Genomic DNA, 209,744 nt, shown 5'->3' on the forward strand with positions numbered 1-209,744 from the left:
GTTCGGACCACCCTATGTCACTGCAGGAAAAAAGCTCTAAATCGGTCAATTTAAGAGATACAAAAAAACTTTTTTTGGCAAAGTTGCTTGAAATTGAATGGTCTATAACTTTGCTGAAGCATGTATAATATAATTTCTACAAATAAGAAAGTTAGTTATACAATTTCTATGAAAATGTGGTCCACCCTAATTTTCAATAACACCAAACAAAGGGCTCAACTAATACAAACAACTTTGTAGAAGATCGTTTTTGTCTAATGTTTCATTCTAAAGCTCAAAATGCATCTTTCCACGTAAAACTGATTATATTTATTTATAGAATTCTAACTTTCCTATAAAATTTCTAGCTGAAAACGTTCAACAGTTCTTTTGACAACTCTTCTGTGAAAATACTCAAAGATTTCTGGAGTAATTTGTTCATTGTTTCCAAAGATTCTCCCGAAAAATTTACCAGAGATTTATCTAAGTATTTTCCAGTGAATTTTAAATCACACTGACGATTCTGTAGGGAATTATTAAAGAAATTTTCCATAAAATTCACTATGATTTCGCAATTTATTCTTAAACTTCTTAAAAAAAAATCTCCAGAACTTTCGTTGGGAATTCTATCAGGTTCAATAAATAAGCCCAATGGTAATCTCAGGATTCTTCCATAAATATTATTTAAAAATGTATACACTCTTCAATTTTTGGTTCAAAAACTACTCCAGGAAATTATCAATATTTTTAGCGATTGCTTTACAAATTCGAATCACTCCATACCAGATTTCCAGGGAATGTAAAAAAATTAAAAGAATTTTGTTGGTAAATTTGTTGAAGTTTCATGAACATATTGATGTAGAAAGAACCATACCTTTAGAAATTTCAAACAAACTTTTTCAAAGTGTCTATTATCGATTATTTTGTAGTACTGTAGAAGCCCAACGCGAAAATATTGCCGGTTTTTTTAAGAACATGGAGGTGTCTGGGTTCAATTCCCGGTCGGTCCAGGATCCTTTCGTAAAGGAAATTTCCTTGACTTCCCTGGGCATAGAATATAATCGTACCTGCCACACGATATACGAATGCGAAAATGGCAACTTTGGCAAAGAAAGCTCTCAGTTAATAACTGTGGAAGTGCTCATAAAGAACACTACGCTGAGAAGCAGGCTTTGTCCCAGAGAGGACGTTAATGCCAAGAAGAAGAAGAAGACCAAAGATGTATTAAGATTATATATGTAGTGTAAGATGTTAATGATTTTAAATCTCAGGAGAAACTTTTGCATTACTTTGGAAAATTGTTGAAGAATTCCTGACGGACTTTCAAAAAGCAGGAACCATACTATTAGAATTCGGTGATTTTTCAAAACTGCTATAATTTAGCTTATTTTTAAATTCTTTAAAATTATGCTTTTTGAAGTATGGAAAGCTTTTTGTACAAGGTTTCTCAAAGTGTCATGCGAAAGAAGGAGAAACAACGAAATGTTTAAGCTGGGAGAACAAAAGGTAACAATGAAAAATAATTTATAATCTTTTCTCTAGAGGTAAATAACTTAACCTCTGTAATGAATTTACAAATATAACAATTTACTCAAGAAGTTCCATCAGAATCTTTTTGAGAATTTATCCTTGAAATCTATCCTTCCTTGACCGCTGGTTTTCTAGAATCCTGCCAGAAAGCCTCTAGAAATTCTGCCCTCGTATCGCACAAAAATTCAAACCAAGAATATGGATTCTGACAGTAATTGGTAATATTATTTCTAGAGATGTGTTTTATGGAAGATCAATACAAATTTCTTTATGAATTTCTTAATAAATCGTTTCCCTCTTCCCAGTTATTTTGGTACACGTTTTTCTACAGATTCCTTTACCGCTTTGCTAATTTCGGAAGCAAAAGTTTTCCTGGGGATTTTCAACAGATTCCCTCTGAAGATTCGAAAGCAAGAGACATTTCAAAAACATTTTTCTTTAAATTTTTGAATAAACCTGAAAAAAAGCAAAAAAAGTAGACATAGTTGGAATGGATGTCCACCAGGAGGAATTGAAGCTTTGAAAGTATGAACATGTCCCACAATATTATTTGTCTAAGTTCCAAGAGATTTGCACTATGAAATAATAAGTTTTTTTTTAATTGAGTTGAGCAATAAATTTATTCTTGCGAAAATACTTCAAACATTGAATCAAAATGAATTTATCCTCTTTAATGAATGTTCGAATCCTCTGAGCAGAATCTCAAATAGAGAAACTTTAAAGTAGATGGAGTACCGTGTACCTTTTAATTCCGCTCCTAAATGCTTATCTTTGACAGAAACGCGTATTTCGACTACCACTTGCAGTCTTCTTGAATTTATCGTTGGAATAAAACACTATGGTCGATTTTGTTACATTTTTTTCGCACCAGGTCAAATTACTGCCACTTATCTGAAGAAAACTTGGCCATGTCGAAATTCCTTGAAGGTTAAACCTCATTTTTCGACAAAAATTCCCGCTATGTATTGTCTAAAAAATTCCTTTAATAGTTTTGTCTATTTTTTCGGACATTTTACGAGTTGAAGTTAATGTTCTTGTATTTGTTATATTAGTAATATAGATTCTTCAGTGAATTCTCATAGAGGAAATCATCATCACCAAACACATGAGAAAACACAATGCAGTGAATATGCTGCTCAATGCTCAAACAGCATTATTTGGATTATTCAGAAAAAAATAATTTCAGAAATCAAATTTCCAGAATATTGACGCTTTTTTGTACCACGGTATTTTAGCGACGGAGATGTCGAAAAAAAATGCGCTAATCGCATACAATAAAAAGCTACTTCCAACAGTAACTAATCGATCGACATCCGGACGATAAAGCTTTCGGTTGTCGCGCGATTCACCGAAGTCAGAACCGCCACGCTGATGTTGTGTAAGACAAGCGAGGTTTTCTCTAAAATAACGTACCGTAATTTCGGGGGATATTGATCATTTTTCACGGTTTTTCTAGTCTGTTTTCTATAATGTTAACAATGCCAAACAACTAAATGCAAGAAAACAAGCACGAAGGTGAGCCTCATCGACTCATGTAGCGAAATTTTCTAACAAATGTCATTTTAGTGTTAACAAATATCTCTAAAATAAAAAATCAGGGGATCTCATTTCGGGGTGAAATTGATCACTTGTCAATGGCATTATTGTTAGTTTTCAAAACCACTCTACATGATAAATTTAAGCTCTCTGAATCCGAATATGCTTGTCAAATTCTTAACAATGCAATATTTATATAAATAACGAACAGTTAAATTTCAACAATTACGCGGAAAACGCCTAAATGTATGCAATTTCCAAAGGAATTCAATGACATCTAACAGAAATTCAATTAATTCAACCATATGAGCTAATTGGTACGAGTTTTGGTAATGAAATCTGGGTTAGGGATGTATCTCAAGCATCCTCCCAAACTTTCAGGTTTATACCATGTTCAAATCCTTGCTTAGAAATAGAAGTTTATAGGTGTTTGTCAATACTGCACCGTGCATGATTTTGAAATTTTACATTATTTTTATAATAATAAACATTCTTTAACGCAAAAAAAACTTCACAACACACAATTCGACAATAGTTACGACAAACAACATTCATTTATTGCAGCTTACATTGATATTTGTGCTCCATTACGAATAAATAAAATCGTGTGATACGATGATCAATTTCACCCTTCTGATCAATTACACCCGATTTTAGGTAACTACTTACAGAAGAGATTTTTGTCAATAACAAGAGCCATGTACATTGATTCAAAAGATTTTGGTTCGTCTTATGTTGTTATTTTTTTAATTTCAATTTTTATTATTATCAAAAATTCTGGGGGGAGCCTGGATGATCCTGGAGGGGGCCAGGCCCCCCTGCCCCCCCTGTTCCTACGCCAATACAAACAAGCCAACGAAAACTCCCCACCAATCAGCGACGAGCAGCAATCGGTGACATGTATAAAAGAGCGGTCGCTGCCGTGCACTGGCCATTTCAAGTCCCGAACGCGCACGAGTTCACATCAAAGCAGCAGCAGCAGTAAAACTTAACCTTGTAAAAAGAAAAGAAAAAAGGCCCTCTGTTAAAACAAATTTTCAATTTCTATTCATTTCTCTTGTCGCTCGCTTGCGATTCTATCCATCTTGTCATTTCATTACTATTGTATTGCATTAGTATAGGTATTGCATTCACCGAAAAAAGCCAATAAATTTTCATAATAAAAAAGGAAAAAAGATAAAATAAACAGTGTTTTTTAGTGTAGCCGTCGGAGTTTTTCATTCCAGCCACCATTCCCTCTGAGGCCAGGAGCAGCGTCAAACCCCAGCTCTTTTTAGAGCTCCAAAGAGTTGTTAATTTTTTTACAATCGACGCTTGCCTCTTGCGCTCAATTCACCACAAGTACAGTCCACCGCCGCCAACCGTTCGCCTCAGCGCGAACACGGGGTAATAGGGTAGAATCGTCCGATTTAGCCCCATTTTTTGGGCATGGCGTACCATTGGTACCTCGCGTACCTTCAGGAATAAAATAGACCCCTTTGTGTGGTCGTTAGCCTACTGCCCAGCAACTCCTATGCATGCCTCCTCTTGGTACTGGCCATGGTACGAGCAGCCTTAAGGAAGATCGAGTAACCAATCCCTGTGGGAACTTTGGTCGTATGCTGTCAGGGAAAGGGGGCTTATAAATTATAAACTATTATAAATATGACTTCACAAAACTGTCTTCAAAAAAACTTGTATATCCTCAAACTTTTTGAGTTAAATTGAAGTCTAAATTATTGAAATCGTTCAAAAGTTCTCTATATTCAAACCGTTAATACTTTTGAACTTATGACTGGAAAAATTGCTCTAAAATATATGTTAAAATTAAAAACCTCAGAAATTGACGATTTCTTTAGTATAGAAAATCAAAAAAAAAAGTTTTAAATGGATTGTCCAATACTGTAGGTATAATATATCGTTTCAAAGCAGTAGCTTCTCAGTTGCGGGTTTGTATACATTTCTACCCACTATGCCGTTCATCGTTGGTAGGTTTGACAACCGGACCGAAATCCATGAGGAGGAGCCACTTCTCGCCAGCAACATGTGGATGACCCAGTTGTGTTTCATCACTTTTTATGACAACTTTGAGCGAAATGTCACAAATCCACCCACGAACCTCCGGATTTGGGCAGCTAAACTCGTTGCTCAACGACTCCGGCGTCGTCCGGAGAGACGGAATGAAAAAGCGAATTTATGCCTTTTTCTAGGGCTAGGGTTGGCCCAACTGGATAGTGGTGGCCGGATGCCAGGACCTATTGCTGATCTTTCATACGAAAACAATTCTGCAAGTGTTTGTTGTTCTCATTCGTCATAAATCAATTTTTACGACTCGCTGAATGTGTGTTACGAGCGAAATCTAATAAATTGTTGCGAAAAAATCAATTCATTGCTGTCGGCAGGGCGACCGAAGAGATGATGGTCAATTTATGCGCTTACTCTGTTCAATAAGTTTTTCATGTGGAAGGGATTGAAGTGTACTCGAAACAATTGTGATAAGAGATTTTACTTATGCATGGAGCTTGGTGATAAATTTTGTTAATTTGTAACTTTATCAGTAAAAGATGGAACTCAAGATTTGAAAAGGAAGGTACCGTAAAATGGGGTAACATTGATCGGAATATCTCTTCTTGTAAGAAGTTAAAATCAACATTTACCGATTGAATATTTTCAATGCATGAATGGTATTACCCTTTTTCATATTCAAGAGTTAATAAAAATAAGGTTTTTGTAAAAAATGAGTTTTTTGCATGCGTAAATTTTCAACTTCTCGAAACAATGAATTTCATGATTATGGATGATATGAATTCTGCAAATGATATAAGCAAGAAAAACATGGATTTTATTACAAATGACATCACTTATAAGGTACAGTGGGGGAAGTGTATCAGTGGGGTAAGTGGATCATTCGTCAATATTCAGCATAAATACTTGGTTATGTTGAATGTTCTCGCACCATTGCTTCGTTTTAGGTTATATTCTTACGTCCACACTGATTCTATTGCAAAACTGGTACTAAACGTACACTAAGACAAGCAAACTTGTTTGCTGCTAAAATTAATTCATTTGAAAATTGTTCTCCATCAATCAAAAATTCACTGTATCTCTGTCTAAAGTCGAATACTATTAGTTTTTTCGACACGTGGTGACCTTTCTAGTTCTAATTGAATGAATCACAATGAAAAATATATGATTTTTATAAATAAATACAGATATATTGTACATGGTACACTTACCCCTACTTTTTAATGGGGTGGGGTAAGTGGATCATGTATTATTATTATTTATTGGCAGACTGCTTACGATAATTTTAATAAGTTTTAGTATCCGCAAATGTTGTTTTCCCTTAACTTTATTCATTCCCAGCTTAAATTTGTAAAATTTACCAAAGAAAATTTGTGTTATTCCACCTAAAAGTTTATTTTAACCTCCCTGGTATAAAAAGTAATAATTTTAAAATTTACACGAAACTTTTCGAGGTTAATCTAAGCTAAGTTGTAGAAGAGCAAAATATAATAATTTTCCACATGAAAACATATAATCGTACCTTATTTGAGCATATAAATTGTTCTAGAGAGATGATACAAATATATTCATAAAAAGAATAAAAGGATTTCAGTTTGTTATGCAATAGTAAATGTAGTTAATATTTTTCAACTACGAGTGTTTCTATGAAACATCGTTTGGAATAATCCTACAATACTTTCTATTCTATATAATATGTATATGCATATATTTTGGTTAAATAAAGATACTTTATAATTTCAAAGTATTAAAATGTAACATTACTAGCACTAATAACAAGAACGAGAGTAATAGCATTCGTACTATACATAATTAAACCACATTTGTTTTGAGAACAGATGTTTGTTATTGGTGATCCACTTACCCCACCATGGTGGGGCCTACTAGACCTCTGATAAGCAATGCCTTCCGCATACCTATGACACGGTATGATTTTTTTTTTGTGAAACAAACAACAGTTGCTCAAAAGCAACTCATGATCTGCCTTAAGATTAGTAGGCTGTCCCGCCCCTTGGGCAAATCCTCCAAACGTGTCGTGAATACCACAAGACTAACACACAAGACTAATGAGAGCAACGATGGAAGGTCTGCATAATTGTGTGAAGGTTTCAAGTGAACATTTTAGTTCGTTTGAATCCCGTCGAGGACTACGACAAGGTAGACTTCCGCGCCTGTTGCTCAATTTCGCGCTAGGAGCTATTATGCGGAAATCTGGCCTTAACGGCCGGAGTACGGTTCTCACGAGATCCAGTAAATTTGTTTGCTTCGCTGATGATATGGTCATCGCTGGCCGAACAATTGAAAAGGTGGCAGATCTCTATACCCGCTCGAACGCGAGGCTGCAAAAGTTGGATTGGTGGTGAATGCATCCAGGACAAAGTACATGCTAGTAGGTGAAGCAGAGCGCGACAGAGCTCGCCAGGTAGCAGTGTTACAATAGACGGGGATACGTTCGTGGTGGTTGACGAGTGATAATAACGTTAGCTTTGAAATACGGAGGCGCATCATCAGTGGAATTTGGGCCTACGAGGAGGACCTGGAGGCACTTGGAGTCTTCGTACGTCGGGTGCTTAAAACATGGTGATGTGCAGGAAAACGGTATGTGCCGGCGAAAAATGAACCACAAGCTCGCCCAACTCTACGGCGGACTCAGTATCCAAAAGTTAACCATAGCTGGAAGGATACGCTGGGCAGGGCACGTTGCAAGAATGCTGGACAACAACCTTGTAAAGATGCGCAACGAGCTAGGTAGATTGAATAAGTGCACCGGGACCTGGAGAGCGTGGGTCGTAGTCGAAGATGGAGAGAGGCGGCCATGAACCGAGTAAATTGGCGAAATATTGTTTGTGTGGTTTTATCAAGTTAATTGATGCAGAGCCAGATAACGTCCACTATTTAGAGGAGTAGGATGACTGTTAGTCGAAACATCCATAAGACAAAAGGTAACAAGTGACATTTTTCTTTCAAAATAATTTACCACGCCTTATATTAATTTTTCGAGTGTCGATTCACATCAAGCGATTCCTTAAGTATGACAAACTTACAGTGTTAACTTAAGCTATGACTAAAATGGTTTTTATCTTCGGCGACATTCTATTTGTATCCTGTACAAAAATCTATTTCACAGTTATAACACATCGACATGCACATATTGAACTTATGGGAAACTATCAATTATTAAAAGGTATCGTTCTAAAATGATATGAATACAGAATCAGATACTGTAACTTAATAGATATTTGATCAGCTCTGGACAAACTATGCCTACGTTTCTAAATCAAGCACTGGTTTCAAATTCGACGTAACTTCGCAACGAAACACTTAACTTGTTTTTTGCTTTATTAAAATTACCAGGTGCTGATTGACAAGCTTCCGCATTTCTTTTAAAATCTCTATCATAGGTGACAAAAAGAGGGAAAACAACGTGCTTTTGTAAAAGGAATGCTCTGGTATTTTTTTTACTATTCCAACATTTAACATTTTCTGATGGCTTTTCCTTCTTTTATCGGTTCATTTAACTGATTTTATTGAAGTTTTTCAATCGGAACACTGAACATCATTGCTTGGTTTCTTCTATTTTTTCTCTGGGCAATAGTTGAATATCTTTAATAAGTGGCGGTGTTTGGTTTATTTTACTTATGAAAGTGTGCGTGGGTTCTTACGTTTACTGTGTTTGTGTGAGTGTGTGTGTGCTTCTAAAGTCCATTATCAAGCGTGGGTTTCTTGGATATTTCGAGGGGCTATTTTGTGAGTGCATACGGAGATTGTTTTGCAGCCTAAGGGGGTATCATTTTGTTCTTTTGTGTTTGGATAATGACTAGAAAAGAACTTGTTTTCGGATTTATTGTTTGATTTATTATTTTGAATGTATTTCAGTATTTGCTTTTCAGAAGCAAAGCGACTCCGTCTATTAGTTGATTTCTTCTTGTTTAATCTTTACAAATTTGTTCTGTAGAAATTTTGCTCTATTAGTTATCAGTTTCAATGGCATGTTGAACCATATTCAAATTTACCTCAACATTAGATTATTTCTCTGATTTGCATGTTTTCTACTAGTTGGTTTTTGGTACTATCACTTCTCTATTTGTAGTGGATGTTATGTTTAGCTAGTTAATCAATGCGGATGTATTAGAGATATTTATTGTTCAACGTAAAGCAGGTTGCTAATGTCCTATTGTTATTTCTCTGTCAATTACAATTACCTATTAACGCGCTTGAACTGAAAAGTTTGCTTTGATGTTGCCATGAGACAAGCTACTGTTTGTTACTCGAATTGTTTCATACCGTTAACTCGATTTCAGTTGCACTGTTATTTGAGTACAGTGAACGTTCGATAATTGCATCGCTATCCAGTGTTGACAGATTCACACTCAATGAGCTCATCTGCGAGAGAAAACTCATCTGCTTCGAAAATCTCATGCTTGAGTTTTTCGTGCAATATCGTTCAATCACACTCAAGCCGTCAAATATAAATCAGACATATAGCCTGTAAAAAACTCATAAAAACCGAATGTTGTTGTTTTCTTTCGAAAGGATTACTGTTGGATAATTCCAACAGACTAACAAGAACTCATTGTTTTATGTGAGTTAACTGTGGAAATATGAGACAATGAGTTCAAACAGATGAGCCAACTCATCCTTGATTTTTTTTAATGGTGAGTTGCGTTATTGACTCACGTATGAAAATTTTAATCGCGAGTTATAAAAATTCGAGTTTCTCACAACACTGTTGATAGGAATTCTGTAGAAATTGCATTTGACAAAAATTAACAAGTTGTTTTTTAAATAAATATCTTGCACTTTTCGAACGTAGACTCTACTGTTTACCCATAAACAATACAAACTGTAGACAGCTTGGTATTCATTGGTACGAAAGCTCTTGGGTTAAATTATCACGCTGGTTTTACACTCGTGGACAATAGAGTAACAAATCGTTTTATCCTTCAATTATAAATGAATGAAATATGTCCAGGTAGAGTTGTCCGGAGGAAGGCAACAAAAAAAAAACAAAAAGATCCAGCTAGTTTTCATCGATAACAACACGTTACACGCGGCACGAGGCGCCCCAGACAGCAGCGCAGGAGCTGCCGATGGTGACTCAATTTATGAGCCATTTATCGGCGATCCATTCAAGATAATGGAAATTTATTGAACTTCTTTGCATACCTAGAGGTAGCTGGTAAGAGCGCCAAGCAATCTCGATTGAATTCGCGACGATAAAAGTAGGGGTGCATGGAGTGATATGCACTGTCGGGTCAAAACGCAACTTGTCAGTTTCTCTGGTATAAACAACTTTCGAGTGAAAACTACTAGGCAGATTAAGAAAACGTTGTTAGTTCTTCCCACCCTGAACACTGCGTTGGTCTGAATTCCGGTACATCTTACTCAACTGGTGCATTTCACCCCATGTTCCCCTAGGTTCTTTTGAAGTGGCCGGTGTTGTTTTCCGATACAGTCATTATGGTCATTTAGGCGACATTAAGTGATCGTTTTGCAAGCTTGATTTAATTGTCACGATGGCGGGGAATATTTTGCATACCGTTCGTAGTAAATGGCTGTAGGCATCAATGGTTGGACGTTGACAAACTTTGTTGAAGATAATAAAATGTTCAATTTTATGAATTCACGTCATGAGCCATTTATCTTGGTTCAACAGAAAGGGAAAAGATTTTTCGCTCTAGACGTCATATGTCAAATTGAATTATCGACAATCCTTTTCTACGTCGAGGGTACATGGAAAATTAAAACACAGGGAAATTGTGTAAGCAGAAATATACAATTAAATAGTTTTTTTATTAATTGAATGAAAATGTCTGCTCCGTTTTGCCTTATGTGCTCGATTGTTTGATTGATGAATTTCCTCGCATAGCACGCTATATTCTGAGCTCATCAGTACATTTTGTTTCGTTCCGTATAAACGTACAAAGGAAGTCAAATCAATCCGTAGCAGCTGTCAAATCAACTTTGTTATCATAAACTAAGTCGTATAAGTTTACAGATTAATTCGTAAAAAAAAATCTGTATACTCTCATTGTATGTCAATTTTCATCATATAAATTATGCACATATATCGCCTCCACTTTTGCACGCATAAGGCCTTTTGACGACATGTTATTCGGAATCTTTGCACATATAAACATCGCATAACGCATAACGCATAACGGTGATTTCCATATATGTACATTCTGGTTGTCTGGGTTGGAATTAGTTTACCATTCTGTACAAAAATCCAGAGCTCAAAGTTTCAATTGTAATAACGGCGTAAGCCACATGCTTTCGATCATCCGGCAAGGAAACAATTGTTTCTAGAAATCGAGTATACCTCTGCATCTCCACAGTTATCATAGATCTGCGAACCAACTTTGGTAGGTAATTTGCACACCAAACAAGTTTGATTCTAATTTCGTTGCTCGCCCGCCACGAAAGAAAGCAACAAAACCGAAGGATCCAACACTATTACCGCACATCGCGATAATGTTTCGGCACCACACTATGCAAAACTATAGACACAAAATCCTGAAATTTCCATCTTAGATAATTACTTTGAGGAACTCCTATAAATGCCCTTTGCTAGAATGTTTGAACATGGTTTTGAAGCAATTATTTATGTTAAATAAATGATTATTATTTAAGAAATATTGAGATAGATTTCTACGATTTTATGGAGGAATTTATGGCTAAAGTTCTGGTACAATTCTTAGATAAATTTCTTTGAGGCAAAATTGAAGACTTGATGGAAAAATACGTGGTCAACCCAGGAACTATCCCTAAAGCGATTATTGCAGAAATTGCTCGAACAATCTCATGAAAACTATCTAGACAAGTTTGAACAAAAACTCCGAAAAAGATTTTGGAAGAAAGTGTTGAGTGCAGTTTGCTTTGACACTATTTGAAACAATTTTGTATATTTGTGACAGTTAACCTTCACGAAAGCTTTCAGAATTTCCATTGATGTCTTGGGAAATTCCTTCAACAGCTGTTTCCAAAACTTGTTCAAGAAATCAATGAAGAATTTTCTTGAAAATACCACAGAAAAACAAAAAAGGATTTATGTTTTTTTTTCAATTTTTTTGGGAAGTTTTTCAGGTTTTCTCTTAAGATTTCCTTAAGATTTCTTCCACAATTTTTTTTGCATAATGTACTTTTAAATAAATTCGCAAGAAACCTTTCAATAATGGCTCTTGATAGTTTTCCAGAATGTTCTACAGAAATTATGCAGAACCACTCTTAACCATGGTTCACTTTGGCATGGTGGGGTTCTCTCTGCCAAATTGTCTGAAACTTTGCAGTAGCAAGCGCTTCAGCACGACGAATATTTTGGTCAAATATGAGCTCTGTAGCTTTCAAAAAAAAAAAATTGCACTGCCAAATCAAAAGTGTCAAGAATAGGATCCAGCTCGCTACCTATTCATGAATTTATTCAAATAATTCCATAAACAATGTCTTGAAATTTTAAAGTGTGATTCCGGCACTACTTTTGAAGATTCCTTAAGCTTTTTTTCGGAATGCTTTTTCCCTGAAAAGGAAATCATATGGGAATCAAGCCAACAGTTATTTCAGTGTTGTGTTAAAAACTGTCTCTTAAACAATTTTTTTTTTCTCAGAATTCAAAAAAGTTTTTTTAGGGAGTCGTTTAAAAATTTATCATGACTATTTTTCTTTATTACTATAAGTTATCATCCGGCAATTGTCTCAAAATCTCTTAATGAATTCTTCCTGATTTTTCCAGGAAATTCCGGCTTTTTTCGAGGAATGCACCCATGAATGTTTCTCCGAAAATATCAATAGAGTTTCTGAAATGAATTCCTAGATACTTGTTCTCCGACAGTTGTTCTTCAGGTATTTAATAATCCATCCAAGACTTAATGCAATTTATGCGAAACACTGTATCATCTTCAGCCGTTCCTTAATAAGCTCATTCATAAAAACCGTCTGTTCATTTTTCTGTTGTTTTAAAGTGATAGTTATTGAAAAAATGTAATTGGCTGCCTGATAGCTTATTTGAAATATTTATTTTGATTTGAATTCATTTGCTTGTCAATCAATGTCTTATCATTTTGAAAAGTGGCCATGCCATACAAAAAAAAAATGTTTTAGGTCTTTTTCATTCTTGCTGAACGGTATGGTCTCTAACTTCTAGAGAGCAGTGGCCGGCCATTAGTCAGCTTACCTCACTAACCTTGACCAAACCGCGAGTTCCCCAAAACTAAGATAGAACGTTAAGAAGCAAATGTTATTTTGTAAGAAAAAAATCAAATGAATTCAGCTCCGTTATGCCTAGTGGCGCTTGAGCCTGAGAAAAAATAGTCAGCTTCCAATAAAATGTATCAAAAAGTCCATTTACAATTCGTCTAACACTTGACATTGATGTCTAGCAAAAGCTAAAAGCCGTCGGGCATTATTTTACTTCACTTAAGAAAAGTTGACAGCTATGAATTTACATGAAATTCCATTTTCTTTAGAAAAATTATTCCACAAGAATCAATTTGTTTCAAGAAAATAAAAATATGTTATGCCTAAATATTTAAAATAATATGTATAAGAACGAAAATCTGACTTTGAACATCAACCAATCATTATGGTACTAAGACAGATAACCTGTAAACATTCCATACAAAAGTGCTTAGCTTAGCATAGACTGACTGTCCATCTCAATGGTTGCTACTCCGTAATTGATCGGAACTGGCAAGAATTGCACTTCGATCCAAATGAGTAAGTGATTGGACTTTCCGCTTCTTCAAAGTACACAGTTTAGCAGAACTCATAATATTGTTCAATGACGGCGCCGGCCAAGTCCTTACAGGCAGTTGTGATGGGGAAGAAATGTTAGTGTGTTACGATTGTTGCTACTAGAGATCGAGAATACTCCTGCATCTCTACAATCATCACGGGAAGGGTGGTAATAAGTGAGGGAGGGAAAAAATCTGGGATTCACCTTTGGTCGTTGATGCGATTCATAGGTAAGGAGGAAAATAAAACGACTTTTACAAAAACCCAGTTTTCAATTTTTGACTGGCTACGAAAATTTATTGGTAAAAGATTGAAAAAGTATGTTGACATTCATAATGTCGAACTATTTATAGGTTATTTTTAATAATCACAACAAAATAAATGTATGTGGATATAAAGGATATAGAAAACAGTAATAAGGATAAATGCCGACACCTTTAGTGACGAACCATCCAAAATTTGTTTGAAAATACCATAAACGTGGCGTTGCTACGATAAAAGTGTGTTATCGTAAGCATGAAACGAGCTCACCAATTGGTAATCCCACCTCATCTGAACACGAATATATTTTCGCACTCGTCCTACTCGCACCGGACACGATTGTTCTAACAATATGCAACAGAAACAAAAGACCACTGACGTGAGAACTTGGGTCTTCAAATCTCACTGCCCAGCAAACGAATCGCAAACCAAAAAATAAAATTAAATCGCTCCGTACGCGCAAAAACGAACAAAGCGCAAACTGGGAGAAAAAAATAAAAGATCACTACAGACGTGCGAAAACGAACTCTAGAGATTGGGGCTTCGTACTGCACTCTTTAAAGCCTGGGAGGGAGACTCTCTATTAGAGAATGTCAGAAGATTAGATTTGTAGAGTTTTTATTTCCCGCCCATTTGAGCCTAGCCAATGATGCAGCCCGTCATTGATTTCATACAATTCCAAACTGATTCCATAAGATAGATTCAATCTGAATTTCTTCCGGAAACAACTCTTGAATTTCTCCAGGAATATAAGTTTTCTTTTAAGGAAAATTACGAAAAATACCGAACGAAAATGTTCCAAGATTTGTTTTTCGTTTTCCTTCCGGATAATTTGCATTCTTAAAGGATTCTTTCGGAAACTCCTCAATGTATTTAATTAAATTCATGTCTTCAAAAACACAATGCATAAATTCGATAGTTTTGAGTGTTTTTCAGAAATTCCTCCTAGGATTTTTCCAGTTTTTTTTTATATTCCTTGCAGAATCTTATGGAACATAAGAAGAAATATAATGAGAATTATCCTTTGAGTTCTTCAGATGACTTTTCTTAAGATATAAATACTCTACAAGAAAAATTATGATAAAACCTGATGGAAGCATTAGATGAGTTCTGAAAAAATCCTTGCAATAATTCCTTGTTTAAATGAAAGAATTCTCGTAACAATATTTAAAGGCATCCTGAGGAAAACTCATAAGGCTTTTACCTAGGCAAACCACAGGTTGGACAAACCAAGATGTAATTCATGTATGAGACCAAATAATATTAATTGAGGTACTTCTTTACAATTTCTTTAATTTTTTTTTCAACAAAAACTTTTCATTTCCCTAAAAAAATATCGGGGAACGTTTTGGGAAGTTCTCAAAAGAGCACCAGCGAGAATTTTTAAATTTTAATTCTAGAAATATATCTTTGAAGAACTCCTGGGGCAATTTCTAGAAGAACTCCTGTCTAAGACAATGCTTTGAGATTATTGAATCCCTGATGGAATCCTTGAAAAATTCCTGGAGTAGTTCCTGAAATAATCCTTTGATAATCTTCGCACTTGCTTGTGCAATTTCTCAAAATGATCATAAAAAATGTAGATTGGTAGAAATTTTGTAATAATTTCTGAATGAAAATCAGTGAAATTTCTATTACAATCTGTGGAGGATATCACGAAAAGGAGTATCCAGAGGTATCACAGAACAAATCTAATGATTAGTTGCCTTTTATCAGGATGAGAAAATGTCATGGATGGATTTTTGGAGGGATCTTTGGATGAGTTTATGAATCCCGAGAGAGTTAGAGGAATAAGAAAATATATATAGAGTAAAAACTAAACGATTTTCACAAAATTTCAAAGAAAAAATTCCTGACATGGCTCTTCAAACCATGTAATTCCGGGTGAAACTTCAGACCGAGAGTGACATGGTAAAAAACTTCCTGAAAATATACAGATTAACTCCAAATATCCTCCTTTTTTACAGGCACTCTAGTTTTGGTGAGTACAAGAATGCGAGGCTCGTTCAATGCATGCTAGATTTTTCTCGGCCACATGGTGTGAAACTTTGCAATAAGAAGCATTTTAATACGGCGCATATTGTAGTCAAATATGAGCTCAGTAGCTTTCAAAACACCCCACTGCCGAAGTATATCAAAAGTGCCAAGAATAGGATCCGCCACCCTATAGAGTCTGCAGCTGAAAGTTATTACAGAATCATTTCCTTGCAGAAATGTATGCCAATATTTTTAAGATGTATTCCAAAACATCTTTAAAATATCGGCATCGTCCTTTCCAGTGTTGACCAGACTCATTTCCCCGAAATTCGAATTTTGAAGCCATGAACTGTTATAACTGTGCGTTGTATTCCTGAGATGGAGGGGGAGGTGGCTGGGCTTGAGTGTTGCGCATGGGATCCGACAGTTTCGATCTCGGTGGGCCGCAGTTCAAGTTTCGGTGAAATGATTCGCACTCACTCACTCACTCATTTCATTTCACCGAAACTTGAATTGTGGCTCTCTGGAATCAAAATTGATCGATTTTGTGTGCAGTACTCAAGCTTAACCATCTGCTTTTCCATCTTAGGAGGATAGAGCATGGTTGTAGTAGTTCGTGGCTTCGTAGTTCGGAAAATGTTATTTTCGGGGAAATGAGTCTGAGCAACACTGGTCCTTTCGACGTTTTGGCATTCGACGTTTTGTCATCCAACTGTCTTCCACATTGCTTTTCTCTAAAAAAAACAAAATTTTAGATAAAAGGACATGTTTTGGCTTAAGCAGCTTACTTTTTCAGTAAATAACGGAATTTCAGTTCAAATAAAGTTCATTGAAGTTGCTTAAATAGAATAATGAAACAAAATAAGGGAAGTTTCTCTGAAGTTTCTAGTTGTTGAAAAGTACATGAGTTACTTTTTCAAGAATTAAGTTCTCGTTATGTTCTCTTGTTGCTGTAATAAAATTGGTTGCTAGAGTCAATTTCCAATTGATTATTAACTTTACATTTTGACATGGAACAAAGTGAATATAAATCAAAACTTGTGATGGGCATTGTGAACAAAGAGAGTTAGGCTAATTATTGAACACGCCATAAGTAATACACGGACTGTTCAACAATAGGTGAGTCTTTTAGCCGTTCAAATTAGGCGAATCGCCTTAATGTGAAACGTACTTATGAGTAGAGCTTACATATTGAAAATTTATTATTCAAATCATTATGAGACTTCTTATAGAGCAGGCAATCTGTATGAATTATAGTTTTGTACGCTTCATAAATTGATGGAATAGGATAGAAATGGACAGTAGAAACAAGTTCGTAAAAGATTTTTTTTTTTTTTTTTTTTTTTTTTTTTTTTTTTTTTTTTTTTTTTTTTTTTTTTTTTTTTTTTTTTTTTTTTTTTTTTTTTGTATGGTATTCAGTTGGAGATGCCTGACAGCTTAACTTGTCAAGGCTGAACCCTCGGTCTGGCTTTTGCCAAGTTTCCCCTCTACCAGGACCAATACTCAGACGGACTAGGCAATGGCGCCCACATGAACACTGTTTTTTTATTAGTATTGTGACGTGGTAGTTTTTGAAAAGTACCCATATTCCCTTGCTTCTGAGAAAAGGAAGCATTATGAAAATCAGCAGCTCAATTAGAATTTGTTTGAAATAGTAGTGTAGAATTTGTTTGAAATAGTAGTGCATTACTAATACTGTCTAGTCGAAATGGTTTTGAATAATTTGTCATACAAGTGCTATTCTGATTACTATTGTCTTTTACGTAAGATTAGAGTCTTAAATGTCAAGTCTTAACAAAATTAGGCTGTTTAGTAGTAGTTCTAGTTAATTTCATTTTTTGTTGTTAAAAGTATTTATTGGTCATTACGTTCATATATCCTTAAAGAAAAAAGTCGCTTTCCTTGTCTGTTCAACAATTTTTCGAAACTAGCAAGTGTACCCTAATGATCGATCTCAGCGTCTTACTTTCCATAGTCATTTTTATAGTGAATATTGAAGAGTAAAGTTACCTTAGGCTTCTATTACAGTCTCCTACAAGATTCACTTTTCGGTGGCAAATGCAATGCTTCACAACGCCTACTTTCTACTTGTAAATTTTGCGAAAATGAAGCTGGAATTAGATTATTTATACCGCTGTTACAAAAGAGGTATTTCTTATTATGGCAATGTAAAAACCATATTAAAATAAGATTGTCGCCACTTATTTCTACTCAGTGAATCTACTAGTCATTTTCCTAAGAGTTCCTAAGCATTCCCTACGTCGTATATGATAACGATGTATCTAGCTAGCTAATAGTAAGAGTGGCTACGGATCATTCTGGTTAGCAAAAGGCAAACTGAACGTCACCAATAGTATTAATGTCCACTTCGAATAGATTAATTATTTGAAATGGGAATCAATTCTATCAATGACGCAGAATGTCCGTTGGATCACATCCGAGATATTATTGCGTCTATGCCATATGAATTATGACGCGGCTTTAAGCAAAAAATGCCAAAATGTGATACCACCACTACAGGTTACGCCTTTGGTTTCCATCATATGGGCTAATGGATTATGCCCTCCCATCGCGGCAAGGTCGCATAACCAAGGGGAGGGAAGTTCGTAAAAGATTTTATTATAACAAAATGTGTGAGTGATTTCTTTTGGATGTTTTTGAAGGTATTTCAGTAAGAGTTTTTGTATAAAACGAAACTATGACATTTGGTCGAATGACATTTAGTTGAATGACGTATGGTCGAAAATACATTTGGCCGAACAGACATTTTGTCGAATGGACATTTGATCCAAAAAGTTTAGTTGCAGCAGAAAACATATGATATTTGGTCGAACCGACATTTCGTGGAAAGAATAGTGCTCGAATCTAAATAGTAGAAACAAAGTTTTACGTTTAACCTGTCTACCATCGAGAGTAGCATTTTGTCGCTAATACAAGAGTGATTGAATAATTGAAAAAGTATCATCCATTTACCAACATCTATATGCGATTTGCACAATTTTTATATTCAATTTGATGGACGCTCTTCCAAGATATTAATCAACCTCTTGCGTTTTTGATGTCTCATGCTATTTTTCCGTTCAGGCATGTTCTGAGATTCAAGATAAGCTGATCTTAAATGGAATTTGAAGCCAACTTTTGTCACCTTAGTCAACTGAATCTATGATATTTGCTTGAGGAATGTTATTAAGCTGGAGTCACAATAAGTCAATTGACCATAAGTAAAGGGACCTACACCTAACATTCACTTCGCCTTTTCCTTGAAGTAAATTTTTCTTGCCGTTTTAATTCAAATTTCCGCATTCAAATAAATTATCCACGTCCGTAAACTGCAAGACCCGGAATTCAAAGAAAGATTCCACTCTCTCCGAATGCTTCCATCAGATGAAGATTAGCAGTTCATTGCGAAGAACGATGACATTTCAAAAGAATAATAAATAATAAATTCACATCGTTGAGTAACAAAATAAATTGTTGAACAGTTTATCAAAGAATGATGATATTTTCAAAGAATAATAAATTCACTAGAGCTAAATATTTCACTCAATGTACAAAAATAAAAGAACTTCCAAAAAGTTCATTTGAATAATCAGCGAAACTATAGATTTTGGCATAACTTCAAATCACAATTGAAGGGTGAATGAAATTTAAAAATAAGACTACATAAAATTGCCCTCTTTTACTCAACAATAATGAATGATTCAGGTTATTCAAAAAAATATTTATCTTACCAACTTTGCAAAACTTAGAAATCAATGTTTATGATCTTTCAATAAACCGTTTGAAAATAAGCTTTCAACTAAATTTCCGTTGAACTAAACGTTACTCGACTATTATAAATGTTCCAAAGCAATTCTACCAAATGTCCATTCGGCCAAATGTACTTTGGGCCAAATGAGTTTCGCTATTGTATCACAAATCAAAAAGAATACGTATTTTAGATCTTTTTGAATAAAAAATCCAAACCACAGAAATTACCCCTTCATCAAGGATTCATTCGTAATCATTCGATTGACAAGAAAACTCCTTCGAATCCACCAACCGAGCTCCTCACCACTCCGAGCTCATCCCACGGCAACACCACGACCTGCCCGGCGAACGAGTTCAAACGTAACGCGCAACAACCCGGTACGTTTCGCACTAATAATTCAAAAGTTCGCTCGCTTCGCATCCAACAGCCTGCAGTGAGTAGTAGCTGGGTAGCCATGGTGGCAGCTGTAGCAGCACCGCACCTGGTGCCTACTCAAGTGAATAACTTCAGTTATGTATGTACCTAGTTAGTCCACATATAAATGCAATCCTGTTCGAGTTTTTTTGTTGCTTCTGTTGGGTGCTGTAAATTCTCACAATAAAATGTGCTTAACTGCCGGTGGAGCGGTACGCGAAAAAGATGGGTGTTGCGTGTGCTTTTACTTTCGAGCTCATCATATGCATCTGATTCCCTAGTTACCTGTATAGTTTCCTCACAACAGTTGAACGATTAAAATCTTGAAGAAATAGAAAATAAATACACTATAAAACAGAAACAGCAACAGATAGTAGAAGAACACATCGCTCCGGCTGAGCCAGAGTTCACCGTTTCCAGTTAGCTACTCAATTCCGAACGTATTGGTTTCTTCTACGGCTAGCAGGAGCTTCTCGTACAGGATGTCCGGAGTTGGATAGGGTGGTAGATCTAAGCGGTTGAAACAGGTGTGCGCTCTTGGCAGAGCATTCGGTTTGCCCCACTTCTCTATGCAGAACCGCCGTGGCCCGGTTGAACCCCGAAGAGCTGCGAAGCCTTCGTATGGGATGCTAGACGTTCCCGTCACAAACTGTAGTAACCGTAACCGCTGCTCGTTGGAGAACTTTTCAATCACGTGCCAGAACCACACGATTACCTGATGCCCATCGTGATAACCGCTGCGATACTCCGTATTGATTCGCCAATCATTGAGATCTATTTCTGCCGTTCCGGCAATCACTAGTTCCAACTCCCGAGCATCGAATACTGACACTAGACGTGGATCGACGACTTCATAGAAGCCACGCACCAAAGATTCAGTCTGCTCTTGGACTCCACGCTCCAGTCGCCACTTCACCATGCGCTCCAAGTACTCACGTTTGTTCTTCTCCGTAACGGGGATGTTCTTCCCACCCGGCTTAAGCTCCCGTTCCACAACCCTACCCAGCAGTTCTTCCGTGACACAGAACGTTAGCCCCAATGCCGTACCGGACCCGATGTCGTTGTCCCGTATCCACTGCAACGATTGATGAAATTCGTTATCCAAAGATTCCAGATCGCTCAGCGCTACCGGAAGCCGCAACAGAGCTTTGTAGAACGGCCGGGTAAAGAAGGCGTCCAGAAGGTACTGATGAACGAGGGCCAACCCAAGGACCCGACCACTGAATCGGAACCTGTGTAACAACGATGAGTGTTAATTTGATGAAAATAATTGCAAGATTATTCATCCCACTCACCAATCATGACTGTTGTCCACGAAGGCCGACAGGGGTGAAACCTGCACCGTGTAGGTATCGTTGGCTGAGTACTCGAAGAGACCATAGTACGGGTTGAACAGCTCCCGTGATAGCAGGAAGAAGAATTCACGCGATGGACCGCCGTAGTCCAGGCCCTCTTCGGTGTCCCACAGGACTGCCAGTCGTCCTCGTTGCAGGTCCTTTTTGTTGGCGGACATGATACGGCGGAAGGCATCTTCCAGCAGGTGGGACCGGCGGATGTGTAATCTGGAATGGAAAGAATGAAGGAGATATTAAAGTGAGTTAGACCTGTTTGAAATTGGACGGCGGAGTTGAAATGCTGATACACCACATTATAGTTTAGGTTTGTGGCATCAAAAAAATACAACTTTCGTTACATTAATACAAAACGGACACAAATATAGCGACAATCAAACCGGGAAGATATCAATATCTTAATTGGCAATTGTCATTGCAATTTTCAGTCTGGTGGAGCATTTCACTAATGTTAATCGGTGGACCAAGATGTCCGGGCATATGAATTTAAAAAAAGGTGATCCAAATGGTGGACAGGATGACCCAAGCACTTTGATTTGTTCTCCGTGCCCTATCTGCGTATAACAACCCTATAAACTGCGTACAGCAACCCTATTAACTCAAAAAGGCGAATTAGCGGACTAGTAGTAACTTAGGAATATCCGAACTATGTAAATTTAACGCAAAACGATCACTGTACACAACGTTTGCGCCCTTTTTGCATGGAACGTTAAACTCTGATGGACATCGACACTCTTTTTTCTTTCAAAGTAAGTCCGAAACACGTCTACCCGTAACCATATACCGTGCACCCCCACTAATTTGAACGGTACCTCATGCAAACCATCGGGGTTCATTTTTAATTTAAACATCTAGTCACCCTAGAATCGTGTTTTTGGTAACCTCCTTCACTGTTTTGTTTTGATTTTGCGTTCCGTTCCATTTCACTCTACGGCGTTCCATGAGCTAAATGACGTTTGAACTATTTTTAGTCTGAACGATGTGCAAATCTCTTCCGTCGTCTATCACCTATAGCAAACGAGTTCGTGGGAAGTTATCAAGCAGGTTTCATCGACGGCCGCTCGACAACGGACCAGATCTTTTCCGCAAATCCTCCAGAAATGCCGCGAATACCAGGTCCCTACGCACCATTTGTTCATCGATTTCGAGGCGGCATACGATAGTATCGACCGCGTAGAGCTCTGGAAAATCATGGACGAGAACAGCTTTCCCGGGAAGCTCACATGATTGATCAGAGCAACGATGGACGGTGTGCAAAACTGCGTGAAGATCTCGGGCGAACACTCCAGTTCGTTCGAGTCTCAGCGGGGACTACGACAGGGCGATGGACTTTCGTGCCTGTTGTTCAATATTGCGCTTGAATGTGTCATGCGGAGAGCTGGACTTAACAGTCGAGGGACGATTTTCACGAGATCCGGACAATTTGTTTGCTTCGCGGACGACATGGGTATTATTGGGAGAAAATTTGAAACGGTGGCAGATTTGTTCAGCCACCTAAAACGCGAAGCAACAAGAGTCGTACTAATGGTGAATGCGTCGAAAACAAAGTACATGCTGGTTGGCGGAACTGAGCGCGACAGGGCTCGCCTAGGAAGCAGTGTTACGATAGACGGGGATACCTTCGAGGTGGTGGACGAGTTCGTCTATCTCGGATCCTTGTTGACGGCTGACAACATTGTTAGTCGGGAAATACGAAGGCGCATCATTAACGGAAGTCGTGCCTACTATGGGCTCCAGAAGAAACTGCGGTCAAGAAAGATTCACCCCCGCACGAAATGCACGATGTACAAGACTCTTATAAGACCGGTAGTCCTCTATGGGCATGAGGCGTGGATTATGCTCGAGGAGGACTTGCAAGCACTTGGGGTTTTCGAACGCCGAGTGCTAAGGACGATCTTCGGCGGCGTGCAGGAGAACGGCGTGTGGCGGCGAAGGATGAACCACGAGCTCGCTCAACTCTACGGCGAACCCAGTATCGTGAAGGTAGCTAAAGCTGGAAGGATACGCTGGGCAGGGCATGTTGCAAGAATGCCGGATAACAACCCTGTGAAGATGGTGTTTGCTACGAATCCGGTCGGAACAAGAAGGCGTAGGGCGCAGCGAGCTAGGTGGATTGATCAGGTGCACCAGGACCTGAAAAGCGTGGGTCACAGTCGAGGATGGAGAGAATCGGCCATGAACCGAGTGAATTGGCGAAATATTTTTGGCGAGGTTTTATCAAGATAATTGATGTAAATCCAAATAAGTAAGTATATGTGCAAATTAGCGGGGTACAAATTAAAAAGTGTTCAGATCAAATGTGGTCAAACCAACGGGGGTACCCGGTTAAAACCTATCATCACAGTTGGCCGCGGTAACCACTTCTCCGTTCGCCAACACTACGCTTGGACCGTTTTCCTCCTTAAGCTATTTGAATAAGTTTATATCTTTCATCATGTGCATCATGTATGTCACTCGCTCTTCTGTCATTGTACCAGTACTTTTGATGATCCACTCCAGCCATGAAGCACAAACTAGCACCACCATTTTCGTCCTTCGCTTTATTTGTATTTTGCTTCACACACTCACGTTCTAGCTCCTGCTTCGCTAGCGAGTACGAACGATAGTCGCGACACAAATGGCCGGTCTTGTCGCAAAAGAAGCATCTTCTTGCCGACGCACTTTTCAAAGCTTCAAGGCCCAAACGCAATGATAGCGGAACGGCAACGGAAAGAGGAACCGGTTCGCAAGCATGAACTATAGCATGCTTATCGACTCAGACTTGGTTCACTTTCCTTCGTTAACAGCTCAGTCAGGATGGTGCGATTCATGCTGGCGAACCGGTTCCACTTTCCGTTGCCGTTCCGCTGTCATTGCGTTTGGGCCTTTAGTCTCACACATTTCGCCGAACGCTCTCTCCGACGTTCGAACTCATCGATCTGCTTCAACTTCACTAGCTCCATCGTGATATCCGCATCCGCACGACTCTCCAACGCGGTCACCAAACCACCGTACGAATCAGGCAAACTACGCAGGATCATCGCAATCCTCAGTGATTCCTCTAGCTGTTGGCCTGCATTCGTCAAACGGTCGAACAAATAGCCTAACACCACTGTAGTGTCCGGAGGGAGGAGCCGGCACATGCAAAGTTAATTGCTCGATCAGCCGAATTGCAACAGGAGCAATTCCAGCGCAACTTCATCGCTTGAAACACTTTACAAGACTGACGTGTCATTCGTCTCTATCCGTTTGCTTAGTTTTTCCTTGTTACATGCCCTTCTGCTTAGTTTATATCTTCTCTAGTACCTCTCTCTATCCCTACAACCACCAGTTGATTTTCAAGGTCACCTTTCTCGGCGATATTCAACGACCAGTTTTTTTTTTAAAAAGACCGTGTTCTTTTCTTGATAATCACGCAATTGGTCCCAAAACGCTTTCGCACTGTTTGCTTCCTTCACCAACGCAAAATTGGTTATCGTCTATACACAGTCCGATAGTGCCACGAGCTTTCCGATCGTCTTTCGTCCACTGATTGGTCAACTGTCCTTGCATTACCGACCACATACTACTGCTCCTCTCTGGTCAGGAGCATCTTCATCCGGAACTTCCATATTTGCCAATTCTGAGCGTTCAATCTGGAGAACTCAAACTTGTTCCCATCTGCCATTTTGTCCTCGCAAAAAACACCACGGCCTAGATACAACACACGCACACCCACGGCGTGATCACTTTCACTCTCTCGCAAACTTTTTTTCTTACGCAATCTAGAACATTCCCTTTGGCACTGCGGGGCCAATAACCTATTGGGCAGAGGTGGTCACACCACGACGCAGAACGCGACACCGAAACGGAGAGCGGAACCAAGTTTTCGGAAGGAAAGAAAACAGCTGCAACTTTGGGACTGTCCATTAATTACGTAAGGGTTTATGGGGGGAGGGGGGGGTTTGAGATTTCTTACGCGTCATACAATTTATTCTTAATTTTCATACAAAAAATCTTACCATGGGGGGAGGGGGGTCGAAAAACCTCGAAAATTGTCTTACGTAATTAATGGACCGCCCCTTTACTACTGTACGCAACGAGAAACTTTAATACACGTCTGAACGGGTCGAAAAGAGCTGTTTCTGGCGAATCGATTTTCGCAGTTATACCATATACCATTTCGCAGACCAAGCATGCTGATCGAGCCATGTGGATGGTTGCTGTGCGTGGCAAACTACGTTCCATGGAATAGAACAAGGTCTGGCGTTTGTCAAGCAGTCCGCAAGGAGTGAGGCCCCTGAAATCGAAATGGGTGTTTCGGTTAAAAGATGATGCGGTTGGCAACGTGGTCAAATAAAAGGCGCGACTGGTGGTGAAAGGATTCCTGCAGAGCGCTCTGTACATTGTGAGATCTTTTTTGGCGCATCTCATTTTTATTGAGATGTATCTCACTGCGGTCTAATTTACTCCGTCACATGTGCTGTTTAAAAGTCAGCGCAATTATTGAAGTGATTAAAAAAGTTTTCAATAAGGATCGAAATTGTAACTCTTGGATCGCGAGTCTTCGACCATATCATATAGACCATCTAGACACCTGCATTATAAAGCGAAAATAGTTGTAGATGCCCTTCGTTACTAAGCAGTTGTATCACAACTTGGCGAGCCGTTGCGCCGAGCAGCGTATGAGCGCAGCACACTAGGATTCCGGTGAGCTGAGAGACGGTTTGATGGGATGTGCTCCTGAGAAATATGTAACTCTAATTACGAGGAGACATTCGCTCCTGTAGCAAGACTAGCCCCTATCAGAACGGTTCTCGGTGCGGGTGTCTAACAAGGATTCCACTCAAATCAAATGGACGTCAAGACGGCGTTCTTGCACGGCGACCTGAAGGAAGAATTATATATAGTGGTTTCTGATGGCATAACCACCCAATACAGTGTGTCGTTTGCTCGAGTCACTATCGAGAAACTATCGAAAACTTGAAGAAATCTTTGAGTTCAACTTTCAATATGACAGAGAAATCAGTCGTTTTCTGAGTATGAAGCTAGAGTATGATCGTGAAAACTGATACCACCGTTAAGGACGTTACGTGCAACGTGGGAGTGGAGCAGACTTCCAAACTGGAGCTACCGTGTACGCCTGTTTCTCAAAGTAATAGGCGTTGCGAATGTGTTGACCAGAGCGGCACCGACAGCATAAGCAGAAAAGGCGAAGTTTGAAGAAACGTACCGGATCTCCAAGGCAAGTCAAACGATCATCAGGAAGCAGTTGGCCCGTTTGCGGATGTAGAAAGGAGCCTATATGCGGACGCATTTATTGCAATTCGACGGACTTGTGAGGAAGTTGAAGACAACTGGAACAACCTTGGTTGAAAGTGATCTGGTGTCGCATCTCCTTTTGACGTTTCCAGACTCTTTCGATCCGCTTGTTACGGTCCTGGATAGTTTTGATGAGGAAGACTCAAATCTGGATCTTGTCAAGCAGCGAGTGTTGGCTGAAGAAAGGAAGCGATCAGATCGGCAAGGTGATTCAGTTGAAGACAAGTCGGCAGCGTTCACGAGCGATTCGAAGAAGAAGTTCCAGAAATTCCTCGGCCGTTATCAACAGTAACCAACAACCTCCCATTGGCAGTGCCTCAAACGTGTGGTACGGTATTTGAGAGGAACAAAAAGCACTAGAAGCTTGTACGCAACGAATCAGCGGACCCGTTGGTTGAATAAGCTGATGCAGATTGGGCGTCGGATGCTGAGGCAACGGTGGTCAAAAACCGCAAGTCCGAGCAAGGGGCACTTATCTCGGTAAGTAAGTGCACCATAGAGTTCAAGCGATCCACGACAAATATGTCTTAAAAAGGCATTTACAGTCATGGGGCGCTAACAGTTCTGATGAATTTTGGGTAAGCGTGGCGCTATTCATACTTATGTGTAGAGTTTCAATTTTTCCAAAAGCGCCCAGAACGAACAGAACCCAAAACTGGTTGAAAAGCACTCATAGGGTTATGTGTGGTTTCTGGAAACCGCTCCCGGATGAACAGTACGTTCAAACTAATGGTCATGCGTGTGTCGAGTGCGTATCGTACGATATCATCGGAAGCAGTCTATGTGATAGCAGAATTGATCCCTATAAGCCTTCAATGCGAAAAGGACAGCGAGGGCTGCAAGAATCCAGAGAAATGCAAAAGCTGAAACCATGAGGAAATGGCAACAATAGTGAGATAGCGCTGAGAACGGTAGATGGACCCACCGACTAGTTCCGTGCCTGCCGATGTGGGTAAACAGAAAACATGGAGAAGCGAATTTCCACTTGACGCAGGTTTTGTTTGGTCATGGTTATTTTAAGAAATACCTAAATAGATTTGGACACGCAAGGTCGCCGTTATACGCCGGGTGCGGCGATTGCGGGGAACCAATAAGTATGTGGTGTTTGAATGTCTGCGCTTCGAACATGAGCGAACCGAGATGAGATCCGTCGTTGGCGATTACGTTAATGTGGACAATATTGTGCAAAAAATGTGTGCTGACAAGGAAAAATGGGACACGGTAAACAAGACTATCGTCCAGCTCTATCTTTGTTACAACGAAGATGGCGAGAGGAGCGGTAACACTTAACGCAGCGGACAGCACATGGCTCTGAGTCGTTGAGGCACCGATGAAGCGGAAGTTACCGGAATCGTCGGGCCGACCTCGGCACTCGTCAAGTCAATCTGTTGAAGAGAGCATATAAAGGAGAATAATGGGCGCGACCGGAGTAGGCTAGATCCTCCGCCGGGGACTAGACCAAGTAAAGCGGGTGTAGTGTAGTATCGGTTATAAGTCGTTGAGGCGCCTGCAAAGGGGATTTCATCCTCCTTCCGTAATTGCAGGACCAACCCTGGCACTTGAACGATGAACATCGAGTCGGAGTAAGGTAGGTCTGCCGCCGGAGACTAGCTGAGTCGTCGGGTTGCCTGAGAAGCAGAAGTTTCCCTCCACCGGAATCGCAGGACAGACCTCGGGATCTGCCCAGATAGCATCGGTTCGGGAGATCTTCCACCGTCGGGGAAATCTTCGTCGGAGTAGGATAGAACAAAAGTCGAGGATTATTCCGAGTAGTCAGTAGCGAGTTACCGCCTTAAGTCGTCGGGACTCCGAATCGGAGGTCATCCTACAACCGAAATCCCTGGGTCGACCTCGGCACTTCACCGGTCAGCAGCAATGAAGCAGGAACAACGCGTTACGTAAACGGTTTCGGGAGATATTCCTAAGTCGGGGAACTCTCCGCTGGAGTAGGCAAGCTCCACCGTCGGGGACTAGGCCGAGTAGCACCGATCGTGACAAACCACCAGTTTTGGGTAGTCGGGGCGCTAGTGAACCGGAAGCTATCCTCCAACCGGAATCACTGGACCGACCTCGGCATCCAACTGGTCAAACTTGGAAAGCTCGAGAATCGGTGGATTAGCAGCATGCGCAGTAGTATCAGTAGAAGTTGCACAGGCCTATGACGAGATGCTAGCCCAAACGCAGAACGCGTCGCCGCAGAGAAACGAAGCGTAGCAAGAAACGACAGTAGAAACATGGCGCCAGCGTAACGTCAGCCCCAAATGCAGTATGAAAGGAGAAAGAGAAGCGCAGGAGCACAAGATGCACGTGAGTCACATGCAGTAAACGTAACAAGAAGAAGGGCTGATTAGCACAATTGCCTCCCCCACTAATTAATGCCAAGAGGCAGTTCCGGAGGAATGGCTGATGAGCGAAGGTGGATTTAGTCGGTAGAGGAAGATTCCGAGTCCGACACACACATGCAGAACACCACAACAAATGGATTCTCAAATCAACATTATTGTTTAATTATCGCCAAAGCAAAGGCCCAACATCTCAAAAAATTCTGCCGAAAGAGAATTTGCTTGCTGTAGTTCCTTTCAAGGACTGCTGGAGTATAATAAAAGCAGCCATAAACATCGCAGTTAGAACATTCTTAGGTACGCTGAACGGAGTTGATGAAATGATTGGTTCAGGTCAGTGAATCAATTGTCGCCCAACACTCAGCAATAAAGACATTGTTATCTCCTATTATTGTTGCAACAATTTTATTCCACAACATTAGTTTGTCACCACTTGAACAGAATACGACAACGATCGATCAACACGTACGCAGCGATTTTCTGGGCTCCGCACTTTTTGAGAATTTTCTTCGTGTTGGTAAACATTGACTCATTATCGAACGGCCATGAAACAAACTTGGTTTCGTGTTTAAAATAATTGATTAATCGCGAATTGAAATGGTTGCAACAATGTTGAGCCCTGTGATTGTCATGACAATTTTGCTTTTGATTGTATCTCTATCCTCAAAAGTTGGGACAAACGGTTGTGAGCGATCTTGCTCTGTTGCCTGTTTTTCGTCTGTTTTGATGACAATTTGATTCACTGGTTCGGGTAGAAATGCTGCAGCAAGATACTTAGCAGGACGTGGAACGTTAAAGACAGAAGCCTAATCCTCAAACTTGTTTGTTGCAAGCGCCCTCTGAAGAAAGGGAAGTGCCAGATGAAACTGTTGTATCGCATTCAAGAAACGTGAAAGTTGTATTAATAACTAATCGCACAAAAATGAAGATAGAAGCATTTTGTCAGACGGGCGTGAAGTGATCGGAAGGAGGAAGCAGCACTGCGAAGAATATCAGAACGCCGTTGACTGCACCAGCATGGAAGTTCAGGCCAGCAAGAAAAACTACTAGATTGGAATGTTGAACAGTAGCAACCAACCAGCTCCGCCAACTCTTCTGGAGGTTGCTTCAAGTAGCATTTTCGATCGTTTATCCTCCTCTGATTCTAGAGGCGTAGCAGGATGCGTTATACCGGTGTTGTCCAGCGTGATGTAGTTGCAAACCAGTTTGGTTGAGTTCTTGCTCCTGATTGGTCCATCCTCCAAAATGAAGCCCACATACAGCCGTCGACGCTGTTGCATTTGCGCATCCGATGCGGCTCTTGGCGGCAATTGCATCTTGTTTTCAGCTGCACGGTGAGCTTCAAATTGTCAAGACCAATCAAGAGCTTAGGAGACACCTTCTCGTAACTGCGTACTGGTAGACCTCGTAAAAAAGGGATATCAATCACACATTTCTTCATAATTCACCGTCTGCGACGGCAGTAGCATCTTATCGACCACACGAGCGTTAGTTAGCTGGTAGAATCTCAGGATCTTTTTCCAAAAATCTCCGGACTGATTCGTCGTGAGTGAGGTTCTCTACGCTTAATGTTTCCAGTCCTCTGCAAGTTCAAGGATTCGTTCGGACCAGGGATCCCTAGTTGATCTGCCACCCTTTCTTCTAACAGTGTAATTTTAGACCCTTCGTCGACAAACGCGTAGATGCTCACCTCGCATTTCTTCCCATACAAAGTCACGGGAATAATCGGGAACAAAGGTCCTTTACCTGCTACCGACACGTTCAAATGGCTTGTTGACACCGCTACATGTGTACCAGCTGACGAATGCAACAATGAATGATGTTTCAGCCGGCAGTAGTTGATACCACACTTCGCCGTCTTGCAATGCATTCAATCCATCGACCTAAATTGTGTTCTTACGCATTACAAACGGCTCAAGATTTCTTCGGAGTTTGAGTACCGAAAATGCTGATATTGGAGGATCCGATATTCGGTGTTACGCTTGTTTCTGTAAGCGTCTGTAAGAAAAACCGATCCTTTGGTTTTTGTTTTAGCTTCTGCATCTTTTCGCTGCCAGAAAAAAATATCTGTCACGTCATAGGCAAGATTCACTAGGTTTGACATGAACTGTCCAAACATATCTAGATCCACACTGAACTACATGCTCTTGTAAGCCGACCAAATGAGCTTATAGTCAACTGGAAGTTTTGCTACAAAAACGTGTAAAAGCGACGGGTTAGCCAGGTCAGCTTGCTGCTCCGCGTTCTTGAGATGCTGCACCAAATTATCCACCATCAATTCGAATTCGATCACCTCTTCTAGGTCGTTGAGCTTGAGGGTAGGCAAGCGACGCACTCGCTCTGGCATCGAACGGATCAGAGTCTCCGGTCGACCATTCCGCATATCCAAAGTACGGATCTCGTGGGGAACATTAGCTGGACATAACAGCCTACTGCGAACTGTCTTCAAGAGCAAGCCTTCACAAACAGCGTTGTAGCCAAATAAGATTTTCATCGTCGGAGAAACCACAAGTAGAAGTTGACCGACGGAGGTTGCTGATCTAAATCGGCCGTTCCTCCGCATTGCCTGAGAAAGTTGGTAAATCCTTCCCCATTACTTGTCTCGCTGCTAACTGTCGATTTGTCGGTCCATCCATGTAATGTTCATCATTGCTACGCTCTTGATTGCTCGAGTTATTGTTATTGAAACCGATTCCTGTTCTCGCACCTGCATTGATTTGAGCCTCAGCCGCTTGCTTAGGTAACTTGTTGTACACACTTCGCCATCCTGAATTCGTTTCTACCGGTAATGCTGGGCAGTTTCGTAATCACCGAAACCACTCACTAGCATTTCATCAGTATTCCACTTCCATAGGTTCCGCTGTCTGCTGCGACGACTTTTGAAGCCAGTCCTCAACCTTGTCCTGCGAATTGGTATTTGTACCGATAAAACTTCCACTACTACTACCGTTTTCGGATGCCTGTCGAATCAGTTTTGTCTTCTCTTCCTCCAAACGCCTCCTGATTGCCATCTGCTTCATCTTAAACTCCCACTCTTCGGACATGTTCTGTTTCAAAGCTGCTATAGTTTCGGCAATCCGTCTTACCACGATCGCTAACTCTTGCTTCCGTAGTTCCTCTTCGAGCTTTCGTTCAAGGTCCCTGAGTTCCTTCTCCGCAGCCAGCTCTTCTGCACGGATCTTCTGTTCTTCTTCCACCACCTTAAACTCCTGCTCCAATCGCATTCGGGCACTCGATGTGACGCTTTGCTCGCCGATGCCCGCTGATGATTTCGCTCAGGTCTTTTCGGAACAATCAAATTTTCCGACGGTATCACCGTGATTTTGAGCTTTACACCCTTCGATCCCGTACAAGATCTGCACTTCCATTCTCGATTATTTACACAGGCATTGACATTGTTTCAAGAATAATGATGCCAGAGTTGACATGAATCGCACGCCATCATGTCGTCATGCTCGTCGGGCTTGGAACAAAAGGCACAATTGCGTTGGACCTGAGAGTAGTTATTCTCCGCCATTGTTTGAGAAATTCCACAATGAAAAATTCTAAAGAAATTGTTGAAACTGTTTTCTTGGCAGCCCGTTTGACATAAGGCCGTTTGGCGTAAAGTCGTTTGGCATAATGAGTGAAATATCTGCATTTTTTGAATCTATTACCGAGATCAACACCAACGAATCCACAGCAAAAATGTTTGCTAGGTACTCAACAAGCGGGGTGTTCGTTCAGAAATTTTCCAAGCTATGGATGTCAAAAAATGTTTCAACATTAGGGAGCATAACTAAATAAAACTCGTAATAATTTTCTTTACATCCCAGAGCATAGAGTATCTTTGAGCTTATTGTGATATACAAATTTGAAAATAATTAATTGGCATAGTTCGCAGTTAATAATAAAGAGAACGATCGTAGAGCATTTCGTAGCGGATCAAGCCCTGTCCCAGTTGGGTCGTCACACTTGATGAAAATTACTTGAAAAAAGAAGGGAAAATTTATTAGTGAAATATAGCTCTAATCCAAAGTTAGATTATTGCAGCATAATGCAAAATAAGCCTATATACGAAAGCAAATTATTTTCCATCTAAAATGTTTGAGACTTCAACGCTAAAATAATCCTTCTCACAGTATAACTCGAATGAACAACACATTTTTAAACAAAAATATTTGTGGCAAACTTCTTGAACGATTCAATATTAAGTTTATTTTGAAAGTGTAAATCAAAAACACCGTCTATTACTGAGAGAAGAAAAAAATTGTGTGCGTTTGAAATGCAAATTTAAAATGCGGGAACACCAAACGCGGTAAGATTTTTCACAAGGAAGGCGAAGTCAAAGATGGCTTTTCTTTGCTAGGTTGGCGGTGATATGGATTGCGATTGCTAGGTGTCCTTTAGTTAGTTTGTGTTACCGCATTTAGAACGCATATGAACAAGATTTGCACGTCAAACGCAAACATCAATATTTTTTTGCAATTTCTCATCGTAATAGGCTGTTTTTCATCACGCCAATCTGTCATGAAAGGCCTACTAACCTGCACTGAAGTATGCAGTGCGGAATAGTCATTACGTAACTGAAATCAGTGCTGTAATGATTCATTACGCAACGGTTTCTCATTACGCAACTGTTTTGAGTTGCGTAATAAATAATTACAGAACAATTTTTCAGAAATTGTAAAATGATGGTGTATGCATTCCGATATAATTCATGATACCTTCAAGTGGTATTGGCAATAACTTTCCTAATATGCTTTAGATAATTAAAGAGCATATGAATGTTGAATAAAGTGTCATTTTTGTGACAACTGACTCCATAATAAGCCTGAGGGATACTATAGAAAAGTTAAAATGAATAATATCTAAAGAAAATCTTGGTTTCGAACTCATCATGCCAAACGGATATTATGCCAAACGACTTTATGCCAAACGGCTTTATGCCAAACCACTTTATACCAAATGACCTACCGCCCTTCCACAGTTATTAACTGAGAGCTTTCTTTGACAAAGCTGCCATTCGAATATTGTGTGGCAGGTACGATGATATGCCCAAAGAAGTATAGGAAATTTCGATTACGAAAAAATCGTAGACCGACCGGGAATCGAACCCAGACACTTTAAGTGTAGCTTTGCTTTGTAGCCGCGGACTCTTACCGCTCTCTCCACGATTAATGCGTTATATATTTATGTTACGTTAGGTTAAGTAAATTGAAAACGTGTTTTATTTTCTCTCATAAGCAGGTGAAATCAACTCACCTGTAAGAAATCTTAACTGCTACGGCAAATGAAATGTAATATGTTGTTAACGAAATGTTAATAAGATCTTAAATTTGTTTTACCAAATTAGGATGATAGTGTTGTATAATAACACAGAACACCTAGATATAAGAAATGAATGTAATGTTTGGGATGAAATTAAAAAAAATACTCTAACCTCTCGGCTAAGGAAGACTCCCAGAAACGTCATCTGTAATCTGTATAAGTCGTCAGATTTCTGAGATCCTCGACAGGTGTGATTTGAACCCGCTCCCATTAGCAGGCTTTGCTGAATATCAATTCAAGTCCCTGTATCTATTTCAAATAGAATTCGCATATAAGATTGTTGATCATCATACCTACAAGTTCACATGAACCCATATTGCACCCATCGGATATCCATAAACAACCCCATCAGATGTGCACCGAACTGTGATGGCTTCCAGTTTATCATGAAACCAACACCACCGCTACCGCAAATGAGTAATTAATTTATGATTCGCGGTCAAGCTTCAGCCGCTTGAAGGGAAAACCGCAAAGCTGCTGTGGTCCAAACTAAGTCAGCCAAATACGATTTTTATCACATGCTTCTGACCGTTGCAGCTTGTAATGCCACAAACACCTTCCGGCCCATTAAGTCGATTGCGCTGCTCCGATTCCGAGACGAAAACAAGCTGATTTGAGGGTTTCGGGCTTTGAAATGCTCTTCGCCACACATGGATTATTTTGTTGCCGATTTTTGGAGGACAATCATATGGCTGTGACGACCGTGGCAATCAGTTTTCCGGATTGACAAACTTTTGTATGTTAGTCACTATCACCCGTCACATCGCGTATTGGTCCGTACAAGTTCCTCGTTTGAACAAGATAAGATTTCAGACTCGGATAGTTCCGTCAGGGAGGTCGTGGGTGTAGTCTGGCATCGCGCATATCGGATGGAACGATTAGATAATGACCGGAGTAAGCGAGCTTTGAATCACTGTCAATGCCGAGCAAGGGCACATCGATGAGTCAAGGATTCGTGCACTTGTAGACTATGACTGATCGATGCGCAAGAATTTGAACATTTTTTAGTGGAGGTACTTACTTCAGTTTGTGAGGCCCCTGGCCGAATCCTTTGGATTCCAACTTCCGATAGAACGTGCGCAGCTTGGCTTCGAAGTCTCGCCGGAACGGGGGTGGGGCACGTTGTGGTACACGAGAGCTATTGAGATTCGGTGAACCTTGCGGACTGCGAGCCTCCACGGGGATGTAGCTCATAATCTCGTTCTCGAATAGGCTGGAAGTAGAAACAAGAGTAATATGGTTGAGAATGGATTTGTCAACGGTTGATTTGTTTGGTGGTTTTAACCAGGATTAACCTAATGGCACATATATTGTGGCTTAAATCGATAGCACGCCAAATTTAATCAGTCACAGAAGCAGAAGACGGTCAAATTCGAAGAATGGGATTTCGAATTAATCCCTCCCGGCTTTGTTGCGACCATTGAAGGCGTTAGCTTTGGTGGTCAGTCGTGGACTTTGAAAGCAAAGATAAACTTAATCGTATTTAGCGTATATCCATTTGCATGCAATTTGTTGAGAACTGTGAGTGGGGAGGAATTTTCAACATTGGATATTCAACTCCCCCACATGCTCCATCAAGTCGATCATTACGATAAACAAAAAAGTTAGGATCTTTTAAAGTTTGGATCCAGGTTTTAAATATGTTTCAGTAATAACTGCTTTATGCACGTTATTAGCTGTAAGTAAAATTAAACAGCTCGTCCTCTTTACCATTCAAAGAATGAGCATTCCTATTTAAAATATTAAAATATATTTACATCCACTGAAAAAACGTAATCCGACAACAATTTTATTAGTCAATTTTACACCAACTTGGACTGCTTCAGCCATGGTCGTGGTTTTGAACATTGCATCAATCATTAGATTCAATTGTTCAGTTAAAAATTCAAAATCGGAGGGAGACATTTTACTAAAAGTAGGTGCATTTTCTGATGTTTTTTTGTTGAGATTATCCGTTAATGAAAAGACGGAATAAGATGTGCCTGCAGAGGCAGGTGTTTTCCATATGATTCAAAACATGTTAAAATAGCTATCCGTAAGAAGACAATTTGAAGGGGAGGAACTGAAACTACAATATTGGAATATAAGTTTCCTTGGGTAAATCCTTTCAAAATTCAAAAATTCGAACGGCTACCCGAAGGAAGAAAATCAGCTTGTTGATGCTAATTAACCTTATGGATATGATTCTTGAGCTAGCGATCGTTAATTGAAATATGAGAAATGTTGAAGATTCTTCCTGGGGAATTCCGGTAATAAAAAACGATACCGTTCATCATCTGCCTGGTACGAGCCTCGACGACTTGTTTGCGAGATGGGCAATCCTAAAAGTCGCATTCAAACTTTTTGGTTTCTTCCATTACAAGACCCGTCATAAATACGGACTCACTAAAATAAGTATTGCAACACTCAGCTGAATATTGAATCACCCCAAAAAGTTTAGCATCACCTCAAAACAGGTAAATTTACATTGCTATATCTCGAGATCCTTACGTCTTCCAAAGAAGCGATCTTCAGCAAAGTTGTTCAGGGGATGAAGGACATCCGGAAGGCAAACAGTTTGGTTCGCGATTTTGCCGCTAGGTAGCGCTAGTGAGCATGTAAAATTGAGAAATTCAAACTAGTTCTAGTTTGTGATCCACAAGATATAGAAAGTTCGAGTCTTCTGCAAAGTTGTTCAGAAGGCCAAGGACATCCGGAAGACAAATAGTTTAGTTCGAGATTTTGCCGCTAGGTGGTGCTAGTGAGCATGTAAAATTAAGTGTTTCAAACTCGTTCTATCTTTTAATCCACAAGAGAAAGAAAGTTCGAGTCTTCCAGTTCAATCCAGATTAGATCGAAATTTTGAGTCTTCAGCAAAGTTGTTAAGAAATTCAAGGGCATGAATTGAATCTTCCCTGGAACACTTAAATATTAATTGAATTGAACATGAGTCACTTGGATATGGAGCTAATCAAATCTGAAACACTTAAATATAAAGTGAATGAGACCTGAATGCCTTAAATTTACTTCAAACATCAATCACTTGGATATTGAACTAAACAAACTTGAAACACGTATATAATGTGATTCAAGCATGAATCACTTGAAAATGAAGTGAATCAGCCCTAACCTGCATAAACATGGAGTCATAACTGAAAAAGTGAAAAATGCACCTACATTCTAGATGAATCAAACCTGAACAACTTGAATATCAAGTAATAGGGCGATATTCAAAACTGAAAAGGCAATAGATGGCTCTTTTTCAATGGTAGTAAAAACGAAATCCTGAAGCAAAGAAAGCACCACGGAAGATGAACTAAACACAAAAAGTTATGTTTTCACTTTACACTTGATTTCTAATCACTACTTTTTTGATTCAGTTTCCTAATTGCAAGTAATTTACGATTTTCATTATTTTTCATACGTTTTGACAGTTCTCCGACTACCATTCTTCCATGCGCTTGTGTTGAAAGTTTGAGAAATTTGAGAATCCAGCGTAGCGCGATCAGTGGGTGACATACAAACAACAGTGTCGTCGCTCAGCGGCCGGTAAGAGAAACTGAATGTTCGAAAGGTTGTTGTCTGCAATTTTTGCCGCTGGCGCCAACTGTTAGTGGTTATGAACGAAATAAACAGTCGTTACCCTATTCGTACTTGAAAAAGGTGAACATGAAGTGATTCGGACCTGTAGCACTTGAATATAAAGCGATTCAAACCTTAATCACTTGAATATGTAGCGAATACGACATGAATCACTTGGATATGGAGCGAATCAAAAAAAAAATATTATTTTGAATCAAGTTTTCTTCTTCTTCTTCTTTCTGGCGTTCCGTCCCAACTGGAACAAAGCCTGCTTCTCAGATTAGTGTTCTTATGAGCACTTCCACAGTTATTAACTGAAAGCTTTCTTTGCCGATTGACCATTTTTGCATGTGTATATCGTGTGGCAGGTACGATGATACTCTATGCCCTGGGAAGTCGAGAAAATTTCCTTTACGAAAAGATCCTCGACCAGTGGGATTCGAACCCACGACCCTCAGCATGGTCATGCTGAATAGCTGCGTGTTTACCGGTACGGCTATCTGGACCCCCATCTATATCATCAGAACGTATTAGTTTTGACAAAAAATCAAAATTTTGAAAATCGACCGAAAATTGTTCTTAGAAAAACTTTTATAAAAAATTTCTCCATCATGAAGCTTTGTCCCAAACATCTGTTTACTATCAAGATTCTATTGTGAAAAATAAAAAATATTAAAAATGGGGTTTTTGTGTAATTTAAAATTTAAGTTTTTTTTCATTTTTTATGAAAATAAATAAAATATTTTTTCAGTTTACATTTTTCTAATAGTCTAACGGTTCACTACAACTTCTTCATAGAACATTTTTCTCTAAAATAAACAGTTTCGGAGTTAGAATTTTTCAAACAATTTGCAAGCAAAAATGTTTAAGGCCATTTTCAAAAGTTACACATGAGTCAAAATAATATTTTTTCTATGGAAAACACTTATTCTAGCATACCAAAAACATGTGCAAAAAATAATCCAAATCGAAGATGGTCGAGATCTGTGACTGACCGATTTGACATGGAATTCGTCTTAAGTGAATCTGATGTAAAACACTTGCGGGTATGGAGCGAACAAAACTTGAATCTTTTGAAAATAAAATGAATCTATCCTGAGTTAATTGAATATAGAGTGAATCAAACTCGAAAGAGATGAATTTAAAGAGAATCAGACATCAATCACTTGGATTTGAAGTAAATCAAACATGAACCACTTGTATGTGTAGAGATTCTGACTTAAATAATATGAATATGATGAATATGAGTCCTGACTGAATCACTCGCATGGAGAGAGTCATATCAGAACCACTAGGATATGAATCAGATCTGATACACTTGAATATAGAATTGATCAGACCTGATTCACTTCAATTTAATATGATTCCGTCCCTAATCACTTCAACTTCAAAATGCCAAAGGCTTCTGAACAGCATTTTGGAGATTCTATTTTATCAAATTCAAAAGGTTTAGGTACAGTCATCCCTCCAGAACTGGAATAAAGGTTGGTTTTCATGACTAATTTGGACCGTAGTAAAATCAAGAGATAGAGCTAGAATAAAGTACTCATTTAAACATGATCAACAGCGCCATGATGGCAAAATTATAATTCAAACTGCAAAACGCAACACCATTTGAAGAGATTGTTGTGTACGAGTTGAATACGGTTACATATGGAAGAGAAGCCATCTTGTCCTCCGTACATTGAATCAACTGGCCTTGGATGAAGGATATCGATTTCCGCTAGAAGTAGCGTAGCTTGGGGGGTGCACTGGATGCGATCCGCACCGGTCCCCGGATTCTTAGGGGCCCTACAATCATGGTGAAAATTTTTCATAGCATTAGAAATTGACATTGAAATTGAAATGAAATGTATCGGGGCAACGAAAATTGAGTTTGTAGGGCCCCTGAATTGGTAACGAGTAGGGGCCCCTGTATCATCTAGTACATCGATAAAGCTGGCGTTTATTTCAACGCTTCTTCTTCTTCTGGGCATTACGTCCCCACTGAGACAGAGCCTGCTTCTCAACTTAGTGTTCTTATGAACACTTCTACAGTTGTTAACTGAGAGCTTTCATTGCCAACGTTGCCATTATCGCATTCGTGTATCGTGATCAGGGTTGGGAAAAAATCTGAAATTCACTCTACAGTAGCCAAGCAAAGTCAATCACAGTCAGCGAAGCCAGTGAAACTCACGCCCATCGCTGCTGTAGGCAAAAAGCCTTGAAAATAGCAAAACACCCGTTGCACCCGAATACACCTGTTCGGCCGTTTTTAGCACTCGAAAATCGGTGATACGATCACTTAAAAACGCACTTTATTTAATTGAAATTAAACCCGTTTACTCGAAGTGGACTGTATATTCTAAAGCCGATACCGGCGGCGAATGGTAAGCAGCTGAGCTTTCTTCTATGTCTGCCATATCAGGGATGCTGCAAGAGCCTATCTCTTTGTTTAAAATAGTTTCTTTTCGCACACGGTCACTCATTGAGAGTTTATCTACCGCATATTCCGTTCTAAAGTAGAGGCCTAAAATATAGCTAATTTGTCTTGAAAAGTACCAAAGCATATTTTGATAACGCGAACAAAGGTCACTAAAGTCTCTTTTTTACGCAAAACATCTAATCTATCCCGGTCAACCAGTCAGTGATTTTCGATAGCGATCGATATAGATTCGTTTTGAACCGTTAGCGATCGCCATCGTTGGTCAAAGATCTATAAAGAATTATGAAGACTGGTTGGTCGGGATCTATAGTATCTTTTTCCTTTCCACGCATTGCAATTAATCCTGATTACAACGCGACTGCTCCATAGCTTCATCTCCAGGAATGCTTCTAGAGATTCATTCAGAGCTTTTTCAGGTATACGAATACGTACAAAGATTTCTCCTGGGATTCCCACAAGCATTCTTATAAAGAATCCTCTAGCAATAGATTTATCTTGAAATTTCTTTAATGATTTCTTAAGATATGCTAAGAAGAATTCCTTCTAAATCTGCTCCAAAAAATGCTTCAGCAGTCTGACGATGGAATTACATTGAAAATTCTCTCAGAAATTTTTGTAACGATTTCTCCATCTATTGCACTGAGATAACTTAAAAATATTCTTACAGATTTTTATCCAGGAAAATAAAAAAAGCTTATTCTACAATTGGTGTAGTTCGTGTAAAAAACAATTTTTAGAAATCATACGAGAATGACTCGAAAATCTCTCTTGGAAATTTTTCAGTAATATTTCCAGCCGATATATAAATATTTCCAGGGAATATTTCACAAAATCTTTTTGAGGGTCTCATTGGGAAATTTTCTGAGAAAATCATAGGAAACACATTTCTGGGGATATCATTGGAAAAAAAATCCGGTTTGGGTTTACAAGGTACCTCGAATGAAAATTCTGGATCAAATCCTTGAAAGTCTGTGAAAGAAGAATCGTCCAATGTACTCCTGAAGAAATATTCGAATTTTTAGTTGAAGCAAACTTTCAGTAAATATCTGAATTTTAGTCTGATGAAATTTCTAAAAAAAATCATCAAATCCCACAGAACATTTAAGAAAGACGCTTCGAGAGTTGCCTGGTTGGATTACTTGGAAAGTTCCTATCGGTATGTGATTCCTATTCAGTCTCACATTGGTTCCATTTATCAGGCATGACGTCTCAAAAGTTCCTTTTCTTGGACACTTAGCCGCTATCAGCCTTGTAGTGGTTGTATTGGTAGATTACTTTTCATTAATTGACATTTTGATTACTAAATAAAAATTGAAAATGACTTCAACAATATGTGAACACAAGGTCCATTATTTTCAATCAAAAATATTAATATTGATTGAAAGTATAGGGTAAAATCACCGGTTTTGGCCAGCCTAAGAGAAACTGTCAATAAAAATTATATGGGAAGTCCTATTTATACTACAAATATGTCAAACGCAAGGTTTCAATCCATATTATGTAGGTAAAATAACGGAACTGAGCTAAAATCATTTTTTCGCTTTGAAAATCCCGTTGATCAAAATAGGCCACAAGAATCAGTTTCGGCCAGAGTTTAAGCTTCGGTTCCTGAATTGCCAATCACATTGATTTTTTATGAGAGTGGGCAAATTAGGAGTACTCTGGCCATATCAGGTGTATGGGAGTGAAAAAATATAAGGAAAATTAATTGTTTTTCTTATGTTTTGATCAAATCGGACGAGTAAATAAATGTCGCTCTATCATATGTATGTGATCTACTGAACACAAAAGGTTTTATGCTTGGCTATGGATTGGCTATGTAAAATGGTGTATGAACCACTATGGCTACAACTGGCGCATGGCCCCGTAATCCCTAGCTACGCCACTGTCCGCCAATCAAAAGCATGGGTCCAAGCAAGGACTGAAAAGGGTTCAATAGTCGAAAAATAATACTGAAAAGTACTGTTTTTATAGTTCTGAGCAGTACTGCTCATTCCTTTAGTTTGTTTCAAAAACTTCCAAGAGCAGAGAGAATTGGTGTACGCACAGCACGAAGGTACGATGTCCACAACTAAAATCATTGATTTTATTATTACCACCATTTCGACTTTAAAGTCCAAATATCACCCAACTAATTTGATAACCCAAATTTAACTCTTCCGGAAAGCCGAATGACTTCCGGTGAAGCACAACTTCCAGTTACCAATTTCCGCTTCCACGTATTCTCTAATTACACAATCCATGTTCGGCATGCCACCGCGAGCAAATCTGGAGAAGCAACCAAACAACCAATTTAAACTTTCTTCAACGATTGAGCTCAAGACTCGACTCCAGTTTCGCAACCACCCTCTGCCATTACTACTGCTACTACTACTAGGGAAGGGTACAGAGTGTCGCCAGTTCGCTTCTGCCTTGACGCCTTGTCATCCGACCGAACGGGAGGACAGAAATTTAATTAAAACTCTAATTTTTAATATCAATAAGTAGTAGGTACCGGTGTGCAGTGCTCACCATGGAATTGTGCATTAAACGGAACTTCCCAAGAAATCTACTCTCATAACAACTGTAAGAAATGAATATCTCTGGGTGTGTGGGTTGCACTTCAATGAGCGTGAATTAGCAAAAAACTGAAACAGTGCAAACAGTTGATCAGAAGAGCTTCATTTTGTTTTGCAGGTGACACTTTTTCTTCTGCTCCTTGGACAGAAGCCAAAACGGCAGCTGCACTTTTGAAAATGCTTTGGCTCATTGAAAGCAGTAGTAGCTTTAGTTGTGGCACCCGGTTCCGTAAACATTGGTTTAATGAGCTCTGAAGAGGGGGTAGCTAGCGCGAATAATCGGTTGAACGGTGTCGTAAAACAGCTGGATTGGTCAAGCGTGAGAAAGAGGATGGTTTCTTCGGAAGATTCTACTGAGGGGACGAGCTGAACAATTATCATATTATAGTAGAGTCGATTTATGAAGAACAGACGTTCCCAAGCTTATCTAAATAAATACAAATAATCAAATAATTTAATAGTTTTTGGAAGAAAACGGATTATATTGGCATTTTATTTTAATGAATAATATCTTATATTTTCAAAACAAGTGCTGGAAATATCGAATGCAATTGAAAATTGCATAACGACTGGCTTTTCGAGAAGCAAAGACCACATTCAAACGGGAGATCGAACTTAGTGGAGTAATGCGTATCGAGTCCTTATGGCAAAGATCAAGGACTCTTCGACGCCAGCTGAGATGTGCCCAGACAAACTGAAGTTGATCGTAGAGGGTCTCTTCCAGAAGCACGATCCAACCCCTCTTAGTAGCGGGAAAAGGGAGAGCGCACTACTCGATTTTATCTGGTCACATATGCTCCGTTTGGTTGTCGTTGACCGACTCGAGGTGGTTCTTCTACTTCAACAAAATCATCTCCGTACTCCGATTCGTCGCTGGATTCTTCAGCATTCTCACGTTGGCTTTCGACTTTCAACTGCGTTCTTTCGACAAACGAACGAGTCTATTGTTCCAAAAAATTTAAAAATCTTGCCCGGTCGTCTTCCGCAAAATCGTCGTTATGTTCATCTTCATCTTCAATACTGGCCAACGGAAAACGAGAAAGAAAATCTGCCGGGAGATTGTCCGCACCTTTCACATGCTGGATCTCATAGTCGAAGCATGCCAAAAACGCAGCCCAACATTGAAGTCGTCTCGCCGCTGTTCCCTTTGTACTGAACAATCCAATCAACGGCTTGTGATTCCAGCGTTCGACGCATCACAGTACAGCTTGATCGGAAGATCTCGGGTGTAGTGAGCCAGCACATTGTCTCCGGCAATGAGATTCTTAGCTTCTTTGAACCTCCTTAGCGTGCGTTGGTGGTTTTAAGTTCAATAGGGCCTTCACCTTATGTGGATCCTAATGCACCCTTCCTTATTGATGTAATGGCCAAGAAAATCCACTTTTCTACATTTGTCAACAATCCTGCGTCTTCTAAATGTGCAAAACGTGATCCAGGTTCTATATTCTTGCAACACTCTCTCCATTGTAGCTTGAAGCACGGAACAAGCGGCCTTCGTTCCAAACGGCAAACGGTTCATATGGAACACGCCTTGATGTGTGCTGCACGACAAAAGCTTCGTGGTTTCCTCGTCGACCTCGAGCTGATAATAAGCATTCTTGAGGCCCCAGCTTGGAAAAGTGCTTACCTGCTTGCAAAGTTGCAAAAATCTTATCAATGATAGGTAACGGATGATGGTCGTCCTTCAGAAACAGATAGATAGATGCCGTGGATGCTTAGGTAATGATGCTGGTGCACTCCAAATAATCCAGCTCGGCTTCCACCTTTTCCTTCAAAGCTAATGGGATCTTCCTGAGTTTTCAAAATCTTGGCACCGCTTCGTCTTTCAGCGGTAGATGGACCTTCATATTTTTCAAACAGCCAAGCTCTTCCGTGAAAACAGCTTCATGCTTGCTCAAAATCGTCTCCAGCTTCTTGGTGCGGTTTTCAGCAATAGTCAATGCGCAAAACTCAATCTTCAGACCCAAGCTTGACATGGTCTGACGTCCCAGCAATGGGTGCCAGCAAGTGCCTAAAAATGAAGAAATGGTATACCGAATGTGGCATCGAAAACTGCCATCCTGTCATATCCGGAGATGCTCAAGAGGATGTTGCAGAAGTGTCTTGATGATGGTACCATTCCAGGAATATGAAAGATCCATAAGCTGGTATTGCTGCCAAAGCCAGGAGATCAAGCCTTGTTTAGGCCAATTTGCCTGCTGGATATGCTCAGAAAACACCTGGAAAGAATCATCCTTAACAAGCTGATGATGTGTACGGAGCGGAGATTGAGCGCGGGTTGTCGAAAAAATCAGTTCGCATTCCGCAAAGGCGAGTGTGCTGAGAAGACATTGAAGCAGAAACGAAGATGAGATCGATACTGCGCTGTTATTACAATAGATGTGAAAAAAAACGCCAACTGTGAGGCCATCGCCGCAGCACTGCACAGAATTCAGGTTCACGACTATCTGTGCAAGATTCTGAAGAGCTACTTCTAAAGCAGAACCTTGGTGTACGAAACAATGGAAGGGCAGAAGTCAACGTAAGTGACAGCGGGCGTCCCTCAAGGTTCCATTCTCGGTTCAACCCTTTTGGAACGGGATGTTTGATGGAGCCTTGACACTGCGGCTGCCTAGGAAGGTAAAGATTATTGGTTTTACGGATGACGTGTCACTAACGGTGATGGGCGAGACGCTGGAAAAAGTGGAGACATCGGTGATGGAAACAAGTATTGCAATCGAAAGCTTGATGAGCAGAGACACACTGCAGGTAGCTCACCACAAACCAAAGGTTCTGCAAGTCGGCAACTGCAAGGCGGTCCAGCAGATGGAGGTCAACGTCGGACGGTATGTGATTGCACCGAAGCGTGTATTGAAGCACCTATCGACTGAATATTAACAGCCACGTAGATTAAGCATGCGAAAAGTCCGAGAAGGCAATAAATGAAATAGTGAGAATCATGCCAAACTTAGGCGGTTCAAGAAGCAGTACGAGGCGACGGATAACTAATGTCTCCTCATAGATACTGCGGAATCGCGAAAGCTGAGCAGAGCGTTTTGGCTAATCACAGTGCGAGTCACGAGTGCGTATAGAACGATATCTGCAGATGCGTTATAGCCGGTATGATCCCCATTTCCAACACTTTGGCTGAGGATATCGAGTGCTACCAACGAAGGGACATCATAAATGTACGGAGGAAGGTCAGAGTCCGATCTACAGCGAGGCAACATGAGTAGGGCTGCGCGGAGAAAGGAAAATGGACCCACCGGCTTATCCCAAATCTGTTGACGTGGATAAATAGGAAGCATGGAGAGGTGAACATCTACCTGGATGTTTCAAAAAGTATCTCCATAGATTCGGACACGCAGAGTCGTCACGAAGCCCAGATTACTCAAACATCGAGGAGACACCGCAACATGTAGTTTTTGATTGCCCAAGATTCGCAGAAGTGTGTGTCTTCAGTTCTGTACATCTTGAGATTCTCATAAACTAGAAAATGCGGCCCTGCCCATCTTTCCAGCTTTGGCCACCTTCTGGATACTGGGTTCGCCATAGATTTGGGCGAGCTCGTGGTTCATTCTTCGCCGTGACACACCGTTTTCCAGCACACCGCCAAAGATCGTCCTAAGCACCCGACGTTCGAAGACTCCAAGTGACGAAGACAAATTGACTGGATCTCGTAAAAATCGTACCCCGGCTGTTGAGCCCGGCTCTCCGCATAACACCTTCTAGCGCAATACTGAATAACGGGCACGAAAGTCCATCCCTTGTCCATTACCTTGACGTAGTCCCCGGTGGGATCCAAACGAACTGGAGTGTTCGCCTGAAACCTTCACACAATTTTTAACACGTCGCTCTTATCTGTCTCGTGAGCTTCACGGGAAAGCTGTTCTCGTTCATGGTTTTCCATATCTCTACGTGGTCGATACTATTGTATGCCGCCTTGAAAGCGATGAATAGGTGATGCGTTGGGACCTGGTATTCTCGACATTTTTGGAGAATTTGCCGTACAGTAAAGATCTGGTCCGTTGTCGATCGGCTGTCAACGAAGCTGGCTTGATAACTTCCCACGAACTCGTTTACTACAGGTGACAGACGGGATAATACTTTGTAGGCCGCATTTAGAATGGTGATCGCTCGAATATTCTCACAATCTAACTTGTCGCCTTTCTTGTAGATGGGGCATATCTTCCCTTCCTTCCACTCCTCCGGTAGCTGTTCTGTTTCACAGATTGTTGATAGTCACGAAACAAACTGTGCAAACAAATGGCCAGCCTCTCCGGGCAGCCATGAAGATGGATGAGTTCAGCTCCGATACCATCCTTACCCGCAGCTTTATTGTTCTTGAGCTGGTGAATGGCATCCTTAACCTTCCTTAAAGTGGGGGCTGGTTGGTTTCCATCCTCCGCTGTACCGACGTAGGCATTTCCTCCGTTGTCTCGTCCTTCATTGCCTGTGCTCTCAGCACCATTCAGATGTTTGTCTAAGTGCTGCTCCACCTTTCGATCACCTTCGAAGCCGTTGCGGGATGCGTTGAGCTTCTGATAGAACTTGCGTGTTTCTTGAGACCGGCAGAGCTGTTCCATCTCCTCACACTCCGTTTTTTCTCCCGCTGTCGTTTCCACCTATAACGCTCCACATTCTGCCGGGTCCCTTGCTGCAGCATGACCGCCCGCGCTGCATTCTTCTCCTCCACAATCTGCCTACATTCCTCGTCGAATCAATCGTTCCGTCGACTACGTCCCACGTATTTGACTTTGCTCTCAGCTGCATTGTTGATGGCTGCCTTCACTGTTCTCCAGCAGTCCTCAAGAGGGGCCTCCTCCAGCTCACCCTCTTCCGGTAACGTACGTTGTTAACGACGGAGAGTTTTGGGCGCAGTTTAACCATCACCAGATAGTGGTCATAGTCGATGTTAGTGCCACGATAGGTCCTGACGTCGATAATGTCGGAGAAGTGCCGTCCATCAATCAGAACGTGGTCGATTTGTGATTCTGTCTACTGTGATGATCTCCAGGTGTATTGGTATGGAAGGATGTGCTGGGAATAGGATGCTACGAATGGCCATATTCTTGGAGGAGGCGAAATCAATTAATTGGTTGGTAACCCATAATTTGTCCATCTTAACCACGCGTAATGAGTTAATTAATTTAATAACCATGCGGATTGGATTACCGATCAGCTCAATAGAAGTGTCAATTTACGTTAGTAATGTTTTAGAAACAAAGCGGAAAAGTACGTGGGATAACAACATCAATATCGAAATTGTTATCGTTTCGCAAAATGATCTATTGTCATAAACAGAAGCCAACCGTGTGCTCGTGTGTGCGTGAGATACTCAAACTCAGTTCCTCAAAGGCACATATCGCTCAGGGCAATTGATAGCGATAGGCTCTGAGCCGAGCCCAGAGGTAAGCGCGTAAGCGACATATGTCGCATGCGCAAAAACTTATATGACTTATTAACGTTGATTTCATAGTAAGATTCATATGACTATTACATTGAGCAATCCCACAGCAATCTAGGCAATCAAATGGAAATTGAACGCCAGAATAAAAAACAAAATTTTAATATCACATTCGCTTCGTCTAGAAAGCGTGTTTGTCTAGTGCTTAATTTAACATTTTGCGTGAACTGTCAAACCAGCATCTTCTCCAGCACCAAATTTTTGGCCTCACTCCAGTTGTTCGTGGATGACAGCCGTTTCAGTCTTGTCGGCTCATCATGTATCAAAATATAAATATGAAAAGGACATTCACCGACGATATTCATTTGATGTATATGGGGTCTACAACAATTGCAAGAAATAATCTTACTTCATAACCTGCTTTCCAGATGTTGCATATCCTCAGCACGCAATATCTGCCCTTGCACGGATAAAAATCTGATCACCACACCATGATTTACAAATCATGAAATTCATAAATTGGTTAGGTCATAATATCAGGATCACAAATCATGGTTCCTGGAGTCATAATCATGATTCCTCATAAGCGTAACATCCAGTGTGAGAACACTAAGCGGCGCACTTTGCTTCAAGTCATTCGTATCGATCACTCTTAATTCAAGATGACGAAGCGGTTAAGTGGTAGAGTACGTGGTTTACAATCGGAAGGTTCTTGGCTCGAATCTCAATGTAAGCTATTTTGACTTTTTTTTTATTTTTTCGATCATAAACGAATGCGCGACTCAGCATTTTTGGCATTTGAATCATGATTTCGAGCAATCAGCTACAAAAACCTAACGCGTGAGTTGCGTTATGGCAATCTGACTCATGATATCATGAGTCCAAATCATGGTGTATTTTCATAAGACGAAAACACGCTGGAATCATGATATCATGAGTCATAATCTTGTTTTTGGATTCTGATTTCTACCCGTGTGGGTTAATTCAAGGACCTCAACCATTGGATTGAGAACCATCATAACCAATAACAATTATGCGCTTGGCTATCCAACCAACCATCCAGATGCTTGTTGTGCTATTCTATGCGCGGATCGTGCTGGATAAACATGTGTGTCGTTCAACGATCGCTTACACTAGCTTATAGGAAGCACTAATATGAAGGCAGCAGGTGTGAAAAGCTAATAAATTCATGCATCTCAACTAAAGCTTCTTCGGAATTCATGGCAATAAGAGGGGTCGGAACTATCTTGCATCAGGGGAAACAAGTCGATACAATTGGCATATATCAATTACCTTGAAAATTTAACACATATAATTACCTTTTAACCGTCAGCTCTGGAGACTCAATCATTCTGGCAGTGGCACTTAGCACAGAGAACGTGTTAACTCCTAGCCAACTTCATCGTGAGAAAAATACGGGTTCCGTCCAGCTGCCGCCAACAATGCATGCTATTCTATTCTAATCCAAATCCAAACGATAAATTGCGGCGAATTTCATCCACTTCTAATCGCTACTCTAAACCGGTAGCTGTCAAATCGATTACACTCCGTCGTTCACTGGATGATTGTTCGAAAATTAACACTCTGTCAAAACAATCAGTAGGTAAGTCCACTGAGTAAGCTTCGAACTGCGCTTCACCGGAGGCACTCGACGAAACACACGGGCAAATGACTCGGTCAAGACTCTTGCACTTGTGGCACCCCGGCGAACGAATATTGATTTACTGGCAATGAGTGGGTTCAACTGCGAAAGAGAGAGCGTCGCGGTGCTCTTCAAACCGTTATTATTAGATAAAAAATCTCATTTGATTTGAACAAATATGAAGGTTTTTCGACACAATATTTTCACATCTGACTTACCTGAGCTACCTCAGGCTCAGGGATGTCAAAAATCTTTGTTTGCGGATGACACAGGTCTCTCCACCACAGGACGAAGCCTGCCTGTCATCTGTAGTAGAACAGCAAAAAAAAAGTTTGGATATATTTTCTTCATTGTTGCAAAATTGCGAGATTTCTCCAAATGCATCCAAAACTCAACTAATTAGGTTCCTACCTAAACAAGAAGCTCTTCATTTGAAACCTGCAAGTATACATATTTTCACCGATAATTATGGTATAGCGAGCACCGTGAGTTTCGCTCTGCGCAAAAATATCGCCGCAGAAAAATAAAAACAACACAACATTATGAAAGTGTGCAATTACAAGCCTTAACATGGGGATCTATTTTTGCGCCACCTCCATTTGCTTTATCGAACAATTACCGCCCCCCGCTAGCAAAACCGGGTCGTGATTGTGTGATATCGCTCGGTGGCGATGGATTCCAAAGATTAGAATTACAATAATTTTATCGTGTGATTGGAGGTAGGGGTGCCTGCGGATGGTATGATAAGACTACTGAAGCTCTGTTTTTGGCGGACCATCAGTGTGTCACGCACGCTTTCAATGGTGCACGAGGTTACTGCGTTTAACTTTGCTGGTCCGCTGGAGGTGGAATATCGGATTATCTTGCTCAAACCGTTGAATGTACGGATGGAAGATTTTTATGGATCAAGTTGGTAGGATTGAGGGCTTGACTTCGAGACTTAAGTTATCTATTAAATTGACAATAGTGCATTAAGTCGCTTCACTGAGATTTCAAAACGATGAATCATGTCTACCGTTGCCACGATTAATGCGTTATATGTTTAGGTTAAGTTAGTAATTCAAAGCGTTAATTTATCATGGATCGCATCACCAACCATAGGTGACTCCCTGATACTTACCTTTTCCCACTAAGCCAATATCCTTTCCATGACAACTTTGAAGATGCAGAAGACGCTTCGGTTTTAATAACAATGGTTGTCGGGCTAACATTCTTTCCCTTACCTGATGACCGTAAGGACGTGGCCGGTGCCGTTATTGACTTTTAAAATTCGATTTCCACAATTTGTGCAATTTGAGAATGTGCAAATTGTAAATGCCAAGCCCCTTTTATTAAGTCTCTGTGCAACTTCGATTGCTCTGGTCGATAATGCGATGATCAAGAGGAGAATTTGCTAACCGATAAAACGGCGGTGGCTGCCAGGTAAAAGGAGCACTATTAGCAGTTGATCAACGGTAAAAAGGGAAATATAGCAAAGAAACAGAGTGCACATTGATAACGACGGTCGATCTGTGAACCTACCGACCAGAGGTGAAAAAATCTGTTAGTGAGCTGACGAACTGAACTGAAAGTATGAGAGGATGAAGAAATGCCTAAGTTGGATGGCCTCTTACGTGAAATCTGCGAGAGAGACTGGAGAGCACCAATAACAGAAGTATTACCTTGCTGCTAGATAAATTCCAGGAGTATAACTTGCAGACTCATCATCTGTTTACGGATTTCAAGGCAATGTACGATTCAGTGAAAAGAAATGAGCTGTCTAATAATTTCCAAACATTCTTTTACGACGAAACTAATTAGGCTGATACGTGTAACGCTGGATGATTCACAAACAAGTGATCGGATTGTAGATGAGGCGTCAACCTCATTTGAGACGTTAGACGGATTGATGGAAAGAGACGCACTTTCGAATTTAATGTTCAAAATTGCACTAGAGGGTGGTATTAGTAGATCTAGTGTGCAGAGAAACAGCACTATCGTTACAAGGTCACATAAGTCCAAATTAGGGCGGTAGTGTTGTCTGACACAGAATACCTAAATATAAGAAAGGTGTGAAATGTTTAAAGGGGCCTTCCTTAGCCGAGTGGTTAGAGTCCGCGGCTACAAAGCAAAGCCATGCTGAAGGTGTCTGGGTTCGATTCCCGGTTGGTCCAGGGCCTTTTCGTAATGGGAATTTCCTTGACTTCCCTGGGCATAGAGTATAATCGTACCTGCCACACGATATACGAATGCAAAAATGGAAGCTTTGGCAAAGAAAGCTCTCAGTTAATAACTGTGGAAGTGCTCATAAGAACACTAAGCTGAGAAGCAGGCTCTGTCCTAGTGAGGACGTTAATGCCTAGAAGAAGAATAAGTAGTGTAAAGTTTAAAATAATACTATTAATAAAATAAAAAAGGTCGCATATGCTTCTTGACTTTGCGGACGATATCGACATTATAAGAATCGATCGCAGGTCAGTTGAGAAGGCCTTCGTACCTCTGAAGAGAGAGGCAAAGAATAGAACTGAATATTAATTCTAACAAAGTACATGATTGCAGGTAGATATAGAGATAAGCAGAGTGGTGTTGGTGCTGAGGTTGTGCTCGATGCGGATTTGTTTGGAAGTGTTGAAGAGTTTGTTAACTTGGAACGCTTAGGACATGTGACAATGACATTTCCCGCGAAGCAAAAAAACGTTTTGCGGCTGATGATATGCCCTAAATCTTCATAAATTAAACTTTTAAAAATTTCTATTACAAAATAGGTGGCACACTTGCCCCAATAAGTACACTGAGAAAATTTACACGTTAAGGTCGTTTGTTTTACTTACATATTTGCGCAATAAGAAAAACCACATGACTTGAGTGTGGTAGCCATATAGATTTCGTCACTGACTTCACGGTAGAATAACATGTGCATCAACATTAGGTAGTCATGTGAAGCCAACATGAATGCCTAAAAGTTAAATCATGATGAATCCGACTTGTCTTCTAAACCATACATTATAATCAATGCTTTCTTAAAGAAATGTTGAATCCTCTTATATCGGTCAACAAGAAAAATTGAATTCTTAAATTTCCCTCTAATACTTTCAGCTTCAAAATTTGCTTCTTCTCTTTGTAAGCATGATAATGACTGTCGTTCGATACGAGGTCCAACCGCTATTCAGATCGCTATGGGTTGAAGACAAACAATTTAGGAGTTTTGAATATGGAAACCGATAGCATAGCTATGATGAAATGGTTCTATCCCGTTAGGCGGAATGCCGTTAGGCCGAATGCCGTTAGGCCGAATGTCATTAGGCCGAAGGCCATTAGGCGGGATGCCGTTAGGCCGAAATGGGTCGTTAGGCCGAAAGAGTCGTTAGGCCGAAAATGGCCGATAGTTCTTATGAACCTAGAAGCCCACAATAACCACTTCGAAATACAACTAGAAAGAACAGCCTTCGATTAAAAGAAGCAAAAAACACTGATAAATGTGTTAACCATTTGAAATAGTAGAAAATGATCAAATATTATTTCGGCCTAACGGCATTCGGCCTAGCGGCACTCGGCTTAATGGCCTTCAGCCTAACGACATTCGGCCTAACGACCTGCACCCGCAAAACACACTGAATCTGTGTGGGGTGATAATCTATGCGTCCATAGGTTGACGCAAACAAATCTGAACGGGAAATCTTCTGGAACTTTTGTAGAAAAGATATGGAATACCTGTTGTCGGTCGATGAATCAATCCATAAAGCAAAACAAAGAAATTTAATGTGTAACACACACGAAGTTTGCAAGAAAATCACAGCAAAACGATATGTACGTTCATTAATCGATCCATAATTTTAAATCACAGATCAAGCGTGTGGATTTTTAGCAGTATATAAACTTCGACACAACGAACCGTTGGTAGTTAACACAATTGTGGGGAGATCCCTCAGTACTGGACACCCAAGCCACTGAATTCGTAATTCAAAAACTATTCAATTAAAACAGGCACCAAATATAAATATTATCGTTTTTGTAGCGCACAAAAAAAAAATTGAAAATATAAATATGAATTTTGATATTCCATTTTGATGATGTATTCGAGTACCATATTACCGGACTCCATAAGAAGCTGCGGTCGAAAAAGATTCACACCCACACCAAATGTACCATGTATAAAACGCTCAAAAGGCCGATAGTCCTCTTCGGGCATGAAACGTGGACGATGCTCGAAGAGGACTTGCAAGCACTTGGAGTGTTCGAGCGTCGGTTGCTTAGGACAATATTTGGCAGTGTGCAGGCGGTGTGTGGCGGCGAAGGATGAACCACGAGCTCGCCTAACTCTACGGCGAACCCAGTATCCAGAAGATGGCCAAAGCTGGAAGGATACGATGGGCAGGGCATGTTGCAAGAAATGAATGAAGGATCAGGAATCCCTCCAAAGATCGTTAATTTTTGAAGATTGTTCCAAATTTTTCCTGAAATTTATTCGTTCGAACTCTTCTATTTTAGGAACCTCTTTCGATATTGATCATTGGGCATCTGATTCCGGAGATATTCAGAAATTTGTTGGGGGACCGACATTCTGCCATAATTTACGTAAACATCTCATTCTACAGAATTCTTCTCATGGTTGGTTAGTCGCTGAGCTGAGAAGCAGGCTCTGTCCCAGTAAGGACGTAATACCAAGAAGAAGAAGAAGAAGAAGAAGAAGAAGAAGAAGAAGAAGAAGAAGAAGCGAATTTAGAGACCATTTTGATTAAAATACAGCCCTTAGAGACCTTACACCTAAAAGAGACATTTTTAGAGACTTGCATTAAGGACATTATAAAGTAAAGCCATGTAAAACAACTGCATAGGTATTACTAGAATGTGCAATTTACACACAATGATAATAATTGTGCGACGAAAATCATGTTACAACACATCCGTCCCAGCTAACACAGCAGTGCTGCGGATATTGCATATTGCACATTCATAGTAATTGAAAAGGTATTAACCCCTCTACCAGCAGCTTGATTTTTTTTTAACTACAAAGAAATATTCAAACAGCGATAAATATTTTGTTTTGGATATTTTTGCACCATTTCTTCACAAGCCATAAAAAAACTCTTCTATTTTAGGAACCTGTGTCGATATTGAGCATTGGGCATCTGATTCCGGAGATATTCATAAATTTCTTGGGGGACCGACATTCTGCCATAATTTACGTAAACATCTCATTCTACAGATTTCTTCTCATGGTTGGTTGGTCGCTGTTCGAAACAATACTTCAATGAGAGTCTGTTGTGAAAAATTGAAGCAAATTTGTGCAACAGTTTTTGAGTAATGAACATTTTTGTTTTTGGTATCAATCTGGCCGTATGAAGATCTTGAAAACTTCAAAAAACATCATTTTGTAATTTTCTTATTTCTTGGAGGCAACTCTACCGATTTATATGATTTTTTTTCAGAGAAGCTACTCATAGCCTGACATTGTCTAGCCCATTTTTTAGTTTTTTGATTAATTGACTAAAAACAAAATGGCGGTCAAAGGAATTTTATATGGAAAATGTCGGTGCCCCAAGGAATATCTGAATATCTTCAAAACCATACGACCAATGATCAATATTGATACAGATTCTAAAAATAAAAGAGTTTTTTGAAAGCTTGCGAAAAAATTATGCAAAAATGTCGAAAAACAAAAAAGTTATCGCTGTTAGAATATTGTTTTTTTGTAGTACAAAAATGAAGCTGCTGGTATAGGGGTTAAAACATGCGTTTTTAATGATGAACAAAAATTTCAGACGAGTGGAAACAAATATTCCTGGTTAACTTTATTACGTAAAACACTACGACTCGAAAAAAGTGTGGTTCGTATGAATTATGCACACTAAATTTTATGGCAACACTGCAACGAAAGTCACCAATATTACTACTCAATACGATTGCGTTTAGTCACCGTCGTGGTTGTTTACATTTCGCAAAAATGGAATCTGACCTAGGTTTTCCCTGCAGTTAAACGCGATTTCCGATGCTTTCCCGTGATTTTGCTCATGACGATGAATAATATGGTGATCAATTATCAAAGTGAAAACATTTTTATTGTATTTTGTGTGTGAAAGTGCTCAAAAACGAAGTTCAATGTTGCCAAAATGTGTATTATAAGAATAGAAGAAGAAGCTGGAAGAAATGGCAATTAAGGTGCGTGAAAAAATTGCGGTTGTTGAGGTGATTTTAGCGAATTATTAAGTTTTGGCTAGAGGGTCTTGGTTCCGGGACTCAAAAAAATCTCGGGATTCGGGATTTTAATTTTAAAAAACCCGGGATTTCCCGGGATCCCGGGACAAAAATCAAATGCTTCCAAAACGACTATAGAACGACCAGAGCGCGTATTGAAGCTTTGTTTAGTCTTATAGAGCAGTTTCACACTACCCGAACCTGTTTTCGAAGGTTAAGTTGAATCAACAGCCATTTCGTTGTAAGTCCGATATTTTTGACGTTAACTACGTCTTACGGCAATATACTGGGTGTCAATTGAAAATCTAAAATGTTGCGACTGTCACGAAATTATGTAAGATTTTGAATGGTAATAACTCAGCCATTTATCGGTAGATTTTCAATATTTTCCCACCAATCGGTCGGAAATTTATACAACATTTTATTCAAATGGAGAAAACTTTTGACTGTTGATGATAGACTGTCGAAAATTGGGAAAATGTCGACCCTTTTCTTACGCAACCAAACTCGTTCATATTGTCTTCCACGATTCTTTTGGGTTGGGAAGCGCAGTATAAAAGCAGACCATTTTCAGATTATTCGCTCATTCTTCTTTTGATGTTAATTACATCTTACGGCAATATACTAGGTGTCAATTAAAAATCTAAAATATTGGGACCGTCACGATATTATGTTAGAGTTTGAACTAAAGGAAGGCTGCAACTATGAAAATCGACTAAAATTCAAATGCAAAAAATCACTTGGCGTAGTTAACGTCATGCGGTCGTGTCTTGTACACCACCCCTTCTGATTTTTTCAGCGTGATGACTGTTGGCGTAGGATATTCGGCTTCTTTTAAGCAATAACACCGATGATATAAGCGCTAAAAGCTAAGTTCATTTAATTAGTTCTTGATTACATTTTTAGGATAATTACGCAGTAAACTTACATATTTGATCCGCTATTCCACTTGTGGCCAACAAAAAATATAGTTTCAGTTATTCTGCTGAGTTTTGCCTTTAAATTCAGTCTCTTAATTGTTTGTCATTTAGTAGATGTATAAAACATACTTTTAGGATACAACCAGGCTCGTAAACTTTCAGAATTATATTGTCTTTACAGGTGCTCAAAAATCTACATAAGATTCGGAATTAAATTCAAAATATTCATATTTTTAATAGTACTACTAACAATAAAGAATATTCAATATTATTTGCCAAAAACTGCTTTTAAATTAAAGTCATCGTTGAAATAACTTCTCGCTAGCTACAACTGATTCATAGAGGTGTTGATATTTACCGTATTAATTTTACCGTATTAAATTTTAGACTTGTTGATTGTTCCGTTGTCTACAAGATTATTTTTATTTAGAATCATTTTTACTTACAAGAAGTCTTACAATCATTGAATTGCTTATGTTCTAAAAGTGTTCTAAAAGAGGCGGTACTTGGAGTTAACTTTTGGTATGTAAATATAAGCCAATCAGAATTTAGCACTATGCATTATAAGCGAAAAGAAATATAACCATTGGCCTCTTGCATCGTGAGAACGATGCACTTGGCGTAGGCAAGGAGATCGAATTACGCTATTGCATATATCGATTGTCTGGAATGATCGTTGGCGTCAGAGTGTAGTGACAATGACATGGGTCATTGCCTGAGTTGTAATTTGGAAAAGGTTGGCAATAATTTGGTTTGAATGTTAGCATGATATGAATGCTTGGGAATTGTGAAGTAAGGTTTTTATGATCGTGGGAAGGTTCAGCATTTCAGTTGATGTGAAATTTAGTTTTACTGTTTTATGCTTTTCACACTCTTAAGGATTTGTGAGAGCTAGGAAACGTTCTGTAATTTGATATTCTTTATGAACATCGGAACATGAACATGTTCTAATGCTTGAGATGAATTATTTATGTTTTTTGAATATTAACTTTGTAATGCAAGTCTATCATGCTACACCTCCACCCTTCGGGAGAGTAATGTATCGAAGAAAAATTACTCGTGTATAGCTATGCTCCAAATACCGTTTACATAAAAAATATACTTATTTGATCCTATCGAATTTCAAGCTTCTTAGTGTTATTCTAAGAAATTTTACCTACCCCATTTGATTGTCATTTTTTTTTGTGTTTTATTCTCTTTTTTATGGGTGTTAGGCTCGGTGGATCTCTTTTGTATTAAAATTTATTGTTAGTTATCGATACAATGATTAAATCAAAACTTTGTGTTTTTTTTTTTTTTTTTATTTTTATGCTTTAATAAGTCGATTTTTGTGAACTGTAATATTCTCATTATTTTGTGTCAAATAGTGATTAATTTTACAATTTGGGTCATTGATTTCGACTATTTTATAAGGTCCTGAATAAAATGAATCAAGTTTTTTTCTGTTTTCTACGGTTAAATATACTAAATCTCCAATATTTAGATTTATTGGGTTGATATTTTGATTTGCTTGATTTGTTCGTATTAATTTTTGATCAATTAATTTTCTTCTAGCGATTTCATTTGATTTCTGAATTTTAAATTTAAGTTCATGATAATAGTCCTCGTAATTATAAAGTGGTTCTATGCCTTTTTCGTATATTTCGTTGGGTAGTTGAGCTTTTCTGCCAAAAACTAATTCAAATGGTGTAAATTGATGATCTGAATGTGGAGTGGTGTTATAGGAAAAACTGTAAAATTTTAACCAATCATCCCAATCTGTATGGTGTTTATTTGTAAAGGATCTCAGATATTCATTCAAACATCTGTGATTTCTCTCTAATGAACCAATAGTTTGGGGATGATAAGCCGTTGAAAAGTTTTGTTTAATTTCCAAAATTTTGCAAATTTGTTCTAAGGTTTGATTTTTAAATTCGGTTCCTTGATCTGACCTCAATTCAAGGAAATTTCCGTACACTAATATGAAATGATCGACTAATGCCTTGGCAATGACATTAGCTTCTTTGCTTGCCGTTGGTATTAAAACAACATACTTCGTTAAATCACATTGGATTGTAACTATGTATCTATTTTTGTTATTACTTAATGGAAGTGGTCCAACTGTATCAATTGAAATCACTTCAAATGGTGTGGAAGGTGTTGTGGTAACTATCATATTTTCTTTAGTATGTTTAGTAATTTTATTTTTTTTACATAATTCACAGGATTTTACGAACTGTGATATGCAACCTTTCATATCCTTCCATTTATATTTTTCTCTTATCTTGAGATAAAGTCTATGTTGTCCAATATGACCTCCTAATGGGGTCTCATGGTTAATTCTAATTATTTCATGTATTTCATTTTTATCCGTTATGAATTTTGGCGGATTGTAAATTATTATTTGCACGTGTCTAACTTTTTCATTTGTTATTTTTTTGAAAATATTTATAGGCCATAACTTGAAAAGTTCATTATCCGAAGATAAAGCAATCTTTTTAATTTTCATCGTAAGTAATAATTTTTCTAATTTCAGAAGAGCAAACTCAAGTGTTTGACTTCCGTTTCTTATAAACTGTTGTTGCACTGATGCAACATGTTTTTTACTGTTCTTTGAAAAAATTATCATTTCAAGAACATTGTTATCATAACTAATTCTTAACTTATGCAATTTGTTGGTAATGCTTGGATTTTCAGTTACGTAAGTAGAGAGGTGATCAGGCTCTTTACTAACAGTAACCTTTGGTGTTTCTGCGGGTGTTGTAGTTTGATTTTGTTCTCGGGTCATTGCTCTTGTATTAACCTTCAAAATATTTATTTTTTTCAATTCTTCAGACGTTGTGACAATACGTGACAGTGCGTCTGCGATTACATTAGCTTTGCCTTGTATGTATTCTACGACAAAGTCAAATTCTTCTAAGTCTAAACGCATATTTGTGAGTTTCGAGTTTGGATTTTTCATTCCAAACAGGAATACTAACGGTCTATGGTCTGTTCTTACAACGAACTTTTTTCCATACAAATAAGGTTTAAAGTAGTTAATAGCCCAGTGTATCGCTGTTAACTCTTTCAAAATTACTGGTTTATTTTTTTCTCCTTTCGTAAAGGTTTTACTTGCGAAAGCTATCGGTAGCTCGCTATTTTCAAATTGTTGAGACAGTACTGCTCCACAAGCAATGTCTGAAGCATCTGTCGTCAAAATAAATTGTTTATTAAAATCAGGATATTGAAGAATCATTGGTGACATTAAATAATTGCGTAATGATTCGAATGAATATTGACATTCATCCGTCCACATAAATTTTGAATTTTTCTTAAGTAAATTATTCAAAGGACTAGCAATTTTTGCAAAGTTTGGAACAAATTTCCTGTAGTAATTGCAGAAAGCTACAAATCGTCTAACATCATCCGCATTGGATGGAACTGGATAATTTTTAATTGTATCAAATTTAGAAGGATCAGGTAATATTCCTTTATCAGTTATTTTGTGACCTAGATAAGTCACTTCTGATTGAAAAAATTTACATTTACTTAGATTGAGTTTTAAATTATAGTGTCTCAATCTGTCAAAAACTTGTGTAAGATTCATTAGATGGTGGTTTACTGAACAACCAATCACAATGATGTCATCAATATAAATAAAAGCTAATTCGGGTGTCAATCCAGCCATGGCGATTGTCATCATACGCTGGAAACTATTTGGACTTATATTTAATCCAAATGGTAAACGCGTAAAATGATAATGTCCAGACTGTGTTGAAAACGCTGTGAATTTTCTTGAGTTCTCATCTAGTGGGATTTGATGAAAACCAGACATCAAGTCCAACGTGGAAAAATATTTAGCTCTTCCCAATTGATCCAAAATAGTATCAATCCTGGGGAGAGGAAATTTATCAGCAAGGATTTTTTTGTTAAGCTGTCGAAAATCGACAACTAAACGCCATTTCTTGTCATTAGTATCCGATTTTTTCGGTACCAACAAAATTGGAGAATTGTATGGGGATACTGAGTGTTCGATAATGTTTTCACCCAGCATCTTATCCACTTGTCTCTGGATTTCATTGGTTTGGGCATGTAAGTTTTTGTAATTCGGAATATATATCGGACAGTTGTCCTGCAGAGGAATTTCCTGAGTATAAAAATTGTTAAAGGTTAAAACATCATCAGGTAAACTAAAAATGTCGTGATATTCTGCAATGAGGTTCTGTAAACCCTTTACTGCATCTAAGGGTATTCCAATAGTTTTAATTTGATTCAGAATGTCTTGCTGACGATTCTTCTTATTTTTAATACTACTATTAATTTTCATTATATGGTAATTATAGAGTGGTTCCATTATAGGTTGGAATCGTGAATACAATATATGTACAGGATTTTCTGTAGTGTTGATAAATTTAACATAAGGGTTATTAGATGATATGATAGTATTTCCACAGAAAACGCCTGGCAATATTTCCTGTGAATGCACAACCATATCGTATGTATATGGAATATTTATAATTCGCCTAATGACTTCACTTCTTTTCGGTAAGATAAAGCCATTGTTTAAGTTGTCTTGAATTGGTATAGTTATTTCTTCATTATTTACATTAAACTTAAGTAACCAAGACTCATAATCAATTATGCATCTATGGGAACTTAAGAAATCGCGGCCTAAAATGCCGTCTGTCATAATAGGGAATTCATCATTTACAAGGTGGAATTTATGCTTGATGCACAGTCCTCCTTCAAAATATAGGTCAGTTACTGCTGACGCGATGGTTTCAACCGTGTCATCAGTGATACCTGTTAACTTGATCTTCTCCGTTATATTTATTAGATAGCTGGGGTGTATTTTGCTACGTTTGAAAATAGATATGTCTGCTCCACAATCTATTATGAATGTGTTTGTAGTGTTTGTCATCTGAACATTGACCGATATGAAATTGGACGCGTTCAGATTCATCGTGAGTACGGGAACAGACCTGTTGTTCCTAAAAAATGATTTGGAACTTGTTGAGGTTGTTGGAGTTGCCTTTGCGGTGGCATCATGTTACTTGGCACCATACTCACCGGTTGAGGCAATGCACCGTTTGGCGCAAATTGACTGGAAAGCATTGAACCATCTACCTCATTCATATGATATAATCGTCTATTACCGGAATGGTTCCAGTTTTGTTGTCTTGGATGTTGATGATTGGTATTTTGGTAATTGTATCTTAAAAATCTGTTTGATGATTGTTGAGGAAAATTTGGTGTGGTTTGACGCGTATTATTACGTGTGAAACCTCTAAAATTACCTCTAGAGTTGTTGCCATTGTTGCGATTTTGATAATTTGATTGATAACTTGGCTTATTTTGAGGAAATTTCTTTCTCATCTGTAACATTGACACAGATGGTTCGTTGTTAAAATTCTCGTTTTCCACAACGATATTCAATGCCTCAGAAAGCGAATCAAATTTTCCAACTTTCAAAAGCATTTTTGTTTCCTGCTTCTGTGATGCGATAATCAAGGATTGAATGGCAGCCTTGTTTGCTAATTTTTTTGCTACTTCATTAGGTACTTCTTCTCTAATGTAAGCTTGTTTCAATTTATCTGCTAGTATGTCTACTTCCTTGGTAAACCCAGAAGTTTCTTGGCCTTTTTTTGGTTTAATATTTTTCAAGTTAGCGAGAGCTAATTCTGAACTGCTTTTGTCAGTGCAGTCAGCAGAAATTTTATCCACAATTTCTTGGTAATTAGCCGGAACGCCAGTAAACAAATCTCTGGCCTTACCAGTCAACCTAGTCAAAATGAGCTGAATGGCAGGGGCTTGCTGATCTGCTGGCACTATAGTTTGCACCAATCTGATAGCATCAATAAATGATTTTACACCTCCTGGATTTCCATCGTAAGAGGGAATCAGTGATGCTAATTCAGATGCTGTTTTTATGTTCAATGCCATTTTAACTTTTTTTGAAATCTTGATCAGTCTAATATTGAATATTATTGCGTAACTAAGTGATTTTAATGATATTGGTTTTGAATATTTCTTAAGTTTTGTTTCTAGTATATAAATTATTTCATCATAATCAAGACGTGCTGCTTTTATAAAGAAATCAACATGTCTATTATCTAAAACATCTTCATATTTCAAAAGAGTTTGTACGACTTTATTGTATATGGTTTTAGTTAAAAGAATTTTATCCTTTAGAGTACTTTTAAGGTATCTTCTAAAAGGAGATTTTTTTAAGTTTGTTTTAATATTATGTAGTTTTCCAATTAAATTTTGTATTTCTAATTCAATTCCACTCATTGAAAACTTTTAAAGTTGATCATAAGGTTAATTGCATAATAAAAAAAAATAAAATTTTTCTTTTATGGTTTTTCGCTCAGGGGCAACCATGTGATTGGATCGTCTCCTGGCAAATTTTCAATTCTTGCTATCAATTCTTCCCACGTACGGGGGGTTGTGTTTCTTTCAAAAGGTGCAAATGGTTCTGGACCATTACCCTTTTCAACTTCATTTAAAAATTTGAGAAAATCTTCCCATTCAATGTCATTCATTTTAAAATTTTAATTATAATTCATATAGTTAAGAAAAATATCAATACCAAATGAAATTTACTAATAAAGGCATAAACTTTCATTTATGTTCACCATATAAATCATAACATATTATTTCTTAATGGGGAATATTCATTCTTCTGTTATTTTCCAATATAATTATAAAAGTAGATTTACAATGCACAATTCACATATGAAAATTATTAATTAATGTTAGTAATCAATTACGGATTTGATACGCTCACCAATAGTTGTCTTCCTACGGGTAATTCTGCTCATCGCCATGTTCCTGGCTCTGGCACGATCGTTGCACCTCGGTCACTGCTGCTGCTTGTTGATGTTGTTCTAACTGTACGTTCTCATCTTCGTAGGGGCAGCTCCATGTTGCCGGTTTGCCCTTTGTTGGGGCGGCTCCAAGTTGCCGGTTCGCCCGTGGATAATTAATTTTCGTTTTCAATTCACTGCACCGCGGGATTTTCTTGTGTCACGCGATTCTGATTTTCCGCACAATTTGAAGATTATTTTGTTCACTTTACTGGATCTCGTTACAATTGTTCAGTTTATTTTTATCGAATGATTTAAAATGTTTATTTTTATTCACTGCACTTGATGTCTTACTCAAACTTTTTCCAGTACAGCAATACTCTTAGCTGCTTTGAGTGCATTTTTTCGAGTGTTCTTCTTTATCATGTTGTAAACCATTATCACTGTTTGGATACCAACCATCACCAAAATTAGCCACAACTTTAATGCATTTTCCTCATGGAACTGTTGATGGTTTTCTAGGAGATTAGTTATTTGAACATTTGCGTCGCCTTCGTTGGACGACTTTGATGCGCCTTTTCCCATAATTGAATCTCACTTATCACTTGAATCTCACTAGCACTGTTTGAAAAACTTCCGATTTTTGTTTTGTTTTTTCACTTGTTTGCTTCATGCAAAATCAATCACTAGATCATCTAGTTGGTGATCAATAATAATCCACTTCGGACTCCGAAAGATTCGAAAGTCACCGGTCGCCATTTACCGTATTAATTTTACCGTATTAAATTTTAGACTTGTTGATTGTTCCGTTGTCTACAAGATTATTTTTATTTAGAATCATTTTTACTTACAAGAAGTCTTACAATCATTGAATTGCTTATGTTCTAAAAGTGTTCTAAAAGAGGCGGTACTTGGAGTTAACTTTTGGTATGTAAATATAAGCCAATCAGAATTTAGCACTATGCATTATAAGCGAAAAGAAATATAACCATTGGCCTCTTGCATCGTGAGAACGATGCACTTGGCGTAGGCAAGGAGATCGAATTACGCTATTGCATATATCGATTGTCTGGAATGATCGTTGGCGTCAGAGTGTAGTGACAATGACATGGGTCATTGCCTGAGTTGTAATTTGGAAAAGGTTGGCAATAATTTGGTTTGAATGTTAGCATGATATGAATGCTTGGGAATTGTGAAGTAAGGTTTTTATGATCGTGGGAAGGTTCAGCATTTCAGTTGATGTGAAATTTAGTTTTACTGTTTTATGCTTTTCACACTCTTAAGGATTTGTGAGAGCTAGGAAACGTTCTGTAATTTGATATTCTTTATGAACATCGGAACATGAACATGTTCTAATGCTTGAGATGAATTATTTATGTTTTTTGAATATTAACTTTGTAATGCAAGTCTATCATGCTACAGATATCTGTTTTCGTTCTTTGATACGTCTACCTAGATTCGTGAGTAATGATAGATGTCAAAAGCTAGCGCACTACGTTCGTGTTAGACCGAGGAGTATCCAAAAGGACGTTGTTATCCACCGTAACAATGACCCTTTTGGCCTCACGGTTTACTCTGATAATTGCAACATTTGATGTAAAACTGAACGTTAATCACCTGCGTAATCAGGCCAACTAGAAGATGACTTTCATCAACCCTGACCCAAAAAGTTCAAAAGCTGACTAATCTCGCAACGGATAGGACCCTCTTTACGTTGTGATATAACGGATGAAAAGTAATAAAACACGATCGATTATCAAGCCGTCCTGCCATGGCGGAGGCATAAGAACTTCTGAATATCTTTATTTGATAATACACAATCTTTGGCTACATACATATCTGAATGTGAACTGGGTAGGGTAAAATCACATATAATAGACGTTTTGCACAAACACAGACTTACACTCCCGTGCATAAGATTGGGTTCACCCCCTAAAAAAACATACAAAAGTGTTCAGTCCATATCTCTGAGATTACACGTCCAATTAAAACTCTCTAAGACGCATTTGATTTGAATTATTCGTACTTCGTATGTAGTTTTACATACACATTTTTTTAATTTTTTACTTAAAGTTGTTACATCTGTCAAAAAACGCACTGAAAAAACATAGCTAATTTCCTCAGCATTGGATCGACCAACGTTTTAAAACAATCGTAAAGAATCGTAATCTTATATTCTCTGAAGAGCGCTCACGAAATTTTTGCGGAAAAATCTGAAAACTATTAAAAATTAATGAAACAGCCATTCAAGTCATCGTGCAAAAGTTTAGATTCACACCTCAAATTTTCCAGGAGATAAGTCAGTATTTAGTGGTATAATAGCATATACCATTAACTTCGATTGTTCTGGTCAATCACGGAGTAGTAACTACTAATTATACGGTCATCTATGCTCATGTTCATGCTCCAATGACAATGATATCATGATGTTTGACGAATAGAGCTCTTGATTAACAGTTAATTGAAGGCTAAATTCTCGACCTATATGAAAGTAATGCTCAGCTCTTTGTTCCCAAAAAATATTGCAACCATTTTGGAATAATGCATCCATTCTCTACTTCCACCCGCAACTCGATGATGCTTAGACCGCACCGGTCTCTTATCACCAATGAACCAGGCCCAGCTCCTGCGGCGCAAATTCATCCAAAACTGTCGCAGCTAATGAGTTATTGTCACCCAACGGTTCGACACTACGGTTGACGAAAATCAACATTCCCCAAATTTACACGTACTGCCGAGATGTCATTAAACGCCGTCAACGCGTACAGAAGCCATGCACCATTTTTGCGGCTGAATTGTTTTATCGCTACACGACTTACGGGCTCCCGGTGCAATAAACGAGTCTAATTTGGGTAGGTCAAATTGAGAGTGAATTGTTTTACGGTAAGACAACAAATTGTGATTTGATGATATTCTGGGATTGCTGGAAAATTTAACATCGTTCAACTGCGGATATCATTTGTCAGAATAAAAAGATTCTTGCCTATTGCACGGAATGTTGTTTTATTGTCGGTGAAATGCAGTAGCACATTTCACGCATTGTGATAAGTTTTCTGAGCACCTTCTGAACGAACTGTATGCAAATAAATTAAGTTGCTATAAAATCAGTTTTGTTAGCGAAGATATCAAGGCGTAACGTGAAAGCTTAGCAACACAGCTATGTTAACTTGACGATCGTGGGAATCAGATTTGATAGGCTGATGTACATCGGCTTGTAAAACACAATCAATCTTTGCATTTGATGCGGTTGTGCATTTGATTATTAAGGTATTTAATTTGAAAAATGTAGAAGAAAATGTTTTTATTGAAATGGTTCATTTTTATATGAAAATTGGGAACTATAAAACTGTAAAGCAAGTTAAGAAAATTAATTGGTATAAATTTTGGGGTCATTGGGCTACCATTTATGTCGCTTGAATCAGTTGAACTAAGTTTTTTATATTGAATATTTGTTATATGCTTATTTTTAACCCAGAAATCCAGTTTCTAATAAATATGACCTGTTTTCAAAACTAAACTAAACTCAAATTCGTATATAAACCCAAAACCGACTATCCATCCACCGGGCATACTTACATTGAGAACACAATTGAAATCGTCTTGGTAATGACTCCCATTTCGGATCCTCTCGATACTGGCGGTGCACTCCAAAGAAAAGGTCAGCATTCGATTTGATTGATTCATTATTTTTGTTGTTCAGCTCACGATTGCACTAAGCGCATACCACACTCGTCAAGCACAATTTCTTCCACTCGCAATCCTTCATGAACCGAACCCTCAATCCCTCAACAGTTGCGTGGGTTGGTTTTCAGTTGTCAGTTCTCAATTAGGACACCCTTGACGGTGACCGTATCTTTCACTTGATTAACAGCAGCAGTGTTGCAAAAACGCCAACAAGACACCCCGGGTCTCTGGAGAGCAAAGAGCTAATACAATTATAATAAGTCCAAACGGCACTGCCACTGCTCTGTTGCGGTGGCGCTGAACTAATTTATGCTAATTTTTGGCACAAATTGTGCACACTTTGTAGAGGTCTTGGTAAAGGGGGAAGAGGCACACTTTCGTCGTTTCGTCTTTGTTAGGGCACACCCCCCGCACAGAGCACACTATTGAGCTGATTATGGTGCAGTAAGTAACAATGAGCGGCGTTTTTCCGGAGGCAGCACACAATGGGATCATTTCAGAAGCAAAACGATCAAAATTTCTAAGAAAATACCTTTTAGCGCATCGGTGTCTTCAGAGAACATGGTCAGAGGTTTTAACATTGTTGTACTCAATTATTTAAGGTTAGGCCGCAAGGTAAACCAGAGTAAAACAAATATTTCTAAAAAAGAGGGTAAGTGTCTTTAGTATTACTGACTTTTAAACCTTGTGGTGGATTAAAACAAGCACTACTTGTTTTAAAAATAGTTCTCGTTTTAATCCATCACAAGGCCGAAAAGTCAATAATAATACAGTAGGTACATCAAGTGACAGTCAACCACATTTGAAAGTTAGTGTATTCAGCAAAGTTGTAAAATAATCAATTTCGTGTATCTTTGCTATTTTGTTTTTCAAGGAGAAATTGTACCAATTTAGCGACATGACCTCAAAATATGTTATTTTAACATTTTTTATATAGTACTTATTCGACCTGAATACATAATAACTGTACAACTAAATTGTGTAGCGTTTGAGCAGCTTTTTTGAAAATTTGTTAACTATTTTCACTGTGGAAAACTTTCACAGTGGAACAAAATTCAAATTTTTGTATGTCCCAATTATCAAATTATGAGTCCCTGTCCCAAGTCAACTTGGGATTGCTTAATTTGGAATGTTCCAGCGCATCTCAATTGTGAACTATAGGTCACCACAGTTCTATAACACAACGTAACATAAATAACATTTTTGCGTGTCTCAAGGATCAAATTATGTGTCTCTAGTAGATTTTGGGCTGCTGGATCTGATGCCGTTCTCAAAAATGTTCCAACACATTACAATTTTTAGCTATAGGCCGCCAAATTTGTATAAAATACTGGTTTCATTGATGTTTACATGAAATTTAAAGTACGATTTATCAAACTTTTTTGTGATCCAATTCACCAAGCATGCGAAATAGGACTTGAACTTTCAGTTTATATATAATTTAGTGGAAATTGCACGATTAAAATTAGATAAAATCATTATTTTCAATGTGCGGTCTCAATACAAAACTCTTAGTTTCTCTTATATGGCTGAAAACAATACTTTTCTGAATCACCAAAAAAATAACTTTTGAGCATCAAAAGTATTATGAACTTTGATTTCTGTGGCAAATTGAACAAATAAATTACCATATAAGTTGACAAAGTTGCAAGCATATTTTCTGAAATAGTCATATTTTTTCAACGGTCAATATCTCAAAAACTAGACGTGATATGATATTTTTGAAAATGGCAATGGATTCAGCAACCCTTAATTAAGTAAATAGTGGTGTTTTGATGATTGAGTCAAAAACGTGCTCCGCGGTGTAATCTATTGGTTTAATGAATATTTCCATGTAATTAAAACTATGATTTATCGCACATTATGGTGATCTTAATCATGATACATGCAGAGTAGGACATGAACTTTCATATAAAAGACAGTTTGTACGATTGTACGATTAAATTTTGATTGAAACGATTTATTCAACGTACCTGCAGTTTCCATACAATTTTTTTCGTTTCTTTGTATTTCAAAACACGATACTTTTCTACATCATCAAAAAGTATCTATTGAGTATCGAAAGTATAACGAATTTTGTTGCAGGTATTCTTTAACAAATTGAGTTTAAATACTGTAATAAATTGAACAAATAAAACGCTAAACAAGCTGCTAAACTTGCATGCAAGTTGAAACAAATCGAAAAACAATGTTCAAAACAATTTTCAACAGACAATAGCTCAAAAACTAAACGTGTTATGATATTCTTGAAAAGGGCTATGGATTCAGTAAACCCTAAAGTGTGCAAAAAGCGATAGGGGAAGGGGTGGTAAAATGAAGGAAGGAAGGAAATCATCTTGTTTCTGATAGAAAAACGAGGAATTTATATAGTTCTATCGCACAAAATCAAAAAATAGGGAAGTAATCTATAGCAGCGACATAGATTCAGACTAAAATAGCTGAATTTGCATATATTTTCATCACTATCAAAAAGCGATGCAAATGTTCATTTTACCTGCACTATGTGGGTAAAATGAACAGCGGTTGGTGGTAAAATGAACACCGCGAAAAACGTGAGCGAAACAAATATTTCTGAAAATTTTCATTGCCCCACCGAAAATACATCCATTAATGATTGTAACCCATTGAAAAAGAATTCTAAATTTGTATCAGATTTGACATCATATCATAACGATATTCACCTCACTGAAAAACCTCAAGTCTTCCGAGCTTAAAGTTACGTAAGTTCTAATTTTCAAACGTGGTTTTCTAACATCTTAGTTTTCGTTGGTATTTCCACTTCAATTGACCTCCGTATCAACTCGAACACTCAGATTTATGCTCTAAATCGTCAGAGCTTGATAAAAATTCATCAAAATTTGTTTTTTCTCGGTAAAAGGAATGGTGTTCATTTTACCACCCCTGTTCATTTTACCACCACTTCACCTATTTTGAAAATTGAGCCTAAAATTGTTCCGCACCCGAGTTCTGATAATAAAAATGTGATATTAGCTTGAAGAGTAACATAAGAGATAAAATATCTGAAAAATGTTGATCCTACAACTTCGGAACCATAGCAAAATTTAGTGTTAGCAGTTCTAATGAATAGCTCGCTGCTATTGGTCAGGTCCAACCAGAATGAGTCGGAGAATTAATAATCGTGCTCTATATTCTTTGATTTGGATTAAATTTTACAAATGTTTCCATTATGGTAGAATTAGCTCTATTTATATGTGAATTATTCATTTCCCTATAAAATCTTGATAGGGAGATAATGTCTGTGACAAAGTACTTTAATAGAGAATTTTTCATTTATTTTTTCTCAAAACAATTTTGGTGGGTTTCTAATATTTTGTTTTATTTTTGTCAACATAAACGCGTTTTCATTATACAAAAAGAATCTTCAATTTATTACAAATCATAATGATTATCATGACCACTTCTCTGAAAGTACCCGTTGTTAAATGATTTCAAGTTAATTGTAAAATAAATATTTATGTAATAAAATATCGTAAAATCGGGTGTAATTGATCAGAAGGGTGAAATTGATCATCGTATCACACGATTTTATTTATTCGTAATGGAGCACAAATATCAATGTAAGCTGCAGTAAATGAACGTTGTTTGTCGTAAATATTGTCAAATTGTGTGTTGTGAAGCTTTTTGCGTTAAAAAATGTTTATTACTATGAAAATAATGTAAAATTTCAATATCATGCGCGGTGCAGATTTCATCACCAAAACTCGTACCAATTAGCTCATATGGCTGAAATAATTTATATTTTGTTAGATATCATTGAATTCCTTAGGAAATTGCATGCATTTAGGCGTTTTCCGCGTAATTCTTGAAATTTAACTATTCGTTATTCATATTAATATTGCATTGTTCAGAATTTGACAAGCATATTCGGATTCAGGGAGCTCAAATTTATCATGTAGAGTTGTTTTGAAAACTAACAATAATGGCATTGACAAGTGATCAATTTCACCCCGAAATAAAATGTTAACTTCTGCGTTCATGAGTCTCATTGTGCAGAATAAAATGGCGTAGTGGTAACGCGCCCCAACTAGAGATCGGGGAGTCTCACGATTATGATGGTCTGGGGGTGTTTTTTTATGGAGTGGAGTAGGAAGCGTCGTGAAAACCGACGGAATAATGACGGCAGATTCCTACATCAACATCTTGCGGGAAAATCTGGAGGTTTCGCTGATCCAGACGGGCCTTGAAGAGAAATTCATATTTCTCTAGAACAACGACCCGAAGCATACTGCCAAGAAGACCAAGTCTTTCTTCCGGTCTTGTCGGATTAAACCACTGGAATGGCCTCCACAAAGCTCAGACCTCAACCCCATCGAGAATTTGTGGGCGATTCTCGATGCCAGGGTTGACAAAACTGGTTTTACCAACAAAAATAATAATTTTGAAGCCTTGGAGCGCGCCTGGGAAGAACTAGAACCACAACACCTACAAAACCTGGTGAAAAGCATGCCGAAGCACCTCCAGCAAGTCCAAAAGGCCAAAGGAGGACACATTAACTATTAAATTGCTTTTTATTTTTCTTAAATCATCTTTTCTGGGGCCAAGAAGGAAGTGGGCACTTTATTTTGTCACTATTTATTTTTCAATACAAACTGATTTTCTTTTTCTTTGAGTGAAATTATTTTTTTTATCAAAATTTCGTAAGTGCAACTTTAAAAGAATATCAATAATAAAATATCAAAAAAGATTTAAGTGTGTTAACTTTAATTTGAAATGAAAGATCCTCGACCAGCGGGATTCGAACCCACGAGCCTCGGCATGGTCTTGCTGAATAGCTGCGCGTTTACCGCTACGGCTATCTGGCCCCACAAGTATAATAAAATCCAAAACACTAGAAGGAAATTCCAGTGTTGCATCCATTGTCCATCGCAAAGTGCAAATAACCTTTCTTAGCAAAACTACTTGTAACGATCATAATCCGATCGCTCATAGTGAATCTCAAACCATTACCTTTCCACTCACCTAAAACCTCGACATCTATGAAGGCGTCGGTGTTTGGCCGGCCTGTTGTTAAGTGGATGCCATACCATCATTATCCTTTCCTATTCCCGTAACGGCCTTCTCCGTTCTCCGTGCAATAGAAGCTTTTATGTCTTTCATCTATGAACTCCGTTTGGATGGCAATTCATTCCCAAGTAGCCTCCCATAACCAGTTGGAATAAGATTGAAAAGCAAAAACATAACGCACGGTGCCCCGACAGACCGTTATTATGCAAAAAAATTGTCCATCAAATCTGAGCACAGGGCTCGATTCCTAGCTTCATTCTGCACCTCTGGACCAATTTTTAAAAAAATCCCTAGGAGGAATCTCGAGAAATCTCGATTTGAAGTTTTTGACTAAAATAGCACTGAAAAAAACCTACAAAAACACTAAAAAAGTTGGCCAAACTGTTCTCAACTAGTATAACAATGTTACCGTTGCTATAATTAGAAATATTTACGACTTATCCTGCATTCGCACTAAATGACCAGCTCACTGAAGTTTGCCTATTTTATTCGCTCAATAGTTTTCGCTCCTATTCTTAAATAAATGTGCTTAGAGAGCCAATAATAAGCGTTTTATACAGGGCAAATTGACAATGATGTTTCATTTAGGTAAGCTTGTATTAATCGTTGCTCTCTTTGCATTATTATTAAAAAACTGCTTAAGTTTTCGAAGCACTTTTTAGTGTTGCACGATAAAGGATCGCGAGGTGTTTTGGCGAAGTTGTTAACGAAATAATGGATCTTTGAAGTCAGATAAGCCTTTATCAAGCAGTGTTGAAATGTCGTCTCCATTTGCAAGTTGCGGGTCCCTAAGCTGGTTACGTAATCAATAAAAGGAGATATTTGCAGCTAGAACACGTGTTTTTACTACAAGGGAAACATTATTATCATACGTCACACGTATATTGCTCTTCAACAACTTTAATTACATCTCCATCAAGAACTGCCTCAGCATCAACACATCTGAACCTGTTTTTTTTTTCTCTATATGCGACCTTATACGTTTGGGTAGAATAAATGGCATCACAAGCTTATCTTAGTTGTTTATCTTCAAAATGGTAAAACCCTGCTTTACTGCACTGTGATCGATTCCAATAAAGTCATCGTCTGCAAAATCAAGGAGTATAAGCAGGGCAGACAATCGTCAGATTCGTCACCGACGAAATAAAAAAATAACTTCATCCAGTATAATAACTCTGGCAGGGCGTCGTCTCGTCATCGACGAAAGAATGCATGACTAACTTCAACCCAAAATCGTCAACGAGCAAATATTTCTTCATTCCGCTTGCTACCCTTACATACATAAAGAAAGCGTTTACTGTATATTCGGTTCATATTTTCAATCGGTTTGGTGCTCCCGAAAGAAGATTCGCCCATAATGAAGGAATCGTATTTGATCGTCATCATGACGCCGAGCCTATGTGACTGGATCTCTGCGGCAAATCGTCAACCGACGATGGTTGAGTGACGATGAAAACGCTTCTTTTAGTTTCGTCGCCGACTGTTTCCATTTGACGGCGACGATTGTCTACCCTGAGTGTAAGCGACAAAACGCAAAATTGAACAGAAAAATTCGGAAACACATCTCTTTTCATTCCATGTAATTTTACAAAAAAAGGCTCCTCGTCTACAATCCTTACACTTGATTAAGTTTGTCTGCTTAATCAGCATTTAGTCTCATTTTTAAGTCTTTGACATTACCTGAAACAGCTAGATTTTTGTTACTGAGCCGAACCACTAGAAATCAATAAACAGATTGACGATGAATCCCGAAAAAAAAAATAAAACGAAGTAAATGATTGAAGGTATATAGAGTGGAAGTCCTAGTGAAGTTGATACTTAAGTAGTGCTTAATGGGGCTTTGTTTAAAATTGTTAATCTTCGAACACTTGTGACATATGACAATCATGTTTCCCATGCAGTTATAATCCTGTTGAGGCTGAGAATGTTGAACAGGATATTTTTTACGTAAAGTGCTGAGGGCGATACTCGGTGGAAAACTAGACGTAAATATCAAGAGTAGTGCCAGATGAACAAAGAAGAAAATTTGATTAAGTAAAATAAATACGGCAGACTTTGGTGGGCTGGTCACATAGTGTGAAAGTCGAAAAATAAGCTGTTAATTAAAAATATTCAGCATTGAATGTTTTACGTTTATTGAACGTAACATCAATAGTATATTGAAATTTGTTTCTTTGATTTTATTCTATTAAACTAAGCTTTCTGGTTTACGCCATGTAAAAGCATACTTAAGCAACTCTGGTGAGTTAATTCGGTTGTAAATATTTCTGTTATATAACAGCTCCTAGTATGCAATCTACGAAATACTCCGTTTACTACACAAACCATACCGAAAGCATATGCAAAATTTACTACAAATCAAAGCTGGTCGAGTTCTGTGACTAATCGATTTGACATGGAATTCGTCTGATATGCCAATATTATTTCATTGTTTCCAATATTATTCATTATTTAAATCATTCCCAAATCTTTTATCTCTTATATACATCAAGTAAGTATCACTTTTAGCTATCCATACCAAACATTGTTATTACTAAGCTTCTTTCGCTTGCTCGTTCAGTGTTTCATTTGGGCACTTTTCTGTACTCTAATATTGATTATTTTGTTGTTTAATTATGGTATTCTTTTTCATATAAGTACATGTAGCTACATTATGTTAGAATTACAAGAACTGATTTAAGTATAGGCCTTCCGATCCACATGCGTAGCCGAGGAATTTTCGAATGCTTATGAACTGAGTTAATACCCACACGAACTCGTTTAATTATGTTCTGCCAAGGTTTATGTAAAACGACTGGTTAAGGTTATCCATCTACTTAATCAGATCTTAAACCATCATAAGTTATCTCCGTAGGTTTATTAACACCATGTACAGTGCATAATGGTCCGAATCGATAATTTAGCAGCGAAAAAAGTTTTCTCTGTTCTCGTCGATTTTAGATAATTGATGTCTTCAACGAAGTTATTCGTAATTGAGTCTTCTAAGGAAATAGTTGAATAGGGTGGCCCTTATTTAAGTTGAAATTTTCGAATTGAGCTAGAAATTTTAAAAAGAAACTCTTGCCCCATTCGAACTTTTGCCCCACTTTACTCTATGTAAAAACTGTTACCAAGCTGCTACTCTTTTTTATTTCTTGAAAACGAAGTTAAAGTACATTGGAATCTCAAGGAAAAAAGCTAAAAATATTCTTCAACTTTGCTAAAGACACTAACCCTTCAAGGATTTTTTAAGAAACCATTAACTTTTGCTTGCCACAAGGTTTACTAACCTCAAAATTATTTAGTTCAAATAGGAACACTAATCTTTAGAACACTTGAAGACACCGAAGTTCCAAAACGTCATATGAGACCCTTCAATGGTTTTGATCGCCTTTTTTCCTAAACGTTCCCATTGTGCCACACAGAGAAAGCTATGTGTCGCATCGGAGACAACAGGGAAAGGCTGCTGGCAGGCTGGCTGGCTGGCTGACAGGGCTAACAGGGCTGCCGGTGGCTTTGTATTTCGGTGTGCTCGATGCCCCACACCGTGTTTATGATAATGATGTTTGTCAAAAATTTACGGCTCACAGCTGGATGGTTGCAAAATTTGGCAAACCACGATAATGTCCTCTATCTATGGGTACAGTTGTAGTTTCGGTAAGGTCGCAGAAGGAGAAATTTAATTTTATTCAGTCGTGTCGAAGGTCACCTACCAAAGGTTCCTAGTTACCGGATGTGGTTCGTATTTGTGAATGGTAGTTAGATGTTGAGAGTGGCAAATTTCAAACGTAGTAAATTCAGGAATGTATAGATAATAGGTAGAATAGATTAAAATAGCGTTTTGTGTGGTTTGTTATTTCCAATATAATGGTAAATCGTGATTAAATAATGTACTCAGTGGTTTTCTGTTGATAAGGAGATAAAGACATTTAACATATTTTTTACATTTGGCTTGAAAGCCCTCAATGTGATTTTTGGAAGTTGAATTCTTATCTAACATGAGCTTATCAGGCATTCTAAAGATCAAAATATTTGTATTATTTGCTGTAATAATGTAACTTATTAATTTGATGATACTTCTGTATCGGAAAAAAATCAGAATTGATGAAGTCCTCAACGTATCTTTAAAACGCCAAAATATCATCTAGTCTGGACTGTCTAAACACCGATAACCAGATAACTTTGAAATATTCTAACAATGTTTATTGGAAAATAAAGTTTTCTTTATTTTAGGAAGCAACCCAAGCAACCAAAAGTTCGGACAACAGGGCATGTTTTGGCTTAATCAGCTCACTTTTTAAGTAATTAACCGAACTTTACAGTTCGCATAAAGTTCGTTTAAGTTGCCTTCAAACCTTCAAGTAAGAGAGAAGTTCAATTCAAGCTTGTTCTGAACTTTCTAGTTGATGACAAGTTTATGAGTTACTCTTTCGAGAATCAAGTTCCGTTATTATTCGCAGTGTACTCTTAATCAGCGAAAAAGTTTCACTGAAACTAAATTTATACTAGAAGTGATCTTTGGAGTTCACCGCTTAAGTACTATTCGAACTTTTGGTTGCTTGGGAAGCCTTCATGCCAAACGCAGCCAAATATTTTTTTCAAATCTAGAACAGCAAGACCAGTAGAATAGCGTTTAGATTTGTTGGAACGAATCAAATTTATTACACGTTAAGATGATGAGTGGTCGAATGTCCATGTTGAAATCTGAACTGTTCATTGGCAAAAAATGAATTTTCATTGATGTAGACCATCATTTTGTTCAAAATGACCTTTTCAAAATGTTTACTGATGGAAGAAAGCAAACTGATTGGTCGATCGCTGGAAGCATCTGCAGGATTTTTGTCAAGTTTCAAAATTGGCACAACCTTGGCGTTTTCTAGTTATCAGGAATATATGCCATATATCCTATACAAACGCCAAAGCCAGTAATGCAAACTATCAAAAACATGCTGGTAAGATTTCTATCGACTGACATCACACGCATCATAAAACTCTAGTCACCTGATTTGAACTTGCTCTGCTGTGCACTCCGGAGTCCGGAGTATCGAAAACCGTGACAGTTTAATTCGATTCTGTTTTCGTCTGTCGTACCGTCGAAAGTGAAGCCACTCTGCTTGAAAATTGTCCCACTTGGATGGCAGCGTCGAAAACTGACAAAATTTCTATGTTGCCGACAGACGACGAAGTCCATGTAACAGCTCCCCTCATACAAAAAGCGAGGAAGCAACCGGAACGGCGTCGAGGGACGGCGCTGAACGATTCTGACCTAGTTTCCATGCATCGCTAAATTGCTACTACCACTTCGCTACATCTGCTGCTCCTCTTCACGTTCTGAACTCTGTTCTTGTCTAGCCTGGAACCGAAGTCGGTCTCTGTAGGTGCAGTTATGCTCCGAAGCATACATATGTTGCTCCCTTTGAAATTTTGGGAGCCCTCTTCACTCTTTAGTAGTCCGTTACTGCAGAGTGTAGTGGCAGAATCTAGACCTAGGGAGAAGTATACTTATTGGCTACATGACATTCCAGTTCCAGAGACTAGGTCCCGAATTAATGAGTGTTGATTGGACCAAATGCCAGGGTTCTCTGTGAACGTGGTGTCATTTATCACAAAACGCAGTATTTGTAGAAATTGGTCTCCACGAGGGCGATGCGTGGCATTGAAGTTGTTTTTTATTAGATTGGACTAATTAATGATTAAATTTTCTAACTCAAGCCAGCTCACATGAAATAAAAAAATTATTATGAATTAGATTTGGAATGGATTTGGATATTGAGATGAAAAAATTCTTGGAAAGTTCAAAATCGCTTTGAAAACTTTGCCAGAATGTATTTTTATGACAGTGCTGACAAATCTGTTCCAACACATGGCCTCTTGCAACAATAGTAACATATGAAACAAGTACAAATAAATGTATAAAGAGGATTTATGTGATAACACATTTTCATGACAGCTATTAAAATTCATAACGAATATGCAAATGCCACACATCCATCATACTCATAACTCCTGCGAAAAGTGTAGGTACCGGAAATTATGCATGAAAGCGTTTCGATACGAGCATAAATGTGGGCTGGGCAGTTGAATGCAACGGGAAAGCCTTACCCTCATTGTGCAGAACAAAATTGCCACAGTTTGCACACTTTTTAAATTACAATTTCCGTAAGGATTTCGGAATTCATGTTTCGGTGTGCCACTTTACACTAAATGGTACTGAGTGCCCTGCTGACTATACAGCCCACCGGTCGAGTCCATACAATTTAGAACTGCATATGCACCCCCAGATACTCAAGGAAACTTGTTCCTAACTTTTCCCGGATCCCGTTAATTGCTGTTTCGGACCAACCGCCGTCCGATAGATAGCGGGAAATAGTGTGGCATACATAAATTGCATTTAATTAAAGCGTAAAGTGTGCCTTTATTTTCCATTTTCGCGGCACAATTCAAATGGGGCAATGGCGTTATGGACCAGTAGTAAAAGATAGCCATGTCGCGACACAGTGGTTTGAAAGGCAAAATTTCATGCCAACGTAACGCTCTTGCTTTTGAAATTCCAATTTCATTCCTGTATAGATAAGAAAGACGTAGTTCTACGTCAAAACACGATCATCACCCTCTTTCGAAATACTACTACCGTTTTGTCTCAAATTCCGAACAGACTCATATTCCGAGCACTCGGTTTTTGTATGGCGATTTGGTTGAAATGTTTCGTTGAAATACGTCACCAAATAACAGGAAAATGGTAGTCAATTGCATTTCAATTTTAACGTCTCCAATATAATTTATTCCGCGGGCGTAGTGATGATTCTCTAGTTTGAGATCAAAAGAACCAGCTCAGATAATTTTTTGTTTGCGAAATTATTCATTTGAATACGATTTATTCATGCTGTTCGGAATTTGAATCAATGTGTTTGGAATATGAGACAGAATGAACACAGAACACAGAATGAATCAAAATGTTATTCCATACTTTTACGTAAAACAATAGTAAAACTAACTAAATCAACATTATTATCGGTACAATCAACAGCTAACAGTTAGACTTTGCGAAGAAATTAAAATTTACATAAATATCAGCCAATTTATGCCAATCAGATGCATTCGAAGTCACTGTTGGTCTTAAGTGTTCGGAATATGAGTCAAAACGGTATGTTGGGAAAAATTTCTCCATACATTAAGAGGTATCAACACATCACTGATTTATGGAGTATAATTTTTTTAAATTATTTTTGTTGAAATTAGTTTTGAAAGTACTTTGATGATTCCTCGACATGTTGTACTGAACAATCCTCAATGACTCCTTTATGAAATCTATTATTAATCAACATTTCTCCAGGTATTACTTTTTAAATCATCCAAAATACCTACCAAAAATCATCCAAATTTATTGGGCGACCATAACTAGTTCACCAGGATATTTCTTTAAAAATTTATCCTGGTAATTTATATGAAAGTATGCCATGGATTTCACCGACATTTTTTGTTAAAGGTAACCAGAGATTCCTCTAAGATTTAGTTGAAAAAACGAGAAAATACTTCCAAAATTTTTTTTCATGTTTTTTGAGAAATTCCAGTTGGATATTTTTAGAATCAAATTAAGCAACAAATCCAGGGAATTTCTTCCAGTGCCACCCGGATATTTACTAATAATTTCTGAAAGAATTGCGTTGCGGAATTTTTCTAGAGATCAATGGGCGACCTCTGTCGATTTTTCTTTGCAAAAGTAAGATTTCCCATAGTTAATCCCATACAAACTTTGAACGGCTGGCGCTGAAATATGGTTTCTCCGATCGAGCTGAAATTTTGCACAGTTGTTATGAGACCTAAAAGCAATCAAAAAAAGGGACTGGAGCGAGAATCTAAATTTTGTCCCACACTATTATCCATCTGGAGTTCTAAAATGGACATCAGTTTATTAGACTTTTTTTTTAAAAACTACCACAAAATTTGTGAAAAGTTCTAACCGGGGTTTTCAAGGATTGTACAGAAATTCCTGCAAGATTTATTCTAGGAATTTATTCTAACACGGCCGCGCAAAAATGTTTCCATGAATTTTTGATTTTCGCCAAAACTTTATTTTTGCATGAAACGTCCAGAAATAATGTTACTTTTTGCCCACAAGTGTTTCTACCCTATATATGGAGAGAGAAATCGTGTTCAGAATAAAAGGACCTGAGAAATCATCGGCATAGGGAGAGATATCGAGATGTAGAATATAGATTATGTGGAGAATCGACTATATCTACATTTTAACTGAACGTTTCAATAAATGAACTATTGAAAACATTCAAATAAATCGGTGGCGAATCGAAATCTTTTGTTTGTTTGAATTCTTCATACTTAGATTATGAAGCAAACAGTAAACGATAAAATAAAATTTGTTGCTGAAATTAATGAACAAGAGTTTTGGGGAAAATGAAAATTAAGCGTTAGCTAGAATAAGGACGTGTCACATGACCGATTTCTCTTCGTCGATTTTTTTTTATTATAAAGGTGACAAGCCGCAAGTTTGTCAACATTTTTTCACCTCATGACGCCATATTGCATCGATGCCTAGCATCCTGAAGGGAAAATAGCTAATAAACCCGTATCTTGGCACTTTTATTAACAGAAGAGAGGATTGATGAAGAGAAATCGATCATGCGATTTACGCCCTTATTCTAGCAAACGCTTGATTTTAATTTTCTCCTAATTCTTAGGTCAGGGGAGAGCATTTCCAAATGGCTCTTCGTTGCCTCTTTGCAGATTTTTGCTCCAAAGAGCGAAGAGAAAAGCGAGATTAGGCTCTTGCGTTGACGGAGCAATCAACCCCAGTTCAGCCCAAAAGCAATGTATTTATGAAGCTTCTCAGTAAGCAAGAGCTGTCAAATGGAAGATGTGCATGAGAAGGCTAGCATGCTACTGAAGGCAAAGGGGTTGGAATTTTACACGCACGATGCCTCCGATAGTAAGCCGTTGAAGGTGCTCATTCGTGGGCTGCCGTAATACATACACTCCAGAGGCAATCATCGAAGAGATGGAGGTGGCCGGACTGAAGCCGAAGAACGTGTTCCCCATCCGACGAGTGCAAGGAGGAAGGCATCGGGGCAACCTTTATCTGGCCCACCTGGAGAAGGGTTTCATCACCAAGGCGGGCCTGCTGAAGGTGAGAGCGCTCTTGAACACCATGGGAGCGGTACTGCCCGAAAAAGAAGGACGTGACGCAGTGTGACAACTGCCTCGCGTTCGGTCACAGTACGAGAAACTGTCACATGAAGCCCCGCTGTGGCAAATGTACCGATACGTACGCAACGACGACATGCCAGCCGAAGATGGTATCGAACCGAAGCGCACCAACTGCAGTTCCAACCATGAGGCCAACAGCCGTAATTGCCCCAAACGAGCGGAATTCCTGGCGCCAGCAAGCATCCACCGCTGACTGAGGAGCACTTTCCTACTCACCGCTACCAGGTGCCCAATCTGCCACCGGCAGGCACCCCACCTGTCGGCCCCCTTCGCTCAGCGTTGCTTTGTGGACGCCACCACTGCCCCACCGGTGCAGAAAGCACCCTCTTCTGGATGGGGGTATCCTGGACCTAGAGCCCCCGGCACTCCTCTTTCCGACGGCGGCTCCCTGTACACACCGGAGCACATGTTGGGGTACACCAAGATCTTGTTCCAACGGCTGCTCGCCTGCCGTTCCAAGTCGGAACAAATCAAAGTCAGAACAAATTCGGTGATATTGGCTTACTGTCGAAATATGACCCGTGAGGCCATCGCCATGATCGCAAACTGAAACGCTTGCTCCCTCCGGAAAAGCATCGATATTGATGATGGAGTCGCACCTCAAGCCTGAGTTGATCGTCTCCATTCCCAACCATCGACTTGTGCGGCTAGATCGGACTGGCTCTGAAGAAGGGGGAGCCGCCATCGCTTTGCGCCACAACATCAACTGTCGCCTGCTGCCGAGCCTGCAGCTCAAAATCATCGAGGCCGTAGGAGTAGAAGCAAATGCTACTAATGGCTCGATCACCATCATCGTTGCATACAACCCAACGCAAGCAGACCACAACGATGGGTCGGCAACGGCCCTACGGCTGGACATCACCAAGCTTACTCAGCGGCGCGGGCGGTACATCATCGCTGATGACCTCAACGCGAAGCACGAAGCCTGGGAGAACCCCGGAACCGAAACGGAGTCATCCTGCAGCAAGACTTGGAGGAAGGTGACTTCAACATTTTTGGACCGGATGCTCCCACCTGGTTGAGCAGATCCGGGGACGATGCCATCATCGACCTGTTCATCACCAACGTGGTTAACATCTCCCAGCCGGTCGTCTACCAGGATCTCAGCTCGGACCAGGTGGTGGCCAAAGTTAGGTCCTCGGTCAACCGGCATCTCAAGATTTGGCACAACTATCATCGTGTCAACTGGGATCAATCCCGGCAGTGTGTCGACACCCACGTTGACTACGAAGCGCGACCCGAGACATCTGATGACATCGATCGACAGCTGCAGGCCATCGAAGAGGCTATTTCCCAGGCCAGAGAACGGCACGTGCCGACAATCTGATAGGCTTACTAAAGATTTGACTTCGTAATACCACCCGCAGACAGTACCAGCGAACTGGGCTGTCTGCCCTTAAATCCGATGTCAATCAGATGAATAAATTTATCAGGGCCAGAATGTTGGACCTCAGAAACCAAAATTTCTTCAAAAAGATCCGTGCTCTCCCAGACTGTGCTCAACTGTTCTGGAAGTTACCAAAAATTTTAAAAACAAAGCCCAGACCCATTCCAAACGGCTCATCGGTGGAATGGTCCAACAAGACAATTACCTAGGTTTAAATTTCGACAACAAGTTGACAAAACGGTTACGAGATGCAGCACGTTGCTGTATCCCCTTATCAACCGTAGGTCGACACTGTCTCCATAGCAAAACCTTGCTGTCTACAAACATATCTCGCGTAACTTTTCAAAACGTCCTAAGTAACAAATGTAAACAAATCGAGATTATCATTGTAAATCATTTGCGTTGCACCACTAAGCAGCACACTAGAACACTCGTTCTGATATATTAACAATAAATTAATCTATTAAAAGCTTAACAAAATGACCAATGTTCAAAACTGCATCGCTTTTAATCAATTGTTACATTGGACCTTTGATCAGAGAACCAACCACATGTCCTATGTAACATTTATGAATAAACACGATTCTAATGTTACATTGGACATTCCTGAATAAAGCTTTGGAATGGAGTTTAAAAGGTAGAATGATTTGTAGAAGCGTGTCTGAGACACTACTTAGATGTATAGAATGCCACAATAACTGCTTCTCAATCATTTCAGTCGATATTTTCAGAGTCGAACTGCCTCGCAAAATTGAAAACGCTCAAGTGACAAAAACAGAATGAGTTACACAAAACTGTATTTTGGTCTTCTTGCCAAACCATGTTTTTACCGTTTCGCTGGATTGGATCAGCTGCAGCTTCTCTTTTCATATAATTAGCGCATTGCGTGCATATAGGGGAATGATATTGAGCACAAGATTGAGCATCATGATGTCATTGTATCTATCTGATTCAGATGCATGATCGATCAAGCATATGAATATGCTTCCCGGCAGCAACACGAGCAACGTACATGCGCGACTTGCTCACACATATTTTCAGAGCGATCAATCCCCGACGGGAGGAGAAGCTGTATGTATTTGTTAGGCGTGGGCTCCTTTCTCAAGTTCCTACAACAAGATGGACGGCGTCGTCATCGTCATCATTCCCCACCGCAATTTCTTGTTTCAACCGACGGCTGGTGCTGATTGCAACACAGCCGTCACCACCACCACGTCATGCAGTGGGAAACTCACACATGATCATGTGGGCGAAACCGTCATAAAAACGGGGGGAAAATTGAGGGAGAATCAGTGAGAGAGCAAAATGTCCTACATACAGCTCAACGTTTCCCCTCCTTCTGTTGTTACATAGGACACATAGACGGAGGGAAGAAGTGATGTCGTGGGATTGAATGAATCAAAACAAAGCACAGCTGGTGTCTCCGATTAGCACACCGCAACAAAATGTCGATATTTTCAGAGTCGCTCTGCCTCGCAATATTGAATACGTTCAAATAAATAACAAAAAGAGAACGAGGTACACAAAACTGTATTTTGGCACGGCAGCAACACGAGCAACGTACATGCGCGACTTGCGCACATATATTTGCAGAGCAATCATTCACCGAAGAGCGGAGAAGCTATCATTGTATTTGTTAGGCGTGGGCTCCTTTCTCAAGTTCCTACAACAAGATGGACGGCGCCGTCATCATCATCATTTCCCACCGCTATTTCTTGTTTGCGCCGACGGCTGGTGCAGAATACAACACAGTCGTCACCACCCGTCGTGCAGTGGGTAACTCACACACGAACAAGTGTGGGCGAAACCAGCATTGAAACGGGGGGAAGATTGTGAGAGAAACAGCGAGAAAGCAAAAAGTCCCATGTACAGCTCAACGTTTCCCCTCCTTCTGTTGTTACATAGGACACATAGACGGAGGCGAAAAAGTGACGGCGTGGCATTGAATGAATCAAATTGTTGTTGTTTGTGAGGGACTTTAACCCGAAGGTCATTCGTCCCTTCTTCAAATGAATCAAAACAAAGCACAGCTGGTGCCTACGATTATTACACTGCAACAAAATGAACAGTTCAACTTGAATGTTGAAGCAGTTCAACGCACGTGGATACAAAATGAAATAAAACATGCTTGCTGTGTGCTCAAATCAAAATGTCCGATGTTACTATAACTGAAACAAAATGACCGAAGTGCATGTCCAATGTAACAATTGTTGAAACAGAACGACCTATGTGATTTATCCTATGTACATATTTTTGGTCAAAACGTCCTATCTGATGTTTTTTTAGATTTCAGTGTAATTTCCAAATAAATTGACAAAATTTCATTTCTTACGTTGAACTCTATTACACTGCTTCCCTCTACAAGCAACACAGTGGGGAAAAATTGTTTCATTTTGATACAGTTTCAAAATATATTTTCACAACCTTCAAGCTCGATTTACTCGAAATGTGTGAATTGTTAGATAGGCCGTTTTGAAAAGTTACGCGAGATATCATTCGTCCCGTGATCGAGTACGGCATGCCGGTCTGGGAGAGCTGCGCTAAAATCCATCATCTAAAGCTCCAGAGGGTTCAGAACAAGTTTCTGAGAATGGCTCTGAACGCCCCTTGGCGGATGCGAAATTCTGAGGTCCTTCGTCTGGCAAGACTCTTGAGGATCGCTTTAGTGAGTCTATCGAGAGGTTCATGGCATATTCGTTGGGTAGGATTTTGAAATTCATAAATTTTGAAATACCAGTGCTCTGGAGAGCCAACATGAAAATTAGGTTTAAAATCAATATGTAATAACAAATGAAAATCATTGCGCAGAGAAAAAAACAGATGAAGTACCCCAGGGTTAAACCCTTTGACATATAAACACATTGTATTGATTATTTTTCCTCTAATTAAAATTATTTTTCAAATGAAAAATGGTACCTCTAGTTTGTTCAGACATTTTTCACAATAGAATCAATAATCTTACTCAATATTTTGACTCCAAAAACAATTATAACACAATATTTAATGGAAATAGGGACGTTCCGATATTGCAAAGTATCGATATTTAATTCGATACGATTATCGAATCAAAGTATCGATACCACCGATATATTGAATCAAAATATCGATATATCGGAATATCATATGATATATCTAAATAAAGCAAAATTCCTAAATCGCTTAGAGACCTGCCGTTTAGTTTTCTAAGATTCGAAAAAAATCTTTGAATACTCAAGATTATTGGTAATTTGACCGATATGGACATAAACATTTTCTGTTAAGATACAATATAGTACAATTCGAATGGTAACTACTTTTTAAAATACCGTAATTTCGGGTAAAATTGATCATTTTTGACGCTTTTTCTGATTTGTTTTCTATTCTGTTGTCTATGCCCAACAACTTTATTCTGGAAAACGAGTACGATGGTGAGTCTTATTGGCTCATGTAGGGTCGGTGTTCCCTTAGTGGACAGTCCCCTATAGTCGCACTAGTGACTTTTCATGGCCGTTTTGCTATAAATCTTTTCAAAACATTTTTTTGGCATGAAGGTCAGGACCTATTTATCTAAGCACCATTGATTTACATCTTGATTTTGCTCAAAAAATGATCGAAAAAAATATTTTTGCTTAAAATTTGAGCTCCCTTGCGCCTATAGTAAACATATTGTTCCTATAGTAGCACTACTGAGAGAAACTATTTTCTAATATACGAAATGATTGATGAATTAATAACTTTTTTTTACATCAAACGAAAGCTTAAGATCCACACTTTGTAGGAAAAATATAAAAGTTTTGTAAAAATACGGTTTTGATAAGTATTTTGCCGACGCCGTGATGCTAGTGCTACTATAGGAACAGAAATTAGAAATAGTGCTACTATATGCACATGTATTCCTATAGTGGCACACGCGATAATAAATATAAACATTTGAGTTTTCGTAGGTTTTATATTTTTCTCACAAAACCAAGATAAAAAGCTATCAGATGATGTAAAAATAATGACGCTAGCATTATTTTTCGATTTTATACGAATTTTTGTTCTTAGCTATGCGACAAATTCGGTGATAGAAAATTTCGGTGGGGTCGATGTACCAATATCGACCCTACCGAAATTTTCTAACAAATGTGATTTTAATGTTAAAAATTATCTCTAAAATAAAAAATCGGGGTAATCCCATTTTGGGGTGGAATTGATCACTTATCAATACAATAATTGTTAGTTTCGAAAACTACTCAACTTACTTAATGGAAATGAACCAGCCACGGGCTGAAAATCTCCCTAATAAAGCAAATAATAATAATAACTTACTCAATTTGAGCTCACTGAATCAAATTACGCTTTTTAAATTTTTAACAAATGAATATTTATGGAAATCTATATAAATAAAAATGGAATGGTGTTTGCATGTCACGAAATGGCTCACGAACGGGGCAACGGATTTGGATAATTCTTCCCCCATTTTGTTCGTCAAGGGTTCCGACGTGTTTGAGTGTATAAAAGTTTCAGGATGTTCACCGGGAATGTAGGAGGAACGGGACTGAACGGAACTGTCATTTTGTATGGGACGATTCATAGCGGTTTTCAACAGCCTACTTGTAGGCAAGACGAAGTTTGCCGGCACCACTAGTATTAAATAATTAAGCTTCAACATACACCAGAAAACAATGTAGGCAATTTCCAGAGGAATTTTCAAACATCTAACAGAAATACAATTATTTCAACAAAATGAGCAATTTGGTACAAGTTTTGGGGATATATATTTAGCAACTTTGAGAATTGTACCATGTTCAAATACTTTTTTAGAACTAGAAGTTTATGGAAGTCTTCGAATACCCGCCCGAACATGATTTTCCATAGAAATAAATATAAGTTAACAGAAAAAACTTCACAACACACAATTCGACAATAGTTAAGACAAACAACGTTCATTCACTACAAGTTCGATTAATTTTGGTGCTCTATTTGTAAGAATAAAATTGTGTGACATGACGATCAATTTCACCCTACCGATAAATTTCATCCGAATTTACGGTACCGTAAAACGGGGTAACTTTGATAATGCGGGTAACTTTGATAATTCGTAACCCACCGCATACTAAATGAAATATCATAATTTCTGTTAATCAGTTAAGCAAAACGAATGCAAAACTAAAGAATATTAGTATGACACTTCATGTAAGAGCGGTTTTCATTTGAATAAAGAACATTTTAGGCTTTTTATACGAATTTAAAAAACTTACACAATTTTAGCATTTTCAAAACGCTTACAAACAATCTGTTCTACGATCACTATTTGATGTAGTTTTGAATAGTTGGCCACTTATCTTTGATAGCCTAGTTATCATAGAACTTGAATACGGTCTCAAATCTCTTAGCGAAAAGCATATTCACAAACTGGGACCATTTTTGTAATCTAAGTCAGAAATTTCCATATAACGTTAAACGCCTAGAGGTATGCAATGCCCTACAAATGTTCGTTATTCATTCAATTTTGTTCGAATCATACTCCATTATCAAAGTTACCCCAAAACAGAAAACCAACTTTCGATTATATGAAAAATTATATATCCATTCAAAATGAATCTTTTGCCAATTTATCGACTGTAATCGATAGCTAGGATGCCAGTACTTGTTTTAAAAATATAAATTGTAAATCTTTGAAACAGCATGCAAAAATATTCAAGTTTTCTTCGAAAAAACTATCAAAGTTACCCCGTTTTACGGTACATAAAATGAATTATGAATGGAGAAAACCCTACAATTGTTTTCTTTATATTAATGTACGATATATCGGAAGAAAATTTCGATACCACCGATATATTGAATAGGAAATATCGATACCATAATATCGAATATCGAAAGCAAAATATCGATACTCCGATATATCGGAAGTATCGGAACGTCCCTAAATGGAAATGCACAAGAGTAGAAGCAATGTGATTAAAAGTACCATCGTATTGTTACAGTAAAAAAGCTACTGTTTTAAATCATTTACAAGCAAAATGTCTGTTGCTGTCTGTTATTAAATCTACGATTATGTATTGTATGGAGGTTTAAGAAGCAGTGAGAATTGATCAAAATAGGTTACATATCTAGATCTTTTTCACCCAAGATGATTTGCCGAATACATAGCTGGAAAGATTTTAGTCAAGAAGAGTGTGTGAACTTTACCATTACGAATAGTCGAACAAGAAGTTAGACGGCTGAACAAAAAAAAAAGATTTTTTATAATGATTTCCCTATAAACTGCTTCTTTATTTTTGTACCGATAAATTCCAACGAGAGAAGAGCCTGCTTTGCAACAACATAGAATAGCAATATTTTGACTTTCTGATACCGGGAAAGCTGATGTTTGTGCTGTTAACATTTCAAACCACTGTGAACGAGTTCGTTTGTGTCATAAAGACCTGCCTTGTTGAGGAGGTTTGCAGTTGAGTGAGGCATCAGAAATATGCTCGCGTTCATGTTCTGCACATTGGCAACCAGTGCATTTTATAGCTCATGATGACGATTGGCGCTCGTTCAAATCGCGATTTGACGCCCAAGACGCCCAGTGCTCCTCGATGTTGCAATTTTCATCGGCAGCAGCAGCAAAGGTGGTAAAATTTAAACCGGCACGTAAACGACGCGACGATGATGAACGCATTGCTAGTAACTAGCTGCCTACGAGAGGAGGGACCGAAAAAAACTTATTCGAATCCCATATTCCTATAGCGTTCAACAGAGTTTACCATAAATTTATTGTTGAATGCTCGGCAAGGTTGCAACATGTATAGTTTTACTACAAAAATAAAGTTGTTCTTATGGTTTTTCTTCTTCCTGGTCTTACGTCCCAACTGGGACAGAACTTGCATCTCAACTATAGTGTTCTTATGAGCACTTTCACAACTATTAACTGATAGCTTTCTTGTTGACGAGCTGTGCGTTTACTGCTACGGCTATCTGGGCCTTAAATAAAATGTATTGTATTTTAATTTTTTATTTTATCAGGGGGGGGTTCTCCTAATGTGCTTTTTTCACGCTCTCTCAGAGCTGATCGGAGCCCACGCATATTGTGGCAGGTGTGGCGGCACCGAGAGTGCATGAATAAAAACTCAAATCAAACGTTCCGCTTGATTGTGATTGCTCCATATCAGGTGCAGTAAAATGGCAAACAATGAGTAATATATAAAAATAAATAGATTCCATTTTTCGCAAACAGAGATGATACCGAGGGGGCGCCCGTTATCGAAACTCTGTGAAGTACCTTTCTATGTTTGTTACATTGCCTTACATTGACTTACATTGAGGGGATTACAGTGTGATGATTAACATAAGCAATCTGTGCAGCAATAGTAGTTTACGGAACAAGTTGCAGAATGATGATTTTTACAGCACGAGTCGTAAAATTATCCTACGAGGCTTGCCGAGTAGGATAATTACGACGAGTGCTGTAAAAATCGAGTTCTGCAACGAGTTACGTACAACATTTTTTGCAATTTCGTAAAAGACCACTTGAGGGTATCAGAAATTATGTCGGAATGCATTCACCATTATTTCACAATTTCTGAAAAATTGTTGTGTTATGATTCATTACGCAACCCAAAACAGTTACGTAATGAGAAAGCGTTGCGTAATGAATCATTACAGCACTGGTTTCAGTTAGGTAATGACTATTCCCGCACTGCTACTTCAGTGCAGGAAAGTAGGCCGTTTCATGACAAATTGGCGTGATGAAAAACAGCCTATTACGATGAGAAATTGCAAAAAAGTGCATTTCGCCATTGCTAACGCTTACGCCACTTTGTTGTCACGCGGATAAGAATCTATACCACATCGAATGCGTCTTGGCTGCCCGCCAATGTACATTGGGACAGATCGCAAAACTAGGAGGAATAACATTATTTTAATTGAAGATGATTTTTAGAGCATGCTTTTTGCATATATCAGCCTTATAAAAATATTAATTTTCTTTTATGTCACCCCCCCCCCCCACTTCAAAAATTCGAAAATTTTGAAGGGAGAAAAAAAAAGATCATTTACTTTTTTGACATCAGTTAGTTTTTCTAAATTTTTAGAGTAAAAACCAGGTAAAATAAAGATCCAGATGACGATAGGAAAAAGTTTAACAACTATAAAGTATATAGTTGAATAACAATAAAAATTCGAAAAAATAACTTTTTTTCATTTTTATTTTTTTTGTTCTTTATTTATTTTTATCACTTCCCTCGTACCTTCCAAGTGGTCTCGGACATAAAAGATAATTAATATTTGTATCAGCCTAATTAGAACTAAATTAAGACATCAAGGGACACTAGGGTGGTCCCACAAAACATGGAACTTAAGTTTCTATTGTGATAATAAACCTTCGAGCTGTTTCGTGTAATACATATAAATAAATGGAAACCAAATTTAGTACTATACCGTTTAATTCCACTAGAATTTATATCCTTTAAATCACTTAAATTTACTATGAAAATTTCTCAATTTTCCGACCTGGCCCAATGTGCACCGCAATGCCCGTTGGAGATATGCTGATGGGAAGATTATCACCCAGCTCGAGAGTGAATGCACCGCTCTCACTTGAGAATTGTTTTTATTAGGTTTTCTCTATGCCGCCAGGGGGAATAGAATGCTGTGATGAGTTCATTGATTTGAATTTCTTATGAGCATTGCTAAATGATAATCATTCCACACACAAGACAAATCTGTTAGAATGCGATTGAGATCTTGAGTCTGTGGCGAAATGTTCAGCGGAGAAGCTGAGAAATGTTTTTCATGGCATCATCGGAGCAACATAAGCTTGTTGTAGGAAAAGGGTGTCCGATACATATGATCATATAGTTTTGTTTTTAGCTCTTTCTTTTTGGCAAAACATCCTAGTTGAGGCTAAGCCTGTATCTCAGTTTTGATTTCTTGTCAGCATTTAAACAGTTAATAACAGTTAGTGGTCTATGACGAATCTATCGAGGAAGTTGAGTTGACAGGAGCGCACTCTATCTCCGCAAGGTCGAGAAAAGTGCGCTTATCTCGATAGGTAATTACACCATTGAGTCCGGGGATCCTTACGAGGTTAGCAGCAGAAATGGGATAACTCCACTAAAGGTAGATAAATCCATCGGCTACAAATAAAAGTGTCAGATTGGTATAAAAGAAACCATGGGAAAGTGAACTTCCACCTGACACAGTTTCTGTCATGGCATGGTTGCTATTGAGGCAGTACTTGCATAGGTTCAGGCACGCAGAATCTCCTGGATCCTCTACCGGTGGGAATCGAGCCCACGACCTACAACTCGGTCTTGTTGAATACATTGGCCATTACGGCTTTTTGGGCTCCCGAGTTTAGCTCTGTTCGAGATGACCAATCGAGACTGGTTAATGCAACTCGATCTGCTAGACACCATTAAGTGGCATTAAGTGAGGTTCAATAGAAAACGAAGATTACCCCGAAATAGTATCGTAGGCTTTTTGTAGGATACCGACGTCATTCGTCCTGGGGCTGGGGGCTTGGACTTCATCGATCGCATTTCATATTTCGTGAAGAGCTTCCTCATCTATCATTGAAGAATGCATTATTGGTGTGAAGCGTAGTATCGGAAACCTTATTAGTTATTATCAGGGTTAGATTAACAATTGTGGGGGCCCGAGGGCCATTGTCTGGGGGGGGGTGGTCGGCATTTCCTAGGAAAACATTTAGGTACTTTAGAATAGACTAGATATTTTTTAAATATTCTTTATTATTTATTATTTATATTATATTTACATATTATTATTTATATTATATATTCAATATTAGAAGTAAAACTATTTTATAATGTACAAAAAATGCTTTGAACCTCTTATGACCGCAAACCATTTTATATTTAAATAAATATAATTAATGTTTTCTTTAATATTTTGTAAGCCTTTGCGCAGAATAACTTCAATGTTTTCAAGGCTTATTCATCAATAATAAAATCCAAAAGATAATTTCCTTCTTGTTGGTACCTTAATTCAAGCTATACTTATTTTATTCATGTTTCAATATTCATGTTGTGGAACATACAGATTAAATTATCAGTTTTGAGCTGGAGAAACGGTGTAGGGCTGGTAGGAGATCTCTTTCTAGAGACATATTCTCTGTTTCAACGCAAGTCTTCAAAAAGTCTCCGTTTTTAATGGAAGGTCTCTATTTGAACCAAAATGGGCTCTAATGTCTAAAGTTTTTCTCATTCGGATTGCAGTGAATCATGAAGCAAAATTCTACAGGCTCCAGAGAAAAATTCAAAGATTTCAACGCGGCTATTCTAAAATTTCGTCCCAGGAAAAAATTCAAAAGTCTTGTATAGAGATTTCATCTGAAATACTTTCAAGAACTCCTACTGAGATCTCTCCAGAAATTCTTCTATAAATTCCTCTACCAATTCTCTCAGAAATTCCTCCAACGATTTTTCAAAACATACTTAGAGAATATCCTCCAGGAAATCCTTGAGCACTCCAACTATACTACCTCCAATAATTTTCTCAGGAATCTTTTGAAAAATACCTTAATTCTCACGAAATTCCTAGAGAAAATCATAAAAAATACATACAATAATACGAGCAGTAAACTGTTGTTATGTCATGAGGAAGAAAAGATAAACATCCGGGCAGAATCTTTGATGAAGAATCAAACTCTCATCTTCTGATTTCTGTTGAGTTTCGTTTTGTTTTTCTGTTTCCTGTTTGGTACATTTTCGGTTCGTTTTGTTTACAGGGTGTCCGCAAATTATCCGAACAGCAATGTATTGGAAATATGATCTCGCATTTAAAACAATGAAAAATCAATGTTTATGTACCTTTGATAATACATCTATATGTTAACACAAAATACAAATTCAAATAATTCCGAAATGATTGCTTGTTACTGAGATAGGCAAATTTAAATTTTCGGGAACGTTTTTCCTGAGAGCCGCTAGTCATACTGAAGATGTGTTATCCCTAAAATCTAAAAGAGATGAATCCAAATGTCCTAATATTATTTGAAGTAACCTGCAGTATAGTGGCTTCAAGTTAGACTGGAAATAGAAAATAATACGGTTAAAATCCAGAGAGTTCTATGGTAATTTCTCTTCCATCCTTAAGCTTGAAAAACAGTTCCTTTTAACACACCTCAATATATTTGGCTTAGTTTTGCAAATATTTGAAATCGTAAATGTATCAAACTTACTTCTTAAGCTTATAATAAGCCAATGTTTAAAACCATACAAGAATATTGAATTTATTATGCTTGATTGTATAGAGCCGTGTCTTCAAAGTTTGTACGGATAATTTGCGGACACCCTGTAATGCTTGGTTTCTTTTTTCAGGCTAGAGGTCTCTGAATTTCCTGTTTTCAAGGCACTTATGGACCGATGCACGAGTTCACTATTTGACGTTTGAGCGGTGCCGTGTTATTTACGTGACCATGGCAACGAGTGAATTCGGCACCGCTCAAACGTCAAATTAGTGAACTCGTGCATCGGTCCATAGCCAATTTTTCATTTTTTTTTATAATCAAGTATCACTCGATGTGACTGCATTCAACCCTAGTGTCAAACTTCGTTGGGGAAGCTTTCGTTACAGTTGGAAAAGTCACGTTTAAATCGTTAGTAATTTAAGCAAAAGGATGTCACTTTAATTGATTATCGAAATTATTTTTGATTCGTTCCAGATCTTCTTATTTCTTGTGAAGTCAAAAAAATTCCATTCTAAATTTTATAATATGTTGTACCAAAAATTTTATTTGCATTTATTTGCACAAATTTCACCAATTTTTCCGGATTTATGGTATCACATCGAATCTTTCAAATCGTGTGGAGCAAATTCAAAACGTATGTTCTATTGCATTGATTCTAATTAATTCTAATTATTCATAAAAGCCAAACTTTAAATATGTTTGTCGAGATTTGTTTTTCTTCTTCTTCTTGATATTACGTCCTCACTGGGACAGAGCCTGCTTCTGAGCTTAGTGTTCTTATGAGCACTTCCACAGTTATTACCTGAGAGCTTTCTTTGCCAAACTCAAGGAAATTTCCATTGCGAAAAGATCCTGGACCGTCCTGGAATCGAACCCAGACACCTTCAGCATGGCTTTGCTTTGTAGCCGCGAGCTCTAACAACTCGGCTAAGGAAAGCCCTTGTCGAGATTTGTGTATCTCCTAAAATGTAAGGGCTCGGAGGTCATGGCCCCCTGGTCCCCCCATATATGCGGCCCTGTTGATCATGATGGAAGGCAACTTCTTATATTTGCAAACGGAATCAAACAATTTGTTATACAGAAGATATCTAATAGTAAGTGGTGAAGTGTGGTGAAGTATTGGTGAAGTGGACCTCCATCAGCTTCACCATATCAAACTCTAACTGTGTTCGATACCACTTGTGTTAATTGTAGCATAGGGTAATTGGGCCTCCAGTTAGCAAACATCAAAAATCAAACCCATTTCAAAAAACAGGAAAAGCCCTTGACCTAAACCCCTTAAACTTATTTTGTTCCTATTTTTTTCGAATGTTTTCAATGTAAAAATAACTACCTTGCCAGTATCGCCGCGGGTAGTCGTAATTCCAATTTTGCCTCCTTATCAAAGAATAAAATCAGAATATAATTCTTGTAAATTGTCTGCCTATTGTGATTTTGGTTTATTATATGAACAATTACAAGAAATGGTTGATGCAATGTTCAAAAACGCAACTATGATTGAAGAAAGCAAGCTGAAGTGAATTTTGTCCATGAAATTGCAATTTCAATTTCAAAAGTTTTCTTTAATGTGAGGAAGTATTGAACTGCAGGATTGGAGATATAAGAAATAGTCAGGCTTAGGAAAATAAGAAACAAACATACTGTCAGTCATTGGTCTAATCTTGGCTCGCAAGGACGCCTCTGAAGTTACTACAATGGCGTAATTGGAGAACCAATGCGATTTCATCCCAAAATATCGAGCAACTGATTAGTCTCTTGAAAAAAAAAACTGAAGCCTGTTCAAATGATTAAAAGTAGTCTCCGACGGACATGGGCGGAGATGAAAATTTATGCTTTCTGATAAGAATAGCCAGAAATCATTGAGAGAAAGGTCAAAGGCAGAGAACCCAAACCAAGATGCTGACGGAAATGGGCAGTAATCTTTGAACTGGTCTCTGACAAGACAGTTTGTGTTGGGCGATGGAAGAAGAAATATCCCAGATTAATTTTAAATGCCAAACTTGGGGTATCATGGCAATCTGATCATGAATGTTTTGAGGAGTCTCCATGGAACTTATTGGCGCTTGCATGATGTTCAATAAATCTAAATAGCTGTAACAAAACACTGCGATAAAGTTACCATGTCCAACTTGAAATTTCAGCAACTATTGAAGAAGTTACAAAACAAGATTCATTGAATGTCAATAAAGTTCAAGTATCTTTTAATATTCTCCAGTCAGAAAATAATATATTGATGAAGAATAACGTAACAAGTGGGAAAGTTCTTTTCTGACTCTCACGAAAAATATATACCACTCTAATGCTAAGAGTAATTTTTCAATATGCTAAACTGATTGCATACGGTTCTAGCAGCAAAAAACAATCAGGCTTATTCTATGAACTCGCTTCCATTAGATTAATATTAATCGTCCCATATCAGTGTTAACCGTTAGAAGGGAGATCGAAGTGGACTAGACCCCACGAAAATTTTCGAGCATCGCTGATCATAATGAGGTAAATAAGCGGTTGAAGAGGGCCCCTGTCCCAATTTTAGTACCAAACGCCTAAGTTTAGGCCAGAAACATATGTCGACTACATTTTTAAATGATTTTCGTTGGTTTAAGCCCAAAAACCATGTTTTACGGTTTTTGAGTATCTGTCACACTCCTTGGTATAAACTCAAATGTTGAGTTTATTTTGTTTTCCGTGTCCCTTCTGAAATGTCAAATAGGAACAAACCCTAGTGTTAAAACTACAAAGCCCTGTGCCATTTTTGTCGATAAAGTGAACGTCAAATATGATTAAAGTGTCCATGTACATATTAAGAACCATTTTTTTAAATTAAAATTTAAATAAGTTGTAGTCGTCATTTGAGCTGTAAAAATGATTGTACGACATTTCCCAGAATGACGTTCCCCAGAACGACATTCCCCAGAACGCCATTCCCCAGAATGCGACATTCCCCAGAAATCCATTCCCCAGAATGGGACATTCCCCAGAAAACCATTCCCCAGAAAAAATAATAACAAGAGATGTTTGGGGTGTTAAAATCCAGTTAAATGATTAATAGTAAACAGTGAACGCATTTAACTGCAAAATTCGTGGAAAATCAAATTATAGTTTTCATTGGTAAAACATTTTCGTATTTTTTTTAACGACATTTTTTTTTAATCTGTCGTTTTTTGACTGGAGAATCTTTCCCAGACAACCAGAAGTCGCAAAACAGTTTACGAACAAAGTCGTTTATTTACACAAATTAAATCACATCCGGACTACATGGTGGATAATAGCGTTTGATCGATGAGTTTCCTCGCATAAAATGCTATTTCCTGAGTTCATTTGTACATTTCGTTTCGTCCCGTATATTTGTACAAAGTAGGTCGGATCAATCCGTAGCAGCTGTCAAATCAATTTTGTTTGTTTGTATATTAAGTCGCATACGAGTACAGACTAGTTCGCGTGAAAATGTACACACTCGCATTGCATGTTAATTTTCAACATATAAAATATGCACGTATATCGCCTCCACTTTTGTACGTATAAGGCCTTTTCGCAAAATCTTATATGTGAAACTTTGCGCATATAAGCATCGCATAACGCAAAAGGTGATTTCGTTATACGTACATTCTGGTTTTTTTTTTTTTTTACTTATCTCGTTTATTTGGCAGGCTCGGGCGCCGTATGGCATAACAGAGCCGAAATCTTTTCTTTTTGTTTACATTATATACATTTTGAAATTTGTATTTATTTTAAAAACTATGTTAGTTTGGGAAAGTTTTAAGGTTAGGGAATACATTTGTACATCAGGAAAGGAAAGGATTTTTCGGGATATCTTAAGCTACTTAGACTACTATGCTGATGAAGCTTGAAGGGACAGGATGTCCAGATCTGTAACGAGTCTAAACAAAAACGGTTTATGGGAGACACGACGAGAAGAGGACAATTTGAAGGGGAAAAAGAAAGACAGGGAACGAACGACAATCAAACTCGGACATTGATACGCTTCAAAAACAGATAGATAAAATTCATATATTCTAAATCAAGGCCCGCCAACACTTCCCTGACAGACTTCTGCTGTTTTCCTCGGATCCGGAGAGTTTCAGTCAGTTCAGATCTGATGCCACGATGTTCACTGCATCCCCACACAACATGCTCGATATCCTGGTAAGCCACGCCGCAAACACAGAGATTGCTTTCTGAGAGCCCAATACGGTGGGTATGCGCGCTTAACGAATAGTGATTGGACATAAGCCGACACATGACACGAATGAAATCACGGCTCATGCCCAACCCCTTAAACCATGGTTTTTTCGACACCTGTGGAAATATGGAATGCAGCCATCTACCCATTTCTCCGTCTCTCCATTTCTGTTGCCAGCTGATCAAGGTCTCCCGACGGGCCAATGCAAAAAATTCATCGAAGGCGATTTGACGCTCGTAAACATCGCCTTCTTTAGCGCCTACCTTAGCCAGAGAGTCCGCTTTCTCATTGCCCGGAATGGAGCAATGGGAAGGGACCCAAGCTAGGGTAATAGTGTAAGAGCGATTTGACAAAGCACTCAATGCTTGGCGTATTTTATTCGGGAAGTACGCTGAGTGCTTCACCGGCTTCATTGACCGCAGAGCCTCCAGAGAGCTTAGACTGTCGGAAAAAATGAAGAAGTGCTCGGGTGGGAGAGAACTGATATACTCTAAGGCGTAATGTATAGCTGCTAGCTCAGCAACATATACAGAACATGGCTTTTGAAGCATGAAGGAGGCGCTATGAAAAACGTTGTAAACACCGAAACCAGTGATATCATCCATTTTTGACCCATCAGTGAAGAACTGCCGGTTCTCGCTGACATGCCCGAATTTACTTGCAAACATGGGAGGGATAAACTTTGAACGAAAGTGATCTGGTATACCATGGATATCTTGCTTCATGGACAAATCAAATACTACAGAGGAACAGTCGAAGTCTAGGAAGTTATCACGATTGGTGTTAACCGAAGATGGGCTAACCTCCAGCGTCATGTACCAGTAGTACACACTCATGAAACGAGTTTGCGGGTTATGTTCAAGCAGCTTTTCGTAGTTGTCAATAACCAATGGATTGAGAACCTCACAACGGATGAGGAACCTGAGTGTTAACTCCGCGAAACGATCTGTCAGAGGCTGTACTCCTGCAAGTACCTCTAAACTCATTGTGTGAGTCGAGTTCATGCAACCTAGCGCGATGCGAAGACAACGGTACTGAATCCGCTGTATCTTCAGCATATGTGTTTTCGCCGCGGATTGAAAACAAAAGCTACCGTACTCCAAGACCGACAAGATGGTTGTTTGGTACAGCTTGATCAGATCTTCCGGATGGGCTCCCCACCATGTTCCGGTTATAGTTCGCATGAAGTTGATTCGTTTTTGGCATTTCTGTGTCAGATACGCAATGTGTTTTCCCCAGGTGCATTTGACGTCGAACCAGACCCCAAGATATTTAGAAGATAAGCTATGAGTGATTGTTTTACCCATGAGTGTAAGCGGAAACTTGGCAGGTTTGTGTTTCTTTGAAAAGACAACCATCTCAGTTTTCTCCGCAGAGAATTCGATACCCAGCTTTAAGGCCCAAGTAGACAAATTGTCCAGAGTATCTTGTAAGGGTCCTTGTAGTTCGGCTGCTGTTGGTCCTGTGACAGAAACAACACAGTCGTCTGCAAGCTGTCTTAACGAGCAATTTTCCATGAGACAGTCATCAATGTCTCTCACATAAAAATTATAAAGAAGGGGACTCAGACATGAGCCCTGTGGTAGACCCATGTAGCTAATTCGTGAAACTGACAAGTTGCCATGAGTAAAACTCATATGCTTCTCGGACAACAAATTGTACAAAAAATTGTTCAAAATTGATGAAAGGCCACTTGCGTGGAGTTTGTCTGAAAGAACATCAACACAAACTGAGTCAAAAGCACCCTTAATATCCAAAAACACTGAACCCATCTGTTCCTTTTGGGCAAAGGCAAGTTGAATTTCTGAAGAAAGCAGCGCAAGACAGTCGTTCGTTCCTTTGGCTCTGCGAAAACCAAACTGCGTATCTGACAGCATGCCATTCGATTCAACCCATTGATCCAGTCGAAAGAGAATCATCTTCTCTAACAACTTGCGAATACACGACAACATCGCAATTGGCCGGTACGAATTATAGTTCGACGCGGGTTTCCCGGGTTTTTGGATGGCTATTACTCTCACCTGCCTCCAGTCATCCGGAACAATGTTACACTCCAGAAAGTGATTAAACAAGTTCAATAGGCGCCTCTTTGCGACGTCAGGTAGGCTCTTAAGCAAATTGAACTTGATTCGATCCATTCCTGGAGCGGAATTGTTACATGAAAGGAGAGCAAGTGAAAATTCAATCATCGAAAAAGGTCTATCCATGGCGTCCCTATCCACCGGAATATCTCGTCGCACGCGATCAACAGGAACGGAATCCGGACAAACTTTCTTAGCGAAATCGATAATCCACCGAGGAGAGCTCTCTCGATCTTCATTAACCGACGATATATTACGCATTCTTCTTCCGACGGTCCAAAGCGTTCTTAACGAGGTCTCACGCGATAATCCTTCCACAAAATGACGCCAATAACCGCTTTTCTTCGCTTTAACCAAGCTTTTAAACTTGCGTTCAAGGGAAGAATAGCGCTCATAGTTGTCAATTGAACCACGTTTCCGAAAGTCTTTAAATGCGGCGGATTTCTCGCGATAGAGTGCCTTACACTCTTCATCCCACCACGGATTGGGAGGCTTCTTGCGAACCGACGGACCAGGCACAGGACGGCGTTGGGCTTGAAGAGCGCTGTTGAGAATCAACTCGGATAAAAAGCGATACTCTTCCAACGGAGGAAGTACTTCTACCGCTTGCTCTCCATCAATGATCGTTTCCGCGTACTTTCCCCAGTCAATGTGTTTCGTGAGGTCGTAGGCGAGATCGATGGATGGAGACTGTTGTGTTCCATTGGAAATTGAAACTACGATCGGCAAGTGATCGCTACCATGGGGATCCTGGATTACCCTCCATGAACAATCCAGCGATAACGAGCTTGAACATATTGAGAGGTCTAAACGGCTATCCCTAGGACTTCCATCTTGAGCTGGAGGTGCCACTCGTGTAACTTCCCCAGTGTTGAGAATTGTCATATTGAAGTCGTCGCAGAGGTCATAAATCAACGTTGATCGGTGGTCGTCATACAGTTCTCCCCAGCCTGTTCCGTGGGAGTTGAAATCCCCAATGAACAACCGTGGTTCAGGCATAACTGAGCAGATGTGAGAGAGATCTCTGCGAGATATCGCCGATCTCGGAGGAAGATATATGGAGGCGACACTGAGGCTTTTGCCTCGGATAGTCACCTGACATGCAACGACTTCAATGCCTGACATCGGCGGCAGATCGACTCTGTAGAACGAGTGATGCTTTTTGATCCCCAAAAGTACTCCTCCATATGAGTCGGATCGATCCAGGCGAATAATATTAAAATCATGGAAAGGAAGGGTCACATCAGGTGTTAGCCATGTTTCTGATAACGCAAAAACATCGCACTGTAAATTACTAACTAAAAATTTAAAACTATCTAATTTAGGCATAATACTACGACAGTTCCAGTGCAGAACAGAAATCATATCTTCGACCTCTGTGGATAATTTATCCATCAAAAGATATGATCGTTGCAAGGAGGGGCATTCTAGAAGCCAGTTGCTTCAAAAGAGGAGTCACACATGGAAGCAATCCTTTGACAATGTTCTTCACTGGGTCAGAAGCATTGAAGAAATTAAGGATGATATCCACAATGCCAGAAAGCGTAAACATTGGAACGCCCTGAGGTTGCCCTAGGGGCTCCGAATGCGAACTTTCTTTTGGCTGAGCAGTCTGAAATTTTGGGTTATTTGGGATTTTAGATCTTCCCGGTAGTGGCGGAAAGTCTCTTTCCTCTTGGAGTTTGAATCCAGGAGGTGAAAGCTTTGAGACTTTCGCGACAGGCTTAGTATTTTTCATGGCTGGTGGGTCATCACTGCTAGGCAGATTCCGAGGCTTTTTGGTGGGTCTCTGGAGTCTCACACGCTTCCTCGATGAACCCTTGAAAACGAAGGAAATTCCTTCACCAACCTCAGAGTCGGAGCCCTGATCATCAAGAGACAGAGAAGAGTAGATATTTTGTGATTCAGCAGACGGAGCAGCCTTTTTCAACATCTCGGCAAAACTACGCCGAGAGCGCTGCTCTAATGATCGTCGCTGATGTTGCTGCCGGCGTACGTACGTCGGGCAGTTTTCGAGGGCATGTGGTGGACTTTCGTTGCAATAAACGCATTTTGGCGGTATACTACATGCACCATCCACATGTCTCTCCCCGCAAGAAGCACAGCGAGGTTTATTGCAGCAATACTGGGCAGTATGGCCCAGCTGCTTGCAATTTGTGCAATTCATTACCTTCGGTACGTACAGCCGCACAGGTAAACGAAGTTTGCCGATTACAAGAAAATTCGGCAAAGCAGATCCGGAAAAGGTCACACAGAAGGATTCAGAATGTGAATAGATCTTCTTTTCTCCCACCAGGGATACGGAATGCAATTGCTTGCAATCCAGTATGGGGACAGATGGGAGAGAAGGGTTTTTGAAGCGACCACAACCCTGCATCAATTCTTCGCAGGTCATACTGCCTTCGGTGACCACTCCCGCAATCTCAACCCGATGGCTTGGTAGATAAGTTTGGTACTCACGAGTAAAGAGCTCACAGGCCACAATCTCATTGGCCTGTTTACGGTCACTGACGGTGACGCGCAGCTTACCAGAACCCACTGTGTCAATTGCGACAACGGAAGAGAATCGCTTAGTCAGATCCTTACTGATCTGAATAGTATTCAACCGTTTGCCTTTGGATCGAAAGAAAACAACAAAAGGCCCACCAGAGTCGGGCGGGTAGGCCTTGAGGCGGGGGGACGTAGGAGATGATAGAATATTGGTGTCCATTTGAGACACATCAGATTGAGGGGACACACATGGATTGGGCATAGAGGTGTTTGTGTTTTGTTGGTTCAACACATTCGAAGACTCAGTGAGGGGATACGACGTTCCCCCGCCATCATCATCTACACCCATTGCGGTAGCTTAACACCGCAAAGGGCGCACGAATAACTCAAACTAACACTATTCACAGAAATGGAAATTGAATCAAACTGAAAAAAAAAACACACACACACATACAAAGGGGAAAGGGAAGAGGGAAAACTTTCACACGCAGTAAAAACTAATCAAAAAAGACGTGAAGAGGAGAAGAACAACGAGAGGTACTTATCTTTTACTCTATCCACGCTGGCGTCGTCGATGCTGTAACCGATGGGCGTCTACGCTTGGGGAGAGGTAGCAAATGGCGGACGACCGTTCGCTGGCGCGTCTCCGCTGTCGCACACTACAGAGGATGATCACTGCGTTGCACTCAGGTAGCACACGGGACGAGGTACGGGCTGCCATCGACGGTACACGTGATCCGAAAAGAACAGGCCGCTCGCTGGTACTTGTGGATGTGTGGTCTCTCGCTCTCTCTGCTCTTACGCTATACACACACTATAGCCGATGATCACACTGCACTGCACACAGGTAGCACACGGGACGGGGTGCGGGCTGCTTTCGATGATGCACGTGATCGGAAAAATCCACGCGTTGGCGAAAACGTTCAACAGTTTTGCGCAAAACTCAATTTAACGGCAACACAATGGCTTCGCCGAAAGTGTTCCGCTTCCAAGCCGAACTAAGGCTCTTCACTCCAATAAACACACTTGGCACTAAGCCTCGAACAACCAAATATTCGGGAAAAAACGGGTGTGAACCCGGACACACGAGAACTATCGACTGTCTCGCACGGTAGCTCAACAAGGAATGTACATTCTGGTTGTCTGGGTTAAATCAAAAATTCTAGAAATTCATCAAATACAGCGCCACCTTTGGTCACAAATGTAATTCGAACCTTTTGAACAATTTTTATATATTTTTGACGATTTTCTCCTTACAATCTTCAAGCACGTTTAGTCCCTCCTTAGAGTTGATGAACTTTGTTCAAATGTTTGCAGTATTTTATTGTGATCTGATTAATATGGGCCACCCTAGTGCACAAAGGCTACGATCTTTTGTAGCTTTAGTTTTTCTATGAAAGGAAGTTACCAAAGACAAGAGAAATTTTCTAGTGTAATTGTATTCCATTAATCTACATAATTACGAAGACAATACACCTAGGAAGAACAGCATATGTTCAAAAGAAGGGAGAATATTCTATGAAACCAGAAAGCATATTCCATCAATTTATTTTGTAGACAAACTACACCTTGAAAATACAATTAGAAAGAACAACCAATTAAAAAAGAAGGAAGAATAACTATACAATAGCTTGAGTCAAGTTTGATCATGAACATAGTATGACATATGTAAGAGCAGCTTATCTTAAACGGTTGTGCTACTTTTCCTCGAATGTCGGATCCCCAATTGTCGTTTCCCCGAACGCCAGTTCCCAGGATGCCAGTGCCTCGAACAACCCGTTTCCCCGAATAGCCTAGTTCCCGAAAAGTTTTTATGCTCTTATAATTGTCATAACTTTTAGTGTTTCAAAGTGATGAACGAACCGGTCATCTGATATGCACCCTTCTTCACTGCATTAGCGGTTCTTTCGAGTTTCACCATCATCGGAATTTTTGGCAAGATGTATTCAGTCGAGGATGACGTTATAATCCATGTTGTCTTCTTCTTTTAATTGCTTATCATTCATTCTAGTTCAGCACCCAGTCCTTCAAGACTATTCTTGCACCTGTTTGAACTGCATCATTTTTCGGGGAAACGAGTCATTCGGGGAAATGTCTTTTGGGGAAACGAGTTATTCGGAGAGGTGGCATTCCGAGAAATGATATTCAGGGAAATAACAGTAGTACAATCATGTAGTGGATACGACTAACTGACACTGAAGAAGACTGCAAGTGGTAGTCGAAATACGCGTATCTGTCAAAGATAAGCATTTAGGAGCGGAATTAAAAGGTACACGGTACTCCATCTACTTTAAAGTTTCTCTATTTGAGATTCTGCTCAGAGGATTCGAACATTCATTAAAGAGTACAATCATGTTAAGTAGATGTAAAATTGTTAAACAGCATTTTTCCCTTAAGATTTTGGTTAGGTCTGCCGATGTACCACGCAATCATTTATTTTGGATTTTCAAAGCACCTCCTGCCCCCTTCGTGATCTTTTGTCCGTACAAACGTTTTGAAATTTATAAGGGCCGTGCCTTTGGCCAAACGATGCCCCCCCTCCCCCTAGGTGACCAAGACCTGCCTCGCCGTTTGAAAGGTTTTTTTGAACTCAATTCCGATTTTATTCGCTTGAGATCCATAATAATGATTTTGACAAAATAATATTTTGGCTGATTTGACGACTGTGTCTGGAATTTGAATCAATTCAGTAGGTACATTTTAACGACAAAAAAAAACTGAATAACCTATTTCTTTCCACTATTTAAAAACGTATAAAAACGATTCTGGGGAATGTCCCATTCTGGGGAATGGTTTTCTGGGGAATGTCCTATTCTGGGGAAAGGATTTCTGGGAAATGTCCCATTCTGGGGAATGGGTTTCTGGGGAACGTCATTCTGGGGAATGTCGTTCTGGGGTTTGACTTTCTGGGAAATGTCCTACAACCGTAAAAATAGCTAAAGTAGTTGCAAGAACATGCTCTTTCGTATTATTGAATAAAAACAAGAATTCCTCAAACATTTTAGGACCAAATTACTTGAATTAAGGCTGGAGAAGCTGAGAACGGTCTCAGAACAGGATGCCTGATGGAACTTTTTCAGATGTTTAGATTATGATGGATAAATATAGTATATTTAGTTTGCATTTAGTGCGCATCGTACCTTCGTGCTGTGCGCACACGAATTCTCTCTGCTTTTGGAAATTTTTCTTTAAAAACTACCTAAGCAATAAAACAGTATTTTTCAGTACTATTTGTTCTACTATTCACAGAAAAAAATATTTAATTTTCAATGTAATGTAAACTGAAGTCTACTGTAAAAATAAATCAAATTGGTGTGTTGTAACAGCATCATGTGAATTTAAATGAATATACATATGATTTTCAACTAAAATTGGTTGAGTATTACATGATCGTGTTAATTTAAAGTGACTTTGATTGAAAAATAATGGATTGGTCGTTGAAATTTAGGTTTATTTTGATGCTCCAAATATGTGCATTAAAATAAACTTAAATTTACAACATATTTTTAGCTGTGTTGATCCCTTAACGATCCTTGTTTGGATCCGTGCCTTCGATTTTTCATTAGACCCTATAGCTAGCGGTGGTAATCCTTCTTGGACAACGTCTTTAGAAAAAAAAAACCTCTCAGGAGGTCTAGTCTTCTTTCGTCTATTCACTAAACATGGTACCAACTACAAACAAAAGGCAAGGTGAATATCTGAATTCACAACTTCCTTCCAAAAAAGTGGGGATTGAAATGATAATTGCATCGAAATGAGCTATCAATTCGATGCACTAGACCAATTTTCCGAACACCAAATCGAAGCAGTCTGTAGCCTAGGCAAAAGAGGTGCACTTTGTGAAAAAGGACCACGTGATTATTGAGCTGAAATCGAATTCAGGTTAACTTCTGCGTTCATGACTCTCATGGCGTAGGGGTAACGCACCCTAACTAGAGATCAGGGAGTCGTGAGTTCGATTCTCATGACATGTAACTTTTTCGCAAAACTTCACATCAATTTGTCCATTTAATCCAATTGCAAACTATATGTAATGTTTAGCTTTCGGTAGTGCATATAGCAGTTACTCAGTAAATTTTAAAAACCTGGATCCAAACTTAAAAAAGATCCTAACCTTTTTGTTTATCGTAATGATCGACTTGATGGGGCATGTGGGGGTGTTGTAATCATCATCAACATCAACTGTTTTCGTCATTTGAAACTAAAGTTTTTGAAACTTTAGGTGTTTCAGTTGAAACACAGCTTGGTAAATATACTTTCATAGCTGTCTACTTGCCTTTTCAATGCTCTGGACAGCAAGTTAATTTTCTCCAAACTGACTTGCGAAATTTGACTCGCAAAAAGTCAATTCTTTTGTCATTGGTGACTTAAATGCCAAACATCGGTCATGGAATAATTCTCAAAGTAATTGTAACGGCAGATCTTTTTGATGGTAGCTCTTAAGGATATTTCTCAATTCAATACCCTGATAGCCCTACATATTTTGCCTCTTCTAGAAACCCATCTACGATTGATTAGGTTTTAACCGACTCTAGTCATCTTTGTAGCCAACCGGTTACGCATGCTGATTTTGATTCTGATCATGTCCCTGTTACATTTCAAATATCCCAGAAAGCGATTCTCAATCCTATCAGCTCCATTTTCATACATACATACAACGATAGTTATCTTTACTAACAAAACTTGATATTGAAACTTTACCAATAGAATAGTTCAAGCAAGGAGCAATGCATTACCTATATGTGAAGTAAAATTTTAATCCGTGATTGTAGACGATGATCTTAAACTGTAGATCCGTCTTAAAAACGTGAGGAGAAGGAGCAATTTCAACACACTCGCGATCCTGCTATAAAAATTATCTGGCAGGATCTGCAGAAAGAAATTATAAAACGATTTTCTCAAGTAAGAAGCAAAAACAAACAAAGATTTTTTTTTAATAAAATTTCTTAAACAAGGCTCTAAGCCCTTCGGAAAATTATCTAAAATTTTGAAGAGAAAACCTCAGGAGCCATTGAAAGAGGAAACCAAAATATAACTAACTAATTGCGAAAAAGCTCAAAAACTTGCTATGCAGTTTGGAAGCGCGTGCAATTTAAATTTAGGACTTACTAGTCCAATAGGAAATCAAGTTACTCAGGACTTCGAAAATATTCTCAATCAAGAGAACGTTTTTGAAAATTCCTGGGAGATTGATTTGGAAGAAGTGAGAATTATTATTGAAAAAATACAAAAATATGGGAGCTCCTGTCGATGATGGAATTATCTTCATCCTTATCAAGAAACTTCCAGAAAGTTGCTTATCATTTTTAGTTGAAATATTTAATAAATGTTTTCAGTTGGCATATTTTCCTGACAAATGGAAAAATGCCAAGGTTGTACCAATTTTAAAACCTGACAAAAGTCATGCAGAAGCTTCCAGCTATTGTTCCATCAGCTTGTTTTCCTCCAACAGTAAACTTTTTGGAAAGGTAGTTTTGAACAGAATGATGTTCCACATCAACGGAAATTCAATTTTTGCCCATGAACAGTTCGGATTCCGCCATGGACTCACTAACTTTCACGTGTAACAAATTTGATTCGTTCCAACAAATCTGAAGGCTGTTCTACTGGTGTTGCTTTTCTAGACATAGAAAAAGCATTCAACAGTGTTTGGCATGAAAACTTGATTTTAAAATTAAAAAAAAACCTGCGTCTCATCTGTAGTAGATTGCAAAAAAAAGATACGAAGTGGATGTATCATACTTGCAAAAATGGAAGATTTCTCCCAATGCTTTCAAAACTCAACTAATAATATTCTCACATAAATCAACCTCATATACCTGATTATAATTGAAGTACAAAAGCTTTTTTGAGTATAATCGTCATTTAGAAACCAAAGAGTTATTGGTTCACATTCGTCAGTCTTCACTATGTATCTATAAATTATGAGTCAGTTGGTGTGATGTTGTTCTGCTGATTGCAAAATAATTTGCCATTGTTAACATACTACTTAGTCATGTAGCAACTTTCTGAAGGGGTAAATGACCGAAAAAAATGTCATTTCTAGCAGTTGTTAGAAAATACATGTTGTTCACGTGAACTGAATAATGCGTGCATTCTATATCATAAAGGTCTAGTAAATCGAGTAGGTATTCTAACTCTATCGGTGTCTTTTCCTGTATAGTTTATCGTGGTTGTTTGTTTTTCAAGATCACATTCATCTTAATGAGCACTGTAGAAATTAATGAACAAAGGTTTCGTTGTAACAGTTCGAAATTCTTCATTTATCCATCAAGCCAACAGTCAGCAGCCAGCAGTCTCTTACGTTTTGTTGCAGGAAATAACATCGCTATCAATGCCCTGTTTCGATTCCAGGTGTTTCAGATGTACACATTCATACCATTTATTCTCGCCTCGCGATAGTTTCACTTTTCTTCGATGTATCCTATCACGACATTCTTCTTGTACTTCACACTTTTCAAGACCGATTGATAAGACTCGTTTGTTTTTTATTCAATCACTTCAACCCCTTTTCTAGCGAGGGTTCAAATTCTTCCCCATTATGTTATCACTAACTCCTTCGGTTTGCTCCCATTCATAAACGATTGCTTTCTTCTGGATATCGGTGTTTTTTTTTTCAAACGTTTCACTGTTTTCCCTAACAAAGACTGCTCGCACTGAACACTTCTTTGTCGGATCACGAGCACGCCCAAACTAAAGCGATCATCGAAGCCGACCGGCCACGATCAGGAATCGGTCCCGAGCAGCGATCATCGAGTATGATCCTCGTCGTTCGAGGATCATATTTTCACTGATGGTAGTCCCACGGAATCGCTCGCTAATCGACTCTCAGCGACGATTAACCACAACAACGACGACGACCACGACGAAAACGGTTAATAGTGTAGTTAACGCTTACGCCTCAACAGAGAACAAAACACCCACGACCATACTCAAGCCTGCGTGTCGACGCCCAAGCCCGATCACTAACTAAAACCTCGATTAACCGTGGCAGCTGATGTGCAACGTGCCAACGGCTACGAGCAGCATGCTCTAGCTTTTGATAGGCGACAACGACGACGCCCCTCATCGACGCGACGTCGTCGGGCGCCAGTTAAGCCTAGTAGTGAAGTAACGTAACGTTGAGAATGCTGTCAGTTCGTAATGCTTCGGTGCGACGAGGATTCTCCCTTAAGCCGGCACCATCGTTGTTTGGCTCTTGCGAACTCTCTCTCTCTCTCTCGACCCAAGCAACCAATGAGGCAACCGTTACGTTCTCGCTGCTCTGGACTGGACGTGACGGTTCGTTGTTCATGGGGCGATCAAAACAGAGAGCCAGTCAACGATGCGATCACGTGCGGGGAGAGTTAAATTTAATGAATGGTATTGCAAAAGGTTTGTCAATTTTATGATTTGATCAAATTGATAGATTTAATATTTTTTTCCACATAGGTTTATTTTATTGATTGAATTCATTAGATTCATCAAAAAATCATAATAATCATATTTGTCAGATTAATCCAGATTATAAAATTTACCAAATTAAATAAATGCATCAAATTTCCCTTGATCAATTCAACTATTGATCCAATGATTCTGTGTTTTGAATTGTTGAACAATTCCGCCCCTTTGTCTCTCGATGGATAAAATTTCTTAATTTGTAGTCTTTACAACATAATTCCAATTTCCAAATCATAGTTTTTCATAGATTTTTGGTTTTAAAACTCTTAAATGGCAGTGTCTTTTAAACTTCAAAGCTTTCAAATTTCAAAAAAAATCACCTCTAGATTTGAAAGTTTTTAAATTTAAAAACTCTCAATTTCAAAGTTTGAAGTTTCAATATTTTCAAATTTCATTGTTTTCTAATTTCAAACTTTGTGAATCTTCAAATTTCTTAGTTTTTATACACTCAATGGAGCATATGTTAGCGTAGTAGTAAAACGTACGGCTACAAAGCAAAACAATGCTGAATGTCTGGGTTCGTTCACCGGTCAATTTAGGATTTTTTCTTAATGAAAATTTTCTAGACTTCGTTCCTACCACACGATATATCAATGTGAATATGGCAGCTTTGACAAAAGTAAGCTTTCAATATTTAAAGTTTTTATATACCGTCATGTCACCAGTTGCCGTGCGATTATCATTCACCGTGTAGATGTCTACATAACTTTCGTGCAATTCATACAAATGTTTATTTTATTATGAAATAAGGTAAACAGATCAAATAAAACTTTTCTAACACTTTAAGTAGTAAACTTTTGGGATTTAAGCCATAAAATAATAAAAAAATGGCATAATATCAACAACTTTTTTCGCCATAGAAGCTTTTTTATCAGATAACAGGATTTTTGTCAGGGAGGGGCAAGCGGTAAAATCGATCATTATACAAAACCTATTCCCCCTTTTGGCATGAAGTATTTAACTATTAAGGACATTCATCCTCCTTCTTTAGTCACAATGAAGTTTCTTGATTGAATACATCTAAGGATTTTAAGAAAATCATCTATGAATGTCTTTGAGAAAAACTGTAAAAAACATTATAATATTATTTTTTTAGAAACACTTTCTTCATAATTTTATACATATTTTTAGCACTAACACTAACAATTACTCCTAGATTCAAGATTTTTCTAAGACCACCAATATCCCTTCAAAAATTCATAAAAGAACTTTTATGCAGTTTTCTCAGGAACTCTACTTAGCATTCCTATGAGCGTTAGTTGATACTAAAGATAATAAAAATAATAATCCTTTGAATTGTGTAGATTAGTTATTGGTAGGTGGCTTAGAGATATACATTGATAAATTGTAATTTTAAAAATAAAACTTGAAGGAAGCATTGGATGGAGTCCTGGAAAAATATCTGAACTAATGCAAAATGTTTACTGCATAGTTTTTTCAAATGAAATCATTAAAAAAATCCATGTAGGAGTTTCTTTAGGAATTTCTTCTGAAAAAATTTCTTTGGAAAGCCCTTTAAGAATTTATCCAGGTGTTTTATAGGAGATCATTTGCTGAAAATTATTACATCTTGAGAATGTTGCTTCTGATTCGGCAGATTTATTTTTGGTAGTATTATTAGATATATTGATAGATAACATACAAAAAAAAACAGAACACAGCATTGGAAGCATTTCTAATAAACATATACTTGGAAAAAGTCCTGTTTGAATATTTGTAGAATGGACAATTTTTAGTACAATATCTGTACCTCAAGATGGAAGAAAATGAAACTCCAAGTTTCGAACATTCGTATGTGAATTCTTGAGGAACTTTTTAGGAAATCTTCAAAATAACTCCAGAGATAACTTCAAGATATTTTTCTTGGAAAAGTCTCTGATGGAATCTCAAAGAAATTTTTGAAAATATTCTTGCAGGAATCGTTAAAATATTATTTTTATGTGATAACCTTGTCTTTCTGTTGAAAACGTTCTGGAAAATTTCACATACGAAGTGACACTGAAGTTCACTTCCGTTTTTCCGGCTATGCCTAGGACATTTCCTTAACTTCTCATTCACACGTTGGAACTGAATAATACAATAGTGAAAGAGGTATGTAAATCCGTTGACCCGAGCTCAAGCCATTTCGTGACATACAAACACCATTTCATTTTAATTTATATAGATAGACACAGATATATGTATATTTGGAGTAGTTCTTAGAAAAATCCAAGAAGAAATACTTTGGAAATTCCTAAGTTAAATACTTTTATCTGGAGAACTCTGCCAACTTCATTTAAGAAGCTTAGTTAATATTCCTCGTGAAATTCATAAGATAATATATTCAAATTCTCGAAGCAAATTACTGGCAAAACCATTAGAGGAATATCTTTGGGAATCCCTGTTGAGGCCCTGGCATTGCTTGTAAATGTTCTTTGTGAAATTCAAGAGTTGGTGTTAATTCTGTATTCATTCTTGAAGAAAAATGGTATTTCTGAAAGAATTTTCAAAATAAATCTTGAAGGAGTTCATTGAGGATTCCCTTAACACACTTTTTGATAAGTCATAAATTTCATTTCATCAAGGATTTACAGAGAGAATTTTAGGAGAATAATTTTTTGAAGGACTTCATGGAGTCATTGAAAGAAAAATTACTATAGAGATATCTGGATCAATATAAGTGGATATCTCGAGGGATAACAATATTAAGGGGAAGGCACATGGAACATACCTGGTCATTCCTGGGTTATTTCGGTGGTCACAATGAGCCAGAGTGGTCATTCATCTATAATTGAACTAGAAGAGTCACAGAGATTTAAAATCATGAAGATTGAGCCGTCGCATGCCTACTTTTGGTGCTGAAACTTAAAGTTCCCATATTACGGGTTTCGCCGTGGCCGTTCCGGTGCTCTAGAAGGACCAGAACAACCATCCATTCATCCTTTCGGCAAAATACATCCAAACATAAAAAAAAATCGTAAGGAAATGGACAATCGAATTGGCCAGATTGGCCACCTACCGGGACTCCAGGTTTTCAGAGTAAGGGTCTCTAAAGGTTTTCAAAATAAGGGTCTCTAAAGGATTTTTTTTCCGGTGGCCACAGTTATCTAACCCGGGAGGGTTTCTGACACTAGATATGTGTACCTTTCATTTAAGCCCAACAGAACTATATTCGGTGAACACACTGATTTTTGCGAGCTGTTTGAATTATCGGGTTGAATACAACCCTAAGTCACAATTTATAACTTTTTGTTAGGGACTAAGGAAGGTTAAAGTTTAAAACCCATTAAACTGAGTGCACCAACAAATTTAAAACGAATTGCCTGACACTTAAAAAGTTGTTAATTTGACTTATGAACGAAGTTTTTGAATTTTATTCCACAAGATTACTTAGGAACAAAAATTCAGCCGTCTTTTATTTTTTTTATTAACGTTATTTACGTAAAAAATAATACTTTTGGTTAAACTCAGCCTGGCGACAAGGATTCGAAGGGTCAGCCCAAGTGGAACTAATACAGTTCTATAAATTTCATTGAAATAAAGTGATTTTAAAAATATCACAGTTTTTAAATTTATAAATTGTATACCTTGAATCAAATTTATAAGCCCAATGAATCCGGTACAAATTTATTTTTGAAAAATATTAAAAATCATCTGATTTATTAAAAAGTTTTCTGTAAACCTTGTTTTATTATATTTTGATATATCCTTTTTTAAAGTTTAAGCCAATAAAATTTGTTTTGACTTTTGGTCCCCTTCAAAACTTTCGAACCAAATTTGGCGTTCTGATTGAAATATGATCAAAACGCCAAATTTGGCTCGAAAATTTTGAAGGGGGGGGGGAGACAGAAAGTCAAAACAAACGTTATCGTTATCTAAACTTGAAAAAAAAAGTTATGAAAAAAATATGTACAGATAACTTTTTGCAAATCAGTATTCTTTAACTCGACAAGTTCTATAGCTCGATGGCTTTTTCAATCTTTCATAACTTCCATACGTCGTGCTCTCCATAAGCTGAAATAGTCAACCCACTTTTACTCGAAAATCTGTGTCTCAAAATAGAGTTAGAGCACCATAGTAAAAGTAGGATACAGGTTTTCATGGCTACCTCGATGGTCCCTTGAACCGCATTTGCAATTCGATGCCTCCCTAACTTGTTGCTCCCATCAATATCGAGTTATGCTAAGTTGACTGTATCTCAAAAAAAAACCGACGTCTCCTTGAGTCCATGTCACGTGTAATGAAGTTTTCTCTCCATAACTCAACGTCTAATTTGAAATCCTTTTTATTTTGCGAAAGTTGAGCTTCCTTTTGGGCAGCCAAGTAAAACTGGTGAATTGCAATACATATTGAATATCATGAAATTTGAAAATTAAGATTCATGATTAAAAACTCAGGATTTTTGGAGTACTTATTCATTCTCTCATACTTGCAAAAAAAAAACTATCCGGTGCATTAAACGACAAAAATAATGATACGAATTAAAAGCGAATATTTCTCGATTACTTTTTCAAATCGACGTAAATAACTTTCATACAGTTTTGAGATTGTAAATTAAAAAGAATCGCAAGCATTCCTCTAAAACTATTTTTAAATGAATCCCTTTTTCAACATTTTTTCACCGTGTACATCGCTTAAATTTTGCATGCAATCAGCTCGCGTTAAAAGGTTAAAGGTAGTTCCTATCATTTCATACAAAAATTGTATGATAAAATGATAAACCGTTTCAATCAGTTACTTACGACGTTTTTGTACCAGTGTAAAATCGACTCAAGTAGTGTTTTGTTTTGATTCGTGGTTAAGTCACTTTGTCTCCCATACAACGGAGCGGCGAAAGTACCGGTTAGGTTGTGAATGTGGAGAATCTTACTTTCGTCGTTTTGAAAAACCGGAAAGTGAAAAATCGAGTTGGTTTAGAGCGGAACGTGTAGAATTTCGTCTGGGATACCAGAGTTGGTCGCTATCAGCGCTTAAAATTTGCTGATTTGTACAGGCCGACTGCGATACAATTCGGATCAATCCACATCATATAAATATCATGCTGTCTTCTTCATCACAAGTGCATTGATGGCGATAGACTATGGATATCACTGATTGGTTAAGTTTAGCCTTGAATTAAGCAGTTAAAATGGCAATTTATCAGTAACATATTTTTGACAGTGTTGCAGATGGGTTGAAACTATTTGTTGGTCACTAAAAAACAGTAATAGCATGGATAATTACCACGTGATCACTTATTCCGCAGTGATTATGATCTAGAGTGCGATGTCGCATCACTGCTGTTGGTTGTCAAATCAAAGTGATATTGATAACTCGCAAGTGATAGTGATAGTTTTAGACCATCAGCCATCAGCTGATATGATTGATATTAAGCAACTCTTTGCGATACACGTAGGATTGATAAACTAAGTTTGTTTACTTTTCTGACTTGAGTATGTTTGAATAAGTCTTCGAGATTTGTTCATTTGAGCGGAAAGCCTCACCCTTACACATTTGTATCAAAGTGCAGTTCGTACTAGTAGAGTTACATATTTCTCAGGAGCACATAAATGTACTGACGAGCCTCCAACCAAACAGTCTCTCAGCTCATCGGAATCCTAGTGTGCTGCGCTAGACGGAGGCTCACGAAAATTCTAAAAGCGCGCGCTAGGTGATGTGCTCTCGGGGAGACTCGTCTCATGTGCTGCTCGGCCCTACGGCTCGCCATCGGTATCCAAGTTGTGAAACAACTGCTTAGTAACGAAAAGCCTCTATAACTATTTTCGCTTTATTATGCAGGTGTTTACATGGCCTACATGATATGGTCGAAGATTCGCGATCCAAGAGTAACAATTTCGATCCTCGTTGAAAACTTTTGTAGTCACTTCAATTATTGCGCTGAATTTTAAACAGCACATGTGACGGAGCGCATGAGACCGCAGTGAGACGCATCTCAAGAAAAATGAGGCGCACCAAAAAAGGTCTCACAATGTACAGCGCTCCCGTGCGCTTGCAGGCAATGAGGCTCCTGCACCTAAGGCTACAGCACGTGCACAGTAACTCTACTTACTAGTTCCGATCAATCACGGAGTAGCATCCATTGATGTGTACAATCAGTCTATAGGCCTTTTCAAGAGACGTTTCAAATCAGCTGATCTGGCCAGCTCTTTGACAGTTTTCTATGAAAATGACAGGCTTGTTTAAGCACCGGTCTTCCAACGATGTAAACAAATGCATAGACGGAATATGCTATGTAATTCTAACGTAAATCTAGAAAAAAAAAACGTGACAGTTCCATGTTAAAAATGATTGATATTATCTCATCAACAGAAGCAAAGCAGTGTTGCCAGATTATCAGATTCAAAATCATAATATATCATGGAAAACATAACTACTACTGGACAATTTCCTATTTTTTAATGGAAACGTTTAAAAAAAATATTCAAACTAGCCTTCAAACTGTTTTTTCAACACTCATTTCTAAAAGGCCAAATTTTCAGTTAACGGAAATATGTGGTAAGATCGAAAGGGCGTTCAAAATGATTAGAACCTATTTTTTGGATAACTCAAAATGTCGCTCTACCCTCTCCTGAAAAGATTACACTTGCTTATTGTAGCCTAAATTATTATAATCATATTTTTCAAATGACAATTTACAGCACAGTGTATTCGTGTCAGAGTTGTAGCATAAAAGGGATGACGTTAACCCCTCTACCGGCAGCTTCATTTTTTACCGCTAAAAAAAAAATATTCAAATTACGATAACTTTTTTGTTTCTCGATATTTTTGCCCCATTCTTCCACTAGTTCTCAAAAAACTCTTCTAGTATTCGAATAAGTGTCGATATTGATAATTGGTCATCTGAATCCGGAGATATTCCAAAATTCCTTGGGGACCGACGCGTAGCCATAACCCACGTGAATATTTCAGGCTACAGATTTTTTATCGTATTCGGATATTCACTCCTTGAAATGATACATTAATGTAAGTATGTTGTGAAAAAATGAAGCAATTTGGTGCAGCCGTCTTGCAATAATGAGTATTTATGTTTCTGGTACCACTCTGGAAAAATTAAGATCTTGAAAATTTTAAAAAACATATCGTAATTTTCAGATTTCTCCAAGAATACTGAACTAATTTGTATTATTTATTTTTCAGAGTAGCTCCCTATTACCTGGTATTGTATAGTACACATTTTATTTTTTGATAAATTGACCAAAACAAAATGGCCACCAAAGACATTTTATATGGAAAATGTCGGTCCCCCAAGGAACATCGGAATATCTTTAAAACCAGATCAGCAATGATTAATATCGATATGAACTAGAAGAGTTTTTTGAGATCTTGTGAAAAAGTGGTGCAAAAATATTAAGAAACAAAAAAGTTATCGCGATTTGAATATTTTTTTGGCGGTAAAAAATGAAGCTGCCGGCAGAGGGGTTAATAAGTTCGTAAGAAGTGTTATAAAACATTAAATTTATATAATGTAATGATTCGTACAACTTACATATGTGCCAGTCCATGAATTACGATGCTTACCTGCAAAAACATAGAAAACGAAAGTCTTATATAAGCTTAGGGAAAATAACAAAAAGATATAGTTCAATTATATTTTGGTCTATTATTCGTTATATTGTTTGTCTTATATTTCGGACATATTGATTCAAATTCCGGACAGCTCAGGAAAGTCATGATGGATAATTGAAGGTAACGTTTCCGGCACTTACCGTATCTAATCAGCAACGTCAAATACACGGTGGCGCTATTTACTCTTTTCACAGTGGCCGTTTTGATTAATTCAATGATCCATTACACTGGAGACATGTATTCATATAACGAAATCGTTTGCTTAAACTATTAAATCATTCGTTGCTTTCTGCAACGAAACTTTCATAGTATGTGTGTATCTAGCTTTGTTATAGAGTTCAACCTCCATGTTAAAGACAAAAAAATCGTTCAATTAATGAATTTATACGTTAATTTATGCTACCATGAAGAGAAGATCCTCCTCTATCTCCCAGGGCTGATAGTTTCTATACTTATCCATTCATTTGCTTAAAAACAGCGAGCTATGCACTCGGTCATCAATGGCTTTTAGGGAAGATCAAAAGTTATGTGAGTCTTGTTTTATTGTATGACGCATTTTGTAATCCAAACCCGTTCATTTCGTATTGCGTTCCAATGTTTGGAACATAATGTACGAATCCTTCGTTGGAACATAACGATTTTTTCAGTTTTAGTCATTAGAGTAACTTGAGCTCAAAGTTTAAATAGCTTGACACATTTGAGTAGTTTAAGTATGGCCTTTAGATATGTTGAATTTCTAGGAGCGACCAACTCCCCCTCCCCTCAGGAACGCGTTTGTACGGAAATTTTAAAATTTGTTCTCCACTTCGAGCGTTACGTTATTTGTGGAAGGCGCCTTAGTGAATCAATTGCTTTAGTACATGCATTTTACAAAAGGCTACAGTCAAATGCGAGATTTCATATGAAATAAGCCTATGAAATCAATTCGATGTAGAAAACGACGAATGATTCCGTGGACCAAATGATCAGTTAAGAAATACATAACACCTGGTTTAGAAATACCTATCCACGAAGCTGTGACAACAACGGCGCGGGATGTGATTGGCACTGGTCAACGACGAAAAAGAAACGACTGATTCGATGAAAAGTGCCAGAGAGTGACAGACGTGAAGAATGACGCCAAAAGCCGTATGGTAGCCGTATGGGAAGGACGAGATCCCGGTCAAGCTTCTTAAGTCAGAAGTGAGCAGCTTTATCAGTCGATCCACCGAGTACTTCTGAAGGTATGGGAGGACGATGGCCTCATACGCCCAATCTACAAGCAAGGGCACAGACGGGAGTGTGCCAATTACAGAGGGATTACCCTGTTAAATTCGGCGTATAAAGTTCTATCGTGCATTCTGTTTAACAGACTGAGATCGCTCGAGGAGTCCTTCGTTAGCGAATACAAAACTGGTTCTCGTGAAGGCCGCTCGACAACGGACCAGATGTTTACATTGCGAATGATCCTAGATAAATTCCGTGAGTATAACTTGCAGACTCACCATCTGTTTATTGATTTAAGGCTAACTAGCCCGTCATTCGTTTTGGCAGTCATGTTTATTTTGCAGCTTGCAATTTCAAAGTGATAAATCTCAGTCATCATAGGTAATAGAAAGAAGAGTTCCACAACTTGCGCTTTGCTTTTGCAGAAAATATGCTGATATTTTTTCATGACGGCCTACTTCGCCTTAAAGGCAGCATATGACTCAGTGAAAAGAAACGAGCTATGGCAGATAATGTCTGAACATGGCTTTCCGGTAAAACTTATTAGGCTACGCTGGGTGTTTCGAAATCAAGTATTCGGATCGTAGACGAGGTGTCAACCTCGTTCATGACATTAAATGGATTGAAGGTAGGAAGCGCACTTTTGAATTTACTGTTCAGCATTGTACTAGAGTGTACTATTAGGAGATCTGGCGTGCAGAGAAACGGCACTATTATCGCACGGTCGCAAATGCTCCTTGCCTTTGCGGGCGATATCGACCTTATTGAAATCGATCGCAGGTCAGTGGAGGAGGCCCTCGTGCCTCTGAAGAGGGAGACAGAGAGGATAAGCCTGATCATCAATTCTATCAAAACGAAATACAGGGTTGCAGCTAGAGATAAAGGCAGAATTGGTGGTGATGGTGCTGAGGTAGTGTTTGATGGGGACGTGTTTGAAGTTGTTGAAGAATTTGTATTCCATGTGACATGGTACTATGAAGTTTCCCGCGAAGTGAGAACACGTGTTGCGGCTGCGAATAGGGCCTTTCACGGAATACGTAACCAACTTAGGTCCCACAACTTGCAAACGGAAACAAAATTCGCCCTTTATAAAACATTGATCCTTTCGGTAGCTATGGGCACGCAGCGTGGACGTTGAAAAGGGCAGACCGGAAAGCCTTCGGTGTTTTTTAAGCGTAAAGTTCTGCGGACAATACTCGGTGAGCAACTCGAAAATGGTGTGTGGCGCAGACGCAGTCGAGTTATATTAAGTGTATAGAGATGCGAACATTATCAAGCGTGCGAAATACGGCAGACATCAGTGGGCTGGTCAATTAGTGTGGTTGTCGGAAGAAAGAATTGCTAAAATAATATTCAGCAGGGAACTAGGTAGAGGTCGGCGACTTCGTGGAAAATCACGAATACGAGGGCTGTAATCAGTAATGAATGTTTCAAATTTATTAAATTTGTTTTCAAATGTAAATTTATAAAATAACATAATTAAAATGCTCGTGAGATACTAAGCAGTCTGCTTGGTGAACGAAAAAGCCAACACTCAACGGCGCCACCGCTCCAAGAGAGATAGAGAGATTATTAACACATTACATGCCTTGTCAGCCACTCTCGTTATAAAGCAGATTACGCATCGTAACGCTCCTTTAGTGGCAAAGCATGGCGACGCGTAGTGGCGTCGTGTTGTGGTATGATATCACCATTCCACAAACCAGCAGCAAGCAATGATGCATGCTTCCTCTCTCTCCGCACTATGGAATACGTTTGCTATGGGCACAAGCGCAAGATACCCATTTCCGTACACACAACAAAACAAAAGTGAGAGGGCACGGCTTAGCAAATTGAGTTCATAGGCACAAACAAACAAAAAAATCAATCAGACCCGGGAATCAGGGTTGCCACATTTGAATCTGTTTGTTTTACTTGTATTAGGTCTCTGTATTTATGTGTCCTGATATAAAATATCTTAATTCTGAAATGGCATCTCAAGGACTTGAGATTTGCATAGAATTACAAACAAGATAATACCAATCATTTGTAACAACAATTCAGGATTGCAAAAGCCCAGTTTAAATTTCAAAGTTTCCGAATATATACAACTATGGAGATTTGATCTGAATAATTTTAGGGCAGATTTTGATACACTTTGATGTTCTTGCAGTAAGTTTGTATTTTTTTCGTTTCGCACTTTTTACTGGACAATGTTTCGTAAAGTCCAAGCTGAAAGTGGTTTGTGGCTGCTCAGTCAAGGATGGAGGATCAATTGGTGAGCTCGTTTCATGCTAATTTCCAATCTTTCAATCATGTATGGCTAGGTACATTTTTTTTAGTACAACTACGGCAATGTTACGCAAATAGGATTATTCAACAAACGATGAATAATTCATCATAGTGAGTGTCGGCATAAACTCTTATTCATATTTTATTTCCAAGAAAATTAGTCACAAAATTTCAGATGAAATATTTATAATTAAGATAAATTTGTATTAATGGCAACCCTGCCAGGAATGGGTTTGGGATGTGGAGTTGAAGTGTTTACGATGATGTCAAGTCTGTTTTCAACGCAATGAATGCACTGCAGATGTGCGATCGTTAATGATTGGTTAGTGAAATGGTTGTGACGTCGCTAACGTGTGTGAATCATTCTTATGCATCGCAGTTGTGAACTTGTTTCGTTTTTTATGTGAAGAGTATATAATTTAAAGTTATGAACACATAGTGCACGCGCCAAAGTGATCGTTAATTTGATATCTGTTAATCACAGTATGACGCTATGTTCAGCAGGTGCTGAGATCAGCCCTAAACGATGCCGTCATATTGGTGAGTAATTGACTGTAAGTCATTCGCGTCTCTTAAATCCTCGCTTTAATTGGAAGAAGGGGTCATCAGTTTTGGTGATAGCAGATATCTTTTGAGAAGAGAAAAATATCAAATTTATCAAATCAATTAAGAACATATACTTTTAAAGATTCTTTAAAACTCGCATTTGAGAGCACAAAGTTTTTGAATTATTAGTTTAAAACATTAAAATTTTCAAATTTAGTGCGAGAATTTTATTATGTGTGGTTTATGGTATGGAAACAAACTTCTCCGTTCAATTGATTCACTGTACATTTCTGATAGTTTATCTCTACATCTCGTACATTCTTGGCATTCTTGGAGGGCCTTCCTTAGCTGAGTGGATTAAGTCCGTGGCTACAAAGCAAAGCCTTGCTGAAAGTGTCCGGGGTTCGATTCCCGGTCGGCCCAGGATCTTTTCGTAATGGAAATTTTCTTGACTTCTCTGGGCATAAAGTATAATCGTACCTGCCACACGAAATACGAATGCGAAAATGGCAACTTAGGCAAAGAAAGCTCTCAGTTAATAACTGTGGGAGTGCTCATAAGAACACTAAGCCGAGAAGCAGGCTCTGTCCCAGTGAGGACGTTAATGCCAAGAAGAAGAAGATTGGTATTAACATAACATATTAACTCCAGCATGCTTGGGCACCATTCATATTTTTAACAGCTGACAAAGCAAGAATCATGTACACTCTTCACAGCTCATCATAGCGGAAGAGTTACGAGTGGGCAATTCTAATTAAAATAAATTTAATTACCGTTTCGTGCCAAACGTCGCCTCATGCCGGGCGGCTGGTTTCCGAGTACATACACGTTCCCAGCAAAAAAGAAATGAAAAGAAACCATGAATGGAATCCTTTCTCGTCGTCAAATAGCATATATCGGAGAAAGGAATCAAAGAGCGCTGCAAGCACGCTCCGGCAGCGCAGAGAGCAAACAGAAAAAGGACTTGACCGCTAATAAAATACGAGATTTACGAGGTTTTTGTACGACGTACTGACGACAGAAAAGTGCGGGCACAGACAAAGAAACGTAACACATCCAATTTTCGTTTGCTACTCAGCAACATTCGAGGAATAGGCATTCGAAGAGAAGAATCAGTATCGTGTTGACCATATACTCCAAAGCAGGCTAGACATATACGTAATCTTCTGATAGATTCTAGGTCGTCTAATATATTTTAGCGAAAAGATTGGATGATCGGGTATTAATCGAGGTGAACTGCTGAAATTTTACAGGTTTCTCATAATAAACTTTTTGATTAATGTCAGGTAGCATTTCATCAAGGTTTTCAGAGAAAATTGATTTTTGAAGGACTGCAGAGGACCGAGGACCGACTGAAAGACCGAGAGATTTAACAGTATCAATTTCCAAAAGAATATCTTGTAATATAAAAAAAAAAAACAAAACGATGAATTGTTTTAACACAAAAGAAGCGTAATTATAGATCCGGTCAAGTTTTAGAAGGAATATATGTATAAATATCATAAAAATGTAGAGAAGAACACTCGAAGGTGGGATCTTCGACTTGATTGTGCTACTTTTCACCGAATGTCGTTTCCCCGAATGTCGGTTCCCCGAACGCCAGTTCCCCGAATGCCCCGTTTCCCTGAAAAGTTTAGCAGTTCAAATAGGTGCTATAATAGTGTTTAGTGGCAGGATGGTGAATTAGAAAGAACGATAAGCAATCCAAAGAAGGAGGTATTTAGTCATTCTCGACTATACACATGATGCCAAAAATGCTGAGGATAGTAAAACTCGTAAGAACCATCAATCAAATAAAGAAGGGTGCATATCAGATGACCAGTACGTTCACTCCCTGAAATGTATAAAGTTATGACAAATATGAGTGCCAAAAACTTTTCGGGGTAGTGGGCTATTCGGGGAACTGGCGTTCGGGGAAACGACATTCGGGGAACCAACATTCGGTAAAAAGTAGCACAACCCTTCGACGTATACTTTGAGGACTCCCTACAATCTTCATAGTATGTTGTATGCCACATAATTCGAACAAAACGTGTAAATTTCTGTGACACATAATATACATAATTGGGACGTGGCATATCATGAATACTTACATAATATGTCATGTAAACTCCAATCATATGTCATCTTATCTAGCAAGATCATGTGAGACTACATGACATATAACACATTTTTACATGATTTCAGGTTTACATTGCACATCTGTAGTTTACATGACGTATAATCTTCATTATTTTTAACAGTGTAGAATTACTGAAACAATTCATGATGTGATTCCTTGTGAAATAATATGAAACTTGTCAAGATTTCATAAATAAATTCTTTTTGAAATATTTGTAGAAATTTTAAAAACATTTTCGGATGTAGTGCAAGATAAAAGAGAATCCCAGAACGTATTCCTGGCGAATACAAAGAGTTTTCTTTTATCCGAATCCTTATCAAAACCTTCGAGGAATTCCTGGATCAATTAATTTCAAGATGACTCAACAGATGCTTGATTAAAGCCTTTTGAGTGTCATATCAGATTTGTGGTAGATTCTTCGAAAAATCTATTGCGGGTGATGTTTTGTAAGACCTTCAGCCGAAGTCTGATATTCAATCGAACTTCTAGAGTTATGGGAAGTATGCACTTCAACAGAAAAGTACACGCCTATTCCGATGCGTGGGAAATTTGGAGTTCACTGTAGAAAATTATTGACAATTTCCGCAGAATTGGAAACAAGTGTACAAATTAATCTAATTCAAAGATCATCGAGCACGATTTTAAAAATTTTTCGATCTATTCTGGATGGAATTCGTCTATTAGCTTATAGCTGAATTTCTCCAATGCTGCGTCTCTTTCTCAGTGGTTTATGAATGACTTTTTCTCACTGTCGCCTGACAGAGTCACAGTGTTTTCCACTTTTCTTTAGGATGCAGGCCTGTGACAATGCCCAGCCTATACCATGCCCACACAGTTACGGATCACTTTGGCGTTCAACATCGGATAACTCGCTCAAAACATAAAAGTTGACGTAAAACATATTTTTCCCATGTTATACTATTTGTCTTCTACCACTTGTAGTGTTAAGCACAACGTTCAACCGCTAAATAGCGGTGTATTTGACAAATGTTTAGTAGGTACCACACAGCTATCATTATATGTTCGTTTTCTGTAAGAAGTGCCGCCAGCATTCATAAGCTCCCACAGCTGTGCACAGGTGGTAAAATTCAAATGTTATAGCATTAAACATACTCATTCGTTTCGATTGAGTATGAATTCATCTGGGGAAAACATTTTTCTCGATTCTTGATTCTAAATATCGAATATTAGCACTTCTAACTAGTGATCCATAATATGTATCAGGAAATGATTGTTTACCACGGTTATGGATGACTTCCAAAGAATCTAGATTTCTGCCATTTTAAGCATTGGATTCAACATTTTTAGACAATAGCACTAAGGATAAAACTAATAAAACATCAAGGTTTGTAAATCTCATTTTTTAGCCGACAAAAATGGGTGAAAAGCTTGGTGTGTAGCGAAAACAGTTCATGTCTCAGTTATTACAATGCAGCATCACAAAAAAAAGGCATTTTACCCTTGTTTCCAGCTCGAACCCTGCTATTTTTTGCAGTAATATATGACGCATTGTTAACTTTCGTCAAAACATGCAATACATATGCATTGAGTTGAAAATCTCTTGATTTTGCGCACTGATCCGTAATATGTCACAATTTGATCCATAATATGAACGTTGATCCATAATATGGTTTTCAGAAACCGATACAATTTTTAATTTTTATGCAACCCTATGTGAATATTATACTCAAAATAGTTTACTAACCAAAGTTCCAATTTGAAACGATTCGATTCGTGCTTTTAAATTACCATTTTACGTTTTCCATGTTGCTTTATTGAATTTTATAGGTTGGACTCCACACTATTTGATCCATAACTGTGGGGTCATGGTACCCACAGATCCATTCACATGCGAGCATCAAATTCTCTCGGTGATAGCTATAAGAACCTAAGAACCAACAAGAAGGCACGTATCAGCAAACCACAACATTGTAAACAAACAACCGTTCGCTTGTTTGGCTTTCGATTACGATTTGACTCGGATTTCTGTCATCCATAAAGCTAATTGAATTACACATTTAGTAAAGTTTAAGTTATCGCTCCGGGTCACATGAATTACGAAGCACTTGCAAGACACAGTGATAAGCTTCGTTGCAAAAAGAGCTGCCCATAAACTGTATAATTTGACTCCTTTGGCCACTGCCAAACCCATCTTAAATCCACGGAGCGTAACGTCCTTCAAGCGAAGCACGGGGTTCAAACGTTCAATGGCTCGCAACTCTGCGACGTTGTTGTGGGACGTTCATTTCAAACATGTTTGCCATTCTGCGCTTCCTTTCGAATAATTTTAAAATCAAATCTGTCATAAAAATAAACGCCTCATATAGCCAACACCAGAAGCACCATACTATCCTGTTTACCAAAACATCCGCACGGAGCGGTGTGGCAAAGTGGTCGTGGTCTTTTTTTATTTCGACCGATGATGCTTGAAGCAACGAGGAGCAACTTCAGCATTGCATTGCAAATACGCTGGTGAGCGGAAGACAATCTCCAAATGTTCCGATTGGTTGCGCACGATCGGTAGACCATTGAGTGCCTTTCTGATCCAGGACGAGATGGTAATTTATTCGCGAATCAGGTTCTTGTTTGAAGTGGTCGAATGAACATGTAATATCGGAATCAAATGATTTTTAGCAGCTCTAATATCTAATAGCACTTATGTTTTATCCTTGCAATGTAATTTTATGTGTTCCTTGAAGTTTTAACTGCACCTATACATCTATAGGTCTAGATCTACAGATTAATATTCGATATATCTTGGTTAACGGTAGAGGCCAAATTAGCAAAAGTGATAAGTGCACAACTATTCTGCTAGACCAAGGTGATAGTCGCGGGTTCGAATCCTGCCAGTCGAGGATTTTTTCGGGTTGGAAATTCTCAAGACTTCCCAGTACAGAGTTTCTACATAATTGTCTCTCCACTAGCATATGATTAACAACTAATATCTGGTTACACGACTGCGGAATTACGCTGTATGGATACTGCTGAATCTTGGCTAATGAATGAGTCGAGTATGACCAATCCTCAGTCGAGTCGGAATTCGCTAATCTCGAGGATTAGGACTATTTAACCACTCGTAGTGAATCATACGACGATCAAGGAAAAATAAAGATCTCATCAAAATACTTATTTGTTAAGCAGGACAGCAGCAAGCTGCATTATCCGCAGAGGAGGAATCATCAGTCAATAGCGATATGGAAACTGTTGACCTAGATGACGATGTTGAGCCCAGTGACGTCACTCAATGGATCGCATGGTTAGAAAGGAAGGGGAAAACATAAAATGCATTGTTTTCACTGAATTAGTCTTCGACCCGAATGATCGGAAACGATTATAGGGTCGTTAATAAATCAAACAAACAAATAAACCACTTGTCTGTTAGTTTATGCCTAGCCAAATATTTATAATATACGTCTGCATAATATCCCGTTCTCGTCATCGCTGTAGCTCCCAAACCTCAAAGGTCACTTAGTCACCTACCCATTCTTTTTGGCCCCTAGATCCCCACCCCACACGAATCAGTTGTTGTAAAAGGTAATCCTCTACCAGTAACGCACAAACGGACAATGCATTGAACTACGAGTAGGAGTGCTTCAAGCACATTGGGACCAACGCCACTACCACCCCAATTATGTATACTGACAGCGCACAACTAAGGAGAAGTAACGGTACTGGATAATATGCGTTGAGGCTGACAGCGGCGACATTCTACTCCCTTAGTAGGGTCGGGTCCGAAACGGCGAGTAGGCTAATAGCGCACGCTGCCCCGTCCCGTAAAACCGTTGCGGGCCTTGGAGAGCGTTCCAGGTTATTCCAACTAGGCGGGAGATGGCTCAGATGACATTACCTGACTTGCGCCGAACCCGGCTCTGAACATAGTACCCCATGAAGGACTATGTCAACCCTAGCATGGCCTCCTTGCTTGCATAGATAACCAAGGGATCATAAAGGCGACTATTCCAGCGGAGATGGATAGCGGCTCTTAGGGAGGCCCATAAGAGATGATCCATCAAAGAAAACAATTAGCGGAATGTGAAAAAGTGGGTTCTGGACCCATCAGTAGCCGGCTGAGGTTCCCGCCAAGAAAAGAGGCGATCAACACCAATTTAAGTGAGAACAGTGTGTGGGCAAAAGCAAACACTGTGACGACCGCAAGCACTGGCCGAGTCAGACCGAAGTGTTTTCCTTCACAGGCATCGCGAATATATCAGATGATATTATTAGATACGGGATGCGAAAGAGAGGGCCTACCGAGGATGAACACGTGGCGATAAGACGTATGGTTGCTAAGGGAAAAGTGACCTACATGGCCGTCCTCCAGAGCGGAAAAGCTGTCACGAGAAAAGTTCCGCGAACAAAAGGACATGGCAACAGTAGAGAGGCCAACACCACGTCTGAGGCCAAGAAATCCAATAAAAATGAGCCACGGGATAGCTCGAACAAGGCAGTACTTCTACAGGAACCAAGGACGCAAAGCAACAGCAACCCATGGATACGAGTTGGAAAGAAGAAGGTTAGGAGAAACTCGGAAACGGCGACCAAGGAGAGCCCTAAACCGAGGACAATGAAACGTAGGAACTTAGTCGAGGCCCTCGTTATTAAAACGGAAGCCAAATACGCCGAGATTTTGAAGGTGATGCGAAGTACGGAGAAGTTGGGCGCAGATGTGGACCAGAATTGGTGAAATGATCCTAGCCTTAAAGAAAGACGCGAAGCAAAAAGGGGGCAGCTTATAAGCAACTAGCACAAGAAATACTTGGTGACAAGATTGATGTGAGATCCCTAACTGCAGAAACTACTCTCCAGTTTGAAAAATCTGGATGAGGTCACCGATGCAGCGGAGGTCTCGGCTGCCCTAAAAGAGCATTGTGACATTGACATAGCCAGTAAGGCCATCCACCCTAGAAAGGGCCTACAGGGTACCCAGATGGCGGCGATAAGGCTGCCGGTTTCAGAGACCAACAAAGCGAAGAACTTGGGCATACTCAAGGTAGGCTGGTCGGTTTGCTGGCTAAGCATACAACAGCATCTTGAAGTTTGCTTCAAGTGTTTCGGAAAGGGCCACAAGTCGTGTAGAACATGCGTCACTGAAGACCATAGGGCTAGCAATTGTAAGCAAAACGCTAAAAGCCTAATATACGTCGACAGAGCAGACAACAGACACTTAACAGGTAGACACATGTGTCTGGGCATAAGCGGAGTATCAAAGCAGCTAAAACGAAAGAAATACAGTTGAATTTATTCCACTGTGATGCAGCCCAGCAGCTGCTTTTGCTGTCGGTCTCGGAAACGAAGATCAACGTGGTCTTACTATCGGACCCGTACCTCATACCAGCTAACAACGGAAACTGGGTGGCAGATGGGTCTCAACAGCTAGCAGCTATAGAGACGGCAAGACGATACCAAATCCAAGAAGTAGTCTCTATCTCAAACGATGGTTTTGCCATAGCAAAAATCAGCGGCGTGTTCTATTGCAGTTGTTACGCGCCCCCAAGCTAATCGGCAGCCAGGTAGGCGAAATTAATGCATGAGCAGTGAAGTGGGGTAGCCGCTGCACCAACCAAAGAGGCCAGCTATTGTTGGAATCCCTGGCCGCATTGAATGTAGGGCTGGCAAATGTGGGTACAGTGAACCTTCCGCAGAAATGGTGCAGAATCGATTATCGATGTGACGTTCTGTAGTCCTAACCTTTTAGGTACCATGAGCTGGCGCGTTGATGACGGTTATACTAATAGCGATCATCAATCGATTCGCTATAGTATAATACCAGGCGGGCGAATGGCAGTGCGATGTAACTCGATCCAAGTCCGTGGTTGGAAAACAGCACGCTTCGACGACGAAGTATTCACTGATGCAGTGAGGTGCGAACGGAGCACTCTGGACCTAAACGACGAAGAGCTAGTTGCTGCGATATCACGAGCGTATGATGCTTCTATGTCGAGAAAAGCCCAGAGAGGACAGGCCGCCGATGTACTGGTAGTGCGAATCAATTACAAATCTTCGCTTACAGAGTGGTAATGGCTAAGAACAGAGGTACCATGACGCTCCAAGAGAAGTCGTCCGAGTTGCTGCGATCGATAATCGATTCACTCTTCCCGCATCATCACACAAGCCCGTGGCCCCTAGCGCCGTATACAGCAGATAAAGGAGAAGAAGTGGCAAGGGTGACGGATGAAGTGCTAGCAGAAGTCTTAAAGTCATTCGCGTCAAATAAGACATCGGGACCCAATGGTATCCCGAATGTTGCCATAGAAGTGGCAGTCAATGTGAATCCGGACATGTTCAGAACCACGATACAACGCTGCATAGAACAAGGAATCCTCCCAGATGTATGAAAGTGATAAAAATTTATGCTACTACCAAGGCGAGGAAACCACCAGGTGACCCGTTTACGTATAGACTCATCTGTCTACTAGATACGACGGCCAACTTGTTGGACAGGTTGATCCTCAACAGAGGCTAATACCGGGCACAGAAGGTGCGGACGGTCTGTCTAACAACCAGTTTGGATTCAATAGAGGTTAATCTACTCTGGACGCTATCCAGTCGGTCGTTCAGACAGCCAGGTGGCAATCGATCATAAAAGGAGCGGCATCCGTTACTGCGCGGTTCCCGCTCTGGGTGCGAAGCATGCGTTCAACTGCGCAAGCTAGGAAGCAATAGCCCACGCAGTTCACCGCCTCCAGATACCGGTGCAGTTATGTAAGCTTCTTCTTCTTCTTCTTCTTTCTGGCATTACGTCCCCACTGGGACAGAGCCTGCTTCTCAGCTTAGTGTTCTTATGAGCACTTCCACAGTTATTAACTGAGAGCTTGCTGAGCCAATGACCATTTTTGCATGCGTATATCGTGTGGCAGGTACGAAGATTCTCTATGCCCAGGGAAGTCGAGAAAATGTCCAATCCGAAAAGATCCTCGACCGGTGGGATTCGAACCCACGACCCTCAGCTTGGTCTTGCTGAATAGCTGCGCGTTTACCGCTACGGCTATCTGGGCCCCAGTTATATAAGCATCTAGAAAGCTATTTTGATGGTAGGATTCTACTGTATGACCCAGAGGAGGGTCAGAAAAACGTTCGAATTACCGCGGGAGTACCACAAGGTTCAATCCTGGGCCCGATGTTATGAAATGCGATGTTCGATTACGTGCTGAGGCTGCAGCTTCCGAGGAATTTTAAGATTCTTGGCTTCGCCGACGACATCGCCCTAGTGGTCTATGACGAATCGATGGAGGAAGTAAAGTTGACAGCAGAGAGTGCGCTCCTTAGTTGAGGAATGGATGAGGTCTAGAAAACTGGGACTGAACCATCACATGACCGAGGTGGTGGTGGTCAACAACTGCAAGTCCGAGAAAAGGGCGCTTATCTCGGTAGGTGATTGCACATTAGAGTCTAAGCGATCCCTCAGTAATCTTGGGTAGTGATCGATCACAAGCTCAGCATCACTAGCAGCGTTGAATATGCCTGTAAAAGGGCATCTACGGCTATAGCGGCGCTTTCGAGGATGATGTCTAAACTCGCACGGCGCCAATCACAGTCCTATCACGGCAACTTCTACAAGTCCTTCAAACTCTGGAGTAGACGGTTCCGTATGAGAATAGCTTGACATCAAAAATTGCCCTATAATCACTATTAATTGAGCTATGCATATACAAGATGCCAGCCGCCTTCAATGCAATCGGTTCAACATTTTTGCGTAGGCTGGGAAAATTACTCCAACCGTTCGCTGATGCTTTTAGATCTTACTACGTACGTTTCTGCTGAATTTGTTTCTATCAGCCGCCACCGCCGACCGGTAGCCGGTGCGTGTCCCAGTCTAATTAATTATTCCGTACAGGTCGACTACAGGTGGCAACCGCACCCGGTCTTCTCTCACATCTGACAAAATTATCTCACCTCGGTCACCCTCCCTCACACGGTCACATAGAAATGCATCTACGACGATGGTTCGAACATCTAGACTGGTCGTGGTTGGGTATGTGATATGGACTTTTTTTTTCTTTTTGGAACCTTCAGGTGTCACAGTATTCTAGTCCGGATAATACTTCTCTCGAGACTTCCTTAGCCGAGTGGTTAGAGTCCGCGGCCACAAAGCAAAGCCATGCTGAAGGTGTCTGGGTTCGATTACCGGTCGATACAAGATCTTTTAGTAATGGAAATTTCCTTGACTTCCCTGCGCATAGAGTAAAATCGTACCTGCCACACGATATACGAATGCGAAAATGGCAAGTTTGGTAAAGAAAGCTCTCAGTTAATAGCTGTGGAAGTGCTCATTAAACACTAAGCTAAGAAGCAGGCTCTGTCCCAGTGAGGACGTAAATTCCAAGTAGAAGAAGAAGAAAATTATACTTCTCTCATGAATCACTCAAAATATCGCATACCCTTAGTTAGAGGCAGCTCACTAGCTATGGCGTGCGAACAATCCACAAATCGATCGATAGGTTCGCTGGTTGAGAGTGATGATCATCATAAAGCGAACGTTTAATCATTGCACTCACGTCGACAACCTCTGAATCACGCTATTTGCATCTCATTTTACCAGGCGAAGAGGTTCGCTCTATAACTGCGATACTCCGATTAATTGATACTTTTGAATATTAAAATACATAGTTTAATTGCGGAGGGCATGTCATTAGTGTCTAGTGATTGCATTGATCAATTTCTAAGAGGTAGTGCCCAAGAAGAACATGCTTCAAACTTAATTGGAAACTCTGAGCTCATATAGAGGATTACAGTCCCTCAAATACCCTAATCAAAATACCCCGGTTATTATTCAGAGCAACAATAATCCTAATTGACATTTGTGATGTATTCATCTTTTTTCTGACGTTCCATCCCAAACAAAACAAAGCCTGGCTCTCAGTGTTCTTATAAGCACTTCTACAGTTATCAAGTCAAGAAAATGTCTATTACGGAAAGATCTTCGACAGGCGGGATTCGAGCCCACAACGCTCAGCAGCTGAATAGCTGCTCGTTAATCGCTACGGCTATCTGGCCGCATTTATGATATGAAGAAATGATAATCATTCTTCGTTCGAACACTTGTAGCCTGAAAAGCATATTGACTAATGTGGCATATTGAACAAGTCACCTTCGATCGTTTCGAAAGAGCCCACTAACACGTTGAGTCATTGATTAGTAGGAGTCCAAACGTCAAAGATGCCATCGACGACGCACTTGACACCCGTGTGAAATCTCCCGGTTTGTGAGTAAACTTTTCGTATCGCATCGTAAACAACAAATCATCATAAACCAAAAGAACGTAACACCAGATAAGGAGGAGTTTCTCCTCCATCCATTGTGGACTTGTTCCTTCCGTTCCAGATTTGCCATCGTCGTCGAAACGTCTTTGTCATCAGCATAGTTGCTTGTCGCGCTACTGTTCTGGTCTTCATTCCTTTCCAAGTATTTCGCATCTACTGTTTTGATTCTATCCATACCGGTCACATCACTGATGGGCAGTAGCGTTACAAGGCCGATGTAAGAGGAGGCCGGAAGTAATTTGAAAGGTGCAGGTATGATTTGCATCAAAATATGCTCCACTTTTGAATCTTCTTATGCGAACTTTAATTTTCAATTTTCCCGGGATTTGATTTCCCGGAAATTCCCAGGTTTTCAAAGCAAATTTGATGCTCTTTTAAAAAAAATCTTCGTATTTTATGTATATTATATTTTACGTCATAAATTTGTATGGAACCTCTCTTTTTACTATGCAATTTGTTTGTTATAACTACTATATTTATGAAATTGTTGTCACGAAAGATTTGTATTGCACACAATCATTCTATAAAAATATTTTGATGAAAAGATATACAAAATAAGATCAATAGATGAAAAGTTGCGAATAATGTTGCGGTTTCGTTATAACTTATTACGCAACGCAAGTTCATTATGTTATTTATTAGAGTTGCGTTGTGACTCATTACACAACGGTTTTCAGAAATTGCCTAACAATGAACATAATGGATTGATATTATGTATCAAGTTTGACAAATTACAGAAAAGCCGGAACCTAATAGATCAGAGCATTTAGGAGATGAACCAGCCTTTGGCTGAAAATCTCGATAATAATAATAATAAAAGATCAGTCATCTGAAATGCTTGATTTGTTCGGAAAACAGCGAGCTGCATTATGTGATTACTACTGTCTTTGGATATAAAGTATTATAAATTCTAGATATAGGGGGGTCCGGTCCGTAGCCTTGAGGTTACGCTTTCGCAAAAATAAGCGAAAGGTCATGGGTTCAATTCCCAGCCCCTCCACAAAAAAAAACAGCCACCAGAAGACGCCGCACGGAGGACCGTGCTTTGGGGAGCACATCCATCCTCCGTCAATATCAGATGGTGACTGAGACAAACTGACCCACTTCGCAGTTAGCTAGCCTCAAACGACTCAGAAACACGGCAAAACGAACCACCACAAGAGCAATGGACTATGGCTTATGGAAATCGATTGGACTAACAGCAGAGCACTTTCCTACCTGCTCGGTGTGAGAGCAAAAGAGTGAAAGAGAGTGAAAGTAGATGTAAATATATATTAGTTAAAAATAGATCTATATCGGTAAAGAAGATACAGATGAACTGATTCCGGCACAGTAGTGGCCACGAGCACAGAGTGCCTTTAAAATTAACATAAGAATAAACAAATTCTAGATATTGTAAACTGTTAGAAATATTTTTGTTTGAATTTTATGGGCTCAAAACATTTAATTACAAAACACTTGTAGATAAGTACATATGATTGAGATCGTAATGCAAACGAAAACTTTAAAAAAAATACTAACTAGGTTTTGGATTCTTTTGATATATTTTGTGAAAAAAGTCTGTTGTTGAAAATAAGTGAGGTGTTAAAAGTGGTTGGGTGACAAAACGTCGAAAGACAAAACGTCGAATGGAAAAAAGACGTCGGAGGGATAAAACATGGAAAAGACAAAAAGCGAATATCTGTCAAAACATGAATCTATTCAATATTAATCTAAGAAATATGAAGAAAATCGATTCGATTTTCTGAATAGCTTTACTTTGCCGCACCGTAGGCCATGAGCTATGAAAGAATATCACGATACCAACATTTAATTGAACGTGTAATTTATTTGTAATTTAATTAGAAAAGAATCGGATGATATAGATCTTAAAAGTATGTCTTCAAATTTAGCAATAGCATTAAGCAATTCGCACAAATTCGTAGGTGGTACAGTCATAGACCATTGTATGAGGGTTGCCTCCTTCCCGTCCGTTACCAAAGCCAGAGATAAGGGACTAATCCCTGACTCTTAGACAAGATTGACGCATCCTCCAACAGTGAAGAGCTGTCCTGGCCACGTCCTTGCGAATGCTGGGGGAAGGGAAAAAGTTTTTAATTGAACACCTACTTAAGAAAGATGCAGAAAATCCTACGACCTCTCATAAGTGTTACGGGATTTAGTGAAGTGTTAATAGGAATGGTAAGGCCATGGGATACGTTCGGTAGACGTTTGACAAGTATGTGGATAATATTGGCTGAAGACCGGAACAGACTCACCGAACTTCTCCTCGAAACACCTCTCTCAATGAGCAGCACATTGAGATGCACGCGTACCTATGGCAGGTAAAAAGTACCAGTAGGGTCGGTGTTCCCTTAGTGGACGGTCCCCTATAGTCGCACTAGTGGCGTTTTACAGCCGTTTCACTGGTAATCGTAGCAAAATAATTTTTGACATGAAGATCAGTAGATATTTATCTAAGTACCATTGACACACAGCTCGATTTTGTTCAAAAAATGATCGAAATAAATAGTATTGCTCAAAATTGTAGCTCCCTTGCACCTATAGTTAACCTATTGTTCCTATAGTAGCACTACTGAGAGAAAATATTTTGTTATTAAACAAAATAGTTGATAAATTAGGAACTTTTTTACATCAATCGAACGCTTTAGATCTACACTTCAAAGGAAAACTATAAAAGTTTTGTTAAAATGCGGTTTTGATTTGTGTTTTGCCTATTCCGTGAGGCTAGTGCTACTATAGGAACAGAAATTAGGAATAGTGCTACTATAGGCACATGTGTTCCTATAGTGGCACAGGCGATAATAAATACAAAAACATGAGTTTTCTTATGTTTCATAATTTTTCCACAAAGCCAAGATAAAAAGCTTTCAGATGATCTTAAAATAATTCCGCAGGCTTTATTTTTCGATTTTATACGAATATTTGTTCTTAGCTATGCGGCTATTGGTACATTGACCCTAGCTATTAGCCGCTGCATAGCATTGATTTGTCTTCATGTTGACAAGCGAACGTCACGTGGAAAACGAATGTAATCCAACACTCACACAGACAACTCAAACTCTGGTAGCACTGGCGATTTCACGGTTTTGACATTACGAGGCAAACGAATTGCGAAAAACATGCGAAGTTTACTCGCAAAAATAGCTGGTAGCGCGAAACCGAGACAACACGCGGTAGAAAATTAAAAACCAGTGTCCAAACTATGTCTTCAAATTTAGGCTATAAAATGAAACATTACAAACAGGAGGAGGTTCGGCAACACTGTCTCGCGCCGATTGCAGTTGCTTTGTTCGTAGTGATAAAAAAGCGATTTACGAGAAAATCACATGAAAATTAAGGTCCTTAATATGCTAAACGCTTAAAATTCTGCCTATCGGAAAGAAAATTAAAAGTGGATTTAGTAAACGCCATGGCTTGGCCGAATGAAAATGAAGAGCATAATTATGGAGCAAATGCAAAGCTGAAATTTGAGAAATGTGCCTTGATATTGAAGAAAATATAAAGTTTGGTGTGTTTAGTGTTGGGGAAGGCAAGAGTGTGGGTTTGTGTGAATTGCTTGTGCAAAACTTGATTCAGAATAATAATATTCACTTCAAGTATCTGCATAGAAACGAACAAGTGCACCAGTGCACCAGAAGGAAACAAAACTGGTGAGATCTTTCCAATGACCCTGCATGAAATGAGGTTCCAAGATTGAAACATCCTGTTTTTTTATTGTTGTTTTTATCATATTCATCATTTTGCTTATTCAATCATCAATCAAGTGAATAACTTTTAATGTACGCAACGCCTTTTTTATTTTTGCTGTTTTGTTTGCCTTTTTCAGTACATTTAATATCAGCGGTACTCTGGCAACGATGAATCGAGATTTTTTTCTTCGTCAAGTTTTGTCAAATAGACCAATGCACGGGTTCACTGCCCATAACTGCATATTTGTAACATTCGACAAAAGTAGGCATTGAGTAAATGGAATACCAAGTTTGCATTTCATTGCAGTATGGGAGGAAAGTAATATTTCAAAAAAATCACTAGGAATTCAAAAGTGCTAATTTGAAGCTGAAATTGTGTACAACTCATATCGCATGTTAGGTGAATAGTCAGAAAATAATTCTGATAGAAATTTCGTTGCTACTGCATTATGAGGCTCATGTATAATCTCAATGTGACAATGTGACTGTTATGCGGTTACAATTTTCAATGTGACAAATCAACTTGGTATTTTTTTTCAAATTTTCTAGAACAATCTCACAGATTTCAGTAAGTTGATCGAAAGTATTTGTCATTTGTTGACTCTCCCCGGTATTTACTCGAAATTGTCAAAAATGTCGAATGTGACTGTTATGCAGTTATGGGCAGTTCACTATTTGACGTTTTAACGGTGCCGTGTTATTTATGTGACCATAGGCTAGGGAAAGTGGTTCACCTAGAGTGAATTTATGTCAGAGAAAAAGTAGATTTTGTATGAGAATTGACAAAAAAATGAATGACAAGTTCATCCACTTCTCCTGGCCTATGGAAACCAGTGAACTCGGCACCGCTCAAATGTCAAATTAGTGAACTCGTGCATCGGTGGCGCAGATCATTGTTGCGTGCCACTAGTTCTCTCTTTCATTCTCCCTCTGTTCTTTCAGCGTGAATAGTGACGTCGTTCATTTCTTTTCCGCTCCCTTTCACAGCAGATGAAGGAGATGAAAGCATACTAATTCTAATATATTTTTCCTGCTCAAATCCGTTCACAAAATATTTCTTAGGCTATGAACCGTTTCACCAATCCGTTTAACTTTTAGTTAAAATTTGACATTTCGATAGTTATTTTCCCCTTAAATGGTTAAATTGCACTTCGCGGTCGACCCATTTGAGATTTGACCGTTTGACCATTTGAGCAGGGTTATTTTTAACCGGAGGGGAAATAACTATCGAGCTGTCAAATTTTAACTAAAAGTTAAACGAATCGGTGAAACGGTTCACACCCTTAATAAGTAGAAGTAAGACTAGAGACTCCATGTACACACTTGGATTAAATTACTGGGGTCGGTAAAATTTTACTGGGTTTTGGAATTACCGAAAAAGTGAGTAAAATGAAAACAGTCGCCACGCGTAATTGAAAAGCAAATTTTACCATGTTTTATTTTTTATCGATATAAGATATAAAAGAAGCTCTCTGCAAAATTCCAGTGAAAAATCTCTGTTTTTCGATTTCTGACATTTATTTTTAGTTTACTGACTTTTCGGTAGTTCAAAAACCCAGTTATTTATTTATTTATTTATTTATTTTACTCATCCATAAACTTAAGACCATGTCTTTTATGTTTCAGTTTGTCTAAGGTAACATGAAGTGCGCCATAAACAAAAATCAAACTATTAGAAACAGATCAAATGCAATTTTTAATTGACTTGCTGTAAAACTGATTTCTTGAAATGCGATGAGGAAACAATTGACTGAAATTCAGCCGGCAAAGAATTCCAATTGTATATACTTCTAACAAGAAGGGAACTTGCATTATATGAAGTTATAGATCGCGGCATTGAAAATTTAATACCTCTAGGGCTTCTTAATCGAATAAGTTTACGATGCAAGTATGCAGGACATTTTTTGGTTACAATTGTGTGCAGTAAAAACACGGATCTAACTAAGGGAAAATTGTTGAATGAACAACCAATCAACGATTTGTGTAGGTGAGTAACAGGAGCATATCTGTTTAAGTTATATACAAATCTTACTGCGCAGTTGAGAGCTACCTTTAGTTTATGCAGGATGTTTGCAGATAGTTGGGTGGTGACAAAATCACAAAATAAGAAATGTGGATACATCAAGCTCTTGAACAATTTTAGTTTTGTATCAGTCTTAAGAAAATCTGTATTATATCGTAATGTGCGTAAAACCGAATAAATCTTTCCACATTGTTTCAAAATGAAACTGTCCCATTCAAAGTTACTTTGAATAGTTACGCCCAAACTAACAACTTTGTCAGCGTAACTGATTGGTATACCGTTTAAACTTAAGCTCGGTTTGTCATGACTACGGCTCTGGCGTGTTATGTAACACGCTTGTGTTTTTCGAGCATTTAACATCAACGAATTTTCTGAAGCCCATGATGATATTCTTGATAAATTATCATTGATCATATATGCAGCAGCATCACTAGTCATTCCAGACACATTAACATATATTTGGACGTCGTCTGCAAATAAGTGAATTTGGCATCCGTTAAGCCTCAACGGTAGATCATTAATATAAATGGAAAATAATAAAGGACCTAAGACGGATCCTTGAGGAACTCCTGATAAAATTGGGAGGTAATTAGAAAAACAATCATTAACAAAAACTGTCTGATTCCTATCTGTAAGATATGTATGAATAAGTCTAACGGCATCATATGAAAATCCAAAATTCTGTTCAAGCTTATTGCAAAGTTTAACATGAGAAATGGTGTCGAAGGCTTTGGAGAAGTCAAGCAACAAGAGAACTACTGATCCTCCTTTATCTAAAACAAGACCGATATCATCGCATACTTTTAACATTGCCGTTTTGATGCTATGTCCTTTGCGGTAACCTGATTGGTATTGCGATAAAAGATTGTTACCAGATAGATAACAAGTAATTTGATTTTTTAACAACCGTTCAAAAGCCTTTGAAATTGCACTTAAAATGCTGTTAGGTCTAAGGTTCTCCAGTGAGTTTTCCGTGGATTTTTTCTTAATTGGTACTATTTTAGAATACTTCCAAATTTTAGGATATATACCACTTTTGATAATACTATTGAAAATATGTTTTAATGGCTTCATAATTAGCGGAAGTATCATTTTTATAAATTTTATGGGTATATCGTCAAGACCTACAGCATTCGACTTCACTTCATAAATTGCGTTTATAATATGATAGTCTTGAATTTCGTTGAATCGGAAAAATGTCTCACTCGAGTTAATATTTTGGGTATAAAACGATCGTGTAGGTGAACTAAAACTCTGGGAAAAATGTTTGTTAATATCATCAGGGCTGCAGTTCATTAGAAAACCGTCGTTTTTCCTTGTAATGTTCAAAGATTTTAGGTTCTTCCACATATTTTTAACACTGCCAGAGCCAGCAATTTTAGAATTCCAGTAACGCTGTTTAGCATTCAGAATTGATGAAGTAGCGTAATTTCGTAGCCTTTTAAAATGTTCAAAATCGCTGTCATGTCTTGTTGTTTTCCATTGCCGAAAAGCTAAGTCACGATCAACTATTGCTCTAGATACCTCAGCATTGAACCAGGGATTGCATTTACGGTTTATCACATTTGTTTTCACGGGTATAGTGGTATCAAACATTGTTTTCACGTGCTCATTGAAAAAATGCAATAAAATCTCTGGATTATTTGATTGATAAAATTCATCCCAGCTTATTTGATTAAATATAGATATAGCAGTGGAAGGATTGAACCTGCTGTAGTCCCTGTAACTCACTGGATCGGCACTGGATAGCAGAACATCCACATCTAAAGATGCGAACAGTAAATCATGGTTCGACATGCATGGTACATCAACTTGGTTAAATCGTAGAACTGATTCTCGTTTATTAGTTATCATAAGATCAATTTGAGAAGAGCCTGTCCTATGAAAGTGTGTTGGTATAGTTCCAAGAGATGAAAATGAAAAATTTTCCATGAATGAAACAAATTTTTTACTTTTGTCACATCGAGGATTGAGTATGTTCGTATTGAAATCACCCATTAACAACACATGTTCGAATTGGAATTCAAAATTAGAAAATTTTTGGGCTAGCAGTTGCGAACAATCAAACTCAGGAGGATTGTAAAAGAAACCTAAAAGAAGTTTTTGATTGTTAACTACTAGTTCGAGAAAAACATATTCGGTTTCACCAGAAACATACTTTGATTTATCGAGAATCTTGAAATTAAACTGTTTTTTAACATATACAATTATGCCGCCACCCAGGCGTCCTACGCGATCATTTCTGATAACTGAATAATTTTCAATTTTGATGACATCATCGGATATTCTCTCATTTAGCCAAGATTCAGAAATGCATATAACATCCACATTAGAAACATTGGCTATTTTACGCAGTTCTTCAAGTTTTGACATTTTCCTTGCACAAATACTTTGGCTGTTCATACAACAAACCGATAATTTGTTAGGTACAAAGGCAGACTTCATAACAATACCTTGTGTATTCCAATTATTAGAAGTATTGACAATCAAATTATTAGCCATAATAGTTAACGAAAAGCAATTACAAGTCAAGAAAACAGTTTAAAAGCTATACAAAATAAACACTTTAAAATTAAATTTTAATTAAACTCAATAACGTTTTATCCTATCGACGCATCAACAATAATTAACATGATTTTACAATTACAAAAAATTTTCTCTATCAGACGACACGGTAATTTCATCAGCACACCAATCGAGCAGCAACAGCAACAGCAACAACCCAAACACCCTCGTAGCAGCAGCCCCAAAACTTTTAGGAGAGGAGTCATGGAAATATAATGGATTGGAGTGGAAGGACTGAGAAAAATAATGAAGGAAAGGTTCATTGATGGTGATGTGGACCAAAGCGTTGCAGATCCTACAGGGATTTGACGACAATGTTATCTCCGCTATTCTGCTCTCTGACATAAATCAAGCCGCCACGGGAAAATACGTACGCCAATTTTCCTTGCTTCTTCAACTCGATCGCCTTGGTTTTAATTTTCCTGGCCAAAATAGTCAAATTCTCATTGATATATATCCGTTTGTTGGTTTGAAACCCGATCTGCGATAAATTCAAAGAACGCATCGCAAGATATTTGGAGAAGAAGTCGTTTCGTTGGCTCGTGAAGGCAAACTGTACTAGAATGAGACAGTTGCTCCCGGAATTCATCGGTGATCTTGTTAAGCGGCGAATATCAACCAGCGGGATCATATTCTCAGTATATCCCATGGCCGAGCACCAACAACGAAAATAGTGCTTCAGATCCTCTCCAATGGTGTAAGGGACCCCACTGACTATGAGGTCATCAGTCAAGAGAGTCCTGGCAATGGATTCAGCATTAGTCTCCTGTTCGGTCTCCACTTTGCTCAATCTGTTGTTGACATCAGATAATTCTGCTTTAATCTCCTCCAATCCCTTCGAAAGTTGGTTGTTAAGCTCATTTTCAAGTTTGTCCATACGAGCCTGCAATATTTTGTTTTGATTGGTGATCATACGGGCCAACTCGTTGTTTGTGACATCAGACGTCGGTGAACTGGAAGGTTCATCAGGTTTCACTCGCTTGGTATTGTTAGCAGACTGTGACATCGTATTGGTTTTGCTTCTTGTCCACAGTTGACTCATAGATGAACCCTTGCTGTCAAACGCTATATCGTTGTGTCGCCGAGGCAGAATTGACTTCGATGATATTTTTCACAACAGTGGATAATTTTTAGAGATAACAGCCTCCCTGATGCATGATAATATGCTTAGTCGATATACACAGGGTGTTGGCCGATAGAAAGCAGAAATCCGACGTTAATTACAGTTGATGATGCGTACTGATTCTACTGCCACTTCATTTTACCACTGTTGACTATCACTGAACCGAACAGTTTGAGAATCTTTAACCGAACAGTTTGAGTGTGTACGGTTGAGTGTTGGTTTTGTGAATATGTTGATGTATTTTGAGAAGACGTGTGCATGAAGTGTTGAATATGATCGGTGCTCTCTGGCTGGACATAGGCGGTCAGAAGCTGTCCAACATTATCTCGGCCCCAATTCGTACTATGAGTACCCATCATACTTGTTTCAAATCAAATGGAAAAAAACCCTACCACCACAGGTAACTCCTACTCCGCCTCTTCGTCTACTAATTCTAACGGAAAATCATCAAATGTACCCACTTCAAGTGATATGTCTGCATCTGATTTTAATTTTCTAACTGAACAATTGAATCTAATGATTGGTGCAATGTTCAAAGCTACCACTATGACTGAAGCAATCCAAGTTGGTCTAAAATTTACTAATCAAATTGTTATTGGATTACGTTTTTCTGATGGATCCAAATAATAATTTAAATATTTTAAATTGGAATGCTCGTTCTCTGAATGGTAAAGAGGACGAGCTGTTTAATATTCTTACAGCTTATAACGAGCATATAGCAGTTATTACCGAAACGTATTTGAAATCTGGATCTAAACTGAAAAGAGATCATAACTCGTTTGTTTATCGTAATGATCGACTTGATGGGGCATGTGGGGGAGTTGCAATCATCATTCATAGGCGTATAAAACATCAACTGTTTTGGTCATTTGAAACTGAAGTTTTTGAAACTTTAGGTGTTTCTGTTGAAACACAGCTTGGTAAATATACTTTCATAGCTGCCTATTTGCCTTTTCAATGCTCTGGACAGCAAGTTAATTTGCTCCAAACTGACTCGCAATAAGTCAAAATTTTTTGTCATTGGTGACTTTAATGCCAAACATCGGTCATGGAATAATTCTCAAAGTAATTCCAACGGCAGAATTTTATTTGATGAGTGCTCTTCAGGATATTTCTCAATTCAATACCCCAATAGCCCTACATGTTTTTCCTCTTCTAGAAAAACTTCTACGATTGATTTGGTTCTAATCGACTTTAGTCATCTTTGTAGCCAATTAGTTACTTATGCTGATTTTGATTCTGATCATGTGCCTGTTACATTTCAAATATCCCAAGAAGCGATTCTCAATCCTATCAGCTCCACTTTCAATTATTTACGAGCCGACTGGAATATATATGAAACATATATTGACTCTAACCTTGATGTTAACATTTATTTACAAACAAAACTTGATATTACCAATGCTCTTGAAACTTTAACAAATTCCATTGTCCAGGAGCATTGCAATTACAAAATTTGAATTCGTGATTATAGACGATGATCTTAAACTCTTGATCCGCTTTAAAAACGTGAGGAGAAGGCAATTTCAACGCACTCGCGATCCTGCTATGAAAATTATATGGCAGGATATGCAGAAAGAAATCAAGAAACGTTTTGCACAATTAATAAACAAAAATTTTGAAAATAAGATTTCTCAATTGGACCCTGGCTCTAAGCCCTTTTGGAAATTATCTAAAAATTTTAAAAACCCTCAGAAACCAATACCGGCATTGAAAAAGGAAAACAAATTATTACTAACTAATTGCGAAAAAGCTGAAAAATTTGCTATGCAGTTTGAAAGCGCGCACAATTTTAATTTAGGACTTACTAGTCCAATTGAAAATCAAGTTACTCAGGACTTCGAAAATATTCTCAAACAAGAGAACGTTTTCGAAAATGCCTGGGAGACTGATTTGGAAGAAGTGAGAACTATTATTAAAAAATTCAAAAATATGAAAGCTGCTGGTGATGATGGAATTTTCTACATCCTCATCAAGAAACTTCCAGAAAGTAGTTTATCATTTTAAGTTGATATATTTAACAAATGTTTTCAATTAGCATATTTTCCTGACAAATGGAAAAATGCTAAGGTTGTTCCAATTTTAAAACCAGACAAAAATCCTGCAGAAGCTTCTAGCTATCGTCCAATCAGTTTGCTTTCCTTGAAAAAATGCCAAAATTATCTTACGTAATCAATGGGCGACCCAAATAGACATGTTGTCACGATGAGAGGGGTTCCAATAAATTGGTCAGATGAAGTTAAATATCTAGGCCTTATGCTAGATAAGAATTTAACTTTCAAAAATCATATTGAGGGCATTCAAGCCAAATGTAATAAATATGTAAAATGTCTCTATCCCCTTATTTATAGAAAATCAAAACTTTGTCTTAAGAACAAGCTTTTGATATTCAAACATATTTTCAAGCCAGCCATGTTGTATGCTGTACCAATATGAACTAGCTGTTGTAAAGCTCTGCAGAGAATTCAAATAATATAATTAATGATTTCAGGCAAAATTCGTTGCAATTTTCTATTGCCACGATTAATGCGTTGCTTATATGTTTAGGTTAAGATATGTAAAGTAAATTAAAAGCGTTTTCTTTTTTTTTTATAAGCAGGTGGAATCAACTCACCTGTAAAAAATCTGAACTGCTACGGCAAATGAAATGTAATATGTGTTTAACAAAATATCAATCAAAGCTTACCAAATTAGGATGACAGTGTTGTCTAACACAGAACACCTAGATAAGAGAAATGAATGTAATGTTTGGAATGATACTAATGAAGCATTAAAACAAAAACAAAACATGCATCATGTTCACGGATCTAAACTACAACATAGAGGAGACACTGCGAGACCCTAAGACACACACCTCCCTAATGACACCCATGACACGTGATTACCAACGAGGAGCATGATGACGATCGGCGACGCGATAAATGGCCCGACCTGAGCTGCAGCAAACGGAAAGGACGGACTGTTGTAATCCGATATCACGTCACCCTCATCTCACGGCTCGCGCATCATCAGGAGATTCAAGACGCAAACGCCGCACATCAATCGGTAGCTATATCCAGTTGCAGCCCAGTACCAGGCTAAGTAGCATTGGGAAAATTGCAAATTAACATTTTAATTGTTTTCATTCGAGTCTGTTTGCTGTTATTATTATGGATCGTTAGGCTGCTATCCGGAGGACCGGAAAACAGAGATACAGAATGTGAGAGTTAGTAAGAATGTTGCATACTTTCGTTGGAACGGCTTGGCCGATGCCATCAAGAAACGATGGAAGGTTAACGATAAAGTTCTGGTTTCTGTGGGATGCTATCCGTATCGTTTGCGGGGCGAAGTTGATAATTAGATTTGGTACATCGTATTTCCGGTGCAGATTATGCTTCTCCGTAATGAGGTGATAATGGACTTGTGCGCAAAATACGAAGGGAAGTAGCAAAAAAGAAAGCAGAGGATGTTTGCCATTCCATCTGTCTATTTCTGTTTTGCTGATAGTTCAAGGTTAAGTCTGCATAGCACATTGACAGTCTGATTTCACATATAGATCAAAGGCATCTGCCAATGATAGAAACCTGTATTCATGTTTGAAATTTTTTTTAAAAATGAAGAGCTGATGGTAAACTATGATAGACAAAAGTATGGTAATCACCTTCTGACGTTTAGTCCATATTTTTTTTTAATTTATACACACTTAAATTATTTTACCGGAATCCGCGAATCTCATCGTAATCTCAACAGCTGAAAAGTTCGTTGAAATAAATTAACGAAGTACGGTAAATTTTTACAGTTTTCGGTAAAATTTCACCGGAATCCATTCAATTTCGACGAAATTACGGTGGTTTATTTTACCGAACTGTTCAGCTGTTGAGATTACGGTGAAATTCACGGATTCCGGTAAAATAATTTAAGTGTGTACGAATAGCAAATTTTTGTAATACCCTATCTTTCATCTAGAACAGACTATGAAGTACATAAACGGCGCATCTTCATTGAAGTTGAACATGAAAAAGAGGTCTTGCAGAGGGTGGTCAAGCCAAGCGTGCCAAGCCTTATAAAATTGTCGAAGACTCTTACAAAAAACGTGACAAATGGGTGGGGGGGGTTTCAAAACATTTGGAATATAGCGTGACATAATTTGTGTATCGTCCCTAGAAACAATCGCCGAAATTACCGAAATATCTGACCACATGCTAAAGGGCACCTATACCGTGTTCGGACATTAACCGATTGTCATCAATCTGTAGCAGGGTCAAAAATGTTTTCCTCAATAATTAAAATACAACAAAATACAGCATTTTATACGTTGCATAATAAGATTTTGTTAATTTTTCTACTTGCCAACTTTTTTCAAGGCCCCTTGAACCGGTCTTTGACCTATATCTATTGTATCTAAAGTGGTGTGATACTTTTAATTTGTTCCCCATTCACTAAGCTATCGCATAGAAAACGCGAATTGATGTTTATCATGACCCGATCAGGTGGAAAAGGCTGAATAACATCATAATTTGTTGTTCTAAAGTGAATTGCTGACAATCATAACTAGTCATAGTTTTTTTTTTTGGAGATGAGAGATAAAAGAATAAAAAATAATATCAAAATTTACAGTCGACTCTCCACATCTCGATGTTCTACATCTCGATATCTCTCCCTATGTCGATGATGTCTTCAGTCCCTTCCAAAAAGAGTTCAATTATTGGATTCCGTCAAAAACTGTAGCCCGGGCATTAGAAGTTTGAACTACAGAGTGTGTTAGGCGTACACTTCTTACGATCACAATACAATCTGGTATAGTGCTAGATGCAAACGACATGCGCTTCTACATGTGACTCCATCAAGCGCCTCGGTAAATCTAGAGCGACTCAAACAACCAGATGTCACCAATGCATTCGGCCAGCATCTTGAGGCTGAGTTGCCGGATGCGGGTGAACTCGATGGGGCCCCTCTTGAGGACCGCTGGAAGACTGCCAAAACAGCCATTAACGACGCTGCCGAAAGCATTGTTGGAAGATGGAAACCAACCAGCTCTCACAATGGGGGAAGTAAAGGATGCCACTCGACAGCTCAAGAACGACAAGGTCACTGGCAAAGATAGTATTGTTGCCGAACTCATCAAGATGGGCCCGGATAGGTTGACCGCTTGTCTGCATCGGTTGATAGTCAGAATCTAGGAGACGGAACATCTACCGTAAGAGTAAAAAAACAGTTTTATGCCACTTCGACAAAAAAGGCGAAAAACTGGAGTGCGAAAATTATCGTGCACTCACCATCCTAAACGACGCCTACAAAGTGCTATCCCAGATTATCTTCCGTTGCCTACCATCTATAACAAACCAGTTCGTAGAAAGTTATCAAGCAGGTTTCATCAACGGCTGCTCGACAATGTTCCAGATCTTTTCCGTGCGGCAAATCCTGTAGTAATGCCGTAAGTATCAGGTCCCTAAGTACAACCTGTTCATCGATTTTAATGCGGCATACAACAGTATTGACCGAGTAGAGCTATGCAAGATCATATGCCTGCGATCGAGAAAGAATCACCCCACTAAATGCACGATGTAAAAAACGCTCATGAGACCGGTAATCCTCTATGGGCATGGAACGTAGACTATGCTCGAGGAGGAACTGCGAACAACTTGCAGTTTTCTAACGCCGAGTGTTTAGGATCATCGGCGATGTGCAGCAGAACTGTGGGTGGGAGCTTAAGTTTTTTTCCTGCCCCAAGCGAAACACATTCATACATCCGTATGAAATACGACCTCTGGCACTCTGAACAAGTGATCTGGTACCGCTTTCAAAGTGCCTTAGCCCTCAGGAGTGCCAACCGGCACATTAGGATGGATGTGTTCAAATAGGTCAAGGAAGCCATTATGTATTTGAACATCGATTTTGGGCTGACAGTCGTGTCATTCTACTCCCCGAGTAAGGAAGGGTGACACCAACTTGAAATGACGAGTAGGCTCATAGTGTTACTGCCTCCGTCCCGTTGAAATTATGGCAGGCCTCTGGATACGTTCGGAACCCGTCCATCTTAAGTGATGAGTACTTGACTCGGACCATTCCCGACCTGCGCCAATCCGGCTCTGAACACGATCCTCATAAGGGATTGTGTCAACCCTAGCATGGCCTCCCTGCTTGCTGTGATAACCATGGGATCTTAAAAGGCAACTACGTAGGTAGCGGTCTGGAGGGGGGCCACGAAGAATGGAGAGTATAAACAACATCGGAGAAGGCAGGGAAATTCCTTTTCCTAGGAGCGGGTTGGTAAGATCACCAACGTTTCAAACCCAAAAAGCGCATCAGCAGCACGAGCGCGAGTAAACTAAGAGCATCGCGAAAAGTGGAAAAGAACGCTGTAACGGGGGAAGCCGATGTGTCGAACAGAAATGTGAATAGCGTGCAAACCACGCTCTTCTTTCTCTTCTTCAGGTAGAAGAGTGGTCGGAAAGGAAAAAGAGAAGACGAGTAAAAAGAGCCCATCCGAAAATCGTGTGTCCATTAAGGGGCGAAACAAGGGCAACGCGCTCATTCTTAGAGCAAGCGACGATTCGTACATGGAGGTATTGCGTGCTATGCGGTCGATCTCAAAGCGCTAGAAGAAGACGTGCAAAAAGTCAGACGTACCCTGCATGTTGAGATGATCCTCAAGTTAAACAAGGAGTCCAAGGAAAGTAGCTTTTTCTATAAAGAGGTATCCGAAAAAGCCATGGGAGATAAGGTGGAAGTAAGAGCCATATGCCAGGAAGCGGCCTCGAAGTAGGAAGTAGCCTCGGTGCAACGATGACGCAGCGAAAAAGGCCATCAAAACCGGCAAGATCAAAGTAGGCCGGTTGGTTTGTCCGCTTAGTGTGTCTGAACACTATCAGCTGGTAGCGCGCTTTATGTGTCTCGGGTTTGGTCATATTGCACGGTTCTGCAATGGGTCAGACAGAGGCAAGCTGTGTAGTTGGTGTGAAGAAGAAAGCCATAAGGCGCAAGACTGCCAGAAAACACCGAAATGTCTGATCTGTGCTAACAACGAGGACAACAAACACGTCACAGGAGGCCCAAGATGTTCGGCCAAGCGTCTGCAAACATGTCACAATGAAGATAGTGCAAATAAACTTGAACCACTGTCTGGTTGCATAGAATTTGCTGTGATAGTCCTTGGCGGAAATGAAGAGTGTCGTAGCTATCATCTCTGAGCCATACCGAATCCCACCTAGAGATGGAAATTGGGTAGCAGATACAAGTAAAACAACGGCCATTTGGATAACCCTTTCAGAAAGTGGAGGAATGCACAGAACAAGGCTTCGTAATCGCCAAAGTTAATGGTGTGTGCATCTGTAGTTGCTACGCACCTCCGCTATGGCCGTTAGAAGAATTCAACCGTTTGCTAGACATATTAACGGAAGAGCTTACCGATCGTAGACCATTCGTCATAGCCAGCGACTTCAATGCTTGGGCGATCGAGTGAGGAAGCCACCTCACCAAGTTGGTGGCACCAACACAAGAGGATGCAGTCTATTAGAACCGTTAGCAGAGCTAGATGTTCATCTAGCCACCGAAGGTTCCATCAGTACATATAGTCGGGAAGGCAGAGAATCTATCATCGACCTCACTTTCTGCAGCCCGGGGCAAGCAAGACACATGGACTGGAGAGTGTGTGAAAAGTATACCGGCAGCGTCCATCAAATTATACGGTACTGCATTAGAGGCAGGTTCCAGCCAGTATATTGCGGAAGTCAGACAGACGTGCGAATGTGGAAAACGTCGGATTTCAAGAAGGACGTGTTCGTCAAAGCGCTTAGACTTGAACACATCACTTTGAACTTCAGTTCAGACGAATTAACGGCAGCACTAACTCGTTCGTGCGATGCAACCATGCCGAGAGTTGGGAAACCCGCTAATTGTCGCCGTCCAGCCTACTGATGGAACTTGACCATTTGCGATCTACGGGGAAGCTGCCTACGAGCCAGAAGGAGGATGCAGCGCGCTTGCAACAACGCTGAAAGAGAGCATCGTTGACTCGTCTACAGAGCGGTAAGATCCGTACTTAAAACCAAAATTTTGCTTAGAAAAACAGCTTGTCTTCAAGAGCTTCAGAACAAAGCAAATGTGAATCCGTGAGGTGACGCGTACAAGGTAGCCATGGTGAAGTTAAAAAACCAGCCATGCCACCGGAAAGGTATCCGGAGAGAATGAGAATTCCCGCAACCTGGTCGTCTATTCCTTAAGGAGTGAAAAATGGAGGAGTTGATCGGTATGGTGAAAGCCCTGGGCACAAGGAAGGCCCCAGGACCAGATGGAATCCCAAATCTGGCTCTGAAAGCAGTGATTCTCAAAAACCACTATAAGTTCAGGACCACAATGCAGAACTGAATTGGCAATGGCAACTTCCTAGACTCCTGGAATACCAGTATTGCTCCAAAGCCGGGGAAACCGCCTGGCGAATCTTCAGCGCATAGGCTGATAAGCTTGCTGGATACGTCTGCTGCTCGAGAGAATGATCCTGAACAGGCTTACGAAGCATGTGAAGAGCGAGAACGGTCGGTCGAAAATGCAGTTCGACTTCCGGAAAGAAAATTCTACTGTGGATGCCATCCAAACTGTTGTGAAAACCATGGAAACTGCCCAGAAGCAAAAGAGGAGAGGAAACCGTTGTTTCGCGGTGATCACATTAGACGTGAAGAACGCTTAAGTACAACTGCACTAGCTGGAAAGCAATCGTTGATTTGTCGCATAGCATGGGAGTACCTGATGGATCTATTGGATCTAAAAAGTACTCCAATTACGGCGGGAGTTCCTCAGGGGTCTATTCTCGGCCCGATTCTGTGGAATATTATATACGATGGTGTCCTAAAATTGAATCTTCCCAGAGGCGTAAAAAACATTGGCTTTGCTGACGATGTGGTGCTATTAGTAGTCGATGAATCAAGAGAAGAGGTGGAAGTACTCGCCACTGGGACGATCGATACTGAAGAATATTGGATGCAGGTTGATGGTTGCATCATAGAATCGAAGCGCGCAGTTTAGCATTTGGGGATGATGATTGATGATCGGTCTAATTTCAACAAACATATCGAGCGTGAAAACATCGCTAAGACCGAAAGGAATCGATCTCTTATAGGTTGATGGCTATGCGGGTTTCAAGTTCGTACCGCACCATTTCATCGGAGGCAGTCTGTGTGATAGCAAGGATGATACCTATCAGCCTTCTTCTCGAGGAAGATCGTGAGTGCTACACGGACCGCCACACAAGAGGAGTCCGAGAAAGAGTACGAGATGACACCATCAGAAAATGGCAACACCATTGGGATCAAGCTACAACTGGCAGATGGACACACCATCTTATCCCAAGCAACACAGATGTTATAATAGAGTATTTTTAAACTATATATGACCAGATTTAGTCATATATCAGTTGATAATGCTCAATTATAACATGTGTGCTACTCGGGATCCCAAGTCTGTCGATGTGAATAAGAAGACCACATGGTGAAGTGAATTTTCACCTGACGCAGTTTTTGTCTGGACATGGTTGTTTCAGACAATATCTGCACAGGTTCGGTCACACAAGTACGGAAGAAACAGCGGAACATATATTTTTTGCTTGCCCGCGGTTCGTTCTGCAACGAGAGGAGATGAAAGTCATTCTTGGTGACGATGTAAACGTTGACAATTTCATCCAAATGGTGAGCAACGACGAGGATAAGTTGACCGACTTCAGCGCTTGAATGCCAGCCTGGCGAAGAAAGAGGAAAAAAATAGTGCGATATGGCCTTGGGTCGTAGCGACGCCGTTGAACCGGAAGTCATCCCCCAACCTGACAAGTCAGCCGACGAAAAATGGAGAGGAGCTTCGGGTATGTAGGGTACCGACAGTGCGGACGTCATCCCCAAACCGGAACTGTCGGACCACCTCTACAACCCGGAGACGAAAACTGCGTATAGCGTGAAACTTCATCTGTGATATCCGCCGGTAGAGGGGACCCCACAGTCGCCGGGGCGAGACAGGAGGACCAAAGAGAGCGAGCGGGCGCCAGCTTAAGGAAGTAATCAAAAGAAGCAGAGAGCTTAAGGTATGGTGGCGTTAAAAATAGAAGCTCCCGTGTCCCGAAGTCATACCATGAGGTCGTTTCTGCGGACGTCTCTTGAAAGCCGAATAAATGTTGTGTGATCAAGTTTTCCCCTTTTCTTCTTCTTCCATAACAACTCAAGTGAACCGGAATAGTAGAGCACGCACTGTCAGAACGGTTAGGTCGTTGAATTTCGCTCCTGATAACCCGAGTGACCGCTAAGTACACGTGCAAAGTGTAAAACAGGGTTGATCAGCCGATACCCTAAGCCGAAAATCTACCGCCTTCGCAAATCGAAGTCCCGAGGAATAAAAACCAGATCATCCGCCACCCGTTGGCGTCGGTCAACAATCACGCTAAACCTATAGATTCGGCCCCGGCACCGTAGCCCGACTTCCCCAGTAGGAGGATTCACCACTTGGCTTAACTGCTTGGAGGAGATCCATTTTCGAACTATCCATCAAGCCCCAATCACGTACTGCAACAGAGGGCTGGAAGGTTGACCTCTTAAGAAAGACTTTCGCAGATTGCATTGCGGAGGTCTATTCCCGAACCGGCAATCTAGCTCTATTCTTGCACTGCTTCGGAAGGCCCGAAAGGTATCCTCCTCGATCTCGGATCCAAGTGATTCTGGTCAACTGCGAACCCTTGGTTGGACGTCGACCCCCATGTGGCTTCTTAAGAAGGCCGACAGCTTCAGCTGGTCACCACTAATTTGTCCATCGCCCGTCAAGGCCCTCCGAGTTGAAGTTCTGCAACCACGTGGCCGGAGCCCCCGGCTCCAATTCGGCTGTAAAACCATACACCCACCCCCGCCCACAGTTGGGGATTGATCACCAGCCTCTTCGGGGGTCCAAGAACCCCTCTAAGCACCAGCAGTATCGAGAAACCCTTCTAGACCCCGTGCAGGGTATTTCCATGACAAGCTTCCTCCCTCCTACACACGTCAGCATGAGCTCCATTACCACAATTGGCCACAACGAACTAACCCTAACAGTAAACCTCACAACAAAATGGATAGAACTCTAAAATAAAAAAATTAGGAATATGTATTTCTAGCTCTTTTAAGTTATATAAAAAAAGGTTTGCATGAATATCCGTTGTTTTCTTGTACACTTTGTCCACTTCTGCCTAGAACTGGGTTATAAGTAGCTTCAAGCAGGTATAGTGCAGACTCTGAGAAGGCTGACTCTGAGCTAGCCACTTGTCGCAACACCAAGAGTTTACAATTACTCTCAATTCGATCACGTTTTGATTGATGACTTCTATTTATAAAGATAAAACAGCTCAAAAACGTACACCGTTAATTGCGTCTAGTACCGACGCACGCTTTGCTATGATCTTGAGTAACAGAAGCAGCTAGATGTTGCCACCACATGCACACATCAACTCGACCTAGAATTGTTTGAAAAGGCAATGCTAACTCTCTTAAGGACTGCTGAACCAATGTAACAACAGCCAACAACGCGCAGCTGAGAGCATTGTCGAGTACGTAAAACATAGTTGATGTATCGATTGATTTGACAACAGGTACAAAGTCTCTGAACCAGAAAAACACAGTAATGCTGCAGCATGTCGAAGGTCTTCGAGTCTATCAACGTTTCTGTATTAGAACCAGACTCTTCATTATGATTTTGGTTAAGGTGAAGATGTATCGAAGCCAAAGTATGTTTGGTTCTCCAGATCCGTGCTCTTGAAAAATTGAACTTTGGCTTCGATTCAAAACGCTCCATTAAATTCCTTTAAAACCCAACCATGCGTATCGTCAAATTAAAATCGCTCTAAACTTGTTCATTATCGATTCACCAGTTGTCTGAATTAAATACCCTTCAAAAAATTCATGTCTATTCATAAGAGCAACACACTCACCTCAGCAGAATTGTCAGCTGTAGATCATGACTGAGCCGATCCAAGGCCGAAGTCCCTTCCACTCGGATGGAGTTGATTTTATCACGAAGATTTCTCGAGCAAGCCGCCGCTCCATGGCGTTCCCGCAGAATTTCCAATATATTCGGTTGACGCAAGAATGCAACGACCTGTCAAAAAACATCTTCATTACAAATGCCTTAAAATGAAAATCCCACTCCGCACCTTATCATTGTAAGCCACCGGAATCTCCGGGGATCCGATGCTCAGCCGTGGCAAGGCCGGTGGACGAGGCGGTGGAATAGGAGCAATATCCACCGGAGCCACCGCGGCGGCAGCAATCAACTGCTCGGGTCTATGGCGGGCCCGAGGACAGTCTGTAGGCACACGCGGATCCATGAAAGACGTACGCCGATTGGCGTGATCAATAAAAAACTGTTTACCGCTCTGGTCCATCTTTGTTTCCCACCCCGATGGAAGATCCTTGTCCGGTGAAGCGAAGCAGTTGACTAGCGCTACCAGATCACGATTATGCTGATAGCGAGAGAAGCAGGTCGGGTCTCGCCGTACCCGAGAAACCATGTGCTTCAGCGCAGAGTTCCGATTGTAGATCTGTATGGCATCCGTGTTGGTGTGAAGCATTGAATAGAAATCCGGACGGCAGATCATCAGCAGTGCCGGGTGGGCTGCGCGGTCAAACTGTAAATTTTCAATCTGAGCTGCATTGATGGCAACTGCGATAGCTGAAGCTCCCTGGCGTGGATTAATCGGCTCAAATCCAAATCTGGGAGGACTACGGCTTCCACCGTCACGTCGATCATAGATGGTTCTTCTGATGGATTGATACCGGCGATCGAGCTGTTGACGATGCTGCTCCGATCCGTTAGGACCGGAATGTGCACCAGGTCTCTGCCAAGACGTAGTCCGCGTGGCATGATCAATGTAGAAAATCCGACCATGACTATCCATCCGGGCTTCCCATGCCGGTGGAAGAGGTTCTTCAGGATCGGCTAGGGCACCTCGAGCACGTTCCGGGATGGACGGAAGTCTTGTACTAGTTAAATGGCGAACCGGGGAATCAGTCTCAATCTCATCTTCCCGCCCTTCGCCCACTCTCAGCTGATCGACTCGATTCCCGGTGACGGCTACCAACTCATTGTATCTCATTTCAGGGGACGTAATCGTTTCCGGCGAAAATACATTTCGTGGCCTCAAATCAGGCGGACCAAAGTTATCCGACAACACACGAAGTCTTCGAGCATGATGCGTTGGCGTTGGAGGACAGATAAGGTCGTTTCGGGTACAGCCGACTCTGGTCAATGGACGAGGTTGCGGTCGGATTGGTTTGGGGTGCATAATAATGGGAGATGATCGATCAGGGGAATGTTCTAAAGGCGAACCTGAACGAGTGGATGATCCAGATGGCGGACTACGTGCGCAAGGCGATAAGCTTTGGATAGGAAATATGACATGAGTTGCTCGTATTGGTTCTCCGACAATGAGATCACCAGTTATAAGTGGACCATTTACAGTATGTTTCGTCTTGCCATTGGACAATGTTCTCGTCAATGGCCTATGTGGCTTAACATTCTGCTCAACACTGACATCGATTGTAGTATATTCATTGGAACAAGACGGTTGCTGATCTGCATCTGGAAAACTGTACTCAGCTCTACATGTCTTCCTCAATGGTGGTTTTATATTACTAGCACTGGGTTCAACCACTTCAGCTACTGTCTCAATGTCAGGATTAGCGTTTTTATCCAGCCTACCTAATCTCAAAGGCGTATTATCCGATAAACTTCCATCAGTTTCAGGTGTCGCCAAAGGAGCATTCTCATTTATACCCTCTAAAGGCTGCCTGATCACACGAGCGACTTTTTCATGTCGCAGTTGCTTTGAATTCTGCTCGAAGAACTCTCCTGGAGTGAATTCGACATTACCTGTGGAAGCTTCTGCAACGTGTGTATACGATTGTTCATCCGTATCAATGATATCGAAAGAAAACTCTTCAGATCCTTGCTGTAATTGTTGCTTCCTTTGATGTTTCGGAGGCCAAGACCTCTCCAATGGACGATGAACTTGAATAGTTGGACTAGTAACTTGCTTTTGCGATGACTTGCCATCAATTACTTGAACATCTCCAGAGGCAGTTGTCCAAATTTGGAGATAATCTTGCGAGGGCGACGATTTAAGAGATCCGTTCGGCCGTACCTTCTTCTTGGTGCCATTGACAACCGGTTCTTCAAGTGATGTTGACACGACTTTGGCTTTGCGACGGACTCCGGAACACGGAGCCGAAGAGCTGGATGACCCACACGAATCACCATGATGACCACTATTTGATGTGGGAGTAGTTGCTGCACAACACACCGGTGATGGTTTATCAGAAGGTACACTAGAGTGACCTGGCGATGGCCCATCTCCATCTGGAAGAAACGATACAATTTACCTCAAAATACACATAGAACAAATTATCTTACCGATAAAACGGAGATTAGCTACATCGTTATTCTTACTACCTCTATGTTGAAATTCAGCCTGAGATTCCTTTTGAGCAAGAGTTTCAAAAATCTTCAAGTCCAAGCATTCTTCATATGGTGTTGGTGGGAGATTCTCTTGGTTTTTCAATTCAGGTGGCTCGTCTTCGTCGTCGTCCGTACTTTTCAACGTTATAGACAGCCTGGCATTCATTTCAGATTCAGAGTTTCCAACAGCCCCTTCAAGTTCTTCTTCTGTTTCATCAGCAGTTCCTTCCGATTTTCTGAAATACAAAACTTTTTAGATCAGATGTTTTTCCCATTTCACAATTGACCATACGATAACGAATTTGAGATTGAGGCAGCATCTCCGATTGATTCCATTTCCACTGAATTCAATCTTTCCACTGCGTCAGCTCCACCAAATGCTTTAGCTTGCCGTTTAATCTTCTTCGTTCACTTATAACATATCGATGGCGACAGATTGTCTAGCCTCCATTCATTTTGGGCACGGCATTCACTTTGGCTTCACAACTCACTCTGCGTCTTGAAAACTGAAAAATCGATTGCACTGCATTGCCCCTAATTTACTTCAGATCGATAAAATGAGCAATCTGGCTAATTTTCTTATCAAGTAAAATCCTTTTTCATGCACTCCATTCAGACAAAGATATGAAACATCTTGCCCTGTTTTGATTCTTCATGACGCCTCCTTATTACATGCTTTACAAATTATCCAACTGGAATATTTACGTATCATTCACTGCTGCGTCAAAAAACATCACCATTCATAATTGATTCACTGCAATCACTGCACTTTACACTTTGTTTTTCAAGAAAATCTTTTTGCAAACAATGAATTTGTCCCAACTAGAATTCTAATGGGAACGACCGAAGGAAAAATCGTTTTTGACAACGCAATTGTCAAATTATGACAATCGCTGCTGACGGCACGTACACCGATGCACTGGAAGAACCTTCACCAATACCATCAAGCATGGACCGCGTGGTGCACGAGTGTAAACAAAAACAAACCGGCGTTTGCAACGTGCGAAATGCAAGGGACGCCGAAAACAGCTGATTCCTATTAGACTCAATCTTTCTGCTTGAGAGTGTGTTACGGAGAGGAGTAAGAGATTGATAACGATTCTCTCCGTGCTGTATCTTTTGTCGGTGCAGATTTTACAGCATGGTTCGTGACTCGGATAGCTAACTAGTGAGTCCATCTTTGGGGTAAATTAGAGACAATTGATTAAATTAAATGCCCGATGTGAGCGTTATTACATACCTTTTGAATAATGTTTTAAACAGAACGATCCATCTAAAAATATACAAAAATTTAAAGTTTGATAATTTGAAGTTTTGGCCAAACCAATTTAACTCACAATTTAAATGGTCTTCAGATGCAAATTAGAGCGTTATGCCAATAGGAAGTCGTATCATAAATAGTAAAAAAGTTCAGACATAAAGAGAAAAGCTCGTTTGCTATATTCTGCATGAGCGTGGTGACGTTGATGATGGTCAAGGGCCTGAACTAGTTAGCTAATGTCACATTAATTAATATTCACAGTGAGTTTGGGACATAGTTGCCTACGATTTTGGGTCGTAGCGATTTTGTGTGCGTTCGAATTACCGCAGTAATTTTGGTGGTTTAACCCAACGAAGTCATCTATCGTTTTTTTGCCTTGTGTGTACTTGTAATAAACAGTATTTTATTGAGAAAACAGTGACAAAAAGTTCACCTACCGCGTGGGTACGATGAAAACAACAACCAGCGATCGCTTGTTTATCGGTTGTGTGGTGTGGCTCATTCAATTTAATTTGCGCTGCTGTGGTGCAAGCCAAGCAAGGAAGAGTGTCGAAAAGAGAACAAATTGTTGTGTTTCAGTTCTTAGTGAAAAGTTTCTAGGTAGGAAAATCTTGTTTTTCTCTATCTATGCCTCCGGGGTAAAAAAACAGGTGACCGTTGTTAACTCAAATTCCTACGTTCGTCTTGTACAACAATAAGGAAGTGCACAGCCAATTCATAATACCGACCCCAGTAAAATTTTACTGGGTTTTCAAACTACGGATTTTCTGGTAATTTTTAAGAGTACCGAAAAAAACCAGTAAAACAAAATATGTTTTAAATGATGGAAATTACTGACTTAGTGTAGCATCTAGTGAACATAGATATTAAGGATATTTAATCTAGTAAGCACAGCTTTTGAGGATGTGGAAATAAATGACATTCTGTTCTCAACCCTCGTCTTATGCACTACATTTGACGACGACCGGAGAAAACGGAAGGAAGGTTCTAAAAATTGAAAAGAGAATTTAATCAACATCAATTTGTTCTAAGAAGGACCAGAGGAATAAGGTAAAATTATCAATATTTCAAAACCCCAAATGGCTTTTTCCATGGTATGTATCAAAAATGTGAACGAAATGATAAAGTGTGTGGAAATGTTTCCAGGAAAAACGTTCTAGCCGAGAGTTTTTGAAGTCTACAGCCATTAATTCTTGCAAACGGAGACCCGACGTAGTAGCAAGAAGGCACACTAGAGTGATGCAAATTTTGAAATGTTGGCTCCCCTATTCTTAAACGATTTATTTTTTGGTAAATAGCATCCTCCCAAAGTTTGAAATGATTCGGAAGAAATTTGACTGTGCACAAGCCATTTGAAGTTAATATGGAGATTGCTATGGAAAACGCCAACTTTTTGTGTTCACGCCTCTATCTCGTCGACATAATATTTTATGGAAAAGTGAACAACCTCTGCTTATGTGAAATCCTTTCAGCTACAACTTTGCTGAAGACCACATTTTGATAGGACTAAAGGATAAATTGCTATTCCTAATCATAAACTAGGTTTGCATTTTGCATTCTTAATCAATTTCTCGGCAGGCAACAGTGGTGCTCCTGGAGGGTAGAATAGATCAAAGTAATCCAGGCTACTATGTTCTACAGACGAATGTCAAATGTCAAATCGGTCAGTCACAGAACTCGAACATCTTCGATTTGCAGTAAATTTTGCACATGTTTTTGGTATGATACAATAAGTGTTTTCCATAGAAAAATCAATCATTTTGACTCGAGAATAACTTATGAAAGTGGCCTATACATTTTGGCATGCAACTTATATGAAAAATTCTAACTCTGAAACTGTTAATTTTAGAGAAAAATTTGAAAAAATAAAAAATACCGGGTATACGCGTTCGTTTGACAACATCAGAACACTTTTTAATCTGTACCCCGCTAATTTGCACATCGTTCAGATTTAAAATGGTTCAAACGTCATTTAGCTCAAGGCGCGTGCAATTTATTAAGGTGTCCTATTATGCTCACTTTGTGGAGAAAACCAGACAGGATAGGTGAGGAAGGGCTGGCCGTTTTGTTCACAAACATCTGAGACAGGTATTCGACAGATTGACTCATGGTTGGAGAAACAGTGTTGTCAAGAATTATTTCAATCTGGTCGCCTGGTGGTTCAATCGCCCCTGCTCCTTGATTGCTCTACTCCTTTCTTGCTTTTTTGACAATTTCGTCCGCACTGATGGCAGCACAGCTAGATTCAGTTTCAGCACCACCCAGGCAAGGCAGTAATGTTTGTAAACAAAACGGCCAGCAAGTTAAAGATGGCCTCCAAGCCGCTTTCACCAAGTGATTACACCTTACTCTGGCTACAGAGTAAAGTGCACACACCTGGATTTAGCTCATGGAACGGAGTGAAGTGAGATGGAACGCTGTGGAACGGAACGCAGAATCAAAACAAAACAGTGAAAGAGGTAACCAGAAACACGTTTCTAGGGTGACTAGATGTTCAAATTAAAAATGAACCCCGATGGTTTGCATGAAATACCGTTCAAATTAACAGGGGTGCACGGTAGCACCAAATTTTCAAATTACTCAAAAACCTCATTTTTAATATTTTTAAAATTTTCACCATAGAATCTTGATAGTATACAGATGTTTGGGACAAAGTTTCATAATGGAGAAATTATTAATAAAAAGGTATTTCTAATAACAACTTTTGATCAATTTTCAAAATTTTGATTTTTTGTCAAAATAAATAGGGTGCCGGTACCAATGGTTGTAATGTACCAGTAGATTGGACTATGGAATAAAACGTACATTTTTTGATAAAAACGACATGTGCTATTTTTGGTGGAAAGGTCGCCTCTAGTTTAGTCGATTTGCCAAATTTTAGCTTTTTATTTCATCAAAAAGTCATATAAATAATTAAGTTTACGCAAAAAATTTGCTCCCTTGCACCAATAGTTGCCGTCGTGTTCCAGTAGTGGATCAACGGATGGAAGCAGTTTTTAAAATGGATGTATAAAAATGAAGAAAAGTCCCAGAGATGTTCTTAATGTTTCATTCGAAAGATATTAGTTGCTGTTCGAAGGGAAAAATTTGCCTTTTTGTTTAAAATTCCTTGTATAATTCCCAAACGTCTACTACTGGAGCACTAGCGCAACTACTGGAACACGTGTACCAATAGTGGCTCAAGCGATTTTAGGTTAAAAAAATAGTTTTATCACTCTTCTTATATTTTTCCCATATAGTAGAGGTTAAAATCTTTCTGTTGACGCCAAAAGATCTCTGCTAAGGCTTTTCGTTATTTTGTTATGATTTTTTATAGCTTAGGTAGTCCACTAATGGCACCGGCACCCTAGGTTCTAATGATACAATACAATACAATGATTCTGAACCATAATGGTTATATGCATAATTTCTCTAGAAGTAGCCATTTTTGAATAATATCGAGTTAAATGCAAAAATATGATTTATATATTTAAATAGGTCATTTTCATTAATTATTCGCGATTCTCCATGAACAATAATACGTTTTCCTGAGTTAAGACCTTATTTTTCCACCTACTTATTTTCCTTGATGGAGAATAACTAATAAAAATGACCTATTTTAATAATTAAATAATATTTTTTTGCATTTAACTCGATAGAATTCGAAAATGGCTGCTGCTAGAGAAATTATCCATATAGTCATTATGGTTCAGAATCATTTCAAGATTCTTATTGTATCATCAGAACGTATTAATTTTAACAAAAATATTTTTTTATTATAAAATCGGTCAAAATTTGTTCTTTGAAAAACTTTTTTATTAACAATTTCTCCATCATGAAATTTTGTCCCAAACATCTGTATACTATCAAGATTCAATGGTAAAAATTTAAAAAAATATTAAAAATGGGGTTTTTGTGTAGTATAAAATTTAAGTTTTTTTTTTAATTTTTCATGAAAAACATAAAATATTTTTTCAGTGTATATTTTTTTCTCCTAGTCCAAACGGTTCACTGCAACCTCTTTAAAGAACATTTTTCTCTTAAATCAACAGTTTCGGAGTTAGAATTTTTCAAATAAGTTGCATGCAAACATTTATAGGCAATTTTCAAAAGTTATTCTTGAGTCAAAATGATATTTTTTTTATGGAAAACACTTATTGTATCCTACCAAAAACATGTGCAAAATTTAGTCACGAACTGTCACTGTGAGCCCAGATCTTAAAGAATGGACAAACATGAGAAAAGCGCGTAATTGATCAAAACATATTTTTTCATTTCAACAAAGTTGACAACAATCGGTTGAAAAGCAATTCTTGCACACCCTAAAGCAATGCCACGATAGCACCTCTTAATTTAATCGAATATAAAGTATTAAAACACGCTTTTCCAATCAAAATTAAAATTGGATGCACATAAAACAATGGCCCTTTTCCCAAGTTTGTCCAGAAAGATCGAAGGTACACAACAAAAGAAAACTAGCGATTCTTCGCAAGCCTGCCTTGATTGTCGTTGATGGTCGGGAATTATCTTGCAATTTGGAAAAGTGTTGTGTCATATTTCGTGTGTAGTGTCTGTGCCTCCCTCCCAGGTAGCATCTAGTGAACATAGATATTAAGGATATATAATCTAGTAAGCACAGCATTTAAGGATAAGGAAATAAATAAAGAAATGAAGTTGCACGATTTGAGTTTAGTTTTAACGTAATTGAAAAAATTCTTTGGACATGACTTTATTTCATTTTCAGTTTTTATGTTGTACTCGGTAAGTGCTGTAGAAATGGCTAAATTGAGTTGGTGGCAAATAACCAAATATTTTTCTAAATCGTCTGGTTTTTTATATCTTCTGTAAACTTTGTGAGCTTTTTGTTTTCGATTTTTCAAATTTATGATTTGCTTGTTGAACCAAATTGGATTTTTTGAGTTGTGATTCCTTCGTCTCTTCTTAACAGGTACTTCCTCCCTAATGGTTTCCCACAATGAATTGTAAAAGATTTCTATTGCACATTCAATATTATTTTGATTTCTCAAAACAGATTGCCAATTTGCGTTATCTAATTTTAATCTAACATTAGTATAATTGGCTCTACTATAATCGAAAATATTCTCATACACATATTCGTGAGGAGTATGATAAATATGCATAAACATAGAATATTCTATTGCCGTGTGAAACGCTTCATTTTTCCATAATGGTGAAATTGACTCACTTACACAGAAATCTTCATGCATATTTGTCAATAAAAAATCTAGGTAACAGTTTTGTTTATTTTTTACGTGATTTATTTGATTAAGGCCTAAGGATGCAGTTTTGTCAAAAATAAATTGCAAAGTTTCATTATCGCCAACAACAGGGAGTAGAATACTCTCGTTTTCAAAATCAGGGATGAAATCTGCATTACGTTGATTGAAATCGCCATAAATATGCACCTTGTTTTCGGGAGGAAGTTGAGTTATGATTTCTTCTGCTATCAGGAAAAAACTCTCGTATGTTGACTTACAAGCCTGATCTGGGGGAAAGTAAACTGATACAAAAATATGAGTTTCATTACCAATATTTGATTTAACCCACACATGCTCAAATTCTTTAAATTTAGGTGAATCAATGATTTCAGAACTGAAATTTGATGATATTGCAACGACGACTCCTCCGCCCGATCTTCTTTGTGTCAAAAGTAAGTCACGATCATTGCGAAATACGTTGTAATTGCTACCAAAAATTTCTTCACTTTTCACATCATCATTCCAACTTGTTTCTGTACCCAATATGATTGAGTACGATGAACTTAATATATTTTTATGAATTTCATTAATTTTAAAAGCACTTTTCATGCGATTAAAGTTCTGACAATAGATTAAAATTTCAGTTGGTTGTGTTTCAGAAGAAATTATTGGTAGTTCGTTATTTAAGTCTGTTAAACCATATGGTGAATTGTCATTATTATTTGTTACCAAGTGCTGATTAGCTTCACCGGGTTGAATTGAATTATTTTCTGCCTCTGAGGGGTCCGTCAATTCCGTAGAAAACACGAATGCCGGCATGCACCGCATGCTTCACAAGATCCACCAGTTGAAGATCCTTCCGTCGTCCAGTTCGGGGGTGGTACTGCAACGGACTGCCGGGGCGCCTCCCTCGCCGGATATGGGTTTAAAATTTCTCCTCTTTTAAACTGCATGGTTGGTCGATAATTTGTTGGCGGTCTAGAGAAATGATGTTTCGCTGCCGCAAGAAGCTCTCTGTCAGGAGGAAGTTGATGACTCCTTTCGTGGTTATTGTTGAAGGCGAAATTTCCGTGATTGTTATTCTGTTGTTTGCTTACTTTGTGATGAATTTTGGATGGGACATTATTACGGCAATGGTGATTAATGTTCACGTTGTTGTTGTTAATGTTGTTCTTATTACAATTTTTGTTAGCGTTCCTGATTCTCCGCTTTCTACGCTTTTTTGCTTTATCGGCCATATTTTGCTGCCTTTCGTGAAAGCTTTGGCGCATGTCATATTGCGTCCAATCAGCTTTCCAAACTTTTCTGTTTCCAATTAGTCACCATCCTGATACCTCAGCAATTTTATTATTCAATTCGGCTTCCAAACTTGGATATTCTATTGATGGTGGAGCCGACGTATTTTTGTTTGTCAATATATTTGCGGACAAAGATTTTAATTCATCGAGGATGTCCAGCCCCAACATTGGGTTTGAATTCATCGCGCAACTTGCCGCTGTGTCAATTGATAATTGACTTAAATGGCTAATTTCGTCGTTTATGTTGCGCAGGTCAGTAGATATATCGGATGTCACCGTTTTTAGCGTGGAGTACATATTTTCAGTAGTTGCCGTTATTGCGGTATCAAGAAGACCGGTAATATGATTCTTGATGGCAACGACACTCCCAGCCAAGCTGCTGTTTTTATTTATTGCTGCCAGCTCATTTCTTACGCTAGTTAGCAAAATCTCCATACCTTCGATAGCTTCGTGGACAACATTGGGTTTTTCTTGATGAAGCGAGAGTCTGTGCATCACTTCCGTATTGGCATTCAGCTGTTTTTCGAGAACTTTTTGTTGCTCCAATAGTCCGTTAAAATCTAATTTCGCCTGAATTAGCTCTTGACAGGATTCACAGCATGGTAGTACGTAAGAGTTAACGTCCACTACCTTCCTGTCTTTCCTCCGCAGTGAACCCCTCTGCACGGTGACACCAATGCAGTTTGCATGGAACTTCCGCGGGCAGCCTACACACAAGACCGAGTCGACAGAAGTGTCGCAAGCACAAATTTCGCAACTCATTACGCGTGACAAAAAAAAAACTGATTCGATTATAAATAATATCGCGCACGGCACCTGTAGCTACTAAAAGCTGATGTAATAAAAATTTAATCACAAATGAAAACGCGCACAGGTGGGCTGGAGCAATTAACAAACGCGTCCGAACTGGTTGACGACTTAAAAACGACCGGCATGGACATTGTAAGTGTTCGTAGTTCAGTGTGTAGTGTTTTTGAGATTTTGTTTAAATTTAAAACGAGAATTTGTGGAAATAGTTGCAGGTAGTGTTTGTAATTGTCGTGCAGTTTTCTCCGTCAACAAACCCCATGTTAGTCCGTAGTATAGTAGCCTACCATAGAATGTCACCATCATCCATCCAACATACGATGCTTCCATCACCCACCACCAGAGGGATAGGCAGAGTCTATTGGTAACCAAAAACGGATAATGAAACGGATTATCACGGAGTCGACACGAATGGTCTGGGTCACAGACCAGGACTTAAAGGACAGTGACCCAGGTTTACTAAAAATCACTTTTCTTGTGACCCTCAACCAAATACGGTCGTAAACTGGAAGCGTAAGCTAGTGATAGTTAATTAGAACATGAAAAGACGCAGAGGAGTTGAGTGAAGTGGAATAGGACAGCAGGTAATCAGGTTCTTCCTCCAAGGCCGCTCTCAACAAACCTAACACCTTATTATGGATTCGTAGAACCCCGCTGTTTTGGACAGAACTTCGGTTCTGGCGGTCCATCAACCCCCCCCCCCCCCTTACGTTGGGCAGTTCCGGCGAAGCACGCCGTTGACCGAGTCCGTCACCATACTCGGAGGGCCGGGGAATGGACGAGGTCCAGAGTTCGTCATCGCCACCCAACATGACAGCAGGAGCAGGAGAGAAGCCGAGGATCAGCGTAGACGTAGCCATGGAGAAGGTCGAGGTGATGGATGGTGGAAGAAGAGGGGCCCCGAAGAAGTTAGAAGAAAAGGACAGGTTAGAGTAGATTAAGAAAGTGGGAAAGCTGTGAAAGTTAAGACCGGAAAAGTCCGGAATAAATGTAGTTTGTGTCGAAACCAAGTGACGTGAGTTTTTATGTGTGACAGTGCGATCATTCCCTGCCTCGCGAAAATCTGGAGTGAATAAGCATGCCGACCCTGAGGTCATGTGTCAGGGAGTCTCAGGAAGGCTCCCCTCTGAGCTGACCAGCAGTTACAACATGTCCCTAACTAAGCATTTTTCGTGAGAATGAACATCTACGGTATGCTCATATCTCAGCGGAAGTAATTAAAAATGTGTGACAAAATCATTATTATTTGGTTGGTTTGCATACAAGAGGCAAACTCAATGATGCAAATGAATTTACCTCTTGTATGGAAACCAACCGAATTTACCAACGTAAGCAGTTAAAATCGTGCTGAGCCATTTTGTTTGCGTAAAAAAAAAAGTTTGTCACTAAATTTCAACTACTTACCACGAGAAAGCGCAAAATGAGGTGCAGCAGAAGTTTGGTTGCCCTAGACGTGTCTCCTGGCGCCGGATGATTCTACAGCAGGAGATTCTCATTTGTTACATTCCCGCATGTGTATCAGTTTGTTTTGATTTGATTTTGACGACAAGTCAGTAAAAAATATCAACTACTGAATAGTCGGTAATTGTTTTTACTAACTTTTCGGTAATGTTGCAAAATCGGGTCTGACAGCTACCGTAGTTCAGTGAAAAGTAAAAATGATTACTGAACCTCAGAAATTTTCAATCAAGAAGCTGAAAGTTCGGTATTTTTTATGATTTACAATTCGTACCAAAACCAATCAAATCTGGATCGGCTACTTTCCAACCCATAACTTTGATCAACTGTATGGCAAAGGTCTTCGAGCGCATTGTGATGACTGAACTTAAATCAAAGGGCCGACTTGACAAGCGGCAGCTGGCCACGGCACGGACACCTCCCTTGCTGAACTTGAAAGATCACTACCCGAAAACAACGAACTTTGTCTGCGGGTAACGGGACCCAGGCCGCAATCTTTCAAGGCCCTCCCATATAATCTGGGGCCAGCATAAACAAGGTCCGCTAAACTATAAGAAAAGGTGCAGAATAGGAATTTGAATCCATCGAAAACTCACCTTTCAACAACATTGCAAAACGGTAGGATCTTCCTGCGAAACCAGATTACGTATCTTAAAAATGATCGGGAACAGGCTTCCTCGCATTTCCCTACTTCGTACAGGATCGGCAATAATAACCTCAGCATCGGAGTTACCAGCAGAGCAGAGAACGCAGTTATTGAAATTCTCTCACCCGTCTACAACCAGAAGGTTCGATACGCGTCTGGCGCCTTTGTAACCAGTCCGGTTATATCAGTTATATCTAAAGCAGGTACGCTGCCCTTCCATCTCCTTGTATTTATTGCAATCCGATTTGCCCATAATACAGAGAGTATTCAGTCGTCTGGAGGAATTAGTAAGTATATCACCCCCTAACATCAGTATTCAAACACGTCGAACTGTGTGGACTGTTAAGCAGCAGGTTAAAGGTGGTGACCCTCTGGAAATGGTACGCCCCATCGTTTGCAAATTTTTATCAGGTCGATTGACCAGATATACTGACGGACAGACGGATCAGAAAGCAACGGTACACGGGAAAAAATCCGTTGCCGGATTCATGAACAAAAAGTCATGGTTTCATAAAATTTTATGTTTCATGATATCATGACTAAAAGTCATGAAATCGTGACTATTATGCAAGAATTCGTATGCTCAGGCCGTTACACAAATCTAACAGTCGCTTTCTTCACCTTAGTCAACGTGTTTCATGGCGATCGAAGATCTTTTCTAGTGAAATTATAAAAAAGGTTTAGTTTTGGAAAAGTTTAAATTCTTCGGAACCTTGTCATCATATCGATGACATTCTTGGTGAAATTCTCGTGAGTTCCCACATTGTTTCACGACACAATCAATGTACTTACTTAATCCTGACTTCGCAAATCCGGGCAATGTTTGACTTTGAGTGAAGATTTTGCTTGACAAACTCGTCGGCGATTTTAACTGTTCGGAAGTGATACATACCCCACGTCCTATAACAGAGCAGCTCACAAAAGGCCTTCGGCAGCCGGATGATCCAGTTCCACTTTCCACATCCGCAGAGTTGTTAAGGAGTGTTCCATGACTCATGCAATCCACCAGCCTGAGGACCATTTACCAATTCAATTGATGCTAGAAACAACATTTTGCGTACAAACCTAACCACCGAATGTTCGCGTTCCTGCTAAAGATGTCACACTCGTTAGGTTGACATTTGTGGAATGTTTTCACGGTTCATTACAATACTATCGGCACAAAAGCAGTAACAATTTAAATCTTTATTTTATTTGTTTACCAATGGCAAATGGATCAATGCACGAGTTCATTATTTGACGTTTGAGCGGTGCCGTGTTATGTATGTCACCATGGAAACTAGTGAATTCGGCACCGCTTAAACGTCAAATTAGTGAACTCGTGCATCGGTCCATATAAACTGGGATATAAAATGACGTAAATTGTTTCGTTTTCATGAACTGAGTTCATGATTCAGGGATCCTGCTTCATGATTTCATGACTCAACTTGCCACTTTTCAGCACCAAAATTAGAATCATAAATGGCAGGAATCTGAATAAACCGATGCACGAGTTCACTATTTGACGTTTGAGCGGTGCCGTGTTATTTACGTGGCCATGGCAACGAGTGAATTCGGCACCACTCAAACGTCAAATTGATGAACTCGTGCATCGGTCCATACATGAGTGGTTCCATTTGAATTCGAATGTCGGTTTACTTTTGTATTTTTTGATTTGGTTGAAATTTGGCATATGCTTTATTTATACCCAAAAATGCCTATTTGCATCATCGGCTCACCATTTTTACCCTTGCGTTACTTTTAAGAAGGGCCTAAGAAAAAAAGCCCTAACAATTTTCAAAAAATTAAAACTCGGAAACTGTTTGTCTGATCGGTTTGGTGTCTTGCACAAAGTTTTAGGTTATTGTTGGAACTATCTGGAAAAATATACACAGTAAAAAAAATTGTGATTTTTTTTTTCGAAAATAAAGCTTAAAAATCCATTTTCACAAAAATCGTTTTCTTGATTTTTTTATTTTTTTATATTTTAAAGTAGACAAAAAATTGAGTCTTTTGCACAGTGGGTCAAGATGGAGAAATCATAGACAAAAAAGTTATTATTTTTTGAATAAGGTGAATTTTTAAAAATGGTCATAATAAACTTTTTAAATATTTTTCAACTCGATTTTATGAAAGTACGCAAAATTTACAACAAAAAAGGTATACAGAAAAATCAGGCAAACTTTTACCATTTTAAAGATACAGCGATTTTAATAGGGGGAGATCCCCCAGTACCGGACAGCACCCAATACCGGACAAAGTCAAAACATTGAGAAATCATCGTCCAATCAAGATGGTGTATTAGTAGTAAAGGAAGCTATTATTGAGACTAATGTTTGCGTAGAATAACACATCCTTGAAATATGCATGCCTTTTTAAAAAAGTACAAAAGATTGAAAATTTCAAAAAATTTGACGTATTGCCTTAATTTTGAGCCTATTTAGTAATTATTTTGAATATGAAAAAATACTTTGGATCACGCAAGCATATTCGAACATGATCCTAATTTGATAGTATGAATGTATTTTGTACCATAATTGGACTAAATATGGACAAATTACAATTTTGTTTAAGCACCTCCTGTCCCCCAGTTTCGGACAGCCTTATTTGTTATATGATATCTTTGTAATTATTGCACGAGTGTCTCAAAATACATTCATTTTTCATGGATTCCGTCGATCATGGTATCAAACATGCAATAAAATTAGGAAAAATGAACATTCAGAACAACATCGTAAAATGTGCTATTTTTCATCATATAAGAAAGAGGTTTTTGATGGACATCTTGCAAACTACGATATACTCAAATTGTTTTTGTAAATGTTGCAAATGCATTGAATTGGTAATTATATACTATTCCTAAAGTAAACACATTCAATGATGTTCAAATTTACAGAATTCGAGGCATTTCCAGATTGTGTCCGGTATTGGGTGCCACCTTTCAAGATCGATCAATTTGGTACTAAAATACATCATCGAAATGCAATGTCAAAATTCATACTTATATTTTCAAATTTATTTTTGTACACTATAAAAATGATAATATTTATCAGAAATGGGTAACACGAGCACATAAAACCAATATTTTTCGAATTATGAATTTAGTGGCTTAAGTGTCCGGTACTGGGGGATCTCCCCCTACAAAATTATGATATAATTTTCAATTTTCGGTCATTATAACAAAACTTCGAAACGGTTTGTCCGATCAGTTTGGTGTCTTCCCCAAAGTTTTAGGTTATTGTTGGGACTATCTGGAAAAAAATAAACACTGTAAAAAATATGTTGTAATTTTTTATGTATCGAAAATAAAGTTTAAAAATCAATTTTCTCAAAAATCATATTTTTGATTTTTTTTATTTTATTATATGTTAAAGTAGACAAAAAATGAAGTCTTTTGCACAGTGGGTCAAGATGGAGAAATCATGGACAAAAAAGTCATGATTTTTTTAAAAAAAAAGGAGAATTTGTTGAAAATGGTCATAATAAACTTTTCAAATGTTTCGGTAGCAATTAGCAAAATTTTCTCATATACCTTTTTTGTTGAAAATTTTGCGTACTTTCATAAAATCGGGTCGAAAAGCATTCAAAAAGTTTATTTAAACCATATTGAAAAATCAACCTTTTTTAAAAAAAAATCATAACTTTTTTGTCCATGATTTCTCCATCTTGACCCACTGTGCAAAAGACTTCATTTTTTTGTCTACTTTAACATATAAAAAAAAAAATCAAAAATACGATTTTTGAGAAAACTGATTTTAAGCTTTATTTTCGATATATAAAATATTATTGTGTATTTCTTTCACTACTGGACTGCGAAGTGCGGCCTCATAAGTGCGAAAGTGTGAATAAAAGTGCGGGATTGCATCTAATCACGTTGATGTCTTCAGAGCACTTATTCTTTGATTTACGAAGAATAAGTCCCCCGAAGACACCTTCCCGATTTGTTGCGATTGCGCACTTTTATTAGCGTTTCCGCACTTGTAAAAACTTCTGCGATAGTCCAGTGGTGAAAGAAATGCGCAATACAACATATTTTTTTACAATGAATATTTTTTTTTCCAGATAGTCCCAACAATAACCTAGAACTTTGTGGAAGACTCCAAACTGATCGGACAAACCGTTTCTAAGTTATATTATAATGATCGAAAATTGAAAATTATATCATAATTTTGTATTAAAGTCGCTGTATCTTTAAAACGGTAAAAGTTATCCTGATTTTTCCGTATACCTTTTTTGTTGTAAATTTTGCGTACTTTCATAAAATTGAGTTTAAAAATATTTAAAAAGTTTATTATGGCCATTTTCAAAAATTCACATTTTTTCAAAAAATCATAACTTTATTATCCATGATTTCTCCATCTTGACCCACTGTGCAAAAGACTTCATTTTTTGTCTACTTTAACATATAAAAAATTAAAAAAAAAATCAAAAATACGATTTTTGAGAAAATTGATTTTTAAGCTTTATTTTCGATGTATAAAAAATTACAACATTTTTTTAACAATGTGTATTTTTTCCAGATAGTCCCAACAATAACCTAAAACTTTGCGGAAGGCACCAAACTGATCGGACAAACCGTTTTTTTCCTAGGCCCTTCTCAAAAGTAAGGCTTGAGTCAAACTGGCGAGCCGATGATGCAAAAAGGCATTTTTGGGCATAAAGAAAGCATGTGCAAAATTTCATCCAAATAAAAAAATATAAAAATGAAATTTGGGAAAAAAATCGTCATTTTCTGTGGAACCGCTCACATGAAAAGTGCTTAAGTTGTCATGACCTGTGTTCATGATATCAGATCCTGCTTCATGGTTTTATGACCGAAATTGCCACTTTTCGTATCAAAAATAGGAATCATAAATGACAGATGACTGAATCCATGAATAGTACCGTAAAACGGGGTAACTTTGATAATGCGGGTAATTTTGATAGTGCGAGACGCGCAACATATTAAACGAAATAACGAAGTTTCTGTTAATTAGTTAAGCAAAACGGATGCAAAAGTAGAGAGTATTGATATGACACTTCATGTCAAAGCTATTTTCGTTGGAATCAAGTGCATTTGAGAATTTATATACAAATATTGAAAATTTATGAGATGTTAGCATTTTTGCAACGCTTTCAAAGAATAGGTTCTGCGATTACTATTTGATGACGTCATAATGAGTTCGTCACTTATCCTTGACAGCCTAGTTATAGTAGAACATGAATTCGGTCTCAAATCTCTTAGCGAAAACCATTTTTCCAAAGTGGGACCATTTTTGTAATCTAAGTCAGAAAGTTCCATATAGCGTTAAACGCCTAGAGGTATGCAACGACCTATAAATGTTCCGTAATTGATTCATTTTTGTTCGATTTATACTCCATTATCAAAGTTACCCCAAAACAGAAAACCGACTTTCGATTATATGAAAAATTATATATCCATTCAGAATAAATCTTTTGGCAATCTATCAAGTGCAATCGATAGCTAGGATGTCAGTACTTGTTTTAAAAATATAAATTGTAATACTTTGAAACAGAATGCATAAATATTGAAGTTTTCTTCGAAAAAACTATCAAAGTTACCCCGTTTTACGGTACTTATGTTTCCATGAATTTTATTCATAATTCCAGCATACATGCTTCATGATTTTAGAATTTTAATTGCCATTTTTCTTCGCTACAAATTGAAAACGTAACGTACAGCCGGCGTTACGGTAAAATGCTTCATGATTTCATGACATTTGGTCATGGTGTATTTTCATAACATGAAAACACACTTTCGTCCCGAAATCATGACTCTTTCTCCTGTTTTTGAGTGCCACATTTTAACCCGTGTACTGTCGGAGCAGGAGTGTTTGGCGAAACTATGTCCAGCTCTGTCGGCCTTCCACCACAATGCAGTTTCTTTTCAGCAGAAGCTTTCGCAATAATATTGGCACTAAACCTCGTCGAAAACTCAAAAGAGCTTCTTATTCTGTCAGACACAGCTAGCTGTTTAGCAGCCATAGAATCTGGCAAATCTCAACACCCATGGATCCAAGGAATCGAGGATGCACCGTGTGGTATAATTGTGCTGGATACCAGGACGAACGAAAAAAATTGTTAAAGTTTTTGCGTGAAACAAACTTTTACCAATATGAGAAGTCATGCAAAGGTGAATGTGGCATAAGATTAAATGAAGAGATAACCCTCAGGCTGATTAAAATAGAAATTGTTGAAAACAGAAACCAAGAGCAAACATGAGTGAATAACAACCAACCCGGTGCTAGGCAGCCATGTTCTCGTGGTCAGCATCAAACTCAAGAGCAACAACGTACATTGGCCTAATCTTATTAGGGAATTTTTCCTCCAATACTAAAATGTGTTTCTAGCTAATCACATCAACCCAAATCAACCCAAATGCTGTACTGCAATCCAATAGTTTGCAACCGTTTGCTTGTTCGAATAGCTGTTGTTATGCGGGAAAAGATTTTTTTCGGAGAAAAAGATTTCGCCATCATCGATTGTTATTCCTCAAACGGTTATTTGTTTACAAACATTGAGCTCTCAGTGGGAACCACTTCCCAGTAGGAACCAGAGATGTTTGCTCGTTATTTCTCAATGGGGTTGTATAGGCGGTGTCAGGAGGCTGATAACAACAAAACATTAATTATGTGATGCAAGGAGAACCATCAAGGAAGTGAAGAAGAACCAATCAACAGATGCATAAAGAACAAAAAAAATAGAATAGGTGGAAACAAATAGAAGAAATCAATAAGCGGAAATATCAACAAGTGAGTCATGCGAAGGAAGGATAAACAACACAACATCGAAGTTGGCAGAAACGACAGATAGACAAGGGAACGAGTAAGCTAAGTGATATTTTAAAATATTTTCTTTACGGTGAAGATGATTAAAACCTTTATAATAATATTAAAAAAATATATTAGATAGAAACAGAATTGAACCTCTTCATGATGCCATATTTCAAAGGGCTCTGACCATTGAAGACTTTCTATCAAATGCCTCATCATTATCCTTGTCAGCTACAGAAGAATCTTAGAGATAAATTCATGCACAAATTCGAATGAATAAAAGTAAGAATCTTTAGAGAACTCGCGGAAGGTTTTTTTCAAAAATCACGCAACTAAACATTTCCAAGACAGAGCCATGAAGGAAAAATATAATAGTGACAGATGAAGATGCTCTGTTATTCAGCAAAAGCTTAAACCTTCATCTCCGCAACCTTCCTCCAGCAAACTAAATTCTGATGGTTAGTCAATATCGTGGAGTAAAGTGAAGCATTCATGTCGCTTGCTGACTTCGGATTGAAACCATGACTGTAAAGAAAAATACTCCCTCCTCATGGGAAAACTGTCCGTCGAGTCACTCGCGCGTAAAGGATTTCCCTGATTGGCCGTGCGATGGAAAGTCAAGATCCGTAAACAAACATCAATTCGAACACTGTTTTTACTGTAAACATTTTCCCCCGAGCGCATCTCCAAGAGTGGACGAGCTGGCAGAGTTTACAGATTAATTTCTTTGCGTCGGATGAGAGTTTGTCCCAGTTTGCAATTGTCGCGTGTTGCAACGCAATGCTTTGTTGCAATTAGTTTCAATGGGCAATCGTAGCGGTTATAAGTTTCAAGAATGATACAGCTCTTCTACTCAATCAAATGTGAGTGTTCTGCTGAAAGTGTTTGACCTATACGGTTATTGGATTACTTTTTTTTCTTCGTGGAAGACTTTGTCGTTTAATTTCGTACTTCGCTTTTGTAAGCACCGTGAAATGAGGTATTTTTGATTATGCCGGTAACTTTGATAGTATGTCACCCACAACATTAAAAATTAAACAACACGAAGGTTCTAAGTTATTGGGTCAAGTGGCTCGGTAGCTTAGTTGGTAAAGCACTCGTCTAGCATACAATAGTCGTGGGTTTGAATCCTACCTGAGCACATGGAATTTTATTCATAATTTTACTTATAAGATATCCATCGTTACCATTATCATTAAAACCAGTTTGTTTGATCTCGCATCAGCATCTCTCTGGCTGTGTAGATCACACCTAGCGTGTGATCCCATTCAATTGATCCCCTTTGCGCCCAGCATCAGTAGAAGCCTAATTTTATTATCTCTGCGAAATTAGGCATCGTGGTGACACACCGCAAGCGTAGCATTGCTTTGTGCCATTGCAATGCATTGTACGCAGTATAGCATTCAATCCGTACTACCTCTGTAATATATAAGCCACACTCGACACAGCATCACATCACTTGTAAATTTGTATCCCTCTTGCTTGTACATTATCGTTCGTTCCCCACCGAGCGGGCACGCTGCCCCTCGGTGGTAATAAATTAGTAATCGAAAGTGCGTTTGAGTCGTTGTCCGTTCATCAAGTAAAAATTATCACAACGTAGGGAAAGACATCCTGGCCGCAACACAGTTCTTGTTTTGAAAATATGAAATATATAATGCAGAGATTATCAGATTTTTTGCCAAAAGAAAAACTATCAAAGTAACCCCTTTTTGCAATAATTCAAAGCCATTTTTCATCGTTACGCAGAGTTGTGTATCATTCCATAGATGTATCGTTCTGAGATTTTCGACGTTGGCTCTTGAAGTTGGTGGCTGGATTGCGTGCGTGCCTTTGGGGGTGGACTATGTAAGAAAAATGTGCACAATAAAAATGAATAAAACATCTTATTTTTCCCGATGATGATGGTGCATCTTCTTTTCTCCAGTTAGGAAATGTGGTTCGCTACGTGCCCACGTTTTTCATTAATGATAGAAGCTCGTGTGTACAAACTGGCGGCTGCTGCCTACATAACGAATTTATTCCTCGGCGGGTACCTTCGCAACAGGGAAAAGTCAATTGAGCGGCGATGCTTTCTTTGCAGGATAAGGCATTTTCTTTGGAATGAATTGGCTCGTTTGCATACACGATCTTCGGTGGGAGCGAGATGTGTCATGTATGCCTATGTTGATGGATATGCGTCGAAAGAATGATTAATAACCGTGTAAACGTTGGTGTCGTATCGTAGTTGATTTGTATATGGCAAGTATAGTATGTCTGCTTTAAACCTTGAAGTTTTCAATTCCGGAAATTCCAGAGAAATATGATTTTCCGGGATATAATTTTCTGTTTTCCAGAATAATCTCTATTTTCCAACTTTTGCATTTAACGTCGACCAATACAATCAATTAAACTTATTCACAATGTAATTTCCCATATCAATTAGCACCCATTCAGCCATAGATGGCTAGTTGAACATGATGATTATCACCTTTTTCTCCTTGCACTACTGTAACCATGTATGTCGGGTACTAACAAGAAAGCAAGTAGATCACAACTGCCATCTTTTATTACCAGTTCGTTCTCATTTCTAACTGCCGAGCATCATTGAGCATCGGCTCCCAATTTCCAAAGCAGTTACCGTTTTTTCGCCATAAAGGTACGATACCCTCGCCGAGATGAACCAAAGCCGGATAATTTATAGCATCTTTCTGAATTTCTAAGTTGCATCCGAGCGCAAAAAGTCCTCCACAGAGCAGATGCTGTTAAAGTCTATCCTAATGTCGTCTGCCTGCCTTCGCTTTGGTCATCGACGAGGCAGAACGATAAATATGACATAAGATAGCCAATTTGGAACGCTGCTGGTTTTCCAGCTGGACGAAGCTGATGCGGGTCGATCGCCAACAACAAACATATCCATCGAGGCAAGATTCTCCTCCCGCGATAGCCATTCTGAAAGAGAGAAAAACGAGTTCAGAACGCGATATCTATGCGTCAACGCTCATCTGCTAGTTTCAGTGATGTGATATTTTGCACCATTTAGAGGTGCTGCTAGTGCCCGGTGAGAATAACTACAAACGAATAAATTTTCAATTAGGCGCTCGATTGGCAGATACCCTTTGGTATTTCTCACTTGCCCATCATCGTCATCGACCGCAAGCGAAGCGCACATTATTTATCGTTCAAGCTCCAATCGGGGCAGTCTAAGGACTGTACTCGAAAAAAAAATTGTACAATTCATATCGCATACTGGGTGAATAGTCAGAAAATAATCCTGATAGAAATTTAATTGCTAGTACATCACGTGGCTCATATATAATCTCAATGTGACTGTTATGAAGTTACAATTACCAATGTGACAAAACAACTTGGCATTTTTTTCGAATTTTCTAGAACAATCTCACAGACTTTAGTAAGTTGGTCGAAAGTTTTTATCATTTGATGATCCTCCCCGGTATTAACTCGAAATTTCCAAATATGTCGAATTTGACGAATATGCAGTTATTGGCAGCACAGTGCCGGCAGTAAAAAAACGATAGTCGTTGAGCTTCAGTTAGAGAAGCCAAATATTTTGACTGGCATTTAATGATATACAATTAATTACTTAATTCATTAATTATTTAATTTATTAATTAATACATAATTTAATAATGTACATTATTGAGTGAAATGGCCTTTTTGAGGGCCCCATATTATTCTACAAAAGAGTTAACGCAAAAAAATTTATCAATGTGTCTGAAGAATCTTTCTCAAATGTATCTGCCATTACACTTCATAATTCAACCCTCTAAATTCCTAATGATACTTGATATCGAATTTGCAAATTTGGAAAATGTAAACTCATTTCTAGTTAATAATTTAAGATTTTCTATTGCAATTTATTTCAAAATTGACTTTCTTATCCATCAAAACGCGTCTAACCATTTTACACGTAGCATGTAAATCCCCAACCAACACATCATTTTCATATACACGATTGGGACATTATAAAATAAGAAGGCACTAATAGGAGGAGCAGCATCTGTTTGTTTAGGGGTTTCCCTGTGATCACTACTTGTCCCTGTTGTTGTGCGTCGTCCACGCCACCGAACATATTGTCGGCGCGGCAAAAGTTAGGATTTTTCTCAGAATCTATGCGAGATACCTTATTTCGGAAGTGGTGCATACGATTCGCATATGAATGCGCCCTACTTTCGTAGTGAATTATCTTGCATCTTACAATACAAACTGGCCAAAATTGATGCTACCTTTGTCGATGTCTGTTGCTGCTGATATAATGATGGAGACATCCAGATTAGGGCAACAAACATAGCTGAGTACTCGCGCCGTTATGTAGACACTGTACAGGCCGTTCTACAAAATGTCCCATCTCAGGACAGTAGACAAACAATAATTTATCACGCACCGTACCAGGTTGTTTAGCGCCAACCTTCAATAATTTAACATGCACGTACACATTTATTTGATGTAAGATTTCAAAAATATTTGCCTTAATTTATTTTCGACTCAATTCCATACATTATTTTCATGGTGCTCTATCTATCTATCTATCTATCTATCGAAGAGAAGTTATAGGGATGATAATAATAATTTTTAGGTTAAATTATAGAGAACAGCCTCCGTGTAAAAGAGTTCCATTAAAATATGATTCATTACATAGTCATGTTCATATTACAAACTGATCACACAAAAATCTTGCTCTGTTTATTCCTAGCCAAAGAGTGTTTTTGAATACTTTGAGTTTCTCCACGTGCAGTAATTCTGTGATATTGGTTCAAGTGAAATTTCGAATATGACAACGAAGTATAAGAGTGAATTCAGAAAGCGCAGTGACGATGATCACTGGAATTCTTTCAATACTTTCAAACGTCGCTATTCATGGCCAACAAGATTTTGCATATGAGTTGTTTTGAAAAATATTTTTTTCAATAACGAACATCATTATATTATTGTAATCAATTCAGGTATAATAGAAATATCGTACGTGAAATTTAACTATGTGTAGAATCGCCCAAAGTAATCGGCCATTTATAACAATCATTTTTAAGAGCAGATTCATATTCAGACCATTCTCAACCAGCCTAAGGTTATCCAATGTCAACACTGCAATCGTGTCTTGCACACAACCCCTACAACTTTTTCATTTTCAAAAATGGCTTGTTCTTCAGAAGCATCATAAATTAGAAGCCTGCTGAAAAATATCAAATAATTTTTGAAACAATGATTTTCAATATATCATAAACATAATTTTTCACTGATTTTTGTAGCATGCAATTAGTTTTTTTTTGACATAAATTCAATTAAGGAACATGATTAGACAGAAATAGACATGTTTGATATAAAATCGATTTTTTAGATTAAACCTACTAACGAAACCCATTATTTTTTAAACCTGTTAGCCCATATATTCAAATTTAAAGCGATGACATGTAGTTTTGTTTTTACATAAATTTAAATACAAAAGGCTTGTGAACATGTTCAAGCAGAACCCATTTTTTATAACACCCTGAATTTATTTAACCTAAAAAAACTATTAAACTATGTTAATCAAAATTTGTAGCGAAGACATGTCATCTACATAAATTAGTTTGTGGAAATCAATAGAACTCATACCGTCGGACTATGCTACTTTTGATTCCAGGGGCTACTTTGGACACTCACCTTTTGTATTTTTAGCAGCGTAAATATTAATCTGAGCAATTTTGTGTTTTCAGCACTTTTATTGACCAATGTATGCTCTACCACTAGGCACGATTTTTTTTTGGAACAACATCAACAATAACAGGATAAACAAGAAAACATTAAAAAAAAACCCGAATGAATATTCACAAGGTATAAAACATTGGCTATGCAACCATTGTTTGAATTTTACCCTTGTCGTGGAAACTTATTGGGAGCATCACAAAACTATCAAATCGTCATGTTGCATAAAAATATTGTGCTTTGGTTTGCTTAAAATTGTTGTTTTATTAAAATAATTGATCAAAGGTCTTATTTTTACGACTTTAATTTTATAATAATGTTTTAGTTGGTATATTTTACAACGTAAAAATAATAAAATAAATGTTTGTTAATGTGAATAGACATAAAACGCACATATTTCGAGACGTACCAATGACAAGTTCACAACATTATCTCTAAAAAACTTCCGTCCTATTTAATATGAATTTGCAGTACAAAACAATTGCATCTTTCAAATGCTTAAAATAAACTACTCTTAAGCCAGCTCTAAACTGCTTATAAGCTAAAAGCATATTACAAAAGCAAACTTACTTCTTTACGATCTTGCAAAACTTTAATTCATTTATTGCGTTCTTAATGAAAATTACTTACGGGTATTACATAAGTCACTGGTATTAATGTGATCCTTCCACATATCGTTCATATAACAGTTAGAATAGAAAAAGAAAACAGTTTTTGTACATAACTCATCAATCATAGCAGTACCTAGTAGTTAGATCGTTCGTTTATGTCAACTTAAAAATCAAGCATTCGAAACTGATAGTTACATTTAAGAGGAAGTTGAAAGTTTAAGTTTCAAACTGCAAACTGAAAATAGTAAATGGCATGTTTCGTTGACATTTGTTATATGTGTGTAACTGTTTCTAGCTTTGCAATTTTCTAAATTATGTTTATCAATAAAAAACGTTCAATAACATCACAATGGACGATTATCTATAGAATCAGTTTGACAGTTATAAGGAAAAATCATTTCATTATCAAATTGTGAAAATGTCCAAAGTAGACCCTTTTTTGTCTTGAAGGACACACTTTTTTCGCTATTCAAACATTTTTGTTATTTCTTGATGGATTTGCCTCATATTTTGCACATTTGTTACGTACATATACAACTTAAATATAGGCAAGAATTATCAATATCTATCCATAATTCTAAGAGTTACAAATCCTCAAAGTTGAAGAATGTGGAAATAATGTCAAAAGAAGCCCCGTTTGACGGTATGTGTAGAAACCAAACTTTTCAATTACCCCCATTTTTTTCACTTGAAATTACTAAAACCTTTTGATTTTAGCCAAATTTGATATTCTACAAAATATTGAACCATTGTTGGCTGAGCAGTCTTCAGGGAATTAAAAACGCTCAGCGGAACCGGTTACGATGTTCTGGAACGGTCCACTTATTCAAATAATGTTTAAATGGTGACAATCGACTATTATCTCACGTTTTACATAAAAACTTTAGTGTTGTAGCAGAAATAAATAAAAAAAATTATCACATTTCTCGAATTTGGCACCCTCGTGACCCCAGTACAACCCAGAATATCTCCAGCATGGTTCCGAATACAGAATTGCCAATTAATACCAATAAATAACTCCTTTTTAAAGTAAACTGAGGGTAGTTTCTAAAAAAAATCGAATGGAAATTGACGAAATGGCAGCTGTTTGAAAATGCCTTGTCAGAGGCTGGCTACGTTAAGGTTAAACAAATGAAAAACATTTAAGGATTGAGTTAACATGTGCTTCTGGCCTGAACTTAAGCATTTAGTACTTAAATTGAGACATGACTGTAAGACCCAATTGGGATTACTTAAAAAAGCATATTTCTGTAAAAAAAAACAAAAGCACAGCGAAAACAGATCAAGTTTTATAATAAATTTTGGGATCCGAAAAAAAAATCGGAACAGCAACTTGTTTTGAGATCATGCACAAAATATGCTTGAAAGTAGAAACAATTGTAATGGCCGAATGGCCAAATCAGGTATTTTTATAAGATCCATAATATGTCACAGTTTGATCCATTAGTTAACCATGATATTTTTATCAGCAACTGATAGATTTTTTCTACAATTTTGGGCAAATAATATGCATAAAATAATTACCATAGTTACTAGACCGAATATACCTCTGCATCTCCACTGTAGTCATGCGGAAAAATATTGGGTTAGTGGAATAAGGTGGGATCCACGATATAATTACGCCTAACCGGATTCGCGATATTACTCGACTACGCATTGCATGCCAGATGAGTGTGCTTCCGGTCCAATCGTTTTCTCCCGCTGGAGCAAGCGACATAACTGATGAAGCACTTCTTTTTGAAACAGAACGTTTCGTGTTCTAATATTGAAATTGCATGTCTTTTAAATTGTTTTGGGAACTGTGGATATACTCATTGAACACTAAGCTGAGAAGCAGGCTTTGTCCCAATAACGTCAAAATGCCAAGAAGAAGAGGAAGAAGAGAAAGAAGAATAATCCACAAAACATGGTAAAATCGAATTTTGGTGATCTTATTTTTTCAATTGCATTTTTTTCGAGAACAGTCCTTAGTCAAAGGGACGGTTCAGAAGCTGCTTCAGCGGATGATGATGCATAGTCGTCTACTCCCTCTGTGTGCGATTCGATGGGATCGAATTTTCCGATGGCAGATTCAATTATTGCAGTGAATCGCGGAATCTGGGTGATGATGCAGCGGGTGAATACAGTTAATTTGGTTGATGGTGATTATTGCCCTGTAATGGTTTTCTGATGAGAGATTGGTGGTCGCATTTTCAAAGCACACGTGAAAATCATACTGTGAAAAAGGCACAGTCGTCAACACTACTAAATACAAGTAAATTATAACTACTGCTATACTTCAGAATAATGAATTTGGTTTGATTTTCTAGGTCAAGGGTTACTCAATTTTGTTTTACGCTTTTCAATTAGGACGATGAATATTATTGAAGGTATCACAAAAGAAGTTTGCATCAAATTTTCGTATGGGGAGGCGTATCCTATTATTGAATCTTTTGATTCACTTCGGCAGAATTTTTTTATGGCCACAATATGCGTAGTATTAAAGTGCCTCTTATGGCAGAAATTCGGCAGAGAAAAATTCAATCATGGAAGTGCTCAATTAGTTTTCTAACCTAGATATTTTTACTTTTCCTAGGCAAAAATTAAGTGAACAGAAAAATTAATCGAATCGGAATGCCTCATATACTCTTAATTCAATTAAATATCCAAAATAATAATTTCTATTCTATCTTCTTTACTTTTCAGGTAAGAGATGTTCATCACTGCTGAAGCAACAGTGTGACTTGAGAAGTCCACGGGCGAGATTGGTTATATTACGATAAAGAACCCAAATAAAATGCAATGATACATAACCACGCATAAAATTATACCAATTTTGAAGAACATTAAAAGAGCATCGATTTCAGAAGACCGAATTAAAACAGTGCTATCAATTAAACGGGCAACTTTCAATACCTGCAATTTTACTTCATAAAGTGGCCTTTTCGCGTTTTTTTATCGACTGCCACGGGGGCAAAATAAACCACATCTCAATCGTTAAAACAGTGCCGCAAACGAAACCCTTCAAAGAAGCTCCATGCCCCTCAATGTTCCTAAATTCAGCCTCTTGGTAGTAATGAAGTGTTCGCCATAACAATAAATTAAATTGCTCTTTATGATTGAATCTCATGCTTAATCGACGGCCCATATTAGAGTGCAGGCAGTGAATCGCTGCCGCCGCACTGTGGTACCGTACATAGGCCAAAAATAGAAAAGTTAGATTTCTCCAGGAATTCATCCAGATATTCCTTCAGGGAATTCTTCAATAATTCATCCAGGGATTTCTCCCGCTATTATTTCAGAGATTCCACCAAGAATTCATGCAAGGATTCTTTCAGGAATGCCTCCAGGAATTACGCCAAGAATTCCTCCAGGAAATTCTCCAAGGATTCCTTCAGGAATTCCTCCATGAATTTTAACAAGAATTACTCTAGGAATTCCTCCAGGAATGCCATCAGTTATTTCTTCAGAGATAACTCCAGGAATTTCTACACGGAGCCCTTCAGTAATTGCTCCAGGGATTCTTTCAGGAAATTCTCCAGGGATTAATTAAGATATTCCTTCGGGGATTTCTTTAGGAATTGTTCAAAGATTCCTGGAAGAATTCCTACAGGGATTGCTCCAAGAAATCCTTTAGGAGTTAAGCCTGATTCGCTGCTGACAAGTAATTTCTCGGCCTATCTTGATGCATGGGAAATTTTTGCAAGGATTCGCTCAAGAATGCGCTTTTTTATCGCAGTACGCAGTTGAAAAGAAATGACAGTTCAAATGGGAGTCGTTGTAGAAAATTTTTGCAAGAAATCGACGAGAAATTTCTTTAACGATTCCTTTTCAGAAGCAACCCAGGCTTTATCCAGAAATTCCCCTCAACGTATTCCTCCAAAAACTCCTCCAAATATTCCTTCAGGAATTCCTCCAGAGAATCCTACAGCAATTCCTCCAGGGATTCCTTCAGGAACTACTCCAGGGATTTCTCCAGGATTTTCTCCAGCGATTTCTCCAGGAATTCCTCCAGGTATTCCTTCAAGTATTCCTCCAGAGATTCCTTCATGGATTCCTACAGAGTTTTCTCCAGGGATCCCTTCAGGAATTCTTTTAGGCTTTTTCCAGGGATTTCTCCAGGAATTCATTAAAAGGATTTGTCTATTGTCTAGGACTTGTCTCCAGGAATTCCATCAGGAATTCCTCCAGGGATTCCTTCAAGTATTCCTCTAGGGATTCCATCAGGAATTCCTCCCGGAATACCTCCAGGGATTCCCCCAGGAATTCCTCCAGGAATTCCTCAAAGTTTTAAGGAATTTGGTCAAGGATTCTTTCAGGGATTTTTTCAGGAATTCCTCCAGAAATTTCTCCAGGAACTCCTCCAGGGATTCCTCCAGGAATTCCTCAAGGGATTCCTCCTAGGTTTGAGGAATTTGTCCAAGGATTCCTTCAGGAATTCTTTCAGGAATTCCTCCAGGTATTCCACCAGAAATTTCTCCATGAACTCTGCCAGAGATTCCTTCAGGAATTCCTCCAGAGATTCCTCCAGGAATTCCTCCAGAGATTCCTCCAGGAATTCCTCAAGGGATTCCTCCAAATATTGTTCCAGGCATTTCTCTACGAATTTCCACAAGGTTTCCTTCAGGATTTTTTCCAGGATTCCTCCAAGATCTCCTCTATGGATTCATCAAAGAATTCGTCCATGGATTCTCTAGGAATTCCTCCAGGAATTCCTTCAGAGATTATCCAGGAATTCCTCAACTGATTAATCTAGCAACTTTTCCAGAATTCCTCCAGTTACTCCTTCAGGGATTTTCCCAAGAATTCCACCTGAGATTTCTTCAAGAATTCATCCAGGAATTCCTCCACGAATCACTCCAGAGATTCCTCTCTAATTCCTCAAGGAATTTATCCAAGAGTCCTCCAGGGATAAATCCAAGGACTTCTCCAGGAATTGCTCCAAGGTTTCCTCCAGAGATTCTTCATGGAATTCCTTCAGGAATGCTTCCAGGTATTCTTTAAGCAATTCCTCCACTAATTCCTCCAGGAAGACTGTTATGTTTTAGGTTGTTTTCTTTGTATAGATAATTTATAATAGTTTTGTTAATTCTAAACACGGATAGATATATTTTGAAATATCGCTTTCATCGTAAATAATGTTTATAAAACACAGTCTTTGCTATATTTAAAAAACCTAATCTGAAGGAATTTTCATAAGCTGCTACAAAAAATTGTTCAAAACCATTTTGTTCAATACATGGATCCAATGTGCGCCGCCAGGTGCAGCATCTGGTCGTTCATCGTAACCGTCGAACCCAGCTAAATAAAATACCCGAAATTCCGCTTTTTCCCTCCAGCAACAATCCATCTGTTCCAAATTCACCGTCTGTCAAAGAGCAGGCAAATGACTGGACCCTAAATGGAGCCCGTCATCGTCGCCGTCGTTGGCGTCCTTATCGCAAAACGTCCGACAACGAGCAAAACTGTGTAATGGCGATCGCGGTAGTAAAACACTGAATTTTAAAACAGTGCAGTTTAATGCACTAATTGGCACTTTGGCAGAGCTATAAAGGCGGGAGAGATGCTGCTGCTGTCGGTGCTGAAATTGCGACGAACGCCATACCGAAATACCTATCTGACGTTGCATCCCATGCCCCGAGAAGAGCCGAATTTTATTGTGATGGGGATTCAGCGCCAAGAGTTGTTCTTTTTAGAGTTATCGAGGCTCATGTCCAACATCTTAGTTAATTTTATGAGCGCCCGAGTTGACAGGCATTTGCTGATATCTCTCTGATGGCGGTGGCGGCGTTGGCGGCTTTTGGTGGGACTTTCTCCGAGGAACGCGGTGCGCTTCGGTTGGTCGATGGCTGTGTAGAGTATGGGAATGTTATCACAGCACTTATGGATCACTGCCAAAGATTACAGTAATGTATACACCCGGGGCTCCGAAGGTCAGTTGAAAAGAAGTAGAATCTGGATTCAGAATTTATGGCCAGCTTCCTGGCAAGATCCTCCAAAAATATCTCAGAACATTGTTGGTTACTAGAAGAAGTGAACAAAGCAAGTTTTTAACAGATTTTTCAAAAACCATTCGCAGAAGTCTTGTGAATCTTTCATTAAGTTTTGAAGTAAAATTTTCGATCGATTTTTGTCGGAGTGATCTTTGGTAGATTTCTGCGAAGATTCCGCACGGATATCTGACAATACTTTCGAAGATTTCCTGGCAAAACTTTTGACAATTCTCCCTACAGCAGAATACAGCACAGCATTGAAGCCCATAAGCAAGTCTCTTAAAATATTCAATGCAGAGCATCCAGAGCTGACGTTTTCTGATTAAATCTTCAATTGGGTCCTAACATTTTTGAAAAAAAAAAACACAACTTTATTGAATAACACGGTAGAGCGTGTTCTTGTTACTACTTTGGCAAATTTTCCCGCGCAAATAACAGCTTTATCATATTTGAACTTTAAGTTAAAAAATGGGTTCAAATTTGAAGCTTGACAGTTTTGATCATGATTGACGTTCACTTGGTCGACAAACACGCCACAGGGGCTCAAGTTTTTGACACTGTGGTTGTTCCTGTCTGACATTTCATAAGGGACAGGGAAAACAAAATACACCAGAAATTTAAGTATAAACCAAGGAGTGTGACATAATTTTATAAATCAGGAAAAACTGTTTTTTGATCGTAAACCAACGAAATGCATTTAAATATTGAGTAAATATGTGTTTCTGACCTTAACTTAAGCGTTCGGTACTAAAATTGGGACAGGGTTTTAGGACTCTATTGATTCCTGGGAATATTTTTGTTGAGAAGCGAATGGTTGGCATTTGGAATGTTGAAGAATGTATATTATTCTTTGCACTTATGTTTTTTGCTCATATTTGGGCTAAAATGCGTTGGTTTGAAACAACGTTTTAATTGCAAAGTTTCGGCTGAGAAAATTCACCATCTTGAAGTGAATCGCTGTTGTCCCAAGTTTTTCTTTACTCTTTTCTAAAACCAGACATAAATGCGATTTACTGCAGAGTTTAGGATCTTCGAATGGAGAAAAATCCACAATGTTAAAGTGAAAGATGAGGGTGATGAAGGATATTTGATATGTACATTTATGAAGAATTTTAAATTGAATATGGAAAATAGTTATTGGTTTGCTTCCTAGATAATATTTGCTCCTAAAAAAGTTTCCTACGCTTCCTCGGTTTTGGCATCTAGCTAAGTATGGAGAGGGTTGAATGCTTTGAGTTTTTTTTAATAAATTTTAACCACCAATTTTTCATCAAAATAAAGTAAAATTCGTCAATCAATCAAAATTCCTTCAGTTTTTTTAATAAGTCAATTTAAAATTCCTTCTCAATTTGTTAGTTTTTTTTTTTTTTTGAGAGATACGAGTCAGTTTAACAAGAGATCTTTATCCAAATTTACATTTATAAGACAAAAAAGTCTAAATATGACCTTATCAAATTAAAGTACCATGTGTTAAAACACTCATTACAAAGCTATTCGCACGTCTTGAAGCAAAACCTTTTTTCTTAATGTAAAAGGGGAAAATGAACTCAAGTTTTGTCAAAGAAAGGGGAAATAACGGTTTCTTTGGAATAGGGTGACGACTGTTTAATTCGTTCTTAAACGCTAACAGTTGGCGCCAGCGGCAAAAAGTACAGACAACAACCTTTTGAACATTCAGTTTCTCTCACTAGCCACCTAGCGGCGACACTGATGTTTGTATTCCGCTCACTGATCGCGCTACGCTGGATTCTCAAATTTCTCAAACTTCCAACACAAACGCATGGAAGAATGGTAGTTGAGAACTGTCAAAACGTATGGAAAATAATGAAAAACGTCTTGGGAAAAAACCTCTCGAAGGTCACGTCTTCTTTCGTTTAGTAACTAAACATGGTATCAACAACTAACAAAAGGAAGGGTGAATCTCTGAAGTCACAACTTCCTTCCAAAAAAGTGGGATATTAAACTGTCACTAAACGTGGCAAGAATGGAAGAAAGGACGTTTCCCCGGAATGCGAACTTTCTTCCAAGGGTGAAATGAATAATAGTATCGAAATGAGCAATCAGTTCGATGCTCTAGACAAATTTTCCGAACACCAAATCGAAGCAGCTTCTAGCCCAGGCTCTTTGATTCAAGTGAGGAAGCAAAGAGTGCCGCTTATCGTGGTCAGTTGTTCCGAATTTGGGGGATTTAGGCAGGAGATCTTGAACTCCATTAGGGGAATCAAGGTTTCCTTCCAAATCGCAAAGAAAGGCGAACTCTTAAAGATCGCGAACTTCTTCTCAAACATCTTGAAGAGAAGAAGCACAATTTTTTTTACTTATGACAACAAAACTAAACGTTTGTTCAAAGTTATCTTGAAAGGTCTCTCAAGTGACTATAAGTCACCTGATATAATTGATTTACTTCGATTTTCCCCAGTCCAAATAATCATTATGAAAAAGAAAACCCAATCTGGCATTATTCGGATAAGGCTTTCTCAAGAATATTTTTAGTTCACTTTAACAAAAAAGAACTAAATAATATTAAAGCTTTAGAAAAAGCAAAACTTTTGTTCGATGTCCGTGTGACATGGGAACATTTTCAGAAACCTGGAGGAAATTACCAGAACCCCACTCAGTGCCGTCGGTGCCAAAAGTGGGGTCATGGTACAAAAAATTGCCGCATGGATGCTAAATGCATGATTTAAGGAGGTTCTTCTCACGCCAAGGACGTCTGTCCAGTGAAAGAATATACCACCAAGTTCATATGCTCTCATTGCGGGGCTAATCATAAGTCAAATTTTTGGGATTGTCCTTCACGCAAAAGAGTCGTTGTGGCTCGTGCCAGGCAGATGAAAGATAATATCCGTTACGATAACGGTCGTTTCCGGAATTTGCCAGGTAGAGTATCGAACAATACTCATTTTTCAGTTAACGATCGCTTGATTAGGAATCATACCCATCAGGAAGATCATAATCATGCTCATTCACAAAGTAATTTTAATCCGTCGGGTAGTCGTTCGAATCTTTGAATTTTGAATGTTTATAGCCAAGGAAAATTCTTTGCCGATATCGTAGCAGGTAATTTGAACTCCTCTCCTATTCGTACTATGAGTACCCATTCTACTTGTTTTAAATCAAATGGAATAAACCCTACCGCCGCAGGTAACATCTACTCCGCCTCTTCGTCTACCGAAAATTCTAATGGGAAATCATCAGAGGTTAAGAGGACGAGCTTTTGAATTTTCTTACAGTTAATAACGTGCATATAGCAATTATGTCCGAAACTTATTTAAAACCAGGATCTTAACTCAAAAGAGATCCTAACTTTTTTGTTTATCGTAATGATCGACTTGATGGGGCATGTGGGGGAGTTGCAATCATCATTCATAGGCGTATAAAACATCAACTGTTTTCGTCATTTGAAACTAAAGTTTTTGAAACTTTAGGTGTTTCTGTTGAAACACAGTTTGGTAAATATACTTTCATAGCTGCCTATTTGCCTTTTCAATGCTCTGGACAGCAAGTTAATTTGCTCCAAACTGACTTGCGAAAATTGACTCGCAATAAGTCAAAAAAATTTGTCATAGGTGACTTTAATGCCAAACATCGGTCATGGAATAATTCTCAAAGTAATTCCAACGGCAGAATTTTATTTGATGAGTGCTCTTCAGGATATTTCTCAATTCAATACCCTGATAGCCCTACATGTTTTTCCTCTTCTACAAATCCTTCTACGATTGATTTGGTCTTAACCGATTCTAGGCATCTTTGTAGCCAATTAGTTACTCATGCTGATTATGATTCTGATCATGTCCCTGTTACATTTCAAATATCGCATGAAGCGATTCTCAATCCTATCAACTCCACTTTCAATTATTTTCGAGCCGACTGGAATATATATGAAACGTATGTTGATTCTAATCTTGATGCTAACATTTCTTTAGAAACTAAACTTGATATTGACAATGCTCTTGAAACTTTAACAAATACCATTGTTGAAGCCCGGAGCATTGCAATTCCAAAATGTGAAATTTGTGAAATTTGAATCCGTGATTATAGACGACGATCTTAAACTCTTGATCCGCCTTAAAAACGTGAGGAGAAGGCAATTTCAACGTACTCGCGATTCTGCTATGAACATTATATGGCAGAATTAGCAGAAAGAAATCAAGAAACGTTTTGCAGAATTAAGAAACAAAAATTTTGGAAATAAAATTTCTCAATTGGACCCTGGCTCAAAGCCCTTTTGGATATTATCTAAAATCTTGAAAAAACCTCAGAAGTCAATACCGGCATTGAAAGAGGAAAACAAATTATTACTAACTAATTGCGAAAAAGCTCAAAAACTTGCTATGCAGTTTGAAAGCGCGCACAGTTTTAATTTAGGACTTACTAGACCAATTGAAAATCAAGTTACTCAGGACTTCGAAAATATTCTCAAACAAGAGGACGTTTTCGAAAATGCCTGGGAGACTGATTTGGAAGAAGTGAGAAATTATTAAAAAATTCAAAAATATGAAAGCTCCTGGCGATGATGTAATTTTCTACATCCTCATCAAGAAACTTTCAGAAAGTAGCTTATCATTTTTAGTTGATATATTTAACAAATGTTTTCAATTAGCATATTTTCCTGACAAATGGAAAAATGCTAAGGTTGTTCCAATTTTATAACCAGACAAAAATCCAGCAGAAGCTTCTAGCTATCGTCCAATCAGTTTGCTTTCCTCCATCAGTAAACTTTTTGAAAAGGTCATTTTGAACAGAATGATAGCCCACATCAACGAAAATTCAATTTTTGCCAATGAAAGTTCGGATTCCGCCATGGACATTCGACCACTCATCAACTTTTACGTGTAACAATTTTGATCGGTTCCAACAAATCTGAAGGCTATTCTACTTTTCTAGACATAGCAAAAGCATTCGACAGTGTTTGGCATGAAGCTTTGATCGTAAAATTAAAAAACTTTAATTTTCCAACATATATTGATAGAATAATTCAAAGTTATTTGTCAAATCATACACTTCAGGTTAATTATCAAAACTCCAGACCTGAAAGACTTCCTGTAAGAGCTGATGTTCCCCATGGCAGCTTTTTGGGACCAATATTATACGATATTTTCACATCTGACTTACCTGAGTTACCTCAGGGATGTCAAAAATTCCTGTTTGCGGCTGACACCGGCCTCTCCGCCAAAGGACGAAGCCTGCGTGTCATCTGTAGTCGATTGCAAAAAAGTTTGGATATTTTTTCTTCATACTTGCAAAAATAAAAGATTTCTCCTAATGCTTCCAAAACTCAACTAATAATATTCTCACATAAACCAAAAGCTCTTTATTTGAAACCTTCAAGTAGACATGTTATCACGATGAGAGGGGCTCCAATAAATTGGTCAGATGAAGTTAAGTATCTAGGGCTCATGCTAGATAAGAATTTAACTTTCAAAAATCATATTGAGGGCATTCAAGCCAAATGTAACAAATATGTAAAATGTCTCTAACTCCTTATTAATAGAAAATCAAAACTTTGTCTTAAGAACAAGCTTTTGATATTCAAACAAATTTTTAGGCCAGCCATGTTTTATGCTGTACCAATATGGACTAGCTGCTGTAATACCAAAAAGAAAGCTCTGCAGAGAATTCAAAATTAAATTTTGAAAATGATTCTAAAGCTTCCTCCCTGGTATAGTACCAATGAAATACATAGAATATCCAATGTTGAAACAATGGAACAAATGTCAAATTAAATAATAAATAATTTCAGGCAAAAATCGTTACAATCTTCTATTGCCACGATTAATGCGTTGTATGTTTAGGTTAAGTAAGGTTAAGTATATTTAAAGCGTTTTTTTTTCTCTTATAAGCAGGTGAAATCAACTCACCTGTAAAAAATCTGAACTGCTACGGCAAATTAAATGTTATATGTTGTTAACAAAATGTTAATAAAATCTTAAATTTGTTTTACCAAATTAGGATGATAGTGTTGTCTAATAACACAGAACACCTAGATATAAGAAATGAATGTAATGTTTGGAATGATACTAATAAAAAAAATTAAAAAAAAAAGAATTAATGTTTTGTATGAGGCATTGCTTAATCGAAGATTTCCGATTCAATATCGGCTTTTTTTTATTTGCTTGCAACTTCTATACTCAATTTTCGTTTTTCAAATATGGTCTGAAACAATACATTCCCAACCCATAAAAGTACATTCTATTCGATTTTCTCTCTTCAAGCTCCAAGCCCGTTCATTAGGTCTCATTGAATTAACTACTGGGTATCCTAATTTTGGGGCTGAATATCCTTTTTACGTGTACAATAAAAGGATTATGGACAAAAGGTCAAAAGACAAAAGGTCGAAAGGACAAAAGGTCGAAAGACAAAAAATCGAATGGACAAAAGGTCGAAAATGATTTGCATGATGGGAAATTTTTCCTTCTTTGAAGAAAGATATTCGACCTTTTGTCCCTTCTTTTTTGTTCTTCGACCTTTTGTCCTTTCGACCTTTTGTCTTTCGACCTTCTGTCCTTTCGACCTTTTGTCTTTCGACCTTTTGTCATAGATTCACAATAAAATATATTCTTATTATCATTCTAGCTTTTCTGACCAAAGTGTTTTATTACGAACATATTCTTGACATTGTTTATTCGTTGATCTTCCAACATTTTTGTTGAACTACTTTCACATAATACCATTCATTTGATTATTGAAAACACCTTGTAGTATACATTGAGGAGGTTATTAATGTTGTCACATCATTTTCTTAATTTTACTTATAAAGTGTCATAAATGTTTTTGGCTTGAAAGTTTTCAAATAATCATAATATCTGCCTTTACGTGACATAAAAGCTTTTTGAAAAACTCATTGGAACGAAATTTTAAACACATTTTAAAAACCATGTTTTTTTCAGACTGAAACATGGTTTTCAAAACGTGTTTTAAATTTAATTATTGGTGTAATCAATTAGGACAAATATTAAAAAGTAGTCCGGAAATTGAAAAAATCAATCTTTTACCGCAGAAATCGAAATGAATCACGTGACTTATACTATGCTAACATTCAAGTGCTTGGATCAAATATCTAGGTGCTACTCGAATCCATAACAAGTCTAATCAGCACGTGCCCGAATAAAAAAAAAAAGAACAAGCCAACCGCTGTGCACTGCTCTGCACAAGGTGAACATAGGATATCATTCATTCCATAAAAATGAGTCTTTCCCGCCTGCTCATTTCTCCAAAAATAAAATCCGATCCGAACAAAACGTAAACAAATCATTTTTCTCACCGCATTCGGCTACCAGGCCAAAGATATCACACGACGGAAGACAAAAATATGATATTTCTCTCGTGATTATATCTTCGCTCCACCCCGTCCCATCGAACTTGCATGCTGCTCCCAAGGCTGGCAAGGGAAATGATGAATGAAACTGGGCGTCTCTCAACGGATCTCCACACCCGACGACGACGACGTAGTAAACAATCTCAACGAAAGAGGCACTGTCGAGTTCTCTCGTTCTCCGGTTTGCAGTGTCCCATGCTTTCATTCGGGTGCTGGAGATTCCTCCGATGGTTTTCGGATGGACCAGATGTTCTCAAACTTATTTCGGCAAGTCAGCAGTAATGTAAGATTCCTGGAGGAATTTCCGGAAGGATTCCTGGAAGAATCACCGGAAGGATTCCAGGGAGAATCATTGGAAGAATTCCTGGATGAATCTTCAGAAGGATTCCTGAAGAAATATCCGGGAGGATTCCTGGAGAAATCTTCGGAAGGATTCCTGTAGGAATCTCCGGAAAGATTCCTGAAGGAATCTCCAGAAGGTTCCCTGGAGGACTCTCCGGATGGTTTTCTGAGAGAATCTCCGGAAGGATTCCTGAAGCAACCTCCGGAAGGATTCCTGGAAGAATCTCCGGAAGGAATCCTGAAGGAATCTCCGGAAGGCTTCCTGGAGGAATCACCGAAAGTATTCCAGGGAGAATCTTTGGAAGAATTCCTGGAGGAATCTACGGAAGAATTCCTGGATGAATCTTCGGAAGGTTTCCTGGAGAAATCTCCGAGAGGATTCCTAGAGCAACCTTCAAAAGGGATCCTGGAAGAATCTCTGGAAGGATTCCTGGAGGAATCTCTGGACGGTTGCCTGGAGAAATCTCCGGAGAGATTCCTGGAGGAATCACCGGAATGATTGCTGGAGTATTCCCTACAAGGATTTCTGGTAATTCTTTGAAAAGATCTTTTGGATGATTCTTCGGAAGGATTCCTGGAGGAATCTCCGGAAGGATTTTTTGAAAGAATTCTTGAAAACAAAAATTGGAGAAATTCCTGAAATAATCCATCAGCAATAAACTGTATAGTGAACACTTAATAGTAAGCTCCAAAACATGAAACACCTCTGCTGCTCCACATGGTTCACAATCTCTGGCGCTGGATGCTGCCGGAGAATCCGTTGATGCTGTTGTTGCTTTTCTCTTACCTTCCATGGACCACGACGGCTGATGGTGAATTCCGCCGGCAGATCAGATGGCAAAACACGGCACCGACCGGCAGTTCAGTTGATAATCATCCGCGTTAGAGTGTACATCACGTTCCCCGGATCGTCGGTCGCAGTAGATCGTGTTAATCGGCCGGAGTTAATCGAGCCGATACGATGTGACGCCGCGTCGTGAATCGGAAGTGCGTGCCATACCCGTGTAAACGCGTGGGATAAGAAACATGGGCCCTAGAGTGGCGATGATAATGTTTGTTTGGATCATACAGGTGGTGCAGTGAAGACCAGTGTGCAGCGGGGAGAAAATTAAATGAGTGGAATTTACATTCTGCGGAGTGGTTAGTGGGAAAAAGGTAGACGAGAGCAGGGCAACAGGCATGGTGTGATGATTCCAGTGAAGAATTACAGTGATACGGGAATGTGTAATGAAAGGAAAAACATAAACACGGGTGATTTGCCGAATGCCAAAAATAGGTTCGGATAATAAATTGGCGATAATGACGTGCTTTTGGGGTGTGAATTTTGCTTCTTCGAAGGATTAGATACAGTAGGAGATATCGAGTGAACAATAAAAATATTGGATAGAGGTAAAATAATCCACTTAGCATTATTTTTAGACGCTTCATTATATTATATCCTGAATAAAATTTGTTTTATTGATAAACCGCTAGGTCACTCCTAGCACAACCATTGCACTGTTCTTAAAAGAGACCCTTTCTTTTATCTGGTGTTACGTTCCAACTGGGACAAAGCTTGCTGCTTAGCCTATATTCTTTAAAAGCACATCTGAGCGGTTCCACGCTGTTTCGCAAACCCAATTATTTTTGTATTTTTTGAATCGCCTGAACATTTGCATACAGATTCTTTATGACCAAAAATGCCATTATGCACTTTCAGACCGCCATTTTGAACCTCGCCTTATTTTTGAGAAGGGCGTATCGGAAAATGCATGGCAAATCTTTAAAAAACTGTAACTCGAAAACGGTTTGTCCGATCGATTTGAGATCTTCTACAAAGCTGTAGGTATTGCTTAGGACTATATGGAGAAAAATATGCACGTTAAAAAAAGTGACAGATATTATTTTCATTCACAAACAAAATTTTAAAATCGATTTTCTCCAGAAACGCAGTTTCGATTTTTTTATTATTTTTGGAAATAGTCCTCAACAATACCTACAACAACCGCAAAATATATCCAAAAATTAAAAACATCAATGTTGCGGTTTTTAAGAACTATTAGCTTCAAATTTTCATTTGAAAATATCGTTTATATATTTTACCGTGCACTCTTTTTTCAATACTTAAGCATAAATGTTTTGATCAAACGATAAACGATTTAGCTACGATTCGCTCAATCAAAATATTTTTTCTGGAATGGAGAAACACGAAATATGTTTGAAAAGGGCCTATTTTACTTTTTTCATTTGAAAATTGTGTATAAATATGAGTATATCTCGAAATTGGTGCAACCTAGAAAAAATTTACCTAAGTACTTTTCGATTGCAATTTTTCTGTACTTTCAAATAATCACATAATATATTATTGTTTACCTCTATTTCACTTTTTTTTTTAATCTGTAATTTTTTAACAAATCATAACTTTTTTGCCCATAATTCTTCCATTTTCAAACATTGTGCAATAAATCACATTAGTTGTCCCCTAAAATATATCCAAAAATAGAAAAAAAAAATCATGACTGCGTTTCTGGAGAAAATCGATTTTAAAATTTTGTTTTTGAAATAAAAAATAATCTGTAACTTTTTTTTACCGTGCATATTTTTCTCCATATAGTCCTAAGCAATACCTACAACTTTGTAGAAGATCTCAAATCGATCGGACAAACCGTTTTCGAGTTACAGTTTTTTAAAGTTTTGCCATGCATTTTCCGATACGCCCTTCTCAAAAATAAGGCGAGGTTCAAAATGGCGGTCTGAAAGTTCAAATGGCATTTTTGGTCATAAAGAATCTGTATGCAAATATTCAGGCGATTCAAAAAATACAATTTAATTTAATCGGGTTTGCGAAACGGCGTGGAACCGCTCAGGTGGCCAATCCGCCACCCGAAGCGCTCGCATTGTTTTTGTTCGTGTTTGACGTTTACACACTATCGCCATCTGTTGGCCCGTCGACCAAAAACATCGATTTTAGCATTGGGCGTACATGTCCTCATGACTATGAGTTTGATCGAAATTTGTTTTAAGTGTTATGTCTGTTTGTCTGTGCTATAATCGTCCGACCTGACATTTGCACCAAGCAAAGCAACAAAATTCACAGTTTCAAAAAACGACTTTGAATCTTATAAGTAGAAGCAATAATTTGATACGCTAGAGTACCGGTGCATGGTCAAAATCGGTATCATTCAACCAGCATAGTGGCCGAACCTGATTAAGGGGCGCGCTTTTGAGAGTTTAATGGTGACAAACTGTTTTCTCCAAAAGGTATAAATAGCGGTTTCTTTTTCTAAAGAGGCTCTATGCAAAATGATAAAGAATGATATTTGTATAAAAAACGACTACTTCATTATTTCTCAATAGTAATGGAGTAGAACGACATGCACTAAACAAAGGACACGGGTATACCACAAAAGATCAAAGAAAACTGGTCGCAGTGGTTCATCCCGAACAGAAACAGAAAAAAAAATTGTCGATTCTCGGCAGCGGACATTGCTAGGGCTCGTCTTCCCCCTCAGCAAACAACACGCTGTAAGCGACCGATCTGACATTTGCACCAAGCAAAACAACAAGATCGTCAAAATTTCGGTTCTCAACAGCGGACATTACCGGGGCTCGTCTTTCCTCACGGTAAACAACAAGCTATAATCGAACGATCTGACATTTGCGCTAAGCAAAACAACAAGATCGACGAATTGTCGAGAAGCAACATTGCAGTAGCGGCAGCAGCGGATATTGCCGGAACTCATATTCTTCCTCGACAAACAACACGCTGTATGTGTCCGCACACCAATGCTCCTTCTAGGGTTTTCTTTTCTGCATTCATTTTTTTCACGAGCGTAAAACGAATCTGAGAGACCACTAGACACGCCCCACGCTGCAGCCTGTACTTCTGATTTTCACATTTCCACTTTAGCAACGCTGCAGGGTGATTCATCCCACTGATAAAATATGAAATAAAAAAAAACCAGGCATTATCAGGCTCTACAAATTAGTAGAAAACTGATAGGATCGTCAATGTGGAGTTTTGGATATCGGAAAACTTCAGATAATGGGATTGAATTCAGAACGTATATTGGATAAAAACGTGAGCGAGCGATTGTTCTAAATTCCCTTGCGGGGTGATGTTCGGGTGACTGGAAGGAACTGGTAGATCATATAGGGATGCTCAAGATAGTCCTTAATTCATCGAAGAACTTCCCCAGTATATCTACTGTTTGTTCTATGAGCACTTCCGCAGTTATGTACAGAGAGCGCCTTGTCAAAGTTGCCATTTTGAAGTTGTTTATCAAGTAGGTACGTCCAGGAATTTTCCATTACGAAAAGTTAATGCACTTTTGACATATATCCCAACAATGGAAGTGTTTACAGTGTACTAAGCGGAGGAATGGTCTCTGTTCATATAGGGATGCAACGCTGAAAAAATACCCAAGTAATCAACAAGCCGTATATCGTCGAATAAAAGACTAACAGGGCCAATATTGACTATATCGTAATTAAGCAAGAAAAAATTGAAATCGCGGTTACTTTTTTTGATTCTCAGTATTTTTGCACCATTTTATTACAAGTTCTCAAAAAACCGTTCTAGCTTTAGAATCTGTGTCAACATTGATCATTGGTCATCTGGATCCAAAGATATTCCGAAATTCCTTGGGGGACCGACGTGTAACCATAACCATCTCAGGCTACAGAATTTTTATCGTATTCGGATATTCACTCTTCGGAACAATACATTAATGAGAGTATGTTGTGAAATAATGAATCAATTTGGTTCAACCGTCTTTGAGTAATGAGCATTTATGTTGCTGGTACCACGCTGGCCAAATAAAAATTATGAAAACTTCAAAAAACCTCATATCGTAATTTTCAGATATCTCTAAGAATACTCGACCAATTCGTATGATTTTTTCAGAGTAGCTCCTTAGTATATGGCATTGTATAGCCCATATTTTATTTTTTCGATAAATTAACGTAAAACAAAATGGCCATTTTATATGGAAAATGTCGGTCCCCCAAGGAACATTGGAATATCTTTGAATCCAGATCACTAATCATCAATATCTACACGAATTCTCAAACTAGAAGAGTTTTTTGAGAACTTGTGAAAAAATTGTGCAAAAATACCGAGTAACAAACACGTTATCGCGATTTTAATTTTTTTCTTTCGATAAAAAATGAAACTGCCGGTAGAGCGGTTAAAGGTTGTTTAAAAGTCTACGCGTACCGCGTCTCTGGAGCGAAAGATGTCAAATTTTTATAGCACGTTTGCTGAAGAAAAAATAGAAAATGTTTGATTATCTCCTGTACTTTTCTATCTTTCAATGATCCAATATACTTTTTGATTGAATCGCCACGACTCGAACTAATGTTCTCCTGGATCATACCTATTATTGCGGTCCCATCTGATCTGCCAAAGCTATTAGAATTTACCTTACTGAGCATCATATAGAAAGTGAGTCGCTGGTGATGCCATTAAGCATATTTAATTTAATCATTATTAAATTGGTATTATTGGCGGAAGCCGAAAGAGAATTTTAATTGTGATGTTAAACCCTTGAAGAATTTCATTAGAGCATAATGAATCAAGGTGCCGCAATCCTTACAGGACCCCTCTGAATCGGGATGGTCTCCGGAGTGTCCGGAAAAGCATGACTTCCAGACAGTTTTGTTCGATTGAATCGAGTTCCGTCGTTCCGGAAATCATCTGTATTTTGAGAATTGCGATCAGTATCATGAAAACACAGTACACATGTATGTATGTTTTAAAATCTTAAGGTGAAGATGCATTGAAGCCAAACCACATTACATTATCTGAATTTCAAAGGATCTTAAAGAAGGATAAGTCATCATTTATATACAGCTTTTCAGTGTTAGTTCAAGAAATAGTCAACGCTGAAAGAGAAACATCCATAATGTAAACAATTATTCACTTTTCTGCTAGCGGTCGCTTATAAAACATAGGCAAGTGTAATGCAAATGATGGTTATATCAGTATAACTACATATAACTGCCGATGATTTAAAGAATGTGAAAGTCCCAATTAAAATGTAAGCTAAATTATTGCAAACAAACAGCACAATTCCTATGTTTCAAAGAAGCCTATGTTTAAAAGAAGGACAAATTTCTGATGAAATTATCAAAAAACACTCCAAACCTTAGCACACCGTTGGTAACCTAAAGACAAACCAACCATCAGCTTAGAGTCTTGACGAGAGTTCAAAACTTCGTTCTGAATGAACGGATCGATTCAATTATTCTTTTGGATCACTTATATAGCAACGAAAATGACGTCCCGCCTCATCATAAAGATCAACAAATTAATTAGCTGATCAGATATTGGGCCACACTTCCGAATCCACATCAGCGCTGAAATGTTTTCAAATGAATTTGGCCAAATGACCCGTTCGGCCAAACGGCCGGACACCCTCACGTCAATAAGCAGAAGGAGGAATAAGTTTTAAACTGTTTTAGTTACTGTCAAAAGCTAACTACAAACGTCAAGTCAATAATTTAGGATGTTCTTCTTTCAGTACTGATTGTTTCTTGAACTAACACTAAAGAGCTAGTTATTTTTATATCAATGATGATCTCTTCTCTATGAAAAAAGCTGAAAAAGTTCTTTGAAATTCTTTATAAATCCAGCTTACTGTAGTTCACTTTTGTTTTAAATTTTGGCCAAACGACATTCGGCCAAATGGCGTTCGGCCAAACGGCATTCGGCCAAATGACCCGGAACCTCTTAATAATGTAAATGATGAATGACGTACAGTGGTCGCACAATTATGGGACACCTTGTCACGATTATTATTCACTCTGTTCCACATGCAATTAAAATGGAAATGACCCATAATAGTGGGTGACCCATAATAGTGCGACCACTGTATGACGTAAGCTAACTCTTGAGCTGAAACAATATGTTTTGAATAAGTTTCTTTATTATAATACGTTCAAGCCTATATTCCCATAACTATGAACATTACTTTTCTTTGGAAAGAACAGCCTATGATCAAAAGAAGGAAAAATCTCTCATGAAAAATTAAGCAAGTTGCGTTACACTTAATCGTTTTATCAGTACAACTGCAAAGAATTGCCGATGATTTAATGAAGGACAAATTCCCAATAAGCAGAACTGTTGCCGATAGTTATGAAACCAGTATAACTCAAAAGAATAGCCTATGTTTAAAAAAAGGAAAAAAATGCTGGTGAATTAAAACACTTGAAACTTGGTAACCCAGAGGCGTATCAACCATCAGCGTAGAGTCTTGACGCGATGTATGAAGTTCACAACATCGTCCTGAATTAACGGGTAGATTTTAACATTCTCTTGGAGCTCTTATATAGTGACAAACCTAACGTTCCATCACACCATAAAAATCTACAAATTAATTAACTAATCAGTTATTCGGCCTCACTTATATGAATCCTATACAGCGTTGTAGCAATTTGATTTTTTGTTCGGTGTTCGGCCAGATGGCATTCGGCTAAATGGCGTTCAGCCAAACGGCATTCGGCCAAATGGCATTCAGCCATACGGCATTCGGCCAAATTGCATTCGGTCAAACGGCCGGTCACCTATGGCAGAACATCAAAAATAGGAATATTATTCAAAGCAACGACACGAATTCAGGCTAAAATAGGGTAAATTTTAACATATTTTTTCATCGCTAGCAAAAAACGAAGAAAATGTTCATTTTACCAGCACTATGTGGGTAAAGTGAACAGCTGTTGGTGGTAAAATGAACATCATTTCATTGCATTTCCAAACATATATTTATAAATGATTCCAACCCATTCAAAAAGAAATCTAAAAGTATCAGGTTTAACATATTATAACAATATTCTCCTCAATGAAAAACTCAGTCCTCCGAGATAAAAGTTTAATTCTAATTTTAGAATGTGGTTTGCTAAAAACCTCATTTTTCGTTGATATTTTCATTTCACTGAACACTCTGAGTTATGCTTTAAACAGTCCGTGCTTATTTCACCTTTCTTCACAGAAGAGAGGATCGATGAAGAGAAATCGATCATGTTACTTACGCCTTTATACTAGCACACGCTTGAAATTTGATTTTGTTTTTGAAACAACAAACAAATCACAAGTCGAAAAGGTTGTAACAATGTTGCTCCTTATGTTTGGCATGACAATTTTTCTTGAGATTGTATCCCAATCCACAAGAGCTGGGACAAACGATTGTGAACGTGCTTGCTCTGTTGTTTGTTTTGCATCTGTTTCGATGGCAATTTGTCAGTATTCAAATTGATTATATTGGAATGAAACCGAAAACCTCTTTTATTCAAAACATTCCGAAAAAAAATTGTTATTACACTCTCTTTTGCTGAAACGTCTGCCATAACTGTGCTTGCAGCATATCGCAGATAAGTTATGTACTTAATTAACTAATATCTTAATAACTGCTATTGACATGTCACCGATTTTTAAATACGAGGAATTGCGAGCGGCTTACATATAAACCCTCAGGTTTGTATCGCGTGCTTCATGGCACTTAATTATCCAAAAGCACGCGCTGCTCACACTGACGACACGAAAACGGTGGCCACGGGAATGCTTCAAATAAATCTCAGCTGTGTTGGATGCTTTAAACTGTTTTCCGTAGAAATTCCTGGTTGTGTTTCTTATACCGTTTATTACAGTATAGGGCGTCAATTGATATTTTTGACAAATCTGTTGTACATCTTCAAGAAAAGTTAACTCCACTATAAAATGTTCACATCGCAATTCGTTCCAAAATCGGAAATAAATGCTTCTTTCATTGTCCAAAATATGCCTGTCTGTCTAAAATTGGATCCAGCTTCCTTTTCCAACCTTCGTACAGTTATCGTTGCACCGTAATCCGGGGTATCATTGATCAGCGGGGTAACATTTATCGGAATGACTCATCTCGTAATAAGTTGGTATCATCATTTATTGATGAAACATATTCAAAGCATGAATATTGCTTCTATTTCTTATAATTATGAGCTGTTAAAAATTAAGATTTTTGCAAAAATTGCGTTAACTTTATGCGTAAATTTATCAAGTTTGCGAAACAATGATTTCAATGCTTAAGGATGACACTGCTTCACATAAGTTTTGCAAGCGATATGAGCAAGGAAAATGCGGTTCTCACTAATAATGACATCGCCGAAAACGATTCCGCTGTCAAAACATTTATAAGTATGTTCAATTAGACAACATTAACGAATTACTGTTAAGAATGTAGAAAAAAAATTAAAAAAAATATGAGATGTAAGCGTTTGGACATCATATTCGGCTTCAGGGGCCATGATTTATGTAAGTAATCAATGTTATCCCATATCAGCTTAATTAAAAAAAATACATAAAACATTATGTGAACATGCTAAAATCTTTCAAAAAACGAAATGCAGTATATAGTCACGAGCTATTGGTGGCAGTACTTGTTTTAAAAATATAAAATTTGTAACATTAGCATTTTTAAACGAAATATTTAAGAAATATTCAAAAAAATGATCAATGTTACCCCGGATTACGGTACTGTAAATTTCCACATAGGGGTTAAAAACTACATATATATTTTGAAGCATGCAACATGGTAGTTAAACAGTTTCGCTCCGTAGGAGATTTTGTTAAGTGACTTTTAATTCGAACGAATTAATCATACAATATTGCAGTTTTGGGTCACTCCAAAGAAACCCTGCAGCAGTAGGTGTTCGAGACCCTATTAAAACTCTCTTTTTGGTATAGAGTGCCAATTACACGACTGTCGCCGAGACTGATAATTAGGTGAAATGAAGTACAAGGAGTGGAGCGCGTGCCTGTCCGAAGATGATGCCATCAATCAGCGAAGCCCCGGTGGGCCAATTAAATCCCCACTAATAAGTACATTCGCGCGCTGTTGACCGCTCTCGTCTGGATGAGTTTGGTACCGTAAACTGGGGTAGCTTTAATAGTGCTGTAGACAATTGGTATGGAATGGCATTGCTCGAACTTATAAATGTTCAATAATTCACAATTTATAGAATTTTTTTTATTTTATTCGAAAAATAATGTTTTTGTCAAATTGCATAGATTTCTAAGTGAGTCTAAAAGTGTCCAAAACCTCTACTTTGGCTTAAAAAAAAACACATTGTTTTTCGTTGTTATTTCAGTTTTTTTTAATTTATTCACAGATTCGCCTCATATTTTGTCCGTAACTAACAAATGGACAAAAGATATATGAAAAAATTCATGAAATCTATCCCCAATTCTTTAAGTTACAAATTGGCAAAATTGAAGAATGCTGGCATAGCATCAAATGAAACTCCGTCTGACGGTAGGTGGTAAAGCGTACCCATTCACGTTATTGTGAAGCGACGTTCTAGTACATCGTTCATCACCCCAACCTATGCATAGGTCGTCAGCAAGTCAGGTGCTTTTATTGGTTTGGTGCCGAATGATGTATCTGCGGCTCATCAAAGAACGAAACGTCCCGTGCGGCCTAGCAAAGGCAGGCGAAGCGATGATGGGGCGGACCAATGTAGTGATGTGGGGCAATTTTTTCCCTTTGATTGACGACCGTAACCTTCGGAGATGCCTGATTTGTCAACAAATTTGTATGATTTACGGTGTTATGTTGTAGGCTGATAGTAGAAAAATTTTTAATTAAAATTTGTTTTGAAGTGTCTTGTGAAGAAGACTTAATTGTTTTTTTTTTATTATTGAAAGTTCACAAAGGAAGTTCAATAAGCAAGTATGTTTATTCGTTCAGCCATACTTCGTACAAAGTAGCTAGTTCAATATTTGATGTAATTCAAGCTCGAGTTTTCGAGACATTAAACAGAACAGGTTAAATTCCATTTACGTATTTTTTTTCCTGACTGGAACAGAGCCTGCTTCTCAGCTTAGTGTTCTTATGAGCACGTCCACAGTTACTAACTGAGAGCTTTTTTGCCAAAGTGTCCAATTTCGCATTCGTATATCGTGTGGCTGGCACGATGATACTTTATGCCCAGCGAAATCAAGGAAATTTCTATTACGGAAAGATCCTGGACCGACCGGGAGTTGAACCAGACACCTTCAGCATGGATTTGCTTTGTAGCCGCAGACTCTAACCATTCGGCTAAGCAAGGCCTCTAACGTAATATGAATTTCAATGCATTTTGTTTGATACATTTTTATGAATGTTTAGTATACTTGGAACATTGAAAGTTGTGCTAAGGCAAAGGAACATCGTGGTGGCTATATCCTCTGTGATGGATTTGGACATATCTTCTTGAACTCACGAGCTTCTAGAAGAATAGTTTTTCAGATTTTTAGTGCTCATCGGGAGCTTTATCATTGCAATTAATGCTCACGCAAGATTCAGTAACTATGATTTATTATGTTTTCAGCTCAACGCCTATCTAAGTTTATCCAAGTACTCCTTTCAAATCGACACACTTAGCCAGTGACCTTTATAGCCTGATTTGCTACTTAAAAGGAATCGCTTAAGAAATTTCTCGAAGATTCCTTGCAGAAATTTTCTACAGCGACTCCCATTTGAACTGACAGTTTTTTTTAATTGCATACTGCGATCAGAAAAAAACGTATTCTTGATCGATTCCTTGCAAAAATTTCCCATGCATCAAGATAGGCCAAGAAATTACTTGTCAGCAGCGATTCAGGCTTATGACGTTAATGCATAAGGTTTACAACCAAACAGGCTCAACTAAACATGTCCTATAGAAATCAACAGTTTGTAACATTTATCTAAAAAATGTTTGAATGAAGCCCTTTGTATCTACCTGCGAAACTAGAGATCTTTCGAAGGTTTTTGAAAAATTCTCATACCTGTTGTACATTCAGACCAGCAGCTACGAAACCAACGATTGTCAACGGTTATTAAAAAAACTTCTTTGTGTGAAGGCTTTCGCATCTACAGATGTAACCAGAGATTGATCAGAAGTTTTCCAATGAGGTTTATACCCAATCAGACTCAAACAAACAAATTGTATTAAGTTTGGAGTCCAACGGCTTGTTATGGTTATTCAAGAATTCAGTTCGGCCTAGGTCTACAGATCAATATCTGTAAGCCCGATACATTTAAGAGATTTAAAAATAAAATTCATACTCAAGCGAATTAGAACAAACATATTCCACCAAATTTGGAGTCCAACGGTCTTCTGAGGATATCCAAGAAAACAAAACTTGGCAGACCCTAACTTTATTAGCCTGTATGGGTATTAATCTAGTTTGTAAACTTCTAAAATGCCACTAATTATGCTTGTAGATCTGATGACCTGTACTCCAAGTAGTTCTTGGGTACTGTGTGTATGTGGAACAACCCTACATAATAGGAGATGTGAGATGTGTCAACATCACATCCGCAACGCATCGGGTGAAACCAATACAAACGCAACTCAGGCCTCGTGCCCGATTTCGCATTGGGCTCGTCCTCTTTCTTGCATCAGCCACCAACCGGAGTAGACGCATCTAAGGTGAGTAGCGGCGCTTTGTGATGGGATTCCGCTGGCGTCATCGGCCGAACTACACAATGGCGGTCCCGCCAGGTTAGCTGTTCTTTCGAAGCAGCTAATGAAGAAAAGATCAGACGATGTCCTTGGAATTCATTTACATTTTCAAATTTTCCGGCAAAGCAATGCTACCATTATAACCTCTGATAAAAATACGACACGAAGAGTAGAGATTACCATCTCAAGCGAGGGATAGTAAAATTGTTTTTACAAGAAAATATATCTAAATTTGCTTGCATGTGCTGATACAGCCATCGATAATAAAGGTTATGAGATAGTTAGAACATAATAATCAATGAGCTGAGCCCGCCATTAAAAAAGTTACTGTAAAGATGAGTGTTGGGAAACCATACAGACCAGTAGTGGATATCGAGTAAACCAAATGAAAAGAGATCATGCATTTATCAAACAAGAGACAAGTTTCCCCTAGAATCAAACCACTGAGCATTGACGAGAGTTAGCATAGGGGCATATCAAGAACATTCTTAAAAGTTTGCAGAGTTAAGCGTTGATGAGAGTCCGTTATTTAAGACACTAGCAAAAGCGCACGTGATGGAATAGGGAAATTGTAATGCGTTTAGAAAACCATTTATGATTTCGGTGCGAGCATTCCTACATGTTGATCACCCGCGATATAACTAATTATAATCCAGGAGTTCAGACACTCTCTGGGAAGAGAGTTGTTTCTCGGAAATTTTGAGATTGCTGTGTCATTATCGCATCCTCTCGATCCCGTACGCCGTGCTAAGTTTTTGTTTGTATCCATTGGGTGAGAACTACAAGGCATTGTGCGCGCTGCGAAACTTCGCCCGAACCTTAATGAGGCAACATGTTATTCGATTTTTGTTGAGAACATCGACAGACATTTGAAGGCAATGATCGGCCGAGCACGAAGCATTTACTTCGAGTCAGTCGTATCGTTCCATTCGAGACTTAAGGAAAAAGTTCGACTGTGTGGGAATTCACCATCGGACCAGGAGCGATTCGTACGAGCTCAACTGTTGAAAGGACTGGCCAATTGAGAGCTGGCCAAATTGTTGCGAACGTTTGGATACGAGACTAATTTCGTTGTGCAGTCGGCTACTCGCGATGAAGCTAGAGAAACCAGACATGAGACTACGGATGTGTATGCCATCACACAGACGAAATCCAAACCAGGAGCGAATCCAGGACCCGCTTGGAAACGTCCACGCACGAACGAATCAAACCGACAAGCTGTACATGCTCGAGGCAATAGTTTTTTGGTCGTAAACCAATGAAAAGCATTCAAATTGTGTAAACATATGTTTCTGGCCTAAACTTAACCATTTGGTACTAAAATTAGAACAAAGCTTTAGGACCCTATTGCTGGGGAGATGAAGCTACTAGAGGTAGGCCTAGCAGTTAACAACTGTGACACAGTTCAGTCAGAGATTTTTCCAAAGATGTGATCCAAAGGTGTGATCGTAAAATTCAGCGTTGACAAGACCATACCGCCATTTACAAATGCCTTCTTTAATGTACCGGCAACATATCGCGAGGGAGCAAGACTTCGTTTATGTGATATGGAGAAGCAAGGTATTATTGAACGAGTAGTTGGCGCCCCGGGCGGAATGTCCACGGTTCCAAAGGGTCATAATGACTTAAGGTTGGTCGTCAACATGCGGTCGGCGAATAAGACAATAAAAAGGGAGTATTATCGACTCCCTCTGTTAGATGAATTGAAAATCAAGCTACACGGAGCCAAGCATTTTTTTTTTCGAAACTTGACTTGAGAAATCCCTATTATCACTTGGAGTTGAGTGAAGAATCGCGCGTAGCGTTGGGCAAATTTGACCAGAACATCGATGCTACTGAATCGATTCAAATTAGATATGTCGAATCGATTAACTGATTTAATCGAATCATTTGAATCGATGTTTTAGAATCGATTCGATTTTCATGTTCACAAGACATGTTCAAGACAATATAATCGCCGATGTACTTATTTTCGCCAATTCTCTCGAGCAACTCCGAAAAATCACCAACCATGTTTTAGAGATCCTGCGTAAAAATAACCTAACGCTCAATAAATCGGAATGTGAGTTTGAGAAAACTCAAATCAAGTTCCTAGGTCATGAGCTTGACGAGGACGGATTTCACGTCGATAAGGCACAAATAAAGGACATAGAAAACTTTCGACCACCCACTACTGGATCCGAGCTTAGAAGCTTTTTGGGATTAGCTACGTTCACTAGCCCGTACATAGACAACTTTGCCAGCATCACACACCCACTCTGGGCGGTATCTTCAAGCAGAACTTGGACTTGGGGCCTACAGCAACGGAAAGCGTTTGAAGAAATTAAGAACAAAATCACGCATTGCACTACAACGCTGGGATACTTTTCAGAAGAAGACAGTACCATAATTTACACGGACGCTTCCCCTGAAGCTCTCGGAGCGGTGCTGGTGCAACAACAGGAAGGACATCGTCCGAGAATTATAAATTTTGCATCGAAGTCGTTAACTCCAACAGAAAAGAAGTATGCCCAAAACCAGCGTAAAGCACTCAGAGCAGTTTGGGCTATTGAGCATTCCTGCTTCTTTCTACTCGGGAGACAATTTACCCTAAGAACTGATGCAGATAGCCATAACCTTCA

General features: G+C 38.7%; 1 protein-coding gene and 1 long non-coding RNA gene across 5 annotated transcripts; one reads left to right on the forward strand and one right to left on the reverse strand.

Moving 5' to 3' along the window:
- Nucleotides 1–20,408: 20,408 nt before the first annotated feature.
- On the reverse strand, nucleotides 20,409–158,180 carry LOC5579439 (E3 ubiquitin-protein ligase HECW2). Of its 4 annotated transcripts, XM_021846872.1 has the most exons (7): nucleotides 157,630–158,180; nucleotides 157,293–157,573; nucleotides 155,035–157,238; nucleotides 154,813–154,979; nucleotides 35,488–35,679; nucleotides 21,478–21,744; nucleotides 20,409–21,414 (listed from the first exon to the last, which is right to left on the reverse strand). In XM_021846872.1, the coding sequence occupies exons 1-7, from the start codon at nucleotides 157,671–157,673 to the stop codon at nucleotides 20,607–20,609; spliced, it is 3,963 nt and encodes a 1,320-aa protein (XP_021702564.1). In that variant the 5' UTR covers nucleotides 157,674–158,180; the 3' UTR covers nucleotides 20,409–20,606. The 4 variants fall into 4 exon arrangements, with proteins under 4 accessions (XP_021702564.1, XP_021702577.1, XP_021702572.1 ...); XM_021846885.1 differs by lacking the exons at nucleotides 154,813–154,979; nucleotides 155,035–157,238; nucleotides 157,293–157,573; nucleotides 157,630–158,180 and adding exons at nucleotides 67,479–67,813; nucleotides 109,488–110,065; XM_021846880.1 differs by lacking the exons at nucleotides 154,813–154,979; nucleotides 155,035–157,238; nucleotides 157,293–157,573; nucleotides 157,630–158,180 and adding exons at nucleotides 67,479–67,828; nucleotides 109,488–110,065.
- A 24,859-nt stretch (nucleotides 158,181–183,039) lies between these two features.
- LOC110674487 lies at nucleotides 183,040–184,031 on the forward strand. The gene is made up of 3 exons (XR_002498907.1): nucleotides 183,040–183,304; nucleotides 183,360–183,419; nucleotides 183,736–184,031. It is a non-coding gene; the product is annotated as an uncharacterized LOC110674487 (long non-coding RNA).
- Nucleotides 184,032–209,744: the final 25,713 nt, after the last annotated feature.

This window comes from Aedes aegypti, chromosome 1 (assembly GCF_002204515.2).
Source record: "Aedes aegypti strain LVP_AGWG chromosome 1, AaegL5.0 Primary Assembly, whole genome shotgun sequence".
Classification (NCBI taxonomy): Eukaryota; Metazoa; Arthropoda; class Insecta; order Diptera; family Culicidae; genus Aedes; species Aedes aegypti.

What these genes read in the sequence shown, in the direction of transcription:
- LOC5579439 (XM_021846872.1), bottom strand. Translation starts at nt 157,673, where the DNA reads ATGGAATCAATCGGAGATGCTGCCTCAATCTCAAATTCGTTATC. An exon ending in TCAATCTCAAATTCGTTATC is followed by an intron (nt 157,574 to 157,629) that starts GTATGGTCAATT and finishes TTTGTATTTCAG; the next exon opens with AAAATCGGAAGGAACTGCTG. An exon ending in CAGCTGACAATTCTGCTGAG is followed by an intron (nt 35,680 to 154,812) that starts GTGAGTGTGTTG and finishes TTCTACTTCCAG; the next exon opens with CCTATTCGAGAACGAGATTA.